This window comes from Cupressus sempervirens, chromosome 4 (assembly GCF_028749045.1).
Source record: "Cupressus sempervirens isolate cs-2001-9-10 chromosome 4, ASM2874904v1, whole genome shotgun sequence".
Classification (NCBI taxonomy): Eukaryota; Viridiplantae; Streptophyta; class Pinopsida; order Cupressales; family Cupressaceae; genus Cupressus; species Cupressus sempervirens.
This window is the reverse complement of record NC_143121.1, coordinates 332,235,669-332,524,026: the sequence shown is the minus strand read 5'-3', so window position 1 is coordinate 332,524,026 and position 288,358 is coordinate 332,235,669. Positions and strand designations below refer to the sequence as shown.

Sequence of the window (288,358 nt, the reverse complement as noted above, 5' to 3'; positions counted from 1 at the left end):
ACAAAGCTGTGTCACCCTTTTGTAAAGGAAAAGGCTAACAAAAGTATAATAGTTCACCTTCAATGACATAAAATTGGTATTAATTAATTTGAATTTGGAAATGAAGTAAACTAATGAAATTTGTAGAAAGGATGAAGTTCAGGATTATAATTTTTAATAATTATTTGGAATAAGAATTTATATGTTTTCCTAATTTTTATAGATAATTTTTTAGGTGTTGAAAAATGTTGAAAATTAGGGGTCTAGTTCCCACCACAAAACTATATGAAAATAAACTTATTTACCTTTGATCTCAGACTATGTTATAGATAACATATATATCTAGAACAATCAAAAATAAAAATTGGCTTTAGACCTATATTTTCTCTTTTATAGGGATTGAAATTTCAACTCACCTGAAATCGATAGTTTTTACATCCCACCACATTTTCCAAAACAAATCTATTCTAACTAGGAGAAAAATTATGCATTCTAGAAGAAGACACTCTGCTCTAGAACATCATATAATTTAAATATTTTTTTATATAATATAATATTTTTTTCTTTCTTAAAACTGACATATTTTTTATTGTTAAAATAAGGGGTTGTAGAATGTTTTAATTACAATATACTATATCTAATTAAAATACTATAAACTCTATATGATAATATTATTGACTTCAAGCACTATTAAATGGTGTTTACATATTATTTTAAAAATATCCTAAAAAATAGTTAGAGTTATTGAAACACCACTTTTCTGAAATAATATTATTTCTTTACTAATTGGATACAAACTAGTATAAAACATGCATTTAATAGACATTTCCAATTGGAAAAGTGTGAGAACATATATAACTTAGCTAGAATGAATTTTTCTAGATCGTATGTTTTAAAAAAAAAGTCTTTAAAATAGAAATACTCAAATTCAGTCATTCTAATAAGTCAGCCTGAAAGGTGACATAACTTTGTACTTTTACCCTTAATAGAAGATTAAGTTAATTGGTTTGAATTCTCAGTCATGTTGCCTATATTAGCTTTGATTCTTTTGATTCTATTAATGTTTCTTTTGATTAGAGTATTATTGTGAAAAATAATTCACTAGAATAAGAGATGTAGGGTCAAGTATTTAAGGTCAAATATTTTGTGCAAGACAAACATATAGGTTTAGGATTATTCAAATATTTTTTAATATAATTTTAGCTTGCTTTCTCTCATAATTTTGATACATTATCCAATTTTATTTTTTGGCTAGTGCTTCATTTTTTTAAGTTAAGTTTTTAACACCTAGACAACCAAATCCTTTAGGTCTACAAATGTGATCCCACTTAATGAGTTCTTATTTCTTTTTACCATTTGTGCCTTTCCCTAAGAATTTCCTTAATTTTCTATCCAAATTTATTTTTATTTCCTTTGGAAGAGGGAACTGTGACATTTGGAAAATGGGTTGGAAGTTAAGATAGCTTTGATCATTGTTGACATTCTAGCCTTTGTCAGCCATTTCTCTTCCAACATACAATTGTGTTTATCAATTTGAACAGAGCACATTAACTCCTCAATAATGATTATTTCATTATAGATAGATCTTTTAGGGATAGAAATTTTTTGTTCTTCTGAGATTAATTTATTGAGATTTTTTTTAATCCTATTTGCTAAACATTTAGACATAATTTTGTAGATAGTATTACAAATCTTCTATACACCTAAAGTATCCTTGTTTCTTAAAGTTATATTTCTTTAGAATTAGAGCTAGAAAGGTTTTATTTATCTCTCCTAGTAATGAACTTGAATTTCTAGTTCCCTCTATGGCTTACCAGAAGTCTTGGCTTAAAATATCATAGTATTTGGGAAAGAAGAATGCTTTTTATGCATCCTGGCCTAATAATTGATCAGTGTTAAGATTAAATTAGGACTCTTTAATTTTCTCAAGATTTAATTTTTTAATAACATATTTATTATTTTCTGATGTTAATATTTTAGGTATTCTTCTTATTATCTTATTTTGATCATTATGGTTTGAAAATTCATAATTATTTAGTAAATCTGTATAAAATTTAACAAAAGATTCTACTATTTGACTTAAATTTTCAATAATTTTGCCCATGTTATCTTTGATTCTATTAATGTTTCTTCTCATTAGAATACTATTGTGAAAAATAATTCACAAGATGTAGGGTCAAGTATTTTGTGTGAATTAAATATATCAGTTTAGGATTATTCATATATTTCTAGTACATAATCTTAGCTCACTTACTCTCATAGTTTTGATACATTCTCCAATTAGTTTTTGCTCCTCATGCTTCATTCTCCCATGCTAAGTTTTTAACATGTAGACCACCAAATTCTTTATGTCTACAAATTTGATCCAACTTAATTAGTTGTTATTTCTTTGTTTTGTTTGTGCCTTACCAAAAGAATCTCCTTAATGTTCTATCCAAATTTATTTTGATTTCCTTCGGAAGAGAGAGGCATAATATTCAGTAAGTGGGTTGGCAGTTAAGACAACTTTAACAATTGTTGACCTTCCAGCCTTTCTCATCAATTTCCCTTTCCAACATACATACAAGGGTCTTTATTGATTTGAACTAAATAATTATGATTTTTCAAACCTTTTCTATCACACAAGATGATAAGAAAAATACCTAAAATAATAACACTAGAATATAATAAATATCTTAATAAGAAATTAACTCTTGAAAATTGAAGAAGATTTATTTGATCTTAACCCTGATAAATTGTCAGGCTTGGATGGATTACAAGAATTCTTCTTTCATAAATGCTAGGATGTTATAATAATCCCAAACCTATGATTGTTATTTGCAACCTCTATTATACTAGCCTCGACCTTACTGAGGGATAATAAATCCTTTTTTTGGTTGAAAAAATATCTTTTGTTTCTTTATTTCCATAGCTCCTAAAGAAGTATGAATGGGGATATTTTCCATAAGCTGTTGTAAACCTTAGAATAAAATTTACTAGGTCAACTAGTAAGGATATCCCATAGCTTTTTTGGGAGGGAAACTTGCCAATTAAACTTATTACACAATGACTTCCAACATTTGTTGGCAAAGGGACATTGGAATAGTCATTTTTTAGTCATTTTTTATTGGTTCTCACATAGAAGACATCTTGATGGTCCTTGAAAACACATCTTAGTGAGCCTATCGACACTTGCAATTATTTTTTGTAATGTTTCCCAGATGAAGATACCTACCTTTGGCAAATGTGCAATATCCCAATATATGTGAATATGGGCTACTATTTGTATCTCTAACTATTGTTGTCTATTAGTACTAAATACTTCATCATATACTAGGCAGAGTTTGTTAGACATCATTGTGACTAAGTTGCTCCATAATGGTTGAGTCATGTGAAGAACTTTTGAATAATAAACATGTATATACTGAGATCTGTAGGTGTTGTGGAAGTTTTTGGTCAACGGGTAATCTTAATACAAGTCATGCTTAATAGAAACCAAACAATTAAAATATATTGAAGATGAGTTTCATAGAAGATGTCGAGAAGAACAGAGACCAAACAACAACTTATAGAGTGTATGCTGAGTAGCAGAGATAGTAAGTGTCAAGTAATGCAAAATTCACATTCAAGTCAAGAATGATGCAAACTTGAGGTAAATTATTTTAGGCTAACATGAACAAGGTATTTAATACTTGTAGATTTTGTTACACATTTTGGGACATGGATTTTGAATCCCTATGAGAATCGATCAACCAATCAGATGAAGAGGTGAAATAAGGAAGCATTTAGAAAACTCTTTAAGAAATCCTTAAATAGAGTAGACCAAACCCTATTTTTCAATGAGAATGATACTGAGAAGGATCAAAGAGAGGATATATGAAGGTGAAAAGAAGTGAGCAAGTTTTTTATGTTATTAGAGAGAAAGGATAAGTGTAATACTACGAACATTGTAGAAGAGGAAAAGAGTTCAATTATTGTAGAATAAGTGAAGCGACTTAATCAAGCCATGAAGGATAGAACAACCATATTAGATTAGAGATCAAATTAGTTTGAAAAGAGAAGATCTAAAATCTACTTTTAGAGAAAACTTAGGATTAGGTACTAAATAATTTTTAATAGATTGAGTCAGGGATAATATTTTAATAGAGTGGTCTTAATAGATCTTGTTAAATAACTTAACCAATTCCTTACTTTATTGTAAGTGTAAAATCCTTTTGCAAGGTGAGATCTAGCAGTCTCAAAAGATTTTAGTAAGATAGACCGCTCATGGGGTAGATCATATATTATGGTCAAACATTGTAACCCTAACGAGTTAACTATATTGTTGTAGTAGTGAAGACTTATGGGTGGGTGTCATCCCCACCCTAGTTTTACCTTCACCTTGGAGGCTTTCTTGATAACCAAATATTTGTGTCAAGTGTTTACTTCTCATGCTTGTGTTGGATTAGATATACATGTTTTAATAGTTTGATTTTTATAAGTTATGCATACATTAGATATGTGATAGGAAATGTGGTGACTACATTATAAGAATTGTTGAAAAGGTTTAAGTGTTGAAGAACCTCATTCGCCTCCCTCCTCCCGCTCTCAGTTTCTTGGTTATCCAATTAAGACTTCCAAGAGATACCACCTTTTTCTCATTGATATGATTTTATTATCACCTTGTATATCCTTTTAAAGGTATAAAACCTTTTCTTAGGAGCTCCCCATATTGGACTATCCCTCCTTTCTTTATGATTGATTTGTCTATTACTTAAAAATTATGCAAAGATTCCTTTTTTATCAATAAATAGATTTGTTTCTTCTATATATTTCCATTGTCATCCTCCAAACCTATCAGAATTTTTTCTTACTTGATAATCTAAGGCATGTTGTCCCCAAAAGTTAGATAATGTATTATTTATATTGGTCTACAAATTGAAACTATCTGGGGATGTGAGTCCCCCCCATGAGTTTTCCAATAATAAATCCTTCTAACCTTGATGAATATCCAAGGTAAAGTTTTTGGAGATCAAGGAATTGCATTGCACCATAAAGTTTCAACTTTTTTATGCCTTTAAGGAGTTATTTCCTATGAAATAAACATATAGGTTCCGAATTATTTAGGTATTTTTATATATAATTTTAGCCCACTTAATCTCGTATTTTTGATACATTCTGAAAATTATTTTTTCTCCTAATGCTTCATTTTATTAAAAAAAAAATTTAGCACATCAACTACCAAATCCTTTAGTAGGTCCACAAATTTGATCCTACTTAGTCAGTTCTTATTTCTTTTTGTCATTTGTGCCTTGTGAAAAGAAGTTCCTTAATTTTCTATCCAAATTTATTTCAATGCCCTTTGAAAGAGGGAGACATGACATTTGGTAATTGGGTTAGAAATTAAGACATGAACTTCTATCCTTTGTCATTCATTTCCCTTTCCAATATATAAGGGTATTGATTGATTTGAAAGGAGTGTGCTAACTCTTGAATAATGATTACACCATTATAGATAGATCTATTAGGGAGAAAACTTGATTGTTAGTTTGAGATTAATTTGTTGAGAATTTTTTTAAACCATTTTAATAAATCTTTAGAAAAAAACTTGTAGATAGTATTACAAAGAACTATAGGCCTAAAGTCTACTAATTTGTGAAAGTTAGATTTCTTTGAAATTATTGCTAGAAAGGTGTTAGTTATCTCTGCTAGTAATGAACCTAATTTTCTAGTTCCCTCTATGGCTTCCCAGAAGCTTGGCCTAAAATATCCCCACATTTCGAAAAGAAGAATGGTTGGAATCCATCTAGGCCTGATAACTTATCAAAGCTAAAATTAAATAAAGCTTCTTTGATTTCTTCAAGAGTCAATTTCTAATTAAGATATGTACTATGTTCTAGTGTTCATATTTTAGGTATTTTTTTTATCATCTTATTTGAGCATAAAGGTTTGAAAATTCATAATCATTTAGTAAAGCAATATATAATTTAATAGAATATGCTACTATTTGGCTTGAATTCTCAATTGTGTTCTCCATGTTATCTTTGATTCTTTTGATTCTATTAATGTTTCTTTTGATAAGAGTGTGATTGTGAAAAAACATTCACTAAAAGAAGAGATGTAGGGTCAAATATTTTGTGTGAAACAAATGTATAGGTTCAAGATTATTGAGATATTTTTTTATATATAATTTTATCCCACTTAATCTCATAGTTTTGATGCATTTGAGCAAAATTATTTTTGCTACTAATGCCTCATTTTGCCAGCTTGTGTTTTTAACACCTAGACCACCAAACTCATTAGGTCTACAAATTTGATCCCACTTAATCAATTCTTATTTCTTTTTATCATGTGTGCCTTGCCAAAAGAAGTTCCTTAATTTTCTATCCAAATTTATTTATATGCGCTTTGGAAGAGGGGACATGACATTTGGTAAGTGGGTTGATAGTTAAGAAAAAATTAATCATTATTGACCTTCCAATCTCTACCATCCATTTCCCTTTCCAACATACAAGGGTCTTTATTGATTTGAACTAAAATATCCAAGAAGTCTTGGCCCAAAACATCACAACATTTGTCAAAGAAGAATGCTTGGAATCCATCTAAGCCTAATAATTTATCATGGTTAAGATTAAATAAATCTTCTTCAATTTCTTCAAGATTAAATTTCTAATCAAGATATTTATTATCTTCTAGTGTTAATATTTTAGGTATCTTTCTTATCATCTCATTTTGAGTAGAAAGGTTTGAAAATTCATAATTACTTAGTAATCTGTATAAAATTTAAGTGGGAGGGTCAAATATTTAGGGTCAAATAGTTTTTCGGAAACAAACATATACATTCAATATTATCTTGTGTATATATATCTTTTGTATATATATATATATATGTGTGTGTGTGTGTGTGTGTGTGTGTGTGTGTGTGTGTATGTATATATGTATATATGTGTATATATATATGTATATATATGTATATATGTGTATATATATATATGTATATATATGTATATATGTGTGTATATATATATGTATATATATACATATACATATATATATACACACACACACACACACACATATATACATATATATATACACACATATATATACATATATACATATATACATATGTATACATATATATACATATACATATGTATACATATATATACATATACATATGTATACATATATATACATATATGTATATATATGTATATATCTATATATATACATATGTATATATATACATATATATATGTATATATGTATATGTATATATGTATATGTATATATATATATATACATATATATATACATACACACACACACACACACACACACACACACACACATATATAATTTTAGCCCACTTACTCTCATGGTTTCAATACATTCTCCAAATTATTTTTCTCTTAATGACTCATTTTTCCAACTTAAGTTTTTAACACCTCTACCACCAAATTCTTTATGTCTACAAATTTGATCCCACTTAATCAATTCTTATTTCTTTTTGTCATTTGTTCCTTGCTAAAAGAAGTTCTTTAGTTTTCTATCCAAATTTATTTTAATGCCCTTCAAAAGAGGGAGGCATAGCATTTGGAAAGTGAGTTCTCAATTAAGAGAAATTTACTGAATAATTATGAATTTTCAAACCTTTCCACTCAAAATAAGATGATAAGAACAATATCTAAAATATTAACGCTAGAAGATAATAAATATCTTAATCTGAAATTAACTCTTGAGGAAATTGAAGAATCTTTATTTAATCTTTAACCCTGATAATTTGTAAGGCCTGAATGGATTCCAATCATTCTTCTTTTAGAAATGTTGGGGTGTTATAATAATCCTAAACCTAAGATTTTTATTTGCAACCTCTATTATACTAGCCTTGACATTACTACAGAGGGATGATAAATACTTTTATTAGTTAAAAAATAAATCTTTTGTTTCTTTCTTTCCATAGTTCCCTGAGAAGTATAGATGGGGATGTTTTTCATAAGCTTTTGTAAAACTTAGAATAAACTTTTGTGGGTCAACTACCAAGGAAATCCCATAACTTTTGTAGTAGGGAAACTTCCCAATTACACTTATTACACAACCCCTAAGAATTTCTTTTGGAAAAGGGATATTGGAATAGTAAGTGCTTAGACATTTCCAATTCATTCTCACATAGAGGACATCTTGATGGTCCCTAAAAACCTATCTGAGTGACCCTATCAGTATTTACATTTATTTTTTCTAATATTGCCCAGAGGAAGATACCTACCTTTGGAAAATGTGCAACATCCCAACAAAGGTGAAGATGGGCTACTAAATTTTCTCACTAATGTCAGTTGATTATGATTTTGTATGATCCCCTTTTAAGGCAATATAACCCATTCTTAGAAGCTCCCTTTCATTATGATTGAGTTGTCTATTACTTCAAAATTGTGCAAAGATTCCTTTCTCATCAGTAGATAGTTTTGTCTCTTCTACAAATTTCCATTTCCATCCTCCAAAGTTGTCAACATTATTTCTTATATTTATATCCTATGAAGTGTTGTTCCCAAAGGTTAGTTAATGCATTCTTAACATTGATTGAAAAGTTGAAACTATCCGGGGATTAGATTCCACCCTACAATTCTTCCAAAAATAAATCCTTCTAACCTTGACCAATGTCCTAGGTAAGGATTTCAAAGATCAAGGAGTGACATTACATCCTAAAGTTCCAAGTTTTTGAGCTTTTAGGAGAATATTTTGTGTCAAACAATCCTCTAGGTTCAAGATTATTTAGATATTTGTGATATATAATTTTATCCCACTTACTCCCATAGTTCTGATACATTCTCCAATTTTTTTTTTTCCTAATGCTTCATTTTGCCAATATAAGTTTTAAACACCTAGACTACCTAAATCTTTAGGTCTACAAATTTGATATTTTTTTTTTTTGTCATTTGTGCTTTTCCAAAAGAAGCTCCTTAATTTTCTATCTAGATTTATTTTGATGCCCCTTGGACTTGACATTTGGTAAGTGGATTGGTAGTTAAGACAACTTCAAGCATTTTTGACCTTGCAACATTTGTCAGACATTTCCCTTTCCAACATACAAGGGTCTTTCTTGATTTGAATTGAGTGCATTAACTCTTGAATAATGATTATGCCATTATAGATAGATTTGTTAGAGACAAAACTTTTTTGTTCATCTAAAATTAATTTGTTGAGAATTTTTTAGCATATTTGCTAAAGATTTAGACACAATTTTGTAGATAGTATTACTAAGAGTTATAGGCCTAATGTCTTCCAATGTCTCAAAGTTAGATTACTTTGGAATTAGAGATAAAAAGGTGTTATTTATCTCTCCTAGTAATGAACCTGAATTTCTAATTGCCTCTATGGATTCCTAGACATCTTGACCTAAAATATCCCAACATTTCTAAAAGAAGAATGCTTGGAATCCATCTAAGCTTGATAATTAATCAGTGTTAAGATTAAGTAAAGCTTCTTATATTTCTTCAAGAGTCAATTTAAGATTAAGAAATTTATTATCTTCAAGTGTTAATATTTTAGGTATTCTTCTTATCATCTTTTTTTGAGAAGAAAGGTTTGAAAATTCATAATTATTTAGTAAATTTGTATAAAATCTAACAGAAGATTCTTCTATTTTTATTGAATTCTCAATCATGGTCCCTATGTTATCTTCAATTATTTTGATTCTATCAATGATTCTTCTAATTAGAGTACTACTATAAAAGAAATGTTTTTCTTCATCTCTCATTTTGTTAGCCAAGTCTATCTTAATTTTTGTTTTGAGAAAATTTCTTCCTTAGATAAAATGGTTTCCCATTTCACTAAAAGTTATTTTTATTTGAGAATTTTTTTCTTCTCCCTTCAATTCTTTATAACTTCATCATTTAGCTTCTTTATATCCTCTATTCAAGACAACAAAAATTTCCTCTGTATTTTTTCCAAATTGTCTTTGAAATGACATGATATCTTAAATAAGGACAAGAAGTAGACTAGGATCCCCTAAAGAGAGGTAGTAATGAGTTGTAGTTTCCTAGAATTCCTTAGTACCTTACCTTTCCAACCAACCATATCCTTTTGAATTCTTTCCATGATTATATTCCAAAATTGGGTGGTAACTTCTTTCACCACAAGGGAAGACACATATAGGTGTTAGGGAGGGTTTCCACTTGACAATTCAATTCCTTTGTTATTCTCAATTGTACCTCTATCTCCATGTTGAAGAAATGCCAATTTCTTTTTTGACAGTTGGTATGATGTCCAAATACCTTCAAATATTGATTCAAGACTTTGTTAAAGACTTTGGCCCCCCTTATAGGGGATAAACCATAGAGGAAGGTATCATCAAGAAATTATTGTAGCACCTCAAGAGGAAGAGTCGTGGTAGGTTTGACTCTCACAACTTGACTCCCACAATCTTTCCTTGAGCATCCATAGAAATAATATTTCTCCCCACAATTTCTACCAACATAATAAATAAATAAGGTGATAGGAGGTCCCCCCACCAAAGTCCCCTCTTTGATTTAAAGAATCCCCCTAGAGATCCATTGGCCTGATCCAACAATTGAGTTGTATTAATTCCCCAATCAAGGAAATGAAACTCTCCACAAAACAAAACTTTACCAAAATTTTGAGCAAAATTTTTCTCCTAACTCTATCATATTCTTTCAAAATATCAAGTTTCATTTCCATTCCTGGGATTTTCCTCTTCTCCAAAGAATGGAGAGCCTCATGGGAGGTTATCACTGCATCCAAAATTTGATGCCTAGAAAAAAATTGATTCTAAGTGGGGCTAATGGATTTGTCAATAATAGACTAGTCTAAACTCCTCCAACTGAATGAGATCTCCACTCTTGGGACCAAGATAATATATGTCTAATTCAACTCTTTAAGGAATCTATCTATCTTGATCAAATCATGTGTCACATGTGCCATGTCATATTTAATGATGTCCCAAAACTCCTGAAACAAGATTGGGGGGAAGACATTTGGACTTAGTGTTTTAAATGCTCCCATGGAAAAAAAATTTTGAAGCATGTATGTTGGTGATATTCCTATGGGGGAGTAGTGTAGAAATAAGATTAGATCAGTATGATGATGATAAGTTGCATTCATGATTGTGTTTGTCATTGATGTCAACATAATAGTTTTCTATGGTATCTGATAGAAAAATAAAGGTAAAGATTAAGTTGGTACAGATAGATCGTTGAGTATTTTCACTAAGCAAGGTTATGGAAGATACTAATGAGTATCTAGTATATGCAGATAATGTTAGGTGAAGAAATATTAAGTCTGGAAAATGTTATCCAAGTTTTGGTGAAGATTGTTCTCAAATAGAGTTTATTGAGGCATGTTATTGTAAACTTGTTATATCTCTTAGAAGAGTTGTGATTCTGAGAATTGAAGTTGAAGATGTGTAGAAGACATTTTGGAGATGTTGTCACTAAGCTCTATTTTCATAATATTAGATGTGTAAAAATTTATTGAAGTTACAAGGCAATAGTTTGATGTTGTCACTAAGTAAAATGTGTTCTTAGTGAGGTCGTATAATAACCAATTAAGAAGGTGCAATGGCCAACTCAGGGAATTGTTTTATGGACTTGGTATAAAGGAAGGACATTTTCCTTTGATATGTATTGAAGTAAAGAGAATAGAAGAAGAGAGAAAAGTGGAAGAATCAGATTTAAATGTGAAGATAAGTAGAGTATAGAAAAGTTGGAGAAAACTTCATTGTTGAGGTTTTCTTTTGAGATCCAAGTTTTGATATTTGGATCCAAGGTTCATGACCTGGTCTACAAAGTTTGATAGTGATTGGTCTAGTTGATAGGATAAAGGAAAGACGATAAAGGATAGTACAAATAATTATTCCAGAAAGAATAGTTGAGAGATTAGCTGGATAGGTGAAGTTCAATGTTCTTGCTTGAGAAGTCATTTGGACAGTGGGTCCTTCTACCTTCTACAACTCCTAACAAGGTTGGCACAACTGCTAATAGGGTTGGAATCTTTTAAAAGGGATTCAAAGTCTCCTAACAGGGACTTATGTACTAAATGTGTTTATAGACTCCTAACAGGGTTCATCATCTAACAAGAAATATATATAAATATCAATATATCTTTGTCAGCATCTTTCCCACCTAGGTTTTCCCTCTGATCAAGGGTTTCCCTATTTAAAAAATATGGTTTAATTGTGTATGTGTATCTTGTTATGGTTGTTGTTTACATTGGTTACATGGTTAAGATTAATTAAGAATGATAGATATTTTAATTGGATAACTAATTCGCCCCCCTCCCCCCCTCTTAGTTATATTGGTGGACTATTATTTCTAACAATTAATATCATAGCATCAAGTCCTTGAAGATAAAGTCTAACAACTTTGGGAGATCGATGGTGAATCATCCAAAAACGGTGCTAAAAGAAATAAAAAACCTACATGCAATCACTATGGGAAGATAGGTCACACATCAAACAAATGTTGGAGAAATGGAAAAGTAAAATTCAACGGAAAGTGCTACAACTACAATCAACATGGTCACAAGGCTAATGAATGCAAGGAGAAACCAAAATTTGAAGGTCAATGTCAAAAATGCAAGAAGCAAGGTCATAAGACATCCGAGTGTAGATCAAAACCATTTAATCCAGCTAAACAACTTGTAAAGGCAATATTTGGATGGGACTATAATACTTGGTGCAGATGCCATTATTGTGGAGAATATGGACACACTAGCATAAATTGTGCAAGGCATCATCTAAGAAAGAAGGATACTACTATATGTTAGATTATGGTGACTGATCAAGAAAGTACTGTACATACTTCATAATTTTGGGCCGTGGCCAATGTTATAGCTGACATATGGCTGACATATGGCCAACATGTTCTAAACCTAAAATGACATAAAATACTTGTACATAAGGGTTTAGGGTTAGGTATTTCTCGTGATGTTGTGATGCGAAATTGGTTCTTGTAGTGGTATTGAGTTGTAAGGGATTACGGATCGTAATCAGGTTGTAATCACTGGATTGTAATAAGATCGAACTTGCTGTTTACTAGACGTAGCCCAAGGATTGGGTGAACCACGTTAAATCTTGGTGCCTTGTGTTCATTTCTATGTGATCTATTATTTTCTATTATTGGTTATATTTGCATGTAGTTTTTATTTCTGTCTGTGGTTTTATCCTAACACTATAAGGTTTTATACATGCACTAAACTCAGTCATATAGCTAAAAACTGCATGAATATAGGTAGAGTTGAAGATGAGAAGAAAGCTAAAGCTGATAAAATTAGGAAGTAGATGAGACAATAGTGGATTCCTAAATCTACTGAGCATAATAGTTCAAATGATGGCAATGTCACTCAAGAAGTGGGTGACTCAACCATTTCCAATTAGATTCATAAAAGAGGAACTAGAATTGTATCTTCAAGCTAAATCTCGAGCACTTCCAAAATGGAAGAAAGTAGAGGATCCAAATTAGTATTTGAGATACAAAGGGATCACATGAATTTAATTCATACTGAGCAAGGTTGGCCACAGACTCAACCGAGCAAGGTTGAGAGTAATAAAAGTTTATTCATTCACCAACTCACAAGTTTCTACTGAGTTAGGTTAGTGGATAATAGTCTGTCATGCACTATGTCATTATGACACCGAGCTTTAATGCAAATTTCTCAACAAAAAGGGCAAAATCAACTTCATTCTTCATCACAATTATATCATTCATAGAGCAGAGAAATTTGGAAAGCTTTAAAGGGTTTTCAAGTGATTTTTTATCAAGATCTTCATAGAATCCAATCACCTACTGAGCAACAATGACATCCACAAGTGGTCGCAATAGCAAAGCAAAGAAGGATTCTGAGATGCTGGTAAAGGGTGTGGAATGGAAAGCGCCCAATTTCAAGATTGTTCCGACTGTTGCAGAGTCACTTGATCTACATGGAGCTCTATCCCAAATTCCACCCTAGGCACTCCTAATAAATTATATTAGAACTCATTTCAAATGCACTATTCAAGAATTAGGAACACTAGGAATGGACAATGACCTAGCAAAAATGTGTGTGGATGGATCATTGAAACCCAAGCACAAACATCTGGAGACAAAAGGGTTAACATATCCCTCATTTGCCATGGAATTTTCAAGTAAAATGGATTAGATACATAATTAGTCAATTTCATAATGGGTAATTATGGTTGGAGCAACCCGTATCGATTGCAAAGAAAATGATACATAAGATCACAGATCTCCCAATGTTGAACAAAGCCAAAACTACCAAAACCCAAGGACAAGAGGAGTTGCAGAAGAAAACCCTAGCTAAGTGGGATGGTAGAGGTTTAAAGATTAACAATGTCACTAATGTAGAGCTTAGATTTGGATCCATATTATTGCTCATAAGATTTATATCTTGAGTCAATTGAATAGTGTTCCATGTGAGGCAATAGATCTAGCATACAAAGTTGTGAAGAAAAATTTTGAATTTGACCCTTCAAATTTGTTACTAATGTAGTTGAACAAAAATATGGACAGTGTAAAGACTTCCAAAAATAATCCCTACAAGTTTGGATCACTATTAACTTGTCTATTCTTATATGTTCAGAAATTCTTTTTATCTAAAGGTATTGTTGTATGGAGGAAAGATACCCCACTTCTATATCAGATTAATGAGTTTATTATTGAGATGGGTGAAAATTTTGAGAAGGTTATGGATAACAATTTTGAGGTATTTAAGGAGAAACTAAACAATAGATTCAAGATCCCTTCTAAGCTTGTAGAAGACTACAAGGATGATGTATGCTTCATGGTAGACTATGACTGAGTATACATTCAAGTAGTCATACCTAGAGTGGCATGGGTAAAACCACTGCCTTATGAGATTAATATTGATGAAGCAAGCGATATCATTGAGGCACTAGTCAATGAAGTAGTTGATCCTAAACTTCCTACCATTGGTACTTATGAAGAAGCAAAGAAAAGGATAGAACTAAGCATCAAGATTCCACAAGCTATCAGTAGAGGTAAGAAGAGGGTTGCTAAGTTGAAGACAACAGAGGGACCTTTAATGATTACCAAGGGCAAGGGCGAAGATGAAGAAGATGAGCCTGAAGATGATGAGGAAGAATCAAAGAAAGAAGAGGAACTAATAAGAAAGAAGGGTAAGGTGATCATCACCAAACCTTCAAACCCCACAAGTACAGTGTTCACAAGGAGAACAAGAAAGGTAAGAAGGAACGTGAAACAATATTTGTCCGACCTCCACCCACATTTGAGGAAATGCTAAAATAGTTAAAGATTGGATCAGGCATCAATAACTTCAAAGTTCTCAAGTATGAAACTTGAACTCCTGTAGAGAAAAAGGAGATTGAAGATTTAGTAATGGAGAAGCTAGGAATTTGGAAATTCTTTCCTAAATAATTTGCACGTCAAATTCCAACAGAACTTCTAGATAAAAAAAAAGTTAAATGGAAGAGCATAGTACAAATTGTCAAGGATATATTTGAGCAAAAACTGAAAGAATTGGTACCCAGTCTAACATATGCAGAAGTTAAAAAGGCATTGAAAGAACATGAAGGAAGAATGTTTCTAAAATTTAACACATGCCTTATATTGATGAAGAACATTGAATTAGTTGTTAAGCATGCCACAAATATTTGGAGAGATGTATATCATCTCAATAAGCCAACTAATGATCCAGTTGAAATAAAAGATGATGACAGTGACGAAGAGGATGAGGAAGATGATAATATGCCCTCGATCATAGAAATTGAAGGAGAAATGCAAGAGTTGATGGAGGAGAAGGAAGAAGAAGAAAAGGAGGAAGAAGTTGAAGAGGAAGGCAAGGATGAAGAAGATCCAGTAATAATTGTAGTAATTGCATCTCTTCCTCACTATTCACCAAAGACTGTTACATCTATGGAGAAAGCTTCTACAAGTGAGATTGTGAGCACATCAGCCACATCAATTGCTCAATCATCACCTACCACCTCCCAGCTCCAAGTATCTTCAATGGAAGTTTCAAGTACTTCATCTACTAAGCTGAAAGTAACTTCTTCAGCTACTGAATTAGCTCCCACTACCCCTACATCATCATGTATAGTAAGTGTATCAAAAAGTTCTACAATTTTGTTAACTTCACCAATATCTACATCTACTTCAATTCCAGTTAGTTCTATAGTAGATATTTCTATATGTGTGCCACCGAGTGCTACATCAATTTTGGGAAATCTTTCAATTTTGGACTTGGTCAGTATTGCCCTAGGCATTTCTTCAATAAGTTCAATCCCATTTTCCACTGCTAGCCCCTCTATCTCTACTATTGTCTCAATTCCAAAGGTCAAACTAGTAATCTTAGAGGTAGAACTCAAGCAACCTTTGAAACTTATAATTACTGGGAAGGAAATTGAAGAAGATATTGACTTGGACACCAAGATAGAGATACCAAAGATTGATTATGACACTACCACTGTTGAGGAAATGAGACTGGCAAGTCAACTCTTACAGAAGAAGGCTAGGTAGAAGCAACTAAGATCAGAAAGGGACAAGGAATACAAAATAATTGAAAGTGCCAAAAATATCATCACTGAGGCTATAGGTGTTGAAGTGGATTCTGTTGGTGTTTTTCAAAGAAACTAAAAACTATTGAACAAAAAAATGCTCAATATCAAGATGACATTACTCACACAATCTAAAGACCAGCCAATTCTTATTAACAATTGTATTTCCAAAGCATTTGGGCCCAACTTCAACAAAACCAAGGGTGGTTTTCTACTCTTCTGGCTCTACAAAACTAGGGTGGGTATACCTAGGGATAATTCAAGACTGGGAAAACTGTATGAGGATTATTTTTAGTTCCATTCTGATTCTCATCTCAAATCCTTAAATACATACACAATTCTTGATAATTTGATAAACACATCCCATATAACAGATATGGCAAAAAATTCTTCTATAGATCTGCAGGTGTTCTCAGCAATAGTGGCTAACTGAAGCTAAAACATTCCATGCAAACAAGTACTAGCTAGATTTGAAGATCTACAAGAAATAAAAGTAAAGTTGATTATAAGTCTGCATTTTTTACAACCATTTGTGACACATTCTCTTTCAGTTGGATCAAATTTGATCAGTGCCTAATCCATTGGGGTTCAGAGTCTACTCCAAATCTCTAGATCTAATTTGTTGCCTTACAAATTTTTTTATCAGCAATTCTTATCAGAACTCATCATTCAAAATCCTTTCCACTACTATAGCAACCTTATCAAATTCATCAAAGCTTTTACTTAATCCATTGAACTAATAGTAGTGATGAATAGATATACGACCTAACTGAATTGCATTCAATTGCACAACCCTTTACTCATACAACATCAAGATAACCAAGTAATCACAAGGAGACAAAGTTCATAAAGAACTGATATGGGGATAGCTCATAATTTGTATTCATTTTCCTTGAAAATTGTATACAATTTATAGTAAACTCAGAATGACCTTCAGAAAGAAACATAGATCATTCTATATTCATGTATTCTGAAGATTTGACAGAGAAAATACACCATGAATTTTTTGCTCAAAATAATAGACTAAAAATAGACTAAGTATATCACTTAGAAAATAGAATTTGGACCCTCACATTGCCTTGAAAACTCACTTATATAGGCATGAGTTGCAACAAGAAAAGGGCAAATGTGACTGAAAGGTGTCTTTTACAAGGAATATTTACATACACCTATCACAAAATGACAAAAATGTTGGTAACAGAAGATGTCCAAATTAAAACATTCTTTTTGGTGGGTCAACTTCTATCACATGCTCTAATGTTGCTGAGTTGGCTGCTATTCTGATCCTTCCTCATATGCAACAACCAAATTAACCAACGATGAAGTTTGATCTGATGATGGCACGTCAACCTCCACCTGTGGGCTTTCACCATCTTTATCTTGTATGGTGGGAGTAACTTCTACCTTTTCCCCTTCTTTAGTTGTATCGACATCATGTGGTCCCGGGTCTGCAACTGAAGGTAATAGATTATCCTTGTCTTCTTCTTTCAATTGGGTCTGAGTAGTGACAGGGTCAATGATTTGGATATCCTCACCTTGTACCTCATCACTGTTAGTTTCATCTTCATCAAATTGTTCACCAAGAGCCATGTCTACCATCCACTTGTCAAATAATGTGTCATCTAGCCAATTGAATTGTAAAATATCTCTTTGTCTTTTCAACACATATTTAGCTTCATTATTAATGGGAATGAATTCTTGTTTTAAATAATCAAAGAATATTTGGGCCTTCACCATTTCTTTTGTTGTGGTAGCCCACCATGCATGCCCTATTTCATTTATGACTTGATTCATTCTTAAACAGAATGAATCATCAAGTTCTTTTGCCCATTCCTCTTTTCTTTTTAAATTATTTCTTTTGTCTAGGGCACGGGGAAACAAACTAAATTTCTGGCTCTTGTACTTGTTCAAGTAGCCTACTATTACTTTTTGTAAATGAATTCTTTTATTGTCAAAATCAGCAAGATCATAAATAATATCAAATGTTTTTTCAATTTGATCAAAAGAATCATCTATAACAGAGAAACACAAAAATGTTATTGCTTTCTCCCTTCTTACCCACTTATTCACAATAGGCTTTAGAGCCTCATCATTGGCTTTCAAATCTTCCCAGATACTAATCACCCTAGCCAACTGATCATAAATTAGCGGCCATTCAACTTTGTCCCCAAAATATGTGAGAGCTTTTCTTAGTTTATCTTCATATTTGGATTCCAATTCTACATGTAAGGCCCACAGTTTACCTTTTTCTTCTTCTAAATCCTCAACAGTGTAATACTATGGCTTTTGGGGTGTATCTGGTATTTCTATGAGGGGGGTGGATTTGAAGGGTTCAACTGGGGGGCAAGGGTATGTTATTCTTTGCCTAGTGGATTTTCCCAATAGCTTGTTCTCAAGCTCAATTCTCTTTTTCACCTCTTTATTGTAGGCATCCACCATTGTTTTATACTTGCTCTGTAGCTCAGTCATTTCCTTTTCTTCCCTCTCTGTAGTAGCCAAGGTAAATTGACAATAATCCACATTCATGTGGGCTGCCTGTACATGTGAAGTATTAGAAACTCTTCTTAAAATGATACTCCCTGTTAGTCCTGAATTATCAGGCTATGATGGAGTAGCCCTGGATCCTCTTCTTAATGACCACATAACAAGAGCAGCTTGGTCATTACTAAATGTAGTTCCCAAGAACTCCTTTTTATTTGGATCTTACAATCCCAAATTATTTGACATAGAATTAAAAATCAAGGCATCAACAATGTCCCAATTGGGCAATAATAAAATATTCGCAGCCTTTACCATCTATCTCCCCTCTTTAGGGGTTATATTCTGGAACTCTTGTATCATTTGTTCCTTTATTTGATCCTAGATGGAGGCTTCATCCATTTCTAGATGTTCTGCTTTCATATTTTTACATCTCTCCTCAAAATTGTGCATGTTGGCCCTCCAAGCAAACTGATTGAAAGCCCTAGATTTTACAAAACTATCATCAGACAAAAATTGATGATTGGCTTGTTCTAAAATAGGGTCTAATTCCCTTCCCCTGAAATCTACTACAGTTAACTCAAAACTTGGCACAGGAGGCTCCTGGGGGTTCCCTTCATCAATCTCTACCAAGGTAACAAAAACTACCCCTTGTGATCCAATTTGTTCAATTTGCTCATCAGTGAGCTGCTCCTCCCCAATTCTCATAGGGGTTTGGGTAGGTGAATAACTTTCATCATGTGATTCCTCTTCTCTTATTATCCTTCTTCTCTTAGGAGAAGATTGAGTTGGCCTTTCTTCAAAAACAACACTAGTAGATTCAACTATCTATTTTCCTTTTTTCACAATGGGCCTTTGATCCTGAATGACAGTATATCCTAACCTCCTTTGCACAATTAATGGGCCTGCCCCTATATTGGGAGTGAAACCCAATCTTCTCATCATTTCCCTGGCTTTATCTGGAAAAGAATCAATGAAATGTTGCTTCTTCTCATTCATTACCTCCATTATTTCGGGGAATGTACTCATAAGCTTATCTATTCTATCTGCAGTAGTCATAGCATTACTAAGAGGGCTATAATCTTTATCAAAACAATTAATAAAATCCAAAACTTTTGAATAGACTCTCCATTTTTCTTTCTTTGCTTCTTGCTCCTGTAGAGAGTACTCATTCCTTATTACATCTTCAGGGAAATAAAATTCATGCTGAATCAGATGAAGCTTGATTCTATGCCTAAGAGCAGAGTTAAAGAAATGTTCTGCATCACAAAAGTGAGAGTGAGATACTGCCATCTTATACTGATCCAAAAATTTGTAGAGGAAGACCCACCCTTCCTTGGTTATTACAAACTCGTGGACTACTCTGCAAGTGGGAAAAATTGATCCTGTTCCCCTTTTGTGCAAAAAGGCTTCTTCCACTCCTATCTTTAAGGGCACTTGGTAAGGTAGTACATGGAATGTCCCTTTGAATCCATAAACTCTGATGAAAGTTGAAACTGAATATGGGATGATATCTCCCCAATTATGTGAAACTTTTGGACTATGGGGTTTGTCCATAGGCCTAACAAGGTGCATTAGTGCCTTAGGAATTCTGGAATTGTCAGTTAATATGAGGCATCTTAGTTTGGAGGAAAAGTGCCTATCAAATCTAACAAAACTAGCATTTTCTACCTCTCCAGTCATATCTGCACTCCATAATTAAACTGGCAGTGCTTCCCCCTCTTGTTCTTTTTTTAGAACCATTTCTTTACCAAAGTATGTAGCCCCCTTAAACAAAAACATTTGCATCAATAGGGAATATTGGCCCCAAACCTTTTCAACCTTACCCTTTGCAATCCCCACCAATTCATTGTGAATATCATCAGCCAGATAAGAAGCAAAATCAAAAATTATTTCTACACCAAATGAGGAGATTTGAGTGATCATATACATGAAGCTCACAGGGATAAAATCTTCTTTACCCTGTCCAAAAACTCTACACAGGGTCTCGTATATATCTACTGCCCTGGCATTGAATCATGATTTCTTGAAAGGTTCTTCAGAGGATGATGTTATTGCTGGTAGGGTTCCAATTTTTCCAATGTGGGCCTTTAGTGCACCTTGCCTAACCACATCCTTCTTTGACATATATTCTTTTTCTAACTCTGTCAAATCAATGGGCACATGATACCTAGTGAGAGGTCCCAAGCAGAAAACTTCCCTAATCTCTTCTAGACTGATGGTGATTAGAATTTCACCATCTGTTCTTCTCACTACCATAGTGGCTTGATCAAAGTTCTTCGCCACAACCTCAAAGAGGTTATAATCCATGAATACATTGGGAACAACTAGCTTTCCTAGGTCAAAATTCCATATATTGGCATGTGGGGCATACAATTTTCTTTCTACAAACAATTTCTTGAACAAATTCAAACTAGTTTGTGAGGTTTGAGCATACTAGACCCAATTACCCTTATCATACAATCCATTAGCTATCCTCAACCTAGGGTTTAATGAGGTCAACCTTTTAACTTGCACTGTCTCTATAGTAGACTCAGGCAGCAAGTCAAACAAGTCATCATGCACATTTCTATCCAAATAGTTTACTTGACCTGAAAATCCCTTCTTCAGAGGCATCTTGGATTATATTTTATAGAACTGAAAAATCTATAGAGATTATAGTAGTATTACTTACTTGAATTCTGTCTTCGTTTTCCTCTGTATTTTTGCAAACATTTCGTGAACAAACTGCTTCACAAGTTTTGCCAAACTTCAGCACAATTTCCTTTAGTAATTTCTTTTGCTCAGGAATAGCTCGAAATCTTTGCTTGCGTAAGGTGAAACTGATGAAATCTTCTATATTATACTCTATTTTTCCTCACATGCAAAGCTTTCATGTCTAATTAATACACAGAGTGGTGCCATATTTTGCATTTAAATCTGCGCCATCGATCTTCAAAAATCCTACGATCATGGGATATGGAGAAAAACAACTAGGTGTTGCACTTGACAAGTTGGTCAATTTTTCCAATGAAAATTGCCCACGTACATAGCTCTTTCCTTGATGGCGCTTCTGTCTAGACCCACTGGTGACTGAGGACACATGTTAGCTAGTCACTACTTTGCTATACATAAAGAACGAACACCTTGCCATAGCGAAGTAGCAATAGCCATCGATCTGATCTTGATCTTGCAAATGATATGTTACTATACTTGCTTAGAAAGATAGTGGTAGGCCCTCATTCGCTACCTCACTATACATATCTCCTTAGCAACTCTTCATGGCGAGACAGCGATAGCCGTTGATCTGAGATTGAATCAAAGGTGGACAAACTACACGAAGTTTCCTGAAAGGTGGTGGGCTCCATACTCGCTATGTCGCATAGCTTAAACAACTTGCAACTTTCCAAAGTGAGATAGCGCGGACTATTGATTCCACTTTAATTTGATGCTCAGGATCTCTCATACACTTGATCAATGGGGCATTGGTCCAGAGCATTGATGACCTAGGAGATTCTGCACTGCTAGCACCCAACAAGACTTTAATTCAGTCCTAGTCATTATCTACGTTACTTTGAGGTCGGACTGACTGTTGATTTTATGGTGCCTTGCTACTTTGCTAACAATGAGATGTTAGAATTTTCTGATAATGAGGTAGTGAGCTCTGGCAACTTTTAATAGCTCTCTGCACCGTGAAAAATAGGGACCCATCAAATCATTATTGCTCCTACCAACTGCTTTTGACAACAACAATTATTACTGGTCACACCACCTACACAAATCATGGTTAACGATAAATTTTTGAGGCCATCGTGTTTTAATTTCTCGATACCTCGCCACTCCACTAACGGCGAGATGACCAAATTTTCCAATAGTGAGGTAGCGAGACATCAAAAAAACCATCATTCTGGTGCCGAATTCTGCCTGCTTCCATTGGGTCCCTTTTCCTATTCTAACAGTACTTGCCAGGTGTCCATGACTAAATGATTGGCCAAAAAACAATTCTTTGATTGCCGTGTCTTTATTCTTGCAGTCCCATCTTATAACTTTCTAGCACTCGCTACCTCACTATACATAAAGAGTGCCCATGTTTTCATAGCAAGGAAATGACAATGGTGGATCTATATAGATCGGATTGCTAAGGAATTTGAGAGGAAAAGTAGCTTGGGGGCGTGGAGGACAAAAAGACAATAGAATATTCGCCCTATTTGAAAATTTAAACATTTGGCACCCAAAAAATATGAATGGAATGAAACGTAGGGTTTTCACAAAAAATTTCAAAGGCTTGCAAACAGACAACTTATCTAGAAACCCTATTCACCACTTATGGGTACAATCTGACTTTTCTTCATCTGGACAAAGGATTTCTATCATATGAAAAGTCAGACCAATAGATTCCACCCAACAAATTTTGGTTCAATTAGAAGAGGCAATTCATAAATCTAATGAGGATTCTACCAGCCAAGAGAAGCTTATTGAGAAGGTAGAGAGAAAGTTTGATAACAAGGTGCTGGAGCACATTGCTTAGCAAATAGCAATAACGCAAGTAGAGTTGTCTACATTTTTAGGAAATATTCAAAACTCCTTCACTAGTGTCACATCACTTTTTGCCAAACTTTGTGATGTTTCTGGCTTCACCAAGGAAATTAAGGAGAAGCTAAATAAGATTGACACAGACATGCAATCTAGTGCAGAAAAGTTGCAACTTGACCCTGCCTCAAGCTCAAATCATCACATTAAGGTGAAGTATCTCTCAGAAGTGTAGGAAAAAATCTTGAGAGAAGAGGCAAGGATCAAATCAAACTTGATTGACATTCAGATTGTGATCTTTTCCTATAATGGACACAATGCAAAAACACATTACACACTGCAAATCATTGGTCCAGGATCATAACTTCTCAGTGGCAGATCACATGATTCAACTATCAGCAAAAGTTCAGATTGCTCTCTCCACTTGTCAAATTTTGTAGAATAATTTGGATAAGACACTCACTCTCATCCTAAAGGTACATGAAGAATTTCTATCTCATTTTGGTGTCAGTATGTAAATAGCTTATATAGCCCTTTGGCATTACTATCAAAAAGGGGGAGATGGATTAGAATAAAAAGAGAATGATAAATCAGTTAGTATAGTGAAAAAGGGAGATGGAAATAAAATAAAGGGGGAGATAGCATAAAGGAGATAGACAAATCTAATGAATATGTGTATAGCTATCTACATAAGTGTCTATGTATATACATTATGTTTCATAAAGGAGACATATGTAGAGATGTATATACTGGAGCTTTACAAAGATCAATTTTGAAAAATCAAAATTTAGCATGTCAAATTGTGTACATAAATTTTGGCTTATAAGTGTTTTGTCCCTAATGCCAAAGGGAAAGATTGTTCACATTAAAATATATGTGCCATTAGTGACAACACTTATTCATATATGTGAAGTTACTGAGCTTAGCACATAGTTTCCAGCATCTACTGAACACTTTAGTATTGACCAAGATCAACAGTTACTACCAAGCTTCGCAGTGTCTATCGAGCAGTCTATTAGTGTAATGGAAATTCAGTGTAAACTAAGTGTTGGAAGAAGTAGTGTTTACCAAGTGAAGCAATGTAAACTCAACATCTAGTATTTACCGAGTGACACTATATCTACTGACTCTCCAATGGTTACTGAGTTCTAAGCTACATTGTGTGATTAGTATGGACCATGCTTCTACTTCTACCAAGTGCATGACGATGCTAAGTGCAGTGGATGCCGAGTATTACAAGGTCACCAAGTTAGCTTGAAGAACCCAATTTTTCTATTGTTTGGCCGACTTAGTAATATTTTATTTACCTATTTTTTAGCCTACCTTGCAATTGTAATTATTGGAATGGTATATATGTAATATATTGTATCATTTGCAATGTATTATGAGTATGAAGAAGGAATGTACATGTAATATTTTGAGAAGAGTGAATGCAAATCAGCAGCAGAGCAGAGTATTCAACAAAGTCTACAAGGAGCAGTAAAGATATATCAGTCACAAGAGGTGATCTATACTTCAAGGATCTAATCAACAATTAGAGTTGTAAGTAGATCCACTGTTTCATCCTAATAGGTGAATCAATTTTCTAAATCTTTTAACAAGGTAGAATTAACTTTCTTTATATAAATCTCCTAATAGAGTGCATACTTCATTGTATGTTTGTAAATCCTCTAACAAGGCGGACCTAGTAGTCCTATTTGCTCCTAATAGGGAAAATCACTAGAAGTGGTCAATGTAAGCCTTAACTGGCCAAATTTATGTTGTAGTAGTGAAGTTTTTGTGGGAATCATCCCCACCTTAGTTTTACTTTCTATTTGGAAGGTTTTTGGGTCACCAAATTCTGTGTTCTTTGTGTCATCTTTTAGTTCCTATGCATGTAGTAATATAGATGGATTTATGATAATTGATTTATGCTAAATTAATGAAAAGTTTTGAAGTTACTAATTCACCCCTCCCCTCTCAATAACTTAGCAAGTCTTAATTATTTCCAACAAATGATATTGGTAAGTTTGATGCTAGAAGTTATGAAGGTATGTTTCTTGGTTATTCATTGAAAAATAGAGCTTATAGATGTTATAATCAAAGAACTAAGACTATTGTTCAAAGTGTAAATGTAGGAGTTGATGAGAAATTCAGGATACAAGAAAGAATAGTAAACTACAATTCAGAGGATGATGAGAATGTTATTGCTATTAAACCAAGGAATGATGAAGTATTCCTTGAGACTAATAATGTTTTGAGGAATGAAGGTGATCTAAGGCAAGAACAAAGCTTGAAACCTAGAACAAAGTAAAGAGTTGAGATAAAAACTCCTACTTTTGGTAAGAATATGACAAAGAATCATCCATGAGAACATAGCATTAGAAGCAAAGGCAAAGGTGTGATGACAAGAAGTAGAATCAATGAAGAACTATGTTTGATATCTCAAGTAGAACCAAAGAATGTAGGTGAGGCATGTAGAGATGATTATTGGAAGCAAGCTATGAAAGAAGAATTGGATCAAATATTGAATAATGGGACATGGGAATTAGTCCCTAGACCAGCAAACAAGAATGTGATAGCAACAAAATTGGTATTCAAGAACAAGATGAATGAACAAGGTGAAGTTGTGAAGAACAAAGAAAGATTGGTATGTAAAGGTAACTCATAAAAAGAAGGAATAGACTATGAAGAAACCTATGCTCCTATGGCAAGAATTGAAGTAGTAAGGTTATTCTTAGCCTATGCAGCACATAAGAAATTCAAAGTATATCAAATGGATGTCAAGTCAACATTTTTGAATGGAGAACTTGAATAAGAGGTATACATATAAAAACCTAAAGGTTTTCCTTTAATAGATGATAAGGACATGGTATGCAGATTGAAGAAAGCATTGTATGGCTTAAAAGAAGTAGCTAGAACCTGGTATGCACAGTCGGACAAGCATTTGACAAAACTTGAATTTAGCAAAGGCATGGTAGATAATAATCTACACTTGAGAGAAATAGATGATGTATTGTTGATTTTGGTAATATTTGGTGATGACATCATATTTGGAGGAGATGATAGTGAAAATGACAAGTTTGTAGAAGAAATGAAGATGGAATTGGTAATGAGCATGATAGGGGAAATGAAATATTTCCTAGGATTATAGATTGTGTAGGATAAAGAAGGAATCTTTATTTCTCAAACTAAATATTTGAAAGATCTATTAAAAAGATTTGGTTTGGAAACATGTAAACAATTGGAACACCTATGGTAACTATACACAAGTTATCTACAAATGATGAGACACCTACTGTTGAGTAGAAGAAGTACATATCTATGATCGAAGGATTGCAATATCTGACTCACAGAAGGCCAGATATAGAAAATGTAATTGGAATTGTTGTAAGATTTAAAGATGACCCCAAAGAAGCACACTATGCACCAATTAAGAGGATATTTAGATATCTAAAAGAAAAAAAAGAAGCTTAGATTATGGTATGAAAAATCTAATGATTTCACTTTATATGCTTATATTGATGCTAATTAGGTAGGCAATATGGATGAAAGAAACAACACCAATGGTGGAGCATTTTTATTGTAGGAAGATTGGTTTCTTGGTTAAGCAAGAAGTAGGACTATATCTCATAGAGTACAATAGAGGCAGAATATGTTGCAGCAACAAAAAATTGTAATCAAGTTATTTGGATGAAGCAGATGTTAAAGGATATAAGGATACAATTTAGTGATCCTATTGTCATACATTGTGATAACAAAAGCACAATGAATATGTCTAAGATTCTAGTGTTGCATTCTAAGACTAAGAACATTTCTATTAAATATCACATGTTGATAGAGAATTTTGTAGAAAAGGAAATAAGATTGGAGTATGTAAGTACCAAGGAGAAAATTGTAGATATTTTTACTAAGCCTCTTCCAAAATAGATTTTTGAGTATTTGCATGGTATGCTAGGGGTTATGCCCCTACCTACATCAGTGCAGATGACACAAGAGTGCATCAGTCCAATGGTATGAGAATTATTATTTGTCTAGACTGAATGTTGATGCTTCCTGTATGGGGGAGTATCTATGATGGACAAAGTCATCTAGGACTCTTGATAGATGTTGTTTTAAACAGTGTCTTTTGACACCTGAGCATGGTAGAAATAGTTGTTGCCAAGATTGATAGGATGCAGTGATAGATGGTTGCTGAAACCTTTGACATTGATGTCAATGGAGGAGAGTTACAACATGAAAAACATTGGAAAAGATGGGAAAGATTTCAACATTGGAAGATATTATAGCATGGAAAAGTTGCATAGTACATTGAGGTATATCAATGGGGAGAAGCATTGATTTATGAAGAGGATTTGAAAAGAAAGGATAACAATCTTTAACAATTGGTATTCTTGGAACTAGATGTTTTTCACCTATGTGTTAATCAATGCCAAAGGGGGATATTGTTGGAAGCATGAATGCTGATGATATTCCTATGGGGGAGTATTGTAGAAACATGATTAGATCATTATCATGATGATATCTTATATTCATTATTGTGTTTGTCATTGATGTCAACATAATAGTTTTCTATGGTATCTAACAGAAAAATAGAGGTAAAAATTAAGTTAGTACAGATAGATCATTGAGTACCTTCTCTAAGCGAGGTTATTGGAGATACTACTAAGTATCTAGTATATGCAGATAAAATAAAGTAAAGAAATATTAATTTTGCAAGAAGTTATGCAAGTTTTGTTGAAGATTATTCTAAGATAGAGTTTATAGAGGCATGTTCTAGTAAACTTGTTATATCTCTTAGCAGAGTTGTTATTCTAAGAATAGAGGTTGAAGACATGTACAATACGTTCTAGAGATGTCATGGCTAAGCTTGATCATCATAATATCACATTTGCAAAATGTTATTCAAATTACAAGGTGAAAATTTGATGTTATTGCTATGTAAAATGTGTTCTTAGTGAGGTCCTATAATAATTAATTGAGAAGGTGTAATGGTTGACTCAGGGAATTTTTTTATGGATTTAGTATAAAGGAATGATATTTTCCTTTGATATGTAGCCAAGTAGAGAGAAGAGAAATAAATCAAAAAGTGGAGGAATTAGATTGACATGCGACGATAAGTAGAGTAAAGAAAAGTTGGCGAAATCTTTGTTACTAAGGTTTTATTTTGAGATCCGAGGTTTGATATTTGGATCTGAGGTTGGTGAGCTAGTCTACAAGGTTTGATAGTGATTGGTCTAGTTGACAAGATAGAGGAGAGAGGATAAAGTATAGTACTTGAACAATTATTTTGCAAGGAATAGTATATAGATTAGTTGGACATGTGAAGTTTAGTGGTCTTTCCTCAGAAGTTGTTTGGACAGTGGATCCTTCTACCTTTACAACTCCTAAGAGGGTTGGAATCTTCTAACAAGGATTCAAAGTCTCCTAAAAGGGACTCTTATGTACTAAATGTTTTTATGGACTCCTAATAGGGTCCATCCTCTAACAAAGAATATATATATCAGTATATCTTTGTGGGCATCATGCCCACCGGAGTTTTCCCTCTGATCAAGGGTTTCCCTAATTAACAAATCTAGTGTAATTGTGTATGTGTATCTTGTTATGGTTATTGTTTACATTGGTTACATGGTTAAGATTAATTAAGGCTGAAAAATGTTTTAATTGTATAACTGATTCACCTCCCCCCCCCCTCTTAGTTATGTTGGTGGACTATTATTTCTAATAAAAAATACCTCTCTAACCTCTTCTTTCGACACTTTACTATTAAAATATTGGTTTGTTTTATCATTAATCACCAGGTTGATAACTTCCAATAAGTAATTCTCAATATTCTAATTCACCGGTACCATGGGTGTTGTAATGCCTACCAAGGAACCCAAAGAAGTTAACCTAAAGTTTCACTAAGTTTGTCCAACATTTTTTTTAAAGATAATAAACATCAACAAATAAAATATAGCGAAAGAAATTACAACAAGAGATGAAATAGTAGAAGCAATAAATCATATAGATAACAACCATCATAAACAAATTACATCTTCTAAGGGTTCCATGACATTGAATCACATTTAAATTTAATTGATATTAAATCTAACACATAACCAAAACTCACATCATAGAATTATTACAAGTACAAACCCATTTAAATAATATATAGTTCAGTTGGCAATAATTAGAAATGCTTAATCATCTATGATACAAGTCATAGGGTATGATAAGTTCAAAGAATATACATCATCAATAATATACAACATCTCATAAGATCTCTTAAAAACAAATACAATAGAACAAAATATAACCATCCAACAAAAATATAAGATCAAATAGAAAGGAACATATGCACAAGCACATCCAATAATGACCTCCAATAGTCAGATCTCAATGGTATAAGAAAATTGTACTACCACCCAACCTCATGGAAGCTAAATGGACCACTCCCACTATGCTAAGGAGATAAACTCAAGTCCCACATAGGATAAAAAAAAAACATAATCAAATCCAACATCTAAGTCAAGGAAACTTTAAAAGCAATCTGATTCAAGGTACTAAGACATGAATGACATCTAAACCTAGTAGCAACAATGACACGCAGTAAATGTTGGAAATCTGATTGAAAATATCATATTGTTTGCAAAGAGGGAGATTGTTGATGAAGAATATTTTGAATCATTGTTTTTTCATTGATGTCAAACCTACTATTTGCTAGAATTAAAATTTCTTATAAGATCCAAGTAATATCACTTAGTTGATTGATGAAGAGGATTTAATCAACTAGATGTAACAAAAGCACCCAAGGGAAAGGTTGAGTTATGATTTTGTAATGAAGTACAAGGATCAGTTAAGACAATGGTAAAATGATGTATTGACAGTATACTTGAAGATACAGATGTTTCCCACACTTAGAAACATCAGAAGAATAATTTGTAACAAGGATTTTTGCAAAGCTTAACTAAGTTCATTAGTGAGTGCTAAGCAAGCTAGTTAATTTTCAATTAATGCTAAGAAAATGCAAAATCTAATGTGTGCCAAGTGATACATAAGGAGCAAAGAAAGTTTAGGTGTTGAGCAAAGTAATAGGTGCCGAGCATAGAAAACTTAGTGGATGCCAAGTGAATCCAGTGTAGGTGCCGAGGTAACATAGTGTGTCGTATACAAGAATTTCAATAGTGTCAAGCTTCTGCATTATTTGAAAAGTCATAGATTCACCAAATCTGAGCTGACAAGATTGTTACCTTGAATTTTGTAAAAAAATGGAGGATAAGGATGATAAGATGGAAGCACAAACTTTTAGATAAACCATTTTTAGGCAAATTTAGGAGGATTATTCATGATGTTTCTAGAAGGAACAAGATATGAGTTAGATTCAATGAATCCTACCTAATCCATTTGAACTGAAATTAAAGAAGGGAAGAATCGAGCGGGAAAAGCAATTCTAGACTTCTATTTAAGGAGACATAGGCCAAGAAGCAAGAGTTGTTGAAGGGTGTCAAGGAGAAGACATTGAGAAGAAGGAATAATAGAGCACAGAGACTCTACTTTGACAAGTGGTCAAAGAGAGGAGACTGCACTAGTATATCGAGCATGGAGACTCAAGGAGACAAAGTATGAAAGGAGGACAAGCAATCAGAGCTATAGAGATTGAATGCTGGGAAAATTATGAAGAGTTGAATTGAGATTTGAAATATACAAGATAAGTTGTGAGTTGCATAAGGTCAAAAGCCCTTGTTGCTACTCTCTAACAATTATATCAGTTAGGGTAAAATTCTATGGACTTAGGAGGTTTAACAACCATGTGTAAATCCTTTAATAGGGTGACATTCCAAGTGAATGTTCTAAACTCCTTTGACTAGGCCCACTTCTAATAGGGTGGTTAAATCCTTTAACCAGGTCACATTTAACACTGTGTTGTAGCCTTTAATAGGGTAGGCCTTTCACAGGGCATCACTTTAGAAGAGTGAGAATTGAGTAGCATGTTACTGGTGGTTTTTCCCAAATTGGGTTTCCATGTAAATCACTATTTTATGTGTTGATCTTTCATGTATTACTCTTACATGTTGACTTTTCAATAACTTGCTAAGTAGGAAAGTTTAAGCTTGGATGAATGAACATTTTGATGGGCTCACTTTACTTGATGAAAAAGTTTTATTAGGACATTTGGACCTTGAATAACCTATGCACCCACCCTCTCAGTTATTCTAAACCATTTCTAAAAATTGGTATTAGAGCTATATACTAAATTAGTTTCAAGGTACTAGAAGTAGGAAGATCAAGATGTCCAAGAGAGAAGTTCCCAAGCTTAACAAAGATAACTTTACTGCATGGAAAAGTCTAATGAAGCTGCATCTTGGATCAATAAGTGATCATGCACAAACCTCAATTAAAGTAGAACATGTTGACCCAGCTATACCCACTATAGAAGATATGAAGGAAAAGAAGGAGCACAACTAAGCAATGCTGGAGATTGGCTCTGTCGTCAACTATGTTGAATTTGATGACATCAAGAGGTGTAATTTTGCATTCAAAATGTGGAAAGCCTTGACTGATATTTATGGAGGAGATAAGAATGTTCAAAGAGCAAAAAGAGAAAGCCTCAGAGGAAAGTTTGATGACATGAAAATGGAGGAAGGGGAGAATGCCACCCACTATGCCTCTAGAATGAAAGAAGTAGTAAGTGCAATAAGAATTTTGGGTTGTCATCTAGAAGATGACACTATTAATATAAAATTCTTAAGAACTTTGCTCCCCGTCTATGCTATTAGAGTCTCAGCCATCTAGGAGTTAAGATGTATACCAGGAAACACATTGACTTTTGAAGGGATAGTAGGAAGATTTACTGCATTTGAGTTGTCCAACTTTGATAACTACAGGCCTGAGAATCTTGAATCTACTTTCAAGGCCATGTTGATTTTAAAAGACACTGAGGAGGTGAAACCAAAAAGGAAGAAGAAAAAAAAAGTATGCATCTAGTGACAACAACACATATGAAGAAGATGTGGAATAATTGGAAGCATTACTAGCCAGAAGATTTCACAGAGGCAAAGGTAAATTCAAAGGTAAGCTACCTATCATATGGTTTAATTGCAATGAACTAGGACATGTTACTGCAAGATGCACTCAGGAGAAGAACTACAAAGAAGGAAACAAGTACAAAATCAAAAGAGAAGACAATAGCAGATATTGCAAGGATAAAGGCACAAAGTGCTACATTGCTGAAGAAGAAGATTTTGATGATAATGATGATGAGGTAGTCTATGTAGACATGAAAGATGAATAAGATGAAGATGAGGCAACAACACTAGTAACCTGTGTGAACAAAAATGATAAATGGATCATAGACTATGGATGCTCACATCATATGATAGGAGACAAAAGTAAGTTTATTACCTTTACTAAATATGATGGAAATAGTGTTAGATTTGGAAATGATGCTTTACGTCAAATAAAAGGAAAAGGTTTTATTATACAGAGAAAATCTCATGTGATAATGCTTACTATGTTGAAGGATTGAACTACAATTCGCTAAGTGTATCACAGTTAGGAAATGTAGGTTGCAAAGTAAAATTTGGAAACAAAATAGCCAAAATCTATGACATTGATGGAAATATGATAGAAAAAGGTCAACAAAATAGAAGTAATTTGTTTTACCTAGATATGTAAGATGTAACCTGTTTCATTGTAAAACTTGATGATGTGTGGCTATGGAATAAAAGATTGTGTCGTGTTAACTTTGATAATATGATTAGTATTAGCAAAATGAAGAAAGTCAGAGCTTTGCCAAAATTGAAAAAGCCTGAAAATACAATGTGCAAACAATGTCAACTAGGGAAGATGACTAAGTCAAGTTTCAAAAGCAAAACCTACACCTCCAAAGAAGTATTAGATTTAGTTCATATAGACTTATGTGGCCCAATAGAATTGCAAAGCTGCAAAGGAGATAGATACATAATCTTGTTTGTAGATGACTACTCCAGGATGATGATTGCCATGTTCTTAAAATAAAAATCTAATGCATTTAAAATGTTTAAGTGGTATTTGGCTAGAGTTGAGAAAAAAATAGAAAAGAGTCTGATGTGTCTAAGATCAAATAGAGGAGGAGTGTTGACATCAAAAGAGTTTGAGACATTTTGCAATGACAAAGGAATTAAAAGAAAAACATCACCACCAAGAATTGCCCCACAAAATGAAATTGCAAAGAGAAGGAATAGATTAGTGATTGATTGCGTTAGAACATTAATGATGGAGAAGAATGTTGCACTGAAGTACTTGAGAGAACCTATTAGTACTGCAGTCTACACCCTGAATCGAGTTCAATTCAAGAGAGGTACAAATGCAACACCTTTTGAATTATGGTTTGGTCACTCACCCAATGTAAAACATTTCGAAATATTTGGTTGTAAATGCTATATTTTTAAAGATACTAGAAATGGAAAGTTTGATTCAAAGAGTGGTGAAGGCATATTCCTTGGATACTCCACTAGAAGCAAAGCATATAAGTGTTTGAATACTAACACTAACAAGATAGTAGAGAGTGAAAATGAAGATTTTGATGAGCATGTAGAAGCTCAAGTTGATGAAATCAAGAAACTAGAAGAGTATAGATCCTTTGTATATTTCTATGAAGGAATGCCTACTGAACAAGAAGCTTCCAATCAGGGTGGGATTCAACAACAATTTTTAGTATCAGTTGAGTCATAGTTAGTGAATGCCAAGCTACATTCAAAAGCTGAGTTGTAGAATGAAAAAAATGCACATTCTAGCTTTGAAGTTAGTATACATGAGAGAGATGATGAAATACTAGAAAGAGATGTGCATAGTGACTCTGAAGCTAAAAGATCAAACATGGAAAGAAGGATAGAACCAAGACTATCCAAGTATGTGAAAAGACATCACCTTGTAGAACAAATCATGTCTGATGAGCAAGATTGAACCTAAAATAGTGAAAGATGCACTACAAGATGATGACTGGTATAAATCTATGGAAGAAGAAATATATCAGATAAGGAAGAACAAAACCTAGACTTTAGTTCCAAGATCAGCTGATAAAAATGTGATTGGTACCAAATGGGTTTTTAGGAACAAGCTTGATGAGAATGGTGAGATCACAAGAAATAAGGCTAGATTAGTTTACAAAGGTTATGCACAAGAAGAAGGACTAGACTATGGAAAATGTATGCCGCTATTGCAAGAATGGAAGGAGTAAGAACATTACTTGCATATATTTCCTATAAAGGTTTCAAAGTCTACCAAATGGATGTAAAATCTACTTTTCTAAAATGGTATACTAGAAGAGGAAGTCTACATAGAACAACCAGAGGGATTTGTTGATGACAAGAATAAGGATATGGTTTGTAAACTGCACAAAGCACTCTATGGTTTGAAGCAAGCACCTAGAGCATGGTATGAGAGACTGCACAAATATCTTGTGAAGATAGGATTTTAGAGAACAGATCACAACAAAAACCTATATATCAAGTTAGAAAAAGGTAAAGAAATTTTCATATTTGAGATCTTTGTTGATGATATAATATTTGGAGGAAAAGATGCCCTATGCAAATATTTTGCTAATCAGATGAAACATGAGTTTGAGATGTCAATGTTTGGAAAAATCAAGTTTTTTGTTGGATTGCAAGTACATCAACTAAAGCATGGTATATTTGTGACCCAATCAAAATATATCAAGGAGATACTCAAAACATTTGGTTTAGAAGATTCAAAACTAGTCAGTACACCAATGGTAATAGGACATAAGGTATCCAGGAATGATGAATCAACTGAAGTAAATTAGACATTATATAGATCAATGATTGGAAAGTTGTAGTATGTTGTGCATAGTAGACCAGATATTGCACTAGCTATTTGAATAGTGGCAAGATTTTCTGCTAATCCAAGAGAAAATCATCTTATGGTAGTAAAAAGAATATTGAGATACTTCAAACGTACAAATGAATTGGGTTTATATTACAAGAGGAGTGAAAAGTTTGAGTTGAAAGCCTACACTGATGCAGATTGGGGAGGTAATATTGATGATAGAAAGAGCACCAATGGAGGAGCACTTTTCTTAGGAAAAAGATTGGTTACTTGGACTAGAAAAAGGCAAAGTTGTACCTCACAGTCCATAGCAGAAGTTTAGTATGTTGCTACTACTCTTAACTGCACCAATATTGTATCGATCAAACATCTATTGCAAGGTGTGAAGGAAGAGGTAAATAAACCTGTGATACTCTATTGTGATGACACAAGTTCCATCAACATATCAAAGAATGTTGTGATGCATGACAAAACAAATTATATTGCAATCAAGTATCACTATGTGAGAGAGTTGGTGGAAGACAAGCAGGTGAGAATGGAATATGTCATCTCAAAGGAATAGATTGCTGACATCTTCACAAAAGCATTACCTAAAGATGCATTTGAGTATCTTAGAGGTAAGTTAGGGGTGATACCCCTATATAAGGTTGTTTGAGCAACAAAAAAGATTGCCCTGCATCAAATGAGTTGATTGCTGAAATGTTGTAAATTGATGTAGAGGATATTTACTTTAGGATTTTTGCCTGAAGTAATCAAAGTACAAAAGTTCCAAATTAGTCACATGCAAGGTGACAGAGGGAGAAATTGGAGTACTTGCAAATGCTACACTTGCATGTTAAGATGCTAAAATAGTACATCTTTCGCATTGTTGTCAAATAGGGAGAAGTAGCAAGAAACTAATCAACAACATTCAATTGGATAAAGGGAGAAGTAGCAAGAAAGTAATCAAATCTATAGGATCAAATGGACAAAGGGAGAAATAATGTAAGAGAGAGTCAAGAACAGTACAACATCAAAGTGAATGGTGGTAAGCCATAGAAAAGAGGGAGAAAAATGATGTTTAGGAAGATATAACAAAAAGGAAAGAAAAAGGAAACAATAGCTAAGAGGGAGAAACAGAAGCAAAGAAATTAGGATAACAGATCAAAGAGGGAGATGTGAAAACTGATTGTAACACATTTTTCATTCTGGCATTTGATTTACTATCTTAACCTAGTTAGAATTTTTACTTGGTTGATCAGTTTAGTTTACCATTAATGCCAAAGAGGGAGATTGTTAGAAATTTGATTGAAAAGATCATATTGTTTGTAAAGAGGGAGATTGTTGATGAAGAATGTTTTCAATTATTGTTTTGTCACTGATGTCAAAATTTCTATTTGCTAGAATGACAATTTCTTATAAGATCCAAGTACTATCACTTAGTTGATTGGTGAAGAGGATTTAATCAACAAGATGTAACAAAAGTACCCAAGGGAAAGGTTGAGTTATGATTTTGTAATGAAGTACAAGGATCAGTTAAGACAATGGTAAAATGATGTATTGATAGTATACATGAAGATATAGATGTTGGTCACACTTAGAAACACTAGAAGAATAAGTTGTAACAAGGCTATCTGCAAAGCTTAACTAAGTTCATTAGTGACTTTCGAGAAAGCTAGTTCATGCCAAGCAAATGCAAAATCTAGTATGTCTTGAGTGATATAGAAGGAGTCAAGAAAGTTCAGGTGCTGAGCAAAATAATAGGTGCCAAGCATCAAAAAACTTAGTGGATGCCAAGTGAATCCATAGTAGATGTCGAGCATCAGTAAAATGTAGTTGGTGTCGAGTAACATAGTATCTTTTGTGCACTATAATTTAAATAGTGTCGAGCTACTACATTATTTAAAATGTCAAAGATTCTCCCTTTCTCCTAGTCTCCTTTATTTGGTGACTCTTTACTAAATCTGCAACTTCCATTGTTTTAGATCTCTCGCTCTCTCATCTTGATGATGGATCACGTGGTGTGATTCAAAACATTGATGGTAAAAATCTTTACACAATCTAATCCAAAAACTAAGTAACATAACTATTATGGATTGTGGAAATCTGATCACATTAAGTTAAAGATTTTCCAAATCTGAGCTAACAAGGTTGTTACCTTGAATTTTGTGAACTAGATGGAGGATAAGGATGATGAGCTGGAAGGACAAAATTTTAGAGAAACCATTTCTAGGAAAATTTAGGAGGATTCTTCATGATGCTTCTAGAAGGAACAAGATATGGGTTAGATTCAATGAATCCCACCTAATCCATTCAAACTGAAATTAAAGAAGGGAAGAATTGAGCAAGAAAAGAAATTGTAAACTTCTATTTAAGGATTCATAGACCAAGAAGAAAGAGTTGTTGGAGTGCCAAATTGTGAATTTGTTGAAGGGTGTTAAGGAGAAGACATTGAGAAGAAGGAAGAACAGAGCACAGAGACTCTACTTTGACAAGTGGTCAAAGAGAGGAGACTGCACTAGTATATCGAGCATGGAGACTCAAGGAGACAAAGCTTGAAAGGAGGAAAATCTATCAGAGCTACAAAGACTGAAAGCCAGAAAAATTATGAAGAGTTGAACTAAGATCTGAAATTTGCAAGATAAGTTGTGAGTTGTATTAGGTCTAAATCCCTTGTTGTTACTCTCTAAAAATTATATCAATTAGGGTAAAATCTTATGGACTTAGGTTAATTTAATAGCCATTTGTAAATCCTTTAACAGGGTGACATTCCAAGTGAATGTTCTAAACTCCTTTGACTAGGCCCACTTCTAACAAGGTGGTTAAATCCTTTAACCATGTGAAATTTAACACTGTGTTGTAGCCTTTAATAGGGTAGGCCTTTCACAAGGCATCACTTCAGAAGAGTGAGAATTGAGTAGCATGTTACTAGTGGTTTTTCCCAAATTTTGTTTCCATGTAAATTACTGTATTATGTGTTGATCTTTCATGTGTTAGTCTCACTTGTTGATTTTTCAGTAACTCACTAAGTAGGAAAGTTTAAGCTTGGGTGAATGAACAATTTGATGAGCTCACTTGATGAAAAATTTTTATTAGGACATTTGGACCTTGAATAACTGATTCACCCCCCCTCTTAGTTATTCTAAACCATTTAGGATTAAAAAAAACATAATCAAATCCAACATCTAAGTCAAGGAAAACTTAAAAATAATCTAACTCAAGGTACCAAGACACAAATGACATCTAAACCCAGAGGTAACAATGACACGTTGGAAATCTAATATGTAAGTAGGCAAGCCTCATCGCATGAGCCAACTCTAAGGTTACCCAAGCAACCTGAGTGGACTCTGAGCCCTAAGTGACTCTATGTGGCACTAGTATCCTTTCGTATTGACAAGGCATTCTAATGAAGCAAGGTCATAACTAGGCACCCTCTCTACTCCCATTCTAGCTTCTACTAGCACTAGAGGAATGGGCAAGAAAAAAAAATGACTCTTATTAATTCATTTTAAACCCATGTAATGATATGTTATCACTTATTATAACAACCTACAATGGGTTACTCTTGTAGCCTCTTTAGGGCTTCTACCTCCATTGCAATCCATTTCCCAACATTAAATACATATAACCTATCCTAAGCTCAAAAAAAGTAGAAAGTCTCATATGACCATAACCCACACATCAGTTTGTAAACAAGCAACTAGAAAGCACTAAAATATCACTTATCAAAATCACATACTTCACTAAAATAATCATCCTAAACAAGACTAATCAAAAATCAAGTACACATATAGCAAGCCATGAGATCACATGAAATCACCAAAAACAAATCATATAATCACCTTAGTTCTATACAAGCAACTGGGAAGAAATCCAAAGATAACTAATTGAAGAATCTAAGGTTACAACAAATAGGTCACACAATTCGTTTGAGCTCTACACAAGAGAAATTAGAAAACAATAACAACCAACATATAAAACTCATCAAAGAAACACACATGACACCACACCATGGTCGGGTATAAAAGATTGTATACATATCACCATTACATAAAAAAACTTCCCCAAGCATCTAGTAAAACATCCTAATTTGGTCAAAGCTAAGTCAACCTCAAAACCCATAATAGTAAATCACACATCATAAAGAGTGCATACAAAAGTAACTTTCTCGATACATTAGGTTTTGAAAACACAAAAGTTCAATTTTCACTTATAGGTTCTCAAGTTTTCATTTTCATTTCATTTCCAAATGTTACAATTAATAATGTTTTTAAATCTCAATTAGGGTTTTAGTTTCCATTTCTCTAGTTGTCATATTTAGTAAGGTTTCTGATTTCACTAGAATCCCAAATGATTCAACAAGTCATATAAAGTTCTTTAAACATTGTTTCATAGATCAATTCATTATCAAAACGTAAGAGTCTAGTAAACACACACATTACAGTTTTCATCTTTTCAAAGTATGTTAATTACTAAGGTTTATGAATAAGAAAATTTTCCTAGCAATACAAATTATTTCCATTTATAACTGACTCATCTAACCCAAAATCCCAATTTTATTAAAAGTCATCAATTTTCACATTGAATTATAATTATCAATATAATATATAGATAAATGTTAAAAGTAAATCCATTTCCACAAATCCTCAATTAAACATCAATTAAAATCTAATAATAATTATCAAACTTCAAACAATATTATTAATATTAAATAATATATTATTAAATTATTAAAATAATTATTATTTTAAACATTCATAAAATAATATCAATATTATTTATTAATGATAATAACTATAATTTAATAACCTAACAAAAATTACTAATAATTAATAATAATACATAAATTATATTAATTAATTTATAAAATTAAAAGAAAACATTTTATAAATAGTAATTTAAAACTTTTTTAAAAATTGTTTATAGCCCAAGGGGCTTTTCACACTATGTGTGACTACTACAACAACAACAGTCAGTGTTGTCATGGTAGTGTGAGCTGTTGTTGCGTAATGCTCAACGTTGCTAAGGCAACCTGAGCCACTACGATAGTAGGCCACGTCCCAGGCATGAGAAAGGTAAGGGTGGGGGAGTGGTGGTCCCTGCCCACTAGACAATTTTTAATTTTTTTGTTTCATCCTTAAAAGAAAAAAAAGAAACCAGAGCCGCTAACAAAAATAAAGGGAGGAGGGAGGTGGGGTTATTGGTCTGCCTCCCCAAAACAATTCTAATTTTGTTTTTTAATAAATACAACCAGCCACAATCCCCCCTCGTACAGTTGAAATTTTGGAAATTAATAAATATATACGTATTTATAATTATCGTAGTAATTAAAAATTATTGTGATATATATATATATATAATTATCACAGTAATTTGTTATACATATATAATTAGATTTGATATAGAAACCCAGGATAAACAACCAAAATTACAAATTTGGTGCTTCTATTCAAACCCCATAACCCAATTTTAACAATCTGTATACAAATCCTCATATTAACAAACAAGGTTTTCAAAAATAATGTCATTCACAAATGTCTTCAAGAACTCAAGAGAAATAATTTCAACACAAGGGTTTCAATTCTTGAATTTACATACAGGTGATCTCAAAATGTAGAACAATAATATAATGAACAAGGTTTTTATATTTAATTCATAAACATAGGTTTCTCAAATGAAGAATGATAAAATCAAATACAAGTGTTTCACATTCAATCGAATTTTGAAAATAGATTCTCAAACATAGAGAAGATAGAGAAATCAAAGAACGAGCAAGTACTATACAAACCCACAAGATCTTACCTAGATCTGACGCCAAAATAATGAATGCACAAAATACACAAGAGTTTTCCTTCTTTCTTGAAAACCCTCTTCCCGAAAATTGGCTCCTCCAAACCCTATCCCTAGAGAAATGATCTCTCATTTCGTAATAAAGAGCTTTTCCCTAAATCAAGGCTTTGATTGTGCAATCACATGAAAAGCCCTTTTTCCTTTAATATTTTATTATTTTAAATTTTCATGCACAATCTTTATACAATTTGATTAAAATAAACTTTACTAAATTAATGCTTTCTCTCTCTTATTAAATCATGGGACACTTTTAATATAATATATATTAATTTAACTAGTAATATTATTTAGAGTTTATTATTAAAATAAAACTCCTAACTAAACTATTATTAAATTAAATAAATATAAATACATCAAAATTAGAACTTTAATAAAATATTTAAATTTAATTCTTTTCTTTAATTAATTTCTCAATTAATTAAATATAATTAAATATTGAATTTTCTTTATAAAATTTCTATTAAATTAAATCAATAAATTATCTTTTAATTTTTAAATTATAAATGGAAATCATCACACCAAACCCACAAAACTCAATACGAAAACTCAACTAAAGATAAAGAACATAATCAAACTCTAGGATCAGAATCACGAATTCACATCACTTATAGATACTTGTCCTACTTTCAAGGAAAATTGGCTTAGGTTAGCATTTAGATTCAAGAGTTATCTGCCCACTTATACCATTGAGATACTGCAATGGGGTATGCTCATCCTGGCAATTCAGGGAAGTCGATACCTAGTACCTACAGTCTACATAAAATCCATGCAAGTACCAACACATATATTCTAAACTAAATAGGTAATGGTGGGAAGTGGTGCATCATTTAGATCCCGACTAGCAAGCCACTATGACTCCCTCTATCAACCACATCAAAAATGTTAATCATAAAGCAAAACATACAAGTACACCATACACATGCAAGTATGGGGTAAGTATCCATAATATTGCATATAAATCATTCATCTAACTAACATCATGAAATCACTAAAATCACTGAATGAACATACATATATCATCATCAACATAATCATGAAATAATTGAAATAACTAACTCATCACATAAATCAACTAAGTATTAAATAACATATAATCCAATCTAGCAACCAAGTACCAATGATCATAAAATAGGCCTAAATGAATCTAACAATACAACATGAAAAGTCTCCTAGGGGTAGGCATTAGGCATTATAGGTGGGTTATATATTTCCTAAAAATATCTCATGGTCCAAGCCCCAATCTCTTCCTCATTGGTAACATCAACATTGTTACTATTAAAGAGCTTCACAATGGTGTCCCTCTTTAAATTTTTAGAGGGTGATATGTGGAATAAATTCCTATTTTGATCCACTTTAGTGAGCCATTGAACTATAGACCTCTATTTCTCGAAGAATTCATCTCTTTTAGTCACTTGCTTTTATTTCCTTTGGCAAATTTATTCTTCCTCATGAGTAGCAAGGGATAGGTCTTCCATCACCATTCCCTCTTAGATCTCCTCTAATTTACCTTTTATCTCCTTCTTTTTCTTTAAGACTTCTCTAAAGGAGGACTTGTTCCAAGTCACAACCTTCATTGTAATATTCTCAAACATCTTGGCTATGCAAAACATAATCATCCCCTAGTCCATTATATTCCACTATTGAGAAATGCAATCCCTAATTTGAGGATGGCAATGTAACATTATCTGATATCTATAGTGTTTCATCCTATTGGGATGCATACTCATCTAATTAAAAAGAAACAAAGAGTGCTTTGAGGTAGTCTTGGGAAACCCATGAAGAGAGGTGTAAGGTAGAATATCCCAGTTAGCCATAGGAGCACTCTATCAAGTCTAACATGGATAGAATTGTGTCCCAACCAATTAATTGACTAAGTGAATGAGACTTCTTTTAAATCAATATAAAAAATATCATTCCTCCTAAGGAACCCATCTACATCATACATACTCTTTGAGAAGTCCTCAAGTCAACCTAGATTTTTTGAGGGGTATAGAGGAGTATTAAAATCCCCTACACATATGACTTTAGACCCCTTAGTGTTGTCAATATATAGAGACATCCTCCCAAACCTGCAATCTCCCCCTAGTATTAGGAGCATAAATGTTAATGAGAACCTAGTTACTAATCTTGTCAAAGAAGGCCATAGCGAAGAAATGGGGGTGGTAATAGAGCTCGACCCTGTCAAGTCTATCGATATTCCACATGGTCCCAATTCCTCCAATGGCACTAGTCACTTCATTATATGAATACTTATCACCTTGCCAAATATATCCTACTATTTTATCAGAGTTATGTTTATTCTTCTTCACCTCTTGAATGAGGATAACATCTATCTTATGATCACAGATCATATTTTTTAAAGAAAATTGTTTCTCAAGCTATTAAGGCCTCTTATTTTTAGAATTATTTAAAATAACTATGGGGGAGGGTTAATTAGTTATCCTCAGGTCCAAATGTACGAATTTAACTTTTAATCACTTTAAATAATTTAGATCTAAACATTCAATAGCTTGGTCTCTATAACAAATAATTAGTAACATAAACTTACAATTCATTGTCCTAATAATCAAAAACTTTTAGAATGTAAAACATCTCAAATAACATCCACACAAGTATGATAGTAAGATTTAATATGGAATCCCAATTTAGAAAAAAACACTAGTAACATGTAACCAATTTCTCACTCTTCATAAGTGAGTTCTATTAGGAGCCAACCTTATTAAAGGTTACAAAGCACACTATTAAATGTGACCTTGTTAAGGGATTTAATCACCTTATTAGGAGCAGCCTTGTTAGAGGACTTGAGAATATTCCATTAGAATGTCAACTCTATTAAAGGATTTATATATGACTATTAGGTCAACTTTGATTAAAGGATTTCAATAATGATAAAATGGTTAGAAAGTAAATAGAGGTTGATCTGACAAATACAACTCAAATTGCAAATATAGATCAAAATTCAGTTCATGTGTTGATCTACTAACTGGCCTCCATTGTCATCTATGTCTCTTATCTACTTGGCAAACCTTCAAGAAATTACACTTCACCTATTCACAAATCTTGTCAACCTCCTACTCAAGTTCACCAATCAATAGCATCAACAACTACTCCAACCTTATTAGGTTAGCCATTGTACCTTCTTAAATAGATAGTTTTGATCTTTTCTCACTTAAACAACACCATAGATCTTATGGTTGGGTTAGATTCATTGAATCCTTCCATCATTTTCTGTCATTTTTTCTCTTCTAGAAACTTCTTCAAACTTCTCGTTGAATTATTTCATAGAAACACTCAAACATAGTTTCCCTTGAATTAAATGTTTCATCTCATCCATTCTTATCTTCAACACACTTTACATATTCTAAGAAATCAACTGTGTTGGCTGAGAATCATGATTTCCTCATAATCTATCAAATGTTGTCCCTCGACCAACATTGTGTTCTAATACTCAATCATCACTAAATTATTTAGATGGTATTAAGTTTTATGTTCGACACATTTATTGGCACTCAATCAATGCTGATGCTTAATCAACACTATCTTTTCTTGGCTTATACTATCACTAAGTCAACTCTAGGATTACTTGGCATTAACTTCAAGTTCCTTAATCTTGTAATCTCTTGCTCAATCAAGCCAATGCATTTGTTCATGCTTTGATAACATCTTCTAGGATTTAGTACAATTGTCATCTTCACTTGTATTAAGATGAAATAATCATATTATCTTGTCAAATTCTAACTAATCAAGTGCCCATTGTAGTTGCTCATACCTCAAATTTTCCTCTAGGTCCTTTTGTTATGTCATTCTTCTCAAATCCTCTTCATCAATCATCTTGGTATGGCACTCTATTCATATAGAAACTATCCTACCAATAAGATTTGACATTAGTGACAACACAACAATTGTTCCAATTGTAGTTTCCAACAATATTTCATGTAATAAATTTTATTTCTGACCTTTTTGAATATCCTCCATGGTCTTGTTCTTCCCCTAATCAATGTCTTAGGAAGTCTCCTTTGTTCTTGCCACCTTTCCTAGTAGCCCTCTATTTCTGATTTCCAAGCCCACATATGCCTTTGGTTGTCCACGAGCTCTCTTCTTGAGTTCTTACCAACCTCCATCATCCAAAAATGGTGAAGATAGGTTGAAAGTAAGAAAAAAAGTCCTACATGCATGGTATGGAGACCATTACAATACTCTTTGGAGAGGGATGGTCAGCCCATCTGGTGGACATAACTGCTCATCACTCTGTGTTCTCCACAATAGACTGTGGAGTTGCAAAGGGAATGGTTTCCTCCATAAGTCAATCATTCCTTTGCAGGGGTAAAGCTTCTCCCAATAAGTCTTTTGACTCCTCCTTGGGAAAAGCTTGAACCACATCTCCTCCACCATCCTCAATCTATATCTCTCCTTCCTCCAAATGACCACCAAGGTCTTCCCCATTCTTCTCAAGAGAGAAAAAAAGCTTCTTATTATTTTTGTTAATGGCTAATCATCTAGTTAATTAATCTTCTTCTCCACATCCTCCACATGATTAATCTTATTCTCCACATCCCCCAAAGGGGGTAGGGTGGTCCTTGGGGTCACCCCTGAGGAACCCCCCAGTTCTTCACTAGGCATACTTTTCTCAACAATGACCTCCTTCCCTTTCATTTTCTCCTCTTCTTGTATAGTAGTTTTACATTCAGTGACCACATGCTCATACTTCCTACATTTCTAGAATAGTACATATCCACATTCTCATAGCTAATCACTTGCTTCAACATACCCCATTTTATTTTCAAACAACACTCCTTGGGAAGTGCATTTGTTTAAAGAATACGATTGTTATTTTTAAATCTTCAATACACAGTCATTAAGCTTCTAATTTAAAAAAATAAAAAATAAATATTTGTGTAGATAGTTTAATATGAAATATAAATTTTAAAAAATCTTTTTTTTATGTCTCAAGTTAAAATATAACATTAAAAAAATTCAAAAAAATGTACATGACAAAATATTTTTTTAAAAAATGATTTATCAAAAATGTATTAAAGTTACTATGTTTGTAAATGTTAAACATAGAAATATCTTTAAAAATGACATATTTGTATTGATATTTTAAAAATAATATATTATATATAATTTATAATTTAAAAAGCTTAAACATACATTATATGTGTATGTTTTAGAAAGGCCACAAGAATGAATATTATTTAAATGTGTTTTGATTAAATATCATTGCATATAGAGAAGGTGTGTTACACATCTATTTGGTACAGAGAGAGAGAGAGAGAGAGAGAGAGAGAGAGAGAGAGAGAGAGAGAGAGAGAGAGAGAGAGAGAGAGAGAGATGAAAATGAAAGATAGATATGAAAAGGGATATGGAGATAATATATGCATGTGTATATGTATATATGTATGAAATTCTAAAAAATATATTCTATAATTATAGATTACATTTTTATACACTAAAATTTAACATAAATTATTAATATGAAATAATATTATAGAATTATAATTGGTTCCCAGTGTGATGAGAGGAAGAGCATTAGGGATTTTGTAGCTTGAGCTAGAAGCGATGGGGAAGACAAAAATGATGGTGATGACTATGAGGGGAATGAAGGGCATCTTCTTCCCCTATCTTATTCACTTGTTTGGAGTCTTCCTTTCCCTCTTTCAATGGACTCTTGGTATGCCTAAGTGGGTCCTTTTGGTAGAGATTTATAGGTTAGTACTTTCCCATAGTTGTAGAGATTAATAGGCTATTCATGCCTTTCTTTCTATGGCAGTAGGCTTCTCCCTTGTGAGAAGGGATTTGTGGGATTTTTTTTCTGAAGAAGGTTTGAGGAGATTTTTTTCTCTCAACCCCTTTGGATATCTATTGTGTGCATATGGGGTTTTTTTTACACCTAGTATGCTTTGTTGGGAAATTTTGAGTATTGAGATTAGGTTTTACTTTTCTTTGGTGTAGGGATGTTCTCTTTTTGGGGCTTTAGTGTTGTTTTCTTGGATTTAGAAATCATCACTTTTCCCTTGTTTATCTCAATGAATTTTCATTAGAGCACTTTTGTTCCTAACTGGATTCTTTTGGGAAACATCTCTTTTTTTATGGTTGTGATCCCTATTGAGAGGTGTTCTCACTATTTAGCTTAGTGGTTTTTTTTTTTTCTGATATTCCCTGTATCTTTGTGGCTATATCGTATTGAGGTGGATGTTCCCTCAAACATGGAGGCCCAACCATTCTTGTTGGCTTGGTGTGCCTATAGAGGTTTCGAGTGGGATTTGTTGGGCTACTTCTTCTTTGGGCCTCATGGTAACTAGCTAGATCCAAATAGGAATAGGTTGATCACTTATCCTCCTTTCCATTGCCCCTTTTGATGTGAGTCTCTCTTATTTTATGGAGATGAAGAGTTCCTCTATTTTTTCTTTTGGTCCATGGGCCTTTCTAGTTATTTATTCGGAGTGGATAGGTGGGTCAACAGTTAAAACATGAACCCATAAAAATTTCACCACACATCCATCTCATATATTCCATTGAGAGACTAAAATAACATGTAAAGAACATCCCTCTAAAACATGTAAACATATAAGCAATCACACATTTGACACTAGGTATGATTACCCAAAAAACCTCCAAATGAGAAGGTAAAACTGGGGTGAGGATGACACCCACAAATCTTCACTACTATAGTTGTAAAGTGTATCCAATTAAGGTTACAATGTTTTGACCATAAACTATGATCTGCCCTATAAAAGGCCTGCCTTGTTAAAGGCTTACAAAGAATGATAAGTACCACCTTGTTAGAGGATTTGAACACCATATTAGAAGCTTGTCTAGTTAAAGGACTTTTGATCATTCACTTGGAATGTCACCCTGTTAAAGGATTTGCTACAGCTTGCTAGGACTACTCTATTAAGAGATTTGACCAAAATCACCTATTAGGATGTTTTAGCATAGATCTTGTGATTGGATTTGGTTGCCTAATTAAAGATCAAATCCATACAATGTCCTTCTTGATCCTTTTGATCTGATACAACAATTGTTGTATCTGTATATACTAATATGTTAGCAAGAAATACTAGTTTATTAAGAGAACAAAGCATTAACTAACAAAACTAATATAACATATAAGAGAGACTAAAGAGAAATCCCTAATTAGGAATGTGAGCCAAATGAATGGAATCTCCCAATAGGAATTAGCTCTTTGCTTGGTAGATGAGTCTATGTAAATGATTGGTATGTATGCTCAAGGCTTCTCAAACTATGCTTCAATGGAGATGGAAAATGGCAAATTGGTAGCTTTGTGAGCTCTTAATTTGGCATTATAAGGGTATGGTAAAAGGCTTTGTTTCTCAAACTAGCATTATAACTTTGGCTTAAAATTTTTGTGATGAAATGGCTTGGGAGGGGATTCAATTTATAGGCTAAGGGCTTGAGGGATGGAGGGCTAAGATGGAAGGAAAGATGAAAGCCTAAGGAGGGCTAGGATGCACTCAAAAGGGAGCACATGGATTGTGCTTGTTTAGCACCAATCAGGGAGTGACACATGTCACAAGGTGAGTGGATGGAGGAAAGGTAAAGGATGAGTCAACAAAGGAGGCTCAAAGTATAATATCTTTATAAAGACCCTTCATTATGGCTTTTGTAAGAGCATTCAAAGCTTAGTGGTTGGGATATTTTGAGGGGAGTTGAGATTGTTGACTTTCCTTGGCTTAGGAAAGTCTTAAGCTTTCTTAGGGAATGTGACAACATTAGGGGGTGGATTAGGCTTGGGTTTAGGATTAGATTAGGGATGTTAGAGATTTGCAAGTGGATGGCATTCATGAGGGTGGGTGAGTTAGTGGCTAAGCTTGGTTAGTATGGGTGGATGGGGTGGATTAGGCTAAAAAGAGGGTTTAGGAATAAGTTAAGGGTTATTAGATTTGAGGGTTTCATTTATCAAATAGGTTTATTTAATAAATGGGGAGTTTGGAATTAGATAGAAGAATAGGATTTAATTGATAAATAATAGGTTATTTTTTATTTATCAATTAGGACTATAGATGATTAATTAAATTAATCAGCTAGGGGATGGCAAAGGATTAATTAAATAGGAATTTAATTAATGATGCCTTCAGAGATAACTAAATAGGATTAACAAAGTGATGTAATGAAATTTAGGTGTCTACAATATCCTTCTGTTATTTGTTCTTCTTTAACTAATTCTACAATTCACAATGTCTCAATAACTTCTAAGTCTCCATGAATACTCTGTCTATGCATCCATGGTTCTCTCCACTTCTCCTTCAATCGTTGCGCACTCATTAGAAGTTTTTTGGTTTTAATCTTCCTTAAGAAGATTAGGAGACTTAGGGTTAGGTATGAATCTATGGCTGAGATTCATCCATATTGCCTCTTTAGACCTTCCCTTTTCCTAATTGGTTGCATGCAAATACATAGGGATTTTGCAAATAGATTCGTCCTTATCTCTAAAGAATCAAAATCTATCCTTAGGTCAACTTAAAAATGGTTTACATATGTGTTTGTGCCATTACAAGCAAATATGTTAATTCTGTGTCACTTGGTATATGAAGTGAGTGGTGCATGACATATACTGCAATTCTATTTTGACTCAGCACCTAAACTGCTTGGCATCCATTGTGTTACTCTACACTTGAATCATTTGACATGGTCTATCTGCTCAACACATGAGTGACTTGGCACATGAGTGGTTCAGAAGTCATTACAACTTGTCATGGTCTAACATTTATATGATGTACTTTGCATGTATTACTAGTTTGACATGAACTAAGTAAATTGGTTAAGTGTGTTGACACTCACTTGTCAAAACCAATCTGAAATCAACAATCTCCCCCTTTGACATGAGTGTCAAAAACACTTGAATATCCATAATCAACATAATCTTCTCGAGTATATCATAACCATGACTCAAGTTATATACAAAATTTCAAAATTTTGCAATAACCTATATACCTCAAAATGTGTAACTCCCCCTGAGTTGGTATATTTGTTTTGTATCCAAAAAATCTATGATCCATCTGAGTAGATTTTTCTTTGTTGATACTCTTTCATCTGATACTCTTTTTGTAGCCGATACCTTTTGTTTACTCTCTTTTCTATCCCCCCCATAAGATATTCTCCCCCATATTTCCATACTCCCCCTTTTTGACACAAATGTCAAATGGGTTGTACACTATACACATATAGTGTGTTTGTCCAAAAATGATTGATGGACTACCATTATTATCTTTAGAGTTGCATCCTAGTTGTCACATGCAACATCCAGTGACTTGACTTGAATAGAAAGCTCGATAGCAAGGTAGACTAGGTCATCTAGTGTAGAAAGATTGGGGTCTTTCTTTAACAAAGTTTCTGCAAAACCTAGTTCCTTGTGCAATATCTCCATATGATGAGTGAGGGACACTTGAGTGCATGTCAGTTTGGCTCTTATTTTAGCCTCTTCTACTATTAATATAGCTAATTGACTTTGTGAATGAAGAAATGACTTAAAATGCTTCTCACTTTGAGTTGGGTACTTAGGTAACTGGGTACTTGATATGGTTAAATTTCTCTCCAACCTCTCAATATGTTGTCTGGTCTCTTGAGTGAAGAGTATAGGGTCACACAATATTGTATATAATGAGAAAATATTCTCAAGTATCTTCTTTACATCCTCAACCTTGGTTGCCAATGCAACTTGAGTTAGTGTTATCTCACTAGATATCTTTTCATTAACTTTCCCTTGAAATTTTCTTTTAGACCATTCCAAAAGCTTGGCATTAGTGTCTAGGTCTTCATTATTAACCTTCTCCACAATATCTGGCAATTGTTCCAATAGTGGCTTAGTTTATTCTGGAATAGGTAAGCTAAATGCATCTAAGAAGATGTCTTTGATTACTTGTAATGCTTGCTTCTGTTTATACTCCTTCCTAATAATTTCTTGTTGTTTTATCTTTTCCAATGCTTTTTGTACAATACTTATTTGCTCAATTGTCATAGTGTCATAATCAAACTTTGGAATCACTATTTCTTCATCTAAAGTAGCATCAGCATAATGAGTTACCTTGTCAACTTTAAAAGAGCTGGAACCTGGCACTAAGATTTGCAAGGGTATTTCTTCCATGCTTAGCTTGTAAAGAACTTTTTTAGGAGTTTCAGATGTTGGTAAATTGACCAATGCTTGTATGGCTTCTTGCTCCTTTACCTTTAGTGTTTGTTCTCCTTCTTTAGATTTGTCTTGATTTATGATAATGACAAGAATTGTACCTTGTGTCTATGCTTTAGGTATAGATGCATCAATCTATCCTATTTGTTTTGTTGTTGTTTCCTTCTCTTCTTTGTCAATCTACCCATACTCAACTTTTTCTTCTTGGACACTTGTGTCAACCTTGATAGATGGACATACTAATGTTTGTATTGGAGGTTGAGCACTAGTAGCTGAAGGGATGGAAGAAGGGGGTTCTTGTGTCTTCACCTTATCCTTTGTTATGTCAACTACTACCTTCTAAAGTTCATCAACACTAAGCAATAGTAGATTTTCACATAATTTAGCTTGCAGTGTAGATTGGTCAAGTATCTTCTTCTGGTCTTCTACAGTTAAGGGGTTGATGTTCTGAGCTGAATTATTAGGAACATCCTTAACAATTATAGTTTTTGTAGGTATGTTTGTATCATGTGGAGGGCTCCTGCTTGGCATTTGTGTGTCTTTCACACTCTATTCTTCCTACTACTTTTCAGTTGTAGCTATCTCATCTATCTTCTTTTGTGTCTTCTCCATAGTAGTATCATCTTTTCCTTTTATTTTTTCATCTTCCTTGTCTTCCTCTTCATCTCCATTGTTTCTTTCCTCAAAGGGATCCTCTTCTCCTTCTTTAACTATTGCTAGTCCATAAATCACTTTCCACATTTGTGTGGATTTCTTGACAACATCTTCAATATTGTTCTAAAGGATTCTAAATTCCCTATATTTTGGTGCAAATTTGCTACCATACTTCTTATTTTCTTTGCTATTTTTTCCTTTGGTCAATTCTAACATAACCTAGGCTAGTGTTGATTCCTTTATTTGTTTCTCTTGGTTTAGTCAGTAATGCCACTTATTTTCTACTATTTTATACAACTCTTTCGACATTGTATTGTCTAATTGAAGTGGAATATTCTTGAACTTAGACATCATTGCATAAATTGATTCTTCAATCATATTTTTCTCTAATCTACCAAGTTTCCCAAAATCAATATTCTTTAAGCCTATCATATCTGCATTATCATTAACATTATCATAGATATTTTCAAGATCAAATTTAGGTGCATGACTTACCACTCTAAACTGACTTGTATCTTCATACTCTATTCTTTCATCATTTGTTTCAGGTTGTGCAACATAGTTTCTCCTCTATTTCTTTTAAACTGGGCCCTTCTGTTCAGTAGCCTTTATTTTCTCATTGGCTTGATCTTTAGCCTTTTGAGTAGTAGCCATTGTACTTGCCCTAGTTATTAGTGTTGTTGGATTTGCTCGGCTAGACTTGACAATCTTCTTCACTTTTGGTTCAACCATAGGATGTGCCTTGGCTTTTCTCTTCTTAGGTGCTAATTGGATTGGTGCTTCTTTGATTTCCTCTTCCTCAACACTTTCTTCTTCCTAGTCCTCACCCATACCTTCGGTTAAAGCTAGAGGTCCTTTTTCTTGTACCTCTTCTTCCTCTTCATTCTCTTCATCATCTTCTTCTTCCTCATCACCTACATTTTCTCCAAATTTTGCCTTCAATTTCCTCACTAATCTGTCTTTCTTCTTTAGTGTGGAGGTTGTCTTCAACTCCATCTCAACTTTAGATTTCATGACATCATAATTACAAAATATCTTGGCACCTTTATCAACCTCCTATGCTAGGAGTGCAATGATGGCAGCTAAGGCTTCATCAACATTGATTTCATAGCCTAAGGGTCTTAGCCATCTTACCCTAGGTTTTGCTACCTATATATATCTGTAATCAATATCCACAAGAAAACATATGTCCTTCTAGTGTTTTTCAACTAGGGAGACAAGTATCCTTAACCTCTACTTCATAGATTTCTTGAAGTCTTCAAAATAACTTGTCATGATTGACTCAAAGTTCTCTCTCATTTGCTCAATATATTCATTAATTTGGATAGCCACTAATCTATTTGTCTTCCATCCAACTTTTCCAAAAGATTGGAATTCATTTTGTACATAGAAGAATATGCACACAAGTATTGATCCAAACTTACATTGTGCACTCTTGGTTTTCCTAATGGCACCTAGGTTTTCATTTATCTACTGTAATTGAAGTTCTACAAGATCATAAGTATGATCTTTCTTAACCATTTTATAGCTAGCATCAATTACTATGCAAGGCACACTATTTAACCTACTTCACTGATAAAATTTATGAGAAATAACCCTAATTGTAAAGTCAAGTAGAGGATCAGTGATGGTATCTATTGTTATTCCTCTCTTGTTCCATTTAGCTCTTGTGTTTTTCTCAATTACCTCTTTTGAGTAACTCCTTAGATTCTTGGGCCAATCTAGGGTTGGCTATCTAGTTACCCTATTTATTATTCTCTTTGAAACCTTTATTGGTCCTCCTTCCAACCATAGACATCCATCGTGTATTCTTCTTAGTGCTAGCTTGATCCATTCAGTTTTAAACACTGTGGGGAATTCTAGGGCATGGGTCAAACCCTTTCTTTCCACAATTTTAAATTCTTTCATCAAGACACCAATTTCACACAACTTATAATAGGCTTATCTTATTTCCATGTCAAATATGCCTCCTACTTTGCAGTTGTAACATTTTCTCACGTCTTGAACCATTATGACCTTGGTTGGAATCATTGATAACGCACCTAATAGGTCATTTTTATAGGAAATGTCTGGGATGGCTTTGAAATTTGGTTGTTTGACTTCATTACTGACTAATTAAACATCAAAATTTTCTTTCTCCTTCACATTTTTTGAACTGGAAGCCCTTTTTGCCAAACTAGGATTTTACAAATTTTAAACTATGTAACTTGGCTTATGAAGAATACCTTTAAAATTCAAGGAACGTGAGTAAGATTATTGTTTGAATCATTGTAATCACTTTGAACAAAATTTTGAATAACCTTCTACACCTTTAGCTCTTGCAAAAATTTGAAATGACAAGAAATGAACAAAAAATTGATCATATACCCTTCAAAACCTTGCATTTAATGCTTAGTGCATATACAAGTGTAAAACTTGGCATCAATATGATTTTAGCTTCACTTGGCATCTATAGCTATTATCATCACTTGGTAGCTACTATAGACTCAACATCAACTAGCTAGCCTAGCAGCTTGACTCTAACTACCATTCCACTCGGCATCCATTGAAAACTCTTCATGCTTGGCAACGACATGAAAACATAAAAGATTTAACTTGAATTTTCAACAACATCTTGCATCTTCATTCATGCTAATGTAGTCCTTTCAGTACTAGATTCTTTTGGAACTGAGGTATGATATTGTATTCTAAGTAGCAGTCCCACATACTTCTTACTTTCTTAGTTTGATGAGGTGTGATCACTTGACCCATTGGGTGAAGTGATCCCTTCTTCATTTGATGTACTAAAATAATCTTTCTTCTTCCATGTTTTGTTCATCTCATTTTGATGTGTTCAACATCTTCCTTGCCTTTGCCTTTATCAAATTCACAACTTGGTGCCTTTGACCTAGTTGGACAATACTTGCTGATGTGACCAATATTCAAATAGCTAAAGCATGTGGTTTGACTCAACCACCTCTTATAGTTACCACTAAAGTGTATTCCAATACAATTCTCTAGAACATGTCCATATTCTTAACAATAATGATAGCTATATCTTGTATTATAATCCCAATAATAAGAGTTGTCATTGTTCCATACATTTTCTTGCTTGTTTGATGACCATGTTGACTTGGATCTACATTCAAAAGCTCTATGTGCATACTTCTAACATTTATAGCAATATCCTTCAAATTTTGGTGCATGTATGGTTCTAGTTCTGCATTCATGTGCCTGATGACCTTGCTTGTTGCACTTGTGACACAATCATGCTCTTAGGTCTAGCATTATGATTTGTAGTCTTGCTCCTGCACATATTAGCAGTATGTCCTTTCTTACCACAATTATGACAAGTAGGTTTGGAGTTCTTACATTTTTTGTTCCTTTCTTTAGCACTTTTGGATGACTCTCCTTCTTCAGTGCTTGAATATCCCAATCCAGATGTATCATTGTTAGATCTAGGGGATTTTAGTAGATGCTCAAACGGTTTGATAGCTTCATTTGGTTTGCTGAAACTTTTAGAAAATTCCTTTTCTCTCTTTATGTCATTCTATAGTTATTCATTCTCCAAATTCAATGTAGTAATCTCAATGTCCTTGACATTTAGTTCATAGTTGGCATTTGTCATTTGACTTAGAGTATGTAGTTGCATGTTGGAAATCTTGGTTAGTTCTAATGATGTCTCTTCCAATCTATCTAACAAAACTCTTTTGTCTTCTTCAATCATGGCTTTTTCTTCCATGGCTTTCTTCTTCTATTCAGTTACCTCACATAGCATTATGGCATGTGATTCTTTCTCTAACTTGAGATTTCTCATTTCCTCAACTTGGATCATTTTCTTTGCCATCAGATCTGCAACTGCTACATCATACTCACTTGAGTCTCCATCTACAAATAGCTTAGTAGTGTCGATCTCTTTGTATTGTGTGTCATTCTTTAGACTAGTGATTTCTTTACTTCTCTTCAAGGAACTCTTTAAAGCTTCTCTTCCATCATTCAGCTGCTAAAGAATGAGATGTATTTCAATCTCCTGGTTCTCAATAGTTTTCCCTAACTTGTAGACTTCCATTTCAAGATCTTTACTCAAAGATGCAAAGCTTCTCTTTTAGAGAACTAGGCTCTAATACCAATAGTAGGAATTATAATTAGGAGAGTAAACTTCTGAGAGATGGGGGGGGGGGGGGGGGGGGGGTGGGTGGGTGGGGGGAATCAATTGTTAAAACATGAACCCATAAAACTTCCACCACACATCCATCTCGTACATTCCATTGAGAGACTGAAATAACATGTAAAGCACAGACATCTAAAACATGTAAACATATAAGTAATCTCACATTTGACACTAGATATTACTTAGAAACCCTCCAAATGAGAAGGTAAAACTAGGGTGGGGATGGCACCCACAAATATTCAATACTGTAGTTGTAAAGCTTTTCCAATTAAGGTTACAAAGGTTTCACCATAAACTATGATCTGCCATGTAGAAGGTCTACCCTATTAAAGACTTACAAATACTATTAAGTCCCACCTTGTTAGAGGATTTGAACACCTTGTTAGAAGTGTACCTAGTTAAATGAATTCTAATCATCTTGGAATGTCACCCTGTTAAAGGATCTACTACAGCCTACTAGGACTGCTTTGTTAAGAGATTTTACCAAAATAAACTGTTAGGATGTTTTAGCATAGATCTTGTGATTGGCTTTGGTTGCCTGATCCTTCTAATCTAATATAACAATTGTTGTATCCTTCTGTTCTCCATTCTCCTCTAATTGATTTCACAATTTACAATCTCTTAATAACTTCTAAGTCTCCATGAATAATCTTTCTACGCATGCATGGTTCTCTCCACTTGTCCTTCAATCCTTGCACACTCATTAGAAGTTTTTGGGTTTGCATCTTCCTTAAGAAGACTAGGAGACTTAGGGTTAGGTATGAATCTATGACTCTGATTTATCTATATTACCTCTTTAGACCTTCCCTTTTCTTAATTGGTTGCATGCAAATAGATTCTTCCTTATCTCTAAAGAATCAAAATCTTTCCTTAGGTTAGGTTAAAAATAGTTTACATATGTGTCTATGCCATTACAAAAAAATATGTCAATTTTGTGTCACTTGGCATATGAAGTGACTGGTGCATGACATATACTACAATTCTATTCTGACTCGACACCTGAACTACTTGGCATCCACTATGTTACTCAACACCTGAATCACTCGACATGGTCTATCTGCTCAGCACTTGAGTGACTCAGAAGATGAGTGGCTCAACACTCATTAAAACTTGGCATGGTCTAACATTCATATGTACCTCGCACGTATTACTAGTTTGGCATGAACTAAGTAAATTGCTTAAGTGTGTTGACACTCACTTGTCAAAACCAATCTAAGATTAAAAACATTCTCATAAACATTAAGAAAAGGCATAGATATCATCCGAAAATAGCAAAGATGAGCACCAACTTTACTTACTAGTACTTGTCGATAGGCTAAGTAGTGTTGTATCATATTTTGACTTACTCATCTTAAAGGGTAATTAAATTCTTTTATTTTGATGAATCACAATAAATAATTTTTCTATTTTTAAACTTTTTAATATTTTTTTGAAGTGTAGATGAGAAATTTTTTAATTACAAAATAATCAAAACTATTTTGTTTTCTTGTGATTGACTAATTCATTTGAGGTCTTATAGTCAAACCAATTTTGTTTGAGATAATTCTCATATTAATAATAGATTGAATAGATATTTCTTATATTATTTTTTATTTAATTTGAAAAGTATATTATATCAATTATAAGAATATTAAAATTATTTAAAATTATTATTTTATATTTCTATATATATATATTTATTAGAAGTTTTAAGAAAAATAAAAATAAATTAATATTTAAATATTTTCTAATTTAATAAGAGTGTGGTTGATTCTTAAACCAAATGGCATGTACTTGCCCTAATATTTTAGGAATTAATTATAAATAATTTTAATTATAAAATAAATCATAAATTAATTTTAATAATTTACAAAATTAAATCTTAAATAATAATAATAATAATATAGAACTAATTGATTATTTTTATTTGATTTGATTTTTGAATGAAATAATAATTACCATTAGTAAAATAGTAATTCATTGAATAGTAGTAATGATATACGTATACTTAATTCCCTAATTTTTTACTAACGTTACTAGTATAAATTAAATATTTATGCTTATTATGGATATTTTGAACATATAGCTATAAATATGATTTTAACAAAATTAAACCTTGACAAATTTTTTTTTATTATTAGCACTAAATTACATTTAACAAATGTTCTTGAAAAAAATGTCGAAGAAACTAGAATATGGAAACCTCGAAAAAAGGGGTCCTATAACACAAATTCATTTTAACACATGACATTTGAAATAAATAGTGTATTAATTGGAAAAACATTAAAAAGTAAAAACTAAAACTTTACAAAAACCATGACTATTTTTAAAATTAAAAAAAATAAATGTGTATTATTGGTGGAAACTAATTGAATAATGTAGAAGTGAATGCAATAGTAAGTAAATAATAACTATTCACTTATGACTTCAATAAAAAAAATTCTTCGTGACAAAATGTAAATATTTTTTTTACTTATAGTAAATACAATACGTTTAATACATATAATAAATATATGATTAAATTAAAATTAAATTTAAAACAAGCACTAATACTATTTAATATTTAAAGGCAAGTATTAAGCCATGCTTTTGGATTAGACTCCATCAGATGGGTTGATGCCGAGTAAAGTCTAGCCTAGACAATCATGCCAAAAAAAAATGTTAATTACACAAAGAAGATAAGAAAAATGTTAGTGAATTGAGTTTTGTTCATCATGTTGATGAAAAGGTGAAGTAAATTAAGTGCGACAGAATAGAAGGGTGAAGTTGACTCTTCCTCGATTCAATTTTAATTGTTCTTAATATACAAATAATTTCATCCCAACTATCGCCTGGCTTCCACCTGCCCAAAATTCACATGTTACCTAGCGCGAGTTTCATGCTTTGTGAATGTTCTCATTACAATATGAGTGAAATTCATGCTTTTTTTCCATGGCAATGGAAAATTAAAAAAATAAGACATTTAATCATCAGAAATTGAACTCAAACTCAACAAGTGTCACATAGTGGCATGTACTTTCCATTAGAATAATATATTGTTTTTAAAATAAAAGTAGCCAAAAAAAGGGGGTTGGCTCATTATAAACAAGTTGGACGACTGCCAATAGATAACCATTAGAACATAACTAACCCCTAATGCTTTTTAAAATAAAAACAAAAGTTTATACTATAATTATAAAAGTAACTACAAGCTTTAAACAAAATGCCTATTAACAAGCTAAAGTCATTTAACGAAAACAAAGGCGTGATAGCCTTTTTTTTAAAAAGTTTGTAAATTAGCAGATTAATAGTATGCAAAAAATAAAAGAAGAGGGGTCCCCTTATGATTTCTTGACCTCCTTCTTCCCCAAAAGGACATTCACCTAGTCTTCCCCTAGGAAATCAAAAAACAACATGGAGTCTTCCTTGGGCAGATCCCCTTCGGCATCCTTCAACAGGCATAGAGTGGTAGCTGCCGCATGAATGACTTTAATAGTAAACTTGGTTAATAGTCTCATTCTTTCCTCGAGTGCTTAGATTCTCTCCCACAGCTCATTACTAGCCTTATTCAAATCGCCCAGATTTTCGTCCCTCTAGCCCGAGTATCCTGCACAACTAGGAGGTTAGTGCCATTTATGGAACCTACCTTAATAGGGGAGGAGATTGTAATGGGGGAAGGCATCCTATCCACCATTTTGGAGAATTGATCTTTTGTTAGGTCCACACACCTGGGCACAACTGTCACCGAGAAATGCAACACCTCCTTATTCTCCTTGCCATTACCCAAGTTTGACCTGGAGGAATCAGAAATCTCCTCTTCAACCTCCTCTGTACCTCCCATTCAAAAGTTAATAGGTTTCTCCTTCATTCTTCTTTTGTGGCAGTCCAAATCCTTAGAATCTAACTCCTCCTCCTGTGAGGCTCCCTCCTTTAACTTCCTCTTAGCCTGAGACTTAACCAACCTCCCTAACCTTCTCCTTCCTCCTCTCCTCTCATCCTCTTACTCCATCTACATTTTTTCCTTACCTTTTCCTTTTTTTCCCCTAGAGGAGGGATTCATTGGGGACCCACTAAGAGAGGGCTAAGGGGTGGGGGCTCTAGGACTTGTAATCCTAAGGGGGATCATTTGGGGCCTAGGGTTTGGGTGAACATGAATATCAACTTGCACAATCCTAGGGGGACTAGGGCAAGGTGAAATTGGTACAACCTAAAAATTAAACCCTGGTGTAAAATAGTAAAAGTAACCCCCTTTCTCATTTTATCCTTCACATCAACAACAGTATCCTCAAGATCATGCAACAAGAAGAAGGGAAGTGAAAGAAAATCACAGTGTTAGAAATGATTCAGAAGAGGAAAATGGTAGTAGTAGAAAACTCCATACCTACCTTCCATGGTAAAATATTTCATCAGAATCAGAAAAACCTCATTCCATGGGTCAAGTAGTCTCTCCCTCATGAAATCTCCTCTATGCTAAATCAATTCCTCACCCTCCACAAAGAAATGTTGTAGACTTGTTTCATCAGTCACCCATGTCACCTTTTTCCATTTTCTTAGCTTCATCACCAAGCCCATTGCCATCAATCACCTCCTCTAAAACATGAAATGAGACACCATTAATTGTCACTTTACAATTCTCCCATGAGTTAAAAAAATTGCATAGAAAAATTCTTGTTGTGACCATTGAGAGCCTCCATGAACAAGACAGAACAACCCTCCTTCAGCAAGTACTAGACCAAGGGCTTCCTTACACTATCATCAATCATAGTTAGTTCAATGCACATCAGGTCACCTCCCATCTTTGTAATTTTTTCTCTCCTCGCTCTCTCTCTATTCAAAATCTAGTCCCTAAAAAATACTTCACTCTTACAAAGATAAACCCATAAACGGACATGATAATTATAATTAATAGTAATAATGAATCCTGCGAAATTGGTGAGAAAGATCATGTGTCAGCTACCACAATATTTCTCCCAATCATTTCCATCATTCCCAACATGCCACAAATCTTTAAAAAATAAATATTTTTTCTATATGACTTACGATGATCCATAAAGGGTAATGAATAAAAATCCCCCATTTCAAACTTCCAATTTTTGGTCCATGAGGTATAATTATTGCTCGTACCCAAGCACTTTCTCCTTACCACATAAGCATAAAGTACATTTCATCCCCACTAGCTCAACAACACTATACAAAGTAACTAGCAATGATTCATCATTTTTTATTTCTTTATTCACTAACTCCCTCACCAAATTTGGCAGAGCATTCAAATTCCTCCAACCTCTTAGCCCTTCTAGCTTTAAGCCAATCACCGCCATACCATCACCCACCCTATTTCCCTCCCAAAAAATGTGATTCAAATCAAACCTATTCAGGGTGGCTAATAGGTACTTGATATCATCAATAACCATTTTGATAGCCCATCCCTCTCGTATATTACCTTTAATAGTCTCAATAATGACTTTAAAATCACCTTTAACTTGCACATCCCTCCATCCCACATTTAAGACTAACTTTATACTCTAGTATAGAGCCATCACTTCCACTACATTATTTGAAAATTTCCCTAATGGACCAGCATAAGCCAATAACATCGTTCCCTTACAGTCCCTGACAATCCCTTCCCCCATCGATCCCTCCTTTCTGGCAGTACTATCAAAATTAAGTTTGACCAAGTTAGTAGGTGTGGGTTTCCATTGAGTTCTCTTTCTAGCCATAAGACTAGAGTTGTCAATCTCCATAATCCCATCCATCAACGACCAGAACTTCACAATTTTGACCTCCAGGGTAGAAGGGGGGAACGTTGGTGTCCTCCAATTGCTACATCTAATGTTTTCGACTATTAATTTGAATACCATATTAACCATAACCTTCACCTCCCTCTCCTCATTTCTGAACACCCTGTTACTTCACTCCTTCCAAATGCCCCAACACACCCAAGGGGGGAATAATATTCCACAAATTGATAAGTAAGGGGTGGGTAAAGGGGCCCTACCAGTTCACCAAATATCCCATATCCTCATTGAACACCTAATTCACCTCCAACTTCTGAAGAATTTTCCCCCACACCTTAGATGCAAAGCTGCAATATAGGAATAGGTGGTTGATGCTCACTTCCTCCCTCTTACACATATAGTATCTATTAGGTATTTGGAACCCCCTCCTCCTTAAGTTGTCAATAGTGAGAACTTTCCCATGGATAGTGGTCCACTAGAAAATGTCCATTTTCAAGATTAAATGGTTAAACCAAACATTTCCCCAGTCATTAGGTTCAAGAGATTTATCAAACATTAGCTTGTAGGAAAATTTAACTGAGAATTCCCAAGCGGAGGTGGCCCTCCAAATGAACTCATCAGTCATATCTCTTCCTGGGATCCTATATTGTTCTAGCAAAGAATTTAGCTCATTATTTAGGTCCCTTCCTATCAAATCATTCTGTTGCAACCTCATCTTCTTCCATTTTCTTCCCAGGCCAATATAATCCACAACAATACTACCCCCCATGTCTTGGAGGTTATATTAGAGAGACCCAAAATCTTTTTTGAAAAAGGTTTATCTATAATCCATGGATCCTCCTAGAAATTGATTTGGTTACCATTCCCCATGAGCCACCTTACTCCCTCCTTTAGAAGTGTTCTATTTCTCACGATGTTACCCCAGATTTTAGAGCCCATAGGAAGATCATTTCTCTAGGTACAGTGAGAGAAGTTAAGAGTACCATGGTACTTAGCTCTCATAATATTACACCAATTAGAATCTCCCTTCATCAGATTCCACCCAATCTTTGTGAGAAGCACATTAATCAGATTAGTCATCTTGCTCACTCCCGATCCTTCCGTGTACTTCGGTTTACAAACTATATCCCAACTGAACAAGCTTAATCTTATCTTCTTGCTTCCCCTAGACCAAAGGAAGTTACATTGAATTTTCTATAATTTATTAGCCATACATTGAGTAATTTTAAATAAGAATAGAAAGTACACTAGTAATCCTTTGAGAGAGGAGATTAGAAGTTGCAGTTTACCTACACTAGTCAGAGTTTTGCCTTTCCATCCAATCATCTTTTTCTCCATTCTTTCCAAAATGCTATTCTAGAAGTTATTACTAACCTCTTTCATAGTTAAAGGAAGACACAAATAAGTATCTAGTAACTTAGCAACATTACAAGCTAAAATATTAACAATCCTTTGTTGTAGGTTAGGAGGGGTATTAAAGAAGAACACTTTACTTTTGTCAAAATTGATCTTCTATCCCACATTCATAGCATATATCTCCAACACTAACTTCCAAGCTCTTGCTTCACCCACCAAGGAAGGTGTCATCCACAAATTGCTTGATCACTTCAGGAGGTAAAGTGGATGCAGGTTTAATCCCTTTGATTATCCCCCCCTCCCACTTTCTCATGAATTCACTCCCCAAAACTTCAACCACCATAATAAATAGGTAGGGAGAGATAGGGTCACCCTTCCTATGACCTCTCCCTCCCCACCCCCCCCCCCCCCCCCCCCCCTCAATTTTTTTTTTTTTTTTTTTCCCTAAGATGACCCATTATCCATCACTAAATAGTTAACAGTTTCCACCATTGATTTTACCATTCTAATAACCTTCTGACTTAGGCAAATCCTTTCCATAACTTTATACATGAAGGTCCAATTGATCCTATCATAGGCTTTAGAGATGTCTAGTTTCAAGGTCATACCAAGATTACCACTTTTCTCCATAGAGTGCAAAACTTCATGCATCGTTATTGCTACATCTAGGATTTTTTGTCCTAGGACAAACCCATTCTGGGTTTTCTCAATGAATTTATGTAGTAGTGGCTTCAACCTATTCACCAAAAATTTAGAGAAAATCTTGTTGATCGGTCTGAAGTTAGAGAGAACATCTAGGTCTTTCACCTTGGGAATTAGAGCAATGAAAGTTTTCTTGAGCTATTTGAGAAGCTTTCTGGTCCTAAAGAAGTCACGAGACACCTCAAGGAGATCTAACTTGATAATCTCCCAAAAGAGTCAAAAGTACACTGATGGGAAACCATCAAGACCTCGAGATTTATAAGCTTTCATGGAAAGCACAACTCTATGGACTTCCTCCTCTATCTCCATTTGCACAAGCTCTTCATTCTCTTTAGCTGAGATCAACCAAGGCATAGTCTCAATCAACCATAGTCAATCCTCCTCTCTAAAGTCCCACTGTTCTTCCTTGAAAGAATTATTGAACTAAGCCATCACCCAGTTCCCAATCTCTTCAGGTTTATTCAGCTTCACATTATTGTCATCTTTAATGCAATCAATAGTGTTTCTTTGTTTATGGATTAAAGAAGAACTATGAAAAAATATAGTGTTCCTATCCCCCACTTTAAGCCATAACTCCCTTGATCTATATCTCCAGTAAATCTCCTCTCTACTCAAAGTTTCCTATATTTCCCCTCTTCTTGGATAATGTTATCCATTGGTATGCCTTCCTCCATAGCTTTCTAGAGTTCAACTAACTTCCCTTCCACCTCCACCTTGGTATTAAAAATGTCCTCGAAATACTTTTTTTCCTAGGGCACCACATTTCTCCTTATGTTGTCTAGTTTAACAGAGAGTCCATACATTGTTGTCCCTTCTATTCTTATCCCCCACCACTCAGCCACTCTAGAGCTGAAATTAGGATGGGATTGCCACATAATTTCATATCTAAATGATCATAGGCCCCCCAAGGAATCTTCTTTTAAATTAAAAAGGATTGGGGTGTGATTTGAAACCATCCTGGGTAGTCTTGTAAGAGAGGAGGAAGTTAATCCTTCCCACCCTACCAAAACCAAAGGTCTATGCAATTTGACATGGATTAGGTCAACCCTTTTCTATTACTTGACCATGTAAACTTCACACCACACATCTCCATATCCAAAAGATCATTATTATTTATAAAGTCAAGTAGATCCTTCATACTATTAGTAAAATCAATCATTCCTCCAATTTTCTCTGAAGGATACACAGGCGAGTTGAAATCTCCCATACAAAAGGTATTCTTGTTTTGAGAGATAAAAACTAACAACTCCTCCCATAAGCTATGTCTACAATTTCTCGTGTTAGGGGCATAAACATTAATAATATTCCATTTCATATCTCCTATCCTATGCTCAGTAATAAGATAGAACTTTAAGCTATAGATTAGACTACCATTACCAACATCTAGGTTCCAGAAGGTTGCCACATCTCTTGAAGCACCTTCTACTTCACTATAACAAAATTTTGCCCCAGGCCAAACAAAACTTTCCATATTCACCAAGTTCACCATAGACATTTTAACCTCCTAGATGAGTAGGATGTCAATTTTTTGGTTTGCCAGTTATTGTTTGAGGGAAAACTTCTTATGAGGGTTGTTCAACTCCCTCATATTCCAAGATAGAAAAATCATTTCCTACACTTTGTTAAGGATTCCAAAGTGGCCTGCCTACCAGTTGCCACCTCCCTAGCCAACTACTTGGCTTTCTTAGTTTAATTACCTAACTTTCCTACATCCAACTTCAAATCCAAGATGACTTTAGGTTTCCTTGAAATCCTTGTCTATCTTCTCTATGTTTTCCACTTCTCTTATTTATTGTCTAGTTGGGCGAGATCCACCATCTTATTTGGAAACTCGTCATCCCAGCAAAGTACTCTAGCAACCTCTCCTTCTACCCCATCTTTCACCTCTCCCTTCTCCATAGCCTTGTCAGTGCCCCCTCGAAAGACCTCCTCAATCACTAGGTTCCTCAAAGGGGTACTAAGAAGCTCCTTAATACCTTATAAAAAGGGGAAAGAATCAATTTCTCCTTCCTCCAAACCCTTTGTCTCCCCTTCCTATGTGCAGAGTAACTTTGAACCCTAGACCAAACTAGACATCCCCTCCACCTCCTTCGTTCTTACCCTCCCAATCCCAACTTGAGGGTTATCACTTTGTACTCTCCTAGAGGGGGGAGTCAACTCCTTATCCTTATCCTTCCAAGGATTCTTTTCTTCAAGTTCCCTTGGAGAGAGAGTCACCTCATTGTTACCCTCAAGAGGCTTGTTTGCCACCTTCGAGTCCTTAGGAGGAGGAGGGGCTCCTGTTACAACATCTCCCTCAATTTTCTCCTCAGCCATCCCATCCAACTTTTTATAGTTGACAAAAAAATGCCTAAAAGATGAGCATTTCTGACAAAAAACACCTGTGTTCTCATAAAAAATGAGTTGAATCTTCTTACCCCACTTCGAGCTTAGAATGATGGACTCTGGTAATGAAGTATCGACTGCCACATTAACACTAAACCTCGCAAAGACCAGTCGGGATCTCTAAAAAGTAACCAAATCCACCACCACAAAGTGCCCAAAGGAATCCCCAATGGATTTCAAGATCCTTTCATCCCAGAGCTCAAGAGGAATACCTAGTAACCTGACCCAGACCGAAGCCATCTTATTTAGTTCTTTTGATGGATCTAGCACCGCATGCCATTTAGCCACCACCAGACAATGCTTTCCATATGACCAAGAGCCTACCATCACCATTGCCATATCCTCTTCTACCTTGAATTTAAAATAGAATAGGCCTCCTGACATGGCTGAGACCATAACACTTCCCTTCAACTTCCATCTCTAATTCACCCACTTTTAGACCATCTCAATCAATGGGTAGAAGGAAACAAATCTACCAATGAGGCAGAGTTTCAGATTGGCAGACACGGTGTCGACCAAGCTATTCGGAACTACAATTTCCACTCCCTCATCAGTGCTAATAACTTTGGGAGCTTCCATTGGGATGAGAGCCTCATTCTCACCAAGGACCACTTCCTTCCAACCTAGAGCCTTGTTATGGCTCGTTTGAATCTCCTAGCCCACCAAATGAGCCCTAGTAAGGCTTGTTATAATAATGTGTTTTTATAGAAAGATTTATTGATAGATTAAAAATAGTTGTATAGTCAAAATATATTATAGAAAAATATTATAGAATATACAATTCATACCATGTTAATTTTAATTTAAATAAAAATAAATTGAAAGTTTAAAAATTTAATTTACATGGTATTTTGTTTATATGTGAAAATTTCTTTTTGTATTATGTTAATTGCACTCATCTTATGAAGAATTTCTTTTGTATGTTGTTATTTGGTATTTTGTTAAATAGTGAATCCTTGGTAATTCTTAAATATTTAGGTTAGGCAATAATGTCAAAAGAAATCACACTCAAATTTTGAAAATAATGTCATTTGTTTCATTTTTATGGTTATTAAATTTTTTTATAAGAAAATATTGATAAAGAAAGACAAATTGGAAGTTATTGAAAATTTGGAAAATATAAAAAACATTTCAAATAATAAACACTTGAATATTCTTTCAAAAACATTAAAAGTGAATTCTTAAAAGATAAAAATTAGAAGTTAAAGATTAAACAAATCAATTAGTTTATTTATGCTAGTTTTAAATGTGCAAGTTTTTAGATCAAAGCAATAATGTTAAATTAGAATGTGTATATATCATTAAATTTTGAAAATGTTGCCCTTAAAAATGCAATATGGAGGGAGCTCTGATAAAAGGGCTCCTATAACACCAAATGTTTTTAACCAATTATAGTCAAGAGAAATTTTTTTTTAATAATATATTTAATTGATCCAGCATCGATTCTTGTCCAACTTGAGGCAATTGTTTCTATTGCTTCTCATTCTCTGTCATTTCGAGCATCGGATTTCTATGACTCTATTCAATATTGGTCATCTTCAGATTGAAAGCTTACAATTGAAAAAATGGCAGGACACAAATAAAAGATTGTGTAATTGAGAATGAAAAAGGAAATAAAAATTTGTTTAAAAAAAAAAATGGTGGAATAGCATCTTGAGAGGCTAGGGCCTACATACCCTAAGCTTGCATGTTACTAGTGTTAGCTGCTACAATGCCTTCGCTAATACTGTTGATCCTGATGCCGACATTATTCACATCAGCTATGAGTGGGTCTGAGCGTGCATAGAAATCTACTATTATGAGTAAATAAAGCCAATGTGGATGTTACTATGTTGAATAACCCTAATAGTCGCAGAGGAGGACTTCGATCAGTTTAAATTTAGAGTAAGAGGTTTTTTGTAGATAGTCGGTAGGTCCAGCTTCCACAAGCTCTCAGTGCAGCATTCATAGCTTTCAGATTGCATATTTCCCTTGATGAACCTTTGGCCTACATGGAATTTCTCTTCTAAATCTCTTCCTTGAGCTATCTCAAAACCCTAAAAATCAATTGTGAGTGATTCTCAATGGATTGAGATGTGAGGAGTGAGATCTCATAGCAGAGGAGGGCATGGGTTTAGCAGAGGCAATAGAGGAGGTAGATTTACACGGGCTTCGATGAATTGTTGGGGGGATAGGTTCCACTGGCAGCCTCTATCAAATGCAAATTTTAATCGATTTAAGAGGACAAAGATCTTTGACATTTGCAAAGATTCCCCAGCTTCAAGTTCTTCATCCAAATCATTGCCTTCTGAGCCAACTGATTTTCATTCATCCAAATCAATTCATGCAGAATGATTGCCATCATTCATTTCATCTCCTAATAATAGATCTATTGCAAGACCTAAGTTTCTAACTTTTCCAAATAATATCCCCATTGGAAGGAAAAGGCAAGTACACATTCCAACAAAGTAGCAAGGGTTGGATTCTTCTAGGATGCCATGGCACAGATCTAAGGTTATAGGTAATTTATCTTCCTTTAAGAGAAACTGACATAGTCATGAGCATGATCAATATTATCTAAACAATAGTTTGGGCAAGGATCATAGATTTGAATGGAGAAAGAAGGAATCTAGATTAGATCATATCAATGCTTCCCCCATGAAGCCTTCATATCCATCGGTAATCTTTCCTGATCATTACCTTGAGGCACATATTGATCTCCTTAAAGACATTGCATTAATAGGTATGTTTGGCCCTAACCTACTATCATTATCCATTATTTTGGATTGGGCTAGATCTATCTGGCAGGTAGTCAAGGAAGTTTTTTTCATTGATTCACAGTGCAATTGCTTTATAGTTTTATTTGATTCAAAGGCATCTAGGGATTCTGTGCATAAATATAAGGGTTGGTTTTGTAAAGGGCAAGGTTTATTCACCATTTCATGGACACCAAATTTCAAGCCTAATGATACTCTACCCCAATTCATGCCATTTTGGATTTACCCACCTACTTTACCATTGGAGTACAAGGATCCCAACATTATTGAAATTATAGCTAATCATATTGGAATTTTTATCAAGCATGATTTGATCCCCTATGAAAATTTTCAGAGAGATGTTTGAGTTTGTTTGTTAATTAACATGTCTAAGCCCAAACCAATGGGTGTTATGATCAGATCCAAGTGGGGTGCCTTGAGTCAGCTCATTGTGGTTCAAAGTCCAGAGATTGTTGACATATTTTTGAATATTTTGGGTCCATTTACATTAGAATATTTGCAAGATCAAATTCCAAATGTAGACATATGTTGTGATCACTCCACAGATCCCTTAAAATGTGCATGGGCCAATGCAAAACTCTTCGAAGCACATTCACAGAATCTAGTGGCTTCCAATCAGGTTCTTCTTAGTCAGGTTATGGTTGCTTTTTAGCAAGATTTTGTTTCTAGTAATGATTTTAATTTCTTAATTCAAGTCATAGCATTATTTTACTTCTTCTGGCATTATTGGAGGAATGATATAAATATGAGCATGAGCTCTAAGTCTACATTACTATTCACGGGGTCAGACGATTCAGAACCTGATGAAATCCCTGATCTCCTGCTGGACATGATAGTGCATGATCTCAAATATCATAACAAGACTATGAATTTCTCATGCATTATCAGTGATCTAAAACGTAAGAAAATCCCTCATCATCAACTTTTTAAAATAGCTACAGCTCTCTCAACAACTTTTGCATCTGATTTGATTCATGAAATTGCAATTGAGGAAGGAGTTTCTATAATGGAAATTATTCACCCAGATGACATAATGTTTATTAATCAATCTAGTTGTCCAAATGGGACTCAACTGTTGAATGTGGAAAATCCACTAGGTCTCAATGAAGTACAGGAAGGAACAACTAATTCCTTATATCCAAAATCATTCGACAATTGTAAGATGAATACTCTCATCCAACCTAAATTGTTAGCAGCTACTAATCTTGAAATAGCCCATCACTTGAACGATATAAATAGATTGGAGCTTCCTTTATATTAATGTTAGATCAATGAGCTTTTAGAATCTCAAATGAGGACGGCTAATCTATCTGAAGGTCACATTTTTAATGAATTAAATTATGTGGATGTTATGAATTCAACTAGTCAAGAATCAGAAAGTACTCAACAAAATGGCAATAACATAGACAGAGGGTATTTTTACTTCTCAATTCATTTGTCATTAGATCAATCCCCTACTACTGTCACCGTAATGATGAAGACTCCAAAAGAGAGAGGTAGAAAGCCAAGATCCACAAAGACGTTATTGGAAGTGGATGCTGGTATTCAATCCACTCTTGATGATAAGTTTTCATTAGTCAAAAGATTGATAAGGAGAACAAGAGGTTCTCCTTGTCAATAATGAAAATCATTACGTGGAATGTTAGAGGTATCAATGCCTCTGACAAAAGAGGTAGGATCAAGCAGCTGCTAGATTCTACAAAAGGAGATATTCTTCTTCTTCAAGAAACTAAATTATCAGAACCAATTTTTGATAAGATATTGGCTAAATGGACTAATTGGCTTTCAGTTCATGCAGAGGGGCATGGAGCCTCTGGGGGTTTAGAAATTTTATGGAATGCTAAAAGTATTCATGTTATTCTTATTAGGCAAGATTCCAATTGGCAGTTGCTGAAAGTTGAACACTTTGATTTGAAATTCCTTATCTTCAACATATATGGCCCCACATCTACAAATGATAAGAGGAACCTTTGCGCTGTACTGACGAATGTTATCTAGAAAGAAAGAGAAATGACTTTTATACTGGGTGGGGATTTCAATGCATTACTATCAATGTCTGAAAAGAAAGGGGGAATTTGTCTACCCATTAGAACTATCCAAGATTTTTCTTCATTTGTTGAAGATAATAACTTAAGTGACATTTTTCTTGATAATGGATTATACACATGGACTAATGGACATATTGGTGTTTTAGAAATTGTTGAGAGACTGGATAGGTTCTTGTTTTCACAATCATGGAAGCTATTGAGTTTTAGTTTTAAATTTGAAATCTTACCTTTTTTTGTGTCAGATCATTTTCTAGTCCAATTATTGATATCAAAGAACAACATATCATAACATCTTGATTAGGCTAGTTCTTTTAAGTTTGAACACATGTGGTTCAGGCATCCTGATTTTATTATGCTTTTAAAACATTGTTGGATAAATGCTCCAACCTTTAGGGACCCTAAGATGCTTCAGTTCTCTAAAAAGCTTCGTTACATGAAAGGGATGATCAAGGAGTGGAATGTGAAGGTTTTTAAAAATGTGTTCAAGCAAAAACAAGATGTCTCAGAAAAACATGAGAGGGTAAATTTAGTCATCATTCAAAAAGGTCTTAGTCCAAATTTATATCATGAGCAAAAATCCTTGAAAGAAGAATGGGAGGAGCTTTGCAATAGGGAGGAGGTTTATTGGAGACAAAAGTCTCGTGAACTATGGTTAAAAGATGGCAATAAGAACACAATTTTTTTTCATGAAATTACTAGAGTTAAAAGGGCAGTTAACACTATTTTTTCAATTAAGCACTCAGAATCTAGTCATTTTATAGAAGATGACAATGGTATTAAGGAGGAAGGTGTTCACTTTTTTTCAAATCTCTTGGCTCCCCCTCATTTGGATCCTAATGATGATAATTTGATTAATGATTTTATTAGTTGTATTCCCCCTCTTATTATAGCAGATCATAATAGGATGTTGCTTGCCCCTTTCACATTGGAAAAAATTAAAAAAGTGGTATCTTCATTCCCACCTGACAAATCCCTAGGCCCTGATGGGTTTACAACTCTTTTTTATAAAAAATGTTGGGATTTTATTGGTTCTAATTTATTAGTAGTGGTTGAAGAGTCGAGAAGGAATGCCAAGATGATCAAGAGCTTTAATTCAACTAACATTGCTATTATTCCAAAAGTTAAGTAGCCGGCCTCTTTTGCTGACTTTAGGCCTATCTCTTTATGCAACATAAGTTATAAATTGATAAATAAAGCTATATACATGAGGTTGCAGCAATTTATTCCTCATATCATTTCCTTAGATCAAGGTGGTCTCATGCCAGGAAGAGAAACATGGGAAGGCACTGTTGTTGCACATGAGACTCTTCATTCTATCAATTCTCATCAATTGTCTAGTTTTGTGATCAAGCTTGACATGGAGAAGGCTTATGATAGGGTAAGATGGTCATTCCTCTTTAAATTTATTTCCAAATTTGGTTTTTCAGATAAGTGGTGCAGATGGATCAAAATTTGTATTTCTGGTGCCTAGTTTTCAGTCATTATTAATGGAGAGTCAATTGGTTTTGTCCCCTCTTCTCAAGGGATTCGTTAGGGTGATCCACTTTCTCTAGCTTTATTTATCCTTATGGCTGATGCTTTCAGTAGATTCATCAATAGATCTTCACAATTGGGCTTATGGCAAGCAAGGAATTTTGATTCCTCGTACATCTATCACAGTTACCCATTCCCTATTTGCCGATGATACTCTTCTTTTTGGTACGTCAAATGTAAAGGAAGCTAACCATATTAAATATGTCTTGGACCTATATTCAAAATTTTTTGGTCAAAGAATCAATGCCAACAAATCCAAAATTTTCATTTTCAACACTAATGATGCAGTAGCTCAAAGGATTTCAACTTTGGGTTTCCCAGTGGATCATCTCACATCTATTTACTTTGGAATTCCTTTTCTAATGGGAACAAACAAGACAAATTTTTGGCTTCCTATCATTGACAAAATCAAGGCTAGGATCTCTACTTGGAAAGCTAGATGGTTATCTTTGTCAAGTTGTATTTTGCTAGTTAAAGTTGTCCTAACAACCATCCCAAACTATTACTTGTCAATTCTTAATGCTCCCACTTCTATAATCTTGTAAATTCAAAATATTATCAAAGACTTTATATGGAAAGGAAATTTGTTAAATAAAAAGAAGCTTCCTCTTATTTCTTTGCTTGAAATGTCTCATGATAAGGCATCTAGGGGTGTGAGGTTGCATGATATTGCTACTAGAAATAAGGCTTTTTGGGGCAAGCTTGTGTGGAAAATGTATACAAAACCTCATGCAAAATGGTATTAAATCATGCAAGAAAAATATTTAGATTCTCCAAGTCCTACCAGAATTTTTATTGTGTCTAATCCTCCTTTAGGTTCTACCATATGGAATTTTATGATGTCTTCAAAGGATATTGTTTGTAATTATGTTTCTTGCGAAATTCATAGTGGAGAGAAAGTAAAGTTTTTGGGAAGACTCATGGAATGGATTTCCCCCTCTATGTAGACTAGAAAAGTTGGATGAAGGATGCCAAGTCCTAAAAGCTAAGTGGGGCTCCTTGTTTTGGGACTATGTTTTGGCTATTGAAATTCATTCAAGAAGGGTTCTCTGGAAAGAACCTCCAACACATCTTCATAGTCAGCCAAGTCTCCTTTCCTTGAGGGACTCTCTTGCTAAAAGAATTGTTTTTCTTTCTAATAGGGAAGATATAGTTATATGGGCCCCAACCAAAGGTAGTGATTATTCAATCAAGGAAGGTTATTATGGTCTACGATAAACATATAATTCAAGTAGGAAGTGTAGAGCCTTTTCCTTTTGTTGGAACTCCATTATGTTGCCCAAGGCTAGATGTTTTACTTGGCTAGCCCTTAGAAAAAGAATACTCACTAGAAAATGGTTGTCAAGGCTAGGTGTTGCTGAATCTTTTATTTGCAAATTATGCAACAAGGAGCTAGAATCTACAGATCACCTCCTTCTCCAGTGTCCCTTTTCTTATTAGTGTTGGGTTTTTGTGTTAAACAAGCTTCAAATGTCTTTGCCTCTACCAAATAGTCTTTGGGACCTATTTCAATCTTGGGAAATTCTATTCTCAAGATCTCTATTTGCTAGTATTTGGAAGTGCATCCTAGCTACTATGGTGTGGGTCATCTAGTGGGAACATAACAAGATCATTTTTCGTAATGAAAAATCAAACCTAGAATCTGTTCTAGATGGGATTAAGAATGCAATTTCAGAAAGAGTAAATGAAAATATATTCAATTGTATGAATAATATTTTAGTATCTACTTGGGATTATCATCTTCTGAAATAGTGGAAACAAATTAAGTTACCTCCAGGTTTCTCTGCAAACTGGAATTCTAATCATCAATTTGATCAATTTCATTTAAAATGGTCTCCCCTCTCTAGAAATTTTCTAAAGTTAAATTTTGATGGTTGCCCTTGTGGAAACCTTGGTAAGTCAGGATTGGGTGCTTGTATTAGAAATTGGCAAGGTGAAGTAGTTGGAATCAAAGCATATGTTTTACCAATTGGTACTAGCAACCTTGCAGAAGCTCAAGCCCTATTGGCAGGTCTAATTTTGGCAAGAGATGTAATGTATCCACCATCCATATTGAAGGTGATTCTCAAGTAATTGTAAACTCTTGTCTCTCACGATCTTCTCATACCTGGAAACTAGCCTATATCCTTCAACAATGTTGGGATTTAATTGATTCTTTTCAAGCTACTTGTTTCTCTCATACTCTTAGGGAGGGCAATAAACTAGCTGATTGTCTAGCTAATATTGGTTGTGAAGGCTCCATATTTGAATCTTTCCATTCAGAGGTTATTTTTTTGAAATTCCCATGCTTAGCAAAGTGCCGTCAAAGAAGATGAATGAAGCTTAATAGAAACTAGTACTATAATTGATCATCTCATGGCTATTAGTTTGCACATTCTTTGTGCATGAGAATTCATCTTTTCACTGAAAATGGAAAGTACAGAGTTGGCCTTGATGGTTCATCTCCCAGAATTTGATTTGGATTTTATTTTTGGTTCACTACTCTCTTGTTTTTAGTTAAATCTTTCAAAAGGAGAGATTCATTGGCATAATTGGACACTGGTCATTGTTGAGTACTGATATATACCATATTTTGGGAACTCTTGCTTAGTGCAGAGAAATTGTATTTTGTTGTAGGTATGCCTGGTATGACATATCAACTTTTAACACTTTTGTACTTCGGCAATGATTCAGAGTTTTCTTGCTAATTCTTTCTCTGATGAGCCCTTGAGCTAGTTTATTAATAAATATATTATATAAGTGCGTTGTCACTTTTTGATTATATATATATATATATATATATATATATATATATAATTGATGGAAAATATTTAAACTTTAGAAAAAATAAAATGAGGTAAAAATACTTGAGTACAATTGGTGGACATGTTCAAAACTAATTCACTAATCTTTGATATTGAATGCAATAGTACTAGCCTATGGGAAGTATAGTAAAATATGACTAGCTTTAATGATTTTGAGAAAATTAAATAGAAAAAAGGAAAGTAATTCTTGACCAAAATGAAAGGATGAAAATTTTAGTATAAATGCAATAAAATGAAATGATGGAAATTTCAATATAAATACAATAAAATGAATGAAAATCTCTAATAGTATCATTTATGATTTTTCTTCATGATTATTTAAGATAAAACTTATTTGATATGTTTTGAAATTTAGAGAGAATTGGTTATGTTCATATTTTGAAAAAAAATTATTAAATAATTCATGAAAACTTATTTTAAACAAATGTTTTTTGATATAAGAGCAGTCAAAACTAGGGGGTTGGCCCTTTACAATAGTGATAGCACAACTAGCAAAAGCCAGTGGAACACCACACATAACACCCTAGAGTAACAATAATTAATAAGGTGAGGGATCCAACCCTTAGAACTAGCAAAGTTAAGAAATTTAACAAAAAGAAAATAGGTGGTCATCGCATTGTACCACCTATAGCCCCAACCAAAGTTTATCTAGACAAACAAAACCATCATCGGAGGATGGAGAGTCAAAACCAACATATAACCGAACACAACAAAAAACAAAAGGCCACTAAATGGCATCTTTTTTCTTCCCTTTTTCATCCAGGAGCACCTTAGCCTAGTCATCAGCAAGGAAGCCATAGAGAAGCTTTCAATCCTTCTTTCCTAGGTTGTCCTCCTCTAATGCATTAGCTAGTAGCTAAAGAGTAGTAACAGCCACATGTGTCACCTTGAATGTGAACTTAGAGAATAGGGAGAGCCCTCCTCCATAGCATTGCACCTATCCCTATGCTTTTGAAGGTCCTTGTGGGTAATCACCTCTTTGTCCTTTGTTCCTAACTTTAAAGCCTTTTTGTTCTCTAGAATTCTGCAACTATCCTACATCACAAGATTGTCAGTGCGGCCATAGGGTTCACCAGACCATCTTTCTAAACCAGAGAGGATTTTAAACAATTGTTATAAAAATGTAGTATTAATTTTAGAAGAAGTTAAAAAAATATAATGAAAATGTATATTATTAAAATCTTTCAAATAGATGATCAAATTATACAATACTTTCTCATAAAGAGAAACAAGTACATTAGTGTGAAATGGGTACACCAAGAGGTGCAAAAGATGAGTTAGCAAATAAAATGGTTCATCTCATCACAAGGAAAAAAAGCTAGGTCATCTTTTCATAAATTTGTTTAGTGCATCAAATCAAACAATTAGTAGAGAGAGTATTCCTAAAATTGTGTTCATATGTAATGAAGGCTTTAATGAGAAATGATATTGTTAAACAAATAAGGAGAAAATTATGCTCTTAAACTAAACTCTAAACATAAGAATATGTTAGACTAAATTTATATTCTACCAGGGAAAAAATGTTCTCCTAATCAAAATACTGTATTGACCACCAATCATAAATAGAATGAAACACTAGATACTAAACTCAACCTTAATCTTATAGATAAGTGACACCATTTATTAAAAAAATTATTATTTTTCAACATCACTAAATGAAACTAAATCCAAAAATGTAACTAAATTAATTTATAGTAGACAAATTAATTACCATGCTAAGTCCAATTTACACAAGAAAAAAAATGGGCATTAAATTGTTTATTGATTCAAAAGTTAACAATGATCCAAATGAGATTTTTTGGTAGGCACAAAAATCCAACCAATAGTTCACCACCAAACTATATTATAAATCTTTGTTTAAAAGTAATTTTGATAATAAATTAGAAATAGATTATTGGACATGAAAATCACCAAAAAATAACTCTTTCATCTTGACATGCCACTGATGGAAGTTTCAAGGTTTGGAGGCTTTAATTTAATAATTAATACAAAAATTATGTAGAATATATATAAGCTAGTGTAATAAAGGCTTCAATGAGAAGTCATATTGTAAAATAAATAATGCACCCAAAACATATTTAACATGAAACATTCCAATAAAAAAGATAAAGAAAAAATAGATACATTAAGGAGAAAATAAAAGAGGGGATCTGTGTCAGACATATATGAGATAATAAAAAGAGAGGGATAAGGATAAAGAACTTGGAATGAATTTAGATATAAGAATGTATATGAAGAAAAAAAGAAGGAAATGAGTTATTCCAATGATGCAACTATCCTCTATACAAAGTGTTTTTTTTTTTTAAAATTTCAACAGTTGATCTTGATGATCTGCATTTTGTTGATCAAAAGCAACAACAAAATAGAGAAATATTCACTGTATTTTTCTAAATTTGAAAAAAAAATTGTCAATTTTTTCAAATTTTTTTTGTCTCTGGTGCATTTTTATCTAGACAATGCCCTATTACAATATATTTTATCTTCACTAGACCTCAATGAAAAAATGAAGATAGTAACTATTAGGCCCAGAAATCTCATGTAATAGAGAATAATGTAAACATAATGGAAACTTTACTTTTTCTTGTTCAACGAGATTCATTACATAAATAAAGTTGTCATGTAGCAATTCAATTGCTAGTTAATAACTACCAAAACTAAAATTTATAACCTAATTCTATAACTCTAATAATTAATATGTTAACATCCCCCCCTTAATCGAAAAAGGGTTACATGAAATTAGGAGTATTCTGAACTCTTCAAACTTTGAACTCAACTAGAAACATTTGCTAGTTGATTTGAATCATCTTTTGAAAGCTTGTAGCTATGATATGATCTAAAATCCATTTGAACTTGCAGGGTTTAAACTTTTATACTTTATCATGTTGTCCATTGTTGAACTTTAAATTTATATAATGAGCCTATTGCTTTGATAGGTCTCAGTTTGAGACTTATTTTGTCCCTTTTGAATTAGCACACTTTGGGTGCATAATTACTAAAAATAGCACACATTGGGTCCAATGAACTTGTATCAAGTTCATGTGACAGTTTGATAAGAGCACACACTGGGTGTTATGAATTGTTTTGTCCATATGACATTTTAATAATAGCACACATTAGGTGTAATAAAACAACACATTGGGTGTTGTGTATTTTTCCCTTATTTGAACTTGAACCTGGAACTCACTTGAACTTGTATTTGACATATGCATAATATCCTTCCCTTGACAGATGAAAGAAAATGAGTTGATGTGATAAGCTATGGGATAAGATAGCAAATATTTATCTTCATTTCTTCAAATAGATGGAATACATTACCATGCACCAATATCATCATAACAATTACAAATTTTGTCTCAAATATTAACCAAATAATTTTCTATCAATATAAAATACCTTAACACATTTATTCCATTATTACTGACAAGTAATTGTATATCTTCTACACCATCCATGTTTCAAATTAATCTCATTTTTCTAATTGATGCTTTTAAATGTCCATCACTAATCCCTTTGTTACTTTATAATATTGTAGAACCAAACATTGAATATCTTGAAGACTCAACCTGATAATTTTATAGATTGAAGCATGTCTAATATGTTCATCTTTGAAGTGGAAGATTATAAGAAAAATACTTCCTTTTGAGATCACACACAAATTCATCAAACTCATCTAACACAATATAATACATTGAATTCTTTATGCCATCAAATCCACTTCCTTTGAAAGATAATCATGCGTTGTGCATATCTTTCTAAAATAGAATACCTTAGGTAGTGCAAGGCAACATATGATGTCAACAAAAATAGCACCGTCCATTGTAACACCTCTAGCAAACCATAGGATGTGTAATAATTGTAGCCATATCTCTATTTTCAAATAGACATGTATAATAAATAGATTTTGTGATAATAAATAGATTTTGGTCTTGCCACCCATCATTAAAAGTCTATTATGTATTGCTATTTTAATTTTCTTTTATAACTTAAACTCTCTTCACACCTATATGCATTCTCCTCTCTTTTGGAATAACATATTTGGTTCCCTGTATACTATTCCACAAAGACAAAGATGCAGAGCCATAAAAAAGGAACAAAGGGACTAAAAGCATTGAAATCAGAAAAGATTTATATCTCATAGAATATGCATACTATATAATTGGATTTAAATTCAAGCGCCAAACACCATTATAATTTCTAGAATTGGTGATGTTTCAAAAGGAGTATTTGCAGCAGATATTTCATAGCCTCTTCTATTGTAAAAATAATAATATTTATGTAACTGCTTTGACAATAATCATCAAACCTTTTTGCAACAAAAGAGTCATTGAAGACAGTCCTAGAATAGACAATATGATTTAGAAATGACACCTTTACCCTCGCACAAATCACAAACTTACATAGTAGAAGTTCGTTATGGATTGTCGATAGTTTAAACTCTCAACATCTCTCTGTCATCATGCATTTGTTGATAGAAAAATTTCTTTGCAATGATCCATCCAAAATGTTGTGGATGTTCATTCCTCAATCTTGACAACCATACCCAAGTATTCAAATGACCTACTCTAATACCACTATTAGGCTCGTAAATCTCATGTAAAAGAAAATAATGTAAACATAATGGAAACTTTACTTTTTCTTATTCAGCGAGATTCATTACATAAATAAAGTAGTCATATAGCAGTTGAACTACTATTTAATAACTACCAAAATTAAAATTTATAACCTAATTCTATAAGCCTAATGATTAATATGTTAACAATAACTTCATTTTCTCTTTCCTTGAACCTTAAATTAAATTAATTAGAAGGAAGAGGAAGCTTCTTCTAAAAGTAGTAGAACTAAATTTAACACAAAAAATAACCATCTCTAATTAGATAATACTTTCAATCTAATACTTTCAATCTAAGAAACCATGTTCCCATACCTACCAAGTCCAAAACTTACCCACTGGGTAGGGTGAAATTAAAGCCTTAGCAAACTTTCAATTACATTACGAGCAAAAAAAAATTTTTGAGAAATTTTTTTGGTCTTGTTAAAACTAAGGGAAAGTTGCAAGTGGTACCCATGTGCTCAGCGTTACTTATATCAAAAATTCATTTGACCATTTTATAAGTGAATCCAACTAACATACCAACCATTTTCATTTCAGCCAAGGATGAAGATGATCATAATGTTGCTCCCTCTGTTACTCATTTTCTCCCTCTCTACGATGCCTTCTCACATGGCAAAGCTATCTAAATATTCTAACCAACAATCTCTTTTCGGTTTCAAATTTGCCATATCATCCAATCGATACAAGTCCCTCCTTGACTAGTCTCTCACATAGACCTTCTGCAATTGGATTGGCATCACTTCCTCTTCTTGCAGATAGTATGTGGTTTCCCTCAATCTCACAACTATGGAATTAGTTTGTCCCAATTTGTAGACTTTCATATCCAAGATCTTACCTCTTAAGTTGTCAAACTTTTCTTTCTAGAGAACTCAGCTCTAATACTAATTGTTACAAATAAAAATGGGAAACTAAGTTCTAAGAGGGACGAGGGGGAGGGGATGTGAATCAATACTTAAAACTTTTAACCATTAAAACATTTCACCATCATCCATCTCGTAAATTAACATGTAAACTAAAATATGTAAGCATGCATCACATCCATAGCATAAAGCAAAACTGGGGTGGGGTTGACACCTACAAATCTCCACTATTGCACCAATAAAGTGTGGACAATTATGGCTACAAAGTTTTTATCATAAAATATGATATACCCTGCGAGAGGTTTACCCTGTTAAAGGCTTACAAAGACTGTTAGGTCTCACCTTGACTAAAGTATTTAAACTCACATTTAAGTAAGAACTTTGTTAGGAGATTTACAAAAGCCTACTAGGACTACTCTGTTAAGACTTTTACCCTATATCACCTATCAAAATGATTTAGTACTTGATCCTTTGGTTAGCACCTATCTACTAGATTTGAGATCTCCTCTTTATAGTTTGTTTCTTGACCCTCCTAATCTAATATATCTTCTCTGACCTTTCACTACTTGTCTTCACAACTAAACTATTCTTCTTGATTGATTATGCTAAGCTACCCATTCAATCATCCATCTTCTCCATGCTTCTTTCGCACAAGATACTCTCCTTAGTATCCTCCTTCACATATTATGTTCCCCTTAGGGTTTACTTCTTTAATAAGCATCATGGAGATGAAATTAGGCTAGAATCAATGGCTTAGGTTGATTACTATTGCCTCCCAATGCTTCCCTTAATCTAATTGGTCACATGTATTGTATAAGGATGTGTAATATTGCTCGATCCTTAATTCTTAATATCAAAAATTCATGTTCATGTTAGCCAAAAAAGGGTTACATGGGAGTTTGTGCCATTACAAACATCTATGCCATTGACTGTTATTCGACCTCAATAGGCTTATGATGCTCGACCTTCACTTTTTTCTTGTGTTGTTTACTTAGCTCCTAAATCACTCGACATGCACAAATTATTTGGCATACACTGTCTATACGACACTTGAGTGACTCAACATATACTAACTACTCGACACCTACTAGTGCTCAACACTAATTATCATATTACTCTGCACGTATTGTCTAAAGACTTATGCTCAACATGCTTTTTTCACTCAGCTTGCTCTGATCACTCATCTTACTCTATTCACTCGACACACACTATGTACTCAACCTAAATAGTAGCTTGATCCCAATGAGTGACCAACTAACTATGCTAGATGGTGACTAAGTGTTTTGTCACTACTTTGTCAAAGCCAAAATGAGATTAACACTTCTCTAGGCCTTATGGTGACTAGCTTGATCCAAATGGGAACATGTTGGTCTCTTATCCTCCTTTCCATTGTCCCTATTGAAGTGGGTCTCTCTTGTTTTGTGGAGATGAAGAGTTCCTCTGTTTTTTCTTTTAGTCTGTGGACCTTTCTAGTCATTTATTCAGAGTGGATAGGTGGGACTCCATGTATCCCAAATACCATGTTTGGAGATGGAAGTGCTTCTACAACCTTTGTTTATGAAAACCCTCTTCAAATAGTTTTGTGTTTTTCTTGGTCTATAATAAGAAGGATGTTGCAAATTTTCAACGGCCCTTCCTAGTGGCTAAGTGTTTTCAATTATGAAAGATTGCAGGTTTTGGGTCTCTCCAATTCTTGTGGGGAGTCTAGGTATTTTTGTGACTATTGTTTTGAGGGACTCTATGTGTTCGGTTTGATGGCTCAAGGAGCAAGGAATTCTCACTTCTCCTTTTTTAAGGCTTCAAAACCCCATCCATGTATACTGATTAGAGCATTTTTTTGCTAGTGTTGTTTGCTGGTTTTTCTAGGCCAACCTGGTCCTCTTTTGTCAATCCTTCCTAGGCTATAAATTGTTTGCTTCTCTTGGGTCGCTAGACAGTTTATCATTTTTTCTATGCGAGAGTTGCATGCTTGATGGGGTTCTAGAGCTCAGTAAAATCTATTTATAAGAAGTTTTGTGTCCCCTCAAAACCATCTTTAACCTTAATCAGAAAAATTAAAAAATTAAATATTTATATTATATATTCAATTATATATTTTAATTATTTAATATAATAGTTTATTTTATTTAACAATACTTATACAATATAATAAAGTACATTTATTTTCACTAATAATAATTGCAATGATTTGATGTATGCTTCAATAATAATTGAAGTACATGTTAATGATAGAACAATTAAAAATAAATTAAAATAAGAACTTATATTTCTAAAATATTTAAAATAGAACATCATATCATACCATACATTCTCATAAACATTAAAAAAGACAGATATTCTCCAAAAATAGTAAACATGAGCACCAACTTTACTTATTCTTTTTGCAATAAAATAAAATAAAACTAGTTTGGTGCTTTCGGATTAGACTCCATCAAATGGGTTGATGCCGAGAAAAGTCTAGCCTCGTCAATCACGCCAAAAAAAATGTTAATTACACGAAAAAGATTAGAAATATGCTGTTGAAGTGAGTTTTTAGTTCGCAGTATTGACGAAAGGGTGAAGTAAATTGAGTGCGATAGAATAGATGGTTCACCGAGTCTTCTTCGATTCAATTTTAATCGTTCTTAATAAACGAACAATTTCATCGCCTGCCTTCCCCCCGCCCGAAAATCACGCGCTGCCCAGCACCAATTTCATGCTTTGCGGATCTTCTCGTTACAATACGAGAGAAAATCAATTAGAAAAATGGAAAGTAATTCTTGATCAAAATGAAAGGATAGAAATTTAAATATAAATGCAATAAAATGAATGGAAATTCTAATAGCATTATTTATTTATTTTTTCATGATTGTTTAGGATAAAACTTATGTTAATATGTTTTGAAATTTAGAAAGAATTGATTATGTTCATATTAAAAATAAATAAATAATCAACTCTTGAAAATTTATTTTACACAATAGAAAATAAATTACAATTAAATTTCACATTAGTAAAATCTTTCAAACATAAAATCAAATCATACATTAGTTACTCGTAAACATAAACAAGAAGACATAGTTATCATCGCAACTGTAGAAAAAGCCAGGACCGCCATTAGTACGATCAAATTAGATTCCTCCGTCAAATGTGTTCGTCTCTTGTTGCCGGGTAAAGTCTACTCTGGTCAATCACGCGAAAAAAGGTGAATTACACGAAGACTGAGATGTTGGCGAAGAGAATTAAAGCAAATTGAGTGCGATAAGAATAGACTAATCATCCACTCTTGTTCTACTTGAAAGTTTGTTACAAGAAGTACACTATTACAATATATTTGATCTTCACTATACCTCAACGACAAAATGAAGATAGTAACTTCATCTGCTCTTTCTTTGAGCCTTAAATTAATTGGAAGGCACAGGAAACTTTCTCGAAAAGTAGTCTTTGAAAAAAAAGTCATCTATAACTATTTGCTACTATATAATACTTCCAATCTAAGAAACCATGTTCCCATACCTTGCAAGTCCAAAACTTACCCACTGGCCAGGGCGAAATTAAAGCCTTGGCAAACTTTGCGCTGGCCAACTTCCAATTACATTACGAGCGAAATTTTTGCTTTGAGCGAAGTTTTCGCTCTTGTCAAAGGTGAGGTTAAGTTGCAAGCGGTACCCACGCGCTCAGCATTATTTATATGAGAACTTCATCTGACCATTTTATAAGTGAAGCCAACTATCATACCAACCATTTTCATTTCAGCTAAGAATGAAGATGATGATAATGCTGCTCCCTCTGCTACTCGTTTTCTCCCTCTCTGCGCTGCCTTCTCGCATGGCAAAGCCGTCTAATTATTCTGACCAACAATCTCTCCTGGCTCTCAAATCTGCCATATCTTTCGATCCATACAATTCCCTCCTCGACTGGTGTCCCACACACACCCTCTGCAACTGGACTGGCATCACCTGCTCTTCTCGCAGACAGCGCGTGGTTTCCCTCAATCTCACTGGTATGGAATTAGCTGGCCCAATCTCTCCCTTTCTGGGAAACCTTTCATTCCTCAGAGTACTTGATCTTAGAAATAATAGCCTCCATGGCAACATTCCTCATCAGCTTGGGAGGCTGTTTCGGCTGAGAAGGCTTCGGTTGTCTCGTAACAATTTAAGTGGAAGCATTCCCTCTGAGCTTAGTCTTCTTTCAAATTTAGAGTACATGGTATTAGGAGTAAACAGATTGACAGGTACCATTCCCGCTTTCCTAGGAAACATGTCCTTTCTAACTGTCCTGGCCTTTGCTGATAATAGACTCCAAGGTAGCATTCCTGCTGAATTGGGTAAGCTTACTCAGCTAATCCGGCTTAATCTTGCCATGAACAACTTGACAGCATCGATCCCCGTCGCCCTTTCAAATTGTACTCGTCTCCAAACTCTGGGGTTAATTGGGAACCAATTGAAAGGCCCAATTCCATGGGAGTTTGGAATGCTGTCCGAGTTGCAACTAGTGTTTATGACAGAAAACCAACATAGTGGAGAAATACCCAGCTCAGTGGATGATTGGACTCAGCTGCAAATACTTTCCTTGGCAATGAACCAGCTGAGTGGCACAGTTCCCCTTGAAGTTGGGAAAATGCAGCTGCTGAGAGACTTAGGATTGGGGGGAAATCAGTTAGTAAGTGGAAGCAGTGGCTTGTCTGTTATAACAGTATTAACTAATTGCTCCAGCTTGGAATCTCTTAATTTGGAATATAATAATTTCACTGCCATCCTGCCCACTTCAGTAGGTCGCCTATCCAATTCACTCTCTACTTTTACATTGGGTAATAATGAAATTAGGGGAAGCATACCAGATGAGATGGGCAACCTCGCAAACTTGGCAACAATGTCATTAGAAGAAAATCAATTAAATGGAACCATTCTATTTGCACTTAGTAGACTTCCAAACTTGGAAAGATTGTATCTACGCCGAAACAATTTAGTGGGAAGAATTCCAAAAAGTTTTGGCCACTCAAAGAGTCTTGGACTGCTGGATCTCAGTAAGAACATGCTTTCAGGGAATATTCCAGACAGTCTTGGCAACCTTCCACAGTTGATAGATGTCTATCCTGATCACAATCAGCTATTAGGCAAGATACCTGCTAGTTTAGGGAGATGTCAGACTTTGGAAACACTGGACTTCGCACACAACAAATTAGTAGGTAATATACCTTCTGTAGTTGCAGGTCTTCAGAATCTCCAGTTTTATTTCAATGTTTCCAACAATTTTTTTTGCAAGGTTCCATCGTGGAAATGAGCAAAATGGTTATGGTTTTAGCTATAGATGTTTCCCAAAACAATTTCTCTGGTGGCATTCCGAGCGTGCTGGCTAGTTGCAAGGGATTAGAATTTATAAATCTTTCTTCAAATGCGTTTGAGGGGCCAATCCCTTCATCACTATCAAGTTTGCAAAATCTGAAGTACATGGATCTTTCTTGCAATAATTTGTCAGGTGTGATACCATTGGCCTTCAAAAATATGAAAATGCTCCAACATCTCAATCTATCTTTAAATAGGTTGATTGGAGAGGTCCCAAAAGGAGGTGTGTTTGCAACACTTGATGCCTCTGAAATCATGGGAAATCTTGGCCTCTGTGGTGGATGGATAAACTTACCACCATGCTCTATTTCAAGTCAGAAACAAGCATTGGTCTCCAAAAAGGTGATTATTCCCATTCTAGTAGGCATTTCAGTTTTGATGATGTCTTGTCTAATAGTTGCATTTTCATTTAAATTATGCAAAGGTTCCAATATCCCTGCTCTTAATGTATGGCCTCCACAAATTTCATATAAAGAACTTGTAGAGGCAACTAGTGGGTTCAATAATGAAAACCTTATAGGAACTGGCAGTTTTGGGTCTGTTTATAAAGGGGTTCTAAAGAATGATAGACATATTGTAGTTAAAGTACTCAACTTGCAAGATGAACATGCTGATGAAAGTTTTACCAAAGAATGCAATGCATTAAAGAGAGTTTGACACCGAAATGTAATTAAAATCATTTCTACAGGCTCCAACCTTGATTTTAAGGCCTTAATTCTACCATTCATGTCAAATAGAAGTTTAGAGAGATGGTTGTATCCTCTTCAAGGCTGTAGATGCAGATTAAATATGAATGGTCAAATTCAGAGAGCATTGAAAATAGCTGAAGGAATGGCATACCTTCACCACTATTGCTTTGTTCAAGTAATCCATTGTGACCTCAAGCCTAGCAATGTCCTATTAGGAGATGATATGACCTCATGTATATCAGATTTTGGCATTTCCAATCTTATTTTTGGAAATCATGTGGATGCTTTGTCCTCTACAAATGCACCTAAAGGATTAGTTGGTTACATTGCACCAGGTACACATTTCTCACTATTTCTCCATGTATTTTATAAATATATATTTTTTTTATCTAATTATCCATCTAATACTTCAAAAATGAAGAAGTAAATTATTATTTGTTATTTGTTATTCTAGAGTATGGACTGGAAGGAAATCTTACTACAAAAGGAGATGTAGATAGTTATGGAATTTTGGTTTAGAATTGTTGACAAGGAATAGACCAATTGATGATATGTTCAATGAAGGAATCAATTTACAAAAATGGATAGAAATGCATTTTCCTAATAGAATTGCAGATGTGGTCGATGCTTTTCTTTTGGAAGATGCTCATGAATTAGAGACATCAATGATAATGGAATGCTTTACTCAGTTTATACAAATTGGGTTGTTTTGTTCAAGGAGTTCACCTCAAGAGCAACCTGATATGATTTAGGTGGTTGATAGGTTAAATACAATCAGTGGTTCATTTCTTGGTACCCCCCAAACATTTCAATTATCAATAGATATCTCTCCCTTCATTAATAATGAAAGCAATGCAACAAATTTGGAAAATAATGCAAGTTTTTCCACGTCTACATCCTAAGCCAAAATATTGTTTCCTTCTCTACTTCTTGGCTAGTATAAGCAATGGTGTTGTTCTAATGTATTATTGTGGATAGGTATTGTCTATCCTCAGTAGGTGAATCATGTTCAACTTTACTACATATATTGATGAGTATATTGTGATTGATTAAAAGCTTCAATGATTAAGTTTTGAGTGCAAAATATGTGTTGATATGAAAAATTTGTAACATATTAAACATTTTCATACATAATTAAATTAATTCTTCATAGAAAGAAAAATCTCATACAAGAGATATATAGTTTTTATTCTTATTGAATATAATATATCTTATACTATAATGTTTGTATCTTTGTAATTAAGAATCTTATTAAATGTTTAGTTTATATAATATTACTTTTTTAATTATCAAATTATATTATTTCTCTTCTCTTTATTTATAAACAAATATTTAAAAATAAGAAGTTAATATTGGATTGTAGAAGTGTGACTCTCATTACATTGTTTCCAAGACAAAAGTAAACAAGATTTGATAAAAAAAAATTTAAAAAACTAATTTGTTTCAACCTTTTAAATAAATTACCTTTACTAAAAAATCTTCTGAAATTTTCATCACATTGTAAGAAATTATGTAAGACAATCATTGATATTCACCATTGAAACTATTATGGAATCATGGCACATATAAATTTCATTATTGTATCATATAAAAGAACAAAGTTTGCAATACCTTTATTTGGAGTGCAATCAAGTTACACAAGTTAACTAAACAATAGTTTAAAAGATTGAGGATATGTTTTAATGTCATTCTATAGTTAGATATTTGTATCTATGCACTCTCTAGCTAGCTATAACATAGTTCTTTGTATGAATTATCAAATTCAAATACTATGCTAATTCCTTTATTCATGTATACTAAACACAGCTTCCGTCTGGTATGCTTGTAATAATTTCATTCATCTCATTTCTAGTTCCAACAATATGAATGCATGATCTATTTAAATTTCTAAATTTTCTTTAAAATTTGTAGTTGAATTTGTTTAAAATTGACAAAAGTGTTTTCAAGAAGTTCGTAATGTAGAGTTCTCAAGCCATTGATTTAGCAAAGCCACACTTCTTTGAAACATTCACACTCCATATTCATATAATAAATTAAATTTCATACTTTAATGATACAATGTCTATAACTACAATAGTTCTTTTTTATAATAAAAATGTTGAGGGAAATAATACTCTTTAATAGATGCATTCTTCTATAATTAACGAGTAACAACTTTCTCAACAACCTTTTTTGATCTATATGCTACCTAATTAAGCTTAAGTATATAATGGAAAAAGGAATTTTTTTATCTTCACAAATGTGTAAGATTTGTAGTGGAAATCTAGCTTGAAATTTGGAGATGAAAATTCAATTAGAAAGGGATAAATTTAATGATAGAAAAACTATTTTTGAAAGAAATTGTTTATGTCATTTTTGATCTATATGAGTTGTGCACCTAGTTTTATTATTTTATCTTTCTAAAACTCATACTTAGGCTGACACATATAATGGAAAATTGCATTTTCTTTATCATTAGATTTTTGTGTAAAGTAAAAAATTGCATTTTATTTATCATTACAAATGTGTAAACCTTATAGCATAAATCTTTTTAAAATATTGCAAATGAAAATCCATTTGGAGGTGCAAATTTTATAATAGAAATACAGAAATAAAATCTTGATGTAGGTGGTGGCTTTAATAATACTATGTGACATATTATTATTTTATTTCCTACATACATGTATATCTTCACTACTATCATTTCAAAAACTTTGATTGTGAAATATTGTTTTCTTCAGACTTGTGGACATTATATTAATACACTAATTTTATAATATAAATTTGTACTTTTATTATATATTTAATTTTATGGGCGATATTTTTTTTGACTTCTAAAATAGGTCTAATGTAATGTAGGGTTGTGATTGTGGTTGTTTAGTTCAATATTAAAAATGGTTAATGGTTTTGAGTAGGATTTGAGTTCTATTTGGTTTAGGGACAAGGTTTACTTAGTTTTTCTTTTTAGTTTAGTTTCTATAGTTAGGTCCAAATAGGATTTTTCTTTTAACATTAGGATTATAATTCAATTAAATTTTGGGTTATGGTTTATTTTTATCTTGTGTTAGGGTTACGATTATATATAGAATTGGATTTCTATAGGACTAGATATAGAATCAAACCTAGGTTTTAATTAAGATCTTAAATATAATTGAATGTATAGGTTAGGGCTCAATATGGTTTAGTATTCAATTGGGGTTAGGGTTATCTTTGTTGACATTACAGTCATGTTTGTTATTAGTGACACACACTTATTTAGATTATAAGTTATATCTACCAAGCATGTTGTATAGTTAACAGAGTTAACCAAGCATTTTAGTCTATAACGAGTTCTACAGTTGCTACCAAATCCAAAAGATAGTATTCAATTTGTGCTAAGCAGTTTCTACTATAATGGTGATCAGCAGTATAAACCAAGCTTCAGAAGGTTTACCATGTTTTTCACTGTAAATCGAGTTATGTAGTGCTTACCACATTCGCAGTTACAAAAATGTGAATCTAGTGTTGATCAAGGAACTTAGTGTTAACCAAATGATTCAATTTATACCAAACTCATAGTGATAGCATTTACTGAGTCATGCAATATGAATCACGTGATTCAATTTATATGTTGAGTTTCATAGTATTCACCAAGTCACTAGTGCAAACAAAGTTCAGACTACTTGGAAAGTGATTAGTATGGATTGAGCTTTTATGTCTATTGAATGCATGATGATGTTGAGCATTGAATGTGGATGCTGAGTATGAGAACCTCACAAAGCTAGTCTTTAGAACCTAAGTTCATACAGTTTGGGCCAACTTTGTGTATTTTGTGTAAACTTGTATTGTAGTTGACTTTGTAATTTGTAAATTTGGATTGGTATATATATATATAATGTATTGTATCACATTGAATGTAGTGTGTGAAAAAATTAAAATAACAAGAAGAGAAGAGAACAAGAAAGAAGTACAAGGCTACAAGCAATATAAGGAGTAGTAAATATTTATTTATCATATTAAGGTGATCATTACACTCATATGTATCTCATTTAGCAAACCAAGTTGTAAGTTAGAGATAATTCACTATTTCATCCTAATAAGTGTATCAGTTAAATGCTTTCATAAAGTAGACTTAACAGTCTTTTGTAAATCTCTTTACCGAGTACATACTTTATTGTATGTTTGTAAATCCTTTTCTAAGGTGCACCTAGTAGTCATTATAGCTCCTAATAGGGTAGATCATTAGAAGTTATCATTGTAAGCCTTAACAAGCCAATTTTATATTGCAGTACTAAAGCTTGTGGGTATCATCCCCACCTCAATTTTACTTTTTATTTGGAAGGTTTTTGGACCACCAAAATTGTGTGTCAAAATGCATGCAATTAGATCAGAATACACATGAATTTTTAATTGGTAAAGCAAGAGTTAAATTTTATTAGTTACCAATTCACCCCTCCCCTCTCAATAGCTTAGCCTATCACATATATATTTCCAACAATTCGTATTAGAGCTTTTGTGGTTCTTAGAGAAAATTTTAACAGCTTCAAAAAAGATCAAAGGCTATGGAGGTATATAGAATTGACATGGCTATTGCACAACTCAACAAAGAAAAGGAGCAACTCTCTCAATCTCTAAAAAGAAGAACAAAACAATCTTATAATCCAAATGAATGACCATCTCTTCATTGAAGAAATAATTGAAGACATCCATTCAGCAAACAATCCAAATGAATCCAATGAAGCAATCAAAGAACCTTAGAAAAGAATGGTTCACTTCAAGAGGAATTAAAAAAAATAAGAAGAGAGCAAGAAATTCAGTTAGTAAGACTATGTGAAGTTATGGAAGAGAAAAACAAGATAAAAGAAGAAATTGAAGTAAAGAATAATGAGATTCAACATTTATCCCTTTAGCAAGTAGACATCATTAATCAACTCATCAATGCAAATGAAGAAAACATGAATCTAAGATCAAAAGATGAAAGGTTGTTGAATGATTTAAATACTAAAAGGAAAACCAATGAGAGGATGATGAAATCTCAAGCAAACATAAATCAACTAAATGAAAAAACTCATTTTAGAGAAAAGGGTAAAGAAGGAATTCGATGTACTAAAGAAGGTGAATCATCTAAGCAAGGAGCTCAAAAGAATAAAAAACCTACTTGTAGCCACTATGGTAAGATTGGACATACATCAAACATATGTTGGAGCAATGTGAAAGCAAAATTCAATGGAAAATGCTACAACTGCAATCAACATGGCCATAAAGCTAATGAGTGCAAAGAAAAACCTAAATTTGAAAGAAAAGGTCACAAATGCAAGAAACATGGGCACAAATCCTCAGAATGCAAAACTAAGATACTAAACCTAGCAGAATAGTTTGTAAAAGCTATATTTGGTTGCGACTATAACACTTGGTGCAAATGTCATTACTGTGGAGAATTTGGACACATTGGAATGAATTGCATAAAACATCACATGAGGACAAGAGACACCACCAAAAGATGTTTTATTTGTACAAAACTTGGTCATCTTACTTAGAACTATATGAAGACTAGAAGAATTGAAGATGAAAAGAAGGCAAAAGTTGATAATATCATAAAGTAGATGAGGTAACAATGGATTCCAAAATCTTTTGAAAATGTAAGTTTGAGTAGTGATAATCATGTCAGTCAAGAATTGGGTGACTCAAGTATTTCCACTTGATCTCTCAAGGAAAAATGGAACTAGGATTCTAAAGAAGACATCTCACATCAATTCTAGTCAGAAAAATGAACGATCCAAATCAACATTCAAGATGTAAAGGGATCACTGAGAAAAAGATGCAAGTAATTACTGAGTAAGGTTAGGTTACTATCCTTACCAAGCAAGGTCAGGTTACAGGATCCTGTCAAGAAAGGTTGGGAGCAACTAAAGTTTTGTGTGGTTACTGAGCCACGAATGATTGGTGAGCTTATAAATGCAAGCGAAGTGGATGAAATTCTCTCATTTGAGAGAATGATTCTACCAAGCATTTAGGGCGATCAAATGGAAAAATTTGATAAAAGGATAAATTGAAGTCATTTGTCACCATGAATTTTATAGAGCTACTTGTGCAAGGCAATTTCTATGCATCCAAGCAACCTAAGAGAATCACTATTGGCTATTTTTGTGCTTTCACAAAACCCTACCAAGTGAAATGGCATCCAACATCAACAAAGCAAAGAAAGGATCTTATATGTTAGTTCGAGGCATGGAATGGAAGGCCCCAGATTTTAAGCTGAGTCCTACCATTGTGGAAACCCTAGATTTGAGTCGAGCTCAATCACAAATTCCATCAAAGGTACTATTAATCAATGATAATTGTTCATGTTTTAAGTGTTTTATTCAAGTGGAACATTGGAAATGGATGAAACCCTAGAAAAGTTGTGTGTAAATGGTGTGTTAAAACCTAAACATCAATGCTTGGAAGCAAAAGGTTTAACCCACATTTTGTATATGCTACAGGATTTCCATATTAAATGGATAAGATTCATTCTTATCTGTGTGCACAAGGGTCAATTATGGTTGGAACAACCTATTTTGATAACCAAGAAGATGAACCATAGGATCACTGATCTTCCTATGTTGGCAAAAGAAAAAATGACCAAAACCCTAAGTCGGGTTGAACTTTAAAAGAAAATCCTTGCAAAGTGGGATGGAAGGGAATGAAGATTAACTATGTTAAAGACATGGAATTGAAATTCAAGATACATGTCATTGATAACAAGATTTATAGTTTGAGTAGACTCAATAGTGTGTTGTGCAAAGCAGTAGATTTAGCATACAAAATGGTCAAGAATAACCTGTCGCTTGACCTTACCAAGTTGATATTAAACCAATTCAATAATAACATGGAAAGCATAAGAACTTAAAAGAACAATCCTTGTAAGTTGGTTCACTTTTAACTTGTGTATTTTTCTATTTACAAAAGTTCTTCCCATCTAAAGGTATAGTCATATGGAGGAAGGATGTATCTGTACTTTATCATATTAACGAATATATAGTAGAAATGGGAGAAAACTTTGTAATTATTATGGACAATTTTTTTGATGCATTCAAAGAGAAGATGAATAAAAAATTCAAGATACCAAGAAACTCATTGATGCTTACAAAGATGATGTTTGTTTCATGGTTGATAGTGCCAAAGTATACATTCAGGAAGTTAGATTGAGAATTGTATGGGTCAAACCTCTAGGTTATGAGGTAAATGTTAGTGAAACCAAGAACATTATTGAGGCGCTGATTAATGAGCCTTTTGAGCCTAAAGTTTCTTACTTTGGCACATATGATGAAGCAAAGACTAGAATTGAATTGGAAATCAAAATCCCTCAAGTAGTCAGCATAGGGAAGAAGAGAATTTTGAAACTTAAAACTGGTTCCACTCTTCTATTGACTAAAGGAAAAGGAGAAGACATAGAGGAAGCTTAAGTAGAAGGTGAAGAGAAATCAGGGGAAGAAGAGAAATTAAAGAAGAAAGAAAAGGTAATTATTAGCAAGCCTACAAAATTGCCTACTGATGTATTCACTAGGAGAACATCAAGAAATAAACTTGACAAAGAAGAATGAGATGTAAAGTTTAGAAGACCTCCACCCACCTTCTAGGAAAGGCTGAAAGAAATAGTCTTAGGAGCCGGCATAACAAATTTCAAAGCACTAAAATATGAGACTAGGACTATAGAAGAACAAAAGAAAATAGAAGACATGATAATGTCTAAAATGGGTAAATGGAAATACTCCCCAAATCAGCTTGTTCAGCAGATTCCTAATGCACTAATGCAGAAGGTTATGCCAAGATGGGAAAATGCCATGAAAAATGCAAGAGACATATATGAGTAGACCCTCAGGCAACTTATGTTGAGCTTAAGTGATAAGGAAGTGGATGAAGCTCTGAAGAAGAATGAAGAAAAACTTACCTTGAGATTCAACACTTGTCTTATACTGATGAATGACATTGAACATGTAGTGAGGAATGCTACAAATAGATGGAAGAACATTTATCTTCTTCACAAACCAAGTGATTTTGTAGTGCATGTCAGTGACAAGGACAATGATAAGGAAGAGGAATAGGGACAGCAAGCTACAGAGTTAGAAATTTAGAACATTGAGGAGATTGACCTAGAGAAGATTTTTGTATTAGTCATAGCCTCACTTCTTGATTCTCTAAGCCAAATATTAAAAACATCAAGTCTAGAGAAAGCTATTGTAGGATTGATTGTGTCAAACATTGTAAGCATAAGCACTCAATCAAGTTTTGCACCTGTCCAACTCAGTACTTCATTGACAAAAGTGACAAGCACTTCATCTACTGAGCAGATAGTACCTCCCTCTACATCAATTTTGGTTACATCAGGTATTTCAGCAATGAGTATAGTATCTACTTTTTCAGTGAGTCCTACCATTTTTATAATTGTTTCAGTTCCTAGCATGAAAACAATAAATGTGAAGATAGTTGAGACCAAGTCTCAAGAAAGTACAAAATTTTTGAGTAAAGCAAAAGAGAAGGAAGAAGAAATAGATCTTGATGAATTGTTATTCCTAATTGGGACATCTCAAATCTCAACCCTAATCAAATGCAAACATTTGGAGAAATTCTTTAGAAGAAAGCTAAGCAATAGAGGCTTAGAGAAGAGAGAAATAAGGAATTCCAAATAATTGAAGATTCTAAGAACATTTTAATTGAGGCACTAAATACAGATGTTGACACTTCTCAACCAATTTTGATTTAGTTAGCAGAGGTAGTTCACAAATTTAACAAAGATGTGAATGGACAAGACAAATTGTTGTAGAGAGTAGAGAAGAAGTTTGAGAATAAGTTTTTGGAACTTATTGTTCGAAAGATTGATATTCATCAAATACAACTATCTACTATTTTAGGCTCATTGGAGATGTCCTACAACAATGTAGCTACACTATTCAATAAACTCTATAATACATCAAGTTTTACTAAGGAAATAAGAGACAAATTGTCAAAAATTGATAAAGATTTGCAAGCAATTGCACTCAACTGCAACTTGACTCAAGTTATAGCTTTGCTCACTATTCAAAGATCAAATTCCTAACTAATATGTAGGAAGAATTGCTAAGAGAAGAAGCTAGAATAAGAGCTATATTGGTAGACATTCAGGGCATGGTTCTTCCAAACATGGATGCATTGCAAAAACACATTGCACATTCTAAGAGATTCATCCATGATAATAACTTCTCAATTGCAGATCACATGATAGAACTATCAGCAGAAGTGTAGATTGAATTGCACACATGCAAGATATTGCGAGAGAATTGGGAGAAGACAATGACACTAATCCTAAAGGTACATTCAAATTTTTTGTCACATTTTGGCATTACTAAAATAGCATACATCTTTGGCATCAATGTCAAAAAGGGGGAGAAGATGTACATTAGAAAGGAAGTATACATAAATAAAAGGGAGAAAATGTATATATCAGATATGAAAAATTTAAAGTATATTGTATATATGTATGGGGGAGTATTATATGTACAAATATTCAAAAATACATCTTCTACAAAAACAATTTTAGAAAATCTCAAAAACAAAGTACTCTACCAAGTTGGAGACACAAGGTGATGGATAAGCAGTGTTCTTGAATTCAGTTTTGACTAATAAGTGTTTTTGTCACTAATGCCAAATGTGGATATTTTTGACATTATAGTTATGTTTTTTATTAGTGACACACACTTATTTAGATTGTAAGTATCTACCAAGCATATTGTACAATTAACAAAGTTAACCAAGCATTTCAGTCTCTATCAAGTTCTATAGTTGCTACTGAATCCAAAAGATAGTATTTAGTTTGCACCGAGCAGTTTCTACCATATGGTGACCAGCAACGTAAATTGAGCTTCATAACGTTTATCAAGTTTCTCAATGCAAATTGAGTTATGTAGTGCTTACCGAGTTCACAGTTACAATAATGGGAATCCATTGTTGACCGAGCCACTCAGTATTAACCAAGTGATTTAGTTTATACTAAACTCATAGTGATAGCATTTATCAAGCCATGCAGTATGAATCAAGTGATTCAGTTTATATGGTGAGTTTTATAGTATTCATTGAGTCACGAGTCCAGATTGAGTTTAGACTACTTGAAAAGTGGTCATTATGGACCAAGCTTCTACATCTACCAGATGCATGATGATGCTGAGCATTGACTATGGATGTCGAGTATTAGAACCTCAACAAGCTAGTCTTCAGAACCTATATTCTTGGAGTTTGGGTTGACTTTGTGTATTTTGTGTAAATTGTATTGTAGCTGATTTTGTAATCTGTAAATTTGAATTGGTATATATATAATGTATTGTATCACATCGAATGTAGTGTATGAAAAAGTAAAATAACAAGCAGAGAAGAGAAAAAGAGTGAAGTACAAGGCTACAAGTAGTATAAGGAGCAAGAAAGATTTATCTATCATAGTAAGGTGATCATTACACTCATAGGTATCTCATTTAGCAAACCAAGTTGTAGACTAGAGATAATTCACTATTCATCCTAACATGTGGATTAGTTAAATCCTTTCACAAGGAAGACTTAACAGTCTTTTGTAAATCTCTTTACTGAGTACATACTTTATTTTATGTTTGTAAATCCTTTTGAAAGGTGGACCTAGCAGTCCTTATAGCTCCTAATAGGGCATATCATCAGAAGTGATCATTGTAAGCCTTAATAGGCTAGCTTTATACTACAATACTAAAGCTTGTGGTTATCATCCCCACCTCATTTTTTATTTCTATTTGAAAGTTTTCTGGGTCACCAAAATTGTGTGTCAAAATGTTTTGAATGCTTAATGTTTTCAGTTTCTCATGCATGCAATTAGATCAGAATACACATGAAGGTTTAATTGGTAAATAAAGAGTAAACTTTTCTTAGTTATTGAATCACCCCTCCCCTCTTAGTAACTTAGCCTGTCATATATATATATATATCCAACAATTTCTCAATTTGGTTTTATATTCTCATTCAATTTAGTTTAGTGGACAACTTATTGTTGAATTAGGTTTTAGAATATGATTTAAATATATTTCAAGGTGACAATAAATTCAGTTTATGATTATAATTCAATTTCATTTAGTGTAACTTTGATTTTATTTAGCTTTATAATTAGGGTCCAAATTACTTTATTGTTAAGGATAAAGTTTTTTTTGATTTAGAGCTATAGGGTTCATTCTTGTTAATTTTTTTATTAGGCTTAAGATTATCATGACTCAATTTGGGTCAACATTTAGTCACTAATTGGGTTCACTTTCTGCTAGGGTTTTCTCAATGTTATAATTCCATTGATGATTTTATTTAGTGTGAAAATTATGTAATCTATATAATTAATGTTTAATTTTACTAACATTTTTACTTCTATTTGGTATACAACTACATTTCATCTAATATATTGTGACATTTGATAGTTAGGTTCAGATCTCTAATTAGATGCAAGTGTAAATATGGTTTACCATTAGCATTTAGCTTCAAATAGAATTTAGTTTTCTTTTGGTTAATTAATTAGTTATAAGGTTATTGTATAATTTTTGTCAACCATTGCATTTAGGATCTTTTTCTTTTCTTTTTAGGATTACCCATTAATAGGTTTTGATCTTGTTTTTGATAAATATTCAATTGTGTAAGTCCTCGATAATAATTGATCTAATTCATTATCAAGATTAATGTTCATTATAGATATGTTGGCTATTGAGGTCATTCTTTTGGTTTTGTGACGTTAATCATGATTTAAAATGAATAAGGGTTTATTTTGGTTGCATGTTGAATCTATAATTCGATATGTTTGTATAATTAGTTTGGCTAAAGGTTAGAATTCAATTTAGTTTAATATCCATATTCCAATAATATATTCAATTAGTTCTTAAAATCAGGATTAATTTTTAATTTATTTAATGGATATTATTCCATGTTCTAGTTACCTCATATCTCTCCTTATCACACTTTTGTTTGTACCTCATCTTTTTCTCTCCCCTTCTAACCATGTCTTCCTCTTGATTAAAAAATATCTTCAATTAGTGTTTAGTTTATGTTTTGGTTATTTTATGAAATCACTTCATTTTTATTCAAAAATTAAAGCTTGATATCTCTCACCTTTCTTTATACATATTATATAATATATAATATCTATATAGCTATTAGTAGTTAGAGGGAAAAGTCCTAGAAATAAAAATAGAATTTGGCTTAGTATAAATGTCTATATTACATTTAGAATTTGAATTTTCTAGGATTAATATAGAACCACACATAGAGTTTTATATTAAATTACTAATTTCATCTCTATGTTAGGTAGATGTGGCTTTAATAATACTATGTGGCATATTATTATTTTATTTCCTACATGCATGTAGATCTTCAATAGTGTTATTTCAAAACTTTGATTGTGAAATATTATTTGCTTTAGACTTGTGCACATCTACACACATGAATTTGATTGATTGAAAAGCATACTTCTTTTTAAACTTCTATATAAGCATTTTATGTAGTTTCCTTTCAAAAGAAAAAATAAATATTGCATTGGAAATTTCTTCTCTAACGATATAAATTTTTAAAATTTATTATTGATTTAAAAAAAATAAAAAAATGTGATTATGAAATCTCTTATTCAAAAAAGAAATATTTCTTATTTATTAGTATAAGTTATTTAATAATTATTCACTTTTTTAAAGCATTAAACTAAGAATGGTATATAGAGAAACAATGATAGGGAAAAAAATGACTATAATCCTCAAACACAAGACAAAGAAAACAACTCAGCCTAAAAATATGACTTGTTTTTCATAAAACATTTTTTAATTTTACCTATTACTTGACACATAACTTAAAAAATATATTGTTCAAAACTGATTAACTATAATTCTCTATTGTTAACTTAAAAAATCTAAATTGGTTACTACGCTTACAATTATAAATTAATGGAATCATTCCCCTCATTAGAAATCATTCTCTTCACCTCCCCAAAAGGTTCTTGTTTATACATTACAAATTACAAAGCTAAAATTTATAATAGGATAAATCATTTTTTTACATCGTTGGATATCCTTTTTCTTAATATAGTTCACATTTAAATATCAAAACATATATTATTGTAATATTTGAAACACAATTTTAGGCCTTTCAATTTCATCTTTCTCATAGAACATGTATATGTTCATTACCAATATGAATTCAAACTAATTTTTTTTCCTAGTATTTATTGACTAATCTACTAGCACATAAGGAGCAATTTTATCTTGAAACCCAAATTTTTAGTGATAAAGCTAGAATTAATTGGACTATTATGAAAAACATTAAAGTTTAATTGTGCTTTCATCCAATTCTTACTCTCTAGAGAGTAGAACTTTTTTTATCTAGGTAATGAATACTTGGATGAAAATACTAGAAATATAATTTTTTAATCCTTTTTTTGGTCTATAAATCATTATAATGCATCATGTCCAACACTAAATCTATGCTTACTCTTTGTTTGAACAAGTTTGTTATTTTAGATATTTTTAGTCCTATATTTTTCTAGAACTAACCCTTATATAATGCTTACTCTTGCTCTTTTGCTCACTCTCTTAACTTGTAAGGTAAGAAAATATATTGGAGTTGTGAAGGGTATTATGGGTTTTTAATGATGTCTCTTAGTCTCAGATTTTGATGATTTTCATCATCAACAATATTATTGTGAAGTTTGTATTAGTATATTTTGATGATATTTAAATTTATATAAAGATATATGTAAGGAATATTAACATAATATTTGATATAGTGCAACATGTTCTTTATGGTAACAAAGTACGTTCTAAGAAATCCAAGAGCACTCTTAGTCTAGAGTGGGTCAATTACATGGAAGACACAGTTTCAAGTATATAAATTACTTAATGCTTATTCATTTAAGGGATTGTTATCCATCAATTGTTTTTTGTGACCTTCTTTCCCATAGTAACATCAAATGATTAAAACAATTTTTAAAGGAAGCAAATTGTAGATACCAAACTCAATTGGGAGAAGATGAGATTGAACAAAGTTTATTTTGTAACTGCATTTTATGTACTCGTTAGAGAATAGAAGTTGAACCATTTAAAAAGTTGTGTCAAAATCCTCTAAGTGACTTATTTTTGTATGGTTAGTTATCCTTGTTGAGGTTGTACTTACTTGCCTCTATAACTATATAATCTTCCCATAATAAGTTATGCTAAAATGTTTGAGAAGTTATCTTAATTCATTGTAATGATTTGATTATATGTACTATTCTCAATTTGTTAACACATGGTTTCCATGATTTCCCCCCCCCTTAATTTCCACTTGATTTAGTAGAAACTATTGACAGCTTCTAAAAAAAATTGGTGTGTTGTAAGAAACACATTACATTCAAAGTAGCATATAAAACTACATTTATATCATATTGGAAGATATTCATTTCTTAATGAACAAATTAAAGAGAAAGTATAGTATCTAGACATGGTAATGCTATCATAACTCTATGTTCTTAATTATTATCTCCATCTCTATAGAATGTGTTTATAATTGGAGTTGTTTTTATTTCTTCTATATTACCTAGCTCATTCAACAAACATGACATTAAAATATTTTAGACAAGCTACCCTTGACTTAAGTTGATAATTCATTTTATTCATGAGATATTTATAATTATGTTCTATGAATTCATTTTAAATCACACTCATTTTACCTTTAAAAAAAAACCATAGTCCTATTATATTGTCAAACTGAATTTACTATTTTACTTAATTTATAACATTATTTTTTTCAGAAACTATAAACTTTTTAAACTTTAATAATTGAATCTCATCTTTATGGAAAATTGATTTCCTAAAGGTCCATTTGGTTGTGGGAATAGAAATAAAGGAATTGGAATTGTTATTCTAGAATAGTTATTCTAGAATAGAAAATGGGGATACATATTCCTATTCTTGTTTGGTTCAATCAAAATTTGATGGGGAATTTGCAAACCCAAAAATTTATGTTTTCTAAATTAAATAAGACTAGAATAGGAATATGTATTCCAATTCCACCTATTTAAGTAAAATTACAAGTGCTCATTTTTGGGCCAAAATTGGAATACGTATTCCTCTTTGCAATTCCAATTTGCTACACCAAAATGAAGATTTCAAAATTTTAAGAATTTGCATATGCCTATTCCACTCATATTCCCTCTACAAAATCGGCCCTAGGAGTCTTCTTATCTTTTTTTTACTGACCATTTGGAATAGAAAAAAGAGGATTCCCTTTGGTGAATTTGGTTCCAACTAAACAAAATACTTTAAGAGAATTATTTATTTCAAAAATTATCATTCTTTGGTAGATTTTAACCTAGACATTTCATTAGCTCAATATATTCTTTAACTGTTACTTTAATCTAATTGTAAACATTTTTTCAATTTTTTTGTCTTAAGTTGGGACTTACATGCTAAAATATATGGTTTACCATCATTTCATCTTTTTTTCTTGGCAAAAAAGGGTGGAGCCATTATGTTTTATTCATAAATAAGTATTAATAACACTAAACTACTTCAGAAATCTCTTGAGGGAAAGAAGTAGGAAGAAAACCTTCATTCCTCACCCTGGCAGAGTTATATGTATATGTATATGAAACCAGCCACCAAAATGTACAATACATAACATAATCCCCAAAAACTATGCAGACAAAAGACAAAAGACTAATGAGTAAAATAATTTCCCACAACCCCCTACTAGACGTCATTGCCACTAGGTTGGAAAAGGTAAGCTAAAGCACTACAAGATGAAGCACTATGAGATGAAGGCCTAGTAGGTTGGCGAAGATGAGCCGAAGCACAACAAGATGAAGACCTAGTGAAATCTAAGAATAATTACCAATGATTGAAAAAAACTCTAGTAATTTCAAACATAGAAATTTAACAAAAAGTGGAGATCTTGTGAGAATGATATATGAGCCACCATCTTGCAAGTTATTAACATGAAAGGATTAATGAGATTTGAGTAGCTAAGCCCCTTTCTGAATTTACTATTGACACTACTCCCATAGAAAATAACACCACATTTAGTACTCAATACCTATTAGAAACTATACATTAAAGATTGCATTCTTCCATTAAAAATTCTAGCACCAAGTCCCTTAGGAGCATACTGTAGCTATTGTCAAAATTAATTTCATCCATTTCCACTCCCCTATTTGAAAGCCACTCTAGGAGTATAGTGTAGCTATTGTCAAAATTAATTTCATCCTTCTTGCCTTTGTACTTGTTGTACTTCTTTTCATATTTGTCTTCTTTGTTTGGGCATCTTGCAAAAATGTGTCCAACTTCTTCACAAGAGAAATAGATTAAAGGGATTTTACCTTTGTACTTTCCTTTTCCTTTGGGATACCTTCTTGCAAGAAATGCTTCAATGGCTTCAAGGTCACTTTCAGAACTATCTTCCTCTTAAATTTCAGATTTTTTTCTTTTAGATCTTTTAGCTTTCTTCTTGAGTGATACCTTGGCTTAAAATGCAGACTTAAAATTTCTAGAACTAGGAGTATAATTATCGTAGTTATCTAGTTCAAATGTAGTCAATCTTCCAACTAGAGCATCCAAAGTTATCTTATTATTTGGATCACGTCTCATCTCTTGAATAGAAGACACTCTAAATCAATAGATAGGAAGAAGGGTTCTAAGTACCTTGCTTATCACTATTACATCTTCAATTGTTCCTCTACATGATTTAATAGCACTGATAGTGGCTTTGATTCTCTCAACATATTTTGCAATATTTTCATCCTCTCTCATTTTCATATTATCAAATTAGCCTCTCAAGCTTTCCGCCTTGGCTCATTTTATGATATCATCTCCTCCATAGATATCCTTCAGTTTGGTCCACATGTCATGAGCAGTAGCACATACTTTAACCTCATCAATCTCAACATAGTTGAGAGGTGATGCAATGTCAATCATCACAATGTTATGATTTTTCTTTTCAGCAATCTCTTCTATAGTCAATGTTTCGGTAGGAGCCTTGTAAGCATTTTTCAAGTATTTCAAACCTGAATCATTGATGGTTGCCAAGTGCAACTACATATGTTCCTACAATCCCTAGAAGTTATCTTTGTTCAGTTTAGGAATCTCTCTCCTGTAAGACATCCTAATCTTTAGCTTAGGTCCTTGAAACCTTTCTCTACAAGCACCAAGAAGCTTTGATACCAATTGTTGGAAATATAAGAGGAGTAACTAAGAGGGGAAAGGTGAATTAGTTACCACTAAAATAAATCCCAGATCCCTTAGATGTCAATACATAATATAAACTTCATTGAAAATGTTGATGCTCGATTATTACACAGGCACTCAATTTACACTAGTAAATGTTGTAACTCAGAAAACACTGAAATAAAAACAATAACTCAGCAAATGCAAATCTTAAGATATTTTTTGTGATTAGGCTTATTTAACTTAGTTGCATACACATAAAATAAATAGCATGAACACAAGTGGCACCAAGATTTAACGTCGAAAGCCAATTTGGGAAAAACCACCAATTACAACTAGTTACTAATTTTCACTCATTTGAAGTGAGCCCTAATAGGAGCCAACCCTGTCAAAGGTTACAAAATACATTGTTAGGTGTAACCCTATTAGAGGATTTAATCACTCTATTAGGAGTGGCGTTGTTAGAGGTCATTAGACACTTCACTCTAGAAATGTCACATTGTTAGAGGATTTACAAATAGCTATTAAGCCAACTCTATTGAAAGATTTAGATCATTGCTACAATAGTTAGAGAGTAACAATGAGATGACCTAATTTTTGATGCAACTGAATTTCTTATTATAGATCTTAATTCTAGCTTGTATACTTGATCCTTTCTAATCAAATGTTATCTTTGCAACTCAACAAGGATATTCTACTTATCCTTCTAATTTTCTTCCTCTAAGCATCTTCAAATGTTCAATTGCTTGCACACATTCAATTTTTAATTTGACCTTATATTTATATCTTACACATTGTCAGGTAGGCTTGAATACAACTTATAATACTTAATATTCATCTCCTCGGTTGGCTAGAACAAACAAACAAATCAATTGAACTCAATATGCCAAAACAAGAAAATCCTTTATTAGTCAGCCCTGCTTGCTAGACACTAACATAGAAATGATTTTCCTATGTTAATCAAGTGAGCTTGGTTAACACTAGTTCCATCCAACTTTTCCTTCATTAACCGAGTGAGCTCAGTTAACACTCAACTTTTGTAGTCTTCTCTTTATTACCTGAGTAATCTTGGTAGTCACTGTCTTTGAACTTCCCAAACTCTAGAATACTAGGCAAACAAAGGAAACTATCTTTATTTCCTGAGTGAGCTCAATATGCATTGACTAGCAATGATGTGACATTTTGTGTAACATCAAAGACAACACACAATTAATCAATTATTTTCAAAAACAACATTATCTTGTTTTTAATTTAAATAATCTTAAATCTTAAATGATTTAATTAATAACATAAGTGTATATTATTAGATTAAATACTAATATCAATTTCATTTCTAAAATATTAATTTGACTTCTATTCAAGTCCAATATTAATATTTACTTTTCCTTTAATTCATGATGCAACTATAGACAAAATTATAAATTTAATTGAATTATCTATAATTTCTCTCATAAAGTTTAATAGTTTTTAACTATGTGATTACAAAGTGAAATCCACCATAGCTTTTCTTAAAATATAATAAAATTATAATTATATATTTATTAATTTCCCACATGCATTAATAAATATAAAATCTTTTATATGTAACTAATAGTTTAACTAAACTTAAAGATTATTTAATGCCAACATCCACATTATAACTAAATGATTATTATTAATTTATTTATTTTTAAATTAACAAATAATTATTATTTTTATTTTTAATGAATTAATTTTTTTACTTTTTAAAATTAATAAATAATTCCCAATTTTTTTTTTTAAAAATAAATAATAAATCCAAAAAAGAAAATTTTGAAATTAATAAATAATCATAAATTTTTTTTTTTTTAATATTGAAAAAAATTTGAAAATTCAATTTTACTAAAAAGATTAAATGTTGATCTCAGTTTTGCTGAAAAGATTATTGAATGGCACAAACTCCTATGTATACCATTTTTGGGCTGACTTATAGATTGGTTTGTGATTCTAAAAGATATATATGAAGGTATATTGAGTGTAAGAATTTTCCTAAGGGAAAAATTCACCCAAGAACTAAGAACACAAACACAAGCACAACTATAGACCAGAAAGAGAGAGTATGATCAGAATGACGATATATTCATTCAATATGCCATGCTAAGAGTACACTAGGAGTGCCTGTATATAAAGGCCTCTGAGATACATCTAAAATGCCTTGGAATAAACTACAAGATAAGTCATACAACTAGGCACATGTCCACCAGATATGGGTTATCCTTCATTAAGCACAGAAGTAAGTGCGATGATGAGAGGATAAGCCTACAAGGGTGTAACATGTAAATCAGTGTTGTAGACAACAGGTGCTAAAAAGGGAGTGTGAATAACTATGTTGTCAACATGACAACTTAGTGAATGATGCAAACTCCAATGTTGTAGAAACCATGTGCTGAAATAGAGTTGCGTACTTCTATGTTGTCAACATGACAAGTCAAAAAGGTGTGCAAACTCCTAAGTGTCTCACAAAATAAAATAATAAAATAATGCATTAACCTAAGTAAACTTAAGTAAGTGTAAATAGTAAATATGTATTTACACGAACACCCCCCCCTTAAGTGCAACTTAGGGGAATGCCCTTAAACTTATGAAAACTAGGATGAAGTGCATAATGGGTCCTAGCTACTAGGCCATGTTAGGTACCTCTGTACATAATGAAATGCAATCTCTCATAAAGAGAAGAAAGAGGGAAAACCTCATGGGGAAAACCCTCCCCCAAAAAGAGAGATGAATAGGGATGCATGGATGGATGGAGTAATCAAGACCCCTCCTCTATGATATACATCCAGTATATACAATAATGAAGGATGAGAAGCACAAGAACCTTATAAGAGGAAAAAGTCCCCCCCTCCCATAAGAAAGAAGAGGAAGAGAGACAAGGTAGTCCCCATCCCCTAGCCCCAAATGAAGAATAACTCTAAGTGAAAGCTACTCCAAGGAAGAGGCTAGTCCAAGAGTGCAGAATGATATTCCTCCCCTTTGAAAGAAGCAAAGGCAAAGGTATAATTCTAAAGATGTATGGTGGCCCTAAAACCTACTCAAGTATCCTTATGTTGATGCTAGTGGTTGCCCCTTCCAACTATACTAAAACAAATGAATCCAAATCTGATAGGGATGTTTGTTGAACCTATCCCATGAACCATCTATCTCCTTAACTGACAAAGAGACCTACTCCAATTGTTGTACATAAGTATCCACAATCATGCCAACCTATAAAGATTGATCATGTAGAGAATGGACACGAGGGTCAGAGTGAACCCTCGCAAAAACTGTAGAAGGAACACCTTCATCAAAGAGAAGATGCAAGTCCTCAAGGCTATCTCCCAAGTTTGCAATGTGTGACTCCGCAAAAAAACCTACAACGTTTGCCATGTAGTCATCAACTAAAGCTAGAGCTAGAAAACAATATGTACCTTGTTGTGTTGGACCTTTCACTATGGAAATGTAAGCATGTGGACTACACTGAGGACATGACCTCTCACTGCAACTGTCGATAGAACCCCACATATCTAAATCTATTGAAGCACTATCACTAGTGTCACTATCAATTTCCACTATGTATGAAGTGCGAAGAGGATTAGAGGATAAGCTGGGTGAACTTTCCTCAAAGTGAACACCTTTCTCCACAAAAATCTCGTGAGTCTCTGGATCCATAAATCTATAAGCCTTTGCATTATCTTCATATCCTATGAAAGTACAAGGCCTAGATGTTGGTGCCTTGATCCCCTAGAAGATAGGTTTGCCCATGCTAAACAAACAAAGACTCTAAAGTGACTCACAACTGGTTTTCTATCACACCATGCCTCAAAAGAAGTCTTCCCATCTAAGGCATTATGAGGAGACCTATTAAGTATGTGAGTAGTATTGCTAATGGCTTCAACTTCAAGTGTAGGATCGAGAGACTTGGCTTCTATAATGCAACTGGCCATGGTTTTGAGAGTCCTAATCCTCAATGCTGCAACATTTGTCTTGTGTGAACTAAATGCTAGTGGATTCTAAAGATTTATTCTTTCATGTTTGCAAAAGTCTCTAAGTCTTCTGTCTACATATTTATTCTCATTGTCCACCCATAGTACCTTGATGGCTTTCCTCAATTTGTGTTCAACATGAGTCTTAAAGGCTTGAAGCTTATGAACCACTTCACTCTTATGATGAAAAAAGTAGACCCATGTGAATCTTGAAAAGTCATAAAAAAATGTAAGGATGTAGTGGCCTTGGGTGACTGAAGTCACTGCAAAAGATCTTGCTAAAATCATGTGAACTAACTGGAGAACAACTGGTTCTTGTGAAGACTTCCTTTTATCATACTTCTCCTTGACATGCATATCCACTAAACATGATGAACACTCTTCATTAGAAAAGTTGATGTTAGGTAGACCTTTGACCATATGTTTTTAGCAAAGTTGCTGAAGATGGTAGAAGGTAAGCTGACCAAACTACTCATGCCATAATGTGATTTTTGAAGTAGAGTGAGTCAACAAGGCTTGAGAAGGAGACTTAGGCACAAAGTGGGAGAAGGAATAAAACCTCTTGTCATCATTGACTTTCTCCACTGCAACCAATGAATCACCTGTAAGACTTCACACCATCACTAAATCTGGAAGGAACTCAACTTTGCAAACATCTCCAAGGTGAGTGATTTGGTAAATCGATAGGAGATTGGAGCTAAGGTTTGGAATGTAGAGAACATCTTTGAATTCCCCATTTTCCATTTCCACATGTCCTTTTCCTTCAACTTCCATTTTACTATCATCTCCCATGAAGATGTGAGGTACCTTTGATTGCTTCAAAGAAGAAAAGTCTCCCTTTGAAGAACCGATATGGTAAGAGGCACCTGAGTCATGTATCCATTTTGAAGAAGAAACTTTGTTTCCCATAAGTGATTTCCCTTTTCCCTTTGAAGAGGTTGGAGTTGAATCCTTAAAACTACCTGGTACTTGAATCTTGTTCTTCCTGAGTAGATTTTCTAACTCATCGATTCTTTTAGTCTTGCAATTATGCTCATCATGATTTGGCTTTTTTCAATATGCACAAAATAGTTTGTCCTTCGTTTCATTAGTTCCCTTCTTGTTGGAAGAAGAACCACCTTGTTGTGAGGAGGATTGTTGTCTCTAAGATTGTGATTTCTGCTTCTATTGCTTCTTCTTTTTGTTGCTAGAACTTTTCCCTCCTTGACTTGATTGGTGCTCATCACTAGCCACTAAGGCTTTGGTGTTTGATGATTTGAGAAGTCCTAAATCCATCAAGCGAGATTTTTCAACAATCAACATTTCTATGAATGCATCAAATGAAGGCTTCTGGTAAGTAGTTCCCATGGTCAACTTGTGAGTATTAAAACTCAAAACAAAGGAAGCATACTCTAAAGGTAGCCTCTTCAGGATGTGATGAATCAACTTTTCATCCTTCATGGGATTTCCACAATCTTTAAGCAGTGCCCTATACTCATTGGCTTTATTGATGTATAATCCTGAATTGTGTCAAAGTTCTTTAGATCCAAGAGAAGTAGATCATCCTCAATCTGAAATCCCTTTTCTTCATCCACCTTACCATACAATGATTCAAGTTTATCCCAAGCTACTTTGGATTCTGTAGAACTAGCAATTTGAAAGAAGAGATCTCCATGTACACAACTTCTGATAATTCCTAAGCCTTGTTGGTCTTATCTTTTCCATTCAATGAGTTCTTTGGCATCAGTAGGTTTGGTAATTGTACCATCAACATAAAGGCTATATCCTTTTTCCATTAATCTACTCCATGCAATATCTTTCCAAGTAGAATAGTTGCATGAAGTTAGAGGTGGACATTTAAATGAACCCATGATGTAGAAATGAAAAGAGCACAAAAGAGAGACACGAAAAACACAGTACACACCCCCCCCCCCCCCAAAAAAAAAGGATGCTTTTGGAACCTTATAAGTAGTGCATGTACAATGGGCCACTTGTCAAAAATGAACATAGTGGACTTTCTAATTTTTCTTTTACAACTACCTTTTGAGGCCCAAATCAGTCACTAAGAACTATAGCTCAAATATATAACAATTCTGAAAAGTAATCAAAGCTTTACAATGCTATAAAAGTCCTAGTTCTAAAAGTGAGAATTTTGTCCATACAGCCCTAGAATTTGATTATAGATCTAGAAAGTAGACAAAAAAATGCACTTTAAAAAAAAATACAACCTAAAAAAGTGATAGATGTGTCCGTACGGAGCGTTTGAAGTTGCAAAATATAGGATTATGTAGGTACAATTTCCAAAAAATGTAATTTCTAAAAAATCCTTGCAACAAAACTAGAAATCAACACAACCACTAGAAAATTCAAAAAATTCTACCCAATTTCAAAAAAAATTGCACCTGAATCAAAGTCTGGATGTCCAAGTTATAGGTTCGCAAAGTCAGGCTACCAAATAAAAAATGTATCTGAAGAGGGGTCAGGAAAAAAAATTGCATGATTAAATTTGATGGTCAAATCATCATCATAGTAGTTGAAAAATGATTGGTTTTGACAGTCAAATGACCATCAATTTTAACCTCACAAAAAGATGATGTCAGCAAAAAAAAGCACCTATGTGATGTGTCAGATGACATGTCATATTGTACTGTATGGATCCATATGATGGGTGACACATGTTGTGCTAAAATCTGCATCAGATGTTGATGGTTCAGTCTACATGGACTACAAACATGGCACTGACAGTGTGTATAGCTATTTACACACGGCGAATAGGTGTGTTAACTATGTAGAGTAGGGTGGCAAAGCTGACATAGGCATCGCATGGGCACTCACTAGTCTCCTTAAGCTGTGGATGTGTCAACATGACTTATGTGGCACTGCGTGGTGTCCACCACGGAGTGTCATGTGGCTATCCTCAAATCCACAGGTGGGAATTTTTGACTATCACTGGGAACCTTTAAATCTAGTGTGAGAGACAAAAAAACTTAGGGTGTGCGGGGGTTTTATTTGTTGCCACAAAAGAGTTGGTGAAAAACCAAAAAAAAAATCATCGAAAAACTTGACCGTGTGTGAGGAAAATCCAATGAACTGGAATATCCATTGCATGAGAGAATCTTGTTGATGCAAGCCAATGAAAGTAATTAACACAATGCCAAATTTTGTTTGAATCTATCGCACTGAGAGGTGTTTGAAGCAGTGTTGATAGATTCTTTGAAAGTGTGGCTAAAACTATAGAGTTTTCAGGTGCTAGAAAAACTTCTATAGCACGTCATATTTATGAGAAAAGATCCCACATTGGTGGGGTGGGTTATCAAATCCCTATTAAAAAAGGGAAAACTATAGCCTTTAAAGTAGAGGCAAGCTCAGTCGGTGCAAATATAGTCCACCATGTCTATTTGGTCTGGTGGATGATTATGCTAAATTTTTCAAATATACCCCCTACGCTTGATTTGAATGAAAACCTACAATTAAATAAAATATACCTCCAAATGGCAGAGCCAGGGTGTTACTGCCCGATTCTACTAAAAAAAATTTCTATGCTAGGTGCTCAAAGGGCAAAAAATTTTCCGCAAATATTGACTAAAATAATTGCAGAGAAATAAAAATGCAAATCTAAAAATTTAATTAAATCTGTAAAAAATGACCATACTTGAACTATAAATCGGGGCCTCCGAGTTTCGATTTGTAAAAAATTTTTGCCTCACAATTGACTTTGGGCCAAGGTAGCCAAGTTTATAGTCGATATTCACTGAATCAGTGTTCTGGACATAATGACGAGGTTAGATCTAGCTCTAGATGCTCCCAATTTCTATAATACTTTGGATTTGGGCTGAGGTGCTGAAGCAACAATTTTCTCGAATGGCTATGTGATGAAAAAATCTCGAAGCTCTAATACTATGGAAGAATTTTTCTAAGGGAAAAATTCACCTAGGAACTAAGAAGTCAAACACAAGCACAACTGTAGACTAGAAAGATAGAGTATGATTAGAATGACAATATATTCATTCAATATGCCATGCTAAAAGTACACTAGGAGTACCTGTATATAAAGGCCTCTGATATATGTCTAGAATGCCTTGGAATCAACTACATGATAAGTTATACAACTAGGCACATGTCCACCAGATATGGGTTATCATTTATTAAGCACAAAAGTAAGTGCGATGATGAGAGAATAAACCTACAACGGTGTAACACACAAATCAGTGTTGTAGACAACATCTGCTAAAAGGGGAGTGTGAATAACTATGTTGTCAACATGACAACTTAGTGAATGATGCAAACTCCTAAGTGTCTCACAAAATAAAATAATAAAATAATGCAAAATAATAAAATAATGCATTAACCTAAGTAAACTTATGTAAGTATAAATTTTAAATATGTATTTACACCAACATTAAGAATCCCTATGCAATACATGTAACCAATCAAATTAAGGGATGTTCTAAGTGAGAAAAAGGGTGAATCACAATTGTTTATTCCTACCTAACTGAGCTCAGCCAAGTCTTCTTAAGAAGGGAACACCCTAAAGAGTATGTATGTACATATGAGAAGAGAAGAGGGAATGGTAAATGTAGAGAGCATTCATGATGACTAAGGATTTTGTGAGAGAGATATGAATTGTAGAATTAGTTAGAGAGAACAGCGTAAAGTAGTTAAAGGATAGAAGAGATACATCTAATCAAGAGGATCAAGTACATATCAGGAAAGAGGAGATCTCATATCTAGCATAGAAGTACTAACCAAAGGATCAAGGCTGAAGCATTATAATTGGTGAATCAATGAAAATCTCTTAACTGAGTAGTCCAAAAAGGCTTTTGTAAATCCTAATAGGGTTCTTATTTTATTGCAAGTTTAAGTCTTCTAACAAGGCATGCCTTTAGCAAGGTGTTGAAATCCTTTAACAGGGTAAGATTTAACAGTATTTGTAAGCCTTTAATAGGGTAGACCTTTCACAGGATAGGTCATATTTTATGATCAAACAACTATAACCTTCATTGGATACACTTTACAATTGTAGTATTGAAGATTTTTGGGTTTCATCCCCACCCTGGTTTTACCTTCTCATTGGAGGGCTTTTGGGTAAAAAACTTATTATGTTAGGTATGTGCAAGATGATCATGGTCAACCAAAATATGCCCTTAACTGGCAATACAAAATCAAAAAATCAGGGTTATGTCAACTTGACATGCAATTTTCTACTTGTTATTAACTTTATATCAAAAAGTTGAGAAAAAAGAATCTCTACCAAATTGAATGTAGTTTCTAAACTATTAGGACTTATCTAAAAAAAACAAAAATTGATTTGTCAAAATTTTGAATTTTAATGCAATATTACCAAAATTTCAGAACAAAAATAAGTAGGCACATGTCTGACCACCTTAATCAAAATCAAATGATAATATTTTTTAATAATATTATAGATATAAGTAGTAGACTCATGCCTAGATGTGACACATATTTTTGGGTATTTTTATTCTAAATAAATAATAAATAATTAATTTTTGACTTTAGTATTTTTGGAATAAAAAAAACTCCCATTTTTTACCACCTTAACTAATTCAAAACTCTATAAAACTCAATTTTTCATTTTTTTCTCTTATAGTAGAAGAAACATAGAATGTGATGCATCTTTTGGATTTTAAAAATGTTGTACCATTTGAAAGTTATAGTTATTTTTCAAGTAGTGTGTCAGTTAGAACTTTATACATAACTCCATTAGAAAATAAGTAATAATTACTTACTAAACTCATAAGTTGACAAACCTTACATTTATGGAAAGATAAGGACATTCTTAAGAAACCCTTTTCATTTCATCAAATTTTGGTGAAAAAATGTCATCAACTACATGTTTGAAGTAAAAATCATATGAAAATAGGCCAAAAGCACATTTTTAGGATGTTTTTAAAGTTGACCATATAGGTTTGTTATCGAAAAATATAGTAGACCTTATAAATATATTAATTGTTTTCATTTAGTATCAGGGTGGGTGGGAAAAAAGTTGGAATAGATTTTGAAATGGTTTGAGATATTTTAGAACTACAGATTTTTTAGATCACCACTTTTTGGCACACCATGATCCTGCACATACCCTATTACGTGTTATTTGTTTCATGTTATGGATGAACATGTATAGCTAGTTATTTCAATTTACATGATAAATTATGAGATGGATGTGTGGTGAACTTTTTTATGGTTGAAGTTTTGAAGTGTCGATTCATGCCTCACCCTCCCCCCCCCTCTCAGAGTTTACTTTCCCATTGTTAATTCCAATAATTGATATCATAGCCTTGTTCTTTGGAAAGGAAAGCTTTGCAACATTGAGGAAAGATCTTGAAGATGGAACTCTAAAAGTTGGGAAAGACTATTGAGAACTAGAAGATTGAAATCCATCTTGCCCTACACCAACTCAATAAAGTAAAAGATGAGTTAAAGCGCTCATTGAAGAGAAGAAAAGAGATAGCTATTGAGGAAAATAATACACATGACCAAGATGAAGACACTTATTAATTGTTTGTAGATGGAAACTCAAGTGAGTTTGATGTAGCAATTGTAGATTTGATGGAAAAGAATGGTGCCCTAACTAAAACTAGTTCAAAAGCAATAATATATCACTAAATAAACTACTAAAAATTGTAGATATATGACCAATTTTTATCATGTGACCATTGGTAGTTTATTTCCAATCATTAATATGTGAACCAAATTTATGAATAAACAATTTTAATCATTAATTTGGTCATTGATTTCATAGATTATTATTGTTCCTTGTAGTTTATTTGGTAATTTTGGTAGTATAATTGGTTGTTGATTGGGTAGTGATTTTTCTAGTTTATTTAGTAGTTTAAATGATAGTTTATTTAGTAGTTTAAATGATAGTTTATTGGGTAGTACATTCGACAGTATATTTGACAGTTTATTTGGTGGTATACTTGGTACTATGTTTGTTAGTTTATTGGTATTTGATTTCATAGTTTATTATGTAGTTTATTTGGTACTATATTTAGTAGTTTATTTTGTAGCATAGTTGGTAGTTTATTTAATCACTAGTTTAAGAATATTAGGACACGATGGAATCGAACCACTATCCTCCTACTTATAAAGTAGGTGCTCTTCCATTGAGCTAGTACCCTTTAAAGAATAATGCAAAAAGATTGTCAAAGTTGCAATAAATATTCTTTTGTTAATATTTTACTAGACATGTATAAACAAGAGACATCCCTAGAACCAAACTCTTGAATATTACTCTTATGGGAAAATTGAAATAGCTCAAAAGGTCAATGCATGTGCTTGAAACTATATTAGTCATATATTTGTTCTACTAATAAGTTTAAAATCTTATTACTGAACCATTAACAAATATCATTTTTATTAGATTTAAACCTGATAGGTATTACAAATATCATTTTTATGAGATATAAACCTACAAGTCCACTAGTTGAGCAGTTGTTTCTATACTAAATGCTTTTACTTCCATAATCCCTAGCCCATCTAAGGGAAGGTCTAATTATCAATTCATATTATTGATTCTTAAATACTTTGATTCAATAGATTATAGCAATATCACAATATGACTTGTGGAAAATATCTCCTACTTAACGATTTTTAATCTAGTTTCTGGTTTTTTTAAATAGTTTATGCACCCTTAAGAAAATTGTACTCATAATTTGTATTGCTTTGCATTCTCCATCGAATGAAATAAATACTTTGGGAAGTTATAATATTGATCCACAAAGGTCCCAAATGGAATATGGAGATTTAGTTAAAATGAGATTATAAATCCACAAGATAAGACTTATGAAATAGTTATTCTTAGTAGAATACATCATCATTAACTTGTGAAAATTAAAGACTTTTGTGAGGAAAGAATGGATTAGCTCTGTCTTCTTTTAGTTGAAGTGTTATTTTTTTTGTCTGCATCTATTGATGAAAATATATTAAACATACATTGCAAGTATTAAATTTTCATGTAGTTATAAAATTGTTGCCTAGATAACTTTATGAGAGAGGTGGAGAGTTAATTGAGTCAACTAATAGAGAGATGGAGAGAAAATGAAATAATAATTATTTTCCACTATTTCAATATTTTCTCTCACCCCATACTCCAACTTTTAGAGAGAAGTTCAGGGTTTGAGTTTGAGTTTCATTCTCTCCACAACAATTTTCTCTCTCCTCGTACTACCTCTCTCTACATACTCAAACTTTTGGAGAGAAGTACAGGTTTGAGTTTGGGTTCCATTCTCTCCTTCAATATATTCTCTCTCCCTGTACTACCTCTCTCTAAGTACTCAAACTTTTAGAGAGAAGTACGGGGTTGAGTTTGCCTTCTCTCACACAATCCTCTCTCTCTACGTACTAAAATACTCTCTCACTATGTACTCCAACCTTTTAACCTAATCCTAACCTTGAGATTGCAAGAACCTGAACTCCAATATTTTCAAGAAAATAAAATGGCAATTATAAAGTTGGGTGCATATGGTCCTCCTCAATACTAAAGAGTTGGGAGAAGTGACAAACAATTTTGATGAGGTAGTACTAACTAAAGAAGCCTTCCATGGAAAGCTATACAAGAGCAAAATGTAGGATGAAAATTGGGTTGCCATAAGGTGCTTAAAACTAGAATGAAAACCAAGTATGCAAAATTTGAAGCTACATTTGGAGCTTTTTGTAAATCTTAGACACCAAAATTTGGTTAGACTTATTGGGTACTGCATAGATAGTAAATTTGATGGTTCAAATGTGAAAAATGTGTTTCTCATTTTTGAATATGTATCCAATGGAACTCTAAATTTTCATCTTTCATGCAAGACACAACTAGAAGTGATTATTCTTGTTAAGTTGTTGGTTGGTGCCACATTAAAGCCTTGAAGTTTTTAATAATCCTCTATGTGGTTAGTAGAATTCAAGTTCACACTTCTCCTCACATGCTACGTCAATAATATATAGCTTATGGAAAACACAATCTGCAACTATAGGCAAGGCACGTGACATGTTTGGTAATAATCCTCTAGCAAAGGCAGTCAAATGGTTTGATTAAATTCCTATCTAGGTAAGTTATTTCTAAGGCAATATAGGCCTCAGACCAAACATGTGAATAGACCAACGTGATGAAAGTTTGGAGCAGATTTTGTATTCCAAATGTTTGAAGTAATGCATTGGTGTATTAAAAATTACGAAAGTCTAAACCATCAAATGCAGGTGGTAGATGCATTGTAGGTTTCCAGCAAGTCCCAAACATAAACAATGCATGTGACTTCACTCATTTCTCCAACTACAATATTAATGGAACCATAAACAAAGCACATATAGCCAGATACGTGACCATCAGTATGATGTATTTGATTGAATATCATTGCCAACTCAATAATAGGAATAGTGCCACTACAAGGAACATAGGAAGTCTTATGCATTAACAGGAGAAAGTTTATGAGAGCTTGGGTCCTTGAGAAACTTCACTCAGACGAAGTAATAAGGAGATGACTCATTTTTGAGTGCATAACCAATGTAATTTGGGTGATAACCCTGATGAATAGTAAAAACTTTGGTGCTTAGTCTTTTTGGTGTGGGTGTAAAGCCAATAATTATAAGAAGAGAAAAACAATAAATGAGTTACTTTATCAACGCATCACCATGCACATTATTCGTTCAATCAAATGCCTCAAGCCATGTGTGTAGCTTAATGAAGCACAAAGTCCCAAATGTAAACCAAGCATGTGAATTGTTTGATGGAATGTAAAATCTAGGTGTATCCACATTCATCTAGCAAAGTTACTCAATTGTTTGACGAAATGCCTCCATTGCATATGAAAAGTGTGCATTGTTTAGTAGAAGTAAATGGGCCAAAATGGTATTGGTAAGGGATTCAAATTGTCTTGTAAATGCTTCAGATAAATGTTGGATCCTTGAAGTGAAATAGAGATTTTGATAAAGTTTCACAATTGCCTGAAGAAGATGGAACATGGAGTTTGATACAAAGAAAAGTGAATATTGACTTCACATTCGACCTTGCACTAGGATAGGGATTTGGTAAGAAATACTATGAGGTACAAGTTTAAAGATAAAGAGCCTCCTATGATACTGAAAAGCATGCTTCCCAAAATATCAGATACAAAGATGGGACATATGGAAGTTGCTGACTTCTAGAAAATGATGAGCAGAGAAGATAAATCACCCTTGGCACATTGAATATTGGAAAGTGATGTAGCCCATGCAGGAGGACACCCACTTGTAGTTCAATGTGTGGAATTGGTTTTAGAATGTATCAAGGCATATGATCAAAATTCCAAGGACATCAAGACTTCAAAAGGTAATGTCGTGGTAAGGCTAGATCTAGTATCTATCTCCATCACGTTTAGATTGCCAGTAAGAGAGGAATTCACAAAAATATCTAAAGAAGGTGCCCAAAGATACTTCCATCAGAATAAGAAAACATGTCTGAATGTCATTGCTAGGAGTTGTTTTGATCAACCCAGACAAGGATAGTCAAAGTTTTGAAGAGTGTTACATAGGAATATCTCTAATGAAGACATTTATGATATGATAATTCTTCTCAATAGAGTGGTGGGAAATCAGATGGCTGAGGATTTTTAGGATTAGATGTTTTTGTACATTAGTACCATAACCACTGGAAAGCAATTTATTGATTGGGGAGAAATTATTAGTGATTCCCTTCATCACTAGTTAACATGATTCAATGTGAGTCAAGCGTTTTACATGTCTTTGTACCTAATGTACGCAATTGCTAGTATGGTCATGGCCTAGTCTAAATCCTTATGGGGAGTATAGCTTAACCATGCAAATTTATAATTATTACCCCTAGTTCCAATTAAAACAGAGCAATGCACACTTCCACAAGGTTAATGATGCTTTTTCTATGCTCACAGCTAAGGAGGTATAGGGAGATATAGGACTTTGAATTTCTCCTAAAGCAACCAGTCTCATCAATACTTATGGTAGCTTCTTCATATAGTACCCCTGATTCACTTACATCCACATTGGAGATTTTCAAGATTTTCCTCTCATGTTGCCTCACTTTTTAGATGACAGGTTGGTACTTTTAGAAGTTTGTAGGAAAATTGGCCAGGTAAACAAAAAGTGTAGGAACATGTAATGGACACCTAGGAATGCCCAAAAGCTGAATCAATTGCTGAAATTATATTAATTCTAAAATGCTGCAATCAAGTACAAAGATATGTATTCCAAAGGCCAAACCCTAAGGGAATGACATCTAGAATGTTATAACAGAGAATGAACGTCCTCTATTGCCAAAAAAGGAGTGTTATTCACACATCCAAGCTCTTATCAAATGCAAGTCATAATCATCCGATGATCAGCAATGAGACTTTCAGCCCTATTTATCCTTTTCTTCATCCTTTTGGAAGGAACTAAAACATTAATTAATTGCAAGAGCTAGAAGCTTCCTCCTTTCAATAATTAATGCATTCTCTAGAAATTCCTCCCTGGCAATAATTAATTAAATCATGAGAGGCTTCCGTCCTTCCAATAATTAATACATACCCTAGAAGCTACTCCCTTGTAATTAATAATTAAATCAATTAAATACAAAGTCACCTTTTAATTTTAATTGAATGACTTTATAAGAAATTAATTTAATTTCTTCCTATCCTCCACTTAGACTTTGGAGAACGTGAGAGCTAAAAGATGGGATTATTACAAATCCGGCCTCCTTGAAATTGCTTGTCCTCAAGCAATTAAGTAACATAATGAACTCCAACCTCCACCTGGATCCCAATTGAAGTAATGTGTGATATCCATATGGACATCAAACAAACTACAAATGAACATCATTAAGACCAACCACATGTCCTGTAAGTTAGCTTCCAAAACTTGTGCTGATGAAGTATAACTCTTAATGTCACCAGAAGGCGGCTCCATAGAAGATCTATGAAACCTCTTCCTCCCAACTGCTGCAACACAAAACTGAATCTTTGTAGATGGTGGCAACTGAGCCCAAATCCACTCAGGTGAATGATCAGCCTCAAACATCATATTGTCATAAGACAATGTTGTATCTATGTTGAACATAGTACTATCCCAAGAATAAACATTAACACTTTTTTGATCGATAGTATAATATGACTCTGTCACTATATTTTTCACCTCATTAGGAATAACAAGTGTACTATCATCAGAGCACACATCTACAATCGCATGCTTACTGCCAAACTCCTCGTTGGATGGTTCAACTGACATAGAAGTGGTTGTTGATATGACAGTTCCCTTGCATTCTTCTAATTCCACTATTGCTATGTCATCATCCCCTGACAAGGCTTCATATGTGGCCTCATGACTTTGCACGCATGTCTCTATTGACTCTGCCAAAATGCCCACATCACCAACATCATAGCTGGCTGGCTCTATACGCATCTCGATCCCACTTGAGGAATCAACTACCTTCTGCTCTGGAGCAACATACAAATCGTCAATGTTGATGCCCATCTGTCTAGCCATAAGTTGCAACATCATATCCATTCGCCTATTCTGCTCCTGTTGCATCCTATTCTGCTCCTGTTGCATACGTTGCCCCTTCTCTAATGTACCCAATAATTGTCTGAATATCACATCTTGATCTGGACTAATATACATTTTTTCAAACACTTTTCCCTTTATTCGGCTATCTATATGATCTCCATAGGCTGGCAAGATTTATAGCTCTGATACCACTGTAATAAACACCCAGGAATGCCCAAAAGCTGAATCAATTGCTGAAATTATATTAATTCTAAAATGCTGCAATCAAGTACAAAGAGATGTATTCCAAAGGCCAAACCCTAAGGGAATGACGTCTAGAATGTTACAACAGAGAATGAACGTCCTCTATTGCCAAAAAAGGAGTGTTATTCACACATCCAAGCTCTTATCAAATGCAAGTCATAATCATCCGATGATCAGCAATGAGACTTCCAGCCCTATTTATCCTTTTCTTCATCCTTCTGGAAGGAACTAAAACATTAATTAATTGCAAGAGCTAGAAGCTTCCTCCTTCCAATAATTAATGTGTTCTCTAGAAATTCCTCCCTGGCAATAATTAATTAAATCACGAGAGGCTTCCGTCGTTCCAATAATTAATACATACCCTAGAAGCTACTCTCTTGTAATTAATAATTAAATTAATTAAATACAAAGTCACCTTTTAATTTCAATTGAATGAATTTATAAGAAATTAATTTAATTTCTTCTTATCCTCCACTTAGACTTTGGAGAAGGTGAGAGCTAAAAGATGGGATCATTACATAACAAAAGATCAATTCCTTTCCCAATTGGCATTGGACACTATAGTTGTCTTTCCTCTTTGAATGTTTAAGTTATCAAGAGATCCATGGTGAACATAACTTTACACTATTTTCATGGTCATTTCCCATTTGATGTCAGCGGGTATGTTAAAAATAACTTGGCACTTGGACCTGGCTATCTCCATTTCCCTACAATGGAAGATTATTGGGCAAACTGTGAAAATGACTTCTAAGTGAGAAGAAGGGATTGGGTGAGATTCACAGTACAACAAATTATTGATTACAAAATGGGATGGGATGTAATAGGCATAACAATGAATGGTTCAGACTTGATTGATCCTTTCTTCTTTGAGTGGATACAATTATTAGAATTGCCATATATTAATTGGTCTCTATCAGAATTGAAAGACCTCAAGGAAAGGACCTTGTTTGTGATTCAACAAACTAAAAACTGGTTAAAGAATAAAGTCAAAAAAGTCATTGTTACTAAATCAATAGGAAGAGGTAGTGCAAAAATAATAATAATTCTCAGGAAGGTACATTAGTTTCAGCCATTCCATCTTCTATCCCTACTTCCTTGGGCTCTTTACATAGCACACAAGGGGGAGGTGTTGGTGAAGATCCGGATAAATGAGTGGATCTAATTTTAGCATGTGTTCACTCAATGCAGTCACTAGGAAGAAGAGATCAAAACCCAAGGAGAAGACTTTAACACCAATTCAATAGATGATAGATGAAGCTCCTAAAATGAACACTTTACCATCATTTTTAGATGAGATGATTCAATCCATAGCATCTCCTACACACTCATAGTCTCCTGAAAGCATAGAAGCAACACAAGAGGAGCCAGTTGTAGAAAATGTACATAACTTGGATTTATCATCTATAGTCCTATAGGTTCCTTCTGTAATCAACCCATCAGCCAATATTTCAACATCTTGGTTACAATAAAGTTTAGAGAGAAAGAAGAAAAAGATGGTTCAATTGGAAGCACCTAATCTGGATGTCGTAGCTGATTTAATGCATAAAGGTACAAAGATAAAGAAGACTACAATGGATCCCAAATTGGCAATGAATCCTACCTCATGAAACTTATTTGTTGAAATTGCACAAATAGTCACACAGAAGGACATAAATGAGGAAAATAAATTTGATTTTAGCATCACTAAAATAGATCTAGGCTAGACTACTTGTGAGGGAAAAGAACATAATTTTCAAGTGTGAGCTACTATCCTAATGAAACAATCAAGGAGAGATAAAAAAGTTAAGAATAAACTTAAGTGTCAAGTTTGAGCCCTTTTTCTTCATGTATCCAATCAATGGTCGGTGATTCCTTTCCAGATCCTAGCTCATCTATGGAAATTACAAGAGATCCCAAGCAGGTGTTCGATGAAGAAACCATTCAAGACATAGGAGAATGAAAAAGTTATGGTAAAATGGTGAAAGCGTGGGTAAAAAGCATGAAGGAACAAGCATCAAGCTTATTTTAGGAGGTTAAAATTGTATTTGCCAAAGCAGATCATATACAACAAAATATTCAAAAAGAGTTAACAACTCTCAAAGAGCAACAAACATTTTGGAGAGAAATTGATGCTAATTTAGTAGAGATAAAAGGAATGGATAGCAATATAGTCAAATCACTATAGTTAATCACCAATGGAGAAGAAGAGAAAATTGACATATGGGTGGAAAACATCAAATGGAAGAATGATAGCATGAATCAACAATTGGGTAAAGGAGAGCGATTCTTAAACTCATGCAAGTTACTAAAAAAGAAGGCCTTGGGGGATATACCGATGATCATAGAAGGTATTCCTATTAGTGAACACACTCAAAATCTAGATATATCTTCCATTTTGGAATGCATAGAGGCAAAAATCAGCACCGAACTTAGCAATAAACAAAGTTCAGATGCTAGCATTATGACAAGATTGAGTAGTCTCTTAGTGGCATTGGACTCTTGTACTCAAAACTTGCTAGGTTACGTCATAGAGTTGGATGAAGTTAGAAAGAGACATGAACTATGCAAGATGAATATGTAGAGTTTAATCATCATTAAAAACAAAATTTTGGCTCAGGTCATCAAATCATTTAGAGCATACAAAGAAAACTTGACTTAGCTACTCACAACACCTACAGATCAAAGAGCAAGCTCAAGAAATATCAGTGATCATAGTTAACAGTTAGAAGTGCAAAGTTGTCTCGGGTTCTTATTTATGCATTTTGTAAAAAGGTCAACTTTAGAATTAACTTTGGTTTTGGTCAATGTCTTAACTTTTTCTAACTATAGTTAAGCATTGAAAGTTAGAGTTGGTTACAAACTATCTTCGGAGTAGTCCAAACTCTAACTTTTTGAGTAGTTACAAACCCGAAAGGTTAGTTATTCTAGAAAAGCTATAAATTCTTGAAAATCAATATAATAAGGGGCTTTTTGGACTTGGAGATAGGGAACACTTATGTTCTGATAACAAAGTAATTTTTGGAAAGTGTGTACAATTGTTGTTCTTGTAATCAGTCATTTCTTACGTTCTTGGTGCTAAGGAATAAAAGAAAGTACATTTGGTGTTCTCTTGCTAATGAATCTAAATTTTTGAAGTGTTGATTCATCATATGACTATTTTCATGGTATGGTGTGAGTATTCGTGAATCACTGAATTAGCATTGTGTCAGTGATAGCTCTCAAGCATAGTTCTTGATTGCTTTCATTAATAGTTTACATTGTTTTTATGGAAACATTGAACTCGTGTGGTGCATTCGCTATCAATGATTTCCTTTTTATTTTCTAAGTTTTATTCACCTTTATTGAAAAATAATTTTTTTTAATCTTATGAGGGAGTTGCCCCTCTAAATGCAGAGGAAGGTCGGATATCAAGGGCCTATCCAACTGTTGTGAATGGTTTGCCACATACACTCCATTGGGCCATTTCTATAGTGAAAAATCAGTTTACCAACAAAAATATTTCTTAATAGATTGACACAACTACTTCATTGTTGGGTTCTATCATTTTTCACTACTACTCTTGCTCATTGATCTACATATGTTTCTTGTGGATTCTAGTGTACAATTTCATGAAAAATGGAAATTTAAATAATTTGATATTAAGTATGGTTACATGATTACTTCAGTTTTATTTCTTTGTGATTGATACCTAAGATCATGTACCGATGTATTATAGCTTGCATTGCTTCAATATACCAAATATATAAATTTTCTAGGGAGCCTCAAAAATGATTTTACATCATCTTGCATTAACATAATATGCGAATTAGCACTCATTGGAAGCGCGCTCATGCTATTTACAATTAGTCTATAATGCCTAGTGTAATAGACATATGGAATGAAATATAGACACAAAGATGCATGGTGTAAGGGTTAGGGTTCTAAACAAAAGGCACAACATCAAATTCCTAGCTAATGCAGACAGTTAGGTAAGTACAACCAAATATTGAAGACTGTTCACAATAAAATAGAAGAAAAATATTTAATATTAAGGGGAATGATAAATGTACTCATGTATGTGACTAAACAATGTACAATAGTCCTACACTAATATCAAAGAGATTCTATTTTACACACGAAAATAATCAGTATTTTAATGATCATTTATAGAAGATTGCATTTTTCCCGAAGTTATGTATTGATGAATGATTCATTTATCGGAATCTAGATAATGTGGTACATTTATTTTTATAAATGGTTATTTTATTTCATTTAAATATTAATTTGTTAAATTATTAACTTAATTATATTTTTATTTACTTAGAAGTCAATTTATTTACAAAAATGTCATCTTTTGTAATAATCAAGGAGCTATTTCATTTTATTTTATATTTTAAGAGTCATTTAGTAATTTATTTTTAATTGAACTTGATAAAAGATTAGTAACCTAAAAATTTATTTTATTTTATTATATTTACTTAGATTTTAAAAATAAAAATTATTTAACAAAACACACTCACACCATTACACTGCACCACTTGATATCTGTAGATATGCCTCCCAGGTTTATAAGAAAGGAAGATTGACGCCTAGTAATATTCACTAGTAAGTGGGGAACTCTACAAAATACATATTGTTGTTTGAATTGATGTGCATTCCCCATATTTTCAAGGATTGTGATGCCATTTTCAAGAATTTTGTCCATCAACTTCAAAACATTACATAAATGATTGTGTTCTCCTTACTTGTCTAAGACAACGTTCACTGTCCACAAAAAGGGTAGCATCCACCAAATATAAACATGTTGAAGTTGACGACTCCCAGAAAAAAGAAAATAATAGATTCTCCTTAACCAATCAATCAATTCAAAGCCAAATACTTCCACAAACATAATAGTTGCTGGTGTGAGAAATATTAAAACAAAATTCAAAACTCACAACCTAACCCTAAAAATCTGCTCGGGAACAACTATTACCGAGTGCCAAAAAAAAAATGCTCGGTAACCAAAGAAACCAACTGGCAGGAGTGTTTACCGAGTGTGCTCGATAAACGAAGGACACACAACTCGGTAACCAAAGGATTATCGAGTGAACTCGGTAGAAGAGATTACTGAGTGAACTCGGTAGAAGAAGGCACTGAGTGTACTCGGTAGCCACATGAAGGTGGAACCCAGTAGACACTACAATTACTGAGTCAACTCAGTAGACACTGGAGAGTGGAGCAAGGTAGAAGAAGGCACTGAGTGAACTCGGTGGCCACTGCAGAGAAATACTTCTACCTAAGACAATACCGAGTGCAAACTTCCAACGTGAATGATTTCACCATTAAAACCAGAGACCCAGAGCTTGAAATACTCAACAATAAATTTCACCAATGCAATGAACAAGAAGCAATGGAATCACGTATGCTTGCTAGCTTTTTATTCAACTCTGATTCAAGCTATTACAAATTTGGGAGCATTCGGCTTCAACTAGAAAACCCTAATATAACCCTAAAACTTCAAACTTCATAAACTTTAAACTTGCAGCTCTAATGGCTGCATACAATAATGCTTGGAGCAATCACTGCTTCAACAGGATGAATGAAAACAATAAAATATTCAACTTACAGAATGACACAAAGGAGCACGTGCAACTGCAGGCACAAAATGAACTTCCTCTGTCCCTACAACAAACTGGATCTGCTGATCACTTTCTCTGCTCTTTGCAACTTCTCTGCTCTGCTGAACTCTCTCTATCTGCTTGGTCGAATGAATGTAAAACATTCCTTTTGTCTTTAGCAAAATATTTTCCCCCCATTTCTAAATTTCTAAATTTTACCTACCATGCAATAAATTTTCTGGCTATTGTGCAATCCGTCAGGGGTGGTAGGTGGGCGTTTGGCTCCAGGGGCAAACAACAACTGTATTAAATATTCCAACACTCCCCCTTTGTCCCAAGCCAAACAAACAAGGATCACTGCTGATCCAAATCAACTACACCAAGACTCTCTCTTAGGTTTACAAAACTTCCAATGCCTAATGGCTTGGTAAAAATGTCTACTAGCTACTGCTCAGACTTGCAATATTCAATTTTGATATCCCCATTCTCCACCAACTCTCTGATGAAGTGATATCTGATCTCAATGTGTTTGCTTCTACCATGGAAGACTAGATTCTTGGACAAAGCAATTGATGAGATGTTGTCACAATAAATTGTGGTTCCATTTCCTTGCCTTTCATTCAAATCCTTCAAGATCCTCCTTAGCCAAATAGCCTAACATGCTGCTGCATTTGCTGCTATATATTCAGCCTCTGCTGTAGATTGAGCAACAATAGGTTGCTTCTTGGATGCCCATGAAATTGCACCCAATCCCATGTGGAACATGTATCCGGAAGTGCTCTTCCTATCATCTATACTTCCAGCCCAATCTCTATCAGTATATCCCACCAACTTGAAATCATTATTTGCAGTATACAAAATCCCAAATCCCTTGGTACCTTTCACATACCTTAGGATCCTTTTTCCCGCTTGCCAATGGGAATCCTTTGGGGTTTCCATAAATCTAGAAATCAGACTTACTGTATGTATTAGGTCTGGCCAAGTTGCAATCAAATACATTAAGCTTACAACCATACTCTTGTATAGAGTTGGATCCACTCTTTTGCTAGAGTCTTCCTTGCTCAATTTTAGACCTACTGTTGTTGGTGTGGGGGCTATCTTACTGTTCTGCATTTTGAATCTCTCCAAGATCTGCCCTGCATACTTTTCTTGAGAGATAAAGATGCCATCATGCATTTTTTTTACTTCTATGCCTAGAAAGTATTTCAAGAGACCTAGGTTTGTCATTTCAAATTCACTTTTCATGGTCTCTTTGAACTCACCAATTAGAGCTTTGTCATTTCCAGTAAAAATCAAATCATCTACATACAAGACAACAATCAAAACATTACCATTTTCTTCCTTGATGTAGAGAGTGGGCTCACCATTGCTTTTGCTAAAGCCATTGCTCATCAAATATGAGTCAATCCTACTATACCATGCTCTTGGAGCTTGCTTGAGCCCATAAAGAGCTCTCTTCAATCTATATACTTTGTTCTCTTCACCTGCAACTTCATAACTAGGTGGCTGCTCCACATACACGTCTTCCTTCAATACACCATTTAGGAAGGCGGACTTCACATCCATTTGAAATACCTTCCACTTGTACTGAGCTGCAATTTCTATGATAGCACACACGATTTCCATTCTTGCAACTGGGGTGTAAGTCTCATCATAGTCTCTTCCATACTACTGTTTGTAGCCCTTCACTACCAGCCTTGCCTTATGCCTATCAATATTACCCTTAGCATTGCATTTGGTCTTGTAGACCCATTTCACTCCAATCACTTGCTTCTTGGGAGGCAAATCAGTTAGCTCCCATGTCTCATTTCTTTCTATAGCATCTATTTTCTCATCCATGGCCTTACACCATTTCTTCTCCTTAATAGCTTTTTCAAAATATATTGGATCACTATGAGAAAATAATGCAAAATTAACACTCTCATCATAATCTTCATACCTTTCATCTTGGTATATCTCCCTAAGACTCTTGGTCTTTCTTGGTAACAGGGAGGAGAGTGTGGGATTAGAATCTTCGCTGTTGCTGCTTGGCCCTGACACTCGATTATGCCTAGAGGAGCTCGGTAATGACTGAGGTTGCTTGCCTTTCCTTCTATTTGCTCCTTCTTCTTATTGTTCATCAGCATCCTCTTCATTCATAAATGGCACTTTACTAGAAGTGCTTGCTGACTTATCAATTGAACCATGCCAAGACTGATTTTCAAGAAATTCCACATCTCTTGAAAGCATCATCTTGTTGTTCAATGGGTCATACAATCTGTATGCCTTTGAATCTGGGTTGTACCCTATGAAAATGCATTTCACTCCTTTGTCATCGAATTTCTGCCTTTACTCTTTAGGCATATGTGCATATGCAACACATCCAAACACCCTTAGGTGTTCAACTGTCCATCTTATATGTGACCAAGCTTCCATTGGAATTCTGTCATGGACTGCCTTTGTAGGACACCTATTAATTATGTAAACTACTGTTGCGACAGCCTCTCCCCAGAATTCAGTTGGGAGACCTTTCTCTTTCATCATGCTCCTTGCCATTTCAACAATGGTTTTGTTCTTTCTTTCAGCCACTCCATTCTGTTGTGGTGTATAGCTGGCTGTGAGCTCTTTCTTTATGCCATGTTTCCTGCAAAAATTTACAAAAGAATTGGAGGTATACTCCCCTCCTCTCTCTGATCTTAGGACTTTGATATAGTGTCCACATTCTCTTTTAGCTTGGGCTTTAAATTCTACAAATTTATCAAATGCTTCAGATTTGTTTTTTAAGAAATACACCCATGTCCTACGACTGAAATCATCTATGAATGTCATGAAATAAGTACTCCCCCCAATGGAAGTAACTTGCATAGGACTGACTAGGTCAGTATGCACTAACTCTAATGGATATCTAGCCCTACTAGAATTTCCAAAATTAAAGGGAAGCCTATGTTGCTTACCCAAAATACAAGCCTCACACTTGTCACAAGAATTTCCTATTCGTGGAAAACCTTCTACCATTCTTTTATTTGAAAATAAATTTAAACTAGCATAGCCAAGATGACCATGCCTGAGGTGCCATAGCCGTGAGGGGTCTTCAATCACACTCCTTAGAGCTGATTGTGTGGGAGGTATAGCACAAACTTGAGATGAGAAACATGTCTCAATCCTCAAAGGAAACATTTTGTTCTTGGTCATTTGAACTGCTGCAAGTAAATTTTTGCTCCCATCCTTTTCTTGAATGACACACATGTCATTCTCCATCAGCACTTTGTATCCATTTTGAATGAGCTGACCAATGCTCATCAAATTGTGCTTCATACCAGGGGCTAAATACACGTTTTGTATTTCCCTTTTCTCACCTTTCTTGGTGCGGACCATAATAGATCCTTTGCCCACAACTGGTAGGATTCCATTGTTACCCATCTTAATTTCTGATTTGAAACTCTTATCAATGAATGAAAATAAGGTTTCATTACCACTCATCTGGTTGCTACATCTACTGTCGAGGTACCAAACCTTAAGGCTTCCTTCTTCACCAACATTACACATGATGAAGGCAGTGTTTTCAGTTCCTATATTCACATCAGCCACATTTGCTTGTCCTGGCTGATCTTTCTATTTTTTCCAACATTCATTTGCATAATGCCCATATTTATGATAGTAGTAGCATTCTACATTACTCTTATTTGAGTTGTAGTGTTTCTTACCTCCTCTTGAAGTATTCTGTGAGCTACTTGCTCCATCTGCTCTTCCTGAGCTTTCTGCTGTAGCATTCCTTTGTCCTCCATTACCTCGGCCTCTGCCTCTGGAGTTTCTGCCTTAGCCATTTCTTCCTCTCCCCCTTCCTCTTGGATTTGACTGAGCCTTGAAAGCTTGCTCTTGGGTAGAAGAAGATGTGGATCTATTGATCCTATACTCATGGGTTTGAAGAGAACCCATCAACTCATCCATTGTCAAAGTAGTGAGGTCTTTTTCCTCTTCTATTGTCATGACCAAGTTGTCATTTTTATGAGGTAAACTCCTCAATATCTTCTCCACTATCCTTTGCTCTTGATAGTCTTCTCCATTTGACTTCAGTTGGTTAATCACATTGGAGGTCCTTGAACTGAAGTCAGCAACTGATTCATTCTCCTTCATTTGAAGGTTCTCAAACTCCCTCCTTATATTCTGCAGCTTTACTGTGCGGACTTTATTAGTCCCCTTGAAGTTTGTCTCAAGGATATCCCATGCTTCCTTTGCATAATTTGCTGCTGCAATCTTTGGGAATACTGTCTCTATCATTGCTGCTTCATCCTTCCTCCTTGACTCTTTCAAATGAGTCTTCTGTGCATTTGTGAGGGCAGCATACTGAGTTGGATCAGTCACATCATTGAACCCATTGACCACAAACTCCAACAAATCATTTGCAACCATTATGGTCTTCATCTTCTTTGCAAATATATCATAATTCTGTCCATTAAATGATGGTGGCTGTTGCCATATCTTTCCTGCATCTCCTGCCATGATAAATATCCCAGAAAAAAAATGCCCTAACTCACTATGGATGTAGGGCCTCAAAGCTCTGATACCATTTGAGAAATATTAAAACAAAATTCAAAACTCACAACCTAACCCTAAAAATCTGCTCGGGAACAACTATTACCGAGTGCCAAAAAAAATGCTCGATAACCAAAGAAACCAACTGGTAGGAGTGTTTACCGAGTGTGCTCGGTAAATGAAGGACACACAACTCGGTAACCAAAGGATTACTGAGTGAACTCGGTAGAAGAGATTACCGAGTGAACTCGGTAGAAGAAGGCACTGAGTGTACTCGGTAGCCACATGAAGGTGGAACTCGATAGACACTGGAGAGTGGAGCAAGGTAGAAGAAGGCACCAAGTGAACTCGGTGGCCACTACAGAGAAAGACTTCTACCTAAGACAATACTGAGTGCAAACTTCCAACGTGAATGATTTCACCATTAAAACCAGAGACCCAAAGCTTGAAATACTCAAGAATAAATTTCACCAATGCAATGAACAAGAAGCAATGGAATCACGTATGCCTGCTAGCTTTTTATTCAACTTTGATTCAAGCTATTACAAATCTGGGAGCATTCGGCTTCAACCAGAAAATCCTAATATAACCCTAAAACTTCAAACTTCATAAACTTTAAACTTGCGGCTCTAATGGCTGCATACAATAATGCCTGGAGCAATCAATGCTTCAATAGAACAAATGAAAACAATAAACTATTCAACTTACAGAATGACACAAAGGAGCACGTGCAACTGCAAGCACGAAATGAACTTCCTCTGTCCCTGTAACAAACTGGATCTACTGATCACTTTCTCTGCTCTCTGCAACTTCTCTGCTCTGCTGAACTCTCTCTATCTGCTTGGTCGAATGAATGTAAAACATTCCTTTTGTCTTTAGCAAAATATTTTCCCCCCATTTCTAAATTTCAAATTTTCACCTACCATGTAATAAATTTTTTGGCTGTTGTGCAATCCGTCAGGGATGGTAGGTGGGCATTTGGCTCCAAGGGCAAACAACAACCGTATTAAATATTCCAATAGCTAGAACATTTTGTGCCCCTGGCACTGGGGCACAATTAACAGAACAATCCATATAGTTTACTAGACTCTATATTACTAATTTAGAGGATGAGTTTGAGCGAAGTATTTTAGCTAAGAATTATATGACAGGAAAGGGTGATCAAATATGAGAAACAATTTTTCTAGAGTACTTTCGGGTGTGCATAAATTACAATTTATTGATACTACTATTTTTATCTCTCTTCAGTTTGTGTTTGAACTCTTATATGGCTAAGATTATTTCGATGATAATGTTGAACAATACAATCTTTTTCTAAACAATTGTTAGCAGTTCTTATCCACCCACAGAGTGTAATTTGTTAGCCTAGTTTACTAAGTTATCACTTGTTGTTCTCTCCTAATATTGATTCCAAACTCTCCATTGGTTTCTTCAACTATGTAAGAGATAAGTAGTCCATTTTAGCACAATGAGGATACATTATTAGAGGCAAAGATGATTTATGAGAAAGCATTTGGTTCACGAACCATACTGATGCGCAAGGTATTCCAACAGAAGGAAGAAGTTGTAAAGGAAAATTCTAATGTATTGCAGATGTGTCATGATCTAAAACTGGAACTAAGTTCCATCTTATTTTTCAATCAAATAGAAAATATATTCCCTTACTTTTAGCAAGTACTACATGTGTTTTAGTTGCAGGGGACTGATGGACTGTAAAATTCTAAAACTATCTAAGTTTTAATATAATGTTAATGATGGGTTTCATTCATCACTATGTATTGGAAGGAGGTGTTCCTCAAGTTACTTTAGGATCAAGAGGGTGATTGTATAGAATCATCAGATAACGATTCATGTGTTAAACTAAGCATGTACGAAGTAAGACATTTATTACCTCAGAACACCTTTCATGCAATACAGTCACATAGATGGCTACTTATATTTTATATGGTTTTGCACGCACTATGGGCAATAGATTTTTGGGATAGAGAGTGGATTTTACTTAAAGGAAGGAAAAATGCTCTTAAAGTAGCTTATGAGAATCGGGTTGGAGAAGAAGCCAATAGAGATCATATCAAATTGAGGTTGATAGATTCAACCTTGCAGTCACTTGGTAATGTAGCTTCTGAACAAACTGTTGATGATATAGATGTAAAATTGAACTTGTATTTTCCTCCTGACGAGGCGGAGGTGGAACAAGGATAGTTAAAAAGACCGAACCAAAAATCTATGTACAATATTTGTCATAAGTTTGGATTGGGAGTTGTAACAAAATAGTTTGGCCTAATTCCTGATAAACTTGGCCTAACTCTATCACTCAAGCATAAGGTACCCCAAATTATGCATACATTTATTCTGAAATCTTCACCATTATAATTTCCAGTTTGGGTGAGAAGGATAACTCAATTGTAGTTATGGTTTCTATTTTATCAAACTTTTTTTTCAGTTACATGAAGTTGAAGATACTAGTACTATGATAAATGATGTTACAGTGAAATTACTCAGTGGAGAGTTTAAAGACCCCAGTCAGTACTAATAAGCACCAGGCACATGGTATGTATTTTAATATAACTTATTTTCTCATCTTGTTTATCTCATTTATGGTTCAGTTTAATCAAAGTGTCACATACTCGGGATTTCTCTATGTGACTCTTGAGATAAGTTGTGAGCCAGCTGTAAAGGAACTAGTCTGTCGTATTTATATAGATCAGACAATTTTATCTACAAGGCCCACTGATGATGGAAAGAATAGGATCGATAACATTTATCTGTTTGCTGGGAAAAAATAATTACTTGAAAAGCCTATAAGAATATTTGATAATCCAGAATGGATTCTCCTCCTAAAGGGTAAAGCAGAGAAACTTCTTCAAGTTACCATCTATTTGTCAAGAAATGTTTTAGAGAAATCTGTAATGTCTGAATTTGAAAACTACTTCCTTAGTCATAGGGCGATCCAAACTACTTAGCTATGGATTGCACATCACAAATTAATACTAAAGGATGCCCTTTACAACTAAGTTTTACCTGGTACGGAGAAGGAATCTCGAGTATTATTATCTAATAGAGCGAAAAGTTGTCTAGTTGAGGATTATAAGGAACAACTCTGGAAGAAATTGTTAGTTGCTCCATATCAGTATTGTAATTCTGATAACAACAACATTATTCTGAAGAGATTATGGAACACGTGTAATGTCCTACTGACAGGGGCGTGGTAAAGATCCTGCAACGTTTTTGATGCTTGATGCATCAGGTGAAGTGTTGGATATTCTTTTCACATCATATTAAGTGCGCGGTCAAAGAATCCAAATGTGAAAAAATAGAAGGAAAGTAATTGGCAGCGGCTTTCAAAGTTTATTATGGATCAACAACCTCATGTCATTATTTTGGGGGCTTCAAATATATGTTGTAAATACTTGAAGGATGATATTGAGGCAAAAAATTCAACTGTTTTCTATACAAAACATGTAATATTGCAGTTTATGCTTGGAACATTGATTTATAGTTGGCTGTTGTCAGTGTGAAATTTGTTTTTTTGTTTTTTAAACCGGGCTAAGTTGGAGGTGGTAAATGAAATAAGTAGAGGGAGTGGATTCATTGTTAGTTGTTTGTGCAGGTAAAATTCTTCCTTGCCGCTATGAAATGTCTTGTATCTCCCAAGATCAGTTACCGATACACAGTGTTATGTCTAAAGTGAGAAGGTTGTTTCAGTAACTTGCCTGAGTGCAACCTGGTTACAGTAAATTTGTATGCTTGTTTACCATGACCTCCTCTGTTTCATATAATCTTACATTTTACATTTAGTAAATTACTCTCTTACTGACTCATTTGTTGCATGCAGACTTGATTACCTTTAAGAAAATATGTCATACATATGATCTGGTCCTGTATTACAAATATCTTAGAAATATGAATTTTCATTTTAATTTATTTTTTATTGTTGTAAAATATTTTTCAAAAATAATTATTCAATCTTATATTAAATTGTTATTACTATTATTGAAAATATACTTAGTTGTTAATAGGTCCTTGGTTTACTAGTGAAGTTGAATGTTCACAAAGAGCCCACTAGGGATCAAGTCTTGCTGAGTGCAAGGTCCAAAGACTGGGCAAATTTGGCAGCTGGATGCTCCTTACAATGCTATTGGGTTGAAGCCTACATTATTAATTTAGTTATTATTGTATTTGTTGTAGGCAATAGTATATTTTGTATTCACTTTCACTCAAAACTAATTAGTTTCCACCAATCAAAAACTATTGTTTTTTTCTAAAATAATATATAAAATTATGCATTAAAAATTTATTATATTGAATAATTAAATATATATTATATTGATAATTTATTAAATTTTAGAGTTATGATATGATATATGGAAGATTGTAATTGTAGTTAGATATAGACAATTATTTTATCATTTGGATTATTATAAGAGCTATGAACAATGCTATAGGAGTATTAATTGTTTAAAAATATTTTTCCATTATAAATTTTGAAAGAAATTAATATTTTGTGAAATAATATCATAGGCACATAAAATTATGGTAAAATGTAATCTATTATCTATTATAAAATATACTAATTTAGTTATAATCGTAAATATCAAATTTTTTTAAATCTATTTTTTTAATCATTGGAAGCTTATATTATTAATTTAGTTATTATTGTGTCTGTTGTAGGCAATAGTATATTTTGTATTCACTTTCGCTCAAAACTAATTAGTTTCCACCAATCAAAAACTATTATTTTTTTCTAAAATAATTTATAAAATTACCCATTAAAAAATTATTATATTGAATAATTAAATATATATTATATTGATAATTTATTAAATTTTAGAGTTATGATATGATATATGGAAGATTGTAATTATAGTTAGATATAGACAATTATTTTATCATTTGGATTATTATAAGAGCTATGAACAATACTATAGGAGACCTAATTGTTTAAAAATATTTTTCCATTATAAATTTTGAAAGAAAATTAATATTTTGTGAAATAATATCATACACACATAATTAAGATAAAATGTAATCTATTATCTATTATAAAATATACTAATTTAATTATAATCGTAAATATCAAATATTTTTTTAAATCTATTTTTTTAATCATTGGGTTGAAGCCTACATTATTAATTTAGTTATTATTGTATTTGTTGTAGGCAATAGTATATTTTGTATTCACTTTTTCTCAAAACTAATTAGTTTCCACCAATCATAAACTATTTTTTTTTCTAAAATAATTTATAAAATTACACATTAAAAAAGTATTATATTGAATAATTAAATATATATTATATTGATAATTTATTAAATTTTAGAGTTATGATATGATATATGGAAGATTGTAATTATAGTTAGATATAGACAATTATTTTATCATTTGGATTATTATAAGAGCTATGAACAATACTATAGGAGACCTAATTGTTTAAAAATATTTTTCCATTATAAGTTTTGAAAGAAAATTAATATTTTGTGAAATAATATCATACACACATAATTAAGATAAAATGTAATCTATTATTTTTAAAATAATTAAAGACTAGCAAATTTAAACTAATTGTAATCATAAATATCAATTATTTTTAAAATTTTTTTAATTTATCATTGGGTTGAAGTCTACAATTATTAATTTAGTTATTATTGTATTTGTTGTAGGCAATAGAATACTATTCTATTCACTTTCACTCAAAACTAATTAGTTTCTACCAATCAAATACTTCTTTTTTTTCCAAATGACACATTTCTATAGTTTTTATATTTATTTGTGCAATTTATATATTATTAAAAATATTTATGTGAAACATGATTGGTTGAATTCAAAAAAAATATTAATATTAATTTTTAAATAATGTAGTTTTCAACTCTTAAAACAAATAATAGTTACAATGTTTTCTCTATGAGTCCCAAAATGTTAAAACTAAATAGTAACAAATATTGATTTTTATTTTAAAAATATTTTTAGTTTGTCATCTTATTTCTCTTTTATCTCATTTTTCATTATATACAATTATTTTATAAATATGTGTTGCCCTAGTATTTGTCATACCCAAATTTCAAAATTTTCAATCAAAATGTGCAGGAGGACATAAAAATTAATTTTTAAAAGTGTTTAAAGACTTATCCGATTCTTGGCAATCTCATGATTTCAAATCCTTGAGCTAATCACCAACTCCATTTAGCACTTCAAATTTTTGAAATCTAGCTTCCAAGTCAAAAGTTGTCATAGGCTAATGAAAGAACCAAAAATACGTATTTTCAATTGCATCACTAACCATTAACCTCTCAAAAGGTTAAGATTAAGTGTCAAAGTGTGTATTTAATTTTGAAATCTTAACCATTAACCTCTCTTTTTAGAAAATGGTTAGTATAAGCTTGCAAAATTAACCTTATGAAAAAGGCTAAGATAAGCTTGAAAACTTAGCCTTCTAAAAAGAGGTTAATTTTGCAAGGTTATCTTAACACATATTACAAAACACATATTTTCTCCCAGGCATCATTAATCGTAACTTCTTGTCTCAAAGGTTAAGGTTAAGCTCCAAATTACATATTTTGAAGGTGGTTAATTAAGCTCCTTGATCAATTTAATAAAGGCTAAGAATTGAAAAGTTAATCACTATGAACCAATTCAACTTTTCATTTGGTGCTCCATTCAATGGCATTAATCAGCAATGGATTGATTTAAATTTCTAATAAATTAATCTACTTACCTGCAGTAGAATGCACAATTGATTATAATAATTAGGTCTTGAGAATGGATATAGAGACTGATAAAACAAAATGAGAAGAAGGTTTAGCTTTCAAAGAGGAAGAAGAACCCAAGTTGCAAAAAGGATAATGGAGCCATGTGCCAAGAAAATTGAATTAATGAAGGAGCCTATAGTTTTTAAAGATTTTACTAGTATTTCTTATAATCTATGTAGCTATGAGAGCTAAGGTGAGATATATGAAAAGTTACATTGGCATCCTTGCTACCTATGCCAAATTGGAGATATTGAATAGTGTATGAACATTCAAGCACATACTTTTTGAGTATTGGATTGAAGTGAAGAGGTAAAGAAGCTAGTAATGGCTTTCAACACCAATGTGATAGCCCATGTTGTCAAGGCCAAAGTATTTAGAATAGAGAAGGATAAAAAAAAGTATTTATGTTTCTTTGTATGTGACCGTATGTGATTAGAAGGAATATACATATCAAAGTATGTGAGCTCTTTAGAGGAAGATGTATAATCACATTCATGGCTTGCTTTTCTTTTCCAACACAATAACATTGGTGGCAACCATTGACAAAGCCTGCAAATTATCTAACAAAATGCTGAGTTTGAAGGTGATATTGGTGGAGACATGTGAGCTACCTATTTTCTCTCATATTTTCATTGACAATTATGAGATTCATAAAACATTGTGTTTGATGAACATAAAATTTGCAGCCCAAAGCATTCAAAATGACTGAGGATAGAATAAGAAAAGTGGCATGTTAGCTATTTTACTGATTATACGGATAACCGGCCAACCTGGAGCATAGGAACATAGGCAAAGCACTTAAACTATTTTCCAAAATGTCTACATAAATGCACACACTAGCGTTTGAAAGATCAAATGCAAACACAGGAATTCCAAATCCATTTGATTTCTCTGCAATGTAAAGCCTGCTGAATGATCCAAATATAAAAGAATTGGTAGATTAGATAACCAAAGACCCATCATTCAATCAAATGTCAAAGCAATTCCAACACAATGTGCATGGATTGGGTAAAAAAGGAATCTCATAGCTGGCTACTAACCAATATTTTTCAGCAATGCAGTTTGCTTTTGGTTATGGAGAGGTGAAATGTGCTAAAGTACTTATGGAAGTTGGGGCAGTTATTGATGCACTTGATAAAAATAATAATATGGCCCTTCATTACGTAGCAGGCTATGGATGCCAGGAGTGTGTAGAACTTCTATTTTTTTTAAATGGAGCTTCTGTAACCTCGGAAAGGAGAGACAACTATGATGAAGACTAGAGAAAAGAAGTAGAAACATGGGGAGTTTTGCAAACCATTTGATAAATTGTCAATGTAGTTTAAAATCTTCATTATGTGTCAAACGGAGATCTTGTTCTACAAAGACAATGTGCAAAGGGTGACACAAGAATTGTTTGACAAAAGAATTTGAAGATGTGGATGCTAAACTGCCACCTTGGTTGTCACTGTAAACATCAAGTTCATCTTTTTATTCTATTTGTAAAGTTGTAGGAGAAGCCACTGTCTAGAATAATGGTGGATATATAACCAAAGTTTAGATGAAGAAATTGTTTGTCATAGTCCCAATTTTGATTCTTCATCAAAGTGTTGACTACAAAAGAGTCATGCTTGAAAATAGTGATTTTTGTCACATTTGGCCATATGATAAGAATTTGATTATTCTTGGTTAATTTTGTTGAGGTTAATTAACCTCTCCCAAAACACATATTTTGGAAGTAGTTATTAACCACGAGAGGGAAATTCTTAATCTCCATCTCTATAAAAGGGGTCTTTCTATCTTTGTAAAGGTAACTTTTGGATTTTAGAAAAAGGGAACACTATGCTAAAATTTTGATCAAAAGATGATATTTGGAAAGTGTGTGCAAATTTTTTCTTTGTGATTAGAAATTCCTCTTAAGGTTTTGGTGCAAGAAAATAAATGAACATGCAATTTGAGTTCTTTCTTTCTGAATCTAAATAATTAGAAATGTTGATTCTCTTTGCAGTGAGCATGCTCATAGTTTTGTGCAGATGTTTATGAATCTTTGGATCAGCATTGTGCTAGTAATATTTTTCAAGTGTCAATCTTGGTTGTTTTTATTAGTAGTTTTAAGTTCGTCCAGGAAAGCTTTGAAGTCATGCAATGCATTCATCATCAATGGTTTTCTACTTATCTTTTAAGGTTTCATTTCACTTTTATTTTAAAAACTTCAAAATTATATCATATGAGGGAGCTACCCATTTAAACATAGGGGAAGGCCACATATCAAGGGCTTATCCAACTGTTGTGAATAGTTTGTCACATACACTCCGTTGGGTCATTTTCAAGTGACAAATCTATTTACCAACAATATGAAAGCCAAATTTTCTACATTTTAACTTGGTATTTGCATTATTATAATTTTAATGAGTAATATTTATAGAATATTTTTAAGTTTAAATAAAATATTAATATTTTAAGATATATTTTAGTTAGTTATAATAGTAGGATGACATTTATATGATAAATTAGATATTAATTTTAATTTAAAAAAATTATATGAATTTAAACTTTTAGATATTTGAAAATGATAATTTTTATCTTTCTAAATTTAAAAAAAAATTAGACTATTAACTTTACTACTCTACTTAATTAAACTTATAATAAAATATATTAGTTTAATTAATATTATTCTATTATACTTTCTCATTCATTAAATATTATCAAATTTTAACATTACTATTCTATCTAGTTAAACTATAAGTTATGATAAATAATACTATTATGTGACACTTATTATTTGTTTAGATTAATAGACTTATTGTGGGAGTTTCTAAAGTTTCTAAATATCTTTGCATATCCCCGCTAATCTAAAATGTCTACTCATTTGAATTCTAAATTTATGGGGAGACGAATTTTAGAGAGATGCGTTGTGTACAACTTTGGAGTGTTGGTGTTGGAAGTGATAAGCGTATTTAACATCTGGTTAGAGAAGGGCAGATTATATGTTTTTCCTCAAATTAAGCCTTTATTGCAGTCCATTAAAGGGGGCTCATCTTGACAAAGTAGATAGCGTGGCTGATGTGTTATGCATGTTGACTCCATGGAGCGATAATGTCTTGAATAATTTGGAGGATTGTTGATATGTATCATAGATACATTGGACAACACAAAAATATTTGGTAATAATCTTTTGTATAATATATCCGCTTTAAAATATACTCAGATCTTTGAATAACTCTATACTTTGTCTAATGCCTAAGCTTTTGTTTTGTTTACATTTTGTGGCTGATTTTAGGGTTTCTAATTCTTTATTTTCATAATGTCCCATGTAGGATCGTTTCTTTGAGTTTCTACATTTGTTATTTTTCAGTTACTTACATTGTATGATAGCTAAACAATTTATGATATGATTAGAAGAAATATTTGTAATGAGTCACTATTTCTCTAGTTGCTCTAACTGTCATAAGGTAAAATATTCTAGATTCATGTTTGATCTTCCAGGCCGCGAATTAGAAATTCGCATACTACACATTTTTTCATAAATTATTGCTTGTTCACTCTATTGCTCTATTAAATGCAGAGAATAATTCTAAACTGATACAATATTTGTGGAGTTATTTTCATATCATTATTTTGGTAATAAATATTATGAAGAGAATTCTGGGCAATGCTTTTGGATTACAATTAAATTCTGATTTTTTAATCAAAATAATGGAATATTTAAAATTTAATTTGTTATTCCCTGTCATTAAGGCAGGAGACTAAAGTTTTCGATGCATTTTTCACATTAATTCAACTCTCGGTAATCACAACAACTATTTATTCTACAGTTTGTAATAATTTTCTATTAATCTACATTTTTTCCTTTTTGATTCTTTTTTCTGATTGGTTGTGATGTTTTTTCCTGGTAGTCTTTTTCATTTTTAGTGAAGAAATTAGGAAAAAATTTAGATTACTCAAAACATTGACAATTGGCAGCCTCTAAACATTCAACTACATATCATGACATTTTCTTTACATTCATGTACCTTTTCTATCCTTACACATGTTGCAAAGAATTCGAATGTGTCAATACTAAAGGAAACATTGTACTTTTTCTATCCTTACATGTGTTGCAAAGAATTTGAATGTGCCAATGCTAAAAGAAACGTGTAATGAAATTGATTAGGTTTTATGTATTTATAAATATTTCTGTTGTAGTAGGGTTTATGAATATTTTTGCCACTATTAATTCTCCCAATTGTCATCTGCATTGTTGATTGTAGGATATCATTACATGGCAACATCGACTACAGCATGTAATTTTGCTTTAGATTTTACCAGTATAGCTGAGATGCTTGTAATTGTTGTTTATAATAAAATTTTATATTTTGTTCCATGATTTTACCAAAATGTGTTTTTAAGGGACCATTTTATTTTCTAGAAAGCCTTTGATTTTCAGTTTTAGTCTCTCCACAGCTCCTCCAGGTTAAAATTATCAAATTTTCTTTCTTTATTTATGTCGATGGAGGAATCCTTTTGAAGTATTTTTCATTTCACATTACGGCTGCCAATGTTTGAAGCCATAAATATGCTTATAAGAGGCATGGTTTCTTTCAAATTTATATACCAAATGGAGTCTTAATCACAATTACTCTTCTCCACCCCACCTATTTCTACCTGTTCTACTTTCCCTTCACAATGGCATGACTGTAAATTCTCTGGTTCAGACCATCCAAATAAGGAGAGAATGGATGGAGGAAGAGTTGAAAGAGGCGAGACCTTTTTTGTTAAGAGGATTTCCCCTCAAAACAGTAGCTGATTTCAATGAGATGGTGGACGTGTTTGGATGAGAAGAACAACTATATCTCGGTGTTGCTTCTAGAACTAGGGTTCATGGCAGGTTTTACATTGCAAATGAAGCTGCACTGGATCAATCCATCGAATTACAAACAGGAGCAAAACAGAGATTATAAAATTTAAGATCTCAATTTGTTTTGCTCGGCAAAAGATCAGTCATTATATATTTTATTAAATTATTCACATAATATATCTAGAAGTATTTCAAACTAATTTTTATTATTTGATAGTTATAAGTCTAATAATTTTTTACCTTATCATAATTCATCATTTGATAATTATCACTTCTCGACATGTTTGTATATTTTCAAAACTTTCTACCTCCATGTCCTTGCACAAGGCATGGACTTGAGGTCGACAGAGCCCTTGTTTGGAGAGTTCTTATTTTATTGAATTTTTAAATATTATTTATATTTTATTTAAATAAGAAACGTAAATAAATGAGTGTATTTTTACAGTTTTAAAATTCTTTTGAAATATTATTTTAAGTGTAATGGCTGGATGAATAAGTGTAGCAACTTGTTAGAGAAGTGATTATAGACTTATGTAAAGTTCTTTTTTGTACATTATATTTATTCAATTATAAAATTTATGTTTATTATTTTAAATTTAATTATGTATAGTTTTTTAATCGGATAAATAAAATCATTATGTACAATCTATTAGAAAGGAATAACAATAAAAATAAATTAGAATAAATAATAATCTAATTTTGATCGTTGCCTATAAAAAATAAATTAATTAAAAATTAATTTTACAAAATGTATTTTTAAATAAACTAATTTATATTTATTAAACTATAAACACATGCAATTGGTTTTTTTAATTAAAATATTTATTTACTTTTAAGACTTGTTTAAAGATTATATATTTAAATATATAAAGCTAGGAAAAAGATAAATGTTTGGATGATTAAAAAATCCTATTTTAAAGTATTTCTGAAAATTAGACTTTCTTTTTAACATTGTGAATGTTGTCTACAAGTTTCTAATAAACCACAATAGCCTTGCTTTTATAGAAGTTTTGATTCTACTACAATTTCATCCATATCGAGTATATTCCAATCATAGATGAAGTGTATTATGAAGTGCTAAAATACAAAGGATATGACAACCATTTCTAAATAATTCCATATGAAAGACAACAACAAATTCAATTTATTATGTGTAATGTTAACAAATCTTAAGCCAGACAAAATTCAAATGTAGATTATATGTTTATTGAATCATTTGCAGATCTTGTGATTGTATGGCCTTATTCTAAATTCACAATGTGTCTCATTAGTAAAAAATTCAGATACTTATCACATTAGGAAAGTATTTACTATTAAAAAAATTTCACTAGTATTTATCATTATTCTCATTTAATAAGAAAAATGTATCCACGAAGTACACAACAAATAAAACGTATAAGTCTTGTTGGGTATAATCTTGAGCTTTAAGCTTGATATTGAGATTTATGGTGCGATATCACATTAGGAAAGTATTTACTATTAAAAAAAATTCGCTAGTGTTTATCATTATTCTCATTTAATAAAAAAAATGTATCCACAAAGTACACAACAAATAAAACTTATAAGTCTTGTTGGGTATAATCTTGAGCTTTAAGCTTGATATTGAGATTTATGGTGGGATATAATTTCTAGTATAAAACATTGTTACAAGTCTAATGGTATTTAATGATCATAAACATAGGCTTTGCTCTTATATATCTATGGGATATTTTCTAATAGTTTGATTAAGGTTGGGACTTGTAATTATGAATCTAAATCATTGTGTATTTATACTCAAGATATGATATATGAAACATAGAAATTTCTACAAGTCTACAAGAAGTTTTGGATATAAAATAATTTATTTGATATATTTTGATATTTTACATATAATACATTATTTAAATTTGATACCATTCATTTTTAATTTTTTTTTTTCAAGTATGCTAATCTTTAAAATATGGTGATTATATCTTGATCAAATAAATAATTTAAATTATTCCTCTTTATAATTATAGAAAATACTTTTGGTAGAGCATTAATAAAGGCTCAAGTTGAAAATAAGATAAGAGCATTACAGTTACTGAAGAAGATCCTAAAATAATCCACCAAAAAATTTTCAAATGATACTATTTTACCAGGAGAAAGCACCAAGGAAGAAGCTCAAAGTTTTAAACAGATAGTAAAAAGTTACATGGAACATCCAGTAAAAAATATAAATGGTAATAAGTCAAAGATTTTCTTGATTGATACAAAAAAGGAAGTGGAAAGAGACATCAGTAGAATTATGTGATATAGAAAAGAAACATTTCCTTGTAAATATCTTGGGATTCAACTTTAAAAATATACAAGAGAAGGTAAAACTTGGGACATGATTATAGGAAAATTAGATTAAAAAATAGAAAGTTGGAAAGCCAAATGACTAAGTAAAGTTTGAAGAATGACTGTGATCAATGCAATCCTCTTAGTTATTCATATATATCATATGACATGTCTACCACTACCAAAAGGTGTTTAAAGGAAATTAGACTCTAAATTAAAAAAATTCTTTTGGAAAGGAACTAATAAAATGGGATAAAATTGTAAAGCTAAAGAGTTTGGGGGCTAAGGAATAAAAAAATTGTGTTGGAAAAATGAAGCATTAGGCACTAAACTTGTCTAGAAAATGTTCAAAGAACACAATAGTAGTGGATATTATGAATCTCTCCCTTAGATTATGAAACTCTCCCTTGGATATTATAATCTAATTTTCATAATATTATGTTCTTTGAACATGTCAAACCCTTAGGACTAATGTTGATAATTTTGAAGAAATAATCATCAAACATATTTATAAATGAGACAATAACAAAGCAGATAATCTTGTAAATAAAGGAGTGGATGGAGAATATATATGACAATTTTAGATCTGCAAGGGACACCTTCAAAACCTAATGAAAGATCATAGCTATTATGAGAAAAAAGAGGATCAAACAATCATCTCAACTACAAAAAGATCCCCCTCAAGATCTAGAAAGAAACACTACAAGACCTCTTATTCAACATTTAGCTATCATGTCCAAAATACATGGCAAAAAAAAAAAAAAAAAACACACATACAATTATTTTTTATAGTAACAATAATTAAATCTACTGAGTTGATAAGTTAAACCTAGTTAAGACTTAGGTACATTGCAAGATAATGATAGGTGATACCTTTCAATACCTTGACATTCCATGGAAGTTTATAAATTAATGTGTAGGACTAGATCGTTAAATTTAAAATTTCATTATCAAAATGATTTCGACTTGAGGTTCATTTTATATTAATTTTAAAACAATAGATTTGAAATTACTTAAATAACAATATAAATAAAGATGAATTTAACCATTATTACATAGTATGTTTCATCTCATATTATATTAAAATAAATTTATAATCCTTTCATCAATTGCTAACCTTTATTTTAAACAACATAACAAATTTAAACTTTATTCTAAACAACAATTTCATTTAACTCTAAATTCTATTAAAATCAAAACGTATTGATATTAGCTACTAATAAAATATTTTCTATAAACTAATAGTTTTAAACTCAAAGAGTTTTACTCACCTAAAATTACTTTAATAATTAAAAACTAATTACATTTAAATACCACACTTTAAACAATTAATAGTGTTAACATATTCTAATTAAAAAAGAAAAAGAAAACATATAAATTAACATTAAAAATAACTTAAAACTAAACAATAATAAGCTAAACTAAAACTATAGTTAATTAAAACTAATCCTAAATTCACAATTACCTACTACTACTTGATTAATACTAACTTAATAAAACAAGATAATACTAACACTAAAATATACTAAAACTTTAACATATTAATTAAGTTACTAATAAATTAATTAATTCATAAATCAACTTATTCTAATTAACAATCTAAACTTACTTCAAATTTGAAAGAAAACTTTATTACTAATCATACTAACTTAAAAACATACTAATCTAAAAACTTTATTTAAACGCACTAACTTATAGTAACTACTTTTAATTTAAAACTAACTTTAAAATCAAACATTGCTAACTTATACTAAAAGCTAACCCCAACCTTATACTAATTCTCACCCACTCTACGTACTCCCACTCTACTCAAGGAAATGATTAAGGAGTGTAGGGTGGAAAAAGTGTTTCTTTTTCTTAAATTTCAAACTTTATAAAAAGGTTTGCACCCACCCCTCACATTTTGACCAAGGGCAGCACGTGGTCCAAGCTTGAAAATGTGAAAACTAGCCACCCAAAACTGCAGGCTAATAAGACAAAAAGGTAAGGGCCCATTTGGTTGCAAGCGTAGAAATTGATAATTAGAATAGAAAATTTGAATGCGAATGGAGAATGAAGAATAGGAATGGAAAAATGCAATCCAATATAGTTTATCCCTTGTTTGGTTATGCAAGCTTAAATTGGAATAGGGTTAACTTGCAATTGGCGCCATTTGAAAATATTTCTGAAGATGCAATCGACGCCATTGCAAAATCGCTGAAATATTTGAAAATATTGAAAACAAAGTTCCAGCGCTCACCCCAAGTCAAAGTGGATTTGAAAATTTAATCAAATTTGAAAAAGTTAAAATGAATGCAAGAATAGAAATTCCAACTACAAGTATTTTTTGGAATGGACAAAAGCTCATTTTGGAGCTAAAATGAGAATACGTATTCCTATTCCCTATTCCTATTCCACGTACCAAACAAAGAATACAAATCATATTCTAATTTCCTATTCCTATTCCGGTTGTATTCCAGCAACCAAACGGGCCCTAAGGGTTTGATAACTTAATAAAAAAACATTTGCATTGCTTTCCTTTTTTATAAAAACCACTTCAACTTGCCACTTTCACTGTTAATCATGTGGGTACACTTGGACAACATGTTTGGTGGGAGGTACAGAGGATTATATCACCATTAATTTTCTTGACTTTGGTTTATAATCAAGCCTGTGCCTTGAAAGTTTTTGCCTAGTAATAAGCAAGAGGGTGTCATAATTGTTAAAATTTTATTTGGTAAGAATTCGGATGGTTAAGATATTAGATAATAGATATTTATACATAGATTTATATTTATATTTATCATTTCTATTTTATAGAATATAATAAAAATATCAATAAAAAGAATATCTAGAGAAATCTTTCTAGATGCTCTGTTGCAAAAAGGGAATGATTAATTTTCTTCCCATACAAAATCCAGTGCGTTTTTTTTTTTCTCTAGGAACACTTTTTTTAAAGGTCATTTTTTTTCTAAATGTTATTTTTATCTAAGTGTTAGTTTTTTTTTCAATGCAGTTTATTTTCTTCAAGCAGGGTATTTTTTTTTAAATTTGATTTATAATGTGGATTTAATTATAATGCTTGAACATTTGAAAAGGAGCATTATGCCTCCTAACACTTAAAAACTTTATGAAAAGAAATGTCAATCATATCATTGAAATTATTTAACATATTTTGACCTTTTTAAATGCAAAATTATACATCACCATTTTATCTAATTTTCAATACACACATGCATAAACCGAAATACTAAATGACTCAAATGCAAAATTAGGATAAACTAGGGACCTTAAAAATGCTAGGAAATTTTACGATTATCTAATAACCTTCAAAATGAAAATTAAACACTAATCTGGATTAGGGGTAATTAATCCTGATTATAAATTGATTAGCAAAAAGATCACTAACCTAGTCCGACTTAGATCTTTAGGTTACTCAGTTATCCCTAACTATCATCCTGGAATGCATATATAATTCATGAGTGTCAAGCGACACTATAAAAATACTATTACAAAATGTTAACATTTACTGATTATAGAATGATACATTCATACATCTCATGATACAAATAAAATATGAACAACGAGGTATCTACAAATGGTACATAGGGTTCAATTTTTTTTCTCCATTAGATTTCTCTGCTAAAATATCCTACACACTCGTTGCACACATCAGTAGCTCAAGAAAATCACATGCATATATGTATATAATGTATCAGGGAAATCACATAAATTAAAACATACATCTTTAAAATTATCAATTGTTTATCTCATTCTACTCATATTCTCGATCACTAAAATTGCATAATCAAAGTGTTAATTCTGCATTCACTTACTTCATCAATATACATGTTCATAAAGCATTAAATGGTGGAATCAAATATCTGAAAGTAAAACATCACACAACATGAAATAACATAACATAATACGTTAAGTGTATCCAATAGTGTCTTGATATATCGAGTCATAAGTATCAAAATAATAAAGTATCAACTATGCTATGATGGGTCGGGGTGAGGCCTCACATTCTCCCCCGCTAGGCATAAATTCCTCCTAAAGTTCATCAAAAAGATAAGGGTACTAAGATCATATCCATGTTGCATCCTCCCATGAAGCGGTTACTTGATTGTAACAATCCCACTGGAACAATCCCATTGAATCCTAACCTAGTCTAGCTCTCGGCCTCGAAGAGCTAGCATCCATTTGGAAATAATACGAATAGGCTCCAGTGCTACCTGCCCATCCAACTCCACCTACAAATCATCCAAATCTATAATATGAGACTCATCATAAATGTATCCTCTAAGTACTGAAATGTGAAACACATCATTGATGCATGACAGGGTAGGTGGCAAAGCTAAACAATATGAAATAGGCACTATCCTCTCTAGGATCTTGAATTTTCCAACAAACCAAGGTGCCAACTTAGAGCCCTTTCTGAATTGAATCGGACTCTTGTGCAGTCACACCCTCATGAAAACTCTATCTCAAACCTGATACTCTCGATCTAACCTCTTCGCATCAACATACTTCTTCTACCTATCCTATGCATCTCTTAGGCACTATCTAATCAGGGTCACCTATTGTTCCATCTCTTTTTCTAATTGGGGACCAATAGAGACTCCACCCTTGATCATAGCCCAACTCAAGGGCATCCTGCAAGGTCTTCCATTCAAGGCCTCATAAGGTAGCATACCTATGGAGAAATGGTGCCCATTATTATAGGCAAACTTGAAAAGTTGTAGGTATTGCTCCCATTTGACCTGATGGTCCATCACGTACATATGTAACATGTCCTCCGCAACCTGATTCACTTGCTTGATCTAACTGTTAGTCTAAGGATGGTATGATGTACTGAAATTGAGCCTAGTGCCCAAAGCTGCCTATAACTCTCTCCAAAAGGATGAAGTGAACAATGAGTCTCTATTAGAGATGATATTATAGGGGATGCCATGATGTCTGACAATATCTCACAAGAATATTTGGGCTATGTCTCGTGCTATGTATGTAGTACACACAGGTGAGAAATGGGCAACCTTGGTCAATGTGTCAACTATCACCAAAATGACATCATGGTGATGAGATGACATGGGAAGACCAACAATAAAATATATAGATATAGCATCCCACTTCCACTCTAAAATATCATGAGGTTGAAGAAGCCCATAGAGATGATAGTTCTCTGCCTTCACCATCTAACTCTCAAGGCATCTTGCAACAATGCTAGCAATCTGCACTCTCATGCCTGGCCAGTGATACAACTATCTCAAAGCTGTATGCAACTTCTTAACATTGGGGTGTGGTACATAAGGTGCTCTATGAGCCTCAAGTACAATAAGATCACACAAACCCCAATGGAAGGTACATACATACATCCTCTATGACACAAAAGTCCATTGGACTCCAAGGAATACTTTGAATACTTCCCTTCCAAGGGTCTCTAAGAATGCACTATCTAACTAACTTTTGCATCAAGCTCATCTGCTGGCATGTGTTGTAGGATCTGCTCTCTCAAGTTAGTGCAAGTAGTCATAGATGAAAGCACATGGTGACTTCTACTTAAGGCATCTACAACCACATTCTCCTTTCCCTTGATGTAATGAACATCAAAATCATACTCACAGAGGAACTTCATCCACCTTCTTTGCCTAGCATTAAGGTTTGGATGAGAAAATATGTATTGTAAGCTATGGTGGTTGGAATGAAGCTTGAATCTATGGCCTAGAAGGAAGTGTTTTCACCTTACTAAAGCATGAATCACTGCTACAAGTTCTAGGTCTTGAGTAGGGCAATTGAGTTCATGAGTCTTTAACATCCTAGACTCAAAGGAAATAGGTCGTCCCTTCTACATAAGGATTTCCCCTATACCATCTAAAGATGCATCAGTGCACACCACAAAATCTTTAGAAGGATCTAGTATTGCAAGAATCAGTGCACTCGTGAGGGCTCTCTTGAGCTCTTGAAAAGTTCTATCACACTTCTCTATCCACTTGTACTTCTTCCCTTTCTTCTGAAGAGATGTGATAGGGTGCGCCAATCTAGAGAATCCTATAATGAAGTGTTAATAATATCCTACTAGTCCCATAAAGCTCCTCATTTTAGTGACACTAGTGGGTGCTAGCCGATCCATGATGGCCCTAATATTTGATGGGTCTACTGAGACACTATCGCCTAATATGACATAACCCAAATAATGTATCTCAGGTCTATAGAACACACACTTTGACAAGCTGCCAAACAACTAATTCTCTCTCAACTTTTGCAATACTTGTCTCAGGTGCTCTTCATGCTCCTTCTCATTATGAGAATATATTAGAATGCCATCAAGGAAAACAACCACAAACTTATCCAAAAAGGTATGAAATACTCCATTTAGGAGGCTCATGAATACAACTGGAGTATTCATGAGGCCAAATGGTACCATGGTGAACTCATAGTGACCATACCTCGTACAAAAAGCAATTTTGGGAATGTCACTATCCACAATCCTGAATTGATGATAACCCAACTTTAGATCAATCTTTGAAAATACTCGGGCACCCTGTAACTAATCAAAGTGATCATCAATTATTGGAAGAGGATATTTGTTCCTAATGGTTACTTTGTTCAACTACTAATAATCAATATACAACCTAATTGATACGTCCTTCTTCTTTATGAAGATCACTGGTGCACCCCAAGGTGACACACTAGGTCGAATATGCCCCTTCTCGAAGAATTCCTCCATATGAGTCTTTGGTTCACTGAGCTCATGAGTAGTCATCCTATACAATGCTCTCAATACTAGCTCAACTCCTAGCACAAGATCACTATGAAAGTTCACTACTCTAGGTGGAGGCATACCAGTGAGCTCTAAAAGAAACACATCTGCAAACTCTTGCAGGATTGGAAAGTCATTGAGGGATGACTCTCCCTCTAAATCTTCCTCTCTGTCACTAATGGTGATAGCAAACAACTAACATCCCTTTCACATGTACCGTCTAAGTTGCATAACAAAAATCATACAAAGAGATACATGTCTCTTTAATTTGATGATCTCTCTAGAGATATCATCTTCATCCACACATTCCACCCTCTTATGTCCACAATCCATCTTGGCACTATGGGCATAAAGCCAATCCATGCCAAGAAAAACATCATAAGAACCTAGAAGAGTAATGTGTAGATCAAACATCATAGACATGTCTCCAATCCAAATTAGGCAATTATGCACCATGGAATTGACTGAAACTTTGGCTCCTGAGGCTAACTCTACTTCCCAACTAACATCCTGTCTAACTGCCCCTAGCCTAAAATGCTCCACTACATATGGAGATATAAATGAGTGAATAGCTCTAGAATGAAATAAAAATACAACTATGCAACCCTGTATAATACCTGTAACCTCAATAACTATGGCCTAATGCTTAGACTGGTGATTGTCAATTGCTACAAAAACTCTGTGGGATCTACCCATATCACCAACTATCAGCTTTGAAAAAGTCCCCCTCTGACCACTGGATGACTGTCCTTGTGAAATCTCTCTAGCTATATGACCCATGCAACCACAAGTGTAGCATGGTCCTAAGGTATAAGATCATGCACCCTATGATCTAGACTGCTATGGGCCTCCTGATCTACTAGATCCACTATATAAACCCCTGGAAGACTGCTAAGAATTTGCTGACTATGACTATGGGGCATGTACCTTCTGATCCTACTTGGGACCCTATGACTACCACTGCTTGGGCTTAGAGCCCTGATAACCCTACAGAGCCTTTTGTCGCTGTTGCTGCTATGGTTTCTACTACTAAGACTATTGGCCCTTAGAGGACCCTATTGTATAGTTCTGATTCCCTTTCCAAGGGGGTTTCTGCTAGGTAGAGTTTCAATTTTTAGACCAATCCCAAGATTCTTGTCTACCCTAAGTATCCTCAACAACTATTGCTATCTCAACTGCTTGTCTAAAGGTGGTAGGGAAGGCCAAACAGACTAGACCCTAGAGTGAGAAATTATGTCCCATGATGAAGTGATGCACTCGCAGTTTCTCATCCTTCATGTATTCAACATATGGAAGGAGCTTGAGAAACCTACTCTCATATTGAGCTACTATGAGAGCCCTTTGATATAGAGAATGGAATTCCTCAATCTACTTCTGTCTGAAGTACTCAGACAAGTACCTCTCCTGGAATCTCTCCAAGAATGGCTCCCATGTGAGGGTATCCATCCTCACTCCTCCTATAGTCTTCTCCTGATGCCACCAATTGGAGGCATCACCCCTTAGTTGATGGACTATTAGACATGCCCTCAGATTACTCCCATAAGGACATAATCCAAAGCACCACTATAGACTCTGTAACTAGGCCTCTGCTACTGGTCCCTCTATAGAAGTGGTAAAGAATGGTGGCCCAAGTCGTATCAACTGATATCATCTCATATATGTTTAAGAGGTCTATGAAGTGGTGGTCCTCTCTAATGTATCAACTCGCCCTCATGCTCACCCTATCCCTCTACCTACCTCAGTGGGGGACTCCTACTCCTCTCTCTACCTCTGACCCTACCTCCTCTAGGTCCCTCTACTTCAACTTCAGAAATCTACTACCCTACCTATACTAAAGATAGTATCCTCTACTAGACTACACAAGTCAGTGTTTGAAGGGAATCCAAAATATCCTGATTCGGGTTCAGTGGTGGTGGTGGAGGTGGCAATGGAGCTGGTGGTGGTCCATCCTCCTATTCCGCTCTACCACCTCTTGCCCTACGACCTCTGCCTTGTCGATTGCTTTGACTAATAGGAGGCATCCTACACAATTTAAAGTTTAGTTTATGTTCAGAAACATAATAGTTTTAGGTTCCTAGTGTTGAAACATGGGCTTTGATACCAAAATGTCATGTCCAAAATACAGGGCAAAAAAAAAACACACATACCCTTTTTTTAATAGTAATAATAACTAAATCTACTAAGTTGATAAGTTAAAGCTAGTTAAGACTTAGATACATTGCAAGATAAGGACGGGTGATACCTATCAATACCTTGACATTCCATGGAAGTTTATAAATTAATGTGTAGGACTAGATCATTAAATTTAAAATTTTGTTATCGAAATGATTTCAACTTGAGCTTCGTTTTATATTAATTTGAAAAAAATAGATTTGAAATTATTTAAATAACAATATAAATAAAGATGAATTTAACCATTATTACATAGTATGTTTCATCTCATACTATATTAATCCTTTCATTAACTACTACCCTTTATTTTAAACAACATAATAAATTTAAACTTTATTCTAAACAACAATTTCATTTAACTTTAAATTCAATTAAAATCAACACGTATTGACATTATCTACTAATTGGATATTTTCTATAAACTAACAACTTTAATCTCAAAGAGTTTTACTCGCGTAATTACTTTATTAATTAAAAACTAATTACATTTAAATACCACACTTTAAACAATTAATACTGTTAACATATTCTAATAGCTTAAAAAAACACATATAAATTAACATTAATTTTTTTTAAAACTAACCAATTATAAACTAAACTAAAACTATAATTAATTAGAACTAATCCGAAATTCACTATTACCTACTATTACTTTATTAATACTAACTTAATAAAACAAGATAATACTAACACTAAAATATACTAAAACTTTAACATATTAATTAAGTTACTAATAGATTAACTAATTCATAAAGCAACTAATTCTAATTAGCAATCTAAACTAATTTAAAATTTGAAAAAACCCTTTATTACTAATCATACTAATCTAAAAACTTTATTTAGACACACTAACATATAATAACTACTTTTAATTTGAAACTAAGTTTAAAATCAAACATTACTAACTTATACTAAAAGCTAACCCCAACCTTACACTAATTCCCACCCACTCCATGTACTCGCATGTTGCCCAAGGAAATGATTAAGGAGTGTGGGGTGAAAAATGTGTTTTTATTTTCAAATTTCAAACTTTATAAAAAGGTTTGCACCCCCCCCCCCCCCCCTCCCATTTTGACCAAGGGTAGCATGTGGCCCAAGCTTGAAAATGTGAAAGCTGGCCACCCAAAAATGTAGGCTAAGAAGACAAAAAGGTAAGGGTTTGATAACTCAATCAACAAATATTTGCATTGCTTTCCTTTTTTAAAAAACCAATTCAACTTGCCACTTTCATTGTTAATCACGTGGGTACACTTGGATAGCGAGTTTGGTGGGAGGTATAGGGGATTATATCACCATAAATTTTCTTGACTTTGGTTTACAATCAAGCATGTGCCTTGAAAGCTATTTCCTAGGAATAAGCAAGAGGGTGTAGTAACTACTAAAAGTTTATTTGGTAAGACTTGGGATGGTTAGGATATTAGATAACAGATATTTATACATAGATTTATATTTATATTTATCATTTTTCTTTTATAGAATATAATAAAAATATCAAAAAAAAAAAATCTAGAGGAATCTTTTTAGATGCTCTTTTGCAAAAAGGGAATGAATAATTTTCTTCCCATACAAAATCTAGTGAGCTTTTCTTTCGCTCTAGGAACACTCTTTTTTTTAATGTCAATTTTTTTCTAAGTGTTATTTTTATCTAAGTGCTAGCTTTTTTTAAATGGAATTTATTTTCTTCAAGGGGGGTATTTTTTAAAATTTGATTTATAATGTGGATGTAATTATAATGCTTGAACATTTGAAAAGGATCAGTATGCCTCCTAACACTTACGAACTTTATGAAATGAAATGTCAATCATATCATCAAAATTCTTTAACATATTTTGACCTTTTTAAATTCAAAAATATACATCATCATTTTATCTAATTTTCAATACACACATGCATACACTGAAATACTAAATGACTCAAATACAAGAATATTATTCAATCTCTTTTTCTTTTAAACCACTTGATTGAAAGGCTCTGTTAGGAAAGAACTAGTAAGAAAACTCGACATCGTTGCCACTTCAACAATAAGTTTAAAATACATTTTACATAGGATTTCAATCCTGAGGAGAAATCTCCTCAACATAATTGAATTTCAATAACAAGTTGAATTTCCTTCTTGGCACTTAATAAGGGATCCATTTCAAGTTCTGCTATATAGCACGGTGGTCGTGGAGAGAACAAAAATTGACCAGGAGACAACCAAACACAACATGACAAAAAATAGACATTCACTCTCATTCTAGGTTTAGACAATAGGTTCATTATTGAACCAAACTAGAAAGAAGGTGGATTTTTTCAATAGGAGATGTCAGTCACCACCAAAACAGGTGCCCTTTTGGGGCTTAAATTCAAGAACTTTTTCTCTTCCATTCTTACATTCCAAAACTCATACGTGGTTTGTCCTAACGAGTAGGGGCCCATAACACCCTACCCTCTCTCCCTCTTCTTTTTGTGAGAAGAAACTCTACACTATTGGAGTCCAACTGAAGACCTTCCCCCATACATGGCCAATTCTTCCCTATCCGAGGGTGAGTAATGCCAATACACCCATACAATCCCTTAGAAAATTCAAAACCTAAACACAAGGGCAAGACATCTAAGAAAACTAGTTTCCCATCCCCCCCAACACACTCAACACACACACACACACACACACACACACACACACACACACACACACACATACATACATATGAAATAAAACTAAAACATGAAACACAACATGAACAAAATGAGGTGAAGTATTCCTATCTTCAAAAATTAGGAAATGGCAAATGAACAAGTTTGAGATGACCTTTCTTTCCTCTCCTTTTCCTTTAATTCTGAAAATCCCTCTAAAACTAGAGGTTGGGTGAACAACCCAAACCCTGTCAAACTATCCTCTAAATAAGATCCTAAACTCAACCAACTCTAAAATGCAATAACTCCCCTATGTGCCTAAAGTTCTAGAGGCTTCTCACCCAACTAGACCTAAGTCTAACCTCAAAGTGCAGTTAAAGTCATCCAACTCATGATGAAAACTAACAATTTTCGCAATAAAGCAAAAATGGGATTTTTGAGTGACCATAAAATTCAACAAAAGGGGCTAGGGTGGTGGAAAATGCCCCCAACCCATACCCATACCCCTTGGGTACTTAGATTTCATGACATTAGGCCTATAGGATAAATTAGGGACCTAACAAATGCTAGGAGATTTTAGGACTATCTAGCAACCTTCAAAATACAAATTAAAGACTAATCTAGATTAGGGGTAATTAATTTCAATTATAAACTAATTAGAAAAAAGGTCACTAACATTATCTGACTTAGATCTTTAGATTACTCGGTTAACCCTAACTATCATCCAAGAATGCATATACAATTCAAGAGTGTCAAACGACACTATAAAACCACTATTACAAAATGTTAACATTTATTGATTATAGAATGATACATTCATATATCTCATGATACAAATAAAATATGAACAACAGGGTTTTTGCAAATGGTACATAGGGTTCAGTTTCGTTTCTCCATTAGATTTCTCGACTATAACATCTTCCACACTTGTTGCACACATCAATAGCTCAAGAAAATCACATGCATAAATGTATATAATGTATCAAGGAAATCACATAAATTAGAACATCCATCTTTCGAATAATCAGTTTTTTATCTTGTTCTACTCATATTCTCAATCAGTAAAATTGCATAATCAAAGTGTTAATTTTGCATTCACTTACTTCATCAATATACATGTTCATAGAGCATTAAATGATGAAATAAAATATCTGAAAGTAAAACATCACACAAAATGAAATAACATAACATAATGTGTTCATTGTATCTGATAGTGTCTTGAAAATATCGAGTCATAAGTATAAAAATAATAAAGTATCAACTATGCTTGGATCAGTCAGGGTGAGGCCTCACATTAGTGAATCCCTCCTTTAACAATAGACAAAAGATCCTGTAAGAATATAGGATCTATACCAATATGAAAGGTACTCTCAAGCATTAAAAATTACTAACTATGGATCCACTAAATAAGAAGAATCTTTTCTTTGCTAAAACCAAGTATGCCTTAGAAACTCATCTTGTTTCATCTCCCAAAATCCCCATTTGTTGATGTAGTTTTTGCACCCTCCAACCATATTAACATGGATTTCTTTTGTCCCCCTATCATATCCTCTATAAATGGAATTCTCTTAGGGAATTAACTTGAATTACAACAAGACTAGAATCTAAATAAAACTAGCACTTAAATACCCACAACATGTAGCCTTCCCAAGAATAACCGAAGTTTTACCATTGTGCCATCCATCCCACCCCAAGAATCATCTATAGCCTTTATAATCCAACCTCATGAGCCTAATAATTACATTCACCCTCATAATAAAATTGTATCCCCTCCCAAAACTATCTCAAATTATCTTTCCTGTAAACCTAATTCTGAAAGCCCATTGAAATTAATTATTATTGGAAATACCATAAGTGAAAGAAAGTGGTTAGAGTGTGAAAGAAAAGGAGTCTATTCTCTTTGGAGTGGCCCATTACACAAAAAGTAAAATTAGGGAGATTGGATTAAGACCTTGAATTGGGAACATGTAAGGATTCTTCCTATCTCTCCTAGACTAGTTTATATGCATTGTGAGAGTGAAGTAATTAGAGATGATAGTCTGCCATTTCCATCTTTTTTTTTTAAAGATTATTTGATCAATTTTATAAAGTGGAAACCTAACCTTATTGAGAAATCATTTCAAATATTAGATTTCAAAGTCTAGATAGCTCTTAAGGACATCCTTCTAGAACTCTTCATACTCATATTTTGGTTATAGTAGGTCTAGCTCTAGGAAACTTAAATAGAATAGACATGGATAATTATAGCAACACTAAATTACTGATTAATATGGATCTAGAGATAAAAATAAATGCATGTACAAAAAAATGTAATGAATGGATAAATCTATAATATCCAATATAATAAATATGAAGGACATATTAATAACATTTCTATGATGAAAAACCTATAGTATTAAGAAAACCTTACTTCAAAATCCATCCAAATATATAGGAACACTAATTTAAAAATTTGAAATACAAAAATCTCTAAAATAATCTCAAAGTAACTATTTGAAAAAAAACCTAAAAAGATCTATGCATCTTATCAATTATCCCAAAGTGAAGTGTCATATTTAGAGTATTATCTCACAAGAAAATGAAGGATTAAAGGAAGAATAAATACAAGACAAAGGAAAAATGAAATTCAATAGGAGACCAAACTCATCAAGAGGTAGTAACCTACATTAAAGGAGAAATCTCTAGAATGATTAGGGAAATAGTAGATGAAAACCAAAGTAAAGAAGTTCATCTCAAGTCCTTAAACTCTAAATATAAGAATGACCAAAAAAGAATGTAGCAATGTGAAGAGTGTGAAAAATATGATATGTCAATCGAAGATATCAAAGGAATTCTGGTAAAATATAATCATCCTATCCATGAATTCCTATTAATCCACAATAATATTTAAGACTAATTAATGTTGTGGGAAGAATCCCACAACCAAATTTGGGAAACCAAAATAGAGGATCCAAGTATAATAGTTGATCTAGAAAATCAGATGGAATGTGAAGAATGCAGACTATCTTAATAAATACATATTAGAGTAGTATAGATAATGTAAAAAGAAGAATGGAAAGCCCAATAAGTTCAATGAAGAGAATTTAGAATACTTAAGAGAAACTACAAGAAGAAGAAGGAGAGCTCAGGAAAGATTTGGTAGGAAATGATAAGAAAGCCCTAAATTCTGAGGAAACAACTAGAATCACAACTAATGAAGGAAAATGAGAGAATAAGTCAACAATAGTCTAGCAAAATAAATGAGTTCATCTATTAGATATCCATCCTTCTTCTATAGAATAAGTGGAGATTATTAATAGTAGGATGAGAGCCAAGAAAATATCACTTAAATTTTGGCAAACACTAGAAAATAGAAAATATCTTTTTGAAGATTATGATCAAGAATCATATCAAAATAATGATGAGCCTAGCATGGATGACTTAAGAATTTCAAAGGAAATAGAATCTTTCATAGACATGTTTGGAGTGAAAGAAGCTAAAGGTTTAGAAGAAAACAGTAAAGGGACAATAAATAAGGGAAATAGAAAAGAAAAATAGTTTTAAATGGGAGGAATTTGTGGTATTAAAAGAACTAGAACAGGTTAGAGAAGAATATGTGTATTTAGAAACTAAAGACTAAAAATAAAATGAGGAAGAAATAAAATTTTATTTATGGGAGAAATTAATTAAAGAATGGAACACAAATTTAGCAACAAAGGAGGAAGAAAGTGTGCCTTCAATCAGAGAAAACACCCACAAGTAAACTAATAATTTAGTGATATCTATGAACAAAGAAGGTAATAAAGCTCCAAGATGTGGGGAAAAAAAAAATGAAAAGAGCTAGAAAATCTTTGGTAGAGTTAAGAAATACATCAGGTCAAGAAAACAATTAGAAAAAGATCAAAGAGGTGTTGTATTTAGGGAAAGGCAACATCCTTCCCATAGAACAATGAAGATCACTACCTGAAATGTTAGAGGCCTTAATGACCTTATCAAAAAGAATCTATTGAAACACAACTTAACCCTATTTGAATATAAAGTCATACTAATCAAAGAAACTAAACTAAAAAAAGATGAAGAACTTACCTTAAAAAATAAACTAGGTAATTGGAAAATGGATCTCATTGAATCAAATGGAGGCTCGAGAGGAATAGGATTGATGTGGAATCAAAAGAAAGAAGATTTTATCAAAATTGTAGAAGCAAAAAAATGTATGGGTTGTAGAATCAAATTTTTAGAAACAATACTTACTTAATCCTTATAAACATATATGGCCCCACCCAATTAGTGGATGAAAAAGAACAATAGAAGGAAATAATTAAATTTATGGATGGCCATCCAAGTGATAGTATTCATATCGGAGGTGACTTTAATTTGCAATACTGAATCTAGAAGAGAAATATGGTGGAATTCAAAACCTCTCTTAGGCATGAATACACTTTAATGAATGGGTAGAGGAAAATAATCTAATGGGTATACATACTAATAACAAAGTTTATACATGGAACAACACAAGGGAAGGTTTTGTACTATAGCAAAAAGATTAGACAAATTCTTACTCAAAGGAGATTCAAGTAAACTGAATGTAGTCCTACAAGGTAGCATTTTACCAAATGTTGGGTCTCATCACTTTCTGGTCAGATTAGAATTTGTAGAAACATAGAAACGTAAAATAAATCCTTTGAAATGTGAAAAAATGTGGTTTTTAGATAAGGAATTTATGGAAAATATCAAGAAATGGTGGAATGAGTTCTCATTTGAAGGATAAAATGTTTTGTTTCTTATCTAAACTAAAATGGTTGAAGGAAAATATTCGTAATTGGAATAAAAGACACTTCAATAACATATTCAATGAAAAAATAGATAAAAAAGACGAACTAAAATATCTAAATGAAGAAATAATAAAACATGGAATAGATAATGATAAATACTTAAAAGAGAAAGAATTGCTAGGAGGTCAAGGCATTATACCAGAAAAAGAAGAAGTATTTTGGAAACAAAAATCAAGGGATATCGATGGAAGAAGAGGAATGTAATACAAAATATTTTCACGATAACACTTTAAATAATAGAAATATCAATAGAGTAACCAAAAAAATAATAATAATAGAATTATTGAGGGAGATACAAACAAAATAATGGAAGTATTTATTGAATATTATTAGAGAACCTTAAATAATTTTGGTTCATATAATTTGAAAGCTCAAAAGGAAATGCTCAATTCAATTCAAAAATTGGTCACAAAAATTGATTGTAAAGTCTTAAACAAATAACTCTTATTAGAAGAAGTTGAAGAAGCCTTATTCAAGATTCATCTAGATAAATCACTAGGACCAAATGGTTATCAAGCCTTCTTCTTTCAGAAGTGTTGGGACATAATTTGGGTAAAGATATGGAAAGCCATTGAGCCAACTAGAAATTTATGGATGTTGCTAATGGAAATAAATCATAACTTTCTAACTCTCATTCCAAAAAAATTGGATTATGAGTAATCTTGAAATTTTAGGCCTATTTCTCTATGTAATACCATCTATAAAATATTATCTAAAATTATAGCAATGAAAATGAAAAATATCCTCCCAAAAATAATATCTAAGAAAAAAACTAGTTTTGTCATAGGAAGAACAATCCTAAATGGTATTATCATCATTCAAAAAACTATCCATTGATCAGAAAACAACAAAGAATAATTTCTATGTAAAGGTAGACATACAAAAGGTATATCACATGGTTGACTAGAGGTTTCTGTGCCAAACCCTAGAAATCTTCGGGATTTCTTGTCAATGGGTAGACCTAATTTTCAATTGTATAGCTACACCAAAAATTTCTATATTGATAAATAGAACACTAGAAGGATTTTTCAATATATCAAAAGGTATTAGATAGGGAGATTCTATCTTGCCTTTTCTATTTATTATTATGGTAGAAACTTGGGAAGTGCTGAAAATAATTGGTCAATTGTACATTGTCTTTGATGTTACACAAAATGTCATACATTCACCAATCAGTGTATGTCAAGCTCACTAGGGTGATGAAGACATTTTTTTGTGGTTGCTGAGCATTCTAGTGTGTGCAAAGTTTAGATAATAGTGTCTACCAAGTTCACTCTGTAGAGAAAGGAAAGTTGGAAGGTAATGAGTGTTAACCGAGCTCACTCGGTTACCAAAGAGAATTCCAACAAGATAGTGTCTACCAAGTTCACTTGGGAGACAAAGAGAGTCAGCATAAAAACTAGGGTTAATTGATGACTAGTTAATAAAGAAAAATCTATTTTGGCTAGTGTCTACTGAGCATGGTTGTCCAAGGAAGGATTTTCTTGTTTTGGCTTATTGAGTTAAATAAATTTTTTTAAAGGTTTTGGCAAGAAGATGAATATTAGATCTATGAGATTTCCACAATCCATGAATATGAGTTTTAGTTTTTTCATTTGATTGTCACACAATCAAATCTAGAAACTAAAACTCATAAGATGAATATTAATTATTGTAAGTTATATTCAAGTTGACTTGACATTATATAATATATATATGTAAGGTCAAGTTGTGGAACTAAATGAGAATGAGTGTGAAGAAGAAGAATTCTTAGAGAAAGTGAATTTGAAGGATAAGAAGAATATCTTTGTGGAGATGCAAAGATATATTTTGATCAAGAAGGATCAAGTATTGAAGCTAGAATTGAGATATGTAATTAGAAATTCAGTTGCAATAGAAATCAGTTCATTTCATTGTTACTCTCTAACCATTCTAGCAATGATCTAAGTCTCTTAATAGAGTTGGCTTAATAGGTATTTGTAAATCCTCTAACAATGTAGCATTTATAGATTGAAGTGTCTAAAGACCTCTAACAAGGACACTCCTAACAGAGTGATTAAATGCTCTAATAGGATCACACCTAACAATGTGTTTTGTAACCTTTAATAGGGTTGGTTGCTAATAGGGCTCACTTCAAAAGAGTAAAAATTAGTAACTAATTGCAATTGGTGAGTTTTCCCAAATTGGTTCTCCATGTGTATGCAACTATGTTTAATTAAGGTTAATCATAGTTAACATCTTAAAAATTAGTTATCGCAAAGTAATAATTGATTTTTAGTATTTGTAAAGTTACAACATCTACCAGTATTAATCAAGTGCTTATGTGTTTACTAAGTTACATTATTATATAGTTTATCAGAGTTTATGTTTAAGTTTTGTCAACATCTAAGGGATCTATGATTTATTTTAGCGGTAACCGATTCACCCCTCCCCTCTCAGTTACTCCTCTTATATTTTTGAAAATTGGTATTCGAGTGTTTTGTGCTTGTAGAGAAGATTTTAAGGACCTAAGCTAAAGATCAAGATGTCTTATTGAAGAGAGATTCCAAGGTTGAATAGAGATAACTTTGCAGCATGCCAAGAACTTTTGAAGTTGCATCTGGAAACCATTAGTGATTCAGGTTTGAAATATCTTGATAATCAATACTAAGCTCCTACTAGAACATTAATAGTTGAAGAGATTGTTGAAAAGAAAAATCATAATATCATGTTGATTGATATTGCTTCCACTCTCAACTATTTTGAATTTGATGAAGTTAAATGTTGCTCCACTGCTCATCAATGTGGATCAAACTAAAGCATATCTATGGAGACAATGAAAATGTTAAAAGAGCCAAACAAAAAAGTCTTAGAGGCTTGTTTAATCAGATGAAGATGAACAAGGATGAGAATATTGTAAAATATATTGACCAAATAAAAGCAAGTGTAAGTGCAATCAAAGCCTCTAGAGGAGAAATTGATGATAAAACAACTATAAGAAAATTACTCAGAACTGTTCTTCCTATATATGAAATTAGAGTATTTGCTATTCAAGAGATGAGATGTGATCCAAATTTAAAAAAAAACTGGATGCTTTAGTGGGAAGATTTATAGGTTTTGAATTAGATAACTATGATAATTATGTTCCTAGTTCCAAAAATATTGAGTCTGCATTTGAAGCCAAGGTTTCACTCAAGAAGAAAAGTAGAAAATCAAAGGCTAGAGAATTTGAAACTAAACTTAAAGTCATTGAAGATCTACTTGGAAGGAAATTTTTCAAAGGCAAAGGAAAGTATAAAGGTAAGATTCCTCTAATCTATTTTTCATGTGATGAAGTTGGTCACATTGCTACTAGGTGTCCAAATAGAGAAAGAAAAGAAGAAAAGAAAAATAGCAAGTTCAAAGGCAAGAAGGAGTTCAAGAGCTACATGGACTATAAAGAAAAAGGTAAGAAATATTGTTTTATGGCTAAAAATATTGATAGCAATGATAATGATGAAATGGTGTAAATAGCTATAAGAGATGAATCAGATGATTAGTCAGATAACATGATATGTATTTCTCATGTGAGTAAGAGTGATATGTGGATTATTGATAGTGGTTATTCTCACCATGTGACTGATGACAAAACAAAGTTTTAAAATATGGAACACTATGATAGTGGAAGTGTTAGATTTGGAAACAATGAGCCTTGTTTCATAAAAGAAAAACTAGTTGGGTCTCATAATCAAAACAAAGGTCACTTATTCTACCTAGATCTCAATGAAAATTCATGTTTCATTGCTCAAGTAGAAGAAAGATGGTTATGGCACAAGAGGATATGTCATGTGAATTTTGATAATTTGGTCAAAATAAAAAATAAAAAAATAGTAAGAGGTATTCATAGTTTGAGAAAACCTAATATAGGTCTATGCAAAAAATTTCAAATTAGAAAGATGGGAAAGACTAGTTTTTAGAAGCAAGAACTATTATTCAAAACAAGTGTTGGAGTTGGTTCATACAAACCTTTGTGAACCTATTGCCATAGAAAGAAATAGTGTAGATAAGTATTTCATTTTATTTGTTGATGATTATTCTAGAATGATTATTTCAATGTATTTAAAAGAAAAATCTAAAGCTTTTCAAGAGTTTAAATAGTATTTGGCAAGAGTAGAGAAAGAAACTAGAAAGAAATTGAAATGTCTAAGGTTAGATAGAGGAGGTGAATTCATCTCTAATGAATTCAAGGAATTCTACATTGAGAGAGGAATCAAAATAAAAGTATCACCACTTGTTACACCTCAAAAGAATGTTATAATAGAAAGAAGGAACAGATCCATCCTGGATTGTGTAAGAACCATGATGATAGAAAATAATGGTGCAATCAAATACTGGAAGGAAGAAATTAGTATTACAATGCATACGTTGAATAGAGTATAGCTGAAGAAAGACTCAAATAAAACACCTTATGAACTATTGTATGGCTACAAACCTAATGTAAGTTACTTGAAAGTATATAGTAGAAAATATTATATCTTGAAGGAGTCTAGGAAAGCAAAACTTGATGTTAAAAGTGATAAAGGAATCTTCATAGGGTACTCCTATAGAAGCAAAGCATATACATGTTTGAACTTTTCAACTCATAAGATCATAGAAAGTGAAAATGTAAGAGTTGACAAGTTTATAGAAAATAGTGAAGAAGAAAGAAAGAAAGAACCTAAGGATTACAGAAGGTTTGTGTACAATAAACTTAATACATTGCTTAATCTAATTTGAAGTTGAGAAGCTTCATCTAGCAAGTCCCCAAAATCTCAAGAAGTACCTGAGTTGCAACTAGTGCAACCTAAATAATACTCTAAAGGACATGAGTCATAGCTAGTAGTTACCAAGTTAATGCTAGAGAAAACTGAGTAAGAAGGACCCGAAACAAAGATAGTGGGACTCGATCTTGAAGATCATGGTAAGTTGTGTGAAATAAGTTCTAAATCCAAAGTGCTTGCATTGGCATGATATGTTATAAGTCACCTTGCAACTAAGTAGATCATTGGAGACAAGTCTGATGGTACAATGATAAGAAACAAATTGAAAGGTACATTTTTTCTTACTAATTTGCACCTAGAAATGTTAAAGATGCTCTCGGTGATGAAAGTTGGATTAAATGAATGAATGAAGAAATAGAACAAATTGAAAGGAATGAGACACAAACTCTTGTTCCTAGACCCAAGGATAAGAATGTGATTGGAAGAAAGTTGATTTTTAGAAATAAACTGAATGAAGATGGAGAAGTTTCAAGAAACAAAGAAAGGTTTGTTTGGAAAGGTTACTCTCAAGAGGAAGGTATTGAATCTAGTGAAAAATTTTCTTATGTTGCAAGATTAGAAGGTGTTAGAACTTTACTATCATACACAACACATAAATGTTTTAAAGTTTATCAAATGGATGTGAAATATGCGTTCTAGAATAGAATTATTGAAGAAGAAGTTTACATAGAACAACCAGAATGTTTTATAGATCCTAGCTAAAGGGATATGGTTTGTAAACTACAAAAATCATTGTATGGACTCAAGCAAGCTCCTAGATGTTGGTACAAAATACTTCACAACTACTTAATAAAGATTGGATTTTAAAGAATAAATGATATCAACAGTCTATATATCGAAGAAGGACCAAACAAGAAGATTGTATTGGTATAAATATTTTTTGGTGACACATTGTTTACTAGAAATGATGATTTGTGCAAAGGTTTTTCAAAAGAGACGAGTATAGAACTTGAAATGTCCATGTTTGGTGAGGTAAAAAAATTGTTGGATTATAGATTTAATAGAAGAAAGATGATATCTACATAACTCAATCTAAGTATATGAAGGAGATTCTAAAGAAATTTGGAATGGAGTATTCAAAGCCAGTTGGAACACAAATGTCTACTATAATAATCTTTCCAAAGGTGATAATTCTAATGAGGTAGATCAGATCACATACATATCAATGATTGGTAAACTACAGTATGTTGTGCATACTAGGCTTGGCATTTCTCTTGTAGTTGGTATGGTGGAAAGATTCTCAACTAATCCTAAAGAAAATTAAATGATGGAAATCAAGAGAATCATGAGGTATTTGAAAGGTACTAAAGAATATAGATTATGGTACAAGAAAGGAGGCAACTTAGATTTAAAAGCCTTCACTAATGTTGATTGGGCAGGAAGCATTGACGACAGAAAGAGCACCAGTGGTGGAGTATTCTTTCTTGGTAAAAAACTAGTGTCTTGGACAAGCAAAAAATAGAATTGCATCTTGCTATCAATAGTAGAGGCAAAAAATGTTTTAGTAGTAGTCAATTGTTCCAATATTGTTTGGTTCAAACAACTATTGGTAGGTATGTTTAGATGGAAATTGAGGATCTAGTAGTTAGCTTCTATGACAACACCAGTGTAATCAACACATCAAAGAATCTAGTTTTTCATACCAAGACCAAATGCATTGCAATAAAATATCATTTCTTGAGAGAATTTGTGCAAGACAAGGAAGTAGGGTTTGAATATGTGAATACTAAAGAACAAATCATTGACATATTTATCAAGTCATTACCTAAGTTTTGGCGCTCAAAATTGTAGCCCAAATTTTGAGTGCTTTTCAAAAAATTAAGCCATATGAGCGCTTTTAATGAGATTGTACCTAGCTGTAATTTTGAGCCCCAAGAGGTGTTTAAGTGTGTCTACATGTTCCATGAAGTTAAATTGACATTTTGAGCCATTTTGTGAAGTCCCATTTTGAGAAATTGCCAAATCTGCTTTTTATCCAAAGTGTCAAACAACGATAGGAGGTTGTGTTTGCATCTAAATATCTTGCACCCACTAATGTTTCATGACATGCCACTTTGGGAGTATCTAGTTTCCATACCTAAGAACCTATGTTTCATATTTTGAGTCATTTTGAATCCATTTGACTAGGTTTTGAATCCCTCAAAGTTGGTAGTTTACTATTTTTATGCTGATGCACTTTGCACAATTCTGGGAGGCCCTATTTGACGAGTTGTAATTTTGACCCAGTTGACCAAAATGCTAAAATTATTTTTGCATTACATTATAGACATTAGAGACTTGTTATGTTTCAAGTTTCAAGTTATGATGAATCCGATGGGATTTCTATCATTTTATTGGTGTCAACATTTGCAGATTGATTAGTACCCCTATTCGTGATGTTATAACATGAGATCCATGATAGGTGAGGTTAATAGGATTGTACCACTATGTTGTACTCTAAAAATAATTTAAGTGTGCCAGTTGGCAAGTCTTGATGAATCCGTTTGCACACTTTTTCAGGTTATTTCCATTTGCAAAAATTGGTTTTTTGTCATTATTTCCAGTCTGCAAAATCCAAGTAGCTCTTTTTGACCACTTTCCAAATGTGTCCTATTATTCGTCATGAGCCCAAATAATAGATCCACACTCTCCTCATGATAGAGAATCAATGCCCCGGTTTTTGTTCTCCCAAGTGTCCATTTGCCTAGTTTTCAAGGCCAAATCCGAACCCAGTTTGTTGTTTTCTGACTTTTTTACTTGCACATAATTTTGAGAGGTCAACTTTTCCAATTAATATATTTTGACCTTGAATTCATCATTACACGATATTTGATAGGGTGTAAGAGTACAGAGTAGAGATTCAATGTGCCAGTTTTCAAGGCCTGGTCAGAGGCTTGGGTCAATTTTTAAGGCTAGTCAACGAACCTCTTGGCACAAATTTGACAGGTGGTAGAAAGTGATAAATTGAGCTTTTAAGGATAATTCAGTAATCGAATTTGATTTTGATCAATATCAAATGATGAATGGGTCAATTTTAAAGATCAGGTGTTCGAAAATGACTTTTTTTTTTAGTCGAACCCACTTTGGGGCTTGACTAATTTCATTAAATCAACAAGATACTAAGCACTGAATTTCTCAATGTCTCTGGATCCATCACATGAGCAAGAGAATTAGGGTTCATTAGCGAGTAGAAGATCTTTACTGAGGACCACTTCATAACATGGACTTTTTCCAGATCTTTTTTGTTATCAAAATATATTCTTCCATATGATAGAAGAAAGTGTGAGATTCCAATGGTCTGATTGGTTTTAATCTTCATTTCATGGCCATGGATATTTTGAAGATGGAAATGTTTCTAGTTGGATGTACTTCTTTATGGAAGTGGTGCTTCTCTTTTGGTGTTCCTAGCTTGGTTATCAAAGAGAAAGGTATTGCAAGGAGTAATACACCACCTCTATTTCATGGTTTTCCTGATGAATTACTCAAATCAGTTGATATGACTACAAAAAAATGATAGATAGTTATATTTGAGAATAACAAAGAAAGATAACTGGAGGATATCGATTCAGGCCATCACAATTCTTCAGACACATCGATAGCATCTGATGTTACATTGAGAGACTTGTTAGAATCCAAAGCAAGATAAAATTCTATAGCAGAGGGTAGGTTTTCACTTGCTATAAATTCTTCTCAGACTATTTCATCTAATGTGGATGAATTCTCTCCTGCTGCACTTCATGTTTCACCATTTGGATCAGTTAACTTAGTTGATAAGGATGGGAAGAAAGTTGGAGTAGTGAGATTTGGGAACATCAAGTAAAGTTTTCAAAGACCCATGTGCTCAGAGCAGAAAGCCATCCACCAAACAGAGAAACCCACACTTTTTAACAAGGATTCACATTAGCATGCACATAACAAGGAGCACTTCATGCCAAGTAACAGGAGCAAAAGCCAAAAATTTAAAGAGGTAGCAGCATGAAGGGAGGAACTACGGGTTGTAGGGGAAGTTTGTGTTGAGAAAGGAGGCAAAAAGGTAAAATGAAGACACCAGCAGCAGGGGAACTTAAAACTCACACAGATAAAAGCAAGCCACATGTTTGAAAGAGGAGAATGTAATAAAAAAAGGACAAAGGCATCTTTAAAATCCAAAGCGGATAGTAGGAAAGCATGAAGAAGAACACACCAAATTAGTAAGAAGCCATGTCATGCTAAACAATAATGAAAGCTCAAACAAGTAACCAAATACAAATATTGATAGGGATCCATGTATAAAGGAATCTACTGATAGAAAGAAGACAACCCACATTAGCAGCTTGAGGGCATGTGGAGACAAAGAGTAGAATGGAGCCTTCATGCCAAATAGGTAAGAACAAAGCAGGGATGGCATGATGAAAACTCACAATAGACAAAGAAAAACAATTGTCAATGCCATTCAATAGAGCACTCCAAGAAAATACATTGAGGTGCCAAAAGCAGAATCCACCAAGAGTTTTCAAACCCACACAGGGAAACACCAGTCAATGACATAAAAGAAAGGTGAAAGGGAGCATTGGTCTCAAGTATCTAGTCTAGAGGATGCTTGTAGCTCCAAATGCATTGAACAGTGGAGGACTACATGAGAAGACCTATGGCAATCGTAGGCAGTATGTTTAAAAAGGAGTCTCCATGTCAGTTTAGAGACAAAGCACCCATGCCTGACCCATGCATCAGTTTGGAAGTTTATGACAATCAAGGAGGGAATCCACTTCAAAAAAGATCATGCTGATAATGAAGACTGCTGCCACTAACAAAGAAGATCCAAATAAATTTAAAAAGGGAGCTTCCAGCATTCAGTGGAGGGAATCCACACTAAAAATATAGAGCCTGCATGGGAGCTTAAAGAACAAAGGATTCATGCCATTAATGGGAAAGAGCCTCATGTTTTCTATTGCAAGGAAAGAGTCGATAGCTTAGCAGGCCCTGCAATATCCCACATTGCCTATGGTGAAAATATTTTATTCTTTAAATAGTATTGCACTCATAAGTAATGTGTCTAATAAGTGAACACTTTTTGGAAGCTATGTATAGTGTAGGGGTCCCATCAATGATGTCAGTCGGGTTGACAAAGAACAAATTTTAACACAAAATGTAGATGCACTAAGGTGATGATGGAACTTGAGATCATGCCACGTGGCTAAATCATGCGACTAGCTCACGCCCACAAGATAGGGTTGCACGAGGTTTAGAAAATAAAAGAATATTGGATGCCAACACATGGTAGCAGGTACCGAACGTGGTGAGGTGTCATTGCAAAGAAAGTTTAGGTGAGAATCAACTAGATTGTGACACATGTCATGATCTGATGGTGGGCACATGCTCACAAAACCAAGATGCACAGGAGTTAAGCAAAGCAGGTATGTGGGCATGTGACACATGGCACTGGGCTTGCCCAGTAATGATGTCACATTGCATTTGAGAGGTTGAATAATCAACAAATGACACGTGGCAAAAAATTTGGTCACAGGAGAGTTGACCATAAAAATTGAGGGATAGCAAGAAATTTAAAAAATAAAAAAAAATATTATTTTATTGTTTCTCAGATTAAAATAGTGGATATACGTGCAAGTTTTTTAAAATCAAAAGGGACATTTATTCTAAAGTTCAAACTTTAGATATTTTAAAATTTAAAAGAAGTGCAGACAAGGTTTTATAACAAGGGACTTTTTTTCAAACTGATATTCTGGAGGTCCCTGGTAAGAAAATATAGTGATATTATATAGTGTTGGAATCAAGAGAAGATGAAATTTTTTATTCTAACGTTAGTTTTCACACAAGAAGCAATTTGTTTGAGATATAAGATGTTTTTTCTTAGGTACGTAATTTACAATTATATTCAGGTGAGAAAGTTTAGCACTATTTTTTCACATGGTAATGACCTAAATATGGTTAAAAGGCAGTGGAAATGTAGTTGGGGTCAATTTTAGTCACTTTGAAATCAGTTAAAACTCAATTCCTTCAGCATTCTTGATGCATATGAGATATCTTGGCAATCAAGGGATTTCATCATTCAGCAAGAGATATTTTCAAGTTTGTTACAAGTAATAATGAAAACAAAATCATATCAAAATAGTAGAAAGATGAAAGAGGTTTCCTGTAGTAGAATATTGAATTTCAAGTGGACACATGTCACTTTGAGATCAGATCCGAGAATTCTTTCCTTCCTATATCTTGCTTTCTTTCATGTATTGTAAGCATTCCAGTTCTTTGGAGAAAATTTGCACATTACTATGAGAACATATTTTGGATCCAGTTTTGATGTGTTCCCATACTATGATACAATCTATTTTTCCACAATTTCTCTTGTATGAAAAATAGTAGGAAGGTTAATGCAGATAGTTTAGATTTGTTAGGTGTTTTCATGTTTTCATTTCATGCATATGGTTGTATTGTTTCAAAGAAATTAATACAAAGAACAGTAGGTTGAGTTTCATCTTGAATCTCGTCTTCTATCTTAGTGAGCTTCAATGTTTTATGATCTTTGAACAAAGAGCCTAGATTGTAGTTGTAGTCCCTTAAGGCTGTATGTTGTCTTGTTGTTTCTTGTAACTCAAGGGGTTATGTAAATGCTTCAGTGAATCAATAGGGTTGCAAGTTCATTGAGAAGGATGTCATGTAAGAATGAGGTTTGAATTGAGCATAGATTTTTATTTACAAGGTAAATAGATAGATCGTATATCTGAATATATAAATAAGTATTAGATATCCATATGTATGCACTTGATTCATGGATTTTCCCAATGGATTAGACACTTGTCAGCTATAGGATCATTAAGTCTTATTGCTACATATATGAGGGTTTGTTGAATTCAACATTATTAATCAAAAATTCTTTCCATTTTATGTTGAAGAGCTATAGTAGAATGCCCTCACTCGGCTTGTGCATTCCACATAGTTGTAATTTGCTACTACACTTCTATGTTACTGCATGGGTTATTAGGAGATATAAGGTTTTTAATCTACATTGTTAGATTCAGGGATATGTTTTGCACTAGTATGATATCAATTGAATCTAAGATCTACCTGCCTAAGTCTAGCAGAGCCCAAAGTGAAGAAGGAGTTATGCCTTAAAGTTGGCCCAAGACTATAGTCAAGTGTATCTATTATAGGAAGTTGCCATCCTTAGATGCATATATCTGGTTTCTTGGTTATTTGTAAAACTATTAAATCAGGAGCCAACATTAAGGATGCATTTTTGTATCTAAGAGGTAAGCTAGGGGTCATTCTGCTATCTAAAGTTCACTAAATAAAGTTTAGTGATGCACCAACTAGGGCATATTGAACATCAACCAAGTTGATGCAAAAATAAAAGGGTAGATTACATATGAACGAGTGCTTAAGGTTCATTGGAAACTACATTATTTATGGTCTTTGGCATAAGATTTCAAAGAGGGAGAGTTTAATATCTTAATTCTATGGAGAAGAGTTTGATATGTTGAAGATGTTAGAGAAGAAGAACCTAATCAAAAAAATCTAGAGCTCATATCAAAGAAGGAGAGTTTACTGTCAAAAGAACATGTTGCAGTATATTCAGAGTATTCTAATAGAGGGAGAAGACTAAGGATAGAGGGAGTTCACACAGATAGAGAGAGCTCTCAAGGATGAGAATGAGAATGAAACTAAGGATATTTTCCTTATTTTATTTTTCTCTATAATTTCATTATATTATGACATATTATGTTGTAATCAATGAAAAAGATGGAGATTATTGAAAAAAATTGGTCAATTGTATATTATCTTTGATGTTACACAAAAAGTTATACATTCACTAGTCAGTGTCTCTTGCAGCCACTAGGGTGATGAATACAATTTTGTATGGCTTCTAAGCATTAGAGTGTTTGCCAAGTTTAGATAATAGTGTCTACCAAGTTCACTTAGTAGACAATGGAAAGTTGGAAGGTAACGAGTGTTAACTGAGCTTACTCGATTACCAAAGGTAATTCATAGATGATAGTGTCTATTGGGTTCACTCACAAGACAAAGAGAGTTGGCATGAAAACTAGTATTAATTGTACTTACTTGGTTCATGAAGGAAAATCTATTTTGGCTAGTGTCTACTGAACAAAGTCAACCGACAAAGGATTTTCTTGCTATCGATTATTGAGTTAAATAAATTTGTTTAATTGTTTTGGCCAACTAAGAAGATGATTATTAATTATTGTAAGTTGTATTCAAGCCAACTTGATATTGTATAAGATATATATGTAAGGTCAAGTTGTGGGATTGAATGAGAATGAGTGTGAAGAAGAAGAATGCTTAGAAGAAGCAAATTTGAAGCATAAGAAGAATATCCTTGTGGAGCTACAAAGATACATTGGATCAAGAAGGATCAAGTATTGAAGCTAGAATTGAGATCTATAGTAAAAAATTTAGTAGAATAAAAAATAAGGTCATTTCATCATTAGTTTCTAACCATTGTAGATCATCTAACAAGGTATATTTCTAGATTGAAGTGTCTAAAGACCTCTAACAAGGCCACTCCTAATAGGGTGAATAAATCCTCTGACAATGTCAACAGAGTTGCCTCATTATGGGGCTCACTTTAGAAGAGTGAAAATCAGTAACTAGTTGCAATTGATGATTTTTCCCAAATTGGGTTTCCACATTAAATCTTGGTGTCACTTATATTCGTGTTATTTACTTTCATGTGTATGCAACTAAGTTTAATTAAGGTTAAACACAAGTAACATCTTAAAGATAAGTTGTTGCCAAGTAACAATTGATTTTCAATATTTGTCGAGTTACAACATCTGCTAGTATTGACTGAGTGCCTATATGTTTGGTGAGCTACATTAATATACAATTCAGCATAGTTTATGTTTAAGTTGTGTTGACTTCTAAGGGATCTAGGATTTTTTTTAGTGGTAACTGATTAACCACTCCCCTCTCAGTTACTCCTATTATATTTCTAATAGGAAGAACTATTAAAAAATCATAGATAGAAGAGAAAATAATAGGAATAATGATATCTAATAACATTGTGAAGATTACCCATTAACAATTTGTAGATGATACTATCTTACCTAAGAAAAGCTCAACTAAAGAGGCATTTAACTTCAAATCACTTATACAAAGGTTTATGGAAACATCTGAGAAAAAGGTAAATGCTTACTAATCTAAGATTTTCTTTATCAATAGTAAACCCATGGTGGAACATGAGATCTGCAATATTATGGAATCTAGGAAAGGATCATTTCCATGCAAGAATTTAGGGATTCATTTAGAAAAGAAAGTAAATAACTATAAATTATTGTAACCCATTCTAGAAAGAGTTGATAATTAGATTAATAATTTGAAAGGAAAATGGCTAACCAAGGTAGGTAGAAGCACAAAAATTTAAGTTTTCCTTTCAACCATTCTAACTTATGAATTATCGTCTCTATCATTTCCCAAAAGTATCAAAAAATAAGAAATAAAGATCAAAAAATTCTTTTGGGAAGGTATCGATGATAAAAAGAAACTACATCAAATTAAATGAGAAACTATTTATAAACCCAAGAGGATAGGAGACTTAGGAATCAAAAACCTAAGCTGGAAAAATGAAGCATTAGGAGAAAATTTAATTTGGAGAATGTACCAATTAAAAGAGAGTAAATGGGAAAATACACTCTATCATAAATATCAAACTAAAATAGATTCGTTATCATTTTTAAGGACATGGAACCCACCTAAGGGATCACACAAATGGAATTTTATGATAAAATTTTGCCCCATTATTAGCAACAATTTAGCCTACAATGTAGAGAAAGGAAACAAAGCATTACTCTAGGAAGACTCTGGGGATGGTCTACCATCTTCTAATAGCTATAAATTTTCTAGAAAACTCAAGAATACCTTAACACAATTATGGGGGACACAAGTTATCAACTATAGAAACAAGATAGAAGGGAATGGTGAGGATAATTAAGAATGGAAATCTTTGGACAACATTAATCTCACTATGCAAGACAAAGAGGAATTAAATTTTTTCTTATGCAATAGACATCTAAGTTATAAGAATAGACATGATAAGCTAATCTGGGGTCTATCAAATACCAGGAAATATAGTTTAAGGAAAGGATGCAATTTACTAACTAGCTCATAGAATAGGGAAGAAACTAGTATAACCCTTAACTGATGGTATGACCTAGCATGCCTACCTAAAGCATGAAATATTTTTATGGGAAGCAATACAATAGAGAATTTTAATAATAGATAGATTCACTAAATTGGGATATGAATGCCATGTTGACATTCTAGTCATATTTTTTATTAGTGACATACAGTTATTTAGATTGTGAGTTCATACCAAGCATATTGTATAGTTAATAGTATTAACCAAGCATTTCAATTGCTACCGAGTCCTATAGTTTCTACCAAGTTCTATGGATAGATTATAGTTTGAACCGGGTAGTTACTATAGTGTTGAAGATCAAAAGTATAAACTAAGCATTTCAATGTATGCTGAATTTACCAATGCAACCAATTTGTGCAGTGTTTACCAAGTTTACAGTTGAGGTGATATAAGTCTAGTGTTAACCAAGCTTCTCAGTGTTAAACAAGAGACTTAGTTTATATCGAGCTCGAGGTGACAGTGTTTACCGAGTCATGCTGTGTAAATCAAGAGACTTAGTTTATATGCTGAGTTTCACAACATTTTCCTAGTCATCAATGTAGACTAAGTTCAAGAATACTTATAAGTGATTAATAAGGAACAAGCTTCTATGTCTACTGAGTGCATGATGATGCCAAGCATTGACAGTGGATGCCAAGTATTAGAACATCATTGAGTTAGTCTTTAGAGCTCAAGTTTCTACACTTTGGCCAGCTTTGTGATATTTGTGTAAACTTGTATTATGTTTGACTAAGTAATTGTGTAATTGGATTGATATATATGTAATGTATTATATCACATCCAAATGTATCGAAGAGAAGTAATGTAATCATTAGAGAAGAGTAGAAGAGAAAATTACAAAGGCTACAATAGTATAAGGAGCAACAAAGATTCATCTATCACGATAAGGTGATTTCTACACTCAAAATAATCTCATTCAACAAACAAAGTTGTAGATAAGAGATTGGCTACTATTTCATCCTAATAGGTGGATCAGTCAAATTCTTTAACTAGGTAGACCTAACAGTGTTATGTAAATCTCTTTACTGAGTGCATACTTCATTGTATGTTTGAAAATCCTTTTGCAAACTGGAACTAGCAGTTCTTCATACTCCTAATAGGGTAGATCATCAGAAGTGATCATTATAAGCCTTAACAAGCCAACTTTATACAATAGTTCTAAAGCTTGTGGGTATCATCCCCACCCCAATTTTACTTTCTATTTGAAAGTTTTCTGCATCACCAAATCTTGTGTCAAAGTGTTGTGTATGCTTTCATTATTTTTATTTTCTCATGCATGAAGTTAAATTAGGATTAACATAAAGAATTAATTTCTAATAAGGGACTTAGTGTTAAAAGTTTTATAAATTACTGATTCACCCCTCCCCTCTTAGTAACTTAGCTTGTCATAATATTACCAACAATTGACATTAGAGCTTTGTGGTTATTAGTGGAATGTTTAACATCTTGAGAAAATATCAAAGGCTCAAACTTGACCAAGCTATTGATAATGAAAAGCTAGATTTGGAATTGGCCATTGGACAACTTAGGAAAGAAAAAGAGCAACTCTCCTAATCCCTAAAAAGAAGAAAAGATCTTGCAATCTAGATGAATGATTCACTCTACATTGAAGAAAGAATTAAATAAATCCATTCAAGCAATTCAGATAAAGATGATGAAGAAATCAAAGAACTATTGGAAAATAATAATACTCTCCAACAAGAAGTAAGAAAACTAAGAAAAGAGAAAGAAATTTAGTAAGTGAGATTGTGTGAAGTCATGGAAGAGAAATACAAGATAAGAGAAGAGGTAGAAGGAATGAACAATGAAATCCAACACCTATTCATTCAGCAAGTAGACTTCATTTATCAGCTCACCAATACAAATGAAGAAATAATGAACCTAAGATCAGAGAATGAAAGATTGTGGAATGATATAAATGTTGAAAGGAGAGCTGATGAAAGAATTTTGAAATCCCAAGAAGACATGAATCAGTTGAATGAACAAAGTTACTTCAAAAAAAAGGAAAAGTAGTAATTATATATACAAAAGAAGGAGAATCATCCAAGTAAGGAGCTCAAAGTAACCAAAAATATACTTGCAGTCATTGTGGTAAGATAGATTATACTTCAAAAAAATGTTGGAGCAATGGGAAAGAAAAATTCAATGGAAAGTGCTACAATTTTAATCATCATGGTCATAGAGAAAATGAATGCAATGAGAAACCAAAATTTGAAGGTAAATGTCACAAATGTAAGAAGAATGCACACAAGTCATCAAAATGCAAAACCAAGATATTGAATCCAATAGATGAAATTGTGTTCAAGCTATATTTGGTTTGGACTATAACACTTGGTGCAGATGTCATTACTGTGGAGAATTTGGGCACATTGGAATGAATTGTGTAAAGCATCACATGTGGAAAAGAGATACTACCAAAAGATGTTTCATTTGTATAGAACTTGGTCATCTTGCCAAGAATAGTATGAACACTAGAAGAATAGAAGATGAAAAGAAGAAAAAAGTTGATAACATCAGAAAAAATAAATGAGACAATAATGGGTTCCAAAGTCTATCGAGAATGCAATTCTAAGCAATGATGATCAAGTCACTCAAGAACCAATTGACTCCTCTATTTCAACTTGATTTCTCAAAGGAGAATTGGAACTAGGCTACCATAGGAGACATCTAAATAAGATCCAGTTGACAAGACAACATATCCATATTAGTATTCAAGATACAAAGGGATCATTGAGTAAGAAATGCCAGTTACTACCAAGTTACCTTCCTTACCAAGTGAGGTTGGGTCACAAACTCAACTGAGTGAGGTTGGGAGTAAATAAATATTATATGGCTACTGAATGATGGAAGAATCTACCAAGTAATCAATGCAAGTGAAGTGGATGACAGTCTATCAACTTGATCTAACATTCACACCAGACATTTATGGAAAAAATTTCTAAATGGAAAGGAATCAAAATCATTTTTTCAGTGAACTTTTGAGAGAAAAATTGTGCAGAGCAATCTTCAAGGGCATTCAAATGCTTCAATGGAAAATTGTAACCAAAAGTTTTTAAATTTTCTCAAACCCTACCAAGTGAAGATGGTCATTACCAATAGTAAGGCAAAATGAGGATCATATATGTTGGTTTGTGGTGTAGAATGGAAATCACTAGACTTCAAGCTCACTCCCACCATAGCTGAAAACCTAGGTCCAAGTCGAGCTTAGTCACAAATCCCTCCTAAGGTACTACTAATCAATGATATATCTTCTTATTTTAAATGTGTTAATCAAGATATTGGTACACTTTAAATGGATGAATGTTTGAAGGAGCTATGTGTTCACAACATTTTGAAACCTGAGCACCAACATCTTGAAGCCAAAGGTTTAACCCATATTCCTCACATGCCCCATGATTTCCAAGTTAAATGGATTAGGTTTATGCTTAGCCATATGCACAATAGATAGTTATGGTTAGAGTAATCGATATTGATTACCAAGAAGATGATCCATAGGATCACTGGCCTCCCTATTTTGGCTAAAGAGAAAATGACAAAAACTCTAGGTTGGGTCGAACTAGAGAAGAAAACCCTAGCCAAGTGGGATGGTAGGGGAATCAAAATTAGTAGTGTCACTAACATGGAGTTTAAGCTTGATTTCCATGTCATTACACACAAGATGTATAGTTTGAGTAGGTTAAACAGTGTATCTTGTAAAGCAGTTGACCTGGCATACAAGATAGCCAAGAACAACCTTTCTCTTGGCCATGACAAGCTACTACTAAATCAATTCAACAAGAACATGAAGAGCATAAAAACATCAAAGAAAAATCCATGCAATTTTGAATCTCTATTGACATGTTTATTCTTGTACGTTTAAAAAATCTTTCCATCAAAAGGTACTATTATTTAGAGGAAAGATGTGCTAGTACTCTATCAAATCAATGAATATATTGTTGAAATGGGAGAAAATTATACTAGTATAATTGATAATTATTTTGATGCATTCAAGGAGAAAATGAACAATACATATTTAATCCATAAGAAATTAGTTGAGGACTATGAGGATGATATATGTTTTATGGTGGATAATGATAAGGTATACATTCAGGCAGTTAGGCCTAGAATTGCATGGTTGAAACTTGTATGTTATGAGGTCAATATTGATGAAACAAAAGATATAATTGAGGCACTAATTGATTAACTATTGTATCCCAAGGCTGCATACTTTGGTACATATTATGAGGCTAAGGTCCAAGTAGAATTGGAAATCAAGCTCCCTTAGGTAGTTAACAAAGGCATGAAGAGGATTGGCAAGTTGAAAACAAGTTCTACTCTATTGTTAACCAAGGGAAAAGGTGAAGATGAAGAAGTAGAAGATGAAGAATCAAAGGAAGAGAAGCCACTAAAGAAAAAGGGCAAGGTAATCATTACTAAGCCTGTGAAAATATCTACTATAGTGTTCACAAGGAGATCCTCTAGGAAGAAAGTAGAAAAAGAAGGGGAAGACATAATTTTCAGGAGGTCTCCACCCACTTTTGAAGAGAGGATGAAGGAATTGGAATCAAGTTCTGGGAAAAAAAATTTCAAAGCATTAAAATATGAAAGTAGAACAACTAATGAGCAAAATAAGATTGAAGATATTCTAATATCTAATATGGGAAAATAGAAATACTCACCTGACTAGCTCACTCAACAGATTCCCAATGCATTAATGGATAAAATCAAGCCAAGATGGGAACATGCAATGCAAACTACAAAGGACATTCATGAGTAGACCCTAAGGACACTTATGCCAAACCAAATTAACAAGGAAGTAAAAGAATCTCTAATTAAAAATGAAGAAAAATTAAGTTTAAGATTCAATACTTGTCTTATTCTATTAAAAAAAATGGAGCATGTTGTGAAGAATGCAACTAATACATGGAAGAATGTATATCTTCTTCATAAATTGAGTGATTTTCTAGTGAGCATAAGTGACAAAGATGATGATGATGATCAAGAAAAGGATGAAGAGAAAAATTCTAAGGAAGTAACACATTTTGATAATGATGATGATGAAGAGGAATAGAACCAAGAGGATACTAAGAAAGAAGTACAAGAAGTTGTGGAAACTAACCTAGTCAAGATTGTTGTAGCAGTCATTGCCTCACTTCCTCATTCTCCAAGAAAAATAGTGACAAAATCAAGCATAGAGATAGCCTTATAAGGATTGGTTATGACTGGCACTACAAGCACAAACATCCAATCAATCTTTGCACCACTTTATTTTAGTACTTCATCTACCAAGCTACAAACTCTTCCCTCTTCAATAGTTTTGAATACAACAGTTTTGGATACATAATTTTTTGCTACAAAAGGTACTATTTCTACAATATGTGTAGTACAATTTTTTCAGCAAGCCCTACTATTTCTACTATTGTTTCCATTCTAAGTACACAAGCAATAAGTGCAAGGAAATTTTATAGCAAGCCTCAACCGAGTACAAATTTTTTTGCTAAAGGTAAAGAAAAGGAGTATGCAGATCTTGATGAGGAAATTGTGATTCCTAATTGTGATATTTCAAAACTTAATCCTAATCAAGTAGAGACCAAGAGAGGAAAGAGATAAATAATTTAAAACCATTGAGGATGTCAAGAATATTTTGGTAGAGTCTATAGATGTAGAGGTTAATTCTTCTCAACTAGTTTTGTATCAAGTGGTAGAAGCAGTCCAAAAGTTTAATGAAGATCTATATGGAAAAGATAAGTTATTATAGAAGTAGAGAAAAAGTTTGAGAATAAAGTCTTAGAACCTATTGCTCAAAATATTTCCATTCACCAAGTAGAGTTATCTACTATTTTGAGTTCTCTAGAAACTTCTTGCACTAATGTCACAACTTTACTTTTTGGTAAATTATGTGATATTTCAAGTTTTACAAAGGAAATAAAAGACAAATTGTCTATGATTGATGAAGATCTAAAGGTGACTACTCAAAAATTGTAGCTTGACCCAAGTTCAAGCTCTACCCATTTCAAAAAGATCAAATTTTTGATATACATACATATATATATATATATATAGGTAGAATTGCTCAAAGAAGAAACTAGAATTAGATCTACTTTGGTAGATATTCAAAATATGATAGTCCCTAACATGGATGCACTGTAGAAGCATATTGTATATTCAAAAACTCTCATCCATGATTATAATTTCTCTATTATAGAACATATGATTCAACTATTAGCAAAAGTGTAGGTGGCATTGCACACAAGTAATGTCTTGCAAGAGAACTAGGAAAAGACTTTATTACTCATTCTAAATGTACATTTAGACTTCTTGTCTCATTTTGGCATTACTATGTAAATATATACAGTATAAATCTTTGGCAGTAATGTTAAAAAGGGGGAGATGATATAAGATGATATAAAGGGGAGAAACTATATAAGTCATGAGGAGGAGGATGTAAAAGGATAGGAGGAGAAGATTGTAAGAGGAATGTGAAGCAAATGTATATAGTATACTATATATTATCTATGGAGAAGCGCCACCATGTATAGAAAAGTATCCTTAACAAAAATATTTTGAAAAATATCAATAATAGTATACTCTATTGAGTTGGAGATATGAGGTAATGGACAATTCAGCTTTGACTAGTTAATAAGTGTTTTTGTCACTAATGCCAAAAGGGTAGATTGTGGACATTCTAGTCATATTTGTTATTAGTGACATACACTTATTCAGATTGCGAGTTCATACTGAATGTATTGTACAATTATAGTATTAACCAAGCATTTCAGTTGCTATTAAGTCCTACTATTTCTACTAAGTCCTATGTACAGATTTCAATTTGAACTGAGCAGTTACTACAGAGTTGAAGATCAACAGTTTAAATTGAGCATTTTAGTGTATGCCAAGTTTACTAGTGCAAACTGAGTTGTGTAGTGTTTATTGAGTTTGTAGTTGAGGTGATATAAGTCTAGTGTTAACTGAACCTCTCAGTGTTAACCAAGAGACTTAGTTTATACCAAGCTTGAGGTGACGGTGTTTATTGAGTCATGCAATGTAAATCTAGATACTTAGTTTATATGTCAAGTTTCATAGTATTCATCAGATCACCAGTGTAGACTAAGTTCAAGACTACTTGGAAGTGATCAGTATGAACAAAGCTTCTATGTATATCAAGTGCATGATGATGTTGAGAATTGATAGTAGATGTTGAGTATCAGAACCTTACTGAATCAGTCTTTAGAGCCCGAGTTTCTACACTTTGGTTGACTTTGTGATATTTTTGTAAACTTGTATTGTGGTTGACTTTGTAATTGTGTAATTAGATTGATATATATATATATATATATATATATATATATATATATGTAATGTATTGTATCACATCCAAATGTATCTAAGAGAAGTGATGTAATCATCAGAGAAGAGCAGATGAGAGAATTACAAAGGCTACAATAGTATAAGGAGCAACAAAGATTCATCTATCACAAATAGGTAATTTGTACAGTCAAAGTAATCTCATTTAGCAAACTAAGTTATAGATTAGAGATCAGCTACTATTTCTTCCTAATAGGTGGATCAGTCAAATCCTTTAACAAGGTAGACCTAACACTTTTATGTAAATCTCTTTACTAAGTGCATACTTCATTGTATGTTTGAAAATACTTTTGCAAGGTGAACCTAGTAGTCCTTAATGCTTCTAATAGGGAATATAATCATAAGTGATCATTTTAAGCCTTAATAGGCCAACTTTATACTATAATACTAAAGCTTGTGGGTATCATCCCCACCCAGTTTTACATTCTATTTGGAAGGTTTCTGGATCACCAAATCTTGTGTCAAAGTGTTGTGTATGCTTTCATTATTTTTAGTTTCTCATGCATGAAGTTAAATTAGGATTCACATAAAGAATTAATTGCTAATCAAGGACTTAGTGTTAAAAGTTTTAGATGTTATTGATTCATCCCTTCCCTCTCAGTAACTTAGATTGCCATAATATTTCCAATAGGCCCTTCAACATGTATCTTCTATAAGAATTCTGTAGAAATAATGGATCATCTTCTTTACCAGTGCTCCTTCTCCTAAAAAAGTTGGGAATGGCTAATTGAAAAATTAAATTGGCAAACCCCATTTCCTAAATACCCATCTAATCACCTAATAAGTTGGCTGACAAGAGAATTTTTTTTTTATAAAAACTTATGGAACATATCACCATCTATTTCTTTGTGGAAAATATGGAAGGAGAGGAATAGGAGAATCTTCAAAGACTCGGCATTAGAACTTCCCTCATTTCTTAACAAAGTAAAGGCCTGCATTATGGAAGTCATAAACATTAACCTTAAGAAAGCATGGAGACCAAAATAAATTGGAACAAACTCATAAATCCACCACTAATATATAGGAAACAAAACTTGCAATCAATAAAAAAATGTAAATGGAAACCCCCTATAAAAACTAGATTAATTGAATTTCAATGGAGCTTCAAGGGATAACCTAGGAACGTTTAGGTTATGATGTATCATCAATCGAGATACTGGGGAATGGTTAGTCAAAGGAACATTTAGGTTATTATGTATCATCAATCGAGATACTAGGGAATGGTTAGTCAAATGAGAAAAGCATTAGGCATCCCAACTAATAGCATGGTGAAATTAGAAGCTCTAAAGGAAGGGCTAAACTTAAGTGTAGAACTAAATATCAAGAAATTAGTAATTGAAGGAGATTCTTTGATTATCTTGAATGCACTTAGTAAACACTTGACAACAAATTGGAGGATCAATTCCAATCTAAAACCAATTTTAAATTTATTAGATAGTTTTGAAGAAACAAGAATCCAAAATATATATAGAGAAGGAAATAAAGAAGCTAATCAACTAGAAAATCAAGGGGTAGATTGCATTGGTATAATATTAAAGGATCCTCAGATCAACCAAAGTTTATTACACTTTACCCAAGTTTTTCCCTAGATGCATCCTCAAATATTAATAACCTAAAACTAATCACTTGGTTTCTAACACTTTTCCCATATTATCTTAATATTTCTAAACTTCCCAGACTTTGAGTATTAAATCTAATATCTATAGTCATTCCTCAACACTAGGCATCTTGTATAGAGTAATGGGTCATGATTTTGTTTAACCTAATCACTTTATAAGATTAGTAGATGTGATTTTAAAATTGTAATGGATATATGAAAATTTGTTATAAACCTTTAGAGTGTTGGCATATATAATTGACTCATTTTTTGGAGCATATCATCACAGGTTTAACTCAGATATCTCAAATGTCATAATAACATTCCTTAGTATACTCTTGTTTTGGAATTATTAACTTTCACATCTATTTCTTTACCAAGTGCTCATTGTTCTTCAATATGATTTCTTTGTCTTATCAACATCTTGGTCCTTCAAGATTGTTCTAGGTTTCCCTCCTACCTTATTAAGGTTTGGCCACTACTCCTCTTTTCTCCTAACTCTTTGTTTGTCTATCTAGGAAGATTCCTTTAGTTTTTTAATTTGTATATAGGATTTTTTTAGTATGGAAGCCACCATTTATCTATTTCATGCTAGTGAGGCTAGAAAGATGGCTTTTAGAGAACACTAGAATCAAACTCTTAATCTGGTTGGTGATATGACTAGAGTTATTGTCAACAAAGTCTTGGGAGAAATGGTATTTGATTATAAATTTACCTATTATACCAATGGTTCAATTCTAGGGTCATTCATAGCATGTCTAGAAAAATTCCAAATTGACCATTGGGATATTATTCATTTATAGTTCAATATTTTTTCTCCAACTTGGTTTGGTAGGGTTGGAAAATGTAGTTCTCAGCATTGATGAAATTTTGAAAATAACCTATGTTGATTTTTACATGGCACATCCCCATGGTGGCTTTATTCATGCAATTGTGCCTAGATACTTAATTCCACACATCAAGGACATTAACTTGTTCAATAGAGAATTGTAACCTAAAATATTGGCAAGCATCAAATTTCTTTTGGGATGGAGAGGAATAGTGGATGTTAAAAACCAAGATTGGGTCCTTGACTACCTAAGAATTTTTTAATCTTACATACAACTAAGAGTAGATTTCTCTAACCTTAGTAGATTATAATTTTCTTTCCCAAACTTCAACAAGACATGCCAGGAGAAAACTACTTTTGAGTTGGCTCTAGGATATTAGGTTATCAACATTAAAGAACTGGAACACCTTGTCATGGTCTATTGAAAGAGGCTCAATCTTTCCTAAGTTCTTATTCCTCTATTCTCCTAGGCATTTTGGTTTTTTTTTTTACATTTCTTCTTCATGGTTCATGCTATCATCTTTTCCATGCTTTGTTGACAGGAGTAAAATCTCCATCTAGGTGGTCATGTTATCATTTTTTTATATGTAGTTAGTATGGGTTTCTAATCATCTAATTGGGATATTTTGTAATGCACCAGCATATCATTTTGTAATAACCCGTAACTGTATCTATTAATATACTTTCTTATATTCTTAACAATTTTGTCTCAATATGAATAGATACTTTTCATCCTTTTCCTTTTTTATCACTTTCACTTCACTCTCTTATCTTAAAGACCAAGAATATATAACTAAGATGTATTTATTTTTCAACATGCATGTAAGATATATGATTAAATAGGATATTTAGGTATATAATTGGAAATCTATACTAATTCCCACTTTTTTGGTACCCTAATCTTAGAAATGGATTTAGACTCTTGAGTTAGGTTTCATCTTCACCTAATGACTCTTGTCAAATCACTGATCTAATATAACTCTACTTTTATTCTCCTTTAGATCTAGTTAAAGGTCAATCTCATGAAAATGATGAATTTTTCTTATTCTTTTAGCTTTCATATCTTCTAGTAGATCACTTTTGGGTAATTTCAATCCCTTTAATTATAAGTAATAAGCATTTTTTCATCTTTACAAATGTGAGATTAGGAAATCTTAGAGTTATCATCAGACCTTGGTAGGTTTACCTACAAACCATTTCCCCCTTTTTTCTTCCTCAAGAAAGCACCCTCTTTACACATACACACTTTGAATGGTGTTCAAAATTTCATCATAATCTTGATCAATATCCATTCTAGCAAGTTGTGTACTATTTTTAAGACATGGATGCTGCCCAAAATTTTGAAATATATGATATGACTACATTAATATCTTGATGAGTACATTTAAAATTGACATGAATAAAGATAAATATAGTAAAGACATTATAAAAATACATGTATGTACCATTGATGAATATCTACTATTGGATTCAATGCATGAATTATGGAATGAGAATATCTTTCAGCCATGTTTACTTGTTCTTCATTAGACCAATATATAGTATCCATATTTGGCTCTCCATGTAACCATAAGAATCTATGCAGATGTGGTGATCCCATATTTTGTCATTCATATCTATGCACAAAATTGTTAACATTCAAACCTTTTTCTTGCATCATTTTTCTAAACATTGAGTGTCTTAAATGCATATAGTGGGTGACTATATGAGGATAATCAATAATATTCTATCTTCTTCTGTTTAGTGCTACCCTCAAGATTTGTGACAAGGGCTTAACTACCTCCTATGTACTATAAGTTGAGTGGTTGTATTGGTCATTGATAGATTGGTATTTGGTGCAATGGAAACCCCACTCTAATAAGTGGTATCAGAGCTTGGTCACAAATTTGAATCCTCAGACCCTTGGGGGAGATTCTTGGAAATTTGTTTAGCACTCCCCTTGGGATTCACAAAAAGGGCTTAGCCTCCTCCTATGTACTATAAGTTGAGTTTTTGTATCAAACATTGAGAGATTGGTCTTTTGGTGCAACGATAACCTCACTCTAACATTCTTCATCATTGAGCCTCAAGAGGGTTTGTTAGTTGTGTTCATGAGATCAATGCATGTAAATCTAGCCAATACAAATTAGTTATAGTCAATGTGAAGATTATTATTGGTGCTCCAATTTGATGGAACAAGTCAGATAAATTTTCTTGAAAATTTATCCAATATGATCACATACGTCATAGTGTTGTTCCGAACTACTTCAATTTATCGGCAAGATGAGACTTTTTCAAGTTTTCCATATGATCATGCATTTCATTTATGTGGATACCATTAGTACAAAAACAAAAATATGTGACTAAAGAACCACTAAAATTTGTATATATGTGACCAAACTTAGTCACATGACTAATAGTAGTTAATATTCAGTCATTTATAATATTACTAAACTTACTACTAAGCAATTTAAGTCATTTATTTGATCACTAATTTTGATCATTGATTTAGTTGTATAATTAGTAATTGATTTAGTAGTTGATTAAGTAGTATGTTTAATCATGTTGCTAGTCACATATTTAGTTAAATATTTGATAGTTTATTTAGTCACATATTTAGTACTTATATTTAGTAGCATATTTAATTGTATATTTGGTCACATATTTAGTACATTTAGTTACTTGTTTAGTGGTATATTTAGTAGCATATCTAGTAGTATATTAGATCAAATATTTAATAGAATATTTAATAGTGTACTTGGTAATAATAGGGCATGATGGAATTGAAACACCATCCATCTAATTGTAAAGAAGATTCCCTTCCATTGAGCTAGACAACTTTCAAGAATGATCATACAATGTGTAACTTTCTACATTGTCCTAGTTCTTAGTAAAATCTTTGACTCTGCAAACTATGGTTATTAGTTTCAACAAAAAGCTGATTGGACCATAGACACAATTAGAGAAGAGAAATGCTCAAACTATGAAATGTTTTTGAGAAAGAATGACACATTTTGCAATAAAAGAGAAAGCAATTACATGTTTAAATAACCACTTTTGTTACTTCTAATTTAATAAGTTCTCTTATTTAATTATTTTTTCTAGATATTTTTCATGAGTATAAGGATATAAATTTCAATTTACTTAACCTTGAATGAAACATAGTTTTCTTGAATGGTCATAAAGAATGAAATCAAAAAGATTTTATTTGGGTTTAAATCTACCTTGCAATGCTCTACTATCATCTTTGAAATAATAAAATTCCTAAAGAAGAAACATTGGTCTATATACTATTTAAAGTTAATTTTGTGGTTTATTATCTTCTATCTTTAACCCTTCAAAAATGCTGAATTAATCCAAGAATTTGCATAAAAACCTTGCCAAAATTTTCCTATTTTTCTAGTACCATTGGTTATATAGATAGTTGAATGGCATCTTTTCTTCTTATTGTGCTTTCTATTGGAGAACGTTAAAAAACATGAAAAAAATAGTCACTTAGTATTCATGGGCTTGTCATAGATGGATTGAAAATCATGGACTTGTTGTCATTGATGGATTGAAGATCATGGAAATTCTTGATAGTGAATATTTATTGATTGTCTCTTAAAAGTTAGAAGACATTATTCTCAAGCTAAAAAAATCCAAAAAATTGTTGTTTAAGTGTTTTCAAATTTTAGTGATGTTTATTACCTCTGCTACACATAATTTTCTATTCTTCTTGATATATGTATTGGGAAATTTTTGTTAAATTATAGGAATTTATATTTTTAATTCTTATAATGACATTCAACTAGAAAAATAAGGTTTATTCAATGACATTGTTTGGCAGGAATTACTCATTGACTTTTTTCAGTATAAGATCTTATATAATGCTACCTTCTTAATTTAAATTCACTATAAAAGAAAATCCTTTGCAAGCCTATTTTAATAACATATTTGTAGTGCCTTCCCCTAGTTTACATTCAATTATTATTGCCTAGCTCTTTTAGGCTAGTTTATGTTTATGCTTGATGATTAGTAGCATTATCTTTCAGATTATCAGATGTTGTTTCATATTCAGTTGATTTTATGATGAGACTACTCGGTACAAGTTACTTCATGTATGCATGATTATACCTTGATGATGACTATTACAATGATTTTAGTTATTTGGTGATGTTAGTTAGATGGATTATTATACATTCTTTCTTATAGATACTGACCTCATATTGCATGTGTATGGTGTGCATGCATATTTTCTTTATGTATGATGTTTCTGATGTGGCTAACCACTAGTCCTAGTCATCTACTAGTTGAGATCTACATGATTGACCACTTCCTACCATTTCCTATTTACCTTAGAATATAGGTGTTTGTACATGCATAGATTTTATGAAGATTGCAGGTACTGGGTATTGACTTCCCTAAATTGCAAGGATGAGCGTACTTTATTGCAACATCTCAATGGTAAGAGAGGGGAGATAAATTCTTGAGTCCAAATCCTAACCTTTAAACCAATTGTCCTAGAAAAAAATAGAACAAGTACTTGAGATGATTACTCTTATGAATTCATCATAAGACGTAAATTCATGATTATAACCCTTGAGTTTGATATTGTATGTGGTATTTTATGATGAGTTTCCATATTTCATCTTGTAAGCATTTTGAGATTTTTCTATTAATTAAGTCAAACTAGAAGATTAATTAATGATTTAATTTAATGGAAAATTATTATGATAACTTCAATATAAAATTATATTTAATTAATTGGTAAATTAATTAAATAAAAAGAATTAAATGTAAAGAGAAAATTATAGTCTAGTTTGAGAGTGTAATAATATTTATTTAATTTAATACTAATGTATTTAGGAGATCATTTCTAAATAAATGCTAAATATTATTGTTACTTAAGTTAATAAACATTTTTTCAAATTACACTTCAAAAATTAAAATAAAACTAAAAGAGGAATTAATTTATTAAATATATTTAAAATTGCATAAAGTATGCATGAAGTTTTGAAAAAGGTAATAAAGAGTTAAAGGATTGTGATGAACAAGTTCCCTCCCATGATCACATAATAAATGCCTCGATTTTAGGAAAGAACTCCATATTAGTGATTGAGAGTTCTTTTCACAGGGATTGGAGATTTTTTGGAGAAGGGAATTTTCAAAGAGAATGCTTTGAGAGAAAAGAGAATTCTCTCAAAATCTTTAGGTGGTTGCATGTTAGCATCAGACTCAGGTAGGGTCTTGTGTTTTGATCACTTAAGGAATTATGTAATTCAATATTCTTGTCTACGTGGTGTTTATGGAATCTTTTTCTCAAATTTCATTTGTATGAATCTTTCAATCTTTCAATCTGAATCTATTGATATTCGTATCGAATTCTATGTGTATATCAGGATTGAAAAAGCAATTAGAAATCCTCATTTTGTAGTTTAAAGAAATTAGAATTTTAATCAAGGAGGGTTTGAAATGAAATCAAACATTTAGATTGAAAATTTGGCTGGTTGGTCATATTTTCTCTATCAGAGTATTGATCGAACCTCTCATATATATATATATATATATATATATATATATATATATATATATATATATATATATATAAATAATATTTAAATTTGGGCTAGGAAATCGATTAATAAACAAATTGTATTAAAATCAAATTTTAAAAAATTAAATAAAATTAAAAAGGTGGGTGGGGCCACCAAACCCCCACCTACACTTGGCTCTCATGGAAAGGTTGCACAACAACTATGACTAGTACCATAGCAGCAGGTACTGCCTTTATGATAATATGTTGCTACTACTAGAGTAGTGGCGTTGCCATGGCAATAGTGAGCCTTTAATGGCTAACCATGCAGGACTTAAACAGTTTATATATACGTGTTTAAAAAAAAAAGAAAAATTTAATTTAAAAAAATTATTATTAAATTTAATTGTGTTTAATTTTAAATATTAATTATTAATAATTATGTTAATAGATTTAATATTATTTATTAAATTAATTAATGATTAATAAATATTAATTATTAAATAAATTTATTAATAGATTTTAATGATTAATTTAGCAATTTAAATTATTATTGAAATTAATTTGAATTAATGATAAATGTCAATTAATAATGGTTAATTATATATATTGTTATTATTATTTAATAATTTGATTATTAATGGAATTCGAAGTATTTTATTTTATAATCTTTAATTATTATTTCAATAATTTAATAGATGATTATTATTATTTTTAAGCCATCTTATGATATTTAATTATAATCTTTGTAATCTCATAAGATTAGGGTAATTATGTATTTTTTTCAAATATGAGAATGGGTTAAATTGTAAGGGTTAAAATGTAATCTCGTACTCGAAAAAATACATTAAATGAAAAATCAAACCTTACTATATTAACTCAAACTAGGTATTTTAAAAATCAAGCCAAACTATGAAACTACACTATTATTTGTATGTTGTCCTATGTTTTGGGTTTGGGTTGACTAGAGTGTTGACCAGTCTTAGGATGCTGTTAGAGGCTTGGGAGTTTTATGTTTGTCATGTCATGATGATGATCTAATCTTGATCTTTTAAACTCAACCATGATAATGTGTTTGGTATGCTCTATGATGAGATTGGATTTATTGTATATTATTGCTTTTCGGTGTTCTTGTGTGAAACTAAAATGAATGTCATGAACTGTTTGACTTAACCTTTGAGTTATTGATTAGTTATTTTTGGGATGCTTCCTAGTTGCTTATAGAGATTTGAGATATTATTGTGGATTATCTTTTGATACTTTCCTATCACTTGTATTAGGTTGAGGTGAAAATTGTGATTCTTTGATTTATACTTTTATGCGCCTAGAGTAGGTAATGTGTATGTTAAGTTAGGAAATGGCTTGCAATGGAGGTTAGGGCCAAAAGTGGCCACCAAGGAAACCCATTGTAAGTAGTTAATAAGTGAAAACACTATGCTAAATGAGAGTAAAATGAACCTAATAAGAATCTTGTGTTTTCTCGACCATGCCTTGAGTGGTAGTACAGACTAGGATGGGAGTAGAGAGGACACTTGATTGCAACCATGCATCATTAGTATTCCTTGTCAATATGAAAGGATACTAGTGCTACATAGAGTCACTAGGGGGCCAGAGGACTAAAAACTAGCCGAGTAACCCTAGAGTTGATTCATGCAATGAAACTTGCCCACTAGTAGTATAGATTTCCTACATGACTTTATTTTCCTCTGGGTCTAGATGTTGTATTATCTTGGAACATTTAAGTTAGATTACTTTTAGGGTTTCCCTTGACCTAGATATTACTTTTGATTCTTTTGGGTTTGTTATCCTATTTGGGACTTAAGACTATCTCCTCAATTTGGTGGGAGTGGACCTTTTTGGATTACCATGAGGTTGGGTGGTAGTGCTTTTTACTTTTACCATTGAGATCCATCTGTAGATGTCATGGTTGGAGCTCCTTTTTCTACATTTCCTTCATTCAATCTTTGCCTATTTTGGTGGCTGTATATATCTTTCTGGTGGATGATTTTACTTATTTTATTGTACTTTGTTTCATGGATTCAAAAGGGATGATGTAATCTATTTTTATAAATTTATATTCTTTTAGCCTCTCATAACCTATAACATGTACAGTGGATGATTGTGCATTCAAAATTTTATTGCCAAGTGGCATTCAGAACAAATGTATATTATTTAATTGGACTTGGACTTGTAATTATACTTTCATATGGTTGTGTTATTTAATAGACTTGGTATTATTTAAATTTAAATGTGATTCAACATCTTGGGATCCTTAAGAAATGTAATTCATTATTTTTGCTTATGTATGATTGGGTGTTATTGCTTCCACTACTTTATGACTATTGTACATGTTATTCCTTTAAAAAAAAAGTTTGGAAAACTTAGTAAAAGTTTAGGTTAGTTCTTTTGGATCCCTTGGAGGGGCATTACAATATCATATGAGAAAATTAGGTATCAAAATGAGTGGTAAGGGGTAAGTAAATAATAATAGAAGGACAAGGATATGTGATGGCCAATAAGCTCAAGAAGAGTAAGAGGCTACAAAGACATAAGAAGGAGATACTAGGGAGAAAAATAGAGATAAAGAAAGTAAATAGGGAAACGTAATGAACTAATGTAAGAGCAACAACATACGGTGGAAAAAAAACTATAAAGAGAGATGATAATATGTAAAGGATATAAGTGAATAAATGAGGGGAATTAAAGTTAAGGTTGCAAACTTAACAATTATAAAATATTCTATTTAGGGGATAATAAAATATAGAGATTAAAATAAGTCAAGGGTTGAGGAAGTAACTTAATGATCCATAAGTGGAAATAAATGCATATCATAAATATTGGTATAAAGTATAATAGGAAGAAATTATTTGCAATAAAATAAATTAAGTAATGAATAAAGTCTATAGAAGATAAGGGTTTCCTATTAAATAAAATGAAGATAATGAGCATAATGTCTACCATAATTAATTTTTGCACATGAAATAAATATTCTTTTGGTGTATATAGATTATTCAAAGGCCATATATATATTCTTTGGAGAATATATGCCATGGGAATAATCCTTGTATAGTTAAATAGTAAAATATAACTAAACTTCCCATTAGCTATACACTATTTATATAAATAAGATCATTCCAAAACCATGAGTCAAAAATCTGAAGAGAGTAAAAGCTAAGTTCCAAGTGCAGACATAACAAGTAGAAAAAATATGAAAGAAGACATTTTTGATATCCCAAATTTTGAATTTTTAAGGGCAAAACTAAAAAATCTCATTCACAACTTCTTTGACTCAGTTTTTCCCTTTGTTGTCAATATTTTATATCATTTTGAGAACTAACCAATAATCCTACAAACTTATAGGAAACAAAAGTTTGCACACATGTTGGCTTTCAGGTTCGGACACATGAAATTTGGGGATGAGATCCCCTATTTGTAGCATCATCCACTTCATATAAATTGTTCGCAAAACACATTTGAAATCAAACCTTGTGACTTATGGGAAATGCAAAATTAAGATAATGGGACCAATATTTAATTTATTGCAAAAATAAGAATATTCTAATCTGGCTGACCTACATCATTTGAAGCATTTAATCACTAAGATCTTGACAAATTTATACATATAACATGAAATAATAAACAAAGAAAGAAAAGTATAAGGTTGTTTATTGTTAGATACTTTTTCTTCGTCCCATTTATGTTTCTTTTCCTTGACCTTTTCTTGAAGGTGTGCAATGTACTCATCAAATATCTCCCAATGAAAGCTTTCATCACTAATTTCCCTGAATATTCACGTCCAAATTTATTTATAACTAATTATAGTGGATACACATAAAAACTAGCTTTCATCACTTGCACTAGATTATTGCTTAAATAGTTGCTTGTCTACATGTACTCTTGGAAATATTCAAGAAAAGGTATACATTCATCCCCTTTTGAGGAAGCATCAATTTCTTGAAATGAAAAAAATTCTATAATCAATCATCATAGAAGTAAATAAAAATTTAGTCACATAGATTTTTTATGTATAAGACAATACAAAAATGTACCTTAGATGTACAAAAAGTATAATAAATTAGAATATATTTGTTAAAGTATTTTTTTTTTCAAATTAAAAATCAAAACCTTCGAAGAATAAAGTAAATCCATGAAATCAACTACCATCCTTTACTTCTTTTTGAACTTCATTTTTTTCTTCTTCCCTTGTCCATACAAGCACTTCTTCAAACACAAGCTGTAAGAAAAACACAAGATGCCAATCAGACCAAAAAGTTATATATATACTCAAACAACTTGCATTAATCTCAAGTTTGGTAATTCATTGACTTTAGCCTAGAAAATATCCACAATCTACAAATGAGAGAAGGATGTTGTGGATTTACAATGGTAATTATTGCCAGCAAAAAATAGTTTTAACATAATAGAACTACTATAATTAAAATCTTAAATAAAATATGACACACCATAACACCTAATTGACATTGTTCATATTAAAATTAAATGTCACATACTCTTTTGTAAAGAGTTCTACGCTAAGACCAAAATTCTACATACAAAACTAATACAAACCTTAAGATTTTTTTTTAGATGCACTAGTCAAATTATATACTTCACCAATGGTGGCTTTGAACTTGTCAAGAGTTCATGCTAATGTTATTGTGAACTACGATAATCAAATAAAATTGATTAAAATTTAATTTACATTCCATGGAAAATCCCAATGAGGAAAAACACACCTTCCCTATCCTCAAGGCATCTTTCATGTTTGCTTTTTTCTCATGATATTGTCAAACATACATCAGATTCAAAGTCAGATTTCACCAAATGAAAGAAACATGCATTGCATTGATTCAAAATGATTCAACCTGATAGTAAAAGTGTAGTTAACCTCTGCAATAAAATTATTTAGCAATTTCTAACCTTGATAACTGATTTTCCACCTCTTCTACAACATCTTCATACAAATCCTTTGGCATTGAACTGGATGTGTTTGAAGCTACAACTAGATAAGTTAGATGGTCCTTGAACTTAAAGAGATAGATAAAGTTCTTACATAGCACATAATCTCATAAAAGACTTAAATAAAACTCAATTTTTAGTAATGATTATTAAAAATATTTAAATTTTGTACATGTATTCAAAAAAAAATTTAATATTCAAAAAAATAAAAATTGGACATTTAATACAGTGGCACAATAATCGTGCTAGTGTGTCTTCAATGTAAAAATGTCATTGTCCTTATGATCCTCCATTAATCTTTGAAATTCATCCTAATTTTTTTGTTCTTTCAAACACAATTTTTCCTACAATTCAAATAATATTCAAGTCATTCAAATGCACAAAAGTAAAACAATAAAAACTAATGGAGCACTACTCTAATTTTGGATGCCTTTTGAATCTTTTGTCCTTCTTATTCTTGCTTCTCCAAATCATGTATATACTCCTTCCATAGAAAAAGAAAGCATTAATGACCAAAATAACAAAATAAAATGGTTGGAAAAGTGAAGAACATAGAATTTAATGTCACCTAAAAAATCTCCAAGTGGTCAACTTTATATAGTCTTGAGCATCCCTTATCATCCTCTAGTCTATCTTGAAATTTTATCCATTGAGAATCTACCTAAAAATTAGAGGAAAACCATCAATCATTCTAATAAAACTTCTAATTTTAGTAGCATTGGAAAACATTATGAAACAAAAACTAAAGTGTGCACGTTTATGAAATCACATGACTCCAAAAAGGATCCATACTCAATAATATTCCTTTTCCACTCCTCTCATTCCTTCTCTCATTCATGAACCCTTAAAAAAGGTTATATTTTATTATAATTGGGATCATGAATACATCAAACATCATGCCCAAATTTTACCAAACTTAGCCAAACATAGATCATAATTATAACCATTCTTTCCCCAAAATAAGCTTCAAACAATAATTTCAATATGGGCTCCTAAATAGATTAAGAATAAAAATCCAAGTTATACACTCACAAATTTCAATTTTTTTAATAATAAATATGCAATTACATCTCTTGAGATTTACAAGTTGAGAATATTATTTTTAGTAAACAACTATGTAATCACCATTTACTTTAATTTTATAATGTAATGTGTAAATTAAGTAAACTATAATAAAAATTCTACTCTTATATTTTAGAAACATACAATTTATTTAGCTAGAATACTAAACATGATATCTATAAATTTTCAACTATATTTCCTTGCAATAATACAATAATGGGTATCACAAATACTCCTAACACTACTCATTTTCACCCTACCAATTGATGGCATCATGAGGCCTCTTGAGCCCTAGCCATACCCCTGAGTAGAATAACTCTTTCCAATCAAAGATATTCATTGCTACTTTAAGAGTTTGTTCTAAGATATTATGTAAAACATCCTTTAAACTATATTTCTTTCACATTAACAAGAATCCTACTATGAGAATAAAGAGAGAAATAACATATCTTTCTTGGGCTCTTCCTTAAGATAGATCTCCATTTTCAAACTGCAAGATCCCTCTCTCCTCTTTGTCCATCTTCCCAATCCCTATATTCAAGTTCTAAAATTTCTTTTATCTCTTCCTATCTCCAAGAATGAAGAGTGGGTGAACAACCCCAAATGTCTTCCAACCTTCTTCTTAAAAGTCGTAGCTATCTCTTTCTATCCCCATTATTTTAATGATGGCACATGGCTCTATGTCCTCCATTGTCTCCCACTCCAAATGTCACATTTCCTAAAAAGGGGAGAAGGCATGGAGTTTGTCTCCCACTTCTCATTTTTGTCACTATTGGGAAGTGGCCCATTTGGGGAGTCATAATGATTTAAAGGGGACCATGATTTGACTTGAAAATGACCCCTAACCTAAAGTACTATAAGTAGGGTAGGTTAGTTTTACCTTAGTTACCATCTAGGGTCTCAATTCCCTCCTAGAACCCCAATTTAAGAATTACATTTGAATTTTGAAGTCTAACCCAAATTTGATCGTTACAATGCTTATAGACATAAGATAGAGGTTAGGATTTCAGTAACCACATTCTAACTAATACATTTTGATTAAATTGCCTCCACCTATTGAATGCAACTTAAAGTGGTCCTATTTGCAAATAACCACACGACATTGAGTAATTTTGACCCAATTGTGATCCATAGGATTGTCCTAGCCCTCAGAATTACTTCCATGGATATTTTCCCATACATTTTAATTCAAACATTAGTAACCCACAAAATCATGTACATATATAGTGTATATAATTTTCATCATCTTTCTAGTCAACTTACTATTCCCTAATAAATATGCGTCATTCACATTAAGATCACAATCATGTAACCCAAGCTTAATTTCTATTTTCACAATCACCTTATGCAAAATGTATTCATTACAACACAATATCTATTCAATTCATTTTTCTATAGTTTAATTACTAAAACTACCTAATTATCATAATGAGATAAAATGAAACAATATAAGGTGCTTATTCATAGGATCAATTTCATTAGCTAAACAAGATATCAACATAAATTATGCAATCCATCATAGTGTATATTAGATTTAAGGCTATCAATGTTATCAGACTTCTATTCATAACCATTGTCAATTGTGTGAAAAGAATCCCTAGCTGATCATAAGTTGAGTCTAACTTGCATATTAGTTACATCCCTTAGAAAAACAATATCTATGGAAGTAAGGCTTTATTCACCCTATTCTTCCTTTAATTAAGAAAAATTCTACTATATCAAATATCTCATACACATTTTCACATAGTATTCAAATGGTTACAAATAATAAGTCAAACATATTTAATTGGACAAAAATACTAATCATAGTGTCACATAGGGATTCTCCCTAATCATGTTATTGCATAAGCCTTATAATGTTCTCTAATGACAATATTAATAATTACAAATATGCCCACTTCTAATCAAATTATACTGTAGTCAAAATAATGGTCTTTCAAATCCTTAATGGGACCAGGCCTTACATTAGAACTCTACATAAATAGGCAATATCATGATAGAAGATGATTGTACTATCATACGCTAACTTTATTTTTCTATTTTATAAAATAAAAACCTTCTAGATCGATAAGTAAATCAATTAAAAAATGATAAAGGGCAAACAAGAAAAAGCTAGTGTATGTACTTTTAGCTAAGAGTCTATTATTTTGTGAAATAGTATCCAATTCTCTAAATAAATTAAGCAAAAAATGGCAAAAAAGGAACAAGAAATAGCCACTATATGTCAGAGTAGCTAAGAGAGCCTATTATTTTGTGTTATAGTATCCAAGTTTTTGAAAATCTAACATTTGAAGAAGAATTATATATCAAATGACCAATACATCTTACCATGTTTTTTTTTTCATTTTTAGTTGAAGTAACAATCTACAATAGGGAATTCTAAAATAAAATATTTTAGCTCATGATTTCTATAATTATCTAATCTTTGTCTCTAACCCAAGGATTTATGTCTGAATTTCCTATAAAATGGCACTATCATGAGTAACTTTTCTTTGAAATAATACATGTAATCAAATTGGCTAAGCCCATTTCACTAACTTTTGTCATAATTAAATAACTAGTAGAATCAAAAATTTAAAACCTTATATTTATGCATATAACACAAGAGTTATCATTCAAAAATCAAGGCAACTGTCATATCTTATTCCTTCCATCCTTCAATCCTCTTTGGAGGAAAAAATACCCACATGCCATAAACTCCCATCCATGTTATCTCAAAATTTTATCTACCCAAAATTTAAAAATACCATCTAAAATGTCCACAATATTTTGAATATGAATGTTGTGAATGTATTTCGACTGCACCCTACCACTTCTAGCAAAACCATTGATAATGCCACCTAGAAAACAATATAGTCAAGAACAACATTCATGGATGAAGATGGACATGTTACACTAATTACAAGGCCAATTAGGTTCAATGGAACATACAAATAATCTACTAGTTCTATAAAAATCCAATGAAACATGAAAAATACTAAAAAATGTAGAGACATGTCATCACACATATTTAAAGCATGAAAACCCTTTCTCTACAACTTGACTAGATATCCCTCAAAGAGTTCCTCTCTATCTCTTCCTCGGTCAACTACATGAAACCTTGCATCACTCTCAAATAGACTGACATCTACTGTAAGTTAAAAGTATTAGTTTAACCAATCACAACCTATGTCATAACTACTTTGTACTCCAAACATTAAAAAAAAATCCCAAAAATACTAGAATGTTAATCAAATGAATCAAACTCCATCATCTTGCTAACATAAGTTCCTTACTTTCTTGAGAACAATATATCAAGCCAATATTCAATGGAATTTTCATTTTTTGTTGAATTCTACTGATTCAGTCCTCCAAATCCATATTTAAGTAAATTACATTTATTTTATGAAAAATATAACACAAATGTCACCTCCAACATAATGATAAACTCTTCCTAAGCCATTTTCTCCCATATGTGTCATTCTTCAGCCTCATGCTTCTTATGTTGGGCTAAGTACTAATACACAAGAATTATGGAATAAATGAATAACCTTAGTATTGGCATTCCATCCTTAACCATATTTGAATTAACTAGTACATCTAAATATTATTTTTATTGATGTAATATTAAATTAAATTTCTTAAGAAGAAAACCTCTGTCATTCTTCACTTAAAGCTTATTTCTTCTTCCCAAGGGTTTTGAGAGCTCCATATCGCTTATCATTGATGATTATCCATATAGCCTATAAAATAATATTTTCATTTTCCCCTTGATTTAAATAAAAAGAGGAAAAAACATTAATTGAATAAAGAGAAAATATGCAACTTAGGACATTTTGTACAACCTATTTCCATATCGAATTAGATTCAGCATGGGTAGACTCAAGAAGTTCCTTAAAAGAAGTTTTTTACCTCCTAAGAAAGGAAAAAACAATGTAATAATCTCGTCATGGTGAAAATTGAAACACAATGATTGAACTAAATGTCAAATCTACCCATTCCTTATGATATAATCAATTTACATTACAAGCTGAAATCACTAGGCAATATACTAATCAATATATCTAGTGAACTGATCACATACAATAATGACTATTAGAGATAATATTACATAATAATGTGTTTACATAAGTCAAATGATCCTTTTCAATAGCTTTTTCTTTTGATGGAGGAATTGCATTAACCTTTCATGTTGCTGGCATCATCCTTTTAGCCTCATATATTTGACACCAAATACAATATCTAACATTAAAAGGGAGCAGAGAAATAGTCTATTTTAAGAAATCAACCATTGTATTGTACTAGAAATGAAATAGCATGAAATACATAATCAAATTTCTTGGCAATATGCATTAGATACTCTTAGTTGGAAATTGAACGAAGTCACTACAAAATGTTGTCAATAGTATGTAGCAAGGACAATATTTGTATATCTAACTTTAAAATCCTAGGAAAAAAAACCACGTAGCCTAGATATTGCTTACTAAAATAATAGTAATTAACTTGAAGACTAAATACTAGGGATCAATTGTAGGATTTATAAAACCACATAAAATTTTCATAACAAAGTAGCATTGCCCTAAAATTTATCCTAGTTTTCCTAGCTAAGATGCATGCATAATATTTAAGGTTCCCAATATTTATACTAAAAATTGTGTGCCTTAAGTCACACATTGAAAAGTAAAAGATAGAAAATGCGTAAAACCATACTTGATGTATCATAGAATTATTTTTCTACATTAATTTTGAAGCTCAACCATAGATGTTAATAAAAGAAGCAATCTTAAATATAGAAGGTGATGACTAGTTTTGTTTCAAATGAAGATAACAAAATTTAAATTAGATGAGGTTAAAAGCACTATTGTGTTATAAGATACTATACTAATCTAAACAGATAAAATAATAAATTAATTATTTGTATCTCTTGTTCTTTGAAAATAATCTTAAAAAGTAGATATTTAAAAATATGTCCTACCTCCTGATCTTGGGCACAAGTCTGATCCATTCCTCCTTCCTTTAAATCACAATTTTTTGACCTAAAGAAACATAAATATATAGTGGATTATAACTTTTCAACTCAAACTATTACCTCTTTCATGCATCACAGCCTTTTAAAAACCCAACTATAAAATTTGTAGTAAACAAATATTTTGTGACTTGCTAAATAGAACATTCGTACAATTTTGTGTGAATTGTGGCAATTGTAGCTTCTATAGTCATAATAGGCACTACAATAGAGGTGGCCAATGTCATAGCTAGAGGGACAACAATATTTGATGGGATTTAAATTGGTGGAGTGAGAATGGATGCTAACACTATTGTAGTTGTTGGCATGACACCAATTGTTCAAGTAATTGTGGGAATAGATGCAACCAAAGTAGGTGGGATAACCCCAATCAAGGCTCGAATAATAGGAATGATAGAAGGAATTAAAGTAGAAGGATTTTTTGGCATGAGAGGCATAATTGATGTAGAATCTATTGAAGGCCATGTTGGAACTAATATAGTGGGAGTGCCAACAATGCTATAAATAGACATATTTATGATCCTTCTTTTGGTCAAGAAGAAACTACTGCAACTAGAATAGGTGATGGGACCATAGAAATTGATCCTTTAGAGTTTGTGACTAGAGTTTCTTCTCCTTCTACCTACTCTCAAGTAATCTAAAGAGTCCAAATACAAAGACAAAAATGAAATAGTCAAAACAAAAATGACTCCTAGGTTATTTTAGAAGTTATCCATCATCAAATGACTTGAATTTTCTACAAACAGAATAAAATAGCTATACAAACCTTTAGATCATCTAGAATTGTCCACTTGGAAAGTTTTGTAACCTTATTGTAGTAATACTAGTAAAGAAGACAAAAAATATGTAAATAGTTAGATATCTAATAATAGTAGAGCACAAAGCAATTGAAATTGTCCAAAAATTGAGAGAATTTTATGCAAGGATGAGATTACTACTTTCTTCCTTCTGGTGTTGTGAATTCTTTCTAGAGAGTGGAAGCATCTGCATGTTGTTACACAATGAAGAACAATAACTATTTTTTTTTAAAATGAACAAATGATATTCAACAAATTGAAAAGTCCCAATTGCATCTCAATAAAGCTACCAGACCATAATTTCACTCCTCTACCATGTCTTAGTTTCTAATTTTCATATATCCAAAGTGTTTAAGAAATAAGAGAAATGACTATTGGGAAATTAAATGTCACTTGAATGTAATAATGTATTAATATATCCTAGTGGTGACATGGTTGTAATAATATTTTTTAGGTTTGTGTGATGTAAACTATCACTAATAAAGTAGTCTATAACACTTAAGGATTAATTCAATGCTCACCTTTTTATCCTTTTCTGTGCAGAACTCCTTGTGGACTAGATACAAAGGAGTTGAAGGAGGAAAAGAAAAAGGCATCAAAATCTCTTACTAAGAAAGTAGCAGTTCGTGTGATTATGAAGAATACCCAATGCACTTAGAACCATTCATGTGAAGAAGGTAATACTCATAATGAAGAAGGTGTAATGAGTACCATAACTATATCTTTTGAAAGTACATTTGAGGTAGACAAAGTAGTCTTAGCAATTGTTGAGGTTGCTTTCACGAGATTGTCTTAATGTTCTATTTCTACCATATTGGATATAATAATAGTTGATGAATGCAAGTATAGTATCTTCCAATAGAGATGCACTAGGTGTTGCTAGCATTAATGAACCAAAAATTGTCAAGGGTTTGGATGAAAAGGATGGCTTGCACTAAGGATGTTCAAAACCGAAACTCATCCTAGTTATGAATTGAATGAAGAGAAATATAACTACACTTCCCCAAATACTAAATATGAAGCTAGTAAGTTACCACTAGAAAGAAAAAAATTTAAATAGATTATATCAAATACTGAAGCATCTAAGGATTTGGTGAAGCTAATCATTGAATGGATGACAATCCTTAGCACTAAAGAACTAATATTACTAGAACAAGTAGTGTCTACTCATGGATTGATTACTTTTATACAGGAAACAAAGGTGGAAATAAATTACAAGAGAAATAGTTTTGTCCTTGTAGATATAATAGTTAAGCATGTTTCTCATCAGAGGCAAAAAAGGCTACAACTTCTAATTTTGATGTCTTATCTAGAGCTTCCAAAAAGAATTTTTTTCCTAAAAATATACCCGATTTAGGTAGTGCTCTTTTGAAGAATAAATTGGAATTTGAGAAAGAAATATAGGAAGCCAAAATGGCATACAAAGGAGATGAGGTTTCATCAACAATCAGGGCATATAATAGAAAGTCTTGATAAAGTCCTTTTTAAACATGTATCAAACTTGGAAAGAGATAAGTAGGGAGCAATTGCAATAGGCACAACACTTCAAGTTCAAAAAGCCATGAAATGTATAAGATCTTGTATAAATGAGAACAATACACTTGGATTGGGCTACATTCTAAAGAGACAAGAATCTACAACCAAAAGGAAATTTTGTAAAGGCTATGCCAACAAAACAGAGAACAAGAATGTAAATATGATACGTGATGCTCCTTTTAAGGAAAGAAAATAGACTAATATTGGCTAAGAGGAGAACACTTACTAAGTTTAAGATTAAACTCATACACTAACTTATAATGTAGGATTCTACCATACTTGAAATTATAGAAAGTACAATTATGATTCTTGTGCAAGGAGCTCTTCTTATTTACTAATCAAACATACGATCAACCCACTATTTCAAAACTCATAGAGATACATTGGACCAGAAAGAGCTTAACATGTTGAATCATAGTTTGGATAAGAAAGTTATTGATTAAAAAGGGATTAATGCAAAGAAAAGGGAAGCCAAACTAGTAGATGCACCAAGAATTGAAGCTATAGAAAATGTTCCTCCGAAAACTAATCCTTCAGATTAAACATATGATATTGGTCATACTTATGTTGGAAATGATTGAATAAGATCATGAATGAAGTAATGGAACTGGTAAAGAATGTTTTCAATCATTGTTTTGCCATTGATGTCAAACTTGCTACTTGCAATCCTGAATGACAATCACTTTAGTGATCCATATACAATGAATTGGTTGATTGACAAGGAGGTGGCAATCAATAAGATGTAACCAAAACATCTAGAGAAAGGTTGAAGTTATGGTGTTGTAATGAAGTACAATAATCAGCTAAGCCATTGATGAAATAGTGTATTGTTGACATACTCTAAGACAGAGAGAATGGACACACTAAAACAAATCAAAGATATAAGGTTTAGCTAAGTCATTTGTAAAGCCTAACTAAGTTCATAAGAGAGTGTCGAGCAAGCTAGTTAGTGCCGAAAAAAAATTTAGTTGAAGTCAAGCAAGTTCACCTTTAGAGTGTGCTGAGTGATCTTCAAGTGCTCAGTAAATATCAAGTGTCGAGTGATCCTCAGGTGTCAAGTGAAGTTTAGGTGCCGAGTGAAGATCAAATGCCAAGTATAATACAAGAGCCAAGTAACACAAAGGAAGTCGAGCAACAATAAATCAATAGTGCCTAGTTGCTGCATTATTTTGAAAGTTGAAGATTCGCTAGATCTGAGCCGACAAGGTTGTTACATAGAATTTTGTGAACCAGATAGAAGATAAGAATGATGAGCTAGTGGCACAAAACTCTATGTAAAACATTTTCTAGATGAAAGTTTCTAGATGAAGATGAGATATGGGATAGATACATTGTATCCTACCTAATCTATTGAAATCCTAAATATGGAGAGGGAGAATCGAGTAGGAAAGGTATTCTAGATTTCTATTTAAGGAGTCATAAGGTCACGAAACAATTAGGTTGGTCAAGAATGAAAGCATGAAGTGATTGAAGAAGGTGCTAAGGAGAAGAAAGCACATAAACTCTATTTTGATAGATGACCACAAGGATGATTGCATTGGTATGATGAGTAAGAAGACTCAAAGAGAAAAAGCTTGAGACGAAGACAAGTTGTCAGAGCCGCAGTGATTAAAGCCAAGAAAAGGATTGAACTAAAGTGTGATCTAAAATCTGCAAGATATGTTGTGAGTTGTATCCAATTAAAAGTCATTATTTTTACTCTCTAGAAATTGTAATAGTTAGTATAAATCCTATGGACTTAGGTTGGTTTAATAGCCATGTTATAAATCCTTTAACAGGGTGACATTCCAAGTGAATGTTCCAAAGTCCTTTGACCAGGCCCATTCCTAATAGTATGGTGAAATCCTCTAACAAGGTCACATTTAACAGTGTGTTGTAAGCCTTTAATAGGGCAGGCTTTGAACACAATATCACTTTAGAAGAGTGAGAATTGAGTAGCATGTTACAGGTGGTTTTTTCCAAATTGGGTTTCCATGTAAATCGTCGTGTCATGTGTTAATCTTGCATATTTTATTCCTGCATGTTGATTTACTGTAACTTGCTAAGATGGAGGTTTTAAGCTTGGATGAATGAATAGTTTAATGGGCTCACTATAATTTATGAAAAAGTATTATTAGGGCATTTAGACCTTGGATAACTGATTCACCCCCACTACCCCCCCTCTTTGAGTTATTCTAAAGAATTGTAACAATTGGTATTAGAGCCTTGCTATTGATTTAGTTTAAAGGGACTAGAAGCAGAAAAGATCGCAATGCCTAATCGAGAAGTTCCCAAGCTCAACAAAGATAACTTTGTTGCATGGAAAATTTTGATGAAGCTACATCTTGGATCCATAGGAGATTATGCCCAAAATTCAATTTTTACTAAACATATTGATCCAAATGGTACTCTTACTATAGAAGATTTGAAAAACAAATAGGAACACAATCAGACAATGCTGAAAATTGTTTCTGCACTCAACTATGTTGAATTTGATGATATCAAAAGATGTGAGACTGCATTCAAAATGTGGAAAGCCCTATCAGACATCTATGGAGGAGATCAGAATGTCCAAAAAGAAAAAAGAGAAAGCCTCAAAGGAAAGTTTGATGATATGAAAATGCAAGAAAGTGAGAATGCTGCTCAGTATGCCTCTAGAATAAAGGAAGTGTTAAGTGCAATAAGATGTTTGAGTGGTCAATCGGATGAAGATACTATTAATACTAAGTTCTTAAGAACTTTGCTCCCTATATATGCTATTAGAGTTTTTTCTATACAAGAGCTAATATGTATACTAGGAAACAATCTAAGTTTTGCAAGAATAGTGGGTAGACTCACTGCATTTGAGTTATCTAACTTTGACAATTACAGACCTGAGAATGTTGAATCTATTGAATAGATGAAATCAAAAAAGGGAAGAAAGATGAAATATGTATCTAGTGACAGTAGCACTAATGAGGAAGATGTGGAACAATTGGAAGCTTTACTAGCCAGAAGATTTCACAGAGGTAAAGGACAGTTCAAAGATAAGTTGCCTATCATTTGTTTTAATTGTAATGAAGTAGAACATATTGCTGCAATGTGTACATAGAAAAAGGACTACAAGGAAGGCAACAAGTACAAATATAAAAGAGAAGATGATAAGAATGATTACAAAGACAAAGGCAAGAAGTTCTATATTGTTGAAGAGGATTCTGATTATAATGATGATGAAGTTGTTTACGTAGCAATGAAGGACCAATCTGATGAAGAAGAGCCTACAACACTGGTAACATGTATGAACAAGAATGATAGATGGATCATAGATAGTGGATGCTCACCTCACATGATAGGAGACAAAAGTAAGTTTTTCAACTTTACTCAGTATGATGGAAATAGTGTTAGATTTGGAAATGATGCTCCATGTCAAATCAAAGGAAAAGGCTGCATTAAACTTATAGAGAAAATTTCATGTGACAATGCATACTATGTTGAAGGCCTAAACTACAATTTTCTGAGTGACTCACAGTTAGGCAATGTAGGATGCAAAGTAGAATTTGGAAACAAAACTACAAAAATCTATGATATTGATGGTAAATTGATAGGAAAAGGAGATCAAACAAGAAGTAATTTTGTTAATCTTGATATGGAAAATATTTCTTATTTTGTTGCAAAATTCGATGATGTGTGGTTATGGCATAAAAGGCCATGTCATGTCAACTTTGATAATTTGGTCAATATTAGTAAAATGAAGAAAGTCAGAGGTTTACCTAAACTAAAGAAACCTAACAATACCATGTGCAAACAATGTTAGCTAGGAAAGATGACCAAGTCAAGTTTCAAGAGTAAAAACTATACATCTAAAGAAGTACTTGAGTTAGTCCATACTGACTTATGTGGTCCGATAGAAGTACAAAGCTACAAAGGAGATAAATATATAATGCTATTTGTTGATGACTATTCCAAGATGATGTCTGTTATGTTCCTAAAGCAAAAATCTGATGCGTTTCAAATGTTTAAGTGGTATGTGGCTACAGTTGAAAAGGAAATAGGAAAGAGTTTGAAATGCTTGAGATCAGACATAGGTGGTGAATTCACATCAAATGAATTTGAGACATTTTGCAATGACAATAGAAATAAGAGATAAACATCAGCTCCTAGGACTCCCCCATAGAATGGAATTGTTGAGAGAAGAAATAGATCTGTGATTGATTGTGCCAGAACACTAATGACGGAAAAGACTATTGCTCTAAAATATTGGAGAGAAGTTGTAACTATGGCTATTCATACACTAAATTGAGTACAAGTCAAGAAAGGTACAAGTGCAACACCTTTTAAATTATGGTATGGTCACTCACCCAATGTAAAGCATTTCAAAGTATTTGGATGCAAATGTTTTATCCTTAAAGATGCTAGAAATGGAAAATTTGATGCAAAAAGTGATGAAGGTATATTCCTTGGTTACGCCACTAGAAGTAAAGCTTATAAGTGTTTAAATACTAACACTAAAAAAATTGTGGAAAATGCAAATGTAAACTTTGATGAGCATATAGAAGTCCAATTTGAAGAACCAAAGAGAATGGATGAATACAGAACCTTTGTGTATTCTTATGAAAGAATGCCTGTTGAAGAGATTGTTATCAATCAAATCGGAATTCAATAGCAAGTTTTAGTTTTAACTAAGTCGCAACCAGTGAATGCTAAATTGCATTTAGAAGCCAAGCTAAGGAATGAAGAAAATGCACATTCTAGCTTTGAAGCCAGTACACATGAAAGAGATGTAGAACTAACTGACAATGAAGTACATAGTGACCCTAAATCTAAAACATAAAACATGGAAACAAGGACAAAACCAAGAATATCCAAATATGTGAAGAGACATCACTCAACTGAATAGATAATTGGTAACAAAGATGCAAGACCAATGACAAGGAATAGACTAAGAAATGAATCATGTTTGTTAAGAAAAATTGAACCTAAGACAGTCTTTGATGTGTTGCAAGATGGTGACTGGTATAAAGCCATGGAAGAAGAGATTGATCAAATAAAGAAGAACAAAACCTGGATTTTGGTTCCCAAACCAACTGACAAGAATGTAATTGGCACCAAGTGGGTATTCAAAAACAAGCTAGATGAGAATGGTGAGATTACTAGAAACAAAGTTAGACTAGTATGTAAAGGTTATGCTCAAGAAGGAATAGACTATGGGGAAAAATTTGCCCCTATTGCTAGAATGGAAAGTGTAAGAAATTTATTTGCATATGCTACATATAAAATTTTTAAAGTCTATTAGATGGATGTAAAGTGTACTTTTCTGAATGGTATATTAGAAGAGGAAGTCTATATTGAACAACCAGAGGGATTTGTTGATGAAAACAATAGTGATATGGTTTGTGAACTACATAAAGCACTCTATGGTCTAAAATAAGCACCTAAAGCATGGTATGAGAGACTTCACAAGTATCTAGTACAAATAGTATTTGAAAGAACTGATGATAACAGCAACATGTACATTAAATCATAAGAAGGTAAGGATATTCTTGTATCTAAAATCTTTGTGGATGACATCATTTTTGGAGGAAAGGAAGTGCTTTGCAAAATTTTTGCTGACAAAATGAAACATGAGTTTGAGATGTCTATGTTTGGAGAGATCAAATTTTTTGTTGGATTGCAAGTACATCAACTAAAACATGGTATATTTGTGACACAATCAAAGTATATCAAAGAGATACTTAAAAAATTTGGATTGGAAGACTCCAAACTAGTCAGCACACCAATGGCAACTAGACATAAGCTATCCAAAAATGATAAATCAGTTGCAGTCAATCAAACTAAGTACAGATCCATGATTGGAAAACTACAATATGTTGTACATAGCAGACCAAACATAGCATTAGTAGTTGGAATCATGGCTAGATTCTCTATTGACCCTAAAGAAAATCATCTCATGGAAGTAAGAGGAATAATGAGGTATCTCAAAGGTATTGATGATTTTGGTCTATATTACAAAAAGAATGAAAAGTTTGAGCTAAATGCATACACAGATGTAGATTGGGGAGGCAACATTGATGACAGAAAAAGCACAAGTTGAGGAGCATTATTTTTAGGTAAAAGACTAGTTACTTGGACTAGCAAGAAGCAAACATGCACATCTCAGTCCACTGCAGAATCTGAATATGTGGCAGCAACAGTCAATTGCACAAACATTGTGTGGCCCACACATCTATTGAAATGAATGAAAGAAGAGGTAACCAAACTTGAGATATTGTATTGTGATAATACAAGTGCTATAAACATATCCAAAAATCTAGTAATGCATGCAAAAACCAAGAATATTGCAATCAAGTATCACTACGTTAGAGAATTGGTAGAAGACAAACAAGTGAAGATGGAGTACATTCACACAAAGGAACAAACTACATATATCTTCACCAAACCATTGCCCAAGGATGCTTATGAATATCTAAGAGGCAAGTTGGAGGTAATGCCCCTAACTCAAGCAGTTTAAAGCAACAAAGAAGTTGTCTTACATCAACAGAACAAATCATTGATATATCAGAAGAATGATGCAAAAGATGACAACAGGAGCAAAAACTCCAAATCAATCACATGCATGGTGATAGAGGGAGAAAACATGAAATGCAAAGCTTATATTTTCCATGTTAAAGATGCTACATCTTTGGCATTTATGTCAAAGAGGGAGATATATGTAGATACTAATCAATACAAAGAAAGAGGGAGATTTATGAGAAACTGAAAGGAAAAGATATGTGAGATCAATAGTAAGGGTGCAGTAGTAAACAAAAAGAAGCAGTAAAGAGGAGAAATAGAAAGTAGTAGAAAATGTATGTAATTTTGGTGGTAACTAAGTTGATCAATTGATCAATTTGGTTTGCCATCAATTCCAAAGAGGGAGATTGTTGGAAATGATTGAATAAGATCATGAATGAAGTAATGGAACTAGTAAAGAATGTTTTCAATCATTGTTTTTTCATTGATGTCAAACTTGCTACTTGCAGGAATGAAAATCGCTTTAGTGATCCATATACTATCAATTAGTTGAATGACAAAGAGGTGGCAATCAATAAGATGTAACTAGAACACCTAGAGAAAGGTTAAAGTTATGGTGTTGTAATGAAGTACAAGGATCAGCTAAGCCATTGATGAAATAGTTTATTGTTGACATACTCTAAGAAACAGAGAATGGACACACTAAAACACATCAAATATGTAAGGTTTAGCTAAGTCATTTTTAAAGCCTAACTAAGTTCATAAGAGAGTGCCAAGAAAGCTAGTTAGTGCTGAATAGATTTTTAGTTGAAGTTGAGCAAGTTCACCTTTAGAGTGTGCCGAGTGATCTTCAAGTGCTGAGTAAATATTAAGTACCGAGTGATCTTCAAGTGTCAAGTGATCTTCAGGTGTCGAGCAAAGATCAGGTGCTGAGTGAAGATCAAAAGCCGAGAAGAATACAAGAGCCGAGTAACACAGAGGAAGCTAAGCATCAGTAAATCAATAGTGCCAAGTTGTTCCATTATTTTGAAAGTCGAAGATTCACTAGATCTGAGTTGACAAGGTTGTTACCTAGAATTTTATGAACCAGATAGAAGATAAGAATGATGAGCTAGTGGCACAGAACTCTACGTATAACATTTTCTAGATGAAGATGAGATATGGGACAGATGCATTGTATCCTACCTAATCTATTGAATCCCTTAAGTTTAAGAGGGAGAATTAAGCAGGAAAGGTATTCTATATTTCTATTTAAGGAGTCATAAGGTCATGAAACAATTAGGTAACGGATCAAGCATGAAAGCATGAAGTGACTGAAGAAGGTGCTAAGGAGAAGAAAGCATAGAAATTATGTTTTGATAGATGACCACAAAGATGATTGCATTGGTATGATGAGTAAGAAGAATCAAGGAGATGAAGCTTGAGTGGAAGACAAGCTGTGAGAGCCATAGTGATTAAAGCCAAGAAAAGGATTGAACTAAAGTGTGATCTGAAATCTACAAGATATGTTGTGAGTTGTATTAGATTAAAAGTCATTATTGTTACTCTCTAGCAATTGTAACAGTTAGTATAAATCCTATGGACTTAGGTTGGTTTAATAGCCATGTTATAAATCCTTTAATAGGGTGACATTCCAAGTGAATGTTCCAAAGTCCTTTGACCAGGCCCATTCCTAACAGTATGGTGAATTCCTCTAACAAGGTCACATTTAATAGTTTGTTGTAAACCTTTAATAGGGCAGGCTTTTAACAGGGCATCACTTCAGAAGAGTGAAAATTGAGTAGCATGTTACTGGTGGTTTTTCTCAAATTGGGTTTCCACATAAATCATTGTGCCATGTGTTAATCTTGCATGTTTTATTCCTGCATGTTGATTTACTGTAACTTGCTAAGATGGATGTTTTAAGCTTGGTTGAATGAATAGTTTAATGGGCTCACTATAATTTGTGAAAAATTATTATTAGGGCATTTAGACCTTGGATAATTGATTCAACCCCCCTTCTCAATTATTCTAAAGAATCCTAACAACTTAATGGAGAAACAATATTATTGGGTTATAGGAGTCTTGATCACCTCTTTTAAGACTTAGTATTATTAAATTTTTATTTCTCTTATACTCTTGAGGCAAGGCTATTTTAATATGTAAAAGCATTATAATATGCACAACAAACCGAAATTAAAGTGACTAGTCTAGGAACAGTTGCTCTCTATTTAAAATTCTTTTTGATGGTAATAATATTAGGCTACTAAAATAGTCTTATTGTTATCTTTATTGAACTAATATTAATAGAAAAAGAGGACTCAACTCCCTAAGAAATTGAGGCACTAGAAACAAACATTGTTCACAAAAATGACAAAAGTGATTATAAAAATAAGATTGATACAAATTTTGACCTTGTGTTAGATATGATGGGACAAATGATACATATGATGCATAACAAAACAAAAGTTAATCTAATGGACACATGATGAACTTCACAAAAAAGTTGATCATAAAGTTTGGTAAGAATGATTTTAATTGCATTTTAGAGAGTTGACCCAACTGTAATAAGGAGGAGTAGTGGAAAAATATGTAGAAGAGTCCTAAGATTTAGTTCCTAATGCTTGTACCAAACTAGATGGTCTTCAAAGAAGAGTATGGATAATTTTGCAAAAGCACAAACAAGGAATATGCGCCATTAAGAAGACCCCTCAGTGAATTGTGATCTCTTGGATTCAACACTACAAGATCTGTACAAAATTAGATTTTAAAATGACTTATAAATCTCCAAGAAATACAATTCATAGATGTAATGATGATTTCCAAAATCTTTGTCCATGTCCACTTTGCCAACACTAGAATAGAGAAAAAAGAAATGAACATCCATCAAGGCAAAAAATTGTGGAAGCATACATAAGGCATATGAATAACTTTTAATGGACTATAGATATGGCCCATAATTTTCAAATTTTGGAGTAGAGAATAAATTGATAGGGACTAATTTACACTTGGTAGGTTCCTAGGATGCTAGAATGATAGTTTTTAAATTGTGGGTAAAAATATTATCAGCTACAATCATGTGAAAAAGACGTTGATTATATTTTTAGTTGAGAATTTTGGTTGCCTAGAACAATTATAACCATTGAAATTTGGTTGTAACTATGGATGAAATCATTAAAATAATGTAAACAACCAAAAATTGTTGGATAGAGAAGAATTGAATGAAGTTGTATGAATTACAAATTTTTAAAAAATAGATTTTTACTATTGTCTCACTTGGTGTTCCCATGTACATATTCAAATGAGAAATCCAACTAGATAGGAAGCTGGAAAATATTCTTATCTTTCATTTGCAACAATTTTGAGAACCTAACGTGGAAAATTGATGGAGAAATGTTATCACACTCTACAAGAGGTTGTTATTGGCACAAAAACTAGGTTACCCAAGTTCAAAACCCCTTATCTCCAAATGTAACAATTGGATAAATTAGAAACTTTGTTGAAATAAGAGGTAAGGGAGTCTATTGTATTTTTCAATTGGTTATAGTTTGTGTGAGATATGCATAAAACCATAGGTTGGTATCTCAATGTGATGGGCAAAATTAATTAGGAAAGAAGCAACAGTCCCCCATAACTTTGGATGAGAATCGAATCAAAGTGTGAAATTGAAGGATTATTACTAATGTGAATACCCCTAGATGTCCCCATGGTCCTTTTGACTAGATTCTAGGTTTGAAGGGCACTTCCTTCTTTAAGGGTTCTAATCAAGCCTACAAAACCTAGATGAGGGTTTGTGAGTTGGTGGAGTTGTGTAAAGACTCAAGGACTATCCTTCCATGAGAAGTTTAGTACCATAAATCTATAGAGGAGTGACCTTGTCAAAGAAGGTGTGATAGGGATGCTAGGAGGTAATAAGGAAAATCATCACAAGTAGTTTAATTGTTTGGAAGCAACACAATAAGGAGTAATGGGGAATACAATCAACGTGAGTTGGTGAACTATTGAAAGACACTATTGAAGGTGTAGGGGACTGAGGTTAAATATTCTTTGAAGGGGTTGAATTATATGTTTTGATTAAAATTATACTTGTCTTGGAACTAAGTTAGGTGGGAAGAATAGAACTCTACATCATATTCTATGGTTATGATAGTTAGCGATTAACCAAATTTAGACAAGGAAACAAGTATTACATGTGACATGATATGTTCTTTTTTGATACATTGATTATATAAGATATGGTCAAGTTTTGTTTAGCATGAATAAGATCAGAATATTGAATTCATAATCCTTTTATATATTATCAAATCTTACCCAAAAATGTATCATAGACTGACATGGTGAATTTTTTTATTTAAGAATAGGTTGATTAGTAGAAAATTATTTACCATAATAAAAACCCTTACTCAATGATCACCCAAGTCATTCAATGCAAGAAAGGGCTACTAAAATGAGTTCAAAATCTAAAAGAGGCAAAGATTGTTTGAGAGAGGAATTTCACATTTTCCATACATGTTTACCATGAACTTTTTAAGTTTACACATTCAAAGTTCACAAGTTCTAATATTGTAGGATAACTTAGAAAACTATCCTAACTAATTATAATAGATGGTGGATTTACAAAAAAGTTATATGCAAGGTAAATTTTTAGATAAAAGAAAAATGGATGGTATCTAAAGTAGGAATAGGGAAAAAAGATTCTTTCACTTTGGAGGAAATAGAGTCTATTCTTTGGTTGCCAAAGGAAACAACTTTTAGAACAATGTCATGAGAGCTTTCCCAGGACTCACAACCTATCAATCACGAATTTGATAATACTAGAAACTGGCTAGAGCAATTGAGATCATATTGTATGCCAAATTTTATTTCTTGGTGAAACTTTTGGACAAGAATCTTGGATCCTTAAAAAATATAATATTTTAGCAAAATATTGGGAGCATGCATTTAATCTCATTGAAGAAGTCCACAAAAAAACTCCGCAAATTGCATTTGTCTTTCACAATTATCAGGTAAATATTGGTTAGAGAAAATATGGAGAACATAGCTGAAGTAGAATTCTTGTACTATATCAAAAGTTAGTAAAATAATTACTAAATAAACTATACCAAGATTTATGTGATTTTTTTTTTTTTGTAGGCTCTCATTTAATTATTGATACTTGATGGTATTTGGAAAATATGAAAAGCTCAATTGCAAAAAATTTATTTTGACTTAAGGATATATTGAAAGCTAAGAGCCAACAGACACAATATTACAAATCTAAACCAAGGTCAAAGACATGCTAGAGGGGATACAAACCTAATAAAATAAATTTATGAAATGGTCACATCAAGTGAATTTTAGTTGTATAGCCATCTCTTCTTGGGAATACACTATAAAAAATAATATGAATTGAAATCAATGTCAGACTAAACAACCTATACGGAAACTTTCATATATCCATGAAAAGGAGTGCACATGTATTGGACCAATAAAGAGACTATGAAACTGTCATAGTGGGAGGAAAGTAGTGATAAAGTTTAATAGAAGGGCTTGACCATATGTTAGATGATTTTTTTAAAAATAAAGGTCAAGGAGAAACAACAAGAGGAGTTTCTCCAAGGTATACAAGATCTTGGAAGTGTTTTAGAAGCCCAAGGATAGGACTAAGAAAACAAATCTGCAAAAGTAAGTTGACTCTATTAAAGTTCAATATTGTTGTATAAGGAGTTTAGAGGGTATTTGAAATATTGACAAGGCCTGAGGGAAATATCTTAGTGTTTGGAACTAATAGGCACTCTAATCTAAGGATTGTTGGGATTGTCATAGAGTGACTCCAATAGATACTTCTCATAGGGTAATGTCATCTTATATTTGCATCTAATGTCATTACTCTAATAAAGACTACCCATAGAGTAGTTTCTTAGGATTTTAAATAAGATAGAAAGTTTTATCTTACATCTGCATAAATATTTTCTAATGTTTCACCATTTGGTTTCTATAGCATTGATATAATGCTCAAAAGGATGGTTTCTACCTATAATTCTGATCCATTTATGAGACTTTGATTACAAGAAATAGTTACTAAATTAATTCTTTTAAGGCTTTACACATACTGAAGTTTAGGCTAGCTAATACAATTTGATTAGGAAGATGTACCATGTGTATGGGTGACCACCATTTACTCACCAACTCATAGCCATTTGAATCATCTCTTGGTGCATGACAGATTGATATCAAAACTTGCCTATCTAGATATACTGCAAGTACAAGATAGTATATGAGGAAAGACAATACCATTTGTGGAAACCCACATACAATCATGATATTGATGTTCTAATGTAATATCACACTGACACTCACAACTAATAGCATGAGATCAAGACTAAAATTACATCACTAGTACTTTACAGGTTGTTTATGAAATTTGTTTCTACCATATCCTTAAAGAAACAAATCTAACACTAAAATTTAACATCATCTAACCATTAGGGTTCCACATCTCTGATGTGAACCTCACAAAAGGTGGGTTGTTTGGATAGGTGGGGGGAAAGCTTATAATTACATTGAAATATTCACCTTCACTACACCCACAAAAGAAACCAATTCTTGAACACGAACACTATTTATAGGTTATAACTTTTCACATTCATCTCAACCATGTAAATAATAACAAAATCTTTGTAGCATTCTTAAACTTTAAACAACACATAATGTCTAAGATATACCTAACCTCTATATTTCAATATCTGTGTGATATACCTAATCTTTTTGTTTCAATCCTTTAAGTGGACAACTTGATCCTTCTATTAAATAGTGCAAAAATCATAGGATGGTGCAAGCTAGATTTGACATCCAATTTTAAATGATATTCCTCTTACATGCCATTTTTGAGATCTTCCAGTGTGTCAATGAACAAGAGAAGGAAAAAGTTCAGAAGCATGCAATCGATATTCTAAAGGAATTTCAAATGATTAATTGCAAGCCCCTTGCTACTTTTATGATTCTAAAAATGGATTTGTGTGGATTCAAAATTAATTTTTTGATCCTTTTGTGTGTAGTTGATTTCTAGGTCCCCTCATATATTTTGTAAACCCTAGACTTGATACTCGATTTGAACTGAACTAATTGAACTAATTCATTGCCAAGCCATGGTAAATTCATCCAAACTTATAAGATACAATTTATTATGGATTTAGCTATGTTAAAGATGGAGATATAAAACTGCATGGCATTATGGATTTCAAAAAGACAAGTGATACCAGTGAGAGAGAGAATTTCATATTTCCTTTTAGGTTGAGGTCCGGAATGATATCCTAGTTCAACAAGAAAAAGGTAGAAGAAGTATTAATTTTTACCTAGGCAAAGTACGTAGCAGCTTCCTCATTTACCTAGTCATGAGGCAATTTAGCTTCACATACTATTAGTAGAAATTAACAAGCAGATGGAGAATATTTTTCCTCAAATGGAGAAGTTTATGATTGTTGATATGATTAACTTCACCAAACTATGCAAGCCTATGAGACTAATATTTTTTTGTCCAATAGAATATTTTTCTAAACTAGACTAAGGATTGATATATAAATCAAGAAAAAAAATAAGGTTTTAAAATGAATTAAAAATACAACATTTAGTATTTGGTTTAAATTCAATCATGATTGATTTATCCATTGGTGATTGTCAATTTACTATAGCTAATAAAACAAAGTGAAATTTTCTTGACATCTATAGATATTCAATGGTGTAAAAGTAACATCAAAGTGAAAGAACATAATAAAGAATCAAATAATGAAGGCAGATTCAACATCAAATTAGTGAGTTACCAAGAATACTCAAAAAACAAAGGTTGAGGAGCATGTTATAACTACATAAGAGCACCAGTCAAATCTTCCATGAAAGTAATATAAGCAAAATATGCACCATACAACACCATATTACCACGAAATTACCATGATTTTGTGTTAGATATTAACAAGTTCCTTGTACATTTGGTATGACATGGGGAGTATCTAAAATTCTTATAAAATAAGTATAATCACAACAATAGTTATTAAAAATCCCAGTACCTGGTCTCTACTCTGTTCTTGTTAACCATAGCATCTTGCTAACACTTATTAACTCTATGTTCAGATCAACCCTGCATTTGGCTCAACACTTTCTCGATGTTTTCTTTGGCATAAACCTATTTTTTTTCCTACATTTCAGTTCTCACTCTTAAGAAATGCACAAAAGCATGGTTTACCCCAAAATGAAAGCCTATTTCACTCCAAAATGAAAGCATATTTCACTCCAAATTGAGATGGGATCCTAGTTTTTATGTTTTATTTAAAAAAAAAGGAAATATTAATTATATTAAAATATTAATAAAATTTACCAAATTTATTATTATTTTTATTGATTATATATTATAGAACATACTAAATAAATAATAATACTTCAAATTTTTAAAAAACATATTTATGGTATTACTTAAATCTTAATATTACAAGAAAAATAATTTGAGCCACAACATCTTGGCAATTCTTCCACATTTAAGAATAATCAATGTGGGAATAATATATATTGATTGTGCAAACAATCAATATATGGGTATATGTAGAAGAATAAGATTAAAAAATATATTTATTGTAACTTTCTTTCAACTTATCATTTTTTTCAAATAGGTAGATTCATAATCTTCAAAATTTATACTCATGTGAGGTTTCAAATAAAATGATTTGTATTTAAAGGTGAAGACGACACTTCAAAGGTGTCGACAAATAGAAGGTATGCATTTGGAGGCTTGGTGAATGTGATTTTCCACATTACTTATGTACCCTCTTCATCTAGTCTCAATATTTTGGTAGTTTCTTTACAATGCTCCATTCTTTTGAAACCTCTTCACTTGTTATAAGCACCACCAAACCAAAAACTAAAAATGACATATTTCATTGAATTGGTAATAAAGAATATCAATCATTTAAATTTTCTACTCATAATTCATTACACCTTGTAGTACAAATGCATTTTTTACAAAAGGTATTGATCAAATTAATTATCAAAACCAACTATTAGCAAATTTATCTATAGACATAATTAAATCTACGTCTAATTTATATTATATGTTTTTTGTAATACCATTGGACACATTTGAAAGTCAACTTTATTTGATTACTTAATAGGGTTAACTTGACACTAGATTAAGTACAAATTATGTGTCAATCTTTTTGTAATTAGTTAAATATATATACATACTAATTGGGTAAATATCAAGTTAGATAGATATATAGGCGCAAGCAACTCGTATTGAATTGGATAAATGTATATTTATAAAAATTATAATTTAGCTATAATGCTAACCATGTTAAGTCTTATCATTACTCAATACTGTTACTCATTTATCTTTGTAATTCTCTTTGATCAAATTTGTTGTTACTATAGAGGGACTTTTTATCTCACATTAAAAAAATCCCTTAGACTATCCCTTAATCAAGAACTCACTTTTCAATGCATATCTCCATCTCCCATTAAAAAAATCTACCCCTCTATGAATAGAACTTGTCATTCAAGGAAAGATTGCACCATGAAATGAATCATCTAACAAAAGAAGCTAGGGTTTCTCTCTTGTTTCTTACATTATTGGTTGTGGTTCACCCTCAATTTAAGAAATAAAAGATTTTTTCTCCAAATGTACTTTTGGTGTATTTTTTTTGGCTCAAAAAAATACTCCCATAAATTTTATTTATTTATTTTTCTCTTTCCCTTTTTTATGTTACATCTTGACACTTTTATTGATTTATTTAAAATGTCAATATTTTAAATTACCTTAGTGGCATAAATATTTAAAAAACCCTAATATTCAACTCACACAACTTAACTTTCTAACCTAATTTGACTTGAGGGTAAAACATTATAACAATATTAAAATTTGATATGGTTTTTATTTTATTATAATTTTATTTAAAATTAAAATATTAAAATTTAATAACATTTTTTATTTTATTATTTCATTTAAATATTTTAATAAAAAAATATTTGAAAAATTAAAACTTAACATTTTAATTATTCAATATATTGTTAATTTATAAAAATTGGTATATTTAAATATTTAAATTTGAATTTGAATTGGTGTTTGTTCATGTCCCCAAATTTTGCTTTGTTGTGTAGGGCCTCAATTAATTCAAATTCATTGTAGAATAACCCGAATTCATTTCCCACCTTTTTACAAATTGCCAATTATACCTATTGGAAATATAAGAGGCATAACTGAGAGGGGAGGGGTGAATCAATTACAAAAAAAATAAATCCCAAATCCCTTAGATGTTAATAAAAAACTAAAATATACTATGACTCGAAAAATACACAGGCACTTGATTTACACTAGCAAATGTTGAAGCTTGGTAAGCACTTAAATAACTCAGCAAATGCTTATCATGAAAAAACTTAAGATATTATCTATGATTTATCTTACTTTAACTTAGTTGCAAAAACATGAAGGAAATATCATGAGCACAATTGATACCAATATTTTAATGTGGAAACTGAATTTGGGAAAAACCACCAATTACAACTAGTTACTAATTTTTACTCTTCTAAAGTGAGCCTTGTTAGGAGCCAACCCTATTAAAGGTTAAAAAACACACTGTTAGGTGTGACTTTATTAGAGGATTTAATCACCCTATTAGGAGTGGCCTTCTTAGAGGTATTTAGACAATTCAATAGAAATGCCACCTTATTAGAGGATTTACAAATAGTTGTTAAGACAACACTATTAAGAAATTTAGATCACTACTACAATGATAAGAGAGTAATAATTAGATGACCTAATTTATAATGCAACTAAATTTTTGATTACAAATCTTAATTCTAGCTTCTACACTTGGTCCTTCCTGATCGAATGTATCTTTCCATCTCAACAAGGATATTATTCTTATCCTTCTAATTCACTCCCTCTAAGCATCATCAAATGTTCAATTATGGACCACATATTCAATCTTCAACTTGACCTTATATTTATATCTTACACATTGTCAAGTTAGTTTTAATATAACTTAGAATAATTAGTATTCATCTTCTTAGTCAGATAGAACCAATAAATAGATCAATGGAATTCAATATATACTAACTTCAGAAGTGATTTTCCTATGTTAACCAAGTGAACTTAATTAACATTGCATATTCAAAAATTTCCTTTGGTAATTGAGTGAGCTTAGTTAACACTAGTTCCATCCAACATTTCCTTCATTAACTGAGTGAACTCGGTTAACACTCAACTTTTGCAAACTTTTCTTTGTTGCCCAAGTGAACTCGATAGACACTGTCTTCTAAACTAGGAAAAATTTTGAATGCTTAGTAGACACAAGAAACTGTCTTCAATGCCTGAGTGAGCTCGACATATACTAACTAGTAATGATATAAAATTTCGTCTAGCATCAAAGAAAATACACAATTAATTAATTGTTTCTAACAAGCTCCCTCTTTTGCATTGATAAAAACACAACATGTCATTATACAATGAGATTTTTAGAGCAAGAATAAAGTAAGAAACATATCCTTAGTTTCATTTTGATTCTCATCCTTGAGAACTCAACTCCCTCTATTAGTGTGAACTCCCTCTACCTTCAGTTCCTTCCTTTATCTATAAAACTCTGCCTTCAACATCTTCTTCTAATAGCAAATTCTCCCTCTTTAGTATCAGACCAAGTTCTTCCTCATTGACATTAAATAAAATTCCTTTTCATATGACAAACAAATGATCCCTCTTTGACATCTCATGCCAAAGACAATATTTAGTGAATTTAATGCACCTTATATACTAATTCCTTTGCAATGTGCCCTTGTCAATACTACATCAACTAACTAATCTTCATTGGTTGATGTATCACTAAACTTTATTTAGTGAACTTCAAATAGGGAAATGATCCCTAGATAATGGCTTAGTGAATATGTTTGCAATTTTTTCTTTAGTATTCACATATTCCAATCTTACATCTTTATCTTGTACCAATTTTCTCAAAAAATGATATTTTATAGCAATGTGTTTTGTTTTGGTATGCATCATTAGATTCTTTGATATATTAATTTCACTAGTGTTATCATAGTATATAACCACTTGATCCTTGATCTCTATCTTCATACCTACCAATAGTTGCTTGAACTAAAAAATATTAGAATAATTAACTATTGTTGCCACATATTTTGCCTCTATTGTTAATTGAGAAATACATTTTTGTTTCTTGCTTTTCCAAGGCACTAGTCTTTAACCAAGAAAGAATGCTCCACTACTAGTGTTCTTTTTGTCATCAACACTTTCTCCCCAATTAGCATTTGTGAATGCTTTCAAATCCAAATTATCTCCCTTTTGTACCATAAACCATGGCCTTCAGTACCTTTTAGATATCTCATGATTCTTTTGATTTCCATCGTGTGATTTTCTTTGGGATTTTCTAAGAATCTTTCCACCATACCAAATGATAATGCAATATCACACCTTTTACGCAATACATACTACAATTTTCCAATTATTGATATGTATATGGTCTTATCTACCCCCTTAGAATCATCATTTTTGGAAAGATTATGTCCAGTGACATAGGAGTTCCAAGTAGTCTTCAATCTTCCATTCCAAACTTCTTTAGTATCTCCTTGATATATTTAGATTGAGTAATGTAGATACCATTTCTCTTTTGTTGAATCTTCAATCCAACAAAGAATTGTATTTCTCCAAACATAGACATCTCAAATTATTACTCATTTCTTCTAAAAATTATTTTCACAAGTCATCATTTCCTATGAATAAAGTTCCATCCACAACTATTTCTACCAACACAATCTTCTTGTCTGGTCCTTCTTTGATATATAGATTGTTGTTATCATTTGTTCTTTGAAAACCAATATTTATCAAGTAGTTATGAAGTCTTTCATACCAAGCTTTATGAGCTTTCTTGAGACCATACAATTCTTTTTGTAATTTGTAGACCATATCTCTTTTTTTGGGATCTACAAAACCTTCAGGTTGTTCTATGTACACTTCCTCATTAAGAATTTTGTTCAATAATACAAATTTTACATTCATTTGATATACTTTAAATCCTTTGTGAACTCTATATGATCACAAAGTTCTAACACCTTCTAATCTTGTAGTAGGAGCAAATGTTTCACCATAATCAATACATTTTTCTTGAGAATAACCTTTACATACTAATCTTGCTTAGTTTATGGCAACTTCATCTTTATTTAGCTTATTTCTAAATAACCACTTTGTGCTATTTACATTTTTATCGTTAGGTCTCAGAACAAGAGTCCAAGTTTTATTCTTTTCTATCTGTTCTATTTCCTCATTCATTTATTCAATCCAACTTTCATTATCCAAAGCATCTTTAACATTTCTAGGTTCAAATTTAGCAAGAAAACATGTACCTTTCAATTTGTTTCTTGTCATTGTTCCATCTAACTTGTCTCCAATGATCTAATTAGGTGCATGATTCACTTTGACATATCCTGCTAACATAGGTACTTTGGATTTAGAGTTTGTTCCACTAACTTCTTCATGGTCTTTTATATTAAGCTCAGGTCCCACTATTTGTGACTCGGGTCCATCAGAATCAAATTTCTCTAGCAATAACTCGATACCTTCTAACTAAACCTTAGGTCCTTTAGACTATTTGGTAGCTTTTGGAGATTTTGGGGACTCAAGAGGTGAGGCCTCCTGACTTCCAAATAGATTTGGCACTGTATCTGATGTAGAAGCATCTAGTGACATAAGGGAAATCTTATATCATCCCAAAAAAAATGCTTAATATTAGTTTTTGTTTGAAGAGTTTTCATTTCTAGATATGCATATGGGTCAAATAAAGATAACAACTCTCATAGTTCCACTATTGGTTTTTTGGGTTAGAGTTTTTGAGCACCTCGAGATATGTGCCAATATAGAAAATGGGTCATTTTGTAATTGATCCATAATTATGATGAGTTAGAGGGTGTAATTTTGAAGGATAGTTATATTTCTAATTTAAGGCACTCCCAAAAAAGAATCAAGTCAAAAGGCTTTATGGTTTGAAAGTTATTGCAATTTTAAGTTGCCTTGAGACCTCTTAAGAGCACTTCAAAGCCAGATTTGAGGCACTAAATGGCCTTGTACAGATCCAAAAAATAGGGGACAAGAAAAAGTGTTCCATATAACTATAGAGAACTTGGAGAGATTTTTGAAAATGTAAACATTTCGTCAATTGGAGTCATAGATCAAAAGTTATGCCTCCCATAAGTTAGACTAGCATTTTTGGATTCTTCTAATTTTACACCAACTTCTAACATGATTTCTAGAACCTTCTGTTTTGGTAGTGGATGATAAATTTCATATTCTAGAATATATTCCTATCCCTAAATCTAATTGGGGTTTATTTAAGAACACTTTTGGCATTGCAAAGGCAATTCTTGGTGGAGTTTGGGAGAAGGTACTAGAGGAAGACTTTCTCCAGATTCAGACAACTTGGTAAGCCCATAGGGCATGTCTTAGAGTCTAGTTTCAATGCACTAAATGTAATAGCAGATCACTTTTGATAATAATATTTCCCTTTCCTTGTTGTGTTCATTTTGGTCTTGGGTTGTGCCCCCATCAAGTGGTATTAGAGAAAGTTCTCTTAAGCGTGTAGATAGAGCATCGACTATGTGGTTGTGGGTTTTGATATAGTAAGAAGATGACTCCATGAAGGGAGTGTGGTGGAAGGGTTGGAATTGTTACTCCTAAGCTTAGAGCCCTCCAAAGACATGTTCAGGCATTACAAGAGGAGATCTGTAGAGGGATGAATGTTGCCATAGGTGACGAAGGTGAGGAAGAAAATAAAGAAGAAGGAAATATTGAGCAGGAAGGGGAAGGAGATGGAGAAGTCCTAAACTAGGTAGAAGAGAGGAATTTTAAGGCCATTGCTAAGCTTGGAAAAAGACCTAAAATTTATGTCAGCATGTTTTCAAGAAATCTAAACCTAGATGAGTTGATCGATTGGATCATTGAACTAGAGGAATATTTTGAGTTTGAAGATATTGGGGATCCTACTAGGGTTATGAAAGACCATGCCAAAATGTAATGGCAAGAGATTTAGCTAGAAAGAAATAGAAGAGGTTCAAGGAGAAAATCACAATATGGGATCTCATAGTAAAAAACCTAAAGATTCACATTGATTATGAGCTTGATTATTTCAAGAAAATGCAAGGGTTAAAGCAAGTAGGAAAATATGTCCAGGAATATATAGAGGAATTTTGCCAAGTTCTTATTAGGTTAGGGCATGTAGAAGTGAACAAGGAGAAGGTTGCCCATTACCTTAGTGGGTTAAGACCTAGCATTCAGGAGGAGTTAAGTCTAGTTAGAATGATTAGCATTGAAGAGTCATACTAGTTTTCCCTATGAGTTCAAGAGAAGATAAACAAAAAGTTTGATGGAAGGGAAAAATGATGTGATCAAGGAGGAAGGGGTAGTGGTAGGTTATTTAATGGTCAAAATCAGAACCAAAAGAAAAATGAACATGTGGGTAACAACCAAAACTAGAGCAACGAGGGTTTCAACTACTCCTATGATCATAATTTTGGAGATTAGAGAGGAAGAGGTAGAGAACATGGACAAGGTATAGTAAGATGAGGCTTTTGTGGTACCTATTATCATTGCAATGAAGAAGGTCATCATGCCTTTGAATGCCCTTAATGCTAAGGAAGGATAGATAGGAGAGCTGATGGTCAAGCAAGGATTGCTTATGTGGATGAGGATGCACAGTCATCACATTCAGAGGAAGTCAAAAGAGGAGAGGTTCTAGTTAATGAAAGGGTCTCACTAAGTGATGAGACTAAACCTGGACAAAGGAGAAGTTTGTTTTGTACCAATTGCAAGTGTGAGGTTAAATTTTGTGATGTGATTGTTGATGGTGGAAGCACTAGCAACTTGGTGTCAGAGGAGATGGTCTCAACGCTAAAGATCAATAGGGAGAAACACCCCTACCCCTATCAGATTGCTTGGGTGAAGGATTATCATAAGGTCCTAGTTAGTGAACAATCTTTGGTATAGTTCAAGATTTGGAGCTACCATGATGAGGTTCTCTGTGACATCATTCCAATGGATGTCTTCTATTTATTATTGGGAAGGTCATGGCAATTTGATAGGCATGGTGTACATAATGGTCATGCAAATAAAAACTCTCTGAGAAAGGATGGAGTTCACCACAAACTAGAGCCCTTGATAAAGGAAGGTGAAAAGGTGTGCAGTAGTGCTAGGGTATGTCTTGTTGATGGAATAAATTTTTTGGATGGCATGAAACATCAGCATATGTGTTATACTTTGATTCCTAGAAAGGATAAGGGAGGTAGTAGTGAAAGTCCACTTGAAGTTTTAGGTCCATTAAGTGAGTGTGGAGATGTCATCTCTGACAATGTTCTAGAAGGGTTGTCACTAGTAAGGAAAATTAGTAATCAAATAGATTTAATCCCTAAAGCTAGTTTTCCTAACATGGTTACTCATAGGATGACACCTATTAAAACTGAGGAGCTAAATAGGCAAGTTTAGGAGCTATTGAATAAAGTTTTGATTCAAGAGAGCCTGAGTCCATGTGCAGTACCTACAGCAATGGCACCAAAGAAGGATGGAGTGTGGAGAATGTGTACTGACTCTTAGGCAATAAATAGAATAACTATCAAGTGTCAGTTCCCTTTGGCAAGAATGGATGATCTTATGGAATGTTTGAGTGAAGCTCGTTACTTCAAAAAGATAGATCTCAAGAGTGGCTATCACAAAATATAGATATAAGAGGGAGATGATTGAAAGACCACATTCAAGACCAAGGAGGGTCTATATGAGTCGTTAGTCATGCCCTTTGGATTAACCAATGCGCCAAGCACCTTTATGTGGCTTATGTATGAGGTACTAGAGAAATTCTTGGGAAAATTTGTTATTGTTTATCTGGATGATATTTGGATTTTTAGAAAATCTTTGGATGAACATTTATTGCACATTCTTAGTGTCCATGAAAGGTTGAGGGAAGAGAAATTGTTGAATAATTTAAAGAATTGTAACTTTTTCAAAAAGGAGTTAGTCTATTTAGGGTTTGTTGTATCAATTGAGGGTCTCAAAATAGACCCATAGAAGGTAAGGTCATCTTGGAATGGTCTACTCCAAGATCTACTACTAAGGTGAGGTCATTTCATGGTCCAGTTAGTTTTTATAGGAACTTCATTAGCAATTTTAGCAGCATATGTGCACCTTAACTAAAACAATGAGGGGGAATAGAAAAGAGTTCAAGTGGACTACAGGAGCTGCAAGGAGTTTTGAATTATTGAAAAGGAAGGTGACAAAGCAATCTGCATTGGCACTTCCTAATTTTAACAAAGTCTTCTAGGTGGATTGCAATGCTAGTGGTACTGCTATTGGGGTCAAATTGAGCCAAGAAAGTAAGCCTATTGCCTACTTTAGTGAAAAATTGAATGATGCAAAGAAGAAGTGTTATGTTTATGATCAAGAGTTCTATGCAATAGTTTAGGCTTTAAAGAAATGAAGGCATTATTTGTTGCCAAAATAATTTTTCTTGTATACTAATCACTAGGCATTGCAGTACCTAAATAGCCAAGGTAATCAAAGACATTTGAAATGGGTAGAGTTCATGCAAAGCTATACATTTGTGTTAAAACATAGAAATGGGAGGTCTAATAGGGTTCTAGATGCATTAAGTAGGAGATAGTTGTTGTTGATAGTAATGTAGGTTGAAGTGGTTGGGTTTGATGAGCTCAAGAATTTATACCCTGAGTATCCTGATTTTGCATAAGCATGGAAGGCTTATAAAGAACATGTTACTCTAGATAAGACTAAGTGGCTAGATTACTTGATTAAGGATGGTATGTTATTCAAGGGTAGTCAATTGTGTATTCCAAGGAGTTCTATGAGGGAGAACTCGATCAAGGAGAAACACAATGGAGGGATGGTAGGATACTTTGGTTGGGATAAGACCATTTCCATTATTAGAGAACATTATTTTTGGCCTCAATTGTCACAAGATGTGAAGAATTTTGTGTAGTATTGTCAAGTATGTCAAACAACCAAAGGATTTAGTCAAAATATTGGACTTTATTAGCCATTTCTTGTTCCATCAAAGCCTTGGGAGGACATAAGTATGATTTTGTTCTTGGGTTTCCAAGAACACAATGCAGTAATGACTCAATATTTGTATTGGTTGATTGGTTCTCCAAAATGGCACATTTCATTCCATGCCACAAGACTCATGATACAGTGTATATTGCAGATTTCTTTTTCAAAGAGGTGGCGAGGCTACATGGTTTCCCAAAGAGTATTGTTTCTGACAAAGATACTAAATTTGTATAGTATTTTTAGAGGACATTCTGGAAAAAGTTGAGGATAGAATTGAAGTTCAGCTCTATACACCATCAACAAACTAATGGACAAAAAAAAGTAGTAAATACAAGTCTGGACAATTTCTTGAGGTGTTTAGTAGGAGATAAGCCCAAGGGATGGGATTTAATTCTACCATAAGAAGAGATTTCTTATAGCAATTCAGCAAATAGGAGTACTGGTAGGTAACCATTCCAAATTGTGTATGGGAGTAGTCCAAGTACTACACAAGAGCTAAGGAAGATGGAGCAAAGGGAGAGGACAAGCACCAAGGTAGAAGAATTCACTTAACATATCAAGAACCAACATGAGGCGGTACATGCACATATTACCAAGATGAACCAATAGTATACGGCTAGGGTAGATCAAAAGAGGAGACATAAGGAGTTCTAAGTAGGGGATTTGGTTATGAAATACTTAAGGAAGGAACAATTTCCAATGGGTACCTACAACAAGCTGAAGATGAAAAAAATCTACCCCTACAAAATTTTGAAGAAACATGACTCAAGAAATGCATATGACACGGAATTTCTAGATGGGATTCACATGTCTCCTATTTTCAATATTGTATACTTAACAAAATATGCAAATGAGGGGTTGATACTGAAGCCATGTACAATTCCTACTTCTACAAAGGAAGAGATTGAAGAAATTCTAGATAGTCGTGTGGGTTGGAGTACCAAAAATAGGTAGTATAAAGAATACCTTGTGAAGTGGAAAGGATGACCAATAGAAGACTCAACTTGGATATCTATAATGGAGGTTGAACATTTGGGTTTTCTTCTACCAGTTATAAAGTGACAGGGTGACTTTTCAATCTACCCTAGGTGTCTGATGTAGGAGCACCCAGTGACATAACTGCAATCCTATATCTTCCAAAAGAAATATTCTTAGTATTAGTTTCTATTTAAAGTGTTTTTGTTTTTGGATACCCATTTGGGTCAAATAAATATTTCAACTCTCATAGTTCCACTATTCATTTTCTAGGTTAGAGTTTTTGAGCATCTTGGGATGCATGCCAATATAGAAAATGGATTATTTTGTAATTGAGCCATAATTATGATGAGTTAAAGGGTTTAAGTTGGATGGATTATTATATTTTTAATTTAAAGCACTCTAGAAAAAGAATCAGGTCAAAAGGCTTTACAGTTTGAAAGTTATTGTAGTTTTAAGTTGCTTAGAGACCTCCTAAGAGCAGTTCAAAGTCAAATTTGAGGCACTAAATGGCCTTGCATAGGCTTAAAAAATGGGGTACAAGCAAAGCTGATCTGTAGGGCTATATATCACTTGGAGTGCTTTCCATAAATGCAAATGGTTTGTCAATTTGAGTCCTAGATCAAAAAATTATGCCTCCCGGAAGTTGGACTACCATTTCTAGATTCTTTTAATTTTACACCAATTTCTAACATGATTTCTAGGAGCTTCTATTTTGGTGGTGGATGCCAAATGGCATATTCTAGAATTTATTCCTAACCATAAACCTAATTGGGTTTTATTTAAGAACATTTTTGGCATTGTAAAGGTAGTTCTTAGTTGATTTTTTGACAAGGTATTGGAGGAAGATTTTCTCCAAATTTAGATAGCTTTGTAAGCCCATAAAGCATGTCTTAGAGTCTATTTTTAGTGTACCAAATGTAATAGTGGATCACTTCTAATAATAATATCTCCCTTTTCTTGTTTTGTTCATTTTGGTCTTGGATTGTGCCCCCATCAGTATCAGGTTCAAAGTAAACAAATCTTCTATAATCCTCAGGTTCTTTATTGCTCTCTTCTTCAGTCTTTTCTAGAAACTCATCAATTCTCACATGTACACTTTCTCTGATTTTATGAGTAGAAAAAATCAAACATTTGTATGCTTTACTTCTACAAAAGTATCTTAGGAATATGCCTCCATCACCTTTAACATCAAATTTACCTTTCGTAGATTCTTTCAACATATAACATTTGATACCAAATACTTTCAAGTAACTTACATTAGATTTTTAGCCATACAATAGTTCATAAGGAGTTTGGTTTGAGTTTTTATTTAGCTATACTATTTTCAAGATATGCACTACACAAATGATTGCTTCCTTCCAGTATTTGATTCTAACATTCTTTTCTATCATCAATGTTCTTGCACAATCCATGATGGATTTATTCCTTCTTTCATCTATCCCATTTTGCTGAGGTATACTAGGGGCTGATACTTGTCTCTAAATTCCTTTTTCAATCTAGAATATCATTGAATTCATTGGAATTTTTTTTACCACCTCTATCTGATCTCAAACATTTCAGCTTCTTTCTAGTTTCTTTCTCTACTCTTGCCAAATACCACTTAAATTTTTGAAAAGCTTCAGATTTTTCATTTAGATACATTACAATCATCATTCTAGAATAACCATCAACAAAAATAATGAAAAACTTATCTCAATTGTAACTCTCTATTCCAATAGATCCAAATAAGTTTTTGTGTACAAGCTCTAATACTTCTTCAGAATGATAGTTCTTGCTTTTAAAAATATTTTTTCCCATCTTACCAATTTGACAATTTTTGCCTAGACCCATATTTGGTTTCACTAAGCTAGGAATACCTCTTACTCTTATGTTTTTTCTTATTTTGACCAGATTATCAAATTTTACATGACACAATCTTTTATGCCATAACCAACAAATTTCTACTTGAGCAATAAAAAAACAAATTTCACTAAGATCTAGATAGAACATATTATATTTTGTTTGTTTGCCAAATCCAACCGAATTTCCTTTTCCATCTAGTAGTTTGGCCTTCCAATTCTTGAATTCTACCTTGAATCTAATGTTATTCAATTGTACCACACTATTGAGATAATGGGTGTTGCACACATTGCATAATATTGTTATTTTATTATTTTATTTTTTATTATGTAATGTTGTACCTAGATGAACGTGCAACATGTAAAGATTCCCATGGAATATTTTTGATGAGTTGTATTGTAACATTGTGATAATATTTCATGTAATTATTTAATATTGGGGGAAAAGAATTAAATGCCCAATATTAAATGTGGGGTCAGTGGGTTAGGTAGCACATGGTTTTAGCACATGGTTTATGTAATACCACTTGGTGGTTTTGTGGGACTTACTACTATATAAGTAGCCACAAGGGTAGTTGTTGTAGAGAGATAGAGAGTGACAAGGAGAAGACAAAAGGCAAGAGTCGAGTGGGACAAGGCTTGACAGGTTAGCCAAGGGAGCATTTGTGAAGGTTGAAAGCATGGCATGGGATGTGTGGATTCATGCTTGTTCACATAGTTTGCTCGGTTGTGGCTATGGCCATGAAGGCTTCCATGGTTGTATGGCAATGGTATTTTTTGCTGAATAATACATGATGATGGATGCTTTTGGAGGCTGGGTTTTTTCCCTCAATGAGGGTTTTCCAAGGTATATCTTGTGTCACATTTTATGGGTATGTTGTATATTCTCTTGCATGTGGATTTTAACTCCGTGTTTATTTTAGATCTATTATGGGTTATGTGGAAACGGTTATATTCTTTATTGCCAAGTTTCCTTACAAGTGGTATCAGAGCCTGGTTTTGGCCTGGTCATGGGTTCAAATCTCTTCGGTGCCTTCCCAACCCGCATAAGCACCTGGTATGCGCGCCGAGGGGGAGATTGTTGGGTGATGCGACGCGCTCCCCTGCCCACAAGTGGTTAATTATGTGGTGTTCCATGTTCACTAACAGTCATGGCTTTTGGTGCAACGGCAAATGGGCCCTACAATTGGTATCAGAGCTATGGTTTTATTATTGTAACCCTAGATTGAATCCATGGGAATGCATGAGAGGATAAAAGAAAAGGGCAAGATATATGAATGATTTATTGTAGATCTGAAGACTTTGGATTTGCTATTATGATGGGATGGTAAAATATTTAGGCATGTGAAATTGTTGGACAAAAATATTTTTTCAGATGTTTCATTTAAATGAGGGTTTTGGGGGGTAGCTTGCATAAATGACCTCTTGGGTAAAAATAGACCTCACCATTGGATCCGGGTCAACATTTCCATAAATTTTGATATATAATATGCCCTAGTTTGGCCATGTTAAGAGGAAATGAAAGAGTTTTTTAGTTTCAGCCCATGATGGCCGTCAAATTTAATCCCGTCGAAATTTTTGTCACTGAAAAAAAAATTAAAAATGAAAAATCGTATTGAAAATGGTAAAAAGACAGTTTTAGTAAAACAACCATAACTTTCTCTCAGAATATCGGATTTTAGAGTTCTTATAGGCGTTGGAAAGCTAATTTAGAGCACTACAACATGGTGTAGGTTTGGTTCTATGATTTTGAAATTTTGTTAGGTTTTAAGAGCCCTAAAGTCAGATATTATTTATTTTGAGCACGAAATGGAGCATAACTTGGGCATACGGAGTCAGATTTTGGACTTCGAGTAGTTAACGAAAAGCTCTTGGAGAGCTCTACAAATTGGTTTAGATTTGGTGCAGGTTTGGCATGATTTATTTATTGATATATTGATCTGAACAGTTTATGGTATATATTTTGACTATGGTAACATTGTGAGTTTATGGCATTGGAGATTTAAGAGTTGATGTCATTGTATACTCAGTTCATATTTCAGATTAGTCTCATGATGATATGGTTATCAGTGTTTGGATTTGGATATGCATGATGACTTGTTGGATCTACAAGTTGTGCAGTGTTGTAAGCGGTCTATACTTACAGGTTGCATTTATAGCTTGGTTATGGGTTGTCTTTGCCCATTGATCTTTCATTATTGCTGCATATTTAGATTGGTGGCTTGGATTTGGGTTGTTTATGCCCTAAGTCACATGATTTACTATTTTCTTCATGTAGAAGGGATGAGATGTTGTTACCAGGTACAGTCATGGTGGAGGATTGTTGTTGACTATGCTAACAAGTTGGACACTTTGAGAGCCAGATGCTTGGTTCATGGATGTGATCATGGTCCCATGGATTTTGGCATGACATGATTGGTTATACAGGTACATCCTTGATGTTCATTAGCTTGGATTTCTGATTTAGTTATGGTGGTATATCTTCTTGGTTGAGGATCATGGTTATTTGGTTTCTTTTGAGGAGCTCATGATGTGCACTTTGAGTTCTTTGATGGTTTGATGCCTTGGTTGATTCTCATGGTTAGAGGATGGGTTTTCATCATGATGTCATGGATAGCTTGGATACACGATTTAGTGGGAGCTTGTGACAGTGATGAGGTGACAGTGCAAGATTAGTTCATGGTTTGGTTTATATCTTCTTGGTTTGGAGAGGATGGATTTTATGATGCCATAGGTGACTTGGTACCACAGTTGAGTGGGAGTTGTTGGCATTGATATATTTATTGAGTGTTTGCAGATGTTGGAGGTTTGTCTTAGATCCTGTTGCTGCAGAAGCGTCTTTGACATTTGCATGGTGCACTTGTTATCTTCATGGTGTGTGAAGATGGTTAGATCTTGAGGACTCATGGAGTTCTTGGTTATCTTCATGGTATGTGAAGATGGTTCTTCCTAGTATGTGGAGATGGTTTTCTTCATGGTGTGTGGAGATGGTTGCATCTTGAGGACTCACAGGGTTCTTGGCAAAGGTGTGGTATATATTTTTATTTGGCATGTTATCCTTGGTATGAGGATGGTTTCATTATTATGTCATGGTATACTCTTGATACACATTTATAGTTGTGACATGTTATAGTATGTTCATGTGGAGCATGTTATCTCTTTAGTTGAGATGGTAAGATCATGTTGTCATGTTTATGTTCTTGAGGCCATGGTTGGAACTTTGACATTGATCTTGGTTTAGTTTCTTGGTATTGAGTACACTGATCATAAGCTGGATACTTCATGATATTGCTATGTTGCATTTGGAGTTGGCATGGATTGATTGGTTATAGGTGCTCATGGATACTTAGAGATGCTGGTGATGTTGTTTTATCTTGGATTAGAGAAGTATTTGTTGGGACAATTGATGGTTTCAGCAGGAAGTCCGAGGGGTAGTCACCTGATATGGACTTGAGAGGAGATTGTTCTTAGATGAGTCTTGGTTGGAGACTTGGGTATCTTGATGAGCATTCTCATTCCCCACTCTTGGTCTACTCGGCGGTTTGCTACTTGAGAGGTATAGCCCATTGTTTCTCTCAGTTGCATTATATTTATGTTTGTCTTTCATGGATATGGATCTTGAGCTATGGTACATGAGTTAGTTCTAGAGGGTTCATTTGAGAGATGGTTTAGCATTGGTTATCTCCATGTGCATATGTTGTTATGCTGGTTGAGTTTGGGAGATGGTTTTATATTGGGCATATTCTTTGATTTAGGAATAGATTTATTGAGTTTGATCTTCTTGTGAGAGGCTTACATCCATGATTAGTTATATGGTATGGTTTGGGTGTTGTTGAGGCTTTTTTTTGGGGTTTTATGGAGGAGATCATACTTGCACAGTTTACATCTAGAGGTGTGTGTAGAAGGACATGATACAGGTTATGATTTGCATGGTTTCTCTAGTCTTGGTTATCTTCCTGGATGTTCAGTTTTGCCTACATTGGATTTGAGATTGGTTGGAGATTGTGATCACTGGTTTGTGCTCATGTATGTCATGTGAGAGATGACATGGTTATTCCTTTATCTCTTTCTTCTATTGGTTGCGGAGAATTTGGGAGACTATTGGAGACTTGTTATGAGAGTTGTTCTTGCAGGATATTAGTTTATGTATTGTGGATGTCCTTGATACTACATGGATTCACTTCTTTGAGATGTTGCGAGTGGATTGGTTATAGATTTGACATTATATTTTGTAGTGGGAGCTTCTTGGTATATATGTGGCAGGTATTTCTCTTGAGGCTTGTGATTGCAAGTTATAGATTGGATATGTCGGTGATATGAGATTCACTTGTTATACCTTTGAAGTATGGATAGTTGGATGGGTTTGGCACCTACTGTGGGTGCTATTTCAGCTATGGATATTTTGACAACTATGGATACATGTGATTACCTTTGGATCAAGTTTTTTGTGCTTGGAATTTCATTTGGTATAGGATTTTATGATCTTCTAATGTGACAGGTTGGGTGGCTTTCTCTTTGGATGGCTTCTATGTATGTTCAGTGGTAGTGGCATAATAGAAGGTGAGATCATTCATGTTTGAGATACTGGATATTTTGATTTTGTTGCGGGTACTAGGATGGAGCACTTGGTGTATTTTGATCCATGATGGTGGATGTGTTGGGAGGGATTGTTCCCTTGTTCATTTATGTGGCTACGGATTGACCCTATGCAATGTATACAACAAGTGGGAGATTGTTGAGATAATGGGTGTTGCACACATTGCATAATATTGTTATTTTATTATTTTATTTTTTATTATGTAATGTTGTACCTAGATGGACGTGCAACATGTAAAGATTCCCATAGAATATTTTTGATGAGTTGTATTGTAACATTGTGATAATATTTCATGTAATTATTTAATATTGGGGGAAAAGAATTAAATGCCCAATATTAAATGTGGGGTCAGTGGGTTAGGTAGCACATGGTTTTAGCACATGGTTTATGTAATAACACTTGGTGGTTTTGTGGGACTTACTACTATATAAGAAGCCACAAGGGTAGTTGTTGTAGAGAGATAGAGAGTGACAAGGAGAAGACAAAAGGCAAGAGTCGAGCGGGACAAGGCTTGACAGGTTAGCCAAGGGAGCATTTGTGAAAGTTGAAAGCATGGCATGGGATGTGTGGATTCATGCTTGTTCACATAGTTTTCTCGGTTGTGGCTATGGCCATGAAGGCTTCCATGGTTGTATGGCAATGGTATTTTTTGCTGAATAATACATGATGATGGATGCTTTTGGAGGCTGGTTTTTTTCCCTCAATGAGGGTTTCCCAGGGTATATCTTGTGTCACATTTTATGGGTATGTTGTATATTCTCTTGCATGTGGATTTTAATTTCGTGTTTATTTCAGATCTATTATGGGTTATGTGGAAACGGTTATATTCTTTATTGCCAAGTTTTCTTACACACACTCAGTAGATTATGCTTTAGTTCTTCAACCCAATAAGCATTGTCACATCTAAGTTCATTTGTTAATGAAATACACCCTTATACCTTTATGCAACAAGGTCCATGTGTTCAAATCTTTTTTTATCACCAGTGATATGATGTGAGTAGCCACTATCAATAAACCATGTATCATTTTTTCTAACATCAGAGATAAGTGTTACTTTATCTCCTTCATCATCAAATTCATCTTTTACAACAATATATATCATTTCATCTTCACTATTGTAAAAATCTTTAGCCATAAAATAAAATTTCTTACATTCTTCCTTGTAGTCCTTGTAGTTTTGAGTTTCTTCTTGCCTTGGAACTTATTACTTTTCTTTTCATCTTTGTCTTCTTTTTTTGGGCACCTTACAACAATGTGACCAACTTCTTCACAAGAAAAATAGATTGGAGGAATCTTACCTTTGTACTTTTATTTACCTTTGGAATATTTTCTTACAATTAAGGCTTTAGCAACTTCAAGATAATTTTCTAAACTTTCTTCCTCTTCTTCACTTTCTGATTGATTGGATTTTGATTTTTTACCCTTTTCTTGAGTGAAAGCTTTGACTCAAATGCATACTCAATACCTTTGGAACTAGGGACACAGTTATCATAGTTATCCAACTCAAGTTTTCAATCTTCCAAATAGAGAATCCAAAGTTATATTGCTATTTGGATCACATCTTATTTCTTAAATAGCATACACTCTAATGGCATAGATAGGAAGAAGGGTTCTAAGTACCTTTCTTACAAATATATTATCATCAATGTCTCCTCCAGATTCTTTGATTGTGCTCACACTTGCTCTAATTTGCTCAACATATTTTACAATGTTTTTATCTTCTCTCATCTTCATCTAATCAAATTGTCCCCTAAGACTTTTAGCTTTACCTCTTCTTACATTATCATCTCCTCCATAGATGGATTTTAGTTTGGTCCACATATCATAAGTTGTAGTGCAACTTTTGGCTTCATCAAATTTAACATAATTAAGAGCAGAAGCAATGCCAATCATCATGATGTTATGATTTTTCTTTTCAGCAATTTGTTCAACTGATAATGTTCCAATAGGAGTATTGTATTCACTATCAAGATATTTACAACTTGAATCACTAATAGTTAGCAAATGTAACCTCATAAGTCCTTTTCATGTTGCAAAGTTGTCTTGGTTCAACTTGGGAATCTCTCTTCTATAAGACACCATAATTTTTAGCTTTGGTCCTTGAAACCTTCTCTATAAGCACCAAAAACTCTAATACCAATTGTTAGAAATATAAGAGGAGAAAATAAGATGGGAGGGGTGAATTATTTACCACAAAAATAAATTGTAGATCCCTTAGATGTCAATACAAATCAAAAATTAGCAAAAATAGAACTCTATTGTAACTCAACAAATACATAAGCACTTGGCTTACACTAACAAATGTTGAAGCTTGGTAAACATTGAAATAACTAGGCAAATTCTTATCATGAAAACATGAATCTATTATCTATGATTGATCTTACTTTAACATAGCATAAACACAATTGACACCAAGATTTGAACATGGAAACCCAATTTGGGAAAAACCACCAATTGTAACTAGTTACTAATTTTCACTCTTCTAAAGTGATCTCTATTAGGAGCCAACCCTGTTAAAGGTTAAGAAAAACTCTATTAAGTGTGACCCTATTAGAGGATTTAATCACCCTATTAGGAGTGGCCTTGTTAGAGGTCTTTACACAATTTAATACAAATGCCAACTTGTTATAGGATTTACAAATAACTATTAAGCCAACTCCATTAAGACATTTGGATCACTACTACAATGGTTAGAGAGTAATAATGAGATGATCTAATTTCTAACATAACTGAATTGCTGATTACAAATCTCAATTCTGACTTGTATACTAGATCCTTCCTAATTGAATCTATCTTTGAATCTCAACAAGGATATTCTTCTTATCCCTTTAATTTTTCTTATCCTTCTAATTTGCTTCCTCTAAGCATCATCAAATCTTCAATTATGTTCCACACATTCAATCCTCAACTTGACCTTATATTTATATCTTACACATTGTCAAGCTATCTTGAATATAACTTAGAATAATTAATATTCATTATCTTAGTTGAGTACAACCAAAAAATCAATTGAACTCAATAAGCCAAAACAAGAAAATCCTTTGTTAATCGACCCTACTTGGTAGATACTTACTTCAGAAGTGATTTTCCTATGTTAACCAAGTGAAGTCAATTAACACTACATATTTACAAATTTCCTTTTGTAATTGGGTTAACACCAGTTCCATCCAACATTTCCTTCATTAAGTGAGTGAGGTTAGTTAACACTCAACTTATGCAAACTTTCCTTTGTCACCTAAGTGAACCTAGTAGACATTTTCTTCTAAACTAGGCAAACTCTGGAATTATTAGCAAACACGGGAAACTATCTTCAATGCCTGAATTAGCTCAGCATACATTGACTGGTAATGATATGAAATTTTGTGTAAAATCAAATACAATACACAATTAATCAATTGTTTCCAATAAAACCTCCATGATGTAAAATTTTTTCAAGTAGCATCTGGATCAGAGGGCCTATCTAATTTCTACCAAAGAATAAGTTAGTAGGTTTGATGCCATTCTTGAATAATGAACCTTCTTATACCAGTACAAAATTAAGGTTTGGATGAATGTTGTGTAGTTTAAATGATTGGAGATGACATTATCATAAATTTTAAAGGATCATGATGCACTTTTAGAATCATGCAAATAAAAAATGCCACTTTCATCACCAAAGCCTTGGCCACTACATTCCAAAACTTCAACTTTCCATATTCTCATTACCTAAAGACATTTTATTACTGTGATGTTATTTTAATCGCCTTGTAATTAATATGTAACAAGTTCACAAATCAATTATACCAAATAACCTTTTAGGAAATTCATGGTCATTGAAGTAGGCTAAATTTGTTCTTTTACATAAATGATTCATCTTTCTTGTGGCTTAATATATATTTTTCATTATGTTACTATAAGTAAAGTCCATGCAACCTATAGATGTTAATATGGAGAGAGAGAGAGAGAGAGAGAGAGAGAGAGAGAGAGAGAGAGAGAGAGAGAGAGAGAGAGAGTACATATTCATGGTGATATGTCTTTCTATCAATCTCTTTCTATGTCACTCTTATTTATTATCCCTCTATCTCTTTGTGCCTCTACATATTTGTAGATAGTAGTTTTCCACAATCAATTAGAATTCTTTTCTATATTTTCTGGGTAGATTGTGTTATAATTTTTGCATCAACATTTCAGATCAAATGTTGATGATGGAACACAAAGTGTGATCCAAAAGGTTGATGCAAAAATGATAACACAATCTTTGTTCCTATTTGTCTCATGGTGTATTTTCCTTTGTTCCTCTATTTCAAAATCATTCATTTGTTCTCATTTTCATCTCCTATATTATCTTTCATATGTCCTTCTATGTTCTCTTTGGTACTATTTTCTTTCCTTCTCTATTTGAAATTTCAACCTTTTCACACAGCATTATAACAACTATATGTGATTAACATACAAATGTTATACACATTATTCTTTAAATTCAATCAATTCTATATGATGTCATGATTTTAATCATTGTGAAAAAAAAATTGTAACATTATGTTTTCTATTTCTATTTGCACAAATTATGTTTTACACATTGATGTTAAATTTATCAAATAATACAGTTTTCTTATATATTTAAACTATTACTAGAAATTGCATTTTCAATTTCAAATGACTTTTATAAGAAAACATTAAAATTTAATACAAATCCAAACCCTTAGCATAGCATAAACCTTGATAATTTTCCTAGGCCTATTTTTACTTCTTAATACAATATGTTTTATAAATAATATTATTTTAAAATAAATAAACATGTTTTTACTATTGATTAAAGCAAGTACTATATATTATTAATATTATTATTTACCTCTTCAATAGCTTAACTTCATTTTGATTTAAAACTTAATATTATCTACTGAAAAAGAAAACTCTCAAATTCAATTATGACTTTCAAAAACATCAATTTAATAAATAAAATAATCACTAGTGCAAATGGTTTTCTAAAAACATATTTTCAGTTAACCCATTTTACATGCTCAATTTGAATATAAATATATTGATCAGTAATTGGTCGAAGCCTAAACTTATTATTATTATTATTATTTCAGATTAATTTTATTTGTGTTAAACTTGATTAGATTCTAACACAAGACGTCCCCAATGATAGGTACACAAGTTAGCATTGTACTATAGGCTCTTGTCTAATGCTTAATTTGATATATGTATGTATGTATGTACGTATGTATGTATGTATGTATGTATATATGTATGTATGTACGTATGTATATATGTATGTATGTATACATACATACATACATATATATAGATAAATACATACATACATATATATAGATACATACATACATACATATATATATACATATATATATATACATATATATACATATACATATATATATATACATATATATACATACATATATATACATATATACATATATATATATATATATATATATATATATATATATATATATATATATATATATATATATATATATATACATATATATATACATACATACATATATATACATATATATATATATATATATATATATATATATATATATATATATATATATATAATCACACTAATTACTATTACCATAATTTATTCCTCAACAGATATTGGTCACTACATAAATTTTATGTGGAAGTTCCTCTCATGATATTATTCGTATCTATTGAAGAATCGAAAAACATAAACTAAAAAGATAGACTTTTTATATAATCACATTTTTAATAAAATCAATTTTTTTTTATCAAATTTGAATTCTCTAAATGAAAAAATCAATTAAATAAACAATACTTACTGAATTTAATATGCTCTAATGAAAACACAACTCTCAATTTCAAATGACTTTTGAAAAATTCAAATTAATAAACAAAACAACCACTATATACAAGCCTCTAGTGTAAATGATTTTCTAAAAGGAGAATTTCAATTAATCCTCCAACAAAGATTTAAATATGTTATTAAGGCATTCTTCTCTTTTATTTATTATTTTGAAAATAATATTATTGTTCACATTGATAGTTTTAAATTTTAAATTTATACTTGTTAGCATATTTAAATTTTTAATTTATTGATTATTTTATAAATTTCATTGTTAGCATATTAATGAGATGAAATTTTAAATCTTTGTTTAGTAGTCCTTATTTTTATAAACTTAGAGCTCTCTCTCTCTCTCTCTCTCTCTCTCTCTCTCTCTCTCTCTCTCTCTCTCTCTCTCTCTCTCTCTCTCTCTCTCTCACACACACACACACACACACACACACACACACACACACGTAGGATTTAGTGTCAGTGATGGAAGAGTCTAGAGAAGGAAAAGCAAAGTTGAAAAATTTCAACACTAGAAATATTACTCTCATACCTAAAATCAAGAACCCCATAACTCTTGTAGATTTTTTCCCAATCTCGTTGTGTAATACAACATACAAAATATTTTCAAAGGATATATACATGTGATTGTAGAGATTAGTTCCTAGCATCATATATTTAGAGCAAGGTGGTTTTCCAATAGGAAGAGAAATAATAGAAGGTGCTTTGGTAGTGCATGAGGTATTGTACTCTACAAAATAATTGTAAATCACCACTTTTTGTCATAAAACTTGATATGATGAAGGCATAAGACAAAGTGAATTGGGACTTTCTATTTAAAGTTCTAGAAAAAATTGGCTTCACAAAAAATTAGTGTAAATGGGTAAGGACATGCATAACTAGCACTTGATTTTCAATCATCATCAATGGAGCTACAGTAGGCTTTTTTCCCTCATCATAAGGGCTTTGGCAAGGAGACACATTGTCTCCATTTTTTTTTTTTATCGTGGTTGAGGCTATCAATCAAACTATAACAAACAACACAAGCATGGATTGTGGTGAGGGGCCCATATTGTCGGCACACACACTCTTTATTTGTTGATGACACACTATTTTTTGGTAAGGCTTCCCTCCTAGAAGAAAGGAAAATTAAGAGGACATTCAAATTATACACTTCGATATCTAGAGAGAAGGTAAATGTTCATAAATCTAAGATCTACTTTTTGAATGTAAATGATGCCCTTGCTAGTCAAATTGTAAACATCTTGGGCTTCATAGTTGACCATTTACCTTCAACATATTTGGGCATTCCATTTTTTATTGGGGAAAATAAGCAAACATATAGTCCACTATTATTGATAGAATTAAGAATAGAGTTTTGACTTGGCAAGCTAGGTGGTAATCCTTATCTTCCAAGATATTGTTGATCCAATCACTCTTAGCTGCAATCCCTAACTATTATCTTGTTATTCCTAAAGCTCCTATAATAGTGATAGATCAGATTGAAAAACTTATCAGATATTTTTTATGGAAAGGTAATCTCTTGGAGGCAAAAAAGATACAACTTATTTCCTTACATGACATGTCTAAATCTAAGGTTTCAAGGGTGTGAGCCTCCATGATTTGAGTAAAAGGAATAAGACTTTTGGTGGAAAACTAGTTTGGCAATTATATTCAAAACTAAATAACAAATGGTGTCAGATCATGTAGGAAAAATATGTAGATAATGGGGACCGCACTCATTTTTTCACAATCCTTGACACTCCCAAGGGTTCCACAATTTGGAACTTCATGATGTCATCTTGAGATGTAGTTTCAAATCATAATAGATTTAAGGTATTATTTTTGAAGGATTCTTTGAATTGAAAACCTCCTCTAGCACAAATTCCTTCATCTTAGGATGTTATGAAGATTATTGTAATTACATGGGGGAATAAATTGATCCATTATGTTAGTGTCATTGATGTATACTCAAGGAAAGGCATTTAAAAGGATCCTTCCAACCTACCTCTAGATGAGAAACAAAGGGTTCATTTGAAGCAACATCTTGATGATTGTGAAGTTTCTTCTTAGAGAAGGAGGATGTCCTTAGATGGGCTCCAAAAAAGAATGGCTAGTATAGTATCAAGTTAGGATATTCAACTATGTAACGTATTGAGAAATTAGGCTTACATCTAGAGATTTTAACATGTGTTGGAGCAGTGTTGTACTAACCAAAGTAGGGTATTTTTATTGGTTAGCACTAAGGAAGTGTATTCTTATGAGTGATAAATTAACCATTCTTTGAATATCACAACGTTTAAATTTCATATTTTTCATGAAGAAACTATATCAGTTGACCACATCTTGTTGAATTTGTCATTTTCCATGCAATGTTTTCATTTTGTTCTTTCAAAAGTAAGCTACTATATGCCACTACCTAATACCTTATGGGCTTTATTCCAACCGTGGACATTTTTGTTTTCTGATTACTTTTTTCATAGCATCTAGAAATGTTCACCTGCGGTTGTTGCATGATCTTTATGGTGGGAGTGAAATCGCTGCATATTCAAACATGAATCTTCTTCTTTCACCCAAATTCAAGGCTGACTTCAGGTAAATATTCTGGAGATGGTGAATGAAAATTTTATTAACAATAGATGCAATCATTGTTTTTCTCCTTGGGATCATAAAATATTGAGTCCTCCTGAACATGGCTTTTGTAAACTTAACTTTGATGGTTCTTCGCATGATAACCTAGGGCAATCTAGAATGGTAGTTTTCATATGGGATCATGATGGGTGACTGGTGGCTATCAAAACTTCTCCACTACCCCTAGGTACAAATAATGTTGCTGAGGTGCAAGCACTAAGAGGAGTAACTTTGGCAAAACTAGGTGGCTTAACAAAAGTGCATATTGAGGGTGATTCTGTAATTATTGATAATGCTTGCATCACAAAAAAAATTACTTAATTGAAGGATTGCATACATAATGGATCATGTTTGGTAGCTTATTGACTTCTTTAGTGAAAGTAGAAAATCTCATGTCTGCCAAGAAGGTAACAAACTAGCTAATTATCTCTCAAATTTGGGGTGTGATGGTGCTATTATTTTCTCTTTCAACCCACTAGCGAACTACTATTTTCCATCAATGACTTGGAAAATATGAAAAGAAATGGATAAATAAGAAGGTTATAGTGGTGTTCTATGCAATTTTGAGATTCTTATTTTTCTTGATCAACTACCACGTGGCTTCATCTGGCATGCTGAATGATTGTAGTCAAAAGTATTCATGGAAATTTTCACTGCTAGGACCTCATGGAAGCTTCTCAAAGCTAAATGATAGCTAGCAAGTTGGATGTTAGTAGTGTGAAGAATTGGTGAATTTTTTCCCAAATGAAACCTCATGGTAGGTCTAGGAAATACTAGTATGACTAATTCTAGATATGGTTATTGCCACAACTTTAAGTTTTTTAATCACTTTTAATGTAGATTCCTTACACTCTAATCATTAAGTAACTCTGAGGCATGGAGCTTGACCTAGTTTTCTTATATTATATCTGAATGATGAAATAAGGTTTTCTTGCTAGTTCTTTTCCTGTGGAGTTTTTGAACTAGCTTTTATAGTATTATATATTATTTAGTGGTTCTTTCTAGCTTTGACTAAAAAATAAATAAATAATTACATTAACCTATGATAGATATTATAAAATAATTATATTAATCACTATTACCATAATTAATTTCTCAATAAATATTCATGACTATGTAAATTTCATGACAATGTGGAAGTTCATGATATTATTGATATCTATTGAAGAATTGAAAATATATATACTAAAAAGATAGATTTCTTTAGAAATCACACTTTCAACCAAATCAATTTATTTTCAAATTTGAATTCTTGAAACCCAAAATAGAATTAAATAAATAATACCTATTCACTAGCTTAACTTAATTTTCATTAATTTTATATACTCTACTAAAAAGAAAACTCTAAAATTCAAATGGCTTTTGAAAGGATCAAATTAATAAACAAAACAACCACTACTTTGTGGAAGTTCTTGTCATGATATTTTTGATATCTATTGAGGACACCTTTACATTTTTAGCCAAATATTTTGTAATTTTAGGCATGCAACATAAAACCATTCAATTATTGCATATGTTAGAAAATTATTTCAAATTTAACTCACTTTTAGGCCTATAAGTGTAGTTGAAGTTGTAACCACAGTTTTTTAACTTTCTAAGAAGACATATACCTCTTTAATTAGTGAGAATAAAATTGTGGATGCTTCTATGTGAAAGAAAGACATTAAGTTAGAATGTATAAATTGTGCTATTATCAAAATCTAGAGTACTGATAGCCATTCTTGGCATGGACCAACACAAAAAATACATCACGCATAAGATTAGTTCAACAATTAAAAGTCTTTGTTAGCCATTCTAATTTTTTTTTTCAAACTAAAATAAATGGAACACATAGTTTATGCATGCATACTTTAAAAGAAAATATCCCTCCTTTTTAATTTGATTCTATCTTTGAAGAGATTTCAAGCTTTTTCTTATTAAATAATCCTAGTTGTAGACAAATAAATATTGAAAATTTTGAAATATATTTCTAAATTTGAAGAAACGAAAATGCTGAAGGAACCTGACATTCCCCACTTCTATTATGTCTATGTTGTGTATAGCTCTTTTGTTCCATTTATGTCTTAGTTTAGTTCAAAAATATTTTAGTTGTGATCTTATTCTATATCTAATTTGTATTTTTCATAACTATTTTAAATTAATTGTTTATCTCCTCCAAAGTTGAATATTCAACATAGCAAAATGATGCAAATTAAAATATTTACATGAATAAACCCTGTGCATGCAATTGTAAGAAGCCTATGTTGAATATCCACTTTTTTACTATTGTTTTTTTTAGGAAGAGACTAACAAGAAAATCTAATTTCTAATTGAACAAGTCTGCAATATATTTCCTTCCAACATAATTTTAAGTTAATCACATGTGGTACAAATATATTGATATAATTTGTTACGCAAGAACAATTCATTTTTCTTAGAATGACCAAACACGTTTCACATTACCGCCAAATGTAACATGCCAAAGACAAAAAAAATTAAATTGATGCAATTAATTTACTCTATCCAACGTGGAAGAGAAAAATGCAGAATAGGGTTGAAGATGAAATTTAAAAATAACTGCCATATTGTGGCTTGTACATGTCGTTGTAGTTTTATATTATATTGTAATTTTTTTAAAACATAAATGATAATATTATAATAAAAAATATAACATATATTGTAACATATATTGTAACATATATTAAATTTTATTATAGAATATATTTAATTCTATTCTATGTTATCAAATTATATTTTACATATAATACAACACTATTATATTATAAAAATTATATAACAATATATTTCAATATATATATTGTTTATGATAAGATTATATCAAAATATGTATGATACATTATTAATTGAATATTAGTATCTTAAATTAAATATACAATATATAAAAGATTATATAATAATATATTATATATTTTAAATTATAGTACTTATTTGTAACATTAAATATATTATAATTTTGTTGTCAAAATATAATATAATAAACAGTTAAATTTATATATCTATATGATAAAATTCATTGTTGTATATGAATTGTTAAAAGATTTATTTATATACTTGTATAGTTTTATTAACTATAACTATATTTGTTTATTATCTATTCATACAATGGATGGAAAAAAATGCAATAATGAGGAGACTCCAAAAAAAGGGCTCCTATAACACAAAATGAATTCAACCAATCATGTTTAACATTAAAAAAATTTAAAATAATTTTTAAAAATAAATATTCATCAAAACTTTAAAAATATTTAATTAATGAAAACATAAGAAGTCTTGATTGGTGCAAAAGAATATTGTTATTGACAAATTGTGGAGAAGTGAATGCAATGGTACATTTCCTACAACAAGTACAATAAGGAAGTGGAGAAAATGAAAGATGATTGGCCATTAATCACTAGTACATTTGCACTTGTTTTTCTACAAAAATTATTGACCAAAGCTATGATTCCATCTTTTTTTTTTGTTTTAATCCTTGCATTGGTTGAAATTGAGTTAGGTTTTCCCAAGTTGGTTGAAATTTTAATCAAGTCAAGTCATTACAAAAAAGAAGAAGAAAAAAGTGCATTGTATTAGTAGAAGTATGAGCAATAGTAACAAAATTGGGGCATCACGCATCTGGGGAGCTCATGATATTTTGTATGGTTTGAAAGTATACAAGTCTGTGAATGATGAGTGGGGTATTTTGTATGGTTTGAAAGTATGCAAGTTTGTGAATGGTGAGTAGTAAAAGTATATTTTGGGGCTTCATTCATTTGAAAGTATGGTTTGCGAATGATGAGCAGTAAAAGTATATTTTAGGGTTCCATTCATTTGAAAGTATGATTTGCAAATGATGATATTAAAATGTCTACAAAATCCTTCGATTTTTCTTCAACATATTCTTCTTCTAGATCTTTCTTGTGGTCATCTAGAATGAGCTTGTAAACTCCCTCTAGCCTATGACTCACCCTTTTGATTCTACACTCATAGCCCTATGAGAAAAAAATAAGGCAAAGAAAGTATTGGGCATGAGATTTAGCCACAAGTTAGAAGAATATTTAAAAGACTAAGCTTTAAAATAAGAAGAGAATTCTAGTCCATTGCTATGATAACATACAAGAATTACATATCAAAGCTCCTTATGTGAGTATCTTCATATTGTAGAGTAGAATAAGGTTTTTAATACATGATTCATGATTGCAAGTAAAAGAGGTTTATTTGACATGATACAACAAAGGGAAGAAGTCACTCAAAAATAAGAAAAAAAGCACAAAGAGGGTTTCTGAATGCTAGAATCAGTTGCCTTACTAGCATATTCGAAGGTTGTGACTAAAGTAGGAGAGTTTGATGGTGAAGAATAAAGCACAAGAGTTGTTTGACAAAGATGAGTTATGCACTCCAAACTCTTTTCAAAACAACAAACAAGCTTAGAATATTATTAACTAAAATAAAATTATATAACATAGTAGGATATTGTTTTATATTGATCATAGTTAAAACTGTGTTGTAGTATAATAGAGTTTCTAGATATGACTATGTATGCATTTTTTTCATTTATGTTTTGGATTGTAGTTCACGATGTATATCAAAATGTAAGAGCTATGTAACTATTTATTATTTTATTTTGTTTCTTGGATTCCCTACATTCTACTGATAGATGATAAAGAATGTTATGAAATATTGATGTTTAAAATATTTATACTTTCATATCTAAATATTGTAAAAAATTGATATTGTAGGCTATAGGAATCTAATGTCTTTAGATATATAATTCTCAAAATCCAGACAATTGTGAACCTACAATTTATGTATCGATTAAATAATAATCCTTATTAAAAGCACTTCTAAGGGGTTGCAGTGTTATGACAAAGTGATACATTAATAAAGAGAGAATATATATCTCACTAATGTGTGTTGACCAGGCAACAACAACAAAGGTTTGTAATACTTTGGCCACTAGTACCTTCTTTTTTGTTTAAACCTTAGAAGCTTAGAATATGTATCATGGCTACATCTCAACATTTTGATTTTTCCATAAGCTTATATGATACTAAGGAATATTAGGATTAGTATTAGGATTGTTATCTTGTGTCTACAAATCTATGGTCACCATGATGGATTAGGAATATTCTCTAATCTCATCATTAGCCATGTTTAAGGGTCTACTGATATGAATTCATGTAAATTTGTGAGGTGTTCTACAAAAAATAGTAGCTTTGTGTGGTGTTGGTAGGTAATGATTGTTCAGTTTATACTTATTTATACAATTGTTTCTAACTAGGTAACTTGGGTAGACAACCCACTTGCTATATAGCAATCTTCCTTGCAATCATTTCCAACACTTTATGTTCAAACTTCTTCTTATCTCTTTCTATCATCTTAGACTTGGTATCCACATTACATTCAATTATCTTTTCAATAGTTGCACCAAAATCTCCAAGATTGGAGTCTTATCATTCAATACATACTATTTTGCACAATTTCTATCAGTATGTCTTCCACATCATCAAACATTCCTTCTTAGCTTTTCTAGCACACAATTCAATTCATACAACCATGGCATCTATATCCAATGTGTTTGGATTGCAATTAGGTATAATTATCACTTCATTGTGAAAGAATTGGTTTGGGAAAGTTGGATAAATATTCTAAAAGAAAGAGGCAACACGACTTGTACAAGTAACTGAGAATGGAGAAGTGGCAAATGGAATGGAGGAACAACTAGTTGGAGAGTGTATAATTGTTTTTTATTGCTTATTAGCATTTAGGAAATCCCTGAATCCACATCCTTTCAAAGAAAAAAAATCAGCATTTCCATGGAAAGAAGCATAATGGCAGTCATTCTCTATTAGAAAGCTAATTGTGGCAAAAATATTAGGAAAAGAACAACGTCTGGTAAATTTTTCCCTTTAGGTTCAACTATGAATTTCATTGTGAAATATCACTTAATATTCAATGAAAGATATGTAAAGAAGAACATTCTGAATATTACTTAATCATCTCAAATGTACTAATGGAATTTCTAGATTTATTTCCATGTGCTGAGGAATTTGTTTAGTCTAAATGGTCTTCTAGGATACCCTTTGATCTTGTGTATAAAATTGAATCATTATAGCTATTTTTTCTTCCCCTATGTTTTGGTTAATTTCCATACTTCTTGGAGAAGATTGAAATGAAAGTGCAATTTCATTTAGTTCATTTTAAATGAGTTTCAAATATATGACCCTTTAGGGAATATATTTGATATTTGGGTTGTTAAAATAGAATTTAAGATTTATTTTAGGGAAGTAAAACATACTTCAAGCATCTTGGTATTCTTTTCAAATCCTTCTTAGCCCTTCTAGATTTTATTTATATTAAATGGGACTTTGAGTTGATGTTTGGGTCAAGGTTGGGTCAAATCTAGTTTATTGTTGAGTTGAAATTTCTTCCTCGCATAAAGGGGACTCACTGTGTTATTTCATTATTTTATTTGGGGAATAGTTGAGAGAGATTTAAAGCTTGAGAATAGCTCTAACAAAGTCCAAGAGCTTGGAGAAGCTTGGGAGTTTATTGTAACATCCCAATTTTTATGAGCATCAGTTTTTCAGTGGTTTACCCTCTCACTAAGTTCTCATATGCTAATAATGATGTTTAGAGGGCCCTGTTTTGGAGATATATGGTATTGCAATTGGTAGTTTTCATCCCTAATTCCTTGGCATATATTGAGACATTTTTATTTAGGGTTTTTTCCACCATTTTAATATACTTGTCATTTTTAGTAAGTGTATTGAAAAGGGCCAGCCTTACTATTTATAGTAGACACCCTAGTTAGTAGCAAATGTAGTAGGCTACCTCCTGATTAAGTTAGAAATGATTTACAGTGATTAATGATGAAGTTGAAATATTATAATTATTATTGAAGTAAGAATTTAATTATAATATAGAGCTTTACACATTTTTTATAGAATAACAGTCATGTCACATTTACAACGGCTACTATCATACATTACGAGAATCGATTATGTGTTCTTTTATATTGCAAAGCTACAAGACAAGGAAGTCATCAAACACACTAGATAAGCTTTTAATGGCAAGTGTCATGTTGGTCTACATCATTCACACCTCTGAGATACTAACATAAGCACATCCAGATAAACAATTTTCTAATTAATAGCATACCATTATAATCATATATATTCCTAAACATGTTACTAATAACACTGTACCTTTTGTGATTCATATTGTTGTACTAGTGGAAAAAGTTAACTTTCTCACTTAAAAAGTTTTGCTTACTATAATCTCTTAATGTAAAAGAAGACAATTTACTATAAAGGTTAAATGCATACATGTTAATGTATGAATCCATATATTTCTTCTACATCTGCAAGGTGGAGTGCAAAAAAAGATTACATATTAGGCAATGATCAATACAAGTTGTATCATAGTAACAAAGGGAATATGAAACTCTACACATGCTTATTAGTGTCTAAAAAGAAAGTGTCTAGAAAAGTACAAGATCAGGTGAATTAAGTTATTGAGATACAAAAGCCAAAATGATTGGAAATGTGAAAAAAAGAGGAGTCAAACTGTAATGCATTGATGCACAAGATTGCCATACATGTGTGATGGAATGGAAATTTTTCTAAGTGAACTAGTGAGAATGATTAAACAAACCAATAATCAAAAAATAAAATATGAATCAATTAAAAAAATAGTTTTGAAAGTACATAGTTGAAGATACCTCCTATTACATTTTGAACTAGAAATGTACAAGAAATTGATCAAAACAAAGATTAGAGAACTTTAAAACACTAAACACATGATTACCCTAGGAAACCCCTCCAACTTGGGGTATAAACCCAACCGCACCCAAAAAATCATTTTTATTAATGAAGGATCAGAGCAACTGATTTACAGTATTACCAAACACTAGAATAAATTGAAAACAATAACCATTTGCAAATGTGAATACCATCAAGACATATATATGCTTGTCTTGACTCTTCATTGTCTTCATAATGAAGGGTTAGGTAGTTGCAACAAAGAATGGCCTTTCAAATTTACAAGTGAAATGAGGAGACACTCATAAAAAAAAACTTCAACCACTATAACATCAAATTCACTAGATAGCTATTAAATGGAAAGTGTTATGGTGGGATACATCCTTCAAAACTCTAATATATGACTAACATTAATGCATCTAGATAAATGATTTCTAATTAATAGCATACCATTTGATCATATATATTCCAAAAAATGTTACTCATAATACCTTGTATCTTTATGTGATTGATACTAATGCATCAGTGGACAAAACTCACTTTCTCACTTCACAAGTTTTCCTAACTATATTCTCTATGACAAGTTACCATGTGAGTTGAATTCATATATTTTAATATGAATCCATATATTTATTCTACATCTAGAGGGTGGAGTACAAAAAAAAACTTATAGGGCCATGATAGATGCAAGTTGTGTCATTGTAACTAAATGAATATGAAACTCTACAAGTGCTTGTTGGTGTGGGAAAGAAAGTGTCCAAAAAAGTGTAGGACCAGGTGAACTATTGTTCAAAATGTGGATGATGATTTATTCTAATGATGATGGATCATGAACTATTATATAAAATATGGATATTAAAATCCAAAAACATTTCTTTTCATGGAACATATGAATTATGAAAACCTTATTAATTTGAGTGTTTATTATATTGCTACCCACTCCTATATCTTTACATTTACATAAATGAATAGGGGAGTGGTGGAACCGTGATTCCATTGAAGTTGAAGCCAAACCAAATGAAACTGGAGGTTCACCCAATATTTCAGATGCCTTCACTATAAATGGACAATAAGGAGACCTCTATTCATGCTCAACATCAAGTACCCATTTTCTTTTTGTTAGAAAATTCTTTGGATTCAATTGGGTATGGCTCAATAGATCAAAAACAATTAATTCAAAAAAATTTTGTCCATTTCTAACTAAACAAAATCAACATAGTGAGCAATGAAATTTGATGTATGCAAGAATAGCAAGGTTCACTATACAATAGGGTAAAACATATCTTCTTTGTATTGTCAATGTTGAAGTCAATACTCACCTCTTTTTCAAGGTTGCATCACACAATCTCACAGTGGTATCGCTAGATGCCTCCTACACAAATCCATACACAATGGACACTCACATTTTAACATCTAGTCAAACACTACTTCTAGGTCTCTTTGATCTTTTCTTGGCAAGAGGATGATCATCAGTCTTTGATTTGTTACTGGTCATCTCAACATCGTCTTGTTCTTTAATATAAGCCATTATTAGATCATGCATGAGCTCTTTCTCATATAGCTCAAGATAAGCTTCTGATTGAGATTATCGATTGCAACTCATTCTAGGGTGTTGTTCAACCATAAGTAACATCATTTTGGTATTGTACCAATGTCGTGTGTGCTAATTATAACTTAGGTTAATTTTGGGAGAGCCACAATTAGGGTTTGAAAGGATTAAATCATTGCAAGTGTGTAGAGAGTAATGCTTTGTAATCTCTACAATTCAGTAAGTTAACTTTGGATGATAACACTATTATTGTAAACAAATATAATTTTTCTATCTTAATATCAGAGATTTCAGTCAATTCTTATTACTTTAGAGGTTAGTTATGAAATAAGTAAATGTTTGCATTGCAAACTACATTGTTATGTACATTTGTGATTGGTTATTTTTTATTTGTTCCCCTAATACATGTACATATTCAAACAAATATAAACCAAAACTATGCATTGAGAACAAATATGAAACGAATAGTTAGCTTGCAAGCCAATTGTTTGACAAAATTGCATTGAGCAGAAGACAACAAAAAAATCGATCAGATCGAGGGGGTACCTTATAGGTACTCCTTTAAGTACTTCTGCATTAGAGTGCCCTTAGTGGTCCTCCCTTAATTTTAGTGTAGTAGGGTGTCATTATAGTAGTTTTCCCTTAATTATCACTACAATATGCTACCCTTCACAATTCACCCTTGATTACAGCCTTGGAAATGTACTAGCAATAGGATGCCCTTAGTAGTTATCCCCTAATCACAATGTAGTAGGGTATCCTTACAGAGGTTCCCCCTTACTACTACTACAATAGGGTACCCTTTTTAACTCTCCCTTAACTATACCTCTCTTCCCCCTTGATTAAATCATAGCTTAAATGTTTGTGAATAATAATCAAAATCAGATTATAGAGGATATAAATATATGCTCACTATTATCAACCAAAAAAAACTTCTAGGTTGTTGTCACAATCATGGTTGCACCTCCTCAAATATCCATTGGCTTTCCATTCATTTTTTCCTTGATTTGATGTTGTTGATATTCCCTTGAATGCATTCAATATTCTTATGCAGTGTTCCTCTTGTTTCTATGTCAAGCATTGTTTCTATTGTATGGACTTAACTCTATTTTCCACACTTATGCCTTGTTTCCCAATGGAGTTTTCCATGTGAAACATAAATTCTCCCTTCTTAGGTCTTTTTTCCAATTTTTGGGCTTTCTCATCTTGGCATACATTTTCACATTCAAAGTTCTCATTGTAATGGAAGCATTTTCTTCATGGGAATTTCTTCATATACTTTTCATCCTTATTGTGGAATTATTTTTTATGGTTTCCTAAGCATTTGGTAATTGTTGATGAAACTTCTAGCCTCAAAGCCTTTTTAATGGCATCTTTGAAAATTGTGGGTCTGAGGGCACTTACATCCCCTTAAGCAAGACTCTTAACACTTCCATGACAAGTAAGTTTTTCATCTTCTACTTATGAAACTTGTACCAGATTTTTCTAAATTCAACAATATAGCCTTCAATGTTTTGTGCTACTATATTTGAGTTGGTAGTCTAAAGTTTTCTTGAGGGTGCTTTCTATCTAACCTTCTATTAATTTTCATGAACTCTTCATAGGAGGTGATATTTTGATGGCCTTGGGTGTGGATCCCATTGTACCTTGATTCACGTGCCAATCTTTCTAAATAGAGAGTAGCGAATTTGATTGCATCATCTTTAGTCATTTGGCTAAAGGGAGATAAGTTTTCAATTTTGTAGCCAAGAACGAGCTGTAATTTTTTCAATCCATCAAAATTTGGAAGTGTTACTTTATTTAATTTATGCTTTAAATCCTTATTTGATTGTAATCTTCTAGTTTTTAGTGTCTCATGTTTTTGGGTTTCATAAAACTATAAATGTTATGATCTCTCTAATTTATGTCTCGAGACTAGCATAGGCTTTATCATTGTCTATGGTGCTATTTTTAGGTTGATCAATTCCTATTTCCTCTCTCAGTATATATTCCCTAGGTAGGAAGAGTGGATTGGGTATGCTAGATGCTGATGATCCATTACATTCTCTGAGTGGTTGGAGCTAATGCTTTCCCATTTGAAGAATTATTTTTAAGGTTATTAATTAAATTCCCCATATTTTGCAAATTTTAGAGAAGTTCTTTGTTTGACTTTCTAATTTGGCTTATAAGAGTTTGATTGGTTTGTTCCATGAAAGTTCTCATTTCATTGCCTATTTGCTCATTCATATTGGCTCTACTTCTTCTTTGATAGGTTTGCATTAATTATTCCCATTGGATGACAAGATTATGTTCTAATACCATGATAATGTCCTTCCTTGGGATCCACCTTTTTTTAGATGCTCATTTTTGCAATTAATCTGGGCTATGGAGATTATAGTATCTCTATTTGATAAATTGACTCTACAATCAAACTATCTTTTTATTATGCAAAAGTTAGATTGCTCAGAAAAAATTGTGTAAGTACAAAATGTTGGTGATTCTCTTTGATGGACTTATGTTAATTGTACAAACCCTTGGAGCAATGTATAGGAATCTCTCTTCTATGTCAAAAAGTCAGATTTTAGATGTGTTGAAGACTATCTAGGAATCAAATGTAATTTTATTATGATGAATTTCTAATTTGACAAGTGAACCTAAAGATGATAATGATAGTATGCTTTTATGAAACTAATATTTTTCAAGCTAAGGGATGGATTATACAAGATTATCAGTATATTGATTAAGTCACTATTTATAATATCTCCCAAAATGATCTGCTATTGATTAGTTAGTCTGCTTGGTAGATATAAATTATTAAATAACAATATTTCCCAACAATGGTTTATGTGCTCTTCTAGTTGGTCTCTAATTTATTGTCTATCTGTCTATATGTGATGTAATCCATAATCTTCTATTGAATGAATTTCTCATCATGTATTTGTTCTTACAGAAGTAATGAGTTTATGAGAGTTCCATTGATTCTGATTGAGATACTTTGCTAGAGTGTAATTTGATATAATACAAAGATAAGGTACAATGATTTTTTCCTTGTAATCATTGATGATATAAGAAGATTGTATATTTTTAGATTGTTACAAATAGAGAGCAGTGAAGTTAATGTTATGAAGTGAAATAGAGTGATTCTCTGTACATAATTCTTTTAACATGTATGGAGTTGGTGCTTCCACTTGGAAGGGATTGGTGCTCATAGAGTTGGTGTCTTGAAAAGCTATTACCAATGGGTAATGAGGCATTAAACATGTAATCAACAAGATTATAGTGAGGCTTATTCAAGGTATTTTTAGAGTGTTATTTTCTAGCATAAAGGCTTTTCCACTCATAAATCCATGTGTCATAGTGTGCATAAATGTTTCTATTGTTTTGCATATTGGTACATGTTTTATGCAGATTTAGTATATTATTTTAATACTTGGTAAGTCTTCTTTTTTTACACAAAGGAAGCCTTCTCTTTATAGGCCACAAATTCACAACCCCCCCATCTCAGTGGTTAGTGTATTCCATCAAACTGTGGGGAAGAGATATGTCAGTTTCCTTGATAATTTCTTCTAAATGACTGATGTTTCTTCTATAACTTCATGAGAGGATATAATCGAATCCTGTTCCCAAGTTTAGATGTTGGAATTTCTTGAGCTTTATCAATAATAAATATTTTCCAAAGTTGATAGTCCTCATTTTCTTATATCATTAGGTATTCTAACTACTTTTTTATTGTAGTATTCCATAGGGCTTTTATCTCATATTTGGCACTCCTCACATGGAGAGAACCAACTATACTAGTAATATGAATATTGAGCCTCAAAATCATGTAAGCTTCAAAATCTCATTGGTATATGAGTTGTATCTTGATGATTTGTCTTTATTATAACATTCTTAATTATACTTTATTGTTCTTGTTTACAGTCATGTCTTTGTAATACACTTTCATGAATCTTGTTTGCTTCTAAATGGTTGTAGATTTAAACAGAAATACTTTTAGATGTTCCCTTTCTTTTGTTTTTTTCTACATACAATCAAATTATGTTTTTATTGTAGTACTTATGTATATTTAGTGTCCTGTTGAAACTTAAATACAAAATGCAATGGCACTAGAATTGGATCTTCTATTGTAGGCAAGAAGCTTTTCTATTGATATGCTTCGGCCTGCCTATGCAATAGTCAATGGTATTGTCTATTTTGTACATGTATGTACTTAATTTCATTTTTTCCTATTGAAGAGGCACTTTTATAATGTATAAAAAAAGTTTGAAAAATATGATGACTATATAGAAAAAACTTTATCTGAATGTTTATTTGTTGGTTGTGGCATTTGATGCATCTTCTTCTTGACATTAGGTTTGCATTTGGATATACATAGGGATAGATGATAACAAAATTTCTAAGGCAATTGGAAAGCTTTTCTTTGCAGGTTCATTTTTTCCTATTTTGTAATGAAATGTTTAGCATTCTATTACATTAAAAGAAAGTGATAATTATTCATGATACATGCTAAATTCTATCTATATTATTGTCAAAAGTATAAAATTATATTTGAAATCACTACAAATAATCTTATATTATAAGAGGGTTTTTTCTAATTTAGATACACATGATGCTTGTAGTTGTGTCAGTGTTTATTGTAATTTCTTTGTTGATTTATGTCGGAAGGTAGTGCAATATAGTAGCATATGTCTGCATTTACTTTTTCCTATTTAAACTTGTGGCTTTAATAACATGATTTAGCATTGCTATGTTTCCTTTTGTATTTTAAGCATCAATGCTATTGTTTTAGGGTCTTTTTTATGCTAAGGTGTTTCCCACTAGAATCAAGAGGGCATAGAAAGAAGCTACATGAGGTTTGCATTTTCTCTTTCAATCAACTCCATGATATTTGAGATACTGCAAAATTTTGCAGTGAATTCCAAATTTTAGTGTGTATTGTTCAATTTCTTAACTGTGTTATATGCATTCCCTTGATCACACTTGTTTTTGTATTTCATTTTTGGTTAAATGCCGAAGACTTGAGTCATCTATATTTTACTATGAGAGAAATCAAGATATTTCAATTTTGGCATATACTATTAGTATTTCCATGTCTCGTAGTAAAATTGCTTGTCTTGTCATTTTGTTCAACCTTTTTATCTCAAGATGAATGTGAATGGCTTACTAATCTTCTGTCAATTCCTATTTGAGCATGCTCATAAGCTTTCTATATTGAGGAATATATTTCTGGGTTGTCTTTTACCATCCTTGTAAAATATTGGGATCAATCATTCTATTATGGTTGTCCAAACACCTTGAGAAAGGTTCTAGTGGGTATACTTTTTTGTTTCTCCTAAGATTGTGCATGTTGACCCTCTCAGCCATGGACATCCTTCCTAAGAATGGTATTTCATTGATTTCATTTAGAATCTAATATTTTATTCATCCTTTTCTCATTCTTGGAAATGGCTACCTCATCAATCGTGATGAGTAGCACAACTACTAGATGACAACTTGCCCTTAAGATCCTTTTCTAGGAAACCACAATGACAACCACTATCAAACCATTATGCAAATTGTGTTAATGAAGTTGCATAGAGATGACTTTTTGGAGCCCTTACATAGAAATCAATATGATTCATGGCCCTTGAATAAAAAGAATGCTAATGCCAATATTCAAAATCTTTAAAATGTGTCTTTCTCGAACATCAACATTGATTCTATTGCAGGGTTGCTGGGATCTTTCATTATCAAATCTACCATTAGCCATGATAGGTTCATAACAAATTTCTAGAGTGCCAAGTAGCCACCTAAAGCTAGATGAGAGCTCACCATTACATCAACTTCAAAATCGCTAAACATACACACTATACAATGGCAACTGCTACCAAGCCTCTTTTGAAATTGTGCTAGTCCAAGAAGATAATCTAAGAGAGAGTCCATGGGTAGGCATTCATTGGGGTATTCTCCCACTCTATGTTTTTTTTAAACCTCAAATTTTGATCAAAATTTCCACCAATTCTTAAAAGTTTTTGACCAAACATTGGTGGAAATTTTGAACAATTCTTGTTTTGACCAATTCTTAAATTTTTCAACCAAACATTGGTGGAAATTTTGACCAATTCTTGAAAGTTTTCCAACAAGAATTGGTCAAAATTTTGAACATTTCTAGAAATTTTTTGGACCAATATTTGGTCAAAATTTTAACCAAAACTAATAAATTAGAGTTAATAGAGAAAATAACTTTCTAATGAATGTATTCATAGAAATTTTGACAAACATGGGTCGAAATATTGACCAAAATTCATCGAAACTTGAGTCCAAATTTACTAGTGAATTATGGAGTGTGATTGTTGAGTAGTCGACTCTAATTGTCCCTAACTTAATTTAATCCATTTTTTGAAAAGGAGAGAAAACTTGCTTTGACAAAAAAAATAAAGAATTTGAGAGGTTTACCAACCTATTTTAATAGGACTCACACTTTTGATTTGTATTGTTTGGAAAATAAATCTATATCTTCAAATAGTTTTAGTTTTAATTTTTTATTTACTTTTCATAAGAAAGAGTTAATTGTCAAAAAATTAATCCAACTAGTTGGTTGCCCCTGGAGCCAAATGCCCACCTACCCACCTCACATTCATTAACTCGGTAAGTGAGTTTGAATTTTGAAAAGAAAGGGAAACATTTTTGGAGCCAGACAAAAGAAATGAATCTCATTCATTCAAGGATAGACATATAGTTAGAAGGAAGTAGATTAGAGACAAGGAGGAAATAACCAAATCATATCAGAGGAAGAACATTCAGAACAAAGATCAGAGAATAGAAAGAAGGTTCACTTTCAATGTTTACAATAGCACATGTTGAATATGTTTTTCATTTTGTAAGTTCATATTTATTTTTCCTAGGAAGCAGTGATTGCTCTAGGTATATTTTATGTAGCCTTGAGTGTTGCAAGTTTAAGTTTTAGTGTTTTCTAGTTGAAGCTAAATGCTCCCAAATTTTGTAACATTTTTAACCTAGTTGAATAGAAAGCAAGCAAGCAGGTATACTAATCTTTTTTTGTCTCCTTTCTATTCTCTATTGCATGCTCAGTAATTGAGAAGTTGATACTTGCAAGTTTTATTGTTATGCTCTCTGTGTTTTAATGGTGAAAATGCTTAGACTGTAAGTCTATTAAATAACTCACTTGGTTAACTCCTTAACTAAACTTCTATTTTCCATTCCTACCGAGTTCACTCGATGTCTTCATCAATCGAGTTAATTTGGTCTTGGTGTCAATTGTTTCTAGAGAGTACTGAGCTCCACCTCCCTTTAGAGACCAAGCTCACTAGGCATACTCTATGCCAAGCTCCCTGTTGAGCTCATTTGGCATACACTCTATCAAGTTTCCCTTTGCTACTAAGCTCACTAGGCTTTTTCATGTATCAAAATAAATCAGCACCATCTTCTTATCACTTAACATGCTCTTGTTTTAAGAAAAACTATAACTTGGCACCTTTGGTTTCTGAGAAAATTTTTGAGTTTGTGATTTTTTCTTCAAATGGTATCAAAGCTTTAAGGCCCCACATCTACAGTGAGTTAGGGAATTTATTTTCTAGGTATATTTGACATGGTAGGAGATCTAGGAAATCCATTGCAACAACCACCATCCCCTAATGGATAGAATTATGATACATGGGCAAAGAAAATGAAAATTATTATGGTTTCAAATGACTTGTGTGAGTTTGTGATCAAATGGTTTAACAATTTTATAGTCCCAATACTATATGCTTCCCCCACAAACCCACAAAAGACTCAATTGAAAGAGTCAAGAAGAAAGGATGCAAAAGCATTAAGTCTGATTGAGGAAACAATGATAGAGATTGTCTTTCCCAAGATTGCAGCAGCAAATTACTCAAAGAAAGATTGGGATATCCTTGAGATAAACATCAAAATGAATGATAAGGTCAAATTTGTGAAGATACAAATGATCATTAAGAGAGTTTGAAAACCTTCATATGAATGATAATGAACCTATTGTAGAATTCAACTCATGAATCTCCACCTTGATAAACCAGCTCAAATCAAAGGGAGAAGAGTATGAAGAGTAAAGGATTTTGGAGAAGATATTGAGGAGTTTACCTCAAAGATATGAAAATCTTGTGATGATCATTGAGGAAGCAAAGGACCTTAACACATTGACCATGGATGACTTGATGGGAACTCTTCAAACCCATGAGAAGTAGATAGATAGATCAACAACGACTTCCTAAGAGTAGTATTTCAAGGCTCAAAAGAATTCAAGAGGCAAGGGTAGAGGAAGAAATGGCTCAGGTAGAGGCTCAAGAAGTAGAGGTTGTGGAAGGAATGGTTGAAGGAATGCTAGTGCAAAAAGCTTAGGATGACCAAGCCACCAAGATGGAGAAAGTACATCTCAAAATAACTCTAGAGGAGGTAAGAAGAATTACAACTCCAATAAGAGCAATGTGGAATGCTACTATTTTCATAAGTAAAGGCATTATGCTAGTTAATATTAGAAGAAGAAGGGTGATTAGTCAAAGAATAGTGCAAATGTGGTTGATGTGGAAATGGGAAATACAAACAACCACATAGAATTTATCATGTGTGACATTGGTGAAGAAGGCAGCCCTAAGTTTGGGTACATAGGCAACAATTGTAGAAACCACATGAGTGGTAATGAAAGTTTATTCTATTTCATTGATAAAATTTTAAGGTTTGAAATTAAGATGGGAAATAATCGAACCATTCCCATAGTGGACAAAGGATCTATCATGGTCTACACTAAGCAAGGTGAGAAGAAGGACATAAAAAATGTATATTTTTCCCCGGGTATGAAGAAAAATTTGATGATTGTTGGACAATTCATTCAAAATGGTTACAAAGTACTGATGGAAAATGACAAGTGTGTTATTCATGAGAAGGATAGGTGTCATAGACTACTTCCAGTAGTCCAAATGACAAAGAATCGGATGTTCCCCTTGAGCATAGAGACATTTTTCTCTTCTCAAGTCAATGATGCACCATTCAAGCAAGCATGTACAATAGTACATCAGCAATCAACTCTTAGGAGTGTGATTGAAGACCCCTCCAAGCTATGGCATCTCAAGTACAAACATCTTGGCTTTGCTAGTACAAATTTTTTCTCCAAGAAAAGAATGGTAGATGATTTACCAAGCATAGTAGATTCATATGACAAGTGTGAGGCTTGCATTTTGGTAAGCAACATAGGTTTCCCTTTAATTTTTGAAATTCTAGAAGGGCTAGAGCACCATTAGAATAGTGCATTCAGATTTAGTAGGCCCTAGGTGAACTACTTCTATTAAGTGGAGTACTTATTTTATGACATTCATAGATGATTTCAGTTGTAGGACATGGGCATATTTTTTGAAGAACAAATCTAAAGAATTTGATAAATTTGGTGAATTTAAAACCCTAACTGAAAAAGAATGTGGACTCTATGTAAAAGTCCTTAGTTCAGATAGAGGAGGGGAGTATACCTCTGATATGTTTGTAAATTTTTGCACAAAGAGTGGCATCAAGAAAGAGCTTATAGCTAGTTATACTCTGTAGAAAAATGGAGTGGCTAAGAGAAAGAATAGGACAATTTTTGAAATGGCTAGAAGCATGATGAAAACAAAAGGACTTCCAACTAAATATTGGGGAGAGGTTGTAGCAAAAAAAGTATATTTAATCAATAGGTGTCCTACAAAGTTAGTTCATGACATGATTGCTCTTGAGGCATGGTCAAGGAATAGATGGATAGTTGAACACTTGAGAGTATTTAGATGTGTATCATATGACATGTATCAAAGGAACAAATAAAAAAGTTGGATGAAAAAGGAGTGAAGTGTATCTTCATGAGTTACATCTCAAAATCAAAGGCTTATAGATTGTATGATCCAATCAGCCAAAAGATCATCATTTCAAGAGATGTCTAGTTTCTTGAAAATTAGTCATGGCATGGCTTGGTAGATGAATCCTCAGGCACTTCAAGTAAATTTTCTACTATTGATGAGGTAGAAGATGACATTGGTGATCAGGGTATGTGCAGGATCATGGTGTGCCAAAAGTGGCGATCTTAAAAATCTACAGTTCTAAAATATCCCACACCATTTCAAAATATATTCCAACTTTTTTCCCACCCAGCCTAATACTAAATTAAAACAATTAATATCTTTATAAGGTCTACCATATCTTTTGATACCAAACCTATATGGTCAACTTTATAAATATCCTTAAAATGTGCTTTTGGCCTATTTTTATTTGATTTTTACTTTAAACATGTAGCTAATGACTTCTTTTTCACCAAAATTCGATGAAATGAAAATATTTTCTTAAGAATGTTCTTATCTTTCCATAAACATAAGGTTTCTCAAATTATGATTTTAGTAAGTAATTATTACTTATTTTCTAATGGAGTTACATATAAAGTTTTGATTGACACGCTACTTGAAAAACAACTATAACTTTCAAATGGTACAACATTTTTTAAATCCAAATGATGCATCACATTCTATGTTTTACCTACTATAATGAAAAAAAATGAAAATTTGAATTTTGTAGAGTTTTGAATTAGTTAAGGTGGTCAGACACAAGAGTTTTTTTATTCCAAAAATACTAAATTCAAAAATTAATTAATTATTATTTATTTAGAATAAAAATACCCAAAAATATGTGTCACATCCAAGCATGAGTCTAATACTTATATAAAGAATATTATTAAAAAATATTATCAGTTGATTTTAATTAAGGTGGTTAGACATATGTCTACTTCTTATTTTTGTTTTGATTCTTTTGTAATATTGCATTAAAATTCAAAATTTTGTCTAATCAATTTTATTTTATTTTGAGATAAGTCCTAGTAGTTTAGAAACTAGGTTCAACTTTCTAGAGATTCTTTTCTCTCAACTTTTTGATATAAAGTTAATAACAAGTAGAGAATTGCACATCAAGTTGACATAACCCTAATTTTTTGATTTTTTATTGCCACTTAAGAGAATAGTTTGGTTGACCATGATCCTACACATACCCATCAGCAAGATGATTGAGCAAAAAAATTGATTTTAGATAAAGGGAAAAAGGCAAGTAGCCCTTACCATGTCGAGTAATAGCTCTAACTAGTTCAAGACAACCCCAAGCTGTGTGCAAAATAGTAGCAGCAACAATTCTAAGAATTCAAATCCCACTCTCACCTCCCTACTACCAAGAAAGACTAAAAGTCTAAGGGAGATATACTAGGAAGAAAAGTATGGTGAGGATTATGATGAGAGTGTAAATTTTGCATTATTTTCTCATTGTGATCCAATATGTTTTGAAGAAGCTATGAAGGAAGAGAAATGGTGTAATGTCATTGATGAGGAAATAGATGCTATTAAAAGAAATGAGACATGGGAGTTGACTACTTTTCCTTCCAAGAAGAAAGTAATTGGAGTGAAATGAGATTACAAGACCAAGTGCAATGCTAAAGGAAAAATAGATAGGTATAAGGTATGCTTAGTGGTCAATAGGTACAAGTAGTAGCATGAAGGATATTATGATGAGACATATGCCCCAATTGCAAGAATGAAAACCATGTGTGCTATCATATCAATTACAACTCAACACAAGTGGAAGTTATATCAAATGGATGTCAAGTCTACCTTCTTGAATGGCATGTTGAAAAAAGAGGATTATGTGGAGCAACCACTTAGTTATGAAGTCCTGAGTAAAGAACAAAAAGTGTATAGGTTGAGTAGAGCTCTATATGGGCTCAAGCAAGCTCCAAGGTATGGTACAATAGGATTAACTCATATCTTATGAGTAGTGGCTTTAGCAAAAGTGATAGTGAGTCCACTCTTTACATCAAAGCAATAGATGGTAATGTATTGATTATCATCATGTATGTAGTTGACTCACTAGAAATGATAATTTCCTAGTTGGTCAATTCAAAAAGGCCACAAAGAATGAATTTAAAATGATAGACCTAGGAATCTTGAAGTTTTTTCTAGGCATAGAAGTAAAACAAGTGCATGATGGAATCTTCATCTCTCAAGAAAAATATGCAAGGCAAATCTTGGAGAGATTCAAAATATAAAACTGTAAGGCAACCCAAACACCAATAGCAGTAGGTCTAAAGCTGAGCAAAGAAGATTGCAGGAAGAATGGAAATCCAACATTATTAAAAAGTATGTGAATCCCATATTACCAATGGAAAGATGGAAAATAGCAAGGGAGTAGGTGTTGGAGTCAGAATAGGAGAAATTAGGAATTTGAATTCAACGTCAAGTGATTTGTCTAGGATGGAGTAGAGAAGGTTTCTAGCAATGACTGGAAGAAGAAAGGATAGGGGAATATTGTCCCCTTAGGAAATGAGGACCCATGGGAATTATTAAAGGTCCCAAGAAAGGAGGTCTTTGATTCATGATGGACTTCATTGGGCCTACAGAGTACAATGAGGATCCCTAACTCAAGGTCGGCTAGGAAATGGTCCTCTCTTTTTGTAATAAAACCAATAGGTAATTCCTCTTTCCCAAAGGTCAAATACATCTTAGACAAAGAAAAGGGTAGGTTTGCTATTTAAGTCCATGATGAACTAGTAGACCATAACATAGTGATAATGGTGTCCTCACTAGTTGGGAAGTTCATTGGCCAAAGGCCAAATAAGGATCTTGTGAGGACCTATGTGAGAAATAAATGGGATTTGAAAGGGCATTTGGAGATTGTAGCTATGGCCAAGGGTTTCCTCTCTTTTGATTTCTCCTATATCGAGGATCTCACAAGGATTTTGTGTAATGGATCCCTATCCTTTGGACCTTTGATGCTAGCCCTATAGAAATGGACTTCAAAGTTGGATCTTAATGATTCTTTCTTTGTTCAAGCTCCTATCTAGGTTTTTCTACCAAAACATCCAATGGAATTTTGGTACAAGGAATTTTTTGATGGCATAGCCAAGTCCTTTAGGGAGCTCTTATCCATTGACTCTATCATGGTGGCAAGGAGTAGGTTAACTTATGCCAGAATATGTATTAAAGTAAGTGAGGATAGAGATATGCTAGAAGTGGTATACCTACATTTAAATCTGGGCACCCATATTCAAAAGTTGGATTTTGAAAGTAACCCTACTACCCATTTTCATTGTTAAAAGGTAGGCCATGTGGCTAAGAATTGCCTATGGGTCTTGGAGGACAAAACTAGAAAATAGAACCAAAATAATAATAGGGAAAAAGGATTCACAAAGGAAAAAATAAAAAGTTAAAAAGAGGGAGAGAAAGTGTGGAAATGAAAGGGAACTTCTAACAATGTAACAGGTCTAGAGGGGCAGTAGCAGGAATTAATGGCTGCTCCTACTTTGGTGGAAGAGGAAGTCCTAGGGATTAAGCTAGCAATTACCAAAGATGGTAGTAAGGAATGACAAAGGCTAGTATGTGAGTAGTAGAGTAGGGTGAATGGGCTAGAGAACCTAGAAAATTTCAAGGAGTCATCCCCTAGAGGAGAATTTTTACAAAAGCTTTAGCCTAGAAAGGTAAGTCCAAAACTAGCATGAAGAAAAGAAATATTTCATAGTCCCAAGGATAGGGTGGAAGAGGAGGAGGAAGCTATCTCAAGTGAATCTTTACTCAATGAAGGTGATAATTCCAATAAGGGGATTGCCTTTCCAGGGATAACTCACTTAAATGGAGGTCATATTTACAATATGTATCAATGAAAGCCAAGGGAAATGGACAGAGGTAGCTAACAAAAAGAAAAGTTAGGACCACTCTCCTATGTCCCTAGCTACAACAAGAAGTAGAGAAAAGACTGATGTAGGAGCAAGACCTGAGAATCCTAGAAGGAATAGTAATAGTCAAAATAGAAAAGAGGACACTAGAAGGAACCTAGTGGATGGGAGCCAAAAGACCATCCTAGAGATCTACTTCACAAAGAAGAAATGAAGGTCCTATCTTGGAACATAAGGGGGCTTAATGGAGTCTACAAATAAGAGGTTATAAGAAATATGATTAGGGATCATAGGCCTAACTTTTACAAATATTAGAAAGGAGGTAGTGGAAAGAATCTCTTTTAGTAGTAGTATGGAAGGCTTTGCAACAAATTCAGAAGGAGCTTTGAGGGGTCTGCTTACCCTTTGTATATTTTATCTCTTTAAGCCTCAAGTTATTTATACTAGGGGTAATATCATCCTATTATTCTTGTTTAAAATAATAAAAACAAAGAATCCTAGTTTTTGTTGAATGTATATGCTCCTAATACTAAGAATGGTAGGAAGAATTTTTGGGGTAAAATTAAGATTGTTTTAGCTAGATTCAAAGTGGGAAGGTGTATTATTATGGAGAAATTCAACACCCATTTTAAGGGAGGATGAAAAGAAGGGTGTTTTTTCCCAGGACCTGGATAGTTGGATGGACCTCTTAGATTGTATGAATGACTTGGCATATCTTGATGTTGAATTCCAGGGAGGTCTCTTCACTTAGTGCAATACAAGAATGAGAAGATATTGTATTTACCCCTTCTTGGACATGGCTCCTATTATCTTGGACTAGCTAACTTCTTATAATTGCAATCTCTCATTAATGGCTAGGGCTAGTTTGGATAAGTCTCCCATCTCTCTCAATTTAGATCCTATTGATATAAAGCATAACTTCCCTTTTAGATTTGAGAAAATGTGGACTTCTCACTCAGATATATTGATGTGTATCTCAAAATGGTGGAATATACATGTAGAGGAGTCTGCTATGCTCAACGTGGCTAAGAAATTGAGAAATATGAAATTGAATGTTAGAAAGTGGAACAAGTCTAATTTTGGTAATATATTTTACTCCAAAGCTCGGATCTCGAAGGACCTAGGAATCATCTAGAAAGCTATTAAGAAGGAGATATATAATGCTGAAAGGATGGACGTGGAGAAATCTATACTATCTAACCTCCATTATGTTATTAGTCAAGAAGAGACCTACTGGAAGCAATGGTCGAGCACTGTCTAGTTGAAAGAGGGGGACAGGAACACTAGGTTCTTCCACACTTCTTCTTTGAAACATAGAACACATAATAGAATTAGCAACATCAAGAAGGGGGATGTGGTTTTCAAAGAAGAAGATGAAATAGTAGGAGAGATTATTTCCTTCTTTTTTGAACTTCTTAAGAAAGACAACAACCTGGTGGAACATGATTAGATGTAAATCTTATCTAACATAATATCTTTGATTCAACTAGAGGAGAATAAGATGATTGGCACTATTCCTTCTGCTCTGTATGTGGAGCAAGATATTTTCTCCCTTACTATAGAAAAATCTTTAGGTCCAGCTAGGCTTCCATCCTTCTTCTTCCAGATGTTCTTGAATGTAGTTCAACAGCATGTAACTAAAGTAGTGCAAGAGTTCTTTATAGCTAGAAGTCTTCTCAAGGAGATAAATGCCACATTCTTGGTGCTTATCTCAAAGGTGGCAGGGGTAGACTCTATGGATCAATTTAGACCTATCAACTTATTTAACTCTTTCTATAAGATTATTTCTAAAGTGTTGGCTTCAATGATCACCAAAGTTCTACCCTTTATAAAAGCTCCCCAACAATTTAGCTTTATCCCTAGGAGACAAATATTGGACTCTATTATGACTATACTTTTTGGAGGAGGGTAAGAGAGAAGGTTTTCTTCTTAAGCTTGAGTTGTCTAAAGCTTATGACTGTGTGTATTGGACCTTTCTTTTCAATGGTCTTAGGGCCTTTGGGTTTTGATTCTAGAGTTATCAAACTTATAGGCCAGTTGGTAACAACTACCTCCATGGCTATGCTAGTTAATGGTTCCCCTTTGACTTTTTTTAAGCCTTCTAGAGGTCTCAAACAAAGAGACCCAATATCCCCTATTCTTTTCATTATTTTGGCTCATTTTCTCGGAATGATGATTTAGGCTAATAGAATTTTAGGATCTCTAATCAGTATTAAACCCTCTTTAGGCCCCCTAGTTTTTTCCCATCAACAATTTGTTGATGACACTATTACGGGTGGGAAAGCTACTATAGGTGAAGCTAGGGTAGTGAAAAAGATTTTGAGCTCTTACTCTAAGGGATCGAGGCAACCTATCAATTGGAACAAGAGTTCAATTTTCTTCATTAATACTCTAGATGTCCATCAAAGGAAGATTTCTACTATTCTAGGCTGTGATATTAGTTGTCTTCCTTCTAGCTATTTGGGCCTCCCCTTGGGTTTGAGGCCCTTAGAATCTTTCTAGAATAATATTTTAGATAGGTTTAACAAAAAATTGGCTTGTTGGAAGGGGCTCACCCTTAGCCAAGCTAGCAAGATTAATCTTGTCAAAGCCACTCTTTAGAACCATTCAACATATGCTTTGATTGTTTTTGGGATTCCTTGTAAGTTTGTGGATCACATGGAGAAGATCCAGAGGGACTTTCTTTGGTCTAGGTCAAAAGGAAATAGGCATTTACACCTAGTGGATTGGGATAATGTGTGTCTCCCAAAATAGAATGGTGGCTTGGGTATAAGGAAACTACATCCTTTCAATAGAGCCCTCCAAGATAAATAGGCATGGAAATATTTTATAATAAAGGGGAGTGGAGGGACATCATGGAAGATAAATATCTTTCTAGACCTTCTTTCAAAAAATTTCTTTTTTTGTGATTCTATTCCTAGAGGATCTGATATTTGGAATGCTCTTCTAAGTGCTAAAGATGTGGTTATTAGTAGGGAAAAGTGGTATGTTGGGAATGGAGAGGAAAATCTTTCATGGCAGGATAATTGATTCATTCAAGGGCCTCTTGTTTCCATCCCTGAACTTGAGAGATGGGCTAGCATTTGCATCCAAAGGGTGGGGAGATTTGTTTTGAGTATAGACATGTTTAGGGATGGAGGGATCTGACTATCTTTTCAATGGACCTTGAACCCCTTATGAAAATTCTGATCTTGGTGGTTGTTAATGAGGATTAGGATAAGATTTTTTGGGAGGATACTTTGGATGAAACCTATTAAATGGCCTCAAGGTACCAAGCTATTATGAAGTAGGATTTGAAGTTGGAATGGGCTAAAGCCTAGTACCCTAGTCTTAACCCAAAAATTAATATATTTTTAAAGCTTTTACTCTAGAACAAGATTCTGACTATTGACAACTTGTGCAAGAGGGGACATATTATTCCTAAGAAGTGTGTCCCTTTCAAAAACTAGGAAGAGATGGTGGATCACCTATTTATCAACTACTCATTTTCTAGAGAGGTCAAGTCTTTATTCAATGAAGCTTTTGGGATTAGTTGGTGTGCTCCTAGCTTAGCTATAAACTTCTTAAGGCAATGGGATAACTCTTAGAATGGTTCTGGTCTCCATACTATTAGCAAATGGGCTTTACCTCATTTTGTCTAGGATATATGGAAGGAATGCAATAAAAATATTTTTAGGGATGCTAACCTAATAGCTAGAATAGTGTCTGAAAAAATTCAAAATGCCTTATTGAAAAACTATATTTTTATAAAAGGAACTAACCCTTTTGCAAGTTAAAATGAGAGAATTGTGGATTCTCAGACTAAAAGAAAGGAGTGTTCCTAGTCCTTATCTTTTGAAGGCTAGCACAAAGCCAACTTTGATGGTGCAGCTAAAGGTAACCTAGGATAGGTACGATGTGGAGGTGTGATTAGAAATAATCAAGGGTATGGGATCATGGTGGTTACTTTCCTTGTGGGTTTTCAAAAAAACCATTATGGTAAGGCCATTGCTACCCTCAAAACTATGAAATTGGCTAAAGATGTTGGGCTCAAATGTCTATGGTTGGAGAGGGACTCTAACAACATTATCAAATTCTGAAGGGGTGAGTACCATCAAGCATGGAGTATAAACAAAATTATTGAGGAAACAAAACAATATTTTTTTATCCTTTGATAAGGTCTTTGTTTGTCATGTGTCCTGTGAAGGTAATGTAGTGATTGACTTGATGGAAAATGAGGCTATAAGGATGGACACGTAACAAAGATGAGCAAGTGGAGATTTTTTCTCAATGGATGCAAAAATTAGTATGGATCTACAAAGGATTCAGGGGAAAATGGGCATCATTAATGGTAATAATGGTAGTTAATGTTGTTTATATGTCGTATATTGTACTAACAGATTGGCATGAGCCGATCAAGAGGATTCATCATTGGAGAGTTTACTAGCACATTTTATGGGAAATCGTAACGGTTTTTGGTAATTGCTACATCTTTTTCTTTTTTGAGGGTAGAGTCAAGTACAGGTTAGAGGAGATAAACTAGGTCTCAACTTAAGCCAACTAGAAAACTCAGAGCTCTTGTCATTCTATTTGTGACAACATGGTAGGAGAGAGGCATTAAAGGGAGTCAGAGGGGGAAGCAAAGACATGGAAGAGGCAATTGAAGGTGTGGGAGAAATTTAAGGAATGAGGTATCTTGTCCTTCATTGAAAAACTTCATGCCTAGGACCCAAAGATCACAAACCTAATGTTGAATACATGGAGAGAGGGAAAGGTAAAGATTGATGTAGTGGACTTTCAAATCAATGAAGAAGTTTTTTCTATGGTGATTAACTCCCCAAACTAGAACATTAAATTCTATAGGGACAAAAAAATTTCCCTAAATGTGGTTAAGGATTTTGCTAGGGATTCGAAGGAAATGGAGGAGCTTTTGAAGACAATTACCTACTAAGAGCCTGCATCTATTAAGAAGCTATGGAGGTTTGTCTTTAGGGAAATTATATCCTATATCATGCTCGACACCAAGTTTGACAAGATTTGAACGCACCATTTCCTTATCCTTAATCATTTTAGGTACAGTACCAAGACTTCCATTCCCTACTATCTATTTTTCTCTACTAATAAGATTATAATGGACTATAAGAAGAAAGTTCACTCTAACTATGCCTTCCATAAGGGTTTTTTACTGCTCATGTGTTGGAAATATATATAATAGGCTAAGTTACTAAGAGGGGAGGGGTGAATCAGTAACCAATAAAACTTAATCCTTTATTACCAATTAATCCTTAATGTATATATTGATCTAATTGCATGCATAAGAAAATGAAAACATTTGACCATTCATAACACTTTCAAAACACAATTTGGTGACCTAGAAACCTTCCAAATAGAAAGTAAAACTTGGGTGGGGATGATGCCCACAAACTATAGTACTATAGTATAAAGTTGGCCTGTTAAGGAAAAAAATGATCACTTCTGATGATCTACCCTATTAGGAGCAATAAGGACTATTAGGTCCACCTTTCAAAAGGATTTACAAACATAAAATGGAGTATGCACTCAGTAAAGAGTTTTTCAAAAGATTGGTAATTCTACCTTGTGAAAGGATTTAACTGATCCACCTATTAGGATGAAACAATGGCTGATCTCTGGTTTTCAACTTGGCTTTCTAGTTGAGATTCCTTTTAGTGTAATGATCACCTTGCTATGATAGATAAATCTTTACTACTCCTTATACTATTGTAGCCTTTGTATTTCAAACTTATGCTCTTCTCTACTTATTACATTACTTCCATATTTCTTATTGGATGTGATACAATATATTTCATATATACCAATCTAAATTATAAATCAGCAAAGTTGGCTACAATACAAGTTTATACAAAATACACAAAGTCATCCCAACTGTAGAAACTTGGGTTCTAAAGACTAGGTTAGTGAGGTTCAGATAATTAACATCCACTGTTAATGCTTAGCATCATCATGCACTCGGTAGATGTAGAATCATGGTTCATGTTGATCACTTCCAAGTAATCTTGAACTTGGTATGGACTGGTGACTTGGCAAATATTGTGAAACTCAACATTTAAATTGAATCACTTGATTCATACTCCATAGCTTAATCAATGCTATCATTATGAGCTCAATATAAACTAAATCACTTAGTTAACATTGAGTGCCTTGATCAATACTGAATTCACATCACTATGACTATGAATTTGATAAGCACTACACAACTTGGTTTGCACTGAAAAACTTGGCATACACTAAGATGCTCAGTTTACACTATTGATCACTAATTTGGTAGCAATTTCTTAGTGCAAACTAAATACTATTCCTTGAATTTGGTAGCAAATATAGAACTTGGTAAAGCTTTAAATTCTTGGTTAACACTGTTAACCATACAATACACTTGGTAGATACTAACCGTTTGAATAAGTGTGTGTCACTAATAACAACCTTGACTGCAATGTCAGAAATCTCCTCCTTTGGCATTAGTGACAAAAACAATTAATCAATCAAAAGTGAATTCTCAAATACAATCTTTATTCTTCATCTTGTGTCTTCAACTTGATAGCATACTCTATTTTAAAGATTTTTCAAAATTGTTTTTGTAAGAGATGTTTCTCTAAATATATGTACATGTATATAGTATGATGTTTCCCCCCCATACATATATATACAATATATTTTACATCTATTCAGATCTTCTCCCCTTTATGCATCTCATCTTCTCATCTTTTCCTATGCTTTATATGTTGTACATTTTTCTCCCCCTTTTTGTATACTACACCCTTTTATAATATACTATCTACATCTTCTCCCCCTTGTTTACATTAATGAGAAAGGTGTATATTATATACTATACAATAATGCCAAAATGTGACAAGAAATTAGAATGTGCCTTTAGAATAATTGTCATTGTCTTGTCCCAATTTTCTTGCAACACGTTGCTTCTGTGCAATGCAACCTAAACTTTTGCTAATAGTTCTATTATGTAGTCTGCAATAGAGAATTCTTTTATCATGGATGATTTTATTAGCATGTGTAATATGTTTCTAAAATGCATCCATGTTTGGGAGTATCATGCCCTATACATCTACCAATGTAGCTCTTTATCCTAGCTTCTTGTCTTAGCAATGTTTCATGCATGTTAGTTAAGAATCCAATCTTTGTATAATGGGCAGAGTTGTAACATAGGCCAAGTTGCAATTGTTGTGCACTTTCCTTTCAATCTTCATCAATCTTTGAAAGTTTACAAAGTTTATTGAATAATGATGTCACATTGTTGGAAGAGGTCTCCAATGAGCCTAGAATAGTAGACAAGTCTACTTGATGCATAACAATTTGCTGCACTACTAGCTTCAAAAAAAAATTCTCAAATTTTTTCTCCTCTCTCTGTAACAATTTATCTTGTCCATTCAAATATTCATTGAATTTCTACACAACTTCTACTAACTGAGCCAAAATTCGTTGAGAATTATCAACCTCTGTGTTGAGTGCCTCTGTAAGTAAGTTCTTAGCATCTTCAAACACTTGAAACTATTTCTTTCTGTCTTTTCTAAGCCTTTTTTGCTTAGCTTTCTTCTAAAGTAGCTCTCCAAATATATGCATCTTGTGATACAAAAACTAGTTATGTAGGAAGTGTTGATTACATAGTAGATGAAGTGCTTGTCACTCCTGTCAATGAAATACTGAACTAAATAGGTGCAAACATTGGTTGAGTGCTTGAACTTGCAATGCTTGGCACAACCAATTCTATAGTAGCTTTCTCTGATCTTGATATCTTGAGCGCTTCTCTCAAATAATGAGGAAGTGCAACTATGACCGCTAGTGCAATCTTCTCTGGGTCGATCTCCTCAATGTTCTAAACTTTAGGTAGATCTTCTTCAATAGCTTTCTATTCATCATCATCTATGTTATCATAATGTGTTACTTCTTCATCAATTTCCTCATCATACTTTTCATGTTCACCAACATCTTCCTTGTCACTAACATTAACAACAAAAACACTTTTCTTATGAAGATTATAAATTTTTTTCCATGTGTTGGTGGCATTCCATACCACATCTTCAATGTCATACAAGTGGTGAACCTCAATGTAAGCTTTTCTTCATTCTTCTTTAAGGATTCTTTCACCCCTTTTTCACTTAAACTTGGCAAAAGTTTCCTCAAGGTCTGCTCATATATTTCTTTAGAAGTTTACATTGCATGCTCTGATCATGGCTTTATCTTTTCCATTGGCTCACTTGGAATCTGTTGAGTAAGTTGATTTGGAGAATATTTCTATTTTCCCAATTTAGACATGGCCATGTCTTCAAGTTGCTTCTTCTCCTTTGCAGTCTTGGTTTAATGCTTTGAATTTTTTTATGCTACCTCCCAAATCTATTTCTTTCAATCTTTCCTAAAAGGTGGGTCAAGACTTCTTGAAAATTATATCCTCTACTTCTTCACCCATCTTCAATTTCTTTTTGGTTTCCCTCCTTGGGAATATTGTAGTAAATGATTTTGTAGGTTTGGTTAGAATAACCTTACCTTTCTTCTTTACAAACTCTTCTTCTTCTGACTTCTCTTCATCTTCTACATATCAATGTCATCTCCTTTACCTTCAATCAATAGGAGAGTGGTGCTAAATTGTTCCAATTTTGATATTCTCTTCTTCCCATTTTTGACCACCTAAGGGAGTTTTATCTCAAGTTATACTCTTTCTTTTTCTTCCTCATATGTGCTAGAATATGCATCTTTTGGATCAACAAGCTCATTTAATAGTGCTTCAATGATATATTCAGTTTCATCAATATTAACCTGATAACCTAGAGGCTTAACCCACACAATTCTTATTCTAACTACTTGTATATACACTTTATCACAATCAACCATGAAACAAATATCATCTTTTTAGTCTTCAACAAGTTTCTTAGGGATTCAACATTTTTTGTTCGTCTTGTCCTTAAATGCATTGAAATACTTATCTATTATACTAACATAGTTTTCTCCCATTTTAGCTATATACTCATTTATTTGATAGAGGAAAAGTACATATTTTCTCCACACAATTGTACCTTAAATGATGGGAAAAAAATCACAAAGAAAAGTAGACAAGTTAAGAGTGAACCGAACTTACTAGGGTTGTTCTTTGAAGTTCTTATGCTCTCCATATTCTTGTTGAACGGATTCAACATCATCTTAGCTAGGTCAAATGACATATTTTTCTTGACCACTTTCTATGCAAGACCTACTACTTTGCATGATACATTGTTGAGTCTACTCGAGCTATATATTTTATGTGCAATTATATGTATCCTAAACTTCAATTCCATATCCATAACATGGCTGATCTTCATTCCCCTTCCATCCCACTCAACAAGGGTTTTATTTTCTAGTTCAACTCGACTTATGGTTTTAGTTATCTTTTCTTTTGTCAACATTGGTAGACTAGTGATCCTATGGATCATCTTCTTAGCTATCACAATAGGTTGTTCCAACCACAACTGTTCGTTATGCACAAAATTGAGGATAAATATTATCCATTTGATTTGAAAGTCTCATGGCATGTGAGGAATATGAATCAAACCTTTACCTTCAAGGTGTTGATGTTATGGTTTTAATGCACCATTCACATGAAATTTTGTAAGAATTTGGTATAGCTCTGATACCATGTAAGAATTTTCCTTAGGACAAAATTTACCCAAGAACTAAGTACTCAAATACAAGCACAATTGTAAACCAAAAATGGATATGATCAATTAATCAGAGTATATCCCCATACATTGCTCTGTTTAGCATATGATATGATGAATGCACACAGTAGGAGTGCCTATATATAAAGGCCTCTTAGGAAGCACCTAGAATGTCTCTAGAAAGAACCAGGAGATAAGATAAGCATCATGAAAACTAAGCACATGCCTTATCCATCAGTATAGATGAGTGGATAAGAATGATAAGGTCATAGACACCATGTGCTTAATTAGTGTGCTAACTCCTATTTTGTAGACACCATGTGCTTAAAAGAGGTGCAAAATCTTGTGTTGTCAACATGACAGCTCACAAGAGTATGCATACTCCTAGGTGGATAATAAATAAATAATAAAAATATGCATTAACCTAAGTAAACTTAAGTAAGTGTAAATAGTGAATAATTATTTACACCAACACCCCCCCCCCCTTAAGTGCAACTTAGGGGAATTCCCTTAACCTTACAAAAACTAGGATGAAGTGCATAATGGATCCCATCCACTACGGCATGTTAGGTACCCATGTACATAATGAAAATGCAATGCAATCTCTCATAAAGTGGAGAAAGAGGGAAAACCTCATGGGAAAAACCCTCTCCCAAAAAGAGAGATGAATAGGGATGCATGGATGGATGGAGTAATCAAGACCCCCCCATTATAACATACATCAAGTATATATAAGAGAAAAATGTAGAAAGACAAAACCCCCTAAGAGGAAAAAGTGCCCCCCAAGAAGGAGAAGAAGTATATGAGGTAGGCCCCCCCTTAAAAGTAGTATGCCAACTAGTTAGAAATGCTCCAACATAGAAGTTGATCCATGACCTTTAAATGACATTCCTCCCCTTGGGAAGAAATAAATGCAATGGTACAAAAGAGATGCATCCCCTATATGAAGAAGGAAACTCTAAGATGAATGATATCTCTGAACCTTGCTCAAGTGTCCTTGTGTCAGTGTTGATGATGGCTTCCTTTGAAACTACTAAGAAGAAGTGAAAATTGAACAAGGAGTGATGTAGAACCTATTTCAAAAAACCAATAGTCTTCTCAAATGATAGAGAGACTTCTGTAGGTGTTGTACATGAGTATCCACAATCACATAAGCTCGAAAAGATTGATCATATAGAGAATGGACATGAGGGTCAGAGTGGGCCCTCACAACTACTATAGAAGGATCATCCTTTGCAAAGAGGAGTGATAGATCATTAAAGAATTCCAAATCAGTTGTGTGTGACTCCAAGAACAAACTTGAAATGTTAGTCAAGAAGTCATCACCTGGAAGACCATGTGCACCCTACTATGCTAAAGTGCATGAATCTATCACTATGGCAATGAATGAAGAATTTTCCTCAAAGAGAAGATGAATATCATGAACGATGTCTCCCACATCTTCAATGCAAGACTCCACGAATAGGCCTACAACTACGGGAAGGAAGTCATCACATGAAGGTAGAGTAGGAAGACATAAAGGGTATTGCTACACTAAATCTAAAGTGTCTGTGGCTAGAATAGGATCAGTAGGAGCAACAAGAGCATCTAGAGGTGGGATCTCATCTGAAGAGGATGCAACAACAACTAGAGGTAAGATATCTTCTGGGAATGGAGGAATGTTTGAATTTCCATACTTCTCCCAAAGATACATCAAATAATCATATGGTGTCCATATCTTGGCAATGATCTTACGATGATTAGAAGAAGAGAGACTAGTAAGAATGACACAAATCAATCTACCAACAGGTTCCTATGATTCATCAGTGATCAATTCATTGGAACATAAATAAGGAAATACTTCCTTATGCTCTCTTCTAAGATGATCAAGAAGTGTATCACTCCATGTGTGATAATTGATGTTTGTCAAATTGGGTCTAATCTCATACTGACATGTGGAACAATACTCCTCTTCCATGATGGACCAATCAATGTAACCTCCAAAAAACAAGAATAATGAATCAAAGAACAACCCCTAATGTATGATTTAGGCACTTGAAAGCTACTTGCCAATTTAGGGCCTATTTTTGAAAGTAGTATTTCTATCTATAGAACCTATAATATGATTACAATTTTGGAAAGTAGACAAAAAAATGCACTTTCAAAAAAAATGGAGCCTGATTATGTGTCCAGATGAGCCCGTACGGAGGATTTTAAGTGGCAAAATTTGAGATTTGTGAGTTGTAGAAAAATTCATGAATAGAGATGTCAAAATTCCTACACCAATGTATAGATCATGAAATCCTACCCCAAAACAAAAAATGAAATATTGCAATAAGGAGTCCATATGAGGGAGATATCGCTGTTTCAAAATTGCTACTACTGTTATTTTTTCTGAATCACCGTCATGCCTCCAAAAAACAAATGGCTCTAGATTTTGCCTCAGATGTCCAATTTGGATGAAACAAAGTCCAATTTGGGGGGTCTTTGGACCTTTTGAATGTGATGTGGATATCTGATTTGCACTAGCAAGCTCTAATCTTCAACTACAAAAATCTCTCCTATAGCCCAATGGCCAAAAAAATTCCAAAAAAAATGTAGATTCGAAAAAAATAGCAAAGATGCAAATGAAAAAAATGCAGATCTGAAAATTAAATTTAGAGATGTAAAATGATCATATCAGTGTTGCAAATTAGTCTTTGGGGTGTCTGTTTGCAAAAAATTTGCCTCACAATTGACTTTGGCATAGGGTAGATAACTTTATAGCCAATTTTCAATGAATTGGCATTTTGAATGCAATGGAAAGGTCAAATCTAGCTCTAGACACTCCAAATTTTTGCAGTACTCTAGATTCAAGTTGAGGTGCTGAAGCAACAATGATCTCGAATAGCAATGTGATGAGAAAATCTCCAAGCTCTAATACCATGTAAGAATTTTCTTTAGGAAAAAATTCACCCAAGAACTAAGAACTCAAACACAAGCACAACTATAGACCAAAAATGGATATGATCAATTAAACAGAGTATGTCCTCATACATTACTTTGTTCAATATATGATATGATGAATGCACAAACTAGGAGTTCCTATATATAAAGGACTCTTAAGAAGCTGTTGTATTTCCACTTCCCGCCAAAATTTGCAATTTATATTGCCCTTCCCGCCTTCGATATGCCCATATTCAAATACTCGTGGAGATATTAGAATTACCAATGTTTTAAACTTTATAATATATTCTTACGACCTGCGAGTTTTTGGCCGTCAGATCAACTGGGATCAGTGAAGGGCGCTATCTTTCTATTGTGAAATTGCGCGAGGATTATATCAGCGACATTGTGCCCAATTGACATGTGTCTGGTGGACCCGACGAGTGGGCTACAATGGAGGGTGGGTCGGGAAAATTTTTCGACGCAATGGTGCTATCGCACGTCGATCGAAAAAACTCCATGGCGACATAGCGCCCTACAGAGATGCTCACGTCGGCGGGCAGGTCACGTTGCCAAAAAAATGTTGCGGTGGTCGGGTAAAGGTTGGCGGGCTGGAGAAGATAAAAAGTGAGAACTTCAGGCAAAACATTGGGCCCCATTATGTACCTCATCTTCCCAGTTGGCGAAGCCAAGTGCCATGGCAGCGAATCAGAAGGGACCACGCACAGATAGGGACATGTCATCGATTGGGTGCTATGGCGCTATGGGAATTTAACCTCAATTTTCCCATAGCGATATGGTGCCTGGTCGACACGTGGTCACCCCTGTGAGGCCAAGTTGCAAGTTTTCCTGGTGGTGTTTCACTGGGCCAGTAAGGAACCACCACGTGTAACCAGGCCAAAATTTCTAATAGCACAGCTAGCACAGCCGGCTTTAGGATCTCCCCAATAGATCAGGGCCGATCAACGGTAGGCGCCATCACGTTATGGCGAAGCTGCAGGATTTTTATCATGGCGATGCCGCATGTCCTGGTGGGACCAATTTCATGCAGCCGAGGATTGAATGACCGACGGACCAACAGGAGGATGCCATGTATTAGCAGGCTCGGTGAATCAATAGAAATGGAGGGTTACGGGAGGTCAAGTTCTGTGACCATCAGATTAGCAGAGATCGGCGACAGGCGCCATCTCACCATGGTGGAGCTGCGAGTTTTTTATCATGGCGACATAGTGCCCATTTATTGCGTGTCATTCGAGTGCAGTGCGGATGCTCAAGTGTCACCAGATACGATGGGCCCAGGGTAAAGATAGCACAGAGCACGATGAGTCATTGTGATCATCGGATGGAGACAGATCTACTGCTGGCGCTATCTCGCCATCGAGAACTGCTCGAACTTTAGCATCAGCGACATAGCATCCGTGCGCCACGTGTCTTGGCGGGGTTGCATTTCATGCCGCCAGAAGCAGTTAGGGTTGGATGACCGACAAACCAACGGATAGATGCCACGTGCCCGTGGGCCCGATGAATCACGAGAAAAGGAAGGTCGCGAGAAGTCAGATCTATGACCGTCAGATGAGAAAAGATCAATGGTAGGCACCATGTCGCCTTAGTAAAGCTACCAGATTTTTACCATGGTGACATCGCGCCCAATTGACGCGTATTGGTGGGGTCAGGTCTCACCGGATGCATCACTGAGGTGGGGCCGATTCGAATGGGCCCAGTCGCAAGAAAGAGGGTCCACGGCAAATACAAAGCAACCACGTGTGCTGAGTCAAAACACAGATATATCGAGGGGCCAAATTTCTTGATACGACCAGCGCATTAAGGGGTGGGTTCTCCACCATCAGATCTGCAGAGATCCAGGGTCGGCGCTCTCTCGCCATAGAGGAACTGCATGGATTTTATAATGGCAAGTTAGCGCTCAGAGGGCACGTGTCCTCGCAAGTCTGATTTTCGATGTGGTGGTTAGCTAATGGCTAGTGGTTAGATGGTAAGGGTGGCGCGGTCAGTTCGATGAAGGCGGTCAACCGCGGAAGGACTCTCCAGGTGGCAAAAAAAAGAGATACGATTGGCCCGCGTGGCCTAGTCAACATATAAGAATCCTGGTCAACTGATAGGCTAGGTCGATTCATGAACCAGGAAGCAGAGATGATCGACGTTATCTTGCGATCTGATCTTCGCGATCATTTCTGACCTGCCAAGAATAAATGCAAGATATAAGGACACTCCACCCATTCAATCGGCTCATCTACCCTGTCAGGGAATGTTGTGGCACCGTTCTGTCTCCTCCAGGCTCCTTCTCAGAAGGATATGAGATTTCTTGGTATGCAAGTCAGGATTCAATCAGAACTCTGATTGGATTTTCAGTATGGAGTTAATGCCAGTAGGTGAGAAGTGAATGTAATGCAGAAATCTTCAGTTATGCCTGAGCTATAAAGGCAATTTTGTGATCTATTCTTGGGGTTGACTCTTCCTGATTTTCTCTGCTACTGCTTGCAGGCTTGTAGTGTAAAATCCCTTTGCCTCTAAGCCATGTAATACACTGTATCGTCTCTTTCAGCCATCAGTGTGCATGAGCATCATCTTGCCTCCCATTGGTGTATTGTTGAGATCAGTGATCTGCATACTATGTCTATCTTTGGCCTATTGGATAATTTACAAGTGAAATCCCCTTTTCTTGGTGTCTTTCAGTTGGTCCTCTGATCTGTATGTGATTATTGATCGATATAAGTCTGGATGTGTATGACTTTTGTATGTTACCCTAGTTTTGTAGTGTATATATGGGCAGGAATGAGTATGAACACTCTATTTTGGTGCATCACCGCCTTAGATTAGACTAGGTAGATTTTCTTTAACGCTCTCTTTCTCCCTTCCCCTTCTAAGAATAGATAGGTGCGCCCTGACAGTAAGAGGAAGCCGGCCTTCTCCGGAGACTCAAACTCATAGTTCAAGTCCCACAGCTTGGAGGTTGTTTCCATATTTCACTAGGCTGTCCTCGCGCATAGGCCTTGGACAAGGGTGCAAACCTAAGTGACAACAATTTTTGGCGCGCCCGGTGGGACACATACTAGAAGATTTCATGTCTACTGGTGTCAAAAGAAGAAAGAGTTTTGAGATTAATGCTGAAGAAGTAGTGTTGGCTTTAGTATTCAAGCCTTCAAGAGGCTGATTCATCAAGTACTTAGCAACTCTAAACATCAACAAATCTGGTTTCAGGCCAAAGTTGCAGAAATTCATGCCTAGGGCTGAAACAAGGGCATCTTCTAGAGGTAATTTTCAATATCAAGAACTCTCACTTTCAAGTCCTAGAAGAAGGAGGGCTAGAGCTTCATTATCACCAGTTAGAGGTGGAATAACAGTTAATATACCTGTAAGATCTGTCTCTACTCCTCCTACTGTCCGAACTCAGCCTAGACTGCCATCAGCACTCGTCAATAGAACACTTGCGTATATGGCACACCCTCGAGTTCATGCTTTTGCCACCTTTAATTGTGGAAGTCCTCTATTGTTAGCCCAAAGACATGATATACCAGCAGCTACACTAAAAAGCATACCTGATTTTACTAGTGAAACTTCTATTTCCCCCCTAGAGCATATCCAGGAGGTAGTAAATGTCTGCAATATTCATGGTATTACAGAAGATGATGTTGCCGTTAGACTTCTAGCCTCATCTTTAAAAGTAAAAGCATTACATTGGTATAGAGGCTTAGCTCATGGTTCCATAACTGATTGGGATGGACTAGGAGCAAGATTATGCAAACATTTTGAGGATAAGAGTGACCATTTGTCACTACTAGAGCAGCTGACTACAATAAAAAGAGCCCCCCATGAATGTATGATTGATTTTAATTATAGATTCCAAAAGACATGGGATAGAATACCTACTATAGTGAAACCTACCCCTAGTAATGCCTTCTTGCATTACCTTAGAGCTTTTAACAGTGATATTGCCACTACAATCCAAACTATGGGAGGAGATACATTACCTAATGCTTATGAGACAGCTATAAAAGCTGAGAATATCCTAATACAAGGTGGAAAGTTGGCTCCAAGGCCTCCTACGCCTTTCTTTCCTGATGTTCCCAACCACCAACCAGCAATAGCCCCTCTCCCTACAACTCCTACGTCACAAACCCTTACTCCAGTTCCCCAAGCTTCCACATCCTCAAACGGAATAGATGAACTCAAGGAAATGCTCCAAGGTCTAGTGCTGAGCACAGACAAAAAAGAGAAGACCCTGGACAAAAAATTACAAGAGCAGGGGAGGGAGTTGAAGGACCAAGGGAAGAGATTAGAGGATAGTTTTTCTCTTATACAAAAGATGAGTAACAAGGTGGTGGCCTTAGAAAGGCAGCAAGCCCAAGGTGGCAAGCCTCCCCAATTGCAATATCAGGCTCCAAGTGGTGGTAGGCCTCCTAATCAGTGGAATAGCTCTTTTGATCAGAATAGACAAAATAGTCATGCTACTGCTTCAAGCTCAAATCAAAACAGAGCTTTAGTCCCTCAAAATAACTTGGCCCAAGACCAAGATTTTTGTCCCTCATGTAACTATTATTATACCTACTGCCTATGTCAGAAAGCAGAATCTTATTTGGCCCTAACTGTCCAGGAGTCCACAGTAAAGCAGTCACGCAAGGAAGATCATCCCAAGGAGGCCTCATATGTTCAGAGGTAGGGTGATTGCTCTTTTATGAATCACCAGATGGAGGAGCATTGTAATGTAAACCAGGATTCCGTTGCTCATAACACAAGAAGCAAGAAGAGAGCTATGGAACATGCTGCCCTCCCTTCTCCCAATCAGGCCTCAACTTCAAGTCCTACACCTCATAGACAAACAACAAATGAGCAGACAAACACTTCACAACAGCAAAAGCAAGGTCCAAGAAATGGGGATGCAAGTGATCCTTTTGTTGCCCCATCTCAACCTCTTATAAGTGCAGCCCCCAAAGTTTCTACCAAAATTCCTAGCGCACCATTGAGTGTGGTAGAGCAAATGAAGAAGACCAATGTAAACATTTCCATGTGGGATGTTGTTGCTACCATACCAATGCAAAGGAAGATGCTGCAGCAAGAATTGGAGAGGATTGAACCCAAGGATCAGTCGTCTACCATGGAGAGTGCCACTAGTTTAGTACAACCAGCAGGAGATGTGGAGGCAAATAAAAAGGTTAGACCTCCTCCATTTTATGTTTCTCTGATTATAGGGGGCAAATTAGTCCATAATTGCATGATAGATTCGGGGGCTAGTAGTTCAGTAATGCCTAGGTGTGTTGCTGATGCTTTAGGGATGAAATATGAGCCCATTGTTAGGGATGTGTTACAACTAGATGGGAGTACTGTCAAAACCATAGGCATCCTTAGAAGTGTGGAAATGGCCCTACATGCATGCCCTAGTTGTACTGTGATTCAAGACATATCTATTGCTGAGGTTAAGCCCTATTTTACCATCTATCTTTCAAGAGACTTCATTGCTCAAATTGGTGGATTCATATTTGCTGATTGGTCTTACATGTCATTTAAGACCAGATATGGGGCCAATGCTTCAATAAGAGCAGAACCTCAAGCCCTTCATCACACTGAACCCTACACTCCCAACTTCATCAATATGAATTGCCCTATCCTAGAGGTGGACGAAAATAACATAGTAAACGAGCCTGTCACTTCCATAGCAGAGATTCCTGATTTCTTCTTAGATGAGTGGGCAAATACATGTCAGTTTGAGCCTATGTCGAAAACCCTTGAGACAGGCCTTAGTACATATTGCATAATAGAGAAAGAGGTTCAAGTTCCTGACCTTGTTAGGACTAATGATGACATAAATGGAGTATGGATTATGTACTTTGATGGCTCAAGGAATAGAAATGGATTAGGGGCTGGTGTTATGTTGATCTCTCCTGCATAAATAAGATACTACTTCTCTTTTAGGTTCCAATTCAGTTGTACCAATAATGTGGCCGAGTATGAATCCTTGATCCAAGGTCTCCTACTTGCCCAAAGGGGGGGAATTCAAGCCTTGAAAGTATATGGGGATAGCGAGTTGGTAGTGAACCAAGTGAGAAATCTGAATATCACCAAAAATGGCCTGCTCAAGTCTTATAAACACAGAGTCTGGGATTTGCTTGAGGGTTTCCAAGCATTCAATATTCAAAGCATTCCTAGGAAAGAAAATAAATATGCTGATAGACTTGCAGCAATGGGTGCATCTTATGATGTGCCAAGGAATCTCGAGGAAGAAAAGAAACAACAAGTAAAGGTAGTGGTAAGGCCTGCTGTTCTCGATAATAATACTCATTGGCAAGTGTTTGAGTTTGACGAGAAAATTGTGAGCTTCTTGTAGAATGAAGCAGAATTTTCAAAGAGAAATCAGTCAAGACTACAAGATCAATATGGTGATCAGATCATTCATCTTAGTTCCAACAAGCTGCCCAAGGGTCTCATCACCTTGGAAAGTGTCTTCAATCCTAATGATCAGTCAAGGGATAAAGGAATGAATCTAGCTGCAGAAAAGGATGACCATGTCCCAGTTACTATTGCTGATGGAAAATCTCTTAATATGGGGAAGGTATGTTCTGAAGCTGAGCAAGAAAATTTCAGTCATCTATGTCAAGAGTTTAGTGATGTATTTGCTTGGACATATGATGATTTAAAAGGGTTTGACCCTAGTTTGTTTCAGCATACCATAGATTTGGTTGATAGGGTCAAACCAGTAAGGCAAAAAAAGAGGCCAGTGAATCCCAAGATTGAACCTTTAATGAGGAAAGAACTATCCAAACTGATTGAGGCTAATATAATTTTTCCTATCAAACACTCATCATGGGTAGCTAACCTTGTCCCTGTAAGGAAGAAGAATGGAGAAATTAGATTGTGTGTGGACTTTAGGGATCTTAATCGGGCTTCCCTTAAGGATCACCATCCTCTCCCTTCTATGGAGCAAATTCTGTCCAAGGTCAGTGGGTCAAGGAGGTTCTCTTTTCTTGATGGATTTTCTGGTTATAACCAAGTGCTAGTTAAAGAATCTGATAGATATAAGACAACATTCACTACTAAATGGGGCACCTATGCTTATTGCAAAATGCCATTTGGATTAACAAATGCAGGTGCCACATTCCAAAAGGCAATGGAGGTAGCTTTCAGAAGATTAATTGACAAGTTTGTCTTAGTATACCTTGATGATATAACTGTGTATTCCAAGAATGTGGAAGATCATCTTGATCATTTGAGATAGGTATTTCTAAGATGTAGAGAGTTTGGGGTATCTCTCAACCCAGCCAAATGTGTCTTTGCTACAAACCAGGGAAAACTATTGGGACACATTGTATCTAAAGATGGATTAACCATTGATCTAGAAAGAACAAAAGCAATACTTGCCCTTCCTCTCCCTAAACACAAAAAAGGGCTGCAAAGTTTCCTGGGTAGGATAAATTTTGTAAGAAGGTTTATTCCTAATCTTGCTACCATGGTGAAACCCCTTATAGCCATGCTCAAGAAAGAGATGGTCTTCTCATGGACCAAAGAGGGGAAGGAGAGTTTTGAAAAGATCAAGGCAGCCATAGCATCAGCCCCTACCCTCATGAACCCAATTTTTGGGAAAGATTTCACCCTCTACACTTTAGGTGGTGAGTCAAGTATTTCTGCTGTCTTGACCCAAACGAATGACAAAAATGAGGAGCAGCCCATAGCCTTCTTTAGTGAAGGGCTCAAGGAATACGAGGATAAGTATAGCTTTTTTGAGAAGCAAGCCCTTGCAGTCATTATAGCCTTGAAGAAGTTCAGACACCTCTTATCCTATAATAGGATCCATTTGTTGGTGCCCCATGCTAGTGTAAAGGATTTCCTTTTGAGCAAGGACATCAGTGAAAAGAGGGCTGGATGGATCACTAGGGTAATGTAATATGATGTTGATATTCAGATTACTAAATTGGTAAGAGGAAGAGGATTATGTAAAGAAATGTTATCAGATCAGAATTCAGATGAAGAAGTTTCCATGGTAATAGCAGAGTAGCAGGGGGAAAGAAATGTTGATGGTCCAAGGAGCTGGATAAATGACATGAAGAATTTC

At 33.0% G+C, this 288,358-nt stretch overlaps 3 pseudogenes across 1 annotated transcript; 1 reads left to right on the top strand and 2 right to left on the bottom strand.

The window, feature by feature from the left end:
- Window positions 1–84,496: 84,496 nt before the first annotated feature.
- On the top strand, window positions 84,497–87,743 carry LOC149561382 (uncharacterized; annotated as a pseudogene). Its single transcript, XR_016363429.1, has 2 exons — window positions 84,497–87,134; window positions 87,254–87,743. The product of XR_016363429.1 is annotated as an uncharacterized LOC149561382 (transcript).
- A 60,973-nt stretch (window positions 87,744–148,716) lies between these two features.
- On the bottom strand, window positions 148,717–202,064 carry LOC149561381 (pre-mRNA-processing protein 40A-like; annotated as a pseudogene).
- Window positions 202,065–202,219: 155 nt separating this feature from the next.
- Window positions 202,220–281,042, bottom strand: LOC149561380 (uncharacterized; annotated as a pseudogene).
- Window positions 281,043–288,358: the final 7,316 nt, after the last annotated feature.